At 43.4% G+C, this 258805-nt stretch overlaps 1 protein-coding gene across 2 annotated transcripts; it reads left to right on the top strand.

Annotated features, from left to right (window-relative positions):
* Positions 1–94280: 94280 nt before the first annotated feature.
* RSPO2 (R-spondin 2) lies at positions 94281–235121 on the top strand. 2 transcript variants are annotated; one of them, XM_056518629.1, is made up of 6 exons: positions 94281–94651; positions 94985–95293; positions 193261–193449; positions 203199–203342; positions 203465–203653; positions 234210–235121. In XM_056518629.1, the coding sequence occupies exons 2-6, from the start codon at positions 95197–95199 to the stop codon at positions 234320–234322; spliced, it is 732 nt and encodes a 243-aa protein (XP_056374604.1). In that variant the 5' UTR covers positions 94281–94651; positions 94985–95196; the 3' UTR covers positions 234323–235121. The 2 variants fall into 2 exon arrangements, with proteins under 2 accessions (XP_056374604.1, XP_056374605.1); XM_056518630.1 differs by lacking the exons at positions 94281–94651; positions 94985–95293 and adding an exon at positions 192851–192923.
* The last annotated feature ends 23684 nt before the right edge of the window (positions 235122–258805 follow it).

The following is a 258805-nucleotide window of genomic DNA, read 5'->3' as shown; positions in this document are numbered from 1 at the left end:
AATAGGAAGAGGGTCATGTGACACTTCAACCATATTTGGAATTTCACAAGAAAAACAATGATGTGCTTGGTTTTAACGTAACTTTATTCTTTCATGAGTTATTTACAAGTTTCTGACCACTTATAAAATGTGTTCAATGTGCTGCCCATTGTGTTGGATTGTCAATGCAACCCTCTTCTCCCACTCTTCACACACTGATAGCAACACCGCAGGAGAAATGCTAGCACAGGCTTCCAGTATCCGTATACACTGCTATATACTACTATATACACCGCAGGAGAAATGCTAGCACAGGCTTCCAGTATTCGTAGTTTCAGGTGCTGCACATCTCGTATCTTCACAGTATAGACAATTGCCTTCAGATGACCCCAAAGATAAAAATGTAAGGGGGTCAGATGGGGAGACCTTGGGGGCCATTCAACTGGCCAACGACGACCAATCCACTTTCCAGGAAACTGTTCATCTAGGAATGCTCGGACCTGACACCTGACAAGATGGTGCACCACCACATTATGGGTGTCAGTTCCGAGCATTCCTAGATGAACAGTTTCCTGGAAAGTGGTTGGTCATCGTGGACCAGTTGAATGGCCCCCAAGGTCTCCCGATCTGACCCCCTTAGACTTTTATCTTTGGGGGTCATCTGAAGGCAATTGTCTATGCTGTGAAGATACGAGATGTGCAGCACCTGAAACTACTGATACTGGAAGCCTGTGCTAGCATTTCTCCTGCGGTGTATATAGTAATATATAGCAGTGTATACGGATACTGGAAGCCTGTGCTAGCATTTCTCCTGTGGTGTTGCTATCGGTGTGTGAAGAGTGGGAGAAGAGGGTTGCATTGACAATCCAACACAATGGGCAGCACATTGAACACATTTTATAAGTGGTCAGAAACTTGTAAATAACTCATGAAAGAATAAAGTTACGTTAAAACCAAGCACATCATAATTTTTCTTGTGAAATTCCCAATAAGTTTGATGTGTCACATGACCCTCTTCCTATTGAAAATGGCCACCATGGTCACCACTCATCTTGAAAAGTTCCCCCCCCCCCCCTCACATATTAACTTCCTGTTTGTGGCACATTAGTATATCACCAACCATTCCCATTTTATTAAGTTGTATAAATATAAATGGCCCACCCTGTAGTGTGATCGACCCAGGGTGGCCAGGGTAACAATATGTCTGCAAAGGAGGTATACTATAGGTGGGTAGGTCAGAATAATGAGGTAGATTGGGGTAAAGAAGACAAAATTATATCTAAAGAAGTTCCTTAAAGGGGTACTCCGCCACTTAGCATTTGGAACAAACTGTTCCGAACGCTGGCATCCGGAGCTTGTGATGCCATAGCTCCGCCCCCTCATGTTGTCACACCCCGACCCCTCAATGCAAGTCTATGGGAGGGGGCGTGACAGCCGTCACGCCCCCTCCCATAGACTTGCGTTGAGGGGCGGAGTGTGACAAGAGGAGGCGGGGCTATGACATCACAAGCTCCCGGCGCTAGTTCCAGCGTTCGGAACAGTTTGTTCCAAACGCTGAGCAGCTGCGTACCCCTTTAATACAGTAGTAATGAAGAGTGTACCGATTGAGTGACCAATCGGGCTAAATGTGTAACATATAAAAACATACAAAATTTTATTCATGCCTTTTTATAATATTTCATTACAAGTAATGAGCAGCAAGAGCCCTGTAGCTGCCTCTCAATGTAACCATTTATTGTATCAATTTTAATAAATTTGTATGTTTTATATAAGACAAAAGATTTTGAGCACTGCTTTTAAAAAAGGCGAGTATGCTTGGACACAATACCCTTGTTCAAAAAACCATAGTCAAAAAGAAAAAAATCCCAATTTTAATCATAGAAAATGTATTTTTAATACCAATTCTAACAGTTCCACATTAAGAATTCATAATATTTTTTTTTTTTAAATTGGTCGTTTTTATTGCAAGACCCTATTTTAAAACAGCACATTCCGAAAATTCCTGGTGTAACGTACCTTAGGGCCATGACACTCCGAGACCATCGGTTAAAAAAAAAATAAATGTGGGTCTATAAAGTGTCTTTGTTGCCGCAGGATAATTCTGGACACCTAAAATCCCATTCAACAGGGGAGACGTTTGTGGTAAAAGAGCTATAGAATTGTGCTTCATCTTATGTGGTCTATTTACTTACCTGTAAATGCAAAATCCAATATGTTGGTCGAACAGTGCAGACACTTCGTGCTAGAATGAATAAGCACCGTCAACAATATTTCTATAAATTTTATGCAACACAGTCTCTCCCGTCATGTGTTTTTAATGCATGCCCGGAATGCAAAAGGTATTTCTGTATGTATTCTGGAATCAATTCCGAAACATTTATTTAATCACTACCAAAGACTTATTAATAGGGAGTCCTTTTGGATTTTTAAACTTAATACCTTGTCACCTGGAGGTCTTAATGAATTGATTGAAAAAACTGAGTGATTTGTTTTGTTTTTCTTGTATTTATATATTTATATTTTGGTCTATATTTTAAATCATGGGATTTTAGTATTGATACATCACTTTTCCCACTTCTGACAGTACCTTTAGGGTGACCTTGTGGCGCAACGGTAGTGCATCTGACTCTAGATCCAAGGGTTGCGTGTTCAAATCATGTCGGGGTCAGTAGTCCTTTTTTGGCGCTTGCCTAGTTAGTAGGTAGTGCGTCAGTCTCATAATCTGAAGGTCGTGAGTTCGATCCTCACACAGGGCAATCTGCTTACCAGGAAAGGTTAAAGGACCTTAACATGTATAGAAGAAAGAAGAGACAGCGAGGATATGATAGAGACTTTTATATACATAAAGGGAATCAACACAGTAAAGGAAGAGAAGATATTTAAAAGAAGAAAAACTACCACAAGAGGACATCGTTTTAAACTAGAGGGGCAAAGGATTACACATAATATCAGGAAGTATTACTTTATTGAGAGAGTAGTGGATGCATGGAATAGCCTTCCTGCAAATACAGTGAAGGAGTTTAAACATGCATGGGATAGGCGTAAGGCTATCCTTCATATAAGATAGGGACAGGGACTATTGATAGGATTCAGATTATTGGGAAGACTAGATGGGCCAAATGGTTCTTGCATAGAAAGATAGAATGTGTCGCAGATAAGTGAAGATGCCTATAAATGTGTCTATTTCTTTGTTGTAATACACGCCTGAGAAAAAGTCTGACACGGCCTTGAAACGCGTTGCGTGTTTGTAATAAAATACTACTTACCATATTGAAGTCGATCTCCTTCATCAAGCTGGCAGCACGATTGGAAGCTTCCTATTCCCATTTGTCTCTATCCTCTGTTCAAATCCTGTCCAGAGGAAAAGTTGCACAGCTGCCCATAGCAACCAGTCAACTCGTGTCTTTAATTTTTAACAAGGCCTCTGCGAAATGAAAGAAGCGATCTGATTGGAAGCATCCCATGGCTTCCAGCTGGCTTTTTTCAGCAGAAACACACACACACACACACACACGCACACACCCAGGTCTCCACCAGATTGCAACACTTGGCTGCCCAGTCGCCACATTTATCGCCTAGTAAAGGGGTATTCCAGCCATAGACATCTTATCCCCTATCCAAAGTCTGATCGTGGGAGGCCCGCCCTGGGACCTCTGCAGTCTCCATGCAGCACCCACTTTTTATGCTGGGCTGCTACTCCAGTCTCAGAAACCTCTGTTTCTGGGACTGGAGAGGTGAGGTCATGCCACGCTGTGTACACAAGTCAATACCAGCTAAGGTCTATGGTCAGAATTAACAGAACCAAAAAGTATCAATCCCATTATAGTCAGTCCTGTCAAAAGTGCAAAAAAGAAAGTGTATTTGGGTTTAATAGCAAGTTCCTTTGAGAATTTGGATTTTTCATTTTTGGGGTGGAAATGGTAGAGGCCGATCATTAAAGGGGTATTTCATAATGTTAGATATTAATGGCCTATCTTGGGGATACGCCATCAATGAAAATCAGTGGGGTGCCAAAACCCAGCATTCAGTGAATGAACTGTTTGGCAAAGATGGAGATCCCATAATACACAATGAATGGTGATGGAAGTAGTGAGCGTGCCGGGTCACTGCAGCTCCAGGATCCCAGCACGGCCCCTACACAATGTATAGAGCTGACTGCTTCCAGTGCCATTGGCTATATATTGTAGGTGCTGCGTCTCCGGCAAACAGCTGACTGGCGAGGTGCTGGGTGTCAGACCCCAAAAATCATATTTTGTTGCGCTAGCTCCAGAAACCCCTTTACCACATACCATCAGAATTGATGCAGATGACCAGGTCACATCATGGGGGAGATTTATAAAAAGTTGCCCATAGCAACCAATAAGATCGCTTCTTTTATTTTTAAGAGTCCTTGTTAAACATGAAAGAAGTGATCTGATTGGTTGCTATGGGCACTTGGTCAACTTTACCTCTGGACAGGTTTTGATAAATCTCCCCTCTATGAAGCTCTGTTGGTATTGCCCATTGCCTTGTGTGTGCCTAAAGCTGTGTCCCCGGCCCTGCTAAAGAAACACCCCAGACACTATTAGAAATTGTATTACATGATACTGGTGCAAATCTATATGTAACATAACATCTTGCGCTTGGTGAACATCTGTAGGGTCATCAGGATAGATCGCTCCTTGCGCTTGTTGAAGACTTTAGACTTGTGGTCTCGGAGGGCCCTGTCAGGAGTCCAGGAGTATAGATGATTTATTTCAGGAAATGGGAAGACGTATGTGAAGAGACGGCAGAGGAGAGGGATGATTAATGTGTAAAAGAGTATTAGTTTAAATATGAATGACATGAACTGTATATAAATGTTATGTTCTGTCAGACATAAATAATACAATGAAAAATATGTTTTACAATGATTATCAGATACTTAGTACAGTACATGTGGTTTAAAGGCTTTGTAAGGTAAAGGGTCACACAAAACGGGCACAGAAATCACATGGTATTTTATATGAACTTGCACCATTTTGGAATGCTTATTTTTGGATACAGACATCAAAAATACCTGGAAAAAATCATCTGCGGGTGCAACATGGTGGCACAGGATCCAATCCGCTATTCAGGATCTTACAATAAAATTGATTTTATATATATATATATATATATATTTTTTTTTTTTTTTGCCAAATCAAGAATTGGATGCTAAAAATTAATAATGAAATGAGAGATATATATAGTTGATAAGGTTGAAAAAAGACCAGAGTCCATCAAGTACGACCTGTATCCATACTGAGTCCCTACTGAGTTGACCCAGAGGAAGGCAAGAAACCCTTATGAGGCTGATGCCAATTGCTTCTTACCAGGGGGAAAAATCCCTTCCCGACTCCAAATATGGCATCAGAATAAATCCCAATCAACATTCTGTGCCTGCGATCTAGTACTTTTTTTCTTTTTCCTTCCTATATAATCTACTGCCATTGGCTAATAAATTGCACCAAACAGAGCCTCGGGGGCTTCTTCACACAAGGGACCGTATTTTTTTATAGTGGTCTAATCTAATCAATGTGTAAGTTTATTAGTAGTTTTATTTATTGACCTATGATGTGATAGTTTTACAGACTGCATTTCACAGCCATCAATTCTCACACTGGCTAAAACTACTGCACTTTTACTTTGCCAGGGTCCGCAGGATAAGGGATTAGTATCGCAGGGGGTCCAATCGCTGGGCCCTCCATGATCATAGAGACGGGACCCGGCGCTCCGTGAGCAGCGCACTCCATTCATTCTTATGGGAGCACCGAAAAGACCTGAGTACAGCTCTCTACCAGTAGATGACACGCGTTCCTCACTGAGAGGTCCGGGGACCCATCCCGGCCATCGGGGGGTTCTGACCGCTGATTTCATATGCTGTGGATAGGGGATAAGTTAATTTTTGCCGGAGTACTCCTTTAACCTTGATCAAGCAGTAACCACACCTACTTTTTGCACCTTTATTATTACAAATTTTAGGGACAAATACATGGCTCAGAACTTTTAACTTTACCTTAATTTTTTGTGGCATTTATTTAGTTATAATTTGTACATGCATTTTTCACCTAAATTTGAAATCTTAGGCTGCGTTCACACCCACATTGGAGGTTCAGTAGTGGTGTCCCAGGCTGTCCTGTGGGCTAGAGATTGCCTCAGACTGTTTACTGGGCCCACTGCTGTATTGTTTCACTTTATTACATTGTGTGACATTGCTATATTATGTTATGTATTTTTATGTGCACTGTACCCCTAAGAGATTAAAGCAGAGTGACCAGGTGACCCTGATACCCATTAGGAGACCCTCAAACCTAGCCCTTAAATGGGTCCTCCGCTGCTCAGTGTTTGGAACAAACTGTTCCGAACGCTGGAGCCGGCGCCAGGAGCTCGTGACGTCATAGCCCCACACCCTCATGACATCACGCCCCACCCCCTCCCCTCAATGCAAGTCCATGGGAGGGGGTTTGACAGCCGTCATGTCCCCTCCCATAGACTTGCATTATGGGGCGGGGCTATGACGTCACGAGCTCCCGGCTCCAGTGTTCAGAACAGTTTGTTCCAGGAGCTGAGCAGTGGAGTACCCCTTTAATGTAGTGTAAGGGGGGGAGGAGAGTGTGTTCCAGCTATCAAGCTAAGGAGAAACCTAAGGGAGAAGAAGTCTACTAAATTCCACAGCCATGCAAAATCTCAGGGAAAAACCCTGGTGCGCAGGTGAATATCAAAGCCTGGCAGTAAGCAAAGCTCTTGGGGAAAATCTCTACGTCAGTCAGTCAAAGCTTTCAGTCAGCGAATACTGTCCCTAATCTTCAGGCTGCAATAAACGGCCACTACAACTCCCATCAAGGCGTTAGGCTCCCTGGTTTCCATTCTGCCCATCTCACTGTTGTGAAAGACCTGCTACCTCGATCATCAGTAAAGAGACAGTTATCCGTAACCTGGCATCGGTGCATTTATTATTCCGCGCCTGGCCCAGGTGAAGCTGTTATATCCTCGGACCATGTAGGTTAATGGTGCCCTGGTATCGTGTGATACATATAACCACCCTGAGTCACATACCACCATGTGTCTAACTCCCCGTAGCTGCCACACAATTGCCTCAGTTGCAGGATCCATCAAAAGTAACAGACAAAATACTGGAAATGTGACTGATCCCAACCAGGTCCATCAGGTGCTTTTCATGTCTGGATTGACACAGATCCGCTGACAACCTTTTTTTCGGTGGTCTTGCTCCAGTGATGGAGCAGAACGATTCAGAATGCTGTGAAAGTGTGAACCCAGCTGAATGAAATAAGCCCATGTGAAAAATGTCTGGAAAATTATCATAAACAGCGGATGTAGCATTTTGAAAAAAAAAAGTGGCCCCCAAAAAACTATGAAAATAGCAACAACAAAAAAAACTTGTATGTAGATGATTTACTTTGCTCAGAAACCCCTGGTCAATGCATTTTGACTTCAAAAATGCTATGAAATACACAGTAACGTTTTTTTTAGATCATTCCCCTCTGACACGAACGTTATAGTTAGTACCCTATTGAATGTGTTTTAGCTTAATCAGGGGAAATTCACTTTTGCTATGGTTTGTGGTTCTAAGAAGGTCTACCTACCTATAGAGCTTTTTACACAGACAGACTGGCTCCTGATAACAAGCACCAATCTTAGTGATCAGCACTGGTTTACTTAGTCTTTACAAGGCTCAATCAATCGCGAGGCCAGGCCGCATGAACTATTGCAACTTCTTTATGGTTGGCCACAGATCCCCCTGTTTACACCTGGCGATGTGGGGATGATAACAATTTTATTGGGTGCACAAAAGATCCGAATAAGCATTATCTCATTCATTGTCAGATCTCTGGCCCTTTTACCCAGGCCGACTGCCGGAAAACAAGCATTCCTAGTAACACTCAATACGCCGATAATTGGCCAGTGTAAATGGGCCTTTGTTAATCATCCACTAGGCCATTCTTTCCAAATTTCCCATCAAGTGATAAAATATTTCTAGGATCACATTGTGATGTGTGTTGGTGTTCCCAGAGGATGTAGGGACTGATACACTGATTTAGCGATGGTACTCTGGTGAAAACAAACTTTGAAGTGCTCCTCCCTTACTATCAGCTATATACCAAGCAATTCCACTGGTATTACGAGTTAGATGGAAAAGAACTAACATTCAGTCCTAGGTTATAAGCGGGAACATGCTGAACCATCACCAGTATGGTCATGTTTAAATTTTCCCATGTTGCCTTCTTCCTATCAAGCATAGCTACCTTATTATACTAGGGCTGTTTATTGATGAGGATAGCTGCATGTGGCATCCATCCATGTATTCCCAAGGCTTTACATTGGTTTCTCAATCTGCTCCCATGTTACATACAGGATGGACCTTTATCTTTGAATCTGTGACAGGCGGCCTCTTCCCTTAGAAATTGTCCTCAGTTTTTCAAGAATGACCTCGAATGTTAGACATAGTGACCAAACTCCAAGTTCCCATATGAGAATTGGACTGGAGCTCTGGGTAAACCAGAGTTCTTGTTTTGATGACTTCTGTAATTGGACTTAAAGCGGCATTTCATGGTGATATTGTAATTCTTCTGTGATTTTTGCCCCAAGGTTTATTTTCAGAGATGAGCGAATTTTTGAAAAATTCGATTCGGCTGATTTGCCGAATTTTCCGGAAAAATTTGGTTCGGTCCGAATTTATTTACGGTGAATCATTATTAAAAACGGCTATTTCTGGCCTACAGAGAGCCTCAATAACGGTGTAGAACACTTTGCCTTGTCCTAACACGCATAGGGATTGTGCTGTCATACTTAGTGAAATCATACTGTTCAGTATGACATACAGAGTACAGGCATTGCTTTTAGAATCACTGCCGCAGAGCATCTGGATGTGGCAGCAGGGTTGGGAGACCATATGGCGTCACAATTGAAGAGATTAAAGAGATTTCATGTAATTTTTATTTAATTTAATTTGAATTTCTTTACATTTTTTTAAATCCTTTTTTGAGGACCCATTCTGGTGAGCATCGAGCTGGCGGTCCGCCACGAGGCGAGCTACCACCTGTTCCAGCCCCTGCATCCCAGTGCCCCCCCCCCCCCCCCGACTGTCTTACTCTGTGTGGAACTGCGAATGTTTAATTTAGTCAGTTATGGTTCATTGTTAACGATCCAACCTGTTTCATTGGATTCTTGTGGTAATTCCACAGGTAATATATGACGATGACTAGAGAGGAGTGAATTTTTTTTTAATTTGATTCATCCAATTTGATTAGCTCATCTCTATTGAGGACTCATTGGAGGGCAAGTCTGGTGCCAGCAGCCGCGGTAATTCCAACTCCAATAGTGCATAATTGCTGCAGTGTAAATTATGGAAAAGCTCCTAGTTGTATCTTAAAGTCAAGCTGGCGATCCGCCGCAAGGCCAGCTACCGCCTGTTCCAGCCCCTGTCTCTCAGCGCACCACGATGCTCTGAGTGTCCAATTGAAAAGGGAGGGACTGCAGTACCAGCAACTTGGACAGGAACACATTCAGCTTCTGTGCCATTGGATAAGTGGGCGTATAAAGCTAGAAGTGGATGCAGTGAAAAAGCTTGTAATGGTATCTTAAAATCGAGCTGGCGGTCCTCCGCGAGGTGAACTGCCATTTGTTCCAGCCCCTTCCTCTCAGCGCCTCCCAACTGTGAAAGTGCAAATATTTAATTTAGTTATGGTTCATTGTTATCGCGCCAACCTGTTTCATTGGATTCTTGTGGTAATTCCACAGGTAATATATGATGACGACCATAATTGAAAAAAGATTAAAGATATTTTGTAAAATTTTAATTGAAGATTTAAAATAGATTAAGATAAAGTTTCATTTAATGTGCCAGCAGCATGAGGAGACTACATGGCCACAGTGTGTCTGGGTCCTCTGTTTCGTCTTCCTCATTACCCTGTAGCTCCACGGCCTGCTCCTCCTCTCAGATGACTATAAAAACCATGCATTTTGCAAAACCTTGCTTGTGTTCCACTGTCCCCCTCCAGTTCATCCCCCACAGGGCTCATGTGGCCTCGAGATGTAGGCGCAATGAGGGGCATTTACTAATCTTTTACTATGTAGTCTGGTTTTTACCCTGTTTTTTTCTACTTCATTTTTGACTGTGTGCGACAAATTTACTAAATTGTTGCACGTCATTAATAAATTTGGCATACATAGGCAAAAGTGGGAAATTTACTTCATTTAGTAGAAAAAATATTCTGTTCCTTTTTCCTGCTGTCTGAATAGGTTTGGCTGCTGGTTTCCTTTTGGATCTTTTGTTTTTGAGTTTTTTTTTAGCTTTTTCACCACATCTAAATAATTCAGTAACTACAGTGGTCCCTCAAGTTACAATATTAATTGGTTCCAGGACAACCATTGTAAGTTGAAACCATTGTATGTTGAGACCATAACTCTATGGAAACGTGGTAATTGGTTATAAAGGCACCAAAATGTCATCCAAAATAGGAAAAAGTGACAAAGAAAAATAAGTAGATAACTATTATAGATAAAGTAAGTCCTTACATATAAAAGTAATAAAGATCTGCTGGGAGCTGTAAATTACTGTCTATGTCAGTGTTTCCCAAGCAGGGAGCCTCCAGCTGTTGCAAAACTATAACTCCCAGCATGCCTGGACAGCCAAAGGCTTTCCAGGCATGCTGGGAGTTGTAGTTTTGCAAAAGATGGGGCCACCCTGCTTGGGAAACACTGGTCTATGTAGAGGACAGGAGCTTCTTCAGGGGTCCTGTACAGTACAGGCAATGTCCCAAACAAGTAATGGAGTCGCCCTCACCTGGTGTCCAAAAGAGCAGCTAACCCTGATACACGTAAAGTGTACAGAACATGTAATACCAGACACCAGTCAGTGCATACACTTCAGTAATACAGGGATTTTACCAGTGAATGCCCATTTTGATTGGTTGGTTCTTCCAGCCATTGACACGTTTCACAGATCTGGACTGTCTGTAGCATTGTATGTTGAGTCTGGTTTCAACTTACGATGGTCCAGAAAAGACCATTGTATGTTGAAACTATTGTATGTTGAGGCCATTGTAAGTTGAGGGATCACTGTAAATTGTAGTCATGGCTCAGAAGTGGTAAACGGCGTTTAGTGTGTGTGTGTGTGTGTGTGTGTGTGTGTGTGTGTTTTACATTTTTTTAACACAGTTTTTTTCTCCCTAAATGTACTTACACTTTTTTTTTTTGGTTACTTCTTCTAAAGATCTGTGTATCCTGTGGACTCCTTCGGATTCGGTGCACTATTTCGACGACCAGCGTTTTTCTTTGCTTGATGTTAATAAAATGGTTAACGAGGGCTTGTGGGGGAGTGTTTTTTTGTAATACATTTTTTTTTAAACCTGTTGTGTTTTTTTTTATTTTACTTTACTAGACAGGCTTAGTAGTGGAAGCTGTCTTATAGACTGAGTCCATTACTAAGCCGGGCTTAGCGTTAGCCACAAAAACAGCTAGCGCTAACCCCCAATTATTACCCCGGTACCCAACACCACAGGGGTGCCGGGAAGAGCCGGTACCAACAGGCCCGGAGCGTCAAAAATGGCGCTCCTGGGCCTAGGCGGTAACAGGCTGGCGTTATTTAGGTTGGGGAGGGCCAGTAACAATGGTCCTCCCCCACCCTGGTAACGTCAGGCTTTTACTGTTTGGTTGGTATTTGGCTGAGAATAAAAATAGGGGGACCCTATGCGTTTTTTAAATATATTTAATTATTTATTTAAAAAAAAAAACGCATAGGGTCCCCCCTATTTTCATTCTCAGCCAAATACCAACCAAACAGTAACAGCCTGACGTTCCCAGGGTGGGCGAGGACCATTGTTACTGGCCCTCCCCAGCCTAAATAACGCCAGCCTGTTACCGCCTAGGCCCAGGAGCGCCATTTTTGACGCTCCAGGCCTGTTGGTACCGGCTCTTCCCTGCACCCCTGTGGCGTTGGGTACCGGGGTAATAATAGGGGGTTAGCCCAGGTTAGTAATGGACTCTGTCTATAAGACAGCTTCCACTACTAAGCCTGTCTAGTAAAGTAAGAAAAAAACACTACAGGTTCTTAAAAAATTTTATTACAAAAAACACTCCCCCACAAGCCCTCGTTAACCATTTTATTAAAATCAAACAAAGAAAAACGCTGGTCATCGAAGTAGTCCACCGAATCCGAAGGAGTCCACAGGATACACGGATCTTAAATGAGAAGAAAACAAAAAAAAAATGGGTTAGTACATTTATTATCACCTGCTCACACATCTCCCGCCCCGCACGACTACAACTGCCAGCATGCCCTTACAGTAAGGACATGCTGGGAGTTGTAGTTGTGTGGTGCAGGAGATGTGTGGGCAAGTGACAAGCTTGTCCCCTGCCCCCAGCTGCAGGACTACAACTCCCAGCATGCCCTTACAGTAAGGTGGGGCGGAGGCCGGGCACAGTGTTTCCCAACCTGGGACTTGTAGTTTTGCAACATCTGGAGGCACCCTGGTTGGGAAACACTGTTTTAGGCTGTTTTAGTCAAAGGCTGTCTAGGCATGCTGGGAGTTGTAGTCTTGCAACATCTGGAGGCAACCTGGTTGGGAAACACTGGCCTAAAACAGTGTTTCCCAACCAAGGTGCCTCCAGATGTTGCAAAACTACAAGTCCCAGCATGCCTGGACAGTCAAAGGCTGTCTAGGCATGCTGGGAGTTGTAGTCTTGCAACATCTGGAGGCAACCTGGTTGGGAAACACTGGCCTAAAACAGTGTTTCCCAACCAAGGTGCCTCCAGATGTTGCAAAACTACAAGTCCCAGCATGCCTGGACAGTCAAAGGCTGTCTAGGCATGCTGGGACTTGTAGTTTTGCAACATCTGGAGGCAACCTGGCTGGGAAACACTGGCCTAAAACAGTGTTTCCCAACCAGGGTGCCTCCAGATGTTGCAAAACTACAACTCCCAGCATGCCTGGACAGCCAAAGGCTGTCCAGGCATGCTGGGAGTTGTAGTCTTGCAACATCTGGAGGCACCCTGGTTGGGAAGCTTGGGCAACTTACCGGCTTCCGTAGGATCCAGCGCTGCACGACACTGCCGCGCGACGATCTCCGACAGCGATCGTCGCTGGAGCCTCGGAAGGGTAAGTGAACTTCTTTGCCGGTCCCCTTCAGCTATTTAGTTTTGCAACAGCTGGAGGACTACAGTTTACAGACCACAAACCAGTGGTCTGCAAACTGTGGCCCTCCAGCTGTTGCAAAACTACAACTCCCAGCATGCCTGGACAGCCAATGGCTGTCCAGGCATGCTGGGAGTTGTAGTCTTGCAACATCTGGAGGCACCCTGGTTGGGAAACACTGTTTTAGGCCAGTGTTTCCCAACAAGGGTGCCTCCAGCTGTTGCAAAACTACAACTCCCAGCATGCCTGGACAGCCAAAGGGTGTCCAGGCATGCTGGGAGTTGTAGTTTTGCAACATTTGGAGGCACCCTGGTTGGGAAGCTTGGGCAACTTACCGGCTTCCGTAGGATCCAGCGCTGCACGACACTGCCGCGCGACGATCTCAGTCAGCGATCGTCGCTGGAGCCTCGGAAGGGTAAGTGAACGTTTTCGCCGGTCCCCTTCAGCTGTTTAGTTTTGCAACAGCTGGAGGACTACAGTTTACAGACCACACACCAGTGGTCTGCAAACTGTGGCCCTCCAGCTGTTGCAAAACTACAACACCCAGCATGCCCTGACAGCCAAAGCCTATGGCTCTCAGGGCAGGAGCCCGGGCTGACATTACAGTGCAGCCGCCCGGGCTCCTCATACGGCCTCCCCGCTACCCCCCCCCCCCCCCCCCTTGTCTCCCGCCCGGGCTCCTCATACTGCCTCCACACTACCCCCCCCCCCTTGTCTCCCGTCCGCGCCACTCAGCTCCCGCTGCTACAAGACTACAACTCCCAGCGTGTCCTCACTGTAAGGGCATGCTGGGACTTGTAGTCTTGCAACAGCAGACAGATGGGAGTTGTGTGGTGCTGGCAGGTGAGAGGGGGGGATATAAATCACTGTAATGTCCCGGTAGCGCAGTGAGGGTAGCGGGGAGAAAGTATGTCGGAGCCCGGGCGGCAGTAGCTTTTCCTGCTCCATGCAGGAGCTGGAGTAAATTTAGTCAATTTTTACGGCCGTTGCGACAGTTTATTGCGCAACTGCGACTGTCTCAGTTAATAAATTCCTGACCACTGCAAGTAAAAACTGAAAACTTGCGTGAATTAAGCGGGAAAAAAAAATTTGACTTTATAGCTCTTGCTAGGGAAAGTCGCACAATTTATAGGGTAGGCGCAATTGCGACAATTTTGCGCCAAAAATAGTCAGAAAAAAATGACTAAACCCCTTAGTAAATGCCCCTCAATGTCTCCAGTGCCCTGACCAGCCATTGTTTCCAACACTTGTTGTAGGAAATGAAGCAGTGGAGTGACGTCATTCATCTTCCTCAAAGGGCCTGAGCAAACAGCAGGTGTCACGTATGAGCTGCCACTGGTTGACATTGAAGTTACACAGGGGAGTCCCCTATCTGCTTGGATCATCAAGAAATCAGTGATGGCTTTTCTATGTTCCAACGTGTGGAAATGTCGCTAATCAGACAATGCTGGGGGATGCCTTTCTGACGCTGCAGCTCAAGGAGGGTGTGCTTTGCGGTATACGAGTGGCTGAAGTGCATGCAAAGTTTCCTTCCCATTGTTAGGATGTCTTGCAGATGGGGGGAACACTTCAGGAACCACTTGCCAACCAGATTGAACACGTGTGCCATGAAAGGTGCATGGCTAAGGCTTCCTTGACGCAGTGCAGACAAGATGTTCTTCTCATTGTCTGTCACCATGGTTCCCATTTCCAATTTTCGTGGAGAATGCCATGATTCGATTTCTTGATGAATGACACAGCCTGGAGGTGGCAGCAGCCTGACAAGACCATTGGGCCTCACAATTGTAAAGATTAAAGATATATTTTAAAATAAAGATTTTAAATAGATTAACATAAAAATGTTTATGTAATGTGCCAGCAGCATGAGGAGACCACTGGCAGCACATTGACACAGCTTGGAGGTGGCAGCAACCTGACAAGACCATAGGGCCTCACAATTGAAAAGATTGAAGATATATTTAAAAAATTAAATTGAAGATTTTAAATAGATTAACATAAAAAATGTTATGCAGTGTGCTAGCAGCATGGGGAGAATACATGGCAGCACAATGACAAACTCTGGAGGTGGCACCAGCATGAGGAGACCAAAATGTGGCAGAATGACCAAGCCTGGAGGTGGCAGCAGCAAGAGGAGACCATAAGGTGACAGAATGACACAGCCTGGAGGTGGCGGCAACCTGACGAGAACATAGGGCCTCACAATTGAAAAGATTAAAGATATTTTTTTTAATTGCACGTGGCCATGTTAACATCCTCCGGATACTTGATGAAAAACTACCACACCGCAGAGTAGCTGATTTTCCCCCCAACAGTCCACACTGACTGATTGCTACTGCTGCCAACTCCAGGGACCCCTTTTCCACTATCTCCCGGGAAGGTAGGTTGCCGTGAAGCAGGTGGCCTTCCCCGGGCATGTTTGGCTCCAGACTTCCCACTGCTGCCACCTTGCTGACTCCCAACCATGCTACCACCTTGCTGGCTCAACTGCTGCCTCACGGGCAACCTGCCACCCTCTTCTCCTGATGATGATGAAGCCCCTTCTGCACTCTGCCCCCAAATGCGATCGGCTTCATCATCATCGAGTTGTGTCTGAACGTCGACAGATATCTTCAGGTTCCTCAACAGTGTCTGCTTCAGGAGCCTGAACGCTCTCAATACCACCTCCCACGCCACTCTCATCATTACTTGCTTGCCTAGCGAAGGAAGCGCGGGATTTCTCCCCTCCTCTTCTTGGCTGTGCAGTAGCTGCTGACTGTCCTCTAGTAGATCGTCCTGACTAAAAAGTGGAGCTAAACCCACAGCCTAGGATACTTCTATGGGGTAGGGAACAGCAAAGGACAGAGGCAATTGGAGGACAGGGACTGCTCCCAGGCCATGCCAACTGAGGGTTGTGTCTGAGGAACCCATCAACTGTTGACAGGGGGTGTCAGATGTCACTTGTGAGGAAGTGGATGACCGTGTTAACCAATCAGTGATGGCAGATGGGTTGCTGGTCGAGACACGACCGCTAGCTGATACCAGGAGCTCAGGCCTCTCGCTGCGAATCCTGCTGCCACTAGCCCCTAGTCTGCTGCGACCTCTGCCTGCTCCTGATGAATTTAGGCCTCTGCCACTCCTCCGTGCACGTCCTGGCACTTCTCTGCCTGACATACTTAGTGTGTATATGAGGGGAGGACAATCCAGGCTGTGTTATTCTGTCTCAGGTTTTCCCAGGTTGCAGTGTCGCCCGAGACATTACATCACTTGTCAGATGATCAGAGGGAGCCTGTGTTTGCTTCAATGGGTGGAGCGACTGCTGGGTGGGAGGAAAATCATTCTATTTTTGCAACAGCTGGAGGTACCCTGGTCAGAAAACACTGGTCTATTGCATTGAAGGGAGCACAGGTGTGTTTTAATGGACGGGGTGGCTGATGTGTGGGAGGGAGAAAAGTGACCTCACACTTACAAAGAATCATGGGATTTGTAGTTTAAGGGAACAAACTCAAACAGGAAAAGTTATCTCACAAAAAGAAAGCCACAGCTTTATGGTAATCTCACCAAGTGCGGATCCTTCCTAAGCATGTCCGTTACTGTCTGGCAGGTACGTACTAAAATCCCCTTCTGGTGGAGAACCCCTTTGAAGAAGCATCAAATTTCAAGGTCCTAAAGGAGATAAATAACATTATACTCAAAGGCAATTGGTGTCTGCAGTGTGACTCATCCTTTGTGGTCTCCATCTTCAAAAAGTAATTAATTCTATAGAAGTGACTTTAGTAATTCAGCGGTAAGATGACCCCCACCCATGCACCTTTTACAACCCAGGTTATATGGACTTGTATCTTTCTTACATTCAGCAGGAAACCAGATTTCATTGAGTCAGAACATCCAACGTGAGCACTTCCAGTCTAGCACAGTGTTTCCCAACCAGAGTGCCTCCAGGTGTTGCAAAACTACAACTCCCAGCATGCCTGGACAGCCGAAGGCTGTCCAGGCATGCTGGGAGTTGTAGTTTTGCAACATCTGGAGGCACCCTGGTTGGGAAACACTGGTCTAGGAAATAGAAAGGGCTTTATGTGTGAAGAGGCTCCATATGTAAATCATTTATTCCGAGAGGATTATAGCCATGTATACCAAGTGTCAGCTATACATTACGGTGTTTATGTAAGCGAGAACATGACGTCCAATACGCGGCGCGTCTTCAAGCATGGCGGATATCTGTCTTAGTTTGACCCGACCGATGACGTTTGGAGACCATTTCTCATCTTTCTACAGTAAATCCAGCATTCTGAAGAATGTGGATTTATTTTACAGGAGCTGCTATAAAAATAGGCGCGTTTCACAAGGATACACAGCATTCTTTAATAGGAATGTATTAAAGATGAGCGAATCGAATTCGTTCCGAATTTCATAAAATTTGATTCAGACCGAATCCGAACTTCGACTCGATTCGAAATAACAAATTACTTCATTAGCGACAGCCCTGCGATCGTCCTGTATAATGTATTGATGTGAGCGGCTTTCTCCTGCGCTTGCATCTCTGCAATAGATAGGACGATCACAGCAGGTGTCAGGAGTGACACCTGCAGTGATCTGTCTGTTCTTAACTGCAGGTACTAATACTCCCAACATGGAGTACACTCTGCTCCATGCTGGGAGCTGTAGTACCTGCATTAATAGACGGATCGCAGCAGGTGTCACTTCTGACACCCGATGCAACCGTCTGGTATAATGTATAGATGTGGCCGGCAGGCCGCTCTTCTCTGGTCCCACTGTAGTATGAGTATATGCCATATATATATATATATATATATATATATATATATACATACCTATTATTCATATTTCACAGAGAGCTGTGATTGGCTGTAACTATCTGGCCAATCACAGCTCTCTGCGGGAAATATGAATAAGTGATGTGAATTCTATTCACATCACTGGCCGGCCGGAGTATAGTGCAGAGATGCGAGCGCAGGAGAAAGCCGCTCCATCTCTGCAATCTCAGGAGTGACACCTGGAGCGATCTGTCTATTAGTACAGGTACTACAGCTCCCATCATGAAACAGTCTGTTCCATGCTGGGAGTAGTAGTACTACCTAAAAAAAATTAAAAATAGAGAAAAAAAGTGAAACACACACACACTTTATTAAACACAATGTTAAAATACATTATTAATAATAAAAAAAATAATAATTATAAAAATACTGTATTTTCTGGCATATAAGACTACTTTTAAACCCCGGAAAATGTTCTCAAAAGTTGGGGGTCGTCTTATAGGGTGGGTGCTGCAGTCGGCCGGGACACCCGGGGTATGGATAGAGAGAGAGTGGCGCTGTGCCCAAATACAGACATACATTATTGTCCCGGCCATTTGATTCCGCAAATTACAATGTGAAGTATCTTTGATTTCTGATAGAAGACCTCTGTAAATTTATGGATTTTTGGTAAATTCAGCCTTTTTTTGCCTACGTTAATATACATATTACTGATGTGCCTGTCCTCGTCTCATCTCTGACCCCTGCAATTATTCATGCCAGCACATCTAAGTGCCCGAAAAAATTAAATAAAATAAATGGGGCTGAAAAAGTAAAGTGAAAATAAAAAAAATAATGATTAAGAACAAAAACTATAAAAAATAAATAAAAATTTAAATTAAATGCACTCCTCATTCATTTTTTATATTGAGTCCTGAATTTTCTGGTCCCTGCCCACTCCCGAAAATTAAAAGACAAAAAAAAGAAAAACAAATTTTATGTTAATTTTTAAACAGGGATCAATTTATGTGGGCGGGTAGGGACCTAAAAATGTAGCCGACAATAATAAAAATGTAGAAAGGGGCTATTTACATTTCAAAATAAATATTTTTTATAATTAATAAAAACATTTTTTCAATTAGTAATGTATTTTAATATTGTGTTTAAGTGTGTGTGTATGTGTGTTTCACTTTTTTTTTTCTATTTTTTTTAAATTTTTTAGGTAGTACTACTACTCCCAGCATGGAACAGACTGTTCCATGATGGGAGCTGTAGTACCTGTACTAATAGACAGATCGCCCCGGGTGTCACTTCTGCTTTTTTTTTTTTCCTCATTATAGACTTGTTTTTTTTTTTTACACATGAGGGTAGGGTGACACGTGCCATATTGTGCTGCATATTTGGCTACATATTGGCCCTGAGTGTTGTGTAGTTTTCTTTGTGGGTTTTTATTCCCTACAAGTATTTTTTATGGTATTTACTAAGGTTTCCCTACATTTTGCACTTTTCCCTACATTTTGCTTCTTTTTACACATGTTCTGATCTGTCCGGTTTTCCTCAGCTGAAATCCATCACATTTTCTGTGGAAACCTTAGTAAATATGTTGGGTTTTTGTGAAAATGTTGGGGATACGCCCTCTTTTCCAGATGGCCACGCCCCCTTTTCAGGTTTTCTCAGTAAAAGGAAGAGTTGGACTGTTTTTTGTTTTTTTTTCGTTTCTGGCGCAATGACTCAGAATTCTGGTGCAATGAGACAATCTGTCGCACAACCCAACATACTTACAATAGTAAATCAAGGCCATTGTCTACAGCTGATTTTGCTACCCATTGGCTTCAATTGGTAAGAAAATACACAGCAGCCATATATGCAGAAAAATACAGCACGTGTGAATCCACCCTTAGTGGTTCTTTTTGTTACAATTTAGATAAAGTGTCTAAAAGTATTCAATTGTTTCACTCTGATTACAACAGACTGATAATTCCTGTGTCCTGTAGCTCACTTGGCAGCTTTGCAGTACAGACTGGGACAATATGAAAAGAGTCATAATATTCTCAGTGCAGCAGTGGTCTCAAACTGTGGCATGCTGGGCATTGAAGTTTTGCAACATCTGAAGGGCCACAGTTTGAGAACGCTGCAGTATAGGATGGACAAGGTAATGGCAGCTCCATCATATTTCTAGATACCAAGCTAATATAGGATCATACCAATATACACTATAAGCACCATAACAAAAAATACAGTAGATAAAGTAACACTTAACCCAGATAATGTACAAGAAAATGAAAAAGTATCCCAGCTCTCCTAGCCTTTGATTTTTTGCTTACCTTTAGTTCTATTATATCTTTATATCGCCCCCGGTTAGTGCGGGAATCGTCGGGTGGTGGTGACTGAGGGCTTTGTACACCGAGGACAAGAAGGGCTCTGTACATTCAGGACAAGCAGGGCTCTATGCCCTGAGGACAAGCAGGGCTCTGTACACTGAGGACAAGCGGGGCTCTGTACACTGAGGACTCTGTACACTGAGGTCAAGCAGGGCTCTGTACAGTGAGGACAAGCAGGGCTCTATGCCCTGAGGACAAGCAGGGCTCTATGCCCTGAGGACAAGCAGGGCTCTGTACAATGAGGACAAGCAGGGCTCTGTACACTGAGAACAAGTGAGGCTCTATACACGGAGGACTCTGTACACTGAGGTCAAGCAGGGCTCTGTACACTGAGGACAAGCAGGGCTCTGTACACTGAGGAAAAGCAGGGCTCTGTACACTGAGGACAAGCAGGGCTCTGTACACTGAGGACAAGCAGGGCTCTGTACACTGAGGACAAGCGGGCCTCTGTGCAGTTTGGACACGCAGGGCTCTATACCCTGAGGAGAAGAAGGGCTCCTTGCACTGAAAACAAGCAGGGCTCTATACACTGAGGACAAGCAGGGCTTTGTACAGTGAGGACAAACAATGCTCTGTACACTCAGGACAAGCAGGGCTCTATGCCCTGAGGACAAGCAGGGCACTGTACATTCAGGACAAGCAGGGCTCTGTACACTCAGGACAAGCAGGACAAGCAGTGTACAGAGCCCTGCTTGACCTCAGTGTACAGAGTCCTCAGTGTACAGAGCTCCACTTGTCCTAAGTGTACAGAGCCCCGCTTGTCCTCAGTGTACAGAGCCCTGCTTGTCCTCAGGGCATAGAGCCCTGCTTGTCCTGAGTGTACAGAGCTCGGCTTGTCCTGAATGTACAGTGCCCTGCATGTCTTCACTGTACAGAGCCCTGCTTGACCTCCGTGTACAGAGTCCTCAGTGTACAGAGCCCAGCTTGTCCTCACTGTACAGAGCCCTGCTTGTCCTTAGTGTACAGAGCCCTGCTTGTCCTCACTGTACAGAGCCCTGCTTGTCCTTAGTGTACAGAGCCCTGCTTGTCCTGAATGTACAGAGCCCTGCTTGTCCTCACTGTACATAGCTCTGCTTGATCTCAATGTACAGAGTCCTCAGTGTACAGAGCCCTGCTTGTCCTCAGTGTACAGAGCCCTGCTTGTCCTCAGGGCATAGAGCCCTGCTTGTCCTCAGGGCATAGAGCCCTGCTTGTCCTGAATGTACAGAGCCCTGCTTGTCCTCACTGTACAGAGCCCTGCTTGTCCTCAGTGTACAGAGCCCTGCTTGTCCTCAGTGTACAGAGTCCTGCTTGTCCTCAGTGCACAGAGCCCTGCTTGTCCTCAATGTACAGAGCCCTGCTTGTCCTCAGTGTGGTATCCCAGTACCGTATTATATACGTTACCTGTATAGAGGTCCCATAGCCAGAGTCCCTAGGACGTCGGGGTCCCTCTGTTGTAGATCCCCCCTTGTCACCTCACATTTAGTCTATAATTATTTAGCAGTTCTATTCAATATTAATATAAGTATAAGGATATGTATACATGTATATATTTAGTTATCTACCTGTTCGGAGCGTAGCAGGACCTGCGGGTAACGTGAATAGGTTGAAACTCTATGGTTTTGCATTAGTACCTTTGGAGGTTCCCGTGACGTATCACCCACAATGCACTGTAACGGTGAGTGACAGTCATTATGGACCAATCCAAAACGTCCGGCCCCTGCCCATATAAGGGACCCGCACCATCTTGATCCCTCTCTTGGGTTGCTGACTCTGGAAGAGGTAGGACCTCCGCAGCTTACAAGACAATTTACTAGGCCAAAGCCCTGCGGCCTAGGCCTCTAACCTAGCGGATAGACTAAGCAATTCCCCGCTACTCATCGCAAGATCACTGGACCTGATTACTCCCCTAAATCCAGCGGATCTCTGCTATATAATCCTCCAGAAGCTAAATTGGGCTTACCTGATCCCAACCGACTGTCAATCGCCGATCAAGCTATATGTAAAGAGACTCTGTTATCTGGACTGTTACTACTGTTACATGCACAGAAATTCATCTGTAAAAGTTCCTGCAAGTTTTCAGTTAACAGCGGTTGTGGACAATCCTTTATTTCTGCATCACCTATTGCTCTTGGGAAGGGTGGCAATAGGCCTATCAAGAACACAGCATTTAACCCTCACCCTGGCGTCACGAGTGACAAGGGTTAACAGCGCCCTTAACTATCTTGCACAACGACACCCTAAACACCCTACACTCCCACAAGACAGTGTCCTCTCATCCGCCACCACATCAGTGTACAGAGCCCCTCTTGTCCTCAGTGTACAGAGCCCTGCTTGTCCTCAGTGTACAGAGCCCTGCTTGTCCTCAGTGTACAGAGCCCTGCTTGTCCTCAGTGTACAGAGCCCTGCTTGTCCTCATTGTACAGAGCCCTGCTTGTCCTCAGTGTACAGAGTCCTGTTGTCCTCAGGGCATAGAGCCCTTCTTGTCCTCAGTGTACAGAGCCCTGCTAGTCCTCAGTGTACAGAGCCCTGCTTGTCCTCACTGTACAGAGCCCTGCTTGTCCTCAGTGTACAGAGCCCTGCTTGTCCTCAGTGTACAGAGCCCTGCTTGTCCTCAGTGTACAGAGCCCTGCTTGTCCTCAGTCTACAGAGCCCTGCTTGTCCTCAGTGTACAGAGCCCTGCTTGTCCTCAGTGTACAGAGCATAACTATAGCATACGGATTTGGTATGGATTCCTTCACAGCTGTTAGGTATCAACATGTAGGCCAAAGAAGGCAACTGAATGTCAATACATGTAACAACAGAATGGCCGCAAAAAATACAAAAGAAAAGAAGTCAAGAGAGTCGAAGCAGCCCCAGTGTCATCATGAAGGAAACGCAAGGCCTCCATTGTACCCTGAAGAGCCTCCGTATCGTACCACTCCAACAGTCTAAACAGCTGAACCATGTCCGCTTTTTCTGCCTCTGTATAATGTGTAATAATAAAAGTTTTCTACTCATCAGAAAACTTCTCTGTACCTGTATATTTCTGTTCCGTGTCAAGTTTGTCAACTTCACAATATATCTTTAATTGGGACATCAGGAGAGGAATGTCCGGGCGGCTAGGATCATCAATCCCCAATGAGTTTGTATGTAGGCTGGAACTTGGGACCAAAATTGTATAGTGGAGGAGCAGGTCCTTACACCATGCCATAGATTAGTCAGTGGCTGGGAGCATTTCGGACATTCAGGGAATGTGGGGCAGGGTAATATATTAAAGCCATACAATGCTCTGTGTGCCAGCTTAAAATATGTATTATCATTGATTATTGCGTAACCATGTGCCATCCCTGGAGAATATCGTCCGAGATGCCCTAATCAGGAATCCAGGAGCTCCACAAGGAGAAAAGGTTGTCTGAAGTATCCGTCAAAAAGGGAATCTCAGAGGGCATTATACAATAGTGCGGTAATACCTGCTGATTATTTGTTATCCACTATCTTCTTATGCATAGGTGACTGTATTATGTTGTGATGCATCTTTGCTCATGATTTGTGACAAGGATGGAATTTCGTCTTTATGTTGGCTTTTATCATGGGGGTGTATATTTACATCTCCTCCGTGACTATATAATGTACTTTCTGATCACCTCTTCATGACATAAGAGCCTCCACTGTTTTCCTATGAAGTGATTCCTCTTTTATTATTTATGTTGTTTACAGCTTTTATCTGTTTTTAGATGTCTTTCTGCAGATGTGTCATAATAAAATAAATTTTTTAACTTAAAGGGGTACTCCACTGCCCCAGCATTTGGAACATTTTGTTTCGAACGCCAGGTGCGGGCTGCAGGGGTCGTGATGTCACGCCATGCCCCCTCAATACAAGTCTATGGGAGGGGGCGTGGTGGCCCCTCCCATAGACTTGCATTGAGGGGGCGTGGCGTGACATCACGACCCCTGCAGCCCGCAGCCACCATTAGGAACAAAATGTTCTGAACGCTGGGGCAGTGGAGTACCCCTTGAATATGTATTTTTCATTGTATTTTGACAGTAGTATAGCTGTTAGGGCATAAAAACAAACTACCTTTCCTGATGGGGGTTGCCTAAATTATTGGATTGACATTTTATTTCTCCGCCAAGTGTCAAGGAGGCGGGGCCAAACTGCTTTAACCCCTTAACGATGCCGGACGTAAATGTACATCCTGGTGAGCTGGTACTTCATGCACCAGGATGTACTTTTACATCCTATACATAAGCGCGAGCATTGGAGCGTTGCTCGAGTCATGCACGGCAGGTCCTAGCTGCTGATAGCAGCCAGGGACCGCCGATAATGGCGGACATCCGCGATCATGTGAATGTCCGCCATTAACCCCTCAGATGCCATGATCAATACAGATCATGGCATCTGCAGCATCGCGGTCACTAAAATGGATGATCGGATCGCCCGCAGCACTGCCGCGGCGATCCGATCATCCAGAATGGCAGACGGAGGTCCCTTCACCTGCCTCTGCTGCCTTCCTCGGGTCGAGCAGACCAGAGCAGAAGATGACCAATAATACTGATCAGTGCTATGTCCTATACATAGAACTGAACAGTATTAGCAATCGAATGATTGCTATAAATAGTCCCCTATGGGGACTATTAAAGTGTAAAAATAAAAGTAAAAAAAAAGTTTTAAAAAAGTTAAAAAAATGTGAAAACCCCCTCCCCCAATAAAAACGTAAATTGTCCCATTTTCCCTATTTCACCCCCAAAAAGTGTAAAAAAAAAAATATTTATATACATATTTGGTATCGCTGCGTGCATAAATATCCAAAATATTAAAATAGAATGTTAATGATACCGTACGGTGAACGGCGTGAACGTAAAAAAAAAAATTTTAATTCCAAAATGGCTTCTTTTGTGATAACATTTTATTCCCCAAAAAAATACTAAAAAATTTATTAAAAGTTTTATATAAGCAAATATGGTATCAATAAAAAGTAAAGATCAAGGCGAAAAAAATGAGCCATCATACCGCCGCTTATACGGAAAAATGAAAAAGTTATAAGTCTTCAAAATAGGGGGATTTTAAACGTATTAATTTGGTTAAAAAGTTAGCGATTTTTTTGTGCAACAGTAATAGAAAAGTGTATAATCATGCATCATTTTAATCGTATTGACCCAAAGAATAAATAATACATGTCATTTTTACCGTAAATTGTGCGGCATGAAAATGAAACCTTCCAAAATTTGCAAAATTGCGATTTTCTTTTAAATTTCCCCACACAAACAGTATTTTTTTGGTTGCGCCATACATTTTATGGTAAAGTGAGTGAGGGCATTACAACGGACAACTGGTCGTGCAAAAAACAAGCCCTCATACTAGTCTGTGGATGAAAATATAAAAGAGTTAGGATTTTTTGAAGGCGAGGAGGAAAAAACAAAAACGTTAAAATAAAATTGTCTGAGTCCTTAAGGCCCAAATGGGCTGCGTCCTTAAGGGGTTAAAGAGGTTTTTCAGGTAAACCCCATAGGTAACAACAAACCCCTGCATACACACCTGCTCCCCCTTTAGAGCTGCATCTGTTATATCTTCTGGTCGCCACTACCTGTGTTGTCCTTCCTTCTTTTCATGACAGTCCGGTCCCTGTACTGCTCTGCGGAATGGTTGTCAACGCAAGGACAACACAGGAGCAGCTACTAGAAGATATGACAGCTGCAGCTCCTTGGAGGCGGGTCAGGTACATATAAGGGCGTAGTTCCCAGAGTTGCATAAACAATGCACCTCATGGGGCTACACTGATTTTTGCTTCTCCCATTATAGTCAATAGGAGTTCTGCAAATTGTATAACTTATCCACGTTGTCTGCTTTTGGCTTCCTGAACACCTCAAGCAGCTGCAAACAGGCCGGAGGGGGTCGGGAAGATGAAATCCCAAGATGAGAATAAACTTTTTACTTTACGCTTATTCCTTAATATACTGACATTTTTGCATTATACTATGGCTGTGCATAGAAACATGAACAGGGGCTTATTCAAACATATAAGGCATTTACAAAAGACAGCCCTGGGACCTTTATGAGCTGTCCTGTGCTGTTTCTATGGTCCCAGGAGCTGCAATCACTGTTAGGATTTTTCTTAGGCTATGGTCTTATCGCAATTTTTTTAAAGCCTAATTTTGGTCAATATTTTGATTAATATTGTGGTCAGTGTTTCTGCCAAAACCAGAAGTGGTACCTACAAAGAGAAAAACTATAATGAAACATGTATTTACTGTGTTTTGGACCCACTCCTGATTTTGTTAAAATTACATATCAAAGTAGGCTTAAAAAGGGCTAAAAAAAAACAAAAAACTGAGTGGGAACATAGCCTTATAATGCTCCGATCATGTTTGACTGCAGCACTGAAAAGGTTACCAGACAGGTTCTGAGTTCATTCCAATCCCAGCAGTTGCAATGAAAGCAGGGCTATGTATTAGAGCTATACCTCTGCTAATTCTCAGAGTATATGTAAAAAGGAAAAAAATGGAGACCGGCGAAGATCCTCACTGATCTGAAGAAGGGGGCGCTGTCCCCCAAAACACGCTATTCTGTTTGTTGCTGCTTCATTTCCAATAAATTGGTCTGGCTTTGGTTGAAACATCCTTCTCTGGCCTGGTCATTCCCATCTACACTGGACACCAGCAACGCCTTCTCCAAAGGGTATTTTGCTTCAATTCTTCCAATTCCCAGAGTACACTGGCTGTGCCGGCAAAATTATTGTTACGGTAGGCAGGTAACAGTGCAGTCCTGGACACACCCCGATCTACTTGAATGATTCACCCTTATGATTCACAACTAGGCAACAGTCCCTACACTACTAAGCGCGCTAAGAGGGAGGGTCAGACAGGCCAGGTTAATACCACACTGGTACGTCATGGACAAAATCAGAACACCGGAAGGTAAACCAGAAAAAGTGAAAAAGGGTCAGAACCACGAAAGCAAGACAGTACAAATTAGAGCCAGAAGCAACACACACAGAGAGTCATGGAACAAGGCAAAGCTAAGAACAGAACACTAGTGGGACTAAAAAGACCAGTCATAGGCATTATTGATGAGTGGCATTGCCTTTATTCGAATTTGTGATATTTCGCGAATACATAGATGAATATTCGTCCTATATTTGCGAATTTCGCGTATTTGTTATATTCGCATATTCGCGTATTCGAGGAAGAAAACAGTGAGGGGGTGGGCAACTTTACTATTGGTTGCTAGGGATGTTGTTAATAACCTCTGACAAGTGCATTTGCATCATTCTAATTGGCCCACAAGTGAAAAGAAGGAATATGCGAATATTCACAAATTCGAATTTGCGATATTCGTGATAAAAACTTGAAATGCAAATATTCACGCCCAACACTAATAGGCATCTGTGGCTAGCTGATGCCTGTGTTAAAGGGGTACTCCTCCCCCAGGCATCTTATGCCCTATCCAAAGGATAGAGGACAAGATGTCTGATCACGGGGGTCCCGCATCTGGGACCTCCGCAATCTCTGTGCAGCACCCAGCTTTCGTTGAGAACGCTGGGTGTGGGCAACAGGGGTCGTGATGTCACGGCCATGCCCCTTGTGATGTAACACCACGCCCCCTTCAATGCAAATCTATGTGAGGGGGCGTGGTGTCCACCACGCCCCCTCCCATAGACTTTCATTGAGGGGGCATGGTGTGATGTCGTGAGAGGCGTGGCCATGATGTCATGACCCCCGCTGCCCACTCCAAGCGTTCAGAACAAAGTGTTCCCAATGCTGAGGCAGCGGAGTACCCCTTTAACCCCTTAACAACCATGTCCATGTGCCGTTAAGGACTCGAGCCTGTGTCATACCGGCCAGCCCCCAGCTGATTCCTATAGCTGGAGGCCGGCATTGATAGCTGACTCGCTGACAGCAGCGTCTAAAGGGGCCTTTATCCCGTCCCTGGTGGTACAGTGGGGTGGATAGCCCCCCCACAGCGTAATAGCGCGGGGGGGATCCACTGCTGAGGTAACTGGAAGACTTACCTCCCGTCCTGCTGCTGCTGCTGCTGCTCTGACAATGATAGAGCCTGGCAGGAGCACACAGATCAATTTGGTTTTATGAACCACATGGAGCTGTATGAGGAATCAAATGATTCCTCCTAAAAGTCCCCTAAGATAACAAAAGTGTAAAAAAAAAAAAAAAAACGTTTAAAAAAGTTTAAGAACACACACATTAACCACTTCCTTATCAAAAGTTAAAATTTTAAACTTTTCCTAAATTCCATATAAAAAATATATAAACATAATAAAAATAAACATATGTGGTATCACCACATACATAAATGCCCAAACTATAAAAATATATTGTTAATAAAGCCGCACGGTCAATGGCGTATGCACAAAAACATTCCAAAGTCCAAAATAGTGTGTTTTTGGTAACTTTTTAAACCATATAAAAATGAATAAAAAGCGATCAAAAAGTCTGGTCAAAACAAAAATGGTACCGATTAAAACTTCAGATCATGGCACAAAATATGAGCCCTCATACCGCCCCGTAAGCAGAAAAATAAAAAAGTTATAGGGGTCAGAAGAGGACAATTTTAAATGTATTAATTTTCGTGCATGTAGTTATGATTTTTTCCAGAAGTACGACAAAATCAAACCTATATAAGTAGGGTATCATTTTAATCATATGGATCTACAGAATAAAGAGTCGGTATCATTTTTACCGAAAAATTTACTGCGTAGAAACGGAAGCCCCAAAAATTTACAAAATTGCGTTTTTTCTTAAATTTTGTCATACAATGATTTGTTTTCCCATTTCACCATAGATTTTTGGGTAAGATGACTGATGTCATTACAAAGTAGAATTGGTGGAGCAAAAAATAAGCCCTCGTGGATTTTTAGGTGCCAAATTGTAAGGGTTATGATTTTTAAAAGGTAAGGAGGAAAAAACGAAAGGGCAAAAAGAGAAAAACTTTAGTGTAGGGAAACATGGAACACCTGATTGGCCCACTTACCTTGCCCGGCACTGACAGATGGCTCCGCACCCAAGCTCGGTGCCAGGACAATGACAGAATGTTCATTATGATCTAACCCATTATGTACATATCCATCATGAGTCAGGACGGGGATAGGATACGAATACATACATTTCAGCTAATACTCGGCTAAGCTCTGAGAATACACGTGTTACAGACCTTTCACAATTTACAAGCTTTGTGGAAAGATATTCATTAATATAAACTGCAATTGTAACAGTGTGGGAGAATTTAGCTGGAATTTTCTTTTTGGCCCGAGGGTGGGAATTTTACGGCGGATTCACAGAAAGGTCACCTACACAGTAGTCTAGTCCTCGGTGATGGTATATGACCCCAACTTAACGCATTTATGACTTACTGAGGTCTAATATGCTAAGAACATAAAAAATATTAACTTAAGCGACAATGGAAGCGGTCACATTTCAGGCGCTCGGAACAATTTGGTGACGCTCGTATGTGTAATGAAACGTTTCTTTGTGAGCAACTTAATTTACAGGGGCTGTCTTCTTCTGAATGGGAATTGCTTTTTACTGCATGGCACTAATTGAAGACGTACTAGGAAACATGCCCTTTTATGTAGGAGACCAACGGCAGGGGGTAGTAGCAGAAAATCCTAAAAGAATGTATTTACTGTGATTAATATCCCAGTCAATGTTTAGAGAGCTCTGATGTCTGCTTCAAATGGTGGCCCAGCCATAAACCCTGTGTGACAGACGCACATGTGATCCCACTCCTAATGGACTTGTAACTGGGTGTATTTAAAAGACAAAAATAGAGATAAGTAAGAGTTGCAGTGTAAACAAAGTCATTGAAGATCTAAGGGTTCCTAATCTGACACATCTTGCCGAGGGAAATCCTGTCATTGTGACATTGCATAAGACGTAGAAACTCTAGTGCTTTGTGTTATCAATACTTATGAAGGTTGTCTGTACATCTTATTAGGCATATTACATGACCCGATAGACTTGACTTTCCCTTGGAGAGCCATTTATAGTATGGACTGTTCTTTATCTTCAATTATGGCTACAAAAATCTGATTAATAAGGCCATAGGGAATGGAGAGATGAGTGGTTTATCTAGGTCTAAATCATCTTTGGATTCCAAAGTGGCCTTAAAGGGATAGTCTGGTTCACTTTCTATGCCACTGGTCCCCAAGTGGTGATCTGGCTGTAGAGGTCCCACTGCTGGGCGCCATTCTTAATGGACTTGTAACTGGGTGTGTTTAAAAACAAAAATAGAAGTACGTAAAGGCTCTGTTACACTACCCAACATGCTCTGTAAATGAGCACCAATTTTATAGATTGGTAAAGTTTACTGAGCCTATTACAAAGCTCAACTATAATGTCACTATTTGGCCAGTCGCATCATTTTACTCCTCTAAAAAGTCAGTCGGTTGTACCTGTTCCCATGTAATAGATGATGTGTGGTCAACAAGTCATGTAAAGAACAAAAGGGCCACACGAACATTACAGCAATATCATGATGGTTGTGCCATGTAAAGGCTCATTACAAGTCATTGGGACCTGTTCAGGAGGTTTAATAAAGCCCTTAGACACATAGATGAGTGATGTGACATGAGTTTCTCTTGGAAAGCCATCTATAGTATGGACTGTGCCAAAAAATGTGATTAATAAGGCCTTGAGAGATGGAGAGAAGTATGGTTTAACTAGAACCATGTCACCTTTTCTATGGTTATTAAAGGGGTTGTCTGGTGTAGTCTGGTTCATATGTCCCTGATCTATAAGTGGTGATCTGATTGTGGGAGTCCTGTTGCTGGTACCTACCTATGTCCAGCTATTAAATTGTTACATAGAATGGTTAAAAAAAACACATGTCCATCAACTGCAACCAAGAGAGGAGAAAATATGTGGTGTTTTCCCATCAGAGAAACCAATAGCATATTGCTACCATATACCTTCCCTTATATGGAGAGACATCTATATAAAAATATATTTATACTGTAATAAAAGTTATTTTTCTACGCTTAAATGTACAAAAATTTGATTTCTACAACCATAATGTATGGAAAAAGTGTTGTTTTTTTATTTTTTCTCAGGTGGCCTTGAATGCGTTGTCTGGCTTGTAAAATCTCTTCCTGTGTTGTTAAGTGATGATCTGATGGTGGGGGGGGGGGGTCTGGCTGCCAGGACCCATTCAAATTCAGCTACTAAAAAGGCACGTGGCCAACCCCCTAAATTTTTTATTGCATTGTTAAAATAGCTTAGGGTGCCCTGATCCCACACCTTTTTACAGTTTCTCAACACACCCTTATGTTCCTGAGATATGAGTGTTTATAGTTTGGATGACAATTCAGGGAATCAGTCAGATGGGCGGGAACTTAGTATTAAAAATAGGAGTAAATATTAGGTGATGGGCGGAGTTATACAGTCAAAGGGAAGTATTAGGCAAAAATGCCCCTCATTGTGAAACACCATACCCCATGACTGTATATTTTTTTCCCCACCTTTCTGGTGGGACTCCCACTGATCCTAAAGACTGAAGGGGCTGCACCACTGGATTAGTGCGGTAGCCCCTTCACAATTTTAACATGCATAGAGGCTACCTACTTTACAAAACCCATTGACTTAAATGGTCGGCAGTGATACATGGGTGCTTGAAGGATGTTCATAGGTCCTTGGCCTCATAACAAGACTGTAACGGAAGGTGGTGGATCCTCTGGGCCTGTGTGGACGATGACGTGAGCCATGCCAGGGAGCGGAGTCTAAGGTGCCGCTGGTGTTCACCAGAGCCCGCCAAAAAGCGAGACAGTCTTGCTGCAGCAGGCAGCTCCCAGGTCGCTACCCCGGCACGACTCGTCCACACAGGCACAGAAGGAAATGGCAAGACGTGGTCGAGGTAGCAGTAGGTCAGGGCAGGCGGCACAGGTCCAGAGTCAGATAACAGAACAAGGATCTGGTACACAGAAATCAGGAACACAGCAACACAGTAGCTTTCTCTAGGGCACAAAGTCAATAAAGATCTGGCAGGGAACAAAGGGAGGAGCTGATACTTATAACAAGAGCACAGGGGAATACACTTAATTAAACGAGTACTGGCCCTTTAACTGTAATAGCTCCGGCACTCGCGCTACCTAGGAGGCAAGGGCACATGCATCGGGGCTGCGGGAACAGAAAGACCAGACAGGTGAGTGACGGGCTGGGATTCACATGTGGGCGCGTCCAGCGATGTGAATCCCAGCCCCGCCGGCAGCGGGGACATAACAAGAGAGCACCATGGCCAGCGTGTCTGGCCGGAGTGCAGATGTTACAAAGACACCATTATTATAAATGTTAGGCAAGGGCCCTGTTACAGATTTTGCATTAAAGCCCAAGTGATTACCGGAATCTGGGAGAAGAAGTAAATACATTCCGGGTCTATAAATAATTCAGGGGCCTATAAATAATTTAAGACAATTTGTATGGGGTCTACTGAGATATTTACATACAAGAAGCACCCATTGTTACAAGTAAGGGTTACAATGAGCAATGTGCCCCCTGTAAGTAGATAAATTATATTTTGGAGGGTCAGGCTTCTGTCTTGAAAAATTAATAAACATTCCAAGTTTTGTGCCTTGTGGTTAACCTCCATATCTATACATGGCTGCCTTATAAATACACGTGGCTTGGGGTGAGACCATTAGTCTGCTGCAATCCATCTAGACCATACAGATTGTCAATCTACGTCTAATGGATAGAATGATCAGAGCGAACATAGCGAGCTGTGACACAATGAGAATGCATTACCAAGAATTATGACAAACCATTGTCTGCTGCTAGTGGCCAAAGCCGGAGGGACTGGAGGCACCTAAAAGAATTAATAGACCACAAAGATAGTCGCTCCATCCATACTCAGTGTTCTTGATGTATAACATTTAAACGGTACATCACTACCTACAAAACAAAGTCACATTGTTATATAGAGACACTTGTCCATCAAGTTCAACCAAGATAGGGGGCTTTGTGTGGATAAAGGGGAGGGGTATGAGGTCAACATTGTTAAAAAATTGTTAAAAATTGGAGGGTCCAAGCGCACTTTTTCATTAAAACGTGTCCCTATTCTTCATGTGGAGGTGGCCTTACTTCAGATGGGACCCTAGCATGCTCAATCTACTCACCTCTGTTGGACATATTAAAGGAGAAAGTTTTTATTTTGTAAGTTGGGGGGTGTGGCACCCTCTTTAGCCGTGCACCCCACCCCTCTCAGACTGGAGGTGGTTTAGTCAATGGCTGATCCAACATGTCACACAGTCAGAGGCTATATGCACAGCAGAGGTGAATTATCATGTTAGGGTCCCATCCGATATGAGGCCACCTCCGCGTGGTGGATGGGGGGACACATTTTGATCAAAAAGTGCGCTAAGAGCCTCCATTTTTTTGACCAAGAGTGCTGTTGCAGCTTTCTTTTTTTTGTATAATTTACAAATCTGTTTAACTTTCTGGCACCAGTTGATTTAAAAAAAAAAGTTTTTCACCGGAGTACCCCTTTAAAGGGATCTGTTAGGAGATTTATGCTGCTTTTAATCATGGGCTCCCATGTTCCTGACAACCACAGAGAAAACCAAAGCCTGTAACAGAGTAATAGCATAAGAAGTGTCTGGGAGGTCGTCTACTCTGCTTGTTTCTGCCTAGTTCAGCAAAAGGTTTCTGCCTATAGAATAGGGAAAGACCTGTAAATCAAATGTCCAGTCCAGTGGGGAGAAGCCAAGTAGACCGCTTCCCAGATACTTCTCCTGATACCACAGTCCATTGCCAGATTGGTGTCCATGGGGCCCAGCCTCATTCTATACAGAACATAAGAACAACATAACCTATAGCACTCAAGGCATAAAGAAATACAAGAGAAGCCACATGTGCCCTTATTTCAGATAATAGAGAAATGCACAAAGCCCACGGTGGTTTCTCGCCTCCTGAGCACAACCAGTATAGCTATTCGTAAGGGTGGGTTCACACCACGTTTTTGCAATCCAGTTCACGTGTCACGTTTTTTTGAAGGAAATGTATCGCTAAAAACCGTACTAAACCGTATGCAACCGTATATGCCGGATTTAAACCGGTTAAAAACCGCATTATAATAAAAAACTTATATACGGTTGCACACGGTTTTACACAAAAAACACTCCCAGATAGAAGATTCTAGAAGCTGGTGGAACTTTCGGAACGAACTGCGGATGTGCAGATTCGTAAACCGTATTGTGAAAACCGGATGTAACCGTAAGTGTATCCGGTTGAATACGGTTCTCATAGACCACCATTATATAAAAAAACGGATACGGTTTAAATAAGGTTTTTCAAACGGACTTCAAACCGTAGTAGACTACGGTTTGAAGTACGGGAAATTAAATGCTTTTAACCGTAACGGATACAAAACGTGTGCAACCGCATGATACAGTTAACACACGGTTTGCAATACAAAGTCAATGAGTACGGTTTGCAATACGGTTCCATACGGTTTTGACGCTCAAACCGTATACGGGAACTGTATTGCAAAAACGTGGTGTGAACCCACCCTAAACGGGTACTGCTTCCTCCACTGGGCCCATAGCTCCCTGAGATATTTCTCAGTTTTTTCTTATTGTACACCTAACTGGTAAACAATCGAAATATCCAGATAAAATCCAGATAAATGTAATTATGGACTATTTATTAACCAAATCATGTAGTTCTTTTTTTTATAAATAGTCCATAATTTTCATTATTTTATCGGATGGTCATACGGCATTAGATTTACTATTTCTCTGGATTTTCTGCATCACAACAACAAGCTATGGCACATACAGGTCATATAAATAAACTCTAATCCCATATGAATTGCCTCTAGCGAGTGATGGGATGGGATCAGCGACAATTGGGGTTGATTTCTTCTGGCACATTTGGCCCAAACTGTCTTAGGCTGGGTTGACACCACGTTTTTGCCATACTCTTTTCAATCCGTCTTTCTAAAGAAAACTGTATGGCAAAAAAATGGATGGAACAGTATGGGAAAAAGTAAACCATATGCGTCTTTAAACTGTATACTGTTTTTAAAAGTGCATACAGTTCCATCCGTTTTTATAAAAAAAATTAAAAAAAACATACGTTTTTGATAATTTTGTCCATTTTTAATGGGAGGGGTCTTGGGTGGGGACTTTAGGATGCAAATGCGCATGTGCAAAGTAAAAACCGTATACGGTTTCCCGCATGGAACTGTATACATGTGCGTTTCCCATTGACGTCCATGTTAAAAAAAATGTATGCGGTTGCAGTACGGTTTTTAAACCGGAGACAAAACCGTGGTCAACCGCGGTTTTAAGTACGGGAGAAAACCGTATTGCAAGCAAACCGTACGCAACCGGATACATCCGGGTGCATACAGTTTTCAATTATTTGTCTATGTATACGGTTTTTAATACGAAAACGTATACGGGAAACGTACTTGTTAAACGTGAACCCACCCTAATACAAAAATGTTTCAGATTTTTGACAGATTGCAACCATATACAGCTCTTTTTGAGAAATGATGGCTGATCTGTGATTGGTTGCTATCTGTCTGAGATTGTAAAATTTTTGTCTCAGATTGTAAAATCTGGGCCAAGGGGCTCTATGGGGGAGATTTATGAAAACCTGTGCAGAGGAAGAGTGGTGCTGTTGCCCATAGCAACCAATCAGATTGCTCCTATCTAAAGAAGCAATCTGATTGGTTGCTATGGGCAACGGCACCACTCTTCTCCCTATGACTGTGGAAGTACCAGCACCCAACAGACTAACCTCTGATACTGGCATAGCCAAATAATATATATTAGTACTAGGGTCGCCACCTGGCCGGTATTTTCCGGCAAAGACGGTATTTTGGCCACCCTGCCGGTATTTTTATATTAAAAATACCGGCAATGCAATGGACGGCATTTATCCAACCAATCCTCCAACTCCTGGAATGTTGCACCAAAACCTTTAGCAATGTTTCCAAACCAGAGCGCCTCCAGCTGTTGCAAAACTACAACTTCCAGCATGCCGGGACAGCCAACGGCTGTCCGGGCATGCTGGGAGTTGTAGTTTTGCAACAGATTGAGGCACCCCTGGTTGGGAAACACTGACCTATACTATATACTACTATATAATCCAACATGCTGGGAGTTGTAGTTTTGCAACAGCTGGAGGCCCCCCTGGTTGGGAAACACTGACCTAAATTATATACTACTATATAATCCAACATGCTGGGAGTTGTAGTTTTGCAACAGCTGGAGGCACCCCTGGTTGGGAAACACTGACCTAAATTATATACTACTATATAATCCAACATGCTGGGAGTTGTAGTTTTGCGACAGCTGGAGGCACCCCTGGTTGGGAAACACTGACCTATACTACATACTACTATATAGTCCAACATGCTGGGAGTAGTAGTTTTGCAACAGCTGGAGGCACCCCTGGTTGGGAAACACTGACCTATACTATATACTACTATATAGTACAACATACTGGGAGTTGTAGTTTTGCAATAGCTGGAGGCACCCCTGGTTGGGAAACACTGACCTATACTACATACTACTATATAGTCCAACATGCTGGGAGTAGTAGTTTTGCAACAGCTGGAGGCACCCCTGGTTGGGAAACACTGACCTATACTATATACTACTATATAGTACAACATACTGGGAGTTGTAGTTTTGCAACAGCTGGAGGCACCCCTGGTTGGTAAACACTGACCTCTACTATATACTACTATATAATCCAACATGCTGGGAGTTGTAGTTTTGCAACAGCTGGAGGCACCCCTGGTTGGGAAACACTGACCTAAATTATATACTACTATATAATCCAACATGCTGGGAGTTGTAGTTTTGCAACAGCTGGAGGCACCCCTGGTTGGGAAACACTGACCTCTACTATATACTACTATATAGTCCAACATGCTGGGAGTTGCAGTTTTGCAACAGCTGGGGGCACACCTGGTTGGGAAACACTGACCTATACTATATACTACTATATAGTCCAACATGCTGGGAGTAGTAGTTTTGCAACAGCTGGAGGCACCCCTGGTTGGGAAACACTGACCTATACTATATACTACTATATAGTACAACATACTGGGAGTTGTAGTTTTGCAACAGCTGGAGGCACCCCTGGTTGGGAAACACTGACCTCTACTATATACTACTATAAAGTCCAACATGCTGGGAGTTGTAGTTTTGCAACAGCTGGGGGCACACCTGGTTGGGAAACACTGACCTATACTATATACTACTATTTAGTAGTTGAAGTTTTTATGGGAAGGCTGCTGAGCCACAGGCTGTATCAGGCATGTTGGGAGTTGTAGTTAGTAACTAACTGCAACTCCGGAATTTAATAAAAAAAAAAAAAAAAAAAAAAAAACGATAAAAAAGTGAGCCCACATACAGGCCGAATAAAGAGAAATAAAAAAGTTATAGGGGTTTAGAATAGGACAAAATTTCCCCCGCATATGAGTATCTTGTGATGTTAGGTATATATAATTAATTATGTAAATTAGCATGGCCAGTATACTTTTTCTGCATTTAAGGTGGCAACACTAGTAATATTATAGGACTGATCCCATGGACCACATGCAGGCTCGGGTCCAGTAGCATGCATAGAAGAAAGGGAACACCATAGCTAAGTAAAATGGGCCTACTGATATGGCACCTGATTTAGCCCCCTCGTACAGAAAGGTCTGGTGTGTATATATATATATATATATATATATATATATATATATATATATCCCCTTTGCTTTTCATGACCCATTGGACAATACCACCCTCTATTATTTGCTGACAAGTTCCCTGGAGAGAGGAGTTCTGCATAGTTTCTTACCAATAGAAAAAGGAATGGGACAAACCAGGACGGGGCCCCTCACTCCTTGGGCCCCATAACAGCCGCATGGTAGCCACTAAGGTACGGACACCCTTGTTCTGGACCAGAAGGGCTTATCATTCAAATGTGTATGTTGGAGCAGCCTGAAAATCTATGTGATCTACTTCTATAGAATCTAAAACAAAATCTTCGCCTCCAAAACAATGACGCAGTTCATGAATAAACACTGAAAGATTTAATGATGTCACTGCGGTAGATAATTTATGATTCAGTGTCACTGGGCTGATGACCCGGCCATGAGCACATGACTAGTAGACAATGTAATCTACCAATTCAGTCTCACCAAACATTGCCACATGATGTGTGTGTAAGTGCAAAGGTCCTGTATGACCTAGGATGGAGCTCTACAGCCGCCATATACTGCAAATTAAAGGGGTTAAAGGGGTTATCCAGGAAAAATTTAGATATATATATCAACTGGCTCCAGAAAGATAAACAGATTTGTAGATTACTTCTACAAAAAAATCTTAATCCTTTCAGTACTTATGAGCTGCTGAAGTTGAGTTGTTCTTTTCCGCCTAAGTGCTCTCTGATGTCACCTGTCTCGGGAACTGTCCAGAGTAGAAGCAAATCCCCATAGAAAACCTCTTCTACTTAGTGCAGTTCCCGAGACAAGCAGAGATGTCAGCAGAGAGCACTGTTGCCAGACAGAAAAGAACAACTCAACTTCAGCAGCTGATAATTATTGGAAGGATTAAGATTTTTTAATAGAAGTCATTTACAAATCTGTTTAACTTTCTGGAGCCAGTTGATATAAAAGAAAAAAAAAGTTGTGTTTTTTTCCTGGAATACCCCTTTAATATGTATGGAGAAGCTCCCTCTAGAAACAATGGGGGAGATTTATCAAAACCTGTGGAGAGGCAAAGTTGCCCAGTTGCCCATAGCAACCAATCAGCTCGCTTCTTTCATTTTTAACAAGGCCTCTGCAAAATGAAAGAAGCAATCTGATTGGTTGCTATGGGCAACTGGGCAACATTTCCTCTGAACAGGTATTGATAAATCTCCCCCAAAGCGGGAATACATCTGTTTATATCAGTGTTTATAAACCACTGCGGGCAAGATATATAAACGTATGTAGCCATGGGTTTTAATCGTATTGACTCACAGAATAAATAACAGATATCATTTTTACCGTAAAGTGTACAGTGTGAAAACGAAACCCTCCAAAATGTGCAAAATTGTGGTTTTCATTTAAATTTCCTCCCTAAAAAAATATTTTTTTGGTAAATTTTATGGTAAAATGAGAGGTTTCATTACAAAGTACAATTGGTCACGGAAAAAAACAAGCCCTTATATGGGTCTGGAGATGGAAATATAAAACAGTTATGGATTTTAGAAGACGAGGAGGAAATAACGAAAATGCAAAAAGAAAATTGGCCTGGTCCTTAAAGGGGTACTCCGCCCCTAGACATCTTTTCCCCTATACAAAGGATATGGAATAAGATGTCAGATCACCGTGGTCCCACTGCTGGGGAGCCCCGGGATCCTCGCTGCGGCACCCCGCAATCATTGAAGCACAGAGCGAGTTCGCTCTGTGCATAATGACGGGCGATACAGGGGACAGAGCAGCGTAACTTCACGGCTCCGCCCCTCGTGACATCATGGCCTGTCCCCTTAATTCAAGTCTATGGGAGGGGGCCTGACGACCACCACGCCCCCTCCCATAGACTTATATTGAAAGAGGCGGACCGTGATGTCACGAGGGGCGGAGCCGTGACATAACGATGCTCCAGCCCCTGTATTGCCTGTCATTATGTGCAGAGCGAACTCGCTCTGTGCTGTAATGATAGCGCAGTGCCGCAGCGGCGATCCCGGGGATCCCCAGCAGCGGGACCGCAGAGATCTGACATCTTATCCCCTATCCTTTGGATAGGGGATAAGATGTCTAGGGGCGGAGTACCCCTTTAAGGGGTTAAATCTTGAGAACAACAAATCAGGGGGTTGTGTTCAGGGTGTGCTTTAAAATATAACTTTTACTCGGGTTTATGTTAAAAAACCACCAAAAAAATGATAATTAGAGATGTTGCAAATTGTTCGCTGGCGAACAGTTCCCGGCGAATTGTGCATGTTCGCGTTCGCATCGCCGGGCGAACATATGTGAAGTTCGATCCGCCCCCTATACTTTAACATTGCAGTAAACTTTGACCCTGTGAGTCAGAGTCAGCAGACACATTACAGCCAATCAGCATCAGTCCCTCCCTTCCAGACCCTCCTACCTCTTGCACGGACGCCATTTTACCCTCATTCAGCATGCTGCAGGCTTAGGAAGTGGAGGGTCAGAGAAGCTGCTCCTGCTGTATAGGGAAAGTGATAGCTAGGTTGCTGCTAGGTGGTGTATTCAGGGTCCAGTTTACTTCTAAAGCACTAGTGTAACATCTGCTTAAAGGACAGCACCCAAAAAAGCCCTTTTTAGGGCTGAAAGATATCAGTCCGTGTGTCTTGCAACTGCTGGAGGCACCCTGGTTGGGAGGGAACCGCTGGTTAAAAGGGGGTACTCCAGAATCAAACTTAAGTTCCTTCAAGCAACTAACTACTACAGTATTCAAAGGGCTGAAAGATATCAGTCTGTGTGTCTTACAACAGCTGGAGGCACCCTGGTTGGGAGGGAACCGCTGGTTAAAAGGGGGTACTCCAGAATCAAACTCAAGTTCCTTCAAGCAACTAACTACTACAGTATTCAAAGGGCTGAAATATATCAGTCCGTGTGTTTTGCAACAGCTGGAGGCACCCTGGTTGGGGACCACTGCATAAAAGGTGAACTCCGCTGGCAAGCTTTTTTTCTTTAAAGCAACTAACTACTACAGTATTCAAAGGGCTGAAATATATCAGTCCGTGTGTTTTGCAGCAGCTGGAGGCACCCTGGTTGGGGACCACTGCTTAAAATAGGAACTCCGCTGGCAAGCTTTTTTGCTCATTGTCACACTAGTGCAAATCACATTTGGTGTGACAGTTGTGCAAATTAAAAAAAAAAAAACTTTTTTGGCTGTTAAATAAATCAGTCGTCACTGTCAGTTCACATCACAGTTGCCAGTTTTTTTTGCCTGCAGGGCAAACTGTGTCACCCTAGTGCAAATCACATTAGATGTGACAGTTGTGCAAACTAAAAAAACAAAACCTTTTGGCTGTTAAATAAAATCAGTCGTCACTGTCAGTTCACTTCACAGTTGCCAGTTTTTTTTGCCTGCAGGGCAAGTTGTGTCACCCTAGTGCAAATCACATTAGGTGTGACTGTTGTGCAAATAAAAAAAAACAAAAAACTTTTTTGGCTGTTAAATAAAATCAGTCGTCACTGTCAGTTCACGTCACAGTTGCCAGTTTTTTTGCATGCAGGGCAAATTGTGTCACCCTAGTGCAAATCACATTAGGTGTGACAGTTGTGCAAATAAAAAAAAAAAAACCTTTTTTGGCTGTTAAATAAAATCAGTCGTCACTGTCAGTTCACGTCACAGATGCCAGTTTTTTTTGCCTGCAGGGCAAATTGTGTCACCCTAGTGCAAATCACATTAGGTGTGACAGTTGTGCAAATTAAAAAAAATTCCTTTTTTGGCTGTTAAATAAAATCAGTCGTCACTGTCAGTTCACGTCACAGTTGCCAGTTTTTTTTGCCTGCAGGGCAAATTGTGTCACCCTAGTGCAAATCCCATTAGGTGTGACAGCTGTGCAAATTTAAATAAAATACCTTTTTTGGCTGTTAAATAAAATCAGTCGTCACTGTCAGTTCATGTCACAGTTGCCAGTTTTTTTGCCTGCAGGGCAAGTTGTGTCACCTTAGTGCAAATCACATTAGGTGTGACAGTTGTGCAAATTTAAAAAAATATACCTTTTTTGGCTGTTAAATAAAATCAGTCGTCACTGTCAGTTCACGTCACAGTTGCCAGTTTTTTTGCCTGCAGGGCAAATTGTGTCACCCTAGTGCAAATCACATTAGGTGTGACAGTTGTGCAAATTAAAAAAAAATACCTTTTTTGGCTGTTAAATAAAATCAGTCGTCACTGTCAGTTCACGTCACAGTTGCCAGTTTTTTTGCCTGCAGGGCAAATTGTGTCACCCTAGTGCAAATCCCATTAGGTGTGACAGCTGTGCAAATTTAAATAAAATACCTTTTTTGGCTGTTAAATAAAATCAGTTGTCACTATCAGTTCATGTCACAGTTGCCAATTTTTTTTTGCCTGCAGGGCAAATTGTGTCACCCTAGTGCAAATCACATTAGATGTTACAGTTGTGCAAATAAAAATAAAAAAATCCTTTTTTGGCTGTTAAATAAAATCAGTCGTCACTGTCAGTTCACGTCACAGTTGCCAGTTTTTTTGCCTACAGGGCAAGTTGTGTCACCTTAGTGCAAATCACATTAGGTGTGACAGTTGTGCAAATTAAAAAAAATATACCTTTTTTGGCTGTTAAATAAAACCAGTCGTCACTGTCAGTTCACGTCACAGTTGCCAGTTTTTTTGCCTGCAGGGCAAATTGTGTCCCCCTAGTGCAAATCACATTTGGTGTGACACTTGTGCAAATTTAACCAAAAAAATTACAGGCAGAGGAAGGCCACCCCGCAGGGGCCGTCGTGGTGCTGGGATTCCCTTTGGCCCTAGAATGGCCAGTGTTCGGAGGCCACGTACCCTGAACCCCCAAAGTTCTGAGGACTTAGTTGACTGGCTATCACAAGACACCCAATCTACTACAGCATCTGCTCAGAACCTTGACGCACCGTCCTTCTCCTCCTCTAGCTTAGCTTCGGGCACCTCTCATGCTACCACTTGCCCGCCTGCCGCCACCACCAACACTAGCACCACAGCAGCTTTACTTGATCTGTCAGAGGAGTTATTTACACATCAGTTTGAAGACATGAGTGATGCGCAACCATTATTTCCAGAGTATGTAGTTAACAGGGATATGTCTCAGTCAGGCAGCATTACACACATGGACGTACGGTGTAATGATGATGTTGTACCCGCTGCTGCTTCCTTTCTTGAGGTGTCAGATAGCGGTGAAGGTGTTGATGATGACGATGTGTCCGTGGATGCCACGTGGGTGCCCGCTAGAAGAGAAGAAGAGGGGGAAAGTTCAGATGGGGAGACAGAGAGGAGGAGGAGACGAGTTGGAAGCAGGGGGAGGTCGTCGCAAGGAGCTAGTGACACAGTCAGACAGCATGCATCGGCACCCGGGGTCAGAAAGACGGGACGCCAATCAACGCATGCTGTTGCCATCACCAGAATGCCGTAATCGCAGAGCTCAGCAGTGTGGCATTTTTTTGTGTGTCTGCCTCTGACAACAGCGAGGCCATTTGCAACCTGTGCCAGAAGAAACTGAGTCGTGGGAAGTCCAAAACCCACCTAGGCACAACTGCTTTGCGAAGGCACATGATGTCATATCACAAACGCCTTTGGGATCAACACGTCAGTACAAGCAGCACACAAAGTCAAAGCCGCCATCCTCCTCCTGGTCCAGCATCTTCAGCCAGGTCAACCACTGCTGCCCTCCTTGCCCCCTCTCAACCATCCGCCTCTCCATCTCTCGCCATGAGCAGTTCCTGCTCATCTGCCCACAGTCAGGTGTCTGTCAAGGAGATGTTTGAGCGCAAGAAGACAATGTCTCAAAGTCACCCCCTAGCCCGGCGTCTGACAGCTGGCTTGTCGGAACTGCTAGCCCGCCAGCTTTTACCATACAAGCTGGTGGAGTCTGAGGCCTTTAAAAAATTTGTAGCCATTGGGACACCGCAGTGGAAGGTACCCGGACAAATTTTTTTTGCACAAAAGGCAATCCCCAACCTTTACTCCATTGTGCAAAAGGAAATTATGGCATGTCTGGCACACAGTGTAGCGGCAAGGGTCCATCTGACCACTGATACCTGGTCTGCAAAGCATGGTCAGGGCAGGTATATCACCTACACTGCGCATTTGGTAAACCTGGTGACGGCTGCCAAGCATGGAATGCGTGGCTCTGCAGAGGAGTTGGTGACACTGCCACGACTTGCAGGCAGGCCTGCTGCCACCTCCTCTACTCCTCCTACTCCATCCTCTTCCATAACATCCTCGGCCGAGTCCTCTTCCACTGCTGCGTCTTGCTCCACATCACCGGCACCCCCCCAGCTCCCCAGGTGCTATTCCACACCCCGGATACGGCAGTGTCACACCATCTTGGGGTTGACTTGCCTCAAAGCGGAGAGTCACACAGCACCAGCGCTCCTGTCGGCCCTGAACGCACAGGTGGACCAGTGGCTGACTCCGCACCAACTGGAGATCGTCAAGGTGGTTTGTGACAACGGAACAAATTTGTTGGTGGCATTGAGGTTGGGCACATGTGCCGTGCATGGCACATGTGTGTAATCTGATTTTACAACGCTTTGTGCTCAAGTACCTAGGCTTACAGGATGTCCTGAAGCAGTCCAGGAAGGTGTGTGGCCATTTCAGGCATTCCTACACGGCCATGGTGCACTTGTCAGACATGCCAGTGAGGCGCTTGATTTGCGACAGCCCGGCACGTTGGAATTGAACACTCCTAATGTTCGACCGCCTGCTCCAACAAGAAAAAGCCGTCAACGAATATTTGTATGACCGGGGTGCTAGGACATCATCTGCGGAGCTGGGAATTTGTTTGCCATGTTACTGGAGGCTCATGCGCAATGCCTGTAGGCTCATGCATCCTTTTGAGGAGGTGACAAACCTGGTCAGTCGCACCGAAGGCACCATCAGCGACATCGTACCGTTTGTTTTCTTCCTGGAGCGTGCCCTGCGAAGAGTGCTGGATCAGGCAGTAGATGAGCGTGAAGAGGAAAAGTTGTGGACACCATCACCACCAGAAACAGCCTTATTAGTATCGCTTGCTGGACCTGCGGCAACGCTGGAAGAGAATTGTGAGGAAGAGGAGTCAGAGGAGGAATGTGGCTTTGAAGAGGAGGAGGAAGACCAACCACAGCAGGCATCCCAGGGTGCTCGTAGTCACCTATCTGGTTCCCGTGGTGTTGTACGTGGCTGGGGGGGGAAGAAGATTATACCTTCCCTGACATCACTGAGGACGAGGAACAAGACATGAGTAGCTCGGCATCCGTCCTTGTGCAAATGGGGTCTTTCATGCTGTCGTGCCTGTTGAGGGACCCTCGTATAAAAAGGATGAAGGAGAACGACCTGTACTGGGTGTCCACGCTACTAGACCCCCGGTATAAACATAAAGTGCCTGACATGTTACCACATTACAGCAAGGCGGAAAGGATTCAGCAGGTCCAAAATAAATTAAGAAGTATGCTGTACACAGCGTATAAGGGTCATGTCACAACACAACCGGGATCTAACAGGGGAAGAGGTGAAAGTAATCCTCCTCCTCCCACGAACACGGCGGCAAGGACAGGATGCTGTACAGACATGCTGTTGATGGAGGACATGCGGAGCTTTTTAAGTCCTACGCATCGCCACAGCCCTTCGGGGTGCACCATCAGAGAACGACTTGACCAACAGGTAGCAGACTACATGGCCTTAACCGCAGATATCGACAGGAGGAGCGATGAACCCCTTCACTACTGGGTGTGTCGGCTTGACCTGTGGCCTGAGCTATCCCAATTTGTTTTTATTTACACAGTTTTTTTTTTTATTATTGGAAATGACGGGTGATTCAAACTTTTATTTGGGGAAGGGATAATTCAAAGGGTTAATGATTTTTTTTAAACTTTTCTTTTTCAACATTATAGCCCCCATAGGGGGCTATAACATTGCAATTACTGATCTTTAACAGTGTTCAATGCATCTCCATAGGGATGCATTGATCAGGGTTTTCGGCGATTGATTGCTCAAGCCTGGATCTCAGGCTTGAAGCATTCAATCGGCGATCAGACTGCAGGAAGGAAGGTAAGAGACCTTCCTCCTGTAGTACAGCTGTTCGGGATGCCGCGATTTCACCGCGGCGATCCCGAACAGCTCCCTGAACTATCCGGCACTTTTACTTTCACTTTTAGCCACGTGGCTCAGCTTTGAGCGCGCGGCTAAAGGGTTAATAGCACTGATCGCGGTGCCGCGCACTATTACCGGCGGGTCCCGGCTTCACTATGACGCCAGGCTCGCCGTGATATGATGCGGGGTCACCGTGGGACCCCGCGTTATATCACAGGAGCGGGACCAAGGACGTACTCATACGTCCTTGGTCCTTAAGGGGTGAGGAGGAAAACAGGAAAATGCAAAAGTAAAAATGGGCTGACTCTTTAAGGAGTTAAATAAAAATGACGCTTTAAAAAAAATGCCAACAAAAAGCATGATACATTTAAAAAAAAAAATAATAATTACATTCAACAGATTTGTTAGGGAAAAGTCCGTGACTGCAATTGGTTCCATTCATCTGCATGAGGTTGTTGTGACACTGTAAGCTGCGTACAGATGGATGGGACAGAAATCTGCCGCGTGTGAATCCCTCCTTGGTGGACGCCATATCCTGCTCCACGGAGCCTCCTGTTCATTTATTACCTTGAGCCTTGTTTGTGCACTTTCCTGACGTGTGTTTTCCTGACATGTGTTTTACATTGTACGTGCAGGTGATTTCTCACCATCAATAGTCTCAGTGTCAGCCGCGTTCCTCCGCGCCGTCCGCCTTCATTCCGTCTAGCTGAACTGTGTGATTATAGTATAATCCTCCTAAGACCATCTTCCAAATAATTGTCTCCTCCATGTCCTGCATTTAGTGGAAACCTCTGAGACAAAACTCCAAGCCAAACACCGGGATTTTATACGATTAGAGGGAGGAAAGAGTCACGACTCAAACAAGAGGATAATCTCTAAGTGAAACAATTCTTCTATATTTATCCTATGTTTAGGCCAAGAGTTCATCTGTGGCCTGGAACTATATGCAGGTAAGGGGACCTTATGGGGCTGAACCACAAAGGATATTGGGCCCTGTAGCAAGCGTAGGGCCCCCTGCTGGTGCCGATTCAGGTTTTGAATTTTGCAAGTTCTTCTGTAGGTTGCAGAATAAAAGGGCTTTTAAAGCGTACCTGTCATATCCCGAAAAAAAATATATATATAAAATCAATTCTATAGGTTACTCACTCATGCAGATGCTTTACATTGTCTAGCTTCTCTATTTGGCTCCCAAATTCCTCTGTTCTGCTGCTCACTCATTGTGATATCCACTGCTCAGGAAGGGACGTGTTCGAGAACCGCCCTCACTCACATTCACTTCCTCCCTGAATTTGCTGTGCTGTGCCGGGTCTCTTCATCCAATCACTGCAGGCTGCTCTGTAACCCACTCCTCTCGGGTTTTCATGCTGCAGTCTGATACTTACTGGACTTTGTTGCAGCCTGTGCTTCAGCTCGGAAAAAGATGATCTGCCGGACAGGATTATGTTTTGGATGGCATGGGGACCCCTAGTGGTCTTTTTTTTATAAGCCATGATTTCTATAGAAAGGAAATACATTTTTTTATGGAGTATATTAGAAAGGTTATAGCTGATAACTATCACGCCCCCTCCCGTAGGCTTGCATTGAGCGGCGGAGCGTGACGTCACACGCCGCCGGCCCTGCAGTCGACCGTAATCTGACCCGGAGCGAACACCCGGGGACTGATTACAAACAGGGTGCTGCGTGCATGATCGTGGGCGTCCCCAGCTGCTGGACTTCCGCGATCAGGCATCTTATCCCCTATACTTTGGATAGGGGATAAGATGTGTAAGCCCTGGAGAACCCCTTTAAGGTTTTGCCAAGATGTACAACATATAAAAAATTTTGATTTTGACAGTGCCCACTTAAAGGGGTACTCTGTCCCTAGACATCTTATCCCCAATCCAAAGAATAGGATAAGAGGTCTGATTGCTGGGGACCCCCGTGATCCCGGCTGCGGCACCCCAGATATCCAGTGCACAAAGCGAAATTCGCTCCGTGCTAGATGACTGGTGATGCGGGGCGGAGGCTCGAGCGGGGCGTGACCATGACATCACTGCCACACCCCCTCAATGCAAGTCTATGGGAGGGGGTGTGACAGATGTCCCCCCCCCCTCCCATAGACTTGCATTGATGGGGGGGGGGTGGCCGCTACATCACGAGCCTTCGGAGCTGCACCCGACGCTCCACAGAACACTGGGTGCACCAGGGAGATTGCGGAGGTCCTTTGGATAGGGGATAAATGTCTAGGGGCGGAGTACTCCTTTGTGGTGGCCATACACATTCAATTGAACAAACATCAGCTATCTTTCCAAATACATGAACATTCACTGTCAGAATGATCCTCAGAGGTTTCCTTGGTAATCCGAATACAATTTATTACTAGAATATAGATGAAAACTTTCACATTCTGTTGGAAAGGTCTGAACCTTGTCCATCCAAACCTTAACTCTCGTTTTAGCATCGAAATGTCTTTTGGCTCTTCATGTAGTTGGAGGTGGTAAGTATCAGGAGTATGGCCTAAACGTTTTATTGTGTAACAAATGTAAGAGGTAGTTCACTTATTGATCTAGCCGAGTGCACTCAATAACGGTGCCAGCAATAAACTAACCTCACCCCTATTTACAATGCCAGTCAGGATGCTCTAATAGACACAGCCCCCATAACCAGTCCACAGTGGCTACACATTAAATGTCAGAGTGCCCCATAAACAATAATCCCAAAACATTGCCAGAGGGCTCTCCTAAAGTCGTATTAGAGTGAGACTGCTCCATTCAACTCTATGTGACTGATGGAGATAGCTAAGTAAAGAGCTTAGTTACATTCTTCAGGTCCATTAACTTGAACCCATATACTTAAAGGGTTGTCTGGCAAAAATGAATTTTCTATAAACATGCCTAGAGTTCCTCCTTAAAAAAAAAAAAAAAAAAAAAAAAAACAATACTGACCTTTCAATCGGTCCCTGTAGCCTCTGGTATAGCTGCTCCCAGTCTCTTCAATGCTTCTGGGTGCTGGGGGTCAATATGTCTGTATGCAGCTTAGGCAAAACAATGTATAGAGAATGTGCAAATATTTAACCCTTACACATTTGTGATACTTCAGTGTATGCTGTAATGGCAGTGTATACAGTTATACAGATGTAATCATGATATCCCACATACAGATCTGGGCTTTTTGCAAGAGGTTCCTCAGCCACACAACCACTTTACATATTTGTAGCTATGATAGGAGTACCTGGACACTGAACCCGTTCTTATGATCGCTGGGGGTCCCATCAGTCAGACATTCATATCCTGCAGATAGATGATGAGTGTAATAGTAATATTACACTGCAACAAAACAAACACATATATCATTCTAAATAAAATGTAACAATATAATGGTGGACCAACCATATGTGCATCCTGCCCAGCTGCATGGGAGCCTGAGAAGCAAGGGGTTAACTCATTGCTACCTTGGAAGATAAATAATTCCATCTATTAGATTGAACACAAAGGACTATGCTAGTGTTTCCCATTAGTGGCCTACTGGTGGTTTTTGACTAAAATCTGACCCCAAATAAATTGGAAAGCAAAGGACCCATATTCTGTGCTTGTATAGGGCCCTTATGCTCTGCGACTATACCCACCCAAGATAATACTTAGGCAGATAGCATGTGTATTGTAACTCATGAGCATCCATGTGATACTTCTTGTCAATGAAACCCTTCTTGGTTTAATGCTGTTTCCAGCAGAACTGACCCTATATACAGTATATAGTATATAAAGTGCATTAGTGATAATGTGTTAAAATGGTTATTCTGAAGGACACAGGAGACGGAGTTAATAAGCCAGAAGTTTATTGCTGAAACTAATGGAAAAGTCTACTTTACACAAGAGTATGAATGGTACAAGTTTGAGCGGAGTTTGTAAAAGAGTGTGTAAACATGCAGGATTATGGACTGGTCGTAATTCACTGAAATACCTTCGACCTTGTCATTTCCTCTTATCTTGGCCTTGGTTTTTACTGTTGAAGCAAATATCAGTCTATGTATGTAAGGAATGGGATTCTTAGGGAGTGAAGAATAGGTTTATTTGCTTCATCTTGGTGAGTGCGCTACAGAACTTTACTACTCTGAATGTTTTTCTGAATTTGACCCCAAGGGCAACAATCACAATATAGGATAGTTGTGGGGTCAACATGTAATATCATGTTTATTTAACATATATATGTCACATACCCAATTTGAGTTGTGGTGCCGGGTGAGGCAATGATGCTACAGGGTCTGGTGGTATTAACCCTTGGTTTGTCGTGACGCCAGGATGCGGTTGTTTTGTATGAAAGGCCCTATCGACAACCAGCCCAGAAGCGGCAGGAAAATAAATGGAATGTCCACAGCAGGATTTATGAGATAACTGGAACTTTTACCTAAATTCTTGTGCAAATGGTCTTTACAAATATACAGTTTCTCCTGAGGTAACCAGGATGCAGGTTCCTCACAGGCTTTGTTAGGACATTTAGTCTTGAGCTTTAAGCAGGCCACTGTGCTACTAATTATAGAATTTGAGTTGAATAGTAGTCACACGGAGTTTGTAGATAGAGCTTTATAACTCACTGTTTTAGTGGCTGCTGGTTCTTTAGGCTTTGGCCTAGTTGAGATGAATTGAGATATGCTGATTGTGCTTGCTTTGGATCCGGGAGATAAGAGCACAAATTTAGTGACTACAGCCCATGATATACTAAGGAGGCTGGACTACAGCCCATTGGTTGAAAAGCCTGTAGGTCCTGAACCCAGAGATCTCTGGTTACATCACATGACATTATCACATGACCCAGGAAGGTCCTATACATTTGTACAACCATTATAATATATCACATGACCTAGGAAGGTCCTATACATTTGTACTACCTCTATATACAGACTGAACAATATACAGGAACACATTTATACTAGGCGAACAAGGGGTAAGCCCTGCAGGAGAGCCCTGTGGAATGGAGGGACTCTAACTAAGGGGACTTAAGACAGGAACAGGACAAGGTCCTGTACCAGGACACCACAGAGTCTTCCAACTCATGGTGGCTTAGTGGTTTGCACTGTTGACTTGCACTCCTGGGTTCATATCAACTAAGGGCTCTTGCAGTATTTAGGCAGCACTGTTTCCATGTACAACCGAACTGTCTGTATGATTGAACCTGTCCAGTTGTGCATGGAAACATACAGTACAAGCTCCAAACTCCTACCTATGTTCCCTGCATACCTGACCTGCTATGGTCTGATCTCTGCTTGTGACCTGACCCTGTCTTTACCTGCTGACTTTGTACTACGCCAGAGACCCTTGCTTGTCCTGACTCTTGTCCTGTACTGTGCTCTCTTCTAGGTTTTGATTTTCTGGCTTGACCCTGGTTTACCATTTTGTCTGTTGATTTTGTACCTTTCTCTCGTGTGTTGCTGACCAGGCATGTCTTTCATTTCTGAATCCCCATCCCCATGCCCATGCCCCCAGGACTGGCTGCTGTTTAGGGCAGATTGTCCAAATAGGTAGGGACAGTGGTTGGGGCAAAATTTAGATCGGCACTAATCTCTACCCCCGGATGTGACACAGACCTTAACTAATGCTGTAGCCCCTTCACTTTCAGAATCCATAGGGGTCTTTGTGGTCAGACCTATATAGATCAGAAAGTAATGGCGTATATTAGTGATATGCTGTCACTTTATAAGATGGGAAAAACCCCATCAGAAAATAGCAATAAATTGTAAACAACCTGATTAGCAGATGACAATTGGCAACCATTTACCATCCATCAAAATGGATCATCCTCTATGATGTTCCCCTACTCTTCTATAAATTTTAAAGACCACAAGTAAAACCTCACCATACGCACAAAACATACATAGTCCTCACTCTTCATCCTTTACTGCTGTATAACACTAAATAGGACCAAATTTAACACACTATACATGCCATGAATCAGATACGGTCAATATGAGGGCAGATAATACATTACATGGTTTAGACTTGTTGCATATTTTGTCCACCCCATATTCAAGATCGTTTGACAACAAAAGGATTAACCTCCATTCCTCACATTCAATGTGAACTTTTTCTCCTAATAACCTTAATGTTGGTGCCTCTGAGGTTGTGCTCTATGCCCACCTCCCAAGTGTTCCTCTTTTGGAGGTCAGTGCCTACATTTGACTCAAGCCCCTCTGCCCCTCTTTTTACATGTTCTTTTTTCTGACCTGGAAAATATATTAGCATTAAAGGGGTATTCTGTTTTTTTTTTTTTTTTAGTCAACGTAGTTCATAATAGAGTGTCTGTACCTGTGTTTGATGGCTGGTCTCGCAATTCTTATATGATCTTTGCCCCGATGTTCATTTTTAGCAGCATACAAAATGAGTTTTGTCTTGGGCTGTTCCGAGCAGTGTGGCACGAGACTTTACATCACTAGTCAGGTGTTGATAGAAAGCCTTTCTGTTTTCAATGGGTAGAGCGACGGCACGGTTTGAGGGAGATCATTCTCTACAGGGCTGCAGGTAATTGTAGTTTCAAGCACAGCTGTCACACCAAGCGCTCTGGGTCCCACTGCCTCCCTGGAGCGCTCACGGTGTGCACGCGCCGACTTTCTTAAATTTAAAGGGCCAGTGCACCACTAATTGGTGCCTGGCCCAATCACTTCCTATCACTCTCTAACCTATAAAAACCCACTTCCCCTTCCTCTCCTTGCCGGATCTTGTTGCCTTGTGCCCTGAGAAAGCATTATAGTGTGTCCCAAGCCTGTGTACCTTGACCTTCTGCTGTTGCCCCTGACTACGAACCTCGCTGCCTGCCCTGACCTTCTGCTACGTCTGACCTCGCCTCTGTCTAGTCCTTGTGTATCGCGCCTGTCTCAGCTGCCAGAGAGGTCGAGTCGCTACTGGGGAACACGACCTGGTAGTTACTGCCGCAGCAAGTCCATCCTGCTTTGCGGCGGGCTCTGGTGAACACCAGTAACTGCTTAGAACCGATTCCCCAGTATGGCCCGTTTCATCGCCTCTCTGGTACAGAGGATCCACCTCCAGTGTCTTCATCAGACGCTAGTCCGGACCCTGACAACAGCACACATAAAACAAGGGATCCTGGGACTTGTAGTTGGAGGAAGCTCCAGAAACTGAAACCTGCTTTGCTCCTAAATGTATATTAGACCTAAACAGACATAATAATACAGTATCTTGGATCTTATCTTTTTGTCCTAATATCTAAACTGAAAAGGATTCATGCATTTCATCCCCTGAACAATAAGTGTCCCTCATTGGCCATCCAAAAAGCTGGGAGGGTATGATCTTTGTAATGTGTTCTTATGGTCAACCAGTCACACATCAGCTCAGATTGTACATTGAGAGACTCTGTATGGCCAAGCCCTGTTGACAGGGTAAATGGTAATGCCTGTAGAAGTGACTTGTAGCTTCTGGGCCCAATGTAAATTTGTAACAGGACCCCATGTCTACTTTGTGCCTTTTATACTACTAGTGTTTTTTTTTTTTTTTTATTGGGCAGAGGTGTCTTTGGGCTCCCTTATGCATTAGGGCCTCGACGCTGCTGCTACCTCTGCACCCCCTATAGTTACACCTCTGGTAACACTCAGTTGTCTATATATTTGTACATTTCCAGAAGAAATAACAGAGGAACAGCATAATGCAAAGTTTTAAGAAAAGTATTGTTATTTTATGGAACGTACATGTCAGGGGAGATGACGGCTCCTCTAGAACATGAGTAGTTGATAGCAAATAACAAGGCATAGCACTTTGGTCCTCACACTTTCCTGGAAAGTTGACCCTACTTGTAAACATGTGATGTCACTGGACCCTTCAGCCCAGCCATTTCCACCATTTCTGTTAGTCAATGACCTTTGGTGCCACGACCTCTGTGCTCCTAAGTAATATCCACATTGACTTTCACTAATTCCCTTTGAAACCACAAGTAAAATGCACTTCAGCCTTCAGATAAATCATTATTCATCCCACGTGAAACCAGTATTAGGCGGTATCAATATAAACTCTAAAGCTAAAAACCTTCATTGATCTTGACTTGATCGTGGTTATTCCTGATTATGGATATCATAGAAACATGAAGTCATCCTTGGCTCCGGTTAGGAAATGTATATGCTTTTTCTCTACAGCTAAATATTAAATCACACAATAACCGGGGCGCAAGACACACAGGATCCATCTTCATAAGAAGGCAAGTAAATTATATTCACATGAGTCATTCCTAAAAATACCTGTATGACAAGACCGGCCGTGGACGTTGGAGGGCAAACCGTACGTTTGAATTTTAGCTTTGAGAAGTCGACACTAGGATGGTGGGTTACATTGGCTAGGAGGGCACAGACTTTAAAAAAGGGTGTTATTCTATCTGCCGCAAAGTGATCGCTGTAATTACAATCCTCAAACACATTTGACGAAATTATAATCAATTTTCTGGTTACTTTGAACATGAATTTTAATCCCTGACATAAAAAAAATCGACATTAAAAGCCATTTCCCCAAGCATAGAGTAAATTAACATGTGAATGTGATCACCATCTATATATATACATGCAATAGTAAATAGGATTTAATTATTTCCTCCCAATTTTGACAAAACAATCGGTTCCAATCTCTATACCAGTGTTTCCTAACCAGCGTGCCTCTAGTTGTTGCAAGCTACAACTACCAGCATGCCCGGACAGCCTTCGGACAGCTTTGCAACACCTGGAGGCACACTGGTTGGGAAACATTGCTCTATAGGTTGTCAAAAAAACTGGTTCCAAGGGATTATCCAACATAAGGTTACTTTCGTAATTAAATGTCATACAGTAATGGACATGCTTACCAAGGATCTGTGCTTGTGTTGGTGGTTACTGGCTGCGTCCTGTGTCCACCATCTCACTGCTGGATCATTTTTGGGAACTGGCCACTACCTGTTTCTGTGGACCCCCTTAGAATACAATCCACAGAATCCTTTGTTTTAAGGTGAGAAGTGACTTATTTCCCTCCCACACATTGGTCACCCCACCCCATTGCAACCCCACAGCCATGCTCACTTTGATCACAGGACTTACTGGACATCAACCCGACACGCAAGCTGTGGATCTGTGTGATGATGCACGCACATGTGCGCCGGTAACGTCATCAGAGGGCTGGCTTGATGCACAACAGATGAAGCAGCCAAGCCCCCTGACTTGTAATGTATTGTCTTGGGCTTCACAGCAAGCTGGGAAAGGTCCGAGACAACATTCATTTTGTAGATCCTCTTGTTGGATACCTACAATACAAACAGGACTGAAATCAGGGACCTGTGAGAACCTTCACCGTAGAGTGGCTGGCCTACATCTGATAAACTGAAAGTGGATAGGCTTCATCTCGAACACCAGCAGTGGACCTTATCTACAGGCTAAAGCAGGAATTCATCCAATCATGTAGACTAAAAAGAGCCAGTTTTCTCTGGGTTTCTACAAACAGTAGACCCCAACTTGAAGCCGCGGGTTCCTAATGCAAAATCTGTATTAGGGAACCACCTATCATGTACTTACTGGTGTTTTCTTGTGTGGCATTTTCCTAAGCGTAGTTGTGGTGTCGGGGCACGATGAGGGAATTATACTATTTGTAGCACCAAAAAGGGTGTTAGTAGGACGTACATAGAATACATTGTGATGCCAGGGCACCGTTTATCCGAACCACGGTCCGAAGGTGGGAAACAGTTTTCCTGGGCCAGACATGAAGAGTCAATAAACACACCAATGTAATGTTGCAGTTAACTGCTTTTACTGAGCTTATGAAGTTGGTAAAACATGAACAGCTGGCCTTTGTGTGAGAGTGCAGCATACCCCTTGCGAGCCTTGTTGCCATTCTGAGACTTGTGGTGCTTTTCATGGGACGGAATTGTAGAATTTGAGGTTCTGGTAGCTAGGGTCCTTCCAAGGCACTCTAACTGATTTAGCAGGGACCTGTAGTTCTCCCACGAGTGACACTTGTAGGATGACCAGGAATAAACTGAAGTAGACCTCAGCTTAGGAAACACAACACACCTGAGCTTAGCTGTGCTCAGGAGCCTGGATGATGTTAGACTGACTAACTCCTCCCCTGTACCCCACTACACAGAAGGAGCTTTTGGGGTCTCATTGGCTCACATGGTCACATGGGGGTTGCTGCTCCCAATTTTTAAAGGCACAGTGATACATTAAACTTACATATATAGAACAACAATCAATGAATTTAAGAAAAATATATAATCTTATATTAGATTATAGACATTATTTATAATACTAAGGAACTTCAGTGGGCCAAACACTATATGCTGCCAAGCTGCCCGTGTCAGTCCTCAACCACGTTACTGCCACCTGTGCTGGGACACCACAAACTCCCCCTCTAAAACACAGCCGCCCTCGGCGCCCAGTCCCAGTGGTTGAGGGGTGGCGAAGGGCAGTCCTGAGGTAGGAGAGATGCAAATCAAAGTATCTTCCTTGCATTGGTACAGTTGGTGCTTTTGACGAAAACCAAATGCTTTGTGCCAATTGAACATTTGTAATAATTGTGGTAGGGTTTAGTCCTTGTAACTGCTTTAGGAATGACAAACGCTCAAGACAAACAAACATATAACAAGACTTTGCTGTACACCATGGGCTGCAGCAGTACAACTCCAATGGAACTTGGTTGGCCGGTGCTGCCATAGGCTATCATTCCGCCACGGGTCCCATTGGCCTCAAGCACTTCTCCCCGAGATGAGAATCCGAGTCCTCCTCTGCGGCCACACCCTGGAACAAACAAAGACAACATAGAGACACCTCCATCCACAGCAATTTTAACTACCAAGGCGCCACCTTGAATTTCGGGGCCCTCATGTGCTTCAGAAGAAACATCCTGAAAAACATTTTTACTAACTGTCTGGCTTTAAGCATTACTACGACAGTGGTATTAGGCAAACAGGATGAAATAATAAGACATTTTTCATTGTTCTTGGCAATAATTTAAAGAAAGCACACAAGAAGGAATTATTATAAGCACAATTTAAGACTATCTAGGTTATGCATATATCTCCACTAGACAATCCTGACTAGAAAAAATAATAATTTGGAATGGCAACCGACAAGGAAGGCATAAGAATATGTAGTACAGTTCACAACATAAGTTGGGCACATGTATGCATTTTGGTTACTTCTTGGCCCATAGCCAGGCACAGTTCTTAAACGTTGCAGGAACTTGGAACAGAACATATAGCAGTCCAAGTGCTTTTCACCAGACGGAATTGTAGAATTTGAGGATTTGGTATCTAGGGTCTACTGAAGTAGGCCTCAGCTCAGGAATCACAACACAGCACACACTTGAGCTTAGTTGTGCTCAGGAGTCTTGCTGGAACTAGACTCTAAACTAGACAATTCTAGAATGACTAACTCCTTCCCTGTACCTTACTATACAGAAGGAGCTTTTGGGGTCTCATTGGCTCACATGGTCATATGGGGGTTGCTGCTCACAATTTTTGAAGGCACAGTAATGCATTAAACTTACATATATAGAACAACAATAAAATTAATTTAAGAAAAATATATAATCTTATATTACATTGTAGACATTATTTATAATACTAAGGGCCCAACACTATATGCTGCCAGGCTGCCCGAGTCAGTCCTCAACCACGGGACAGCCACCTATGTTGGGACACCACATAGTCATCCCACTTTTCCACTAATATCCTTAATTTCTAATGTAAAGAAATCCCATCCGGACCTTTACGGAATATCAACAGTATATCCCTTAAACATCCGATAGACTTGGGTCCACCTCTGGGACCGTTACATATTTTGAGAATAAGGAGCCCCTGGTTCCTTCTAGACCCGCTGTGGCCACCAGAGGTAGTTGGAAGCTGAATACAGTCAAGACAGCTGTTTTATACAGTATGGATACCTCCGGCTAATAATAGGAATTGCATAAACCACAATCCCGAGTTATGGAAACAGTGTAACTAGTGGAGCTAAGCTATTTACACAACATCCACTAACCTCTATGAGAGTTAGGTAACCAACGTAAGCAAGGCCAGAAAGAACGCCTCAATTCTTGAGATGGGTCCGGTCCTAGAGCTGGACATTCTCAATTGGATATATATGGAGTATCTTGTGGATATGCTATAAATGTTTAGATGGAAATAAGGGATAGAGGATAAGTGTCTGAATGGGGGGGGGGGGGGGGTTATGGGTATCAGGGTTTGTCCAACCACTGGGACCCCCATGATCTCCAGAATGGTCCTGTCTCTGGTACCCACCTTCCGAAATGAACTGGTCTTAGAAGTGACAGCCTGCACAGCCAATCACAGACTGAGGTGGGTCATAGCTGCTGCTGGTGATTGGCCATCACTCCAGAGACAAATTTGTTTCCAAAGGTGGGGGCCGGACGCTTTGAGGTAAGAGCCAGGGCCCCATTTTGGAGATTGCGGAAGTTCCAGCGGTCAGTCCCCCCCCCCCCCCCCCCATCCTGTGGATAGGGGGAAAATTTTACATAACCATACAACTTGTAAAGATGGATTCACATATGCAGTTTTTTCAGCCAATGCTAGAAAAGGATTCAAAAAGTAGAAGAGGTAGAAAGAAAAGACTGATACTTGTCTGTTTTGTATCCACTTCTGTGTTTGTCAAGAAAAATGAACGAGTGATTCCGCCTTAGAATAAGATCCTGAAGTATTATAGAGTCAACAACCTCCAGGTTTTTTTTTTGGAAACGCTTGTGGTTGAGTTCATGTGCTACACATATGTTACTAGATATTTCAATTAAGAAGGAAACTGGACTGTCAAAACCAAGGATATCCCCGGAGTCATCTTGGCCTTCCACAAGTCGGGAATAAACCTCATACCATTGTGCAGTAAAATATGACAATAATGCCTACAAAGTGCTCTTGCTGTAAAATATATGAGCCGGTATAAAGCCAACTTGACTTGATCACCGTTAAAGTCTGACGGGTGATTATTTTGCATTGTATTGTGTTACGTGATGTTCTTCGAATGCAGACAGTATATATACTTCTTCGGGGCCTGTGGAATTAGAAACAATTTTCATCAAATTTTATTATATTTATGGCTCTTTATACCTTAAAAGGATTACAGCTAGGAAATGTGAGCATACTGGTTAATGGTCGGCAATACAACAGCACTCAATGCCAAGCAGCAGCTGCAAAAGCAAATAAAATTATATGGTGCTTAACAAGAGAGGTGAAATCCTTATTGAAATATAATATTTTCTTTGTAAATTTTTATTTGCACGTCGTAAGAAAAGTCAACAATATAACTTAAAGGGGTACTCTGGTAAAAAAAAAAAACTATTTTTTATTTTATTTTTTTTAAACTGGTGCCAGAAAGTTAAACAGATTTGTAAATGTCTTCTATTTCAAAATCTTAACCCTTCCAGGACTTAGCTGCTGTATGCTCCAAGTTCTTCTCTTTTTGAATTTCTTTACTGTCTGACCACAGTGCTCTCTGCTGACACCTCTGTCCATGTCAGGAACTGTCCAGAGGAGGAGCAAATCCCCATAGCAAACCTCCCCTGCTCTGGACAGTTCCTGAGACAGGCAGAGGTGTCAGCAGAGACCACTGTGGTCAGACAGAAAATACATTTAAATAGAAAATAACTTCCTGTGGAGCATACAGCAGCTGATAAGTACTGGAAGGGTTAAGATTTTTAAACAGAAGTAATTTACAAATCTAATTAACTTTCTGGCACCAGTTGATTTAAAAAACAAATTGTTTTTCACCGGAGTACCCCTTTAAAAATGATAAGACCAGTGGTCTCCAAACTGTGGACCTCCAGATGTTTCAAAATTACAACTCCCCAATGGCTGTCCGAACATTTTAGGAGTTGTAGTTTTGCAACATCTGGAGGTCCATAGTTTTAAAACCACTGGATTAGACAGTCTTGAGTCATGATGTCCCCTCGGGACACTGTCATAGGGGTATCCAACAACATCATCCCTGGGACTTGAGTGAGTGGTCCAATCTTGGAACAATTGTGACATACTTGTTTCTTATGCTGTCCATATTATTTGAAAATTTATATTTAGTTACATCGAGGTTATCGAGATTTTCTCTCTTACACCTTCCTATTCTATGCCACTGATGAACCCCATAGATTATTAGATAAAGGGGTAAAAACACGTCGGGATTGTGCAATTTGTCACTGGAATCACATATGTAGAGGTCACTCAGGGAGCAGTATTGTACTCAGCAACTGCACCACCTGTATGTATCTGGTTCTATTGCAGGAATAGTTGATACCCTTTTGCTTGTTTTAAGTTTTTGCTTTAGCATACCTTGCAAATTTTAAACATACCTGCCAGGTACAACAAAAAACAAAACTGTTATATGTTACTCAGTACCTAATCCTGATAATGTACATGAAGTTTTTATGTCTCTATAACCGATATTTCACAAAAAAAATAGCATATTACAGCTGCTCACTCTGCTTACTTACTGCTCTGAGAAGCCTGGCAGCCATGCTCTGTAACCCTTTTCTCTCTGTATTTATACTGTATATACGCACGCGCACACACACACACACACACACACACACACACACACACACACACAATGTATATTGGAGATTGCCTGTACTCTACCACCAAAGACAATATGGTGAGTGTATAATTTACATCTTCCTATGTCATTCATGTGTGTCATCCTTCGTCAGTCCTGTAATGCTGGGACTGGTAGTTTTGGAATAGTTGGAGGTACAGTGTTTGGATAACTCTTTTTGCAGCAGTGTTGCCTTCAGGTGTGTGCCTACAGCTTTTTGCAAAACTACAACTCCCAGCATGTCCAGTTTTGCAACAGCTGGAAGAACATGTTTGGTAAAACTCTGTGTTACAGCAGTTTTGCTGCAGGCTGTGTTCCTCGTGCAGCCTTGTCAATCAGCCATCTCGTGTCCATGATCCTTGGACACACTTATGCTGCTGTGAGACTCATCAGTGTCCCAGGAGGTATGGGGACCCCTAGTGGTGGGATTTTCAAAGGCAGTTTTCTTTAATAAAATGTGAAATTTGTTTTAAAGAAGTATATTAGAAAAACTTTTGTTTTGCCAAGATGTACAATATATAAAAAGTTGTTATATCTGACAGTGCTCATTTAAACTGTCTTATCAATTTGGACCTTCATTTTATTTGTTTTAACACATATCTAATTAAGATTATGTTTTATGTAGGGAACCCTTACTATCAATGATACACGTTATTACAATAAAACATTTTTTTTAAATAAGTTAAAAAAAATCTGGTTCAATATGAGCTCTAGTAAGTGGAAATCCCTGAATATTGGGGGCTTTGTACAGAATGATTACTGTACTGCCACATAGGGAGGGTACGTAAAACCCCATCTGGAGCCCCAAATTCTGTTAGACCTGAGTCTTCTTGTTGGACAGACATCTGCTATCGCTTCATGAAGACCAGTGTATTATTACTTTTCTGATGCTCCAAGCTCTCTCTTTCATCAATAAAATTTGGACTGTTTCTGGATCCATAAATGACTATTCTATTGGCAGATCAGTCTCTACAATTATTCGGCATTCAAGGAAATTAAAAACAAGCTTTTATGTAGCTTTGATGCATGTATACCTTGTGTATTGTGTTTTATTTTTGTTTTGTTTTCCAATTGTTTAAGAATAAGGGCCAGTGCATGGGAACCTATCATGATGACGGTGGCTTAGGCATGAAATAGAAGACTGACAATTTATCTATAGATTTTTCTTTTACAGGTTGTATGTTTGAAGGGGTACTCCGCTGGCAAACACTTTTTTTTTTTTTTTAAATCAACTGATGCCAGAAAGTTAAACAGATTTGTAAATTACTTCGATTTAAAACTCTTAATCCTTCCAGTACTTATCAGCTGCTGTATACTACAGAGGAAGACAGTGACCACAGTGCTCTTTGCTGACACCTTTGTCCATTTTAGGAGCTGTCTGGAGCAGGATAGGTTTGCTATGGGGATTTGCTCCTACTCTGGACAGTTCCTAAAATCGACAGAGGTGTCAGCAGAGAGCACTGTGGTCAGACAGAAAATAAATTTAATACAGCAGCTGATAAGTACTGGAAGGATTAAGAATTTTAAATCAAAGTAATTTACAAATCTGTTTAACTTTCTGGCACCAGTTGATTTAAAAAAAAAAAAAAAAAAAATGTTTTCCAGCGGAGTATTCCTTTAAGAGTATATATAATATACACATGTGTAATAAGTAAACCAGTTTTGATTCAATTGAAGATAATTGTTTATGTACATTTTTAATTGAATATTTTATGAACTTTATTAAAAGCTAAAGGGGAGTGATTTATCAAGTTATTTTTACCACCATTTGTGCCTGTGCATATGTCCTGTGTTCTTGCCCCATATATATCAAACAGGTGCACATTCTTTATAAATAGCTAAATAGCGTAGATCTAAGCAACTTCAGGCAAGTTTCAAAGTATGGTCTGGGCTAGAGTGAGTTTGCACAAAAAATTCTGCTTTTGTGGTCATTTTGTGTGTTTTATTTTTTTAAAGTTGCGTATATTAAATTAATAACCACTGCAAAAGCAAAACACATTTGACTTCTTATAGAACATATTTGACAGAAAGGCTTAAAGAAGATGTCAAGCAGAAAAAAACGTACCCCCTATCCCTGTCCGACCACTGGGAACCCCCTCAATCTCCCCTAAGGGGCCCTGGCTTGACTCCGGCTCTGCTTCTCTAACACACGTGTCCTACCCAGTATGGAAGCTTGTCAAAACACGCCCCCTCCATTCATCTCTATGGGAGAGGCGGATAAACAGCGTTCATGTGTCTCCGCCTCTCCCATAGAGAGGAATGGAGGGGGCGTGTTTTGACAAGCTTCCATACTGGGTGCAACTTGTCATTTCAGGAGCAAAGTCGGGGCCGAGCCGTTCGGGAGATCACGGGGGTCCCAGTGGTCGGACTTCCTGTAGAAAGGGGATAAGTTGTTTCCCGCTGGATATCTTCTTTAAAGGGGTATTCCGCTCCTAGATATCTTATCCCCTATCCAAAGGATAGGGGATAAGATGTCTGATCGTGGGGGTCTCGTTGCTGGGGACCCCTGCAATCTCTCCTCAGCACCCACTTCTCATGTCATGTGACGTCACCGCCCGCTCGTGATGCCATGCCCCTCCCCTTCAATGCAAGTCTATGGGAGCCACCACGCCCCCTCCCATAGACTTGTATTGAGGGGGCTGCGCGTGATGTCTTATCCCCTATCCTTTGCATGTCTGGGGGCGGAGTACCCTTTAAGTAAAAAAAAAAAAAAAAAAATCACAGTTTTTGTCCAAAATAAATAAATAAAAAAGCTGTGATAAATTCCCCCATTGACATCTCCCATACACTGCAAACAACCAAAAGAGAGGGATCTTGCTCCTCTGTCACTCTAGAACACACCCTCAGAGGTAATAATAATAATAAACATTTAAAAAAATTATTAAAATAATAAGAATAACAATGATGATGATATAAAACATTTTAAACATTTTCGAAAAAGAGAAAAATATTTGTTTCCTGTGGAAAGGGCACCAATGTATTCCAAACTAAAGTACTTTAATTTAGCTGCCCTTGAGCGAGTGTCCTGTACTTATGAGTCTTGTACAACAGTTGCTTCCTATCACCCTAATGAAAGTGCCCTGCGCCTACCTTTTCAATAAACAAAAATAAAAAATGGCTGCAGACGTCAGTAGAAAAATGCTTTCATAGGCAGGTTATCAGTGGCAGGAGATTAGTAGCCCAGGACAAATTTAACAAGCTTACAGAAGATGAAGGGTGACGTGATAACACTGTTTATGATTTTAAGTGAAGACAGAGAAGATCTGTCAGAATATTTAAGCTATTGATGTAACAAGGACAAAGAATCATTGCCCACAAAGAGAGTGACTCCCGACTCTAGAGAACATCTAACATCAGCCCGGTTATTTATGAAGAACGGCGAGGTCTGGTACGGATTTCAGTAAGATCATAAAGATTCTTACACTGACCATCATCTATTAAGGAAGCAATATATATATATATATATATATATATATATATATATATATATATATATTTATACATATGGGCTGCTTCTTTACAATAATATTGTGAGCCTCCATCAATATAACCAAAACTTTGAGGTTCCTGTGATGACCCAATTCTAAAGAAATAGTGTCCATCACTAAGTCATGGCTTCCATTATAAACAGAGGCCATGATGCTATAGTAATATGAACCTTATTCTACATTGTGTGTTGTAAATAACGAATGCTTCGGCACATGCACCACTAGGAGCCAAGCACGGAAATCACCCGCTGGGTCCGCACCTGCTGAGTATTGCGGTGGCACTTGGTCTACAGATCATGTAAAATACTTGAAAAGAATTTAAAGATGATGGCACTCACCATACAGCAGCAAAGTCTTTATTGTAGAAGTCGGTGCATACAGGACATCCGCAGGCAGAGACGTGAGGACAGGTATATAGACATGGGACAGACAGTTTCACGTGTCACGCACGCTTCCTCTGGCCAGGACAGGTGTCCCCTAAGGATCAAGGTTCAACCCGTTTCTTAGGTTAGAACCAATCACTGCAGACCACATTCCAACCTTCTCTCCCCAGAGGATTAGAGCCCAGAGCATTGTGGTCTAGCTCTAGAGTGCAGATCAACATGTTTGGTCTCTGCTAAGTCACATGTGAGCAAGTTTTTTGCCTAGTCAGAAACCGATTTAAACAAAAGCCTAAGTCCTGTTCCAGTTGCTAGGATTTACCCTGAGACAGACAGGATCAGGACACTATAATTAAAGCACCGTACAGTTTTAACCCAAGCTTGTCTCCAGTCCATGCTGAAAGGACAATTGTTCTTAAAATTCTGTTCCTACTCCAAAAAAAGAGCATTATCTAGACAGAAGAGGAAATAGCTGAGCAAGGACTCTTATGCAAACACTAAACTTTAGTGGGCTTCCAGCATCTCACAATCTACTTTAGCATGTGCCCTGCAATAGGGATTTGTGAAACATAACTGTGGGTTAAAAAAGTCTTTGACGTATTTGAACCACAGTGAACCAACAACCTTCTATAGTGACGTATACCTATGTTGATCTGTATCTATCTTCACTAGCAACCAAAAGGGTATAAAGTAAATTTAGAGACTTTTAGTCAGTATAATTGCTTACAGGGCAACTAACAATTGAACCGTAACCAAACTCTATTAATCCGACTTAAAGAACTATAAAAGGAATTTATTGCGTGTATTTTGCACAGTGACTCCCAGTAAAGTTTACCCTTGTTTTTAAATTATAGGTATGTCTGTCTCAATGGCATACACAACATTACGGGTACATCCCCGTACATACTAAGTTTAGCCAGAGTCAAGGGCATCTTGTATTGTGCTGACCCCCTATTCCCAAAAGTTGCATAGACACACAAGAGGACCCACTAGGTTAGCAAGACCAACCTGCCACACGTGACACTAAAATATACTTTGCCAGAGAGACTACCACTCTCAGCTAGCCTGGAGTACCCCACCCATCCTTCTCATGGGCACCAAATTCTCTCTGAAGACAGACATATTTGTCCATTTATTTATTTCGTGATATTCCAAAACACTGTCTAGAGATTGCATTCCTTTATATTAGTCCTTGCCCCCTAAACAAGGCTTTGGCCAATCTTTGCTTACAATTTGCTTCACCAGAGCTGGCCGGATCTGTCGATGTGACATCACATTGCCGCTCCATCAATCACTGGTCGCACCGGTGTCCCGCCTCAGCCAGTGATTGGTGAGTGGCACTGTCAGTCCCCGTGGCTGTAGACGCTACACTCTGCAGCTCCGAAGAAAGCAAAGTCACCTGCCGAGGACCAGGTGCCCCAATAGTGGAGATACGAGGGAACAGAGGAAAAAGGGGAAAAATAGTTAGTAATAGTTTCTGCAGCTTTGAAAAACATCTCATTTTTAACACCTAATCCCACTAAGATAATCACCTTCAATGGAACGTTTTCTTAAGACAAAGATTATTCTCGAAATATAAACAGATCGTATTGTTGTCGAAATTGAGATCTTAATATACTGTAAAAGATGAAGAACTTGGATGAAGCAAAATCTGAAACTACAAAGTCATCTGATGCTTGATCTATTCAACCTGCTCCTGCCTATTCATTAAGGTTGACTCCAAAAACCAGGAACTCCAATGGAAAGTGTCCAAAGTTCCCAACAGTAGCCAAATATCACAGTTTGTAAACATCTTTAAAACGAGACCGATCTCTGCCAGTCTGCTCCCCATTCCCGATGGGGCAGGGTCTGTGATAAATACCTTCATATAGCGATGATTGAGGATACTAAGATGGGGGAGCGATGGCCTGCTTCCAGTTGGAGAAGACATCAGGTGTTTTCATAAATACAAAATCCTGACCAGATTTATATTCCGACCAAATATCCAGATCCAGATGCTGCAGTTATGAAAAGCCAGTAGAAGAATTTCACCCAATGTAGTGTGAAGACATATTTGTGCCTCCTTTAACATTGTTTGGAACATCCTGTGCTTAAAAAAGCATCTGGAATGGCAGGAAGCCATCTTGGATGAGAGACGGAATCTGTTTTAGATAGATATGAAAGAAATTAATGTTGTAGATTGGGACAGATAAACAAGCAGGCAGATCCTCTGGAGTATTTCGTTTGCTAAGTTTTGTGATTTGATTCTCTGAGCAAAAGCACTAGGGAGATGTACAGATGGTGCAAATGGTGGGTGCTACCCCGGACCAGTCCAATTATATACTATTGAAATGCAAACGATCTCTCATTGGGCCTTAAAAATGTCAAGAAGTTGTCAAGTATTAAACTCACATGAAGCATAGGGCATATGGATGCCATGGAGAAATTTCTCCTGCTTGGGGTCTACTCTTTTAGCCACAATAGAGAACTGCTCTGTAAAAGAGGAAATCCCATTCTGATGGATCCAGCATGTCCATAAATTATGGCTTCTGCAGGGAAAATGTAAGACTAGGTATGACCTCCACCTGATAAAAGCTAAATGTAGCACACACAGAAAGATATTACCAATGACAATACTACTTTATGCCTAACACCAACACACAATGACCGCTATCGTTACCATTACAGACTGTACAGACCATTTAAGTGATTACATCCAGCGACTCACAGATGATGTCTTCTCTAATCGGATGTGTTCACTTTCCCTTTTTTCCTTCATCCAGCGCTGACTGCCATGGCAATTTCTTCCTGCTATTACTCATATCTGCAGAACCTGACAGACAAACCTTTTTCTCCATCTGTAGTGCCCCAAATGGTAATAATGAACCCCTACCTTTTCTCAGCCTGCACAATAAAGTGGGTCGGTAAGTGGGTTGGTGGGAGAAGTAAATGATTTGGGGAAGAGGAGGTAGGTCCCAACCATTAGGTATGTAGGTTGCTCCAAAAGTTTGCCTCCAGTAGGTTGAACATTATAAGCTGTTTGCCCCTTGTAAGTAGGTAGTTTCCCCTCATTAGGTAGATAGTTTTCCCCCTATAGAAATGTCTTCTGTAGGTAAGACCACCTTGTAGGTAGCTTGTTCCCTTTGGGTAGGACCCCTTATAGTTTGGTAGTTTTCCCTGTGTAGATTGGACCCCCTGTAGGTAGGTAGTTTGGCTTTACTAGGAAGTTGCCCCCCTGCAGTTATTATATTGCCTTAATTTTTCCCTGATAGGATTAGTACATGATTATTTGTAGGGATATTTGTAGGGAAAATGAGGCTCACAGGTCCTACTGTCACATGACCATGGGATCCAGCAGCTTTGGACCTTATTGTTATATAGGATCTTTAGGAGGTTTCTCTTGATTTTCTATACTTTGTAGTACATACAGACCATTTGGAAAGTCTTCAGACACTTTCACTTTTTTAAAGATTTTGTTGTGTTGTGCTAAAAAAATAAATGAAATAAAGTTGTTTCCATCATTCTGCTCTCAATACCCAATAATGACAAAACATAAACAGAATTTTAGAAATCAACATAGAACCATAATATGGTAGAGGTATTATATGGTAGGCTCTTACTGTGCCATGAAAGGATTTTTACAGACAATATATGATCTATGGAAAAAAATATTTAACCCCTTAAGGACTCAGCCCATTTTGGCCTTAAGGGCTCAGACAATTAAATTTTTACGTTTTCGTTTTTTCCTCCTTGCCTTCTAAAAATCATATCTCTTTTATATTTTCATCCACAGACTAGTATGAGAGCTTGTTTTTTGCGAGACCAGTTGTCCTTTGTAATGACATCACTCATTATATCATAAAATGTATGGCGCAACCAAATAACACTATTTTTGTGGGGAAATTAAAAAGAAAAACGCAATTTAGCTAATTTTGGAAGGTTTCGTTTTCACGCCGTACAATTTACGGTAAAAATGACGTGTGTTCTTTATTCTGAGGGTCAATACGATTAAAATGATACCCATTATTACTTACTTTTATATTATTGTTGTGCTTAAAAAAAATCACAACCTTTTTAACCAAATTAGTACGTTTATAATCCCTTTATTTTGATGACCTCTAACTTTTTTATTTTTCCATATAAGCGGCGGAATGAGGGCTCATTTTTTGCGCCATGATCTGTACTTTTTTTGATATTACATTTGCATAAAAAAAACTTTTAATACATTTTTTATAATTTTTTTTTATAAAATGCATTAAAAAAGTAGCAATTTAGGACTTTTTTTTTTTTTACGTTCACGCCGTTCACCATACGGGATCATTAACATTTTATTTTAATAGTTCGGGCATTTACGCACGCGGCGATACCAAATATGTATATTAAATTTATTTTTTACGCTTTTTGGGGGTAAAATAGGAAAAAACGGACGTTTTACTTTTTTGTTGGGGGAGGGGATTTTTCACATTTTTTGGACTTTTACATTTTTTTTACATTTTTTTTTACACTTGAATAGTCCCCATAGGGGACTATTCATAGCATTACCATGATTGCTAATACTGATCTGTTCTATGTATAGGACATAGAACAGATCAGTGTTTTCGGTCATCTTCTGCTCTGGTCTGCTCGATCTCAGACCAGAGCAGAAGACGCGGGAGCCGGACAGAGGCAGATGAGGGGACCTCCGTGCAGCGTTCCGAATGATCGGATCCCCGCAGCAGCGCTGCGGGCGATCCGATCATTCATTGAAATCGCGCACTGCCGCAGATGCCGGGATCTGTATTGATCCCGGCACCTGAGGGGTTAATGGCGGATGCCCGTGAGATCGTGGGCGTCGTCCATTGCCGGTGGGTCCCTGGCTTCAATCAGCAGCCGGGATCAGCCGCGCATGACACGGGCATCGCTCCGATGCCCGTGGTTATGCACAGGACGTAAATGTACGTCCTGGTGCGTTAAGTACCACCGCACCAGGACGTACATTTACGTCCTGCGTCCTTAAGGGGTTAATAGTATAAAAAATTCTCCAAACTAATACAAATCCAAATAACCCCCCTTTTTCCAAACCTCCCAAACAAATAGAAAAAAAATATATAAATTAATTTAAAAAAAAAATTACATGTTGAGTATTGCCATATGTGAAATTGTCCAAATTATTAAATTATAAAATTCCTAATGCCACACTGTCAACAGCATAAAGGCAAAACGTACCAATGTCCAAAATTTATGATTTTTTGGTCACATAACATCCTTAAAAATATTTATAAAAAATGATCAGAAAGTTCAATCTAAGCAAAAAAAAACTAGCCCTCACACAGCTCTAAATATGGAAAAAATAAAAAAAAGTAATAGGGTTCAGAACATTTTCCTCTCTTTTTTTTTAATAGCAAAACAAATAATTAACCACATTTACTACTGTTAAAATAGTACTGACTTTTAAAATGAATGTAGCTTGTCAGTTTTACTGTATATATATATTTTTAAAAAAAATTTCCCTGCACAAAAAAATTTCCCTGCTTAAAAAAATAAGGGGACACTTAAACAACACAATGTAACTCCAAGTCAATCACACTTCTGTGATATTACACTGTCCACTCAGGAATCAACACTGATTGACAATCAATTTCACATGCTGTTGTGCAAATGGAACAGACAACAGGTGGAAATAATAGGCAATTAGCAAGACACCCCCGATAAAGGAGTGGTTTTGCAGGTGGTAACCATAGACCACTTCTCAGTTCCTATGTTTCCTGGCTGATGTTTTGGTCACTTTTGAATGCTGGCAGTGGTTTCACTCTAGTGGTAGCATGAGACGGAGTCTACAACCCACACAAGTGACAATGTGAGCTGTGTCAAAAAGGTTTGCTGTGTCTGTCAGTGTAGTTTCCAGAGCATGGAGGCACTACCAGGAGACAGGCCAGTACATCAGGAGCCATGGAGGAGGCCGTAGGAGGGCAACAACCCAGCACCAGGACCGCTACCTCCGCCTTTGTGCAAGGAGGAGCAGGAGGACCACTGCCAGAGCCCTGCAAAATTACCTCCAGCAGGCCACAAATGTGCATGTCTCCACTTAAATGGTCAGGAACAGACTCCATCAGGTTGGTATGAGGGCCCGACATTCACAGGTGGGGGTTGTGCTTACAGCCCAACACCGTGCAGTACGTTTGGCATTTGCCAGAGAACACCAAGATTGGCAAATATTGCCACTGGCGCCCTGTGCCCTTCACAGATGAAAGCAGGTTCACACTGAGCACATGTGACAGACGTGACATAGTCTGGAGATGCTGTGGAGAACGTTCTGCTGCCTGCAACATCCTCAAGCATGTTCGGTTTGGTGGTGGGTAAGTAATGGTGTGGGGTGGCATTTCTTTGGGGGACCGCACAGCCCTCCATGTGCTTGCCAGAGGTAGCCTGACTGCCATTAGGTACAGAGATGAGATCCTCAGACCCCTTGTGAGACCATACGCTGGTGTGGTTGGCCCTGGGTTCCTCCTAAGGCAAGACAATGCTAGACCTCATGTGGCTGGAGTGTGTCAGCAGTTCCTGCAAGAGGAAGGCATTGATGGTATGGACTGGCCCGCCCGTTCCCCAGACCTGAATCCGATTGAGCACATCTGGGACATCATGTCTTGCTCCATCCACCAATGCCACGTTGCACCACAGACTGTCCAGGAGTTGGAGGATGCTTTAGTCCAGGTCTGGGAGGACATCCCTCAGGAGACCATCCGCCACCTCATCAGGAGAATTCCCAGGCGTTGTAGGGAGGTCATACGGGCACGTGGAGGCCACACACACTACTGATCCTCATTTTGACTTGTTTTAAAGGACATTACAACAAAGTTGGATCAGCCTGTAGTGGGGTTTTCCACATTGATTTTGAGTGTGACTCCATATCCAGACCTCCAGGGGTTGATAAATTTGATTTCCATTGATAATTTGTGTGTGATTTTGTTGTCAGCACATTCAACTATGTAAAGACAAAAGTATTTCATACGATTAGTTCATTCATTCAGATCTAGGATGTGTCATCTTAGTGTTCCCTTTATTTTTTTTGAGCAGTGTATTTTTTCTGGCTTTCGAATACATTAAAGGGTAAAATAAAGGGTACCAGTAGAAAGTCCGAAATCACTCATAGTACTTATATAAAAACGTTATAGGTCTTAGAAGGTAAAATAATCTCAATTAGGGGGGTCGGGAAGGGGTTAAAATCAGTTACAGAAAATATACATTGTGTGAACATACCCTAAGGGCTTGTTCACACAAGCGTATTTAGTTTCAAACTCGCAGTGCGTTTCCCGCTGTGAGTTTGAGAGGGGCAGGCTCTCCGCCGGAATCTCCGCCATACACCTAATTGAGGTCAATGGGGTCTGTGGGGATTTGCTGCAGTGGAGATTCCACTGCAGGATATCAGCTGCATGTTTTAAACAAAATACACCTGTGTGAACAAGCCCTTAGACAGTGTTTTACAGTGTGCCTCCAGCTGTTGCAAAACTACAACTATAAGCATGCCCAGCAGCCAAAGGCACTGTTTGGAAAACACTGCTCTAAGACTTCCTCCACACATATTTCTCAGCATTTTATAAAGGCTTGTAAAAATGATAATAATAAGCCACGAAGCGATGAAGCATTTTTTTTTTTTTGGCATTATCTGTAACATGGGTATTTTCCTATAATCCTATAGTGAATCATATGAAAAATAATGTTCCAGAGGAAGTTGTGTAGTTCTTACCAGTCTGACCACAGTGCTCTCTGCTGCCACCTCTGTCCATGTCAGGAACTGACCAGAGCTAGAGAAGTTTGCTCTGGTGTTAGAAATGTCAAATCAAGAAAACATTCCTTATCTACGGTGGAGAATTATCATACCAGACTTCTTATATAAAAAAATTATTATTTATTAACTATTGAATGAAAATGACAGTTTACATACATAGGTATATTGGGGGATATTTATCAAAGCTGTCTATGTCCCGCATCAATATAGACCAAACTACAGAGGGTTAGACCGGTCTATTGTGCGCCTAATTTATCCAAAGGTGCAAGGCTCTTGATAAATTCTGTGCACAGACTTTGAGATCTATGCGTTAGACTGTATTTAAACCTGCTCCAACATGGTCTGACATTTTGGCGTACTTTCAGCCGATGCGACTTGTCGCAGAAAAGTTGCTTTTGATAAATTCAGCACCAATGCATTTTCCAATGCATTTCCGTCTAAAATAGACTAGAATGCATCATGTTCTAAAAATCCTCTAGAGCAAAAGTCGAACAGAAAAGTCGCATATATTTAGACTGCTACATTCTGTGCGACAAATTTAGTCTAAATCGTTTGATAAATATCCCCCATTGTCTCCTAAACACAATCTACAATGTTAGACTAAACATACACTATGTAGGAGTCTCAGAAGAGTAACTGAGGCAAAAGTCACAGAATAATTACATCTCACCATTTCAGGCATAGAACATGGTGGATTCATGGTTTTAACCAAGAACCACCCGAACGGTAGCACCGCTAGTCCTAGTTTAGGCAGGGCAAATAATAGTCCAAGGCCAGGTTAGGGTTAACGGTAGCTTTACTGAGGTAGACAGATGGTAAAGTCTTTACTGCTAGGTCAGGATCCCAGAGAGATGACCAGTAATACAGGGGACCCCGCAGCTTGCTGGGACTTCCAGTGATTTTGACAGACTTTAACACAGCCACACTGACTATAATAGACTTGACTTGACTGAAGATAGTGACAGGAGACAGAGATGACTTGACTTACTGAATTGTGGCTGTAATTTAGGCTTGAGGCCTCCAGATGTGCTGGACACTAGCTCTGAGACGTTTGGACTGGACTTGACCTCAGGATCTAAGAGCAATGAATGATCAAAGAGAAAGATTGCAGCTCCTCCCTTCCTTATAAAGGGGGCTGTGCAAGGAGCCCATAGGCTAGCTGCTGGTCATCTGGTGCTCTCTGGGTAACAAAACATGTGACTTTAACATGTGGCAACCATTATCATGTGACTAATAACCATGTGACCATATCAAAGGTCCTTTACATTCAATGTACAACTAATTACATTATGGGGGAACACTGCAGGTGAGCCCCGAGTATCGGGATTCAAGCTGATAGGACTATAGGATGATATCCTGTACTGGGACATCACAAACCCTCGTACTTAAGTAAAGTTGCCCTTGACGTCCGTCCTGGAAAGCTTTGAGGAGCGAAACGGCCGTGGGGCCACATGCAGTCCTGAAGCATTGTATCCAACGTCCATTTCCTGGCTGTTTCGTTGACAAGAAATGATAACACAATTTTATCTATGTCCATACATGCCCTGGTAGATTTGCATAAGGGAGAATAAAATTTACTGGAGAACAAGGATTATGTATAATAATGACAACATATCTATGAATATGGTATAACACGACTTATGGACTATGACTATGTATATCATAACATTTGACTATGCATACTATGACATTTGACTTTGCATAGCAACACTTTTTACATTACTAAGACATAACACTGGCGGATTGGGCTGCCGGAGGCTCTCTGCCTAATGCCTTGGCTACTGAGGTCCCTTGGCATTACACACTTCTCCCCAGAACACTAGATATATTTATGCTAGACATTTTCTTATGCTAGACATTTTTTTTAGATAACATTTAACATATGTTATCTTTGACTTTTTGTTACGTGCTTTTGTGGGAACAGGAATACCGTCTGGCCAGCAAAGTATCCTGGGCACATGGACACAAAAATTACATTAAACATTTTAAACATAGGACATTTGTATGGAATGTAAAGTTGTGAGTGTTACAGCCCTAATGTACAGTGGATATGTGTACATGACTTTATGTGTACTTGTGAACGATGTATAGTACACTACTTTACTCTGTATTAAACTTTAATCTTTGTATCTGGCTGGTAATTGACCTTGCGTGGACCGTTGGGACCTACGCAGCACCACCTCTTGGGATTCAGGAACACTTTCCTCTTTGGGAGCTCTTGGCATGACTGGAGGGATAGAGGCATCTTGAAGATCCATTTCCAGAGTGGGAGTTGATTCTGGACTATCTGGACTCGGACTGGCTGGTTGGCGAGGATACAGGAGACATGGAGACACCGGAATGTAGACTGGTGCCAAAGATGACAGGACTGGAGCCGGTGGGGTGACTAGAGTTGGTTGCACCGGCCCCTGAGATGGCATGATACTGAAGATTGCAGGTTTGGCTGGGGGAGAACATGGGGACATCCATGGATGGATGGATCCCCTCTCCAGGCATGTACTCTTGCGTAGGTTTGACAGGTACAGGAAGCACATGTAGGTCTTCTTTGTGACATAACTTGATTCTGTTACGATGAACGACTTGGCTTCTGGATTGCGTACACATCAGAGTCTGAGTAGGGTACGTCCGTCTTCGTGTAAGGCTCCGTTTCCCAGATGGAGTCCAGTTTGTGGGTCCTCGGGAACTTCCGCAGCTAAACCTTGTCGTCTAATTGGAGAGGTTTGGCGGAGGCATGATGGTTGTAGTCTTCTTGTTGCCTCTGTTGAGCCCATACTTTTGCTTACAATCTCTTTTACTTCCTGGATCCTTCTTTGGTGGTCGGAGACCCACTCCATAGAAGCTTGTGGAGAGTTGTTGAAAGGAGCTTATAGTCCAAAACATCCGGTCTTTCAGCAGCTGGCTGTGTCGACCCATCATCAAGTAGAACGGGGTGTATCACGTAGAACAGTGAACTGTGTTATTGTAAATTTCCAGAAATTTGAGTAACAACAGGGGCCACTCTTCATGCCTTGACACTGACGCTGCTTGCAGCATGTGAATAAAAACTTGATTGATGCGCTCACAGAGTCCGTTCTCTTGAGGGTGATAAGCAGTAGTCCGGAGTTTCTTGCAGGCATGAAACCGACACAGCTCCTGGAAGAGCTGGGCCTCGAAGGCCGTTCCTCGATCCGTTAGGACAGACTCCGAACACCCAAGGATTTGCACCCAATGAGAGTAGAACATCTGGGCCGTGGTTTTGGCTGTGAGGCACTATGACAACCCACTTGGAGTAGTGATCCACCATGGTGAGAGCATAGGTGTACCCGGACCAGGTAGGAGACAACTTGACATGGTCTAGCGCAGACGGCACACTCACTGCACCATTTCTCAATGTCGCTCCACATTCCAATCCAGTAGAATCTTCACCTGACAGTAGCTTCGGTCTTGTGGACTTCAAAGTGTCCCGACTGATCATGGTATGCATTGAGGACCATCGCCATGTCTCTTCAGGAACCAGGATCTGATGAAGTCGATCACCTGAAATCGGATCCAAAGAGTTTCGGTACAACAGTCCCTTGTGCAAGACCAGTCGCTTCCTCTATCCCCACAGATGCTTAAACTTGTAGTTGCTCTGGGCCTGGCGTAGACGGGTTGGTACCTTTTTCATCAGAAGGTAGTCCAACAGATCCCCCATGACTCAACTTTCATCTTGTAGAGTCTTCCAGGTGTATAGGTCTTCCTGGACCTTCTCGGACTTGGGTTCACCCTCTTCAAGGTTGGTCATAGTATTCTGATAAACTTCTGGTAAAACAGAGGCATCTTCATGTCTTCCCACTCATCTTCGACAGGTGGTTCTTTGCCGGCAGTTACTGGAGATAGTACATCGGCATTGACATTGGACTTGCTGCTTCTGTACTTGATCGTGACGTTGTAGTTGGCCAATCTTGAGGCCCAGTGCTATTCAATGGCACCCAGTTTGGCAGTATTCAGATGGGTCAATGGGTTACTATCCATGTAGACAGTGAAAGGCGTGGCAGCCAAGTAGTATTTAAACTTCTCATTTATGGCCCACATGAGGGCGAGGAGTTCCAGTTTGAAGGAGCTGTAGTTGGCATCGTTCTTCTCTGCTCCTCGCAGATTATGACTGGCATACCCTATCACTCTCTTTTGCTCTTCTTGGACTTGGGACAGGACAGCTCCCAGACCTTCAAAACTGGCATCAGTATACAACCAGAACAGCTGACTGTATTCTGGATAGATTCACCAGGATGGGTGGCTCTGTCAACAGGTGTTTAAAAGCTTGGTATGCTGTTTCTTGCTCTTCGGCCCACTCCACAGGTAGTCTTCCACTGTAATTCTCCTTTGCCGTACCCCGTAAGAGAGCTGTGAGGGGTTCTGCAATCTGGGCGAAGTGGGGAATGAAGCGGGGGTAGTAGCCGGCAAATCCCAGGAAGCTCCTGACATCTTTCACTGTGCGCGGGGTAGGCCAGTCCTTGACAATCTCTATCTTCTCTAGAGAAGATATAGTCTATCTTCCTAGGCTGGACTCCCTCGTCGCTGACAACATGACCTCGGTAATGTACCTGAGGTTTAAGCAAATGACACTTGGACGGCTTAATTTTCAGCCCATGTAGGATCAAGACTCGGAAGAAGTCTGACAAATTATCCAGATGCTCCTGATAGGACTTGGATTACACAATGACATCATCTAGGTACAACAGGACGCTCTGAAAGTTTTCATGTCTCAGGCACCACTCCATCAGATGCTGGAAAGTAGCAGGGGCATTGCACAATGGCATACTCTTAAATTCAAACAGTCCCATGGGTGTCACAAAGGCTGTCTTCTCCTGGTCTTCCTCAACCATAGGCACATGCCAATACGCGCTGGTTAAGTCCAAGGTGGAGAAGCTGACCCGAGGGTTGTAAGTGACTCTTCGGTTCCTGGAAGCGGATAAGCGTCCTAATGTCTGACAATGTTCAATTTCCTGTAGTCGACACAAAAACTGATGGTCCCATCCTTCTTCTTGATCAAGACAAGGGGCACCGCCCAGGGACTCTGACTCTCTGGAATGACGTCCTCGTCCTTCATGTCAACCAGCATCTTCTTAATGGTTTGATATATGCCTGGTGCGACCAGACGGTGTCTTTCTTTGATAGGTGGGCTATCGCCTGTCAGAATCCAGTGCTGGATCATGGACGTACGTCCAAAGTCTGTTTGGTGCTTATTGAAAGCCTCTTGGTGACATTGATGACTCCATCTCTCAGAGTGGCTTCATCTCCCACTTGGCGTTGTGCCCACCAGGGCTCAGGGGGACTCACAGCAGATCCTGGAGTCGCTTGGTATGTCTGCTGTTGGGCCACGTTGCTTTCTGTTAAGATGTCCCTCGATTCTAGAAGACACAGCTGGGCAACTGGAGTGTATTTAGGTAAGACTGTAGCCACATTGTAAAGATTGACCAACCGGACTAGAACTCTCCCATTGGTAACTGTGACAAGGCTTCTGGCAGCTTGGACCAGAGAATGGTCTTCCAGCTGAATAGGCTCTAGAAGAGCTTGCTAGTCCTTGTTTCTTACTCCAGGACATGCACGGCACCAAATGATTGTCTCTGTGTTGGGTTGCAAGGTCACCAACCTGATGTCTTGAATTTGCACGCTGCAAATTTTGCCTTGTTGGTTGGTAAACTTCTGCTCTGCTTGTAGAACCTTTAAGTGGTGCTGCGCAGCCCGCTGGCCTGAGGGGGACATGAAGGGGAGAGAGCCATGCAAAGAATCTATGATTTCAGCAAAACAGTGTTTCATGACATTCATCCCCATGATAAATTCCACAGACCCTCAGTTACTATCACTCCCTGCCCTCTGAGTACATGTTTCCCCAACTGGATATTGGGCTCCCAATATCCATTTCTGGGTATTGTTTCCCGTTACTTGCTACTACTCTAAAACCAACATTATCAGACTCACACAAAAAATTAGCGACAAAAAACATCTTTGGATATAGTAGACACTTGGGATCCTGTATCTATTAGCGCCTCCAGCTGTACACCATCTACAATGGCCTTTACATATGGGCAGGGGGTGACATAAAGTGAGAGTCCCGACTTAGGTCGTTCTGGGTTCATACCTGGCACCTGTTCTCCTGAGGGCCGGTCCGCGACCTCAGGGGAAATCCGTTTAAATCCCAACATTGTACTTTCCAATATCCAGATTTATTGCAATAGGTACAAAAGGGTCTCTGAGTCCCCGGGGGCCTATTTGGCAGAGGATTGCGGGGGTTAACAGGACGGGGAGCAGAAACAGAAATGGGTTCCCTATGTAGGGGCGGTTGACTGTCAGGTGGAGTGGCCCGATTGGTAAGTTCCTTCACATCCTGAGTCAATTGTTCAATGTCCTGCTTAAAACTCTGAAATTCTGACACTGCAGCAACTGGTAGGGCAGTGGACACTGGGGCGGTAGCCGGTTGTGGTGGCATGGGTCTGGCTACCACCCCCAGTGGCTCTGGGACAGGGGAACAATTTTGTTCTGACTCAGTCTCCGACTCTATGAACTGAATAGCCAGCCTCTTAAAAGTGGGGAAGGACAGACTGGGGTTTTGCACTGCTAACATCCTCAACTGAGCTCTGTCCCACTTATTATGAGCCCCATCAATAAATCTGTCCATCAATACTTTGTTACCCTGATCGGGAGTTATACCATCTAGCTTTTGAACAGTCTCTAGGGCATTCTGTAAGGCTGTGGCATAAGCTTTCAGATTCTCATCTGTTTTCTGCCGTCTCTCAAACAATCGGAGACTTACCTCTGATGGAGAATGTGACTCAAATACCTGATACAGCCCTTCAAAGATCTGCTCTACAATCGCAGTTGACTTCCTCAAATGATGGTCATTGTAGTTGTCCTGTGAGCAGTGGCACCTGTTGATTAGGAGGGAGAGAGTGAAAGACAAACAAACTCTGGATCTTGTCCTTAAAATCCCTCAGGATGAAGGGGTCTCCATTGTAGATAGGGAGGACAGGATTCCCCAAGAACACTGGTGTTGACGCTGGAACACCCACATTGTTGACATGAACTGAAAGCAGAATCAGCAGCATTCTGACCGCTGGAGCAGCAGATGTTCCCGCTGCTGGTGATGAAGGGGCACTGTTGCCGGGTTGATCTGGAGAGCTGGGTATTGACATATTGTAGATCTCCTTGAGTGCGCTAACACTTTAAGAAGATTTGAGTGCGTTGTCACTTTAAGACGATTTGGGTGTGTTGTCTCTTTAACCCCTTAAGGACTCAGCGTTTTTCAGTCTTTGCATTTTCGTTTTTTTCCTCCTTACCTTTTGAAAATCCTAACCCTTTAAATTTTACTTTTAATTCTACTTTGCAGTGACATTAGTAATTTTACCCAAAAGTTCACGGCGAAACGGAAAAAAAAATAATTGTGCAACAAAATTGAAGAAAAAACGCCATTTTGTATCTTTTGGGGGCTTCCATTTCTACGCAGTGCATTTTTCGGTACAAATGACACCTTATCTTTATTCTGTAGGTCCATACGGTTAAAATGATACCTTACTGGTATAAAAAGTGACCAAAAATACGCTACTTTTGACTTCGGAATTTTTTCACGCGTACGCCATTCAATGTGCGGTTTAATTAATATACATTTTCATAGGTCGGACATTTACGCACGCGGCAATACCACATATGTTTATTTTTAGTTACACAGTTTTTTATATGGGAAAAGGGGGGAGATTCAAACTTTTATTAGGGAAAGGGTTAAATCACATTTATTAACACTTTTTAACTTTTTTTTTTTTTTTGCAGTATTATAGCTCCCATAGGGGGCTATAACACTGCACACACTGATCTTTTACACTGATCACTGGCATGTATTAACATACCATTGATCAGTGTTATCAGCACTTGACTGCTCCTGCCTGGATCTCAGGCACGGAGCAGTCATTCGCCGATCGGACACCGAGGAGGCAGGTAGGGATTTTCCCGGTGTCCTGTAAGCTGTTCAGGATGCCGCGATTTCAGTACTGAGCTGCCGGGTTTCTTTCACTTTCAATTCAGATGCGGCGGTCAACTTTGATAGCTGCGTCTGAAGGGTTAATACAGGGCATCTCCGTGATCGGTGATGTCCTGTATTTGCCGAGGGGTCCCGGCCGTTGATGGCTGCCGGGCCCGACCTTATATGACGCGGGGTCAATCGTGACCCCTCTTTATATCGCGGAAGCCGCGCAGGACATAAATATACGTCCTGCGTCGTTAAGGGGTTAAAATGATTTGGGTGCACTGGCCCTTTAAGATGCTTGACAATATGCTGCAGCAACTTAATCTTGATTAACTGGAACCCTCTAAGTGGTACTCCCCCACTACACTGCAAGTATCCGGAGACACTGTTGGGCACTAAGGGGTTAATGGTTTATGCAGAGTCTGCGCAGCAGCCGGTGCTAAACTGTAGATTGCAGAGCCGGACACAGCCGCCAGAACCTTCAATATGGCTGCGCCCAGGGAACTTCCTGCTTGGTCCGGTTGGTAAAGTCTTCCTCCTCACAGACTGAAGAGGCGTCACCGCTGGGGACTGACGGGGTGGAGCAGCAACCACTCACACGCGCGGGAAACACCAGACTACATTTAACCCTTTCAGGTACTACCTTTACACACTTTGCAACGGCAATTAACAGTTTTTCCTTCACCTCCCCCACTACTTCACCAGTGCCTGCCAGTAACACTTTGCAATGAGAACCGTCCCGTACTGTTTTCTGGCGCAAACTTTTTCGCATGGGCATGCAATTGTTCTTGGACACAGTTCAGAATCAGACAAGGGGGGAGGACTTGTGGCTTTATGACTATGGCACACACCCATATCCCGTTTGTGACGCCAAAGTTGTGGCGAAGCCACAGGGTGTGAAGTGAGGTGTATGGGGCAGGTGTTGTTAACCCCTTCGTGTTCGTGACGCCAGGGCATGGTTTTAACAGACAACCACCCAAATGGTAGCACCGCTAGTCCTAGTTTAGGCAGGGCAAATAATAGTCCAAGGCCAGGTTAGGGTTAACAGTAGCTTTACTGAGATAGACAGATGGTATGGTCTTTACAGCTAGGCCAGGATCCCAGAGAGGTGACCAGTAACACAGGGGACCCCGCAGCTTGCTGGGACTTGCAGTGACTTTGGCAGACATTAGCAGAGACGCGCTGACTATAATAGACTTTACTTGACTGAAGATAGTGACAGGAGACAGAGATGACTTGACTTACTGACTTGTGGCTGTAATTTAGGCTTGAGGCCTCCAGATGTGCTGGGCACTGGCTCTGAGACTTCTGGACTGGACTTGACCTCAGGATCTAAGAGCAATGAATGATCAAAGGGGGGCTGTGCAAGGAGCCCATAGGCTAGCTGCGGGTCATCTGGTCACCTGGTGCTCTCTGGGTAACAAAACATGTGACTTTAACATGTGACAACAATTATCATGTGACTAATAACCATGTTACCATATCAAAGGTCCTTTACATTCAATGTCCAACTAATTACATTATGGGGGAACACTGCAGGTGAGCTCTGAGGACGTGCAGGGACTCAAGCTGATAGGACTGTAGGATGATATCCTGTACTGGGACATCACACTAGCTCTACAAATATGGTACTTCTCTGAAGTTTCGACAAAGCTACATGACTATTCTCATGCTACATATGTGTACTGAAAATAGAATTTGGTGTGTCATGATGTCTATGATATCCTATGACAACTGGTGAGCACGTGGCATGTCTTATGTACTTAATAAACTTGGTTATTAATGAAAATTACATACTTTTTTTTTATCATATGGGAATTTGTTCCTGCTCTGGACAGCTCCTGACATGGAACAGAGGTGTCAGCAGAGAGCACTGTGGTCAGACAGAAAGGATATTCAAAAACAAAAGAACTTCATGTGGAGCATACAGCAGCTGATAAGTACTGGAAGGATTAAGATTTTTATATAGCACCAGTTGGAAGTACTGGAAGGATTAAGATTTTTATATAGCACCAGTTGGAAGTACTGGAAGGATTAAGATTTTTAGCACCAGTTGATTTGAAAAAAAAAAATAAAAAAAATGTTCTGTCTCCGGAGTACCCCTTTAACAAATTCTAAATAAAACAAGAGTTTCGTTGATTTCTGGAGCTCCAGACTTCTTTTCATGTCTTCACATCACAGCCTTGTTCAAAGTTAGTGGTAAAACTTCCCAGATTAGGAAGATGACATTCTGCAATATATATATATATATATATATATATATATATATATATATATATATATATATATATATTTGCATCTACTGCACATCCTGTCTGATATACGGTGTGTGTAGCAATAATAGGATTTACCCGTCACAATGTGTCAGCCCTGTAGCTATCACACGGGGAGGTGATGACGTGCGGGCTGCGCTGCAGCATCAGCCGCCTGTCACACAATCTCCTTGATACAAGGCCCTCTAGTGGTCGACCGGCAAATATTACTCACAGCTACAAATGTGTAACCAGCAGATTCCTTCCATGATGTTGAAATAATAAAAAATTATATTAATAATAATAAATAAAAAAAAAAAAAAAAAGTTTCCACAGGTTGTAGGACATTACTCTAAAGCAGTGTTTCCCAACTAGGGTGACTCCAGCTGTTGCAAAACTACAACTCTAAGCATGCCCAGACTGTAGGAAGTCCAAAATGTCCTAAGCAAAAAAGCACTATATATACACATTTAAAAAGTTATAGGTCTAAGAAGGTGAAGAGGAAGAAAATGCAAGTAAAAAAAAAAAAAAATTGTAGGTGGGGAAGGGGTTAAAATCAGTTGCAGATGTGCTGCCGATCAGCTGCAGAAAATCCGCATTGTGTGAACATATCCTAAGACTATGTTTTGCAAACAGTGCATCTCCAGCTGTTGCAAAACTACAACTCCCAGCATGCACGGACAGCCTTTGGCTGTCCGTGCATGCTGGGAGTTGTAGTTTTGCAACAGCTGGAGGCACACTGGTTGGGAAGCACTGATATAAGCATTATAGGACAAAACACTGGTCGTATGGTCAAAGGTCATCGGAGCACAATTCTGATTTTTGCTATGGGGACCCAAGAATTCTATTAACGCCCCTGACGTCAAATAACACTTTTTTTTTTTTTTTTTTGCTTCTTTGTGGTGGTGTTTTTCTTCACTCTTTTGGGTCCATGGTGTATTTTTTTTTTCCTCCTAAATCACAACATGCTCCTTTTCTCTTATGCTTCTCAATAGGGCATCAAAATACTAGAAAAATTGCATGATAAAAATGCCTGAATAAAATAAATAAATAAATAAAAAAAAGCTACAAGCCACAACAAATGCTTGTAAAAAAACACATGAAATTCATGACAAAAAAAATTCTTCGAAATCCAAGTAGCCAAAAGCTGTACTAGGGTACGTTCACACGTGCATATTTTTGCTACAGATCTGCTGCAGATTTGCTTCTGCAGATTTTGCTGCCCATTGACTTCAATGGCCACAAAAATCTGCAGCAGAAAATACGAACGTGTGAAGGCACCCTTACACAGCCTAACCCCAGCCTGATAATTCCTATCAGGCTGGGGTTAGGCTGTGTAAGGGTGCGTTCACATGTGCGTATTTTCTGCTGCAGATTTTTGTGGCCATTGAAGTCAATGGGCAGCAAAATCTGCAGAAGCAAATCTGCAGCAGATCTGCAGCAAAAATATGCACGTGTGAACGCATTCCGCTGATCTCCTAGATCGGTGATCATTTAACAAGCCTATTGCACGGCTCTGTTATGGGGTTGGCAGGGCTGCATGAGAGATCGCTGGATTACTTTGTGTGGGCCTTTACTTTAATCATTCATTGGCTACAGGGTAATGTGCGGCCTACGAATGAGGAACTTTTTGCAGGTTAAAGGGGTATTCCAGGAAAAAACTTTTTTTTTTTTTTTTTTTTTTTTTTAGATGAACTGGCTCCAGAAAGTTAAACAGATTTGTAAATTACTTCTATTAAAAAATCTTAATCCTTACAATATTTATCAGCTGCTGAAGTTGAGTTGTTCTTTTCTGTCTAAGTGCTCTCTGATGACACATGTCTCGGGAGCTGTCCAGCATAGAAGCCTATTCTGCTCTGTGCAGTTCCTATGGGAATTTGCTTCTACTCTGGACAGCTCCCGAGACACGTGTCATCAGAGAGCACTTAGACAGAAAAGAACAATTCAACTTCAGCAGCTCATAAGTACTGAAAGGATTAAGATTTTTAAATAGAAGTAATTTACAAATCTGTTTAACTTTCTGGAGCCAGTTGATATATATAAAAAAAGTTTTTTCCTGGAATACCCCTTTAAAGCTATGGGCTCAACCAGAAAATGAGTCTTGGCCTCAGAGGCGTAGCGTAGCAATTGCACCCCCCGAGATTGTTGCCCCTCTTCCTGAACTATCACATGGCGGAGCGGGAGCTGTCGGCTGTCCCGCTCCACCACCCCTTTCTCATGCCCGTCAACTTGCTATCACACGCCGCGGCTGCTCCATTCCTGCAGTCAGTGAGAGCCAATCACGGCAGGCCGGCGCAATGACATCACATCATTGCGCCGGCGCCCGGAGATCACGTCCCCGGCTCTTACTGACTGCAGGAATGGAGCAGCCGCAGCGTGGGAGAAAGGTGACGGGCGTGAGAAAGGGGAGAGGGGAGCAAATTATTAGTGAGAGGGGCAAATGATGAGTAAGGGGCACATGTCAGGGGGGCATTATATGTGGGGGCACATAACAGGACCCCCCCCTGTCATGTGCCCCTCAAATATAATACCCCATGTCCTGTGCCCCTCACATATAATGCCCCCCCTGACATGTGCCCTTCACATATAATGCCCCCTGTCCTGCCCCCTCAGGGGGCATTATATGTGGGGGCACATGTCAGTGGCAATATATGTGGGGGCACATGACAGGGGGGCATTATATGTGAGGGGCACATGTCAGGGGACAATATATGTGGGCGCACATGACAGGGGGGCATTATATGTCGGGGCACATGTCAGGGGGCAATATATGTGGGGGCACATGACAGGGGCCCCCTGTCATGTGCCCATATAATGCACATATAATGCCCCCCCTGACATTTGCCGCTTACTTATAATACCCAAAGTCATGTGCCTTGGATCATCTCCAGGGTCTGGTTCCATTTTGATGTTTAGTTTTTGTTCTTGATATTTCTTGTCGTTTACGATGGTTGTGAGACAACATATAATAGCATGGCCCATGCTAGGTTACTACATTTGTAGATTTGTATTCATAGACCGACTGAAAATGTGGAGAATGTGTAATGAATGTTCGCACTCAATAAAGCGTTTGAAAATAAACTTGTATTTAGATGCATTTTACTTTAATTACATCAGTATTTTCATAACAAACAATACATGTGCTTAGGGGGTAAGGGTTTCTTTACCTAATCTAGTGGAAGAGACTCGAGTGCTAAAATCCACGGGTTAGGGGGCGCAAATTACTTGCCTTGCCCCGGGTGCTGACAACCCACGCTACGCCACTGCTTGGCCTGGCCTATCTTGTATGAAGGATAACCTTATGCCTATCCCTCTCTTATATGAAGGATAGTCTTATGCCTATCCCTATCTTATATGAAGGATAGCCTTATGCCTATCCCATGCATGCTTAAAAGAGTACTGTAGCAAAAGCCCCAAACAAGTTCCAAAGATATTCAAGCTGTCCTGCAGGCTCAGGGAGCATCAGTGTCAGTGCGAACTATCTGTCAACATTTAAATGAAATGAAATGCTATGGGAGGAGACCAAAGAGGGCCCCACTATGGAGGAGACCCAGGAGGACCCCACTATGGAGGAGACCCAGGAGGACCCCACTATGGAGGAGACCTAGGAGGACCCCACTATGGAGGAGACCTAGGAGGACCCCACTATGGAGGAGACCCAGGAGGGCCCCACTATGGAGGAGACCCAGGAGGGCCCCACTATGGAGGAGACCCAGGAGGGCCCCACTATGGAGGAGACCCAGGAGGACCCCACTATGGAGGAGACCCAGGAGGACCCCACTATGGAGGAGACCCAGGAGGACCCCACTATGGAGGAGACCCAGGAGGACCCCACTGCTGACACAGAGAAATAGAAAAGCAAGACTACATTTTGACAAAATGAACTTGAGTAAGCCAAAATCCTTCTGGGAAATCGTCTTGTGGACAGATGAGACCAAGATAGAGCTTTTTGGTAAAGCACATCATTCTACTGTTTACCGAAAACCGAATGAGGTCTACAAAGAAAAGAACACAGCACCTACAGTGAAATATGGTGGAGGTTCAATGATGTTTTGGGGTTGTTTTGCTGCCTCTGGCACTGGGTGCATTGAATGTGTACAAGACATCATGAAATCTGAGGATTACCAATGGATATTGGGTCGCACTGTACAGCCCAGTGTCAGAAAGCTGGGTTTGCGTCCGAGATCTTGGGTCTTCCAGCAGGACAATGACCCCAAACATATGTCAAAAAGCCCCCAAAAATGGATGGCAACAAGTGCTGGAGAGTTCTGAAGTGTCAGCAATGAGTCCAGATCTAAATCCCATTGAACACCGGTGGGGAGATCTTACAATTGCTGTTGGGAAAAGGCACCTTCCAATAAGAGAGACCTGGAGCAGTTTGTAAAATAAGATTGATCCAACATTCCGGCTGAGAGGTGTAAGAAGCTTATTGATGGTTATAGGAAGCGACTGATTTCAGTAATTTTTTCCAAAGGGTGTGCAACCAAATATTAAGTTAAGGGTGTTAATAATTTTGTCCAACCCATTTTTGGAGTTTGGTGACATTATGTTCAATTTGCTTTTTTACCTCCCTTTTTGGTTTAGCTCCAATACACACAAAGCTGCTGTGAAAACACTTTTATGGAATAAAACCACAAGATTTTTTCATGTTACTACTGTGTGCTGTGGTGAGATCCTTGTTTGCTAGATAGATAGTCAGTCAGTCAGTCAGTCTGTCTGTCTCTCATAACTACAGGGTGGGCCATTTATATGGATACACCTTAATAAAATGGGAATGTTTGGTGATATTAATTTCCTGTTTGTGGCACATTAGTATATGTGAGGGGGGAAACTCTTCAAGATGGGTGGTGACCATGGCGGCCATTTTGAAGTTGGCCATTTTGAATCCAACTTTAGTTTTTTTCAATAGGAAGAGGGTCATGTGACACATCAAATTATTGGGAATTTCACAAGAAAAACAATGATGTGCTTGGTTTTAACATAACTTTATTCTTTCATGAGTTATTTACAAGTTCCTGACCACTTATAAAATGTGTTCAATGTGCTGCCCATTGTGTTGGATTGTCAATGCAACCCTCTTCTCCCACTCTTCACACACTGATAGCAACACCACAGGAGAAATGCTAGCACAGGCTTCCAGTATCCGTATACATTGCTATATACTACTATATACACCGCAGGAGAAATGCTAGCACAGGCTTCCAGTATCCGTATACACTGCTATATACTACTATATACACCGCAGGAGAAATGCTAGCACAGGCTTCCAGTATCTGTATACACTGCTATATACTACTATATACACCGCAGGAGAAATGCTAGCACAGGCTTCCAGTATCCGTATACACTGCTATATACTACTATATACACCGCAGGAGAAATGCTAGCACAGGCTTCCAGTATCCATATACACTGCTATATACTACTATATACACCGCAGGAGAAATGCTAGCACAGGCTTCCAGTATCCGTATACACTGCTATATACTACTATATACACTGCAGGAGAAATGCTAGCACAGGCTTCCAGTATCCGTAGTTTCAGGTGCTGCACATCTCGTATCTTAACAGCATAGACAATTGCCTTCAGATGACCCCAAAGATAAAAGTCTAAGGGTACAAAGATAGTGGGGCCATTCTTCATCAATGGAAACCTCAAGGCCACTGGATATGCAAAATTGCTACATGATGATGTGTTTCCCTCTTTATGCACTGAAGCTGCACGTTCCCTGAGTTTTTCCAGAAAGATGGTGACCACCACATTATGGGTGTCAGGTCCAAGCATTCCTAGATGAACAGCTTCCTGGAAAGTGGATTGGTCATCGTGGGCCAGTTGAATGGCCTCCAAGGTCTCCCGATCTGACCCCCTTAGACTTTTATCTTTGGGGTCATCTGAAGGCCATTGTCTATGCTGTGAAGATACGAGATGTGCAGCGCCTGAAACTACGGAAACTGGAAGCCTGTGCTAGCATTTCTCCTGCGGTGTATATAGTAGTATATAGCAGTGTATACGGATACTGGAAGCCTGTGCTAGCATTTCTCCTGCGGTGTATATAGTAGTATATAGCAGTATATAGAGAAGAGGGTTGCATTGACAATCCAACACAATGGGCAGCACATTGAACACATTTTACAAGTGGTCAGAAACTTGTAAATAACTCATGAAAGAATAAAGTTACATTAAAACCAAGCACATTGTTGTTTTTCTTGTGGAATTCCCAATAATTTGTGTCACATGACCCTCTTCCTATTGAAAAAATTAAAGTTGGATTCAAAATGGCCGCCATGGTCACCACCCATCTTGAAAAGTTTCCCCCCCTCACATATACTAATGTGCCACAAACAGGAAGTAAATATCACCAACCATTCCCATTTTATTAAGGTGTATCCATATAAATGGCGCGCTAGTGAACTTTAAATGGGTAGCCTGGAGTTACAATGTAGGTTCCCAGGATCTGCTCTGGTTTGGGGGCCCTGCTCCTGGGAGACATAATGATCAGCTGTTCTTATTGACCATTCCAGTAGTAAGTACAGGAGGTGCACCAAGATCCTGGAGGGGATCTCATTGTTCCTCTAACCAGTGGTCTCCAAATGGTGGCCCTGCAGCTGCTGCAAAAACTACAACTCCCACAACTATAACAGTTTTTTGCAGCTTATGCCTCTGCTCAGAGGTAAGTGCGGTCCCATTGGTCAGACCCCCCTGCTGATAGACTATTCTGGAGACGTAAAGTTGATCACCCCTTTAAGAAGTCCTTTTGCTTCTTGTAGGGGATGAGGTAAGATCCAATTTTACATAGTGATATCACCTAATCAATTCTGGACAAACGCTGACTGCATCACTGGTGCGATCAAAATCTAATGTTCTGTAATATATCTAATATATTTAAACTACTCCAGAACAAACCCCTTCAGCTTCCAAATGAGCCTCCCTTCTCCTGCAGCGTCCATTAGATTTCCTCTCAGTGGCCCAGGATTGAGGAAACAAGTAGATTACACCACCCCAAGCCTTTGTCATGCTCTATAAACCTAATTCATTAACATCCACTCCTTAAAGAACTCCCCGAATGCTCCTTAAATGCTCAGATGTGGCGGCGATGGTTTCCTTACTTATTTACCTACAAGTGTCTGCCACTTTGTCTTGCGGTGGGGGGAGGGGGGGGGGGGGGTCGCTATTTTTATGTTAATCAAATTATACAGCCAGGCACAATGTACAGCTCATTTACATGATAAAAATGGCCACTTAACAGCTTGGCCTATGTAAACAGCGCCCCCTCCTCCTCAACAGGGGAGTTACGGGGTCCTCAATGCCATGGTCATGCTGAGAATTGTAGTACTATCCCCACTGGAAGAACCTGGTAATGCTGACTTCTTACTTGTATTCCTCTTTATCATTTTCTTTTAGGGTACGTTCCCACACGGCGTATTTGCTGCGTATTTGCTGCTGCATATTTTATTTTCCCTGTTGAAGTCAATGGGTAGGAAAATACGCAGCACCAAATACGCAGCAAAATACGCCATGTGGGAATGCACCCTTAGGGTCTATTCACATGGCAGAATTGCCATTCACTTGTGGAATTCCGCCTCAAATGAAAGCCCAATAGACTTCTACGGGATTCCGCCCTCCCATTCACACTTCTGAATTTCCGCTTGCGGAAATTCAGAAGTGTGAATGGGAGTGCGGAATCCCGTAGAAGTCTATGAGGGAAGATTTATCTAAACCTGTGTAGAGGAAGAGTAGTGCAGTTGCCCATAGCAACCAATCAGATTGCTTCTTTCATTTTTAAAGAGGCCTGTGAAAAATGAAAGCAGCGATCTGATTGGTTGCTATGGGCAACTGCACCGCTCTTCCTCTACACAGGTTTTAATTTGAGGTGTAATTCCGCATGTAGAAATTCTGTTGTGTGAATAGACCCTTAGGGTGCGTTCACAAGAGCGGACCCACAGCGTATTTTACTTTGCAGATCCGTCGCTAAAGGACCCCTACATGGTGGTTTCACATGTGGTTTCGGAGCAGCAATGCGCCACTACGAGCAGACACACTGCGATGTGCGAGTTGTCGCACATGCGCGGTGTACTCGTACACATCGCGGCCACCCCCCCTACTCCATGAGCTAGGCCGAGAGCTGCCGGAATGTGCGAGTATACGGTGCATGCGCGCTGCGACGCGCACATCGCAGTGTGTCTGCTTATAGCGGCATATTGCCGCTCCAAGCAGGCACATGTAAAGTCACCATGTAGAGGTCCTTCCACGGCGGATCTGCAGCTTAAAATACACTGTGCGACCGCTCATGTGATTGTACCCTTAAAGGGGTATTCCAGGAATATTTTTTATTTGACTATGCTACAGGGGCTGTAAAGTTAGTGTAGTTCATAATATAGTGTCTGTACCTGTGTGTGACGGTTTTCTCACAATTCTTCTGTGATTTTTCACCCCAATATTTATATTTAACAGCATACAAAATGACTGTTGTCTCAGATTTTTCCCAGGTTGCAATGCGGCCGAGACCTGACTCACTAGTCAGCTGATGACAGGGAGCCTGTCTGCTTCAATGGGTGGAGGGATCGCTTGGTGGGAGAGAGATCAATCTGCAACTAATACAACAGCTGCAGGCACCCTGATTGAAAACCACAGGTCTTTTGAATGGATGCAGCTCATTTATGTTTCAATGGCGGGGGGTGGCTGATGTGTGGGAGGGAGGAAAATGGAATTGTGGGATTTGTAGTAAAAAAAAAAAAGAAAAATCAAACAGGAAATACCAGTTCACAAAAAGCTAGCCACAGTGTTCTGGTAATCTCACAACATAGCCATTTAGCCCCAAGACAAGTGCAGATCCTTCCTAAGCATGTCCATTACTGTCTGCCAGGTACGTACTAAAATCACCTTATGGTGGATAACCCCTTTAAGGTAGGGTTACACATCCTGTATTTTGCTGCTGCGTATTTACCTACCCATTGAAGTCAATTGGTCACAAAATCAGCTGCAGAAAATAAGCAGAACAATATGGCACGTGTGACCCTACCCTAAAAGCGTGACTCAGCGATAGCTTAAATTTTCACACTGCTGCCTGAGACGGTTCGGGCAGCGGCAGAATATAAGTTTACATTCTCATGCCGGCGCACAACCAATCTGATCGCTTCTTTCATCATTTTTTCCCCCATGACAGACCATGTGATTGTTTCATCATGTGATTCAAGCCAATGCTAAATCCACATGCTGTTTTCTCAACTTGCTGTGATTTTGGAAAAATTAAGAAAGAAAAAAATGCAGAAATTACGCAGAAATATAAGATCAGTCTTCTATTTTGCGTAATACTTTAACATAATCCCCGCTTTGCTGAACCATACTTCAACATAGTCTATTGTTTCTAATGTCCCCCCCCCCCCATTCTTTAACCGAAATCCTTGAGTTGCATAATAAAAGAATCACATGACCAGTAATAAAGATACAGTGGTCCCTCAAGTTACAATATTAATTGGTTCTGGGACGACCATTGTATGTTGAAACCATTGTATGTTGAGACCAGAACTCTATGGAAACCTGGTAATTGGTTCTGAAGCCCCAAAATGTCATCCAAAAATAGGAAAAAGTGAGGATTAAAGAAAAATAAGTAGAAAACTAATTTATATATATATATATATATATATAAATAAGTAGAAAACTAATTTATATATATATATATATATATATTATATATATATATATATATATATATATATATATATATATATATATATATAGCAATTCCTTACATATAAAAGTAAGAAAGATCTGCTGGGAGCTGTAAATCACTGTCTATGTCAGTGTTTTCCAAGCATGGAGCCTCCAGCTGTTGCAAAACTACAACTCCCAGCATGCCCAGACAGCCTTTGGCTGTCCGGGCATGCTGGGAGTTGTAGTTTTGCAACAGCTGGGGGCACCCTGCTTGGGATACGCTGGTCTTTGTAGAGGACAGTATCTTCTGCGGGGTCCTGTACAGTACACAGTGTCCTAAAAAAGTAACATGGAGTCTCCCTCACCTGGTGTCCAAAGGAGCAGGTAACCCTGGTACAGGTAAAGAGTACAGAACATGTAGTACCTCCCTGTACTGTAGGGGGCGCTACCAGACACCAGTCAGTGCATACACTTCAGTAATACAGGTAAAGAGTAGTACAGAATATGTAATACCTCCCTGTACTGTAGAGGGTGCTACCAGACACCAGTCAGTGCATACACTTCAGTAATACAGTACAGGTTTTACCAGTAAATTGCCCATTCTGATTGGTCAGTTCTCTTGCCCATTGACAAGTTTCACAGATCTGGACTGTCTTTGTCCAGATTGTCATTGTATGTTGAGTCTGGTTTCAACTTACAATGGTCCAGAAAAGACCATTGTATGTTGAGGCCATTGTAAGTTGAGGGATCACTGTAACCTGTAAAAAAAAAATATATATATATACACAAATCAAAAACGCTGAATACTAATATACACTATGCTTGGATAAAAACACAAAAACTTCATCATGGAAGTGAAAAAGTGGTGTCTGTTGGTAGCCTTAAGAAAGTGTTTCCCAACCAGGATGCCTCCAGCTGTTGCAAAACTACAACTCCCAGCATTGCCGGACAGCCAAAATGTTAGTATCAAGAAGAAATACTAGCTGAAGAAACATTACCTGGCAGCTATAAAGTCTTGTGCATGAATGGGCAGAGGATGGCAGTGCATGCTGAAACTTATAGTGCATCACTAAGGGGGGTGATGCCACCATTGTACATCTTAATGAGTTAAGTAGAGGCATTGATAGGGTTACTGTTTGCTGCAGTATTAGATGGACACAGAGATTGTTCAACAATCTAGCACCACATTAGCAGCAACCACAAAGGAGGATGAATTCTGTACTAGACAGCCTGCAAGGACACAAGGCATGCTGGGACCTTCAGTCCTTAACTGGCATTTAACAAGGCATGCTGGGACCTGTAGTCATTAGCTGGCATTTAACAAGGCATGCTGGGACCTGAAGTAATTGGCTGGCATTTAGCAGGGCATTCTGGAACCTGTAGTCCTCTACTGGCTTTTAACAAGGCATGCTGGGACCTTTAATCCTTTAGCTAGCATTTCTCAAGGCATTCTGGGATTTGTAGTCCGTAATTGGCATTTCACAAGGCAGGCTGGGACCTGTAGTCCTTAACTGGCATATAGAAGGCATGCTGGAACCTTTAGTCCTTACCTGGAATATAGAAGGCATGCTGGAACCTTTAGTCCTTCACTGGCATTTCACAAGGCATGCTGGGACCTGAAGTAATTCGCTGGCATTTAGCAGGGCATTCTGGAACCTGTAGTCCTCTACTGGCTTTTAACAAGGCATGCTGAAACCTGCAGTCCATAATTGGCAATTAAAGGGATTAATAAAATATTTGCAGTTGCAACACAGAGCCACAAATGAATAGACATAGCATGGGACCTGTAGTCCTTAACAAGCAAATAAAGGGTTAAAGGGAATTGCGATCATAAGTTATCATAGAGCAGTGTTTCCCAACCAGGGTGCCTCCAGCTGTTGCAAAACTACAACTCTCAGCATGCCCGGACAGCCTTTGGCTGTCCGGGCATGCTGGGAGCTGTAGTTTTGCAACAGCTGGAGGCACCCTGGTTGGGAAACACTGACATTTGAATAGGATGGACTCAGGGTGTGCTGGGACTTTTTAGTCCATTAGCTGGGGACAGGGCAGGTGAGTGTGTCTGTGAGTCTGTGAGTCTGTTCAGGGACTGCTCACTGGTAGGTTGTGCTGAAACTTGTAGTCCTACACTTTGATACCAGTTGCAGCAGTTCCAGGGTTAAACTGCAGAGCCAGGAGCAGAGTGCTGGAAGTTGTATGGAGCAGTGGAGATGTGTAGGTGAGCATGCTGTGTGCACACTGTGCTGGAGAGAGAGAGGGGAGGAGGAGGAGGAGGAGGATCACTGTGCAGGGCATTGCTTTATTTAGGACTCCTGGATGCTGTGTGTGCGGAGGACCAGAGGACTCATACACTACTGGAGCATCAGTCCTGCCTGCAAGATCACCAGATCCTCCAACAACAGGGACCAAGGCTGGGACCACAGCTGAGGAGCCACCACTCACCCATCATCTCATCCTCCACTCCAACTCAGCTCTGCTGCTCCTCTTCCTCTTATTTTGGATGGGAATGGTCAGGATTCCAATGCTTGCACCGCACCAATCTCCCCAGCCAGGATCTCCTTCCTGAACCAGCACTAGATCCCAGCACTGGATCCCATCTGATCTCTCCAAACTTCCCTGCACTTTGATTGTGATCTGATGTGGAGCTAACTTTAACCCTTCAGCTTCCCCAACACAACAAAAGGTGAGTGGAGACTTTTATAGTGCAAATGTCGCAGGTGGACCTACCCCCTTTGCTAATCCATTTACCTGAACCCCCTTAAGGCTCTGTTCACACCTTCAGTCTTTTAATTTTTTTTTTTTTATACATTTTTCTCCACGTAGGATCTTTTTGTCATTCAATATTTACAATAAAAAAATAAATAAAATTTAAAAAAAAAAGTGTGAACACACCCCTAGGGAAATGAATGCTGTAAAAAGATTTGTTCCAATTGTTGATTGTTGTGTAAATAAAAAAAACAGTTTTGAAAACTTTTTTTAATTGTTTGTTTATTTTTTTTCTTTATTGTATCCACAGGCTGTACTTGTTGTTTTTGTTTTTTGTTTTTGTTTATTTTTTTTGTTTTTTTTATCTATCCCCGGAGATGGAAGCTTGGATGAGTGACTGGACCCTGTGCACACTCCTTGGTGTATAGAATAATTTACCTTGAGGACTGATACGTTGTATTTATTATTAGTATAACTTTTTTTTTTTTTGTATTTTTATTTTTGCTGTCAACACCTGCACCAATGCAATTCCGGCTCTTCTCATTTGTTCTTATCATCCTGAACTGTGTGGATTACAGCCATTGCCAACAAGCCAACCGATGGAGACGGAGCAAAAGAGGTCAGTTTTTATTTAAAAAATAAATAACAAAAATTTTTTTTGGGGGGGAGCGCAAGTTTTTTTTGGGTTAAAGGTAGTAGTGGATGTGGGGTGCAAATGGTATCAAATTGTTATGGATGATGGATATGGATGCTAGTTCTTCAAGATGTGACTCCCCAGCTGTGGCAAAAACTACAACTCCCATCATGCTCTCACAGCCTTCGGCTGTCAGGGCATGATGGGAGTTGTAGTTTTTGCCACAGCTTGGGGTTCTATGCAGTCCTATGTAAAACTACCAATGTGTTAGGTGTACACATCTGGTGCTGCCTGCATGTGTTGATACCGTAACGCTGTGTCCTTAGAGGAAAGTGCATTTCTCTGTTGGGACAATAGGCGGAGTAATGCCATACGGTAACATGGCTTATACTGGGAATGCACTTGTATCACTACTGTTTCTGTCTATAGTACCTGTTCCGATTACGTATCGCATCCAGGTTGTTGCAGAAGATATCATTTGTGCACGCTTTACTATTATTCCATATATATATATATATATATATATATATATATATATATATATATATCAAGACGGTTGAGTGGCACACTTTTTTGTCTTGCTTGGCTATCTATACATATATATATATATATATATATATATATATATATATATATATATATATATATATATATATATATATGACAAAAGTGGAGACCGCAGCACTCCAAGTAAATGTGCAAAAAAGTTTATTCCAGGATTAATACAGGCAACGTTTCTGTGGCCTCACACCACCATTTTCATATATATATATATATATATATATATATATATATATATATATAGTAGCATCAACTCTGCTTCGCTCCTCTATTTCCTATGAGGATATCCACGCAGGAAAAAAAAAAGGTGTCCAAAAAATATTCAACTCTTGTGTGTGCCACTTTTTGGTTGCACTACATCAAGACTCCTATAAGGCATACACACAAAAAAAAAAAATTAAATAAAATAAAATTTGCACGATTTGTACAGGGTTTCATGTTGCACGACAATTTTACAGGAAAGAAAATTGCAGCCAGGTTTTAAGGATATCCAACTGGTGTTTGATGCTGGATTTATACTAAATAAAGATATAAAAAAAAATATATATATATATATATATATATATATATATATGTATGATGTGGTCACGTTATAACATCCAACCTAATGCAAATGTAACATGACTGCTGCAAAAAAAAATGTTTTAAAAATTTATTAAAATAAAATTATATATAATTTTAATAAAATTATTATTATGCGCTGTGGTTACCAAAACGTTGCTAAAAATGCAACACTTAAGCCCAGTCCTGTTTTAATCATAAAACACATTGGCATCTGACTAAGGCCAAATGGCCAAATGACAGACTTGGCTCTGCTACATCCATATATAGAGCAGCATTTTCCAAACAGTGTGTCTCTGGCTGTTGCAAAACTACAACACCCAGCGTGCCCGGGCATGCTGGGAGTTGTAGTTTTGCAACAGTTGGAGACACACTGGAAGACGCTGATATAAAAAGAACAAATTTAGTTGCTTTTGTTTTTTTTTTCCCCTATTTACTCGTTGCACGTGTTTTGTGGGATGTTTTTCGTTTTGGCTTGGCTATCAGTGAGACTATTATTCTTATGTTAGAGACCACAAAATTCATCCAGTCTAGATCTCTGGGATACATTCAGTGTTTGCTCGGTATCTCCTCTTCCAAAAACCTATTACATCATACATGTGCGAAACTTTGGGAGAAAACCTGGTGCGCATTAACTACAGGTGGTTTTATGTGCGGGTTTATAGATTGTGGGGTGCACTTATAGCAATGACGGGATTTCAGTATAGTGCAGTCGGAGATAAGGTTTCTGCATGTATTTGGGTCAGGGTGAAGACATATATATATATATATATATATATATATATATATATATATATATAATATATTATTGTTTAGAAGGGGTTGTTACTGGGATTGTAGTTGATACTTAAGGGGAAACTCCAGTACATAACTACTTATCCCCTTTGCACAGAATCTTGTGGATAGTTATGTAGCAGAGTTCCCCTTTAAGAACAAGGGTGCCGTGTCCCCCCACCCATTCCTGCAGGAGAGGTGACTGCATATATGAAGTCACTATCCATTACAATGAATAGAGGAGTTAATGTGATTGAATGTTTTTATTGTTTCCATAGACTTAATGGAAAGTGCTTCAAGCAGTAACCACCCATCATCACCTTCAGCATTGGTGAGGATCTTCAAGGTTGTGCCCCCACCAAGGGGACAGTCATGCCATATTGTATACTAGATTTGGCATAGGGAACCCCCATTCAACAATTGGCTACACAGGGGGTTAAATAGCAGTGCAATTGGGTAGTCATTCCTGGCAACCAATCAGCAGTAACACTGGATCCAAGGAATGTCTCAACTGCCCATATGGGCACCCAAAATTTCTCACCCAACATTTGCCACCTTTGCCCTATGACAGTGTTTCCCAACCAGGTTGGCTCCAGCTGTTGCACAACTACAGCTCCCAGCATGCAGGGAGTTGTAGTTTTGCAAGAGCTGTGGGCACACTAGTTGGGAAACACTGTCATAGGGCAACCAAAATTTGCCAGCCGAAATGGGAAATTCTCTCCTATGGCAGGGTTTCCCAACCAGAATGCTTCCAGCTATTGCAAAACTACAACCCCCAGCATGCCCATGCTGGGGGGTTGTAGTTTTGCACCACCTGGAGGCACTCTGGTTAGGAAACAGTGACCTATGGGGTTTTAATCAACGTTCCAAGATTTGCCATCTTTACCCTATGGCAGTGTTTCCCAACCAGTTTAGCTTTGCTGTTGATGGGAATTGTAGTTTTGTGACAGCTGGAGGCACGCTGGTTGAGAAACCCTGCTCTATGGGGTATTATTTGGTGTTCCAAAATTTTCCACCTTTGCCCTATAGCAGTGGCCTTCAACCTGCGGACCTCCAGATGTTGCAAAACTACAACTCCCAGCATGCCCGGACAGCCAACGGCTGTCCGGGCATACTGGGAGTTGTAGTTTTGCAACATCTGGAGGTCCGCAGGTTGAAGGCCACTGCCCTATAGCATTGTTTCCCAAACAAAGGTACCTCCAGCTGTTGCAAAACTACAACTCAAAACTACAGGTTGTAGTTTTTCAACAGCTGGAGGCACATTGGTTGAGAAACACTGCCCTATGGGGTTCTATTTAGCGTTTGAAAACTTGCCACCTTTTCTGGGAGTTGTAGTTTTGCAACAGCTGGAGGCACGCTGGTTGGGAAAAACACTGTCCTATGGGGCTTTATTTGCCTTTCCTTTATATGGACCACTTTTTTTTTTTTTTTTCCAGTCCCTTTCTCTGCTAACCATATAATATCCAAAATTCTAAGAAACCCCCATCACCCCCCCCCCCTCCCCTCTTCTGCCTATTCTCAGAACTAGCGATGGAGCTCTTGGCTTACAGACTTAACATCTTCACAGAAGTAACATGATCAGGTATTGCTGTGGTTATTGGGACAGACCCTGGATGGATCTCCCAGTGGTGGTCCCGGTTGGTATGTGTAGTTTGCCCGGAATATAGTCCAATACAATCATTTTCGATCATCGTGTTCCTATTGCCTTTCCAGGAAAAAATAGCATTTTTCCACCCAGCTTTACATAGTCACCTGCTAAATCAAATAAGCCGAACTACACGCTAGCTCTTCCATTGAGTTCCCTTGTAGAGATGAGCGAACATTACAGTAAATTCGATTCGTCAGGAACTTCTCGGCTCGGCAGTTGATGACTTTTCCTGCGTAAATTAGTTCAGCCTTCAGGTGCTCGGGTGGGCTGGAAAAGGTAGATACATTCCTAGGAAAGAGTCTCCTAGGACTGTATCCACCTTTTCCAGCCCACCGGAGCACCTGAAAGCTGAACTAATTTATGCAGGAAAAGTCATCAACTGCCGAGCCGAGAAGTTTGTGACGAATCGAATTTACTATAAGTTCGCTCATCTCTATTCCCTTGCTTGACTATCTGAACAGCGTCAGTAGGAAGTCAAAATATACCAGCAAAAACTGTTCATACAGTAGGACAATGTCGAGACAGACTTATTGCATCCGTGTTTAACTGTTTGTGTAATGGACGTAATGCCCGGACCCCACACGGTTCTTCTGAACCGCATATGCCCCCCCCCCCCCCAAATAGAAGTATGAAATAAGTTCTCGGCTGAAAGCGATGGTAGCACGTGCGCCTCTCGACTGTAGATGGCGTATTGAAATATAATAGTATAAAAACTCTAATATCTGCTTGGGTGGTCATTGTTACTGATCTCTCCGAAGCGAAGTGTTCCAGCATTAGGGAAGCAGCGTGTTCGCGTGGTGTTCCTGACAGACTCGACGTGAGCCCGCTGCTGGGAATATTGTTGAAGGCAACGGGGTCATTAATCTCAATGACCGAAGCCTTTGCCGGTCAGAGGGGGGCTGCCAGCATAAGAAGTACACAGAGGCGTAACTTGTAGCTTGTGGGCCCCAGTGCAAAATCTGTACCATAACCCCATGTCTACCATGTGTCATTTATACTACTGGTGTCTTCTTATGGGACAAAGGTGTCTTGGGGCCCTGTTCCTACTGCTACCTATGCACCCCCTAATAGTTACACCCCAGGCTATACACATCACTTACCCAATATCCGAAACCATTCTTCTTGCCCTGGCTTTGAGGCCCAGATGTTATATGGATAACCTATTGTTGTTATCTAATAGGAGAGCTGATCTGGATATAGTCATCTACACACTGTAGTAGATCATTCTTAAAGGAATAGTGAAGTGGAATATAAGTTCTGATAGGAGATAAGTTATAGATCGCGGGGGTCCGACCGCTGGGACCCCATGTGATCTCCTGTATGGGGTCATGGCAGTCCGCAGGAAGAGGGCGTTCTTTCCCCGCATGACGCGTCGGCCAACACTCCCCCCTCCATGTATCCCATAAAGATACAGGGAAGGGGCGTGTCTGCTGCGGCTTCCTGCTGGGGACGGCACAGCGCTTCCTGCGGACTGCCACGGCCCCATACAGGAGATCACTGGGGACCCCCGCGATCTATAACTTATCTCCTATCCTTCAGATAGGGGATAAGTTCTATTCCACTACAGTATTCCTTTAAGGAGTTATCCAGTTTAGACTGTTACCTTTTTGAGAGTTATGAGGGGGAGGGGTCCTCTGTTTAGGGTCCTCATCTCTTGGTTAGAGTGGACTGTGGTTATAAAGAACACCACTCACTCCGGAGGACCTGTCCTGCATTACCCAGACAACCTGTAGATTTAATTGAGCACTGTGTAATGCGGGCCCTCCCAACCAGGGTGCCGCCGGCTGTTGCAAAACTACAACACCCAGCATGCCCGGACAGCCAAAGGCTGTCCGGGCCTGCTGGAAGTTGTAGTTTTGCAACAGCTGGAGGCATCCTGGTTGGGAGACACTGGTGTAATACCTCATATTCCCTGTGGCGGTGCTGCAGGGAAATCAAGCACTTACTGCCAGGAGCTCCTCCCCATAAATCACAGATGATCTTAGAAGGTCCACAGACATCTTGTGGTTAGTATATTGTCAAGGGATTCTAGGAATTGTTCAAAGCAGATAACCCCATTCAAGAAGACTAGACTGATGTAGTAAACAGCATCCACTAAGTTGTCACCACCTATGACATTGATTTAGTAACTTATAATTTTAGCTTTTTATTCTGCTATAGTTAGGATTTAAAGAGAACCCCATATCCCACAAAAAGAAAACTAAATGTTATATGTTACTCCGTACCTAATCCTGATTGTGTGCATATAATTTCTATGTGTCTAGCACCTATATTTCTCTCACAAATACCTTCTATCTACTGCTTGCTTGGTTTGTCATTCTGTGCTTTGGAGGAGGCGTGTTCTCACTCTGCATGACTCCTCTTCCTCCCTGAGTCTGCTGTGCTGTGCTGGGGCTCTTCATCTAATCACTGCAGGCTACTCTATAACCCCCTCCTCCCTGCTGCAGTCTGATAGGACAGGAGTGAGCAGGAGGGATCCACTATTAGAGCATGGAAGTGGTGGGAAGTCATCTACAGATTGCAGGGCACCGTGTGGTCAAACTGTGCAGGGTGCATCGGCTAAAATTCTACCCTATTATAGCAAAGCTCACTGTCATGAGTTTCCTAATAAACAGACATATTTGATCACAATGTACAAATATATGAATGGACAGTTCAGAGATCCTTTTTATACCTTGGCCGGTAACTATGAAAAGGGGACATCCTCTTCATGTAAGAGCAAAGAGCGTTTTGCCATCATCACAGACAGGATTCTTTACTGTAAGAGCAGTGAGACTATGGAACTCTGCCACATGATGTTGTGATGTCTGACTCAATAAACAAGTTCGACGAAGGTCTAGATGTAGTAATATGGGGCAATTGGCATTGGCCTCATTGTGTGTGTGTGTGATGGGGGGGGGGGGGGGGATGCCTTCCTCTGGATCAACACAATAGGGTTCTAGGTTTACCCCCCCACAATAGGGTTCTAGGTTTTTGTAACCTTACAAACTATGTTACTCTATTGTAGATACCGTTTTTTTATTTATTTATATATATGAAGCAAAGTAGATCTTGTCCTTTTTGGATGTCTAGTCTAGTCTGACCAGACCTTGCAAATGTAAGCCGCACCCAGCTTTTTGAATCAAATCGTCTGATGGTGTTAAGACAAAAATCAGTGCTAAAATATGTTAACTTTAGAATAAAAGGAAACTCTATTTCCAGTATGGGAAGAGTTAATAGATCAGAGCTCCTCCTTTTTAAAATTTTGCAGCCAATAGCCATAAGCCCATCTCTCAAAAGTCACCAGTGAGAATAAATTGAATAATTTTTGAACAAAGCAAGGTGTCCTCTACGGGTCCTTCCATAAGCAACAATAAACCTTTTATCTTAGGAATATCCTGCAAGGACTCCGAACCCAGCAATGCATCAATAAGGAAATATCTATCACGGTTTAACTTTGTAATACTGGTATTGTCTGACTATATAGTGAACGTTTCCTACTGCACGGGAATTCTTTGTTCCTTTCGTCCATTAAAGTCTTACTAGCAGCTCTTAAGCCTCGGTTGTGACTCTACCTTGAGTCTCGTAGAATTTTTTATTTTTATTTTGGCTAATGCATTCGGTCTGCCTGCTTTGAGCAATGATTTACAATATTAATAATGGAGCTGCGTAAGATTTTGTAATGCCTTGAGATGTGTAGGTTTATAATGCAGCATCAGTAGACTCTTTGGGGTTTTGGCGATGAAGTAAAACCATTAGGTTGCTAATCTCTCTGGCAGGGACAAGTGCTTTCAATAATCATGTCTGAGGTTTATAGGGTGAAGCAGAGCTCATGGTTTGTTACATCAGGGGCTGGGGGCAGCTTCTGGGGATGTTTTCATCCCCCACCTTCTCAATACATTGTGGTCATGTTGTTGGCCATAAATCTTGTAGAGTAACCGGTGCTCAGTGAGACTGATCTCCCAGATATAAAATGGGATGGACTGGTTGAAAGAGCCTTCTTCTAGATCAGCGTTGCCCAAACACGGTCCTCAAGTACCCGCAACAGGTCATGTTTTCAGGATCTCCTTTTAGTCTTTCACAGGTGATCTAGTTATGGTCAGTGCATCAGACATCCCCACCATTATATCACCTGTGAAAGGAAATCCTGAAAACATGACCTGTTGTAGGTACTTGAGAACCGTGCTTGGGTAACACTGTTCTAGAGTTTTTGTTTGAAGACCTTTAAAGGGGTATTTCACTGGAAAACTTTCTTTATTTATTTATTTTTTTATCAACTGGTGCCAGAAAGTTAAACAGATTTGTAAATTACTTCTGTCTAAAAAATCTTAACCCTTCCAGTACTTACCAGCTGCTGTATGTTCCAGAGCAAGTTGTTTTTTTATTTTTTATTTCCTTTGTCTGACAACAGTGCTGACACCTCTGTCCATTTTAGGAGCTGTCCAGAGTAGAAGCAAATCCCCATAGCAAACCTATCCTGCTCCGGACAATTCCTAAAATGGACATAGGTGTCAGCAGAGAGCACGGTGGTCAGACGAAAAAAGGAAAAAAATAAATAAATAAAACTTCCGGTGGAGCATACAGCAGCTGATAAGTACTGGAAGGATTAATTTTTTTTTTTTTTTTAGTTAGAAGTAATTTACAAATCTGTTTACCTTTCTGCCACCAGTTGATTAAAAAAAATAAAATAGAAATTTCCAGGGGAGTACCCCTTTTAAAGGACCCATGTTTGGTCTTCCCTCTACTTATTTGTTGGATAGTCATTCCAATCAAATTATTCAGTCTGTTCCAATGAACGGAGGGGATTTTTTTTTTTTTTGGTCAACAAAATGGGTTGTAAACCTTGTTTGCGACTAAAAACTTATGGTTCAACTTTGGTATTAGATATTTATGGAGGTATTTTGTCAACAGTGAAGAATCTTTAGGCCGTCTATAGTGATAGACAGAGTTTATCCAAAGTAGAATATAAAACCAATGGTCTTTTCACCATCTTTACATTGTATAGTCCTTGTAGTCTAGTTTACTCATTAGTAAGAACTATTTGTCCTACTGGGGCTAGCATTGGAGAACCACTCTTTGGTCATTACTTTTCTCTTCCTGTGATCTGCAAACCCAGAAAACTGTGCACCACGAGCTGTGCTGGGACATGACCCTTCTTGGCCACCAGATGACCTACAAAAGAGAAGAGTAACTAGTTCTAGAACTATACTGTTTCTTTAAAGGAACCTAAAGTCCTTGTCTAGAAGTCATGGCACCACTTGAACTCAAACTTTAGGGTAAATAGCCATTTCCTTTGCGACACTGGTTCCAATAAAAAATGTTAGTCTGTTCCAATGATTTTTGTTTTGTCAACAAATTGGGTTTCAAACCTTTGTGTTTCAGATTAAAAACTCATGGCTTAGCTTTGGTATTAGATATTTGTGGAGGTTTTTTTTTCAACATTATAGAATCTTTGGGACCAGAGTGTGAAGGGGAGTCTATAGTGACAGGGACGGGGCTCATCCAAAGTATTTTCAATGCAATTTTCTTTTTAATCAATGCAAAAACTACATTATCTATTCATCAAAGGATAAGAATAAAGAGATGGAACACCACGGGAGGACCAATTTGCCCATATTTTGGTCTGAAATTTTGGCAAATTTTGTCGTCTTGTGGTATTCAACGCCTTATAGTCTGATGGCTACTGCACTCTTGTTATCAGAATACAGGGATGCACACCATGGACAAAGAGAATGGTAGCACCCAGTTGTCAATTTTATTTTTATGCCTTTCCCATAGGAATGACACCACTCTTTCAAAAAAATAAAAGGAAAAAAAAATGGGAGGTTTAGATATTGGCTAGGAAGGGCAAGTTAGAACATGGCAGGAACTCTTTTAAAATTTTGTAAAATTTTTTTGGTAAAAAGTCGCATATTTTTGAGCAATGGTTCAAAAAGTTGCAACTCATTTAGTCTCTTTCAAGAAAACAACTTCAAAGTGGTATGGCCTGATGTGCTTTTTGGCAGTGGTCAGGGATTTATTAACTGAAACTTTTTGAAAATTGCCACAAACTTTTCCACATACCCCCTCCAAAATGTTGCATATATACACCAGGCCAGATGAAGCTTAGCCTTTTGGTGTGTGTGTGTGTAAGAAAAGCTGCACATTTGTTCCCAAGTTTTTGGCGCAATGAGTAAGCCAAAATAAAGCACAGAAATAACATTTCTCAAATGCCCTGTGACCATTTAAATAATTTTTGCACACCTACAAACTAGCAGCACACAAAATAAAGGTGAAAAATAAAAATTCACCTACACCAACAATGGTAAATTCCCCCAAATGACTTTAGCACAGTGAGGGCGACTATGACTGACTGACTGACCCATTTTCATGGTGATCATACCAAATCTGTCAAGGTTGACATGTTTTATGCCTAGAACACCCCAGTGTTTCACAACCAGTGTGCTGGCTAAAGGACAAGTCTCATGCTCCAAAACGTATCCCCTATAGTAAGGATAGAGGATAAGTTTTAGATTGGGGGGGTCCGAGCACTGAGGCCCCCCGCGATCTCCTGTACACAGGAGCGCGTCACGACCCCCACCGAAAGCGGAGGCCACCACGCCCCCTCCATATAGCTCTAAGGGAGAGCCGAAGATTGCCAAACATCTCTCTCATAGAACTATATGGAGGGGGCGTGGCAGCCTCCGCTCTGGGCGGGGGTCGTGACACGCTCCTGTGCTAGCGCACCGGGGCTCCAAATAGGAGATTGCGGGGGACCCCAGCACTCGGACCCCCTGCGATCTATTTTTTTTAGATTTGTCCTTTAAAGGGTCGGTGCAAACGGCCGTGTGAACCTAGCCTCAATAGGAACATTGATTTTAATATATATATATATTTTTTCAAGTTGGTAAAAAAAATTGCCATACAATCCATAAAAGGTCGGTGGAAAAAACGTTATCATACACACAGCTTTTACCGTATGTACTTGTTACTATAAAATAAAACCAAAAATGTGGGTCACCGCTCCAAAGCGTTGAAATCTAACCCCTACCAATGAAAGGAGCTTTTAAACCCGTCTATATGGTATAATGTCAACTTTTTACTTTTCATCTGGATAGGAACTTTTTATATATTGTTTTTTTCCTCCCCCCGGAGAACGCATGTTCACTGTGTGTCTTTCAACCGGCATTTAATTGTATGACTGTTATTGCTAACAAGATCATTACATACCTGTGCTTTTAAACTTTTTTATTTATTTTTATTTTTTTCGGGGGCTTACCATAAACCTTGCACCACTTACACGTACCGACCTCTCATAAAATGCCCCAGCAAAATGGTTTAAACTTTTTTAAGGTCTTGTAAATTTTTTTTTTTTTTTTGAGTAACTAAAACATTAGGTTATAAAGTGGGTTTTATTTTGAAGTCATTCCAACAGATGTTTTGTAGAATTCTTAACTTTTTTTTTTTTTTCTTTCCCTTTTTGGCTTGAATTTGATTGCGAATGCTTAAAAGTGACCTGACAATCTGTGCCAACAAAGGGTATACTGTGTCTTTAATTAAATGTGGAACTACTTAAAGTGCTGGCTAGACGGTGAAGGGTGATAGATGCTTTACTGCCCGGCTTAAGTATTTGTATTGTGAGCCCAGAGACATGAATAGAGATCTAACCCAACTTGTGTGAATTGTCCCGTTTACAATAACCTAAGCTGGTTTTAATTGATCTCCTACCACACTGAACAAGTGGATTATCCGCAGGAGCATGGGTTGAATCTGCTCAATGGTGGACATTTGATTACTTGCGAAAAGCCCCCTCAATATTTATGGTAAGCGCATTTACTGGTGGGTATACACTGTCAACACTTCTCTTCTCATTTCGTGTAAATCCCCCCCCCCCCCTCCCCCCCGCGCCTTGGCTTTCCCTCCTTTCATACAACTTATTAGAAACTTTTTTTTTTTTTTCTTCAACGGAACTTGGGGAACAAAAGTATTACAACGGAAGACGATTCAATTTTTAGGGATTGGATCCATTGGCAATTACTAAAATGTTACTTGCTTTACTTCTTCAGGAGTAGCATAGATCTAGTTAAAGGGGTACTCCGGCGCTTAGACATCTTATCCCCTATCCAAAGGATAGGGGATAAGATGCCTGATCGTGGGGGTCCCGCCGCTGGGGACCCCTGTGATCTTGCATGCCGCACCCCGTTAAAATCAGTCCCCGGATCGCGTTCGCTCCGGGTCTGATTTCTGTTGATCAAAGGGCCGGAGCGTTGTGACGTCAAGGCTCCGCCCCGTGTGATGTCAAGCTCCGCCCCCTCAATGCAAGCCTATGGGAGGGGGCTTGCATTGAGGGGGGCGGAGTGTGACGTCACACGGGGCGGAGCCTTGACGTCACAACTAGAGATGAGCGAACTTACAGTAAATTCGATTCGTCACGAACTTCTCGGATCGGCAGTTGTTGACCTATTCTGCATAAATTAGTTCAGCTTTCAGGTGCTCCGGTGGGCGGGAAAAGGTGGATACAGTCCTAGGAGACTCTTTCCTAGGGCTGTATCCACCTTTTCCAGCCCACGGGAGCACCTGAAAGCTGAACGAATTTATGCAGGATAAGTCATCAACTGCCGAGCCGAGAAGTTCGTGACGAATCAAATTTACTGTAAGTTCGCTCATCTCTAGTCACAACACTCCGGCCCCATGATCGACAGTAATCAGATCCGGAGCGAACATGCTGCGGGGACTGACTATATAAACGGGGTGCGGCGTTTAAGATCAAGGGGGTCCCCAGCGGCGGGACCCCTGCGATCAAGCATCTTATCCCCTCTCCTTTGGATAGGGGATAAGATGTCTAAGTGCCAGAGTACTCTCTAACAAAGTGCAATCCTTAGTCTTCTGTCCCATTAAGTTCAGAGGGCGGAATTTCCGAGCGAAATTCCAATTGGAAATTCCGCAAATTTTAGCGCACATTATTAGCTCCACTTTATTCAGAAAACCCTACAAAGGGACCTGGCCATTAGGGAAATGGGTGTGTCTCAAAAAAAAAAATTCAAATTGTTTACAAATAAAATGTGGTGGATTAATATAATAAAAATACCATGTAAAAATACCTGGCAGAAACAAAAAGCCAAAAAGAAAACTAGACTCCACTCTTAGGAAATGAGGCCCATTATCTTCAATGGGGATTCCACTGTCCCACTCACACAGCAATAATTCCGGATTCTGCTAAATTATAAGACCTGTCTTTTAAAGGGGTATTCCAGGAAAACTTTTTTCTTTTTTTTTTTTTTTTTTTTCTTTATATCAACTGGCTCCAGAAAGTTAAACAGATTAGTAAATTACTTCTATTAATTATTGAAAGGATTAAGATTTTTTTATCAGCTGCTGAAGTTGAGTTGCTGCTTTCTGTCTGACATCAGTGCTCTCTGCTGACGTCTGTCTGTCTCGGGAACTGCACAGAGTAGAATAGGTTTGCTATGGGGATTTGCGTCTAAACTGGGCGGTTCCCGAGACACGTGTCATCAGAGAGCACTTAGACAGAAAAAAACAACTCAACTTCAGAAGCTCATAAGTACTGAAAGGATGAAGATTTTTTAATAGAAGTAATTTACAAATCTGTTTAACTCTCTGGAGCCAGTTGAGATGTATAATATAATTTTTTTTTTTTTCCTGGATAACCCCTTTAAATTTTGCAGAATTCCGTTCAGAGCCCCATTGAAGTTTATAGGACTCCGAATTTGAGCAGAATTTTTGTTTTGAAAGCATGGAAATTCCACTTAAATTCTGCAGAACTGCGGAAAATGCAAACATTTTCTGAGCAGAGTAGCAGAAAATCCGCCATGAGAACATAGCCTAATTTTTCCTACAAACTTGAGGGCTATGCTTACATGCTGCTCAAAGCCAGAATATTTTAGAAAATGTTTGAGCCTTCTTTTTGCATATGGACAGGTTTCCACGGTGTTGTGTGATTTATTTATTTATTTATTTTGGCTGTATTTGTAGCTGTCTTATGGGCCACTGCAAATGCTATAGCCCAAAAAATGGCCATAGTCAGGAAATGGTCCAAAAATAGGGCCCAACACTTATACCATGTTCACATGGTGGAATTTTTTCAGCGGACATTTTCCAAACAGCAGGCACCGGTTGAATGGACCGGCACCAGGACCGCTCTGTTTTTATACATGGCAATGCATTTCTGACTGGATTCCGCAGTTGACATGTCCGCTCTTTCTGCAGAGGCAGTAATCAGGATTTCCACAGCGGAAACATCTGCCGTGCGCGCGGTGCTGCAAAATCCCTTTGAAAACAATGGCCCTCTGCTGCAGTGGAATTTCTGAGATGAATTTTTCCGCCGGATTCCAGTCCAAAAGGAACATGGACATTAAAGGGGTTTTCTGGACTAATAGGACCTATCCTCAAAATAGGCCATCAGTCACTGATCGGTGGGATGCCAGCATGCTGTTTGGTGTCCTGCACTACACTGAACAGGACCGACAGCAGTGCGCAATTCATTGTATAGTGGTGGGGCTGCATTACTGAAGCTCAGTTGCACTAACGCAGCGCCACCACTGTAAAATGAATGGCTCTTGACTTCCATTCCTGTTCACTGTGCACCACACTGCCGATTAGCAATTGGGAAACCCCTTTTTTATGGCCATAAAATAATTGTGTGAGAAAAATTATGTTGTCCTTCCTGCTGAGTTCAATAGAATTCTTCAGGAAAAATATATGGCCATTTTTTACAACCCAGAAAATTGCTCAAATGTCTGAGAACAAAACCTCAATGATTGAACCAGCATAACGACAGGGTAAGGTCAATGCTATGTACATAGGAAGGCCAATTTCAGATGGCCTTATTACAGCCACAAGTCCCAGCCTGAAGGGGGAACTAGTAACCAAACTGAAAGTATTGTAGGGATATTTGATTCTTTCAGTTGGGGGTCACTCGATCTGCGGTTGGGCCAGGACTTGCACCCATAATATATTGGCTCCTCTACAACCGGTCTTATGAAGCTCCTCTCAATGAGCTTTGGTGCTAGCCTCTTTGCTACTATTTTTAGAAGAATTGGATTTGTAGTAGTCAAACAGGATTCAGTAGATTGAGCTTGGATAACTCGCGGTTTTGTGGCTGCTAGGTATTAGGCTTCAGGCCTAGCTTGAATTGATGATGAATATATGAGATATATATGTGCTTTCTTTAAGTGCCAGGAACAAGAGAGTGAATTTAGTGGCAGCAGCCCCTTATATATTAAGGTGGTGGGACAAAGCTCATTGGTCAGCAGAACCTGTCAGTCCTGACCCAGTGAACTCTAGATATCACATGACCTAAAGGTCCATAATACAATTTAATTGAAGGCACGTGACCTCTAAGGTCCTATACAGAGGTATTCCTATATAAAATATTAAATATATACATATTTATACATTAGATACCACTTATATGAAGCGACTAGGGGTTAGCCCTACAGGAGAGCCCTATTGACATGGAGGGACTCTGGCTGAGGGGACTTTAGACAAAGGGACAGGGCCAGGTCCTGTACTGGGACACCACATTTGGATGACCCTTTGGGGCTTCAGAACCAATTTCCAGGTTTCCATAGAGTTATGGGCTCAACATTCAATGGTCTCAAGACACAATGGTCGTCCTGGAACCAATTCACATTGTAACTTGAGGGGCCACCTTATCCTGGCACACGTCTTTGTGACATAATGCTGAAGTTATTATGGAAGGCATAAAGGCAAACCAGGTCCCCAGCATTGTTTTTTTAAATTTTTTTTTAGCTATTATTTTTGTATGTGAATTGTGTCAAGATTTGTGAATAAAGGAAATCTTATTTTATCCACCACCTAACGTGCCGGACCTTCTTCTTTTGTTGATTGGACTTTTGGCCGAGGGCGGTACCGGCCGGTCCCGGGCACAGGTGAGCAACCTGGATATTCAGTGAGAGCGGACTCCACAGTCTCCATTGCATATATACACACATTTTTTTTTACCTGGTTCCATATTGTGTCTAATATAACTTTGACAATTTATGTATAAGAAGATTTGGCGCTGTTGTTGACTATAGTCACAGCTCCGTATTGTATAGCTATAAAATGAATGGTCTATGACAGGTGCTCTCAGATAGGGAGTTGGGCCTTTCCAATATTAGGCCATTAGTCTAGATAGGTGCAAATATTTTCATCTAATCTCTGTATCCACTGAAAAGTCCAAATTGTTTTATATGCAGATATTACTGTGGGTTATCATGAATGTCATCCAATGAATTCAGAATGCGTAGTGAAGATCCGCAGCGCAGTGAGCATGTGGTGGACATTCCAAATAATATATATATATATATTATGTGTGTATGTGTATATATAAAATAATTTTTATTAAATTTTTTTAATTTTTTTTTTGCTTTTGAGTGGATAAGGGCTTTCAAAAATGTAAGCAGATGTTATGAGGACAATGTTAAGGCAGCCTGAAGAAGTCATTTCTTTAATGCCATCAAATTGCTCTTCTCTGTTGTTCCATAAATTTCTTCTGTAGTCGAAAATTGATCTACATCTTGGTTACATGAAGCAAATTGGGGTTGAAGGAGCTGGAATCGGTCATAGGCGGATTGCTTCCTTGGCTCGGTAAACTTGTCCACATGTTCCTGGACTTGAACTATCAAGGACGAGAGTTGTGGGTCACATTCTAAAGGCGAAAGAGGTGGTCCTGCTTTTAGCTATGGGGAACAATAAAGACCCCGTAGAGCCTTCAAGGAGTCCTAATCTTCATGGTGTCAGAAAAAGACAAACCTTCTTGCTCCTGAAGTAGGCTAACTTTCCACTGTCTCCTTATTGGCTCTCTTTTGTTGTATAATTTTTCTTATTCCTTTAGGAAATCCACTGTTTCCCAACCAGGGAGCCTCCAGCTGTTGCAAGACTACAACTCCCAGCATGCCCAGACAGCCAAAGGCTGTCTGGGCATGCTGGGAGTTGTAGTTTTGCAACAGCTGGAGGCACTCTGGTTGGGAAACACTGCCTTTAGGCTACAATAGGCGCAACTTTTTCACTTTAATGATGACGTTTTTGAGGTGTTTTTAATCTAAGAATAGTGGGGGAGATTTATCAAAACCTGTGTAGAGGAAGAGTGGTGCAGTTGCCCATAGCAACCAATCAGATCACTTCTATCATTTTTCACTGGCATCTTTAAAAATGAAAGCAGTGAGCTGATTGGTTGCTGTGGGCATCTGCACCACTCTTCCTCCGCGCAGGTTTTGATAAATCTTCCCCAGTGTGTATTAGTATTAGTTGTTTTTTATTTGGCATATTATTTCCTGCTAGGAGTTCGGCTATTTTTCCCATGTCGGAATATCCGCACAGAGATTCCGTACACTGCGTGGCGCCGGCATAATCTGCCGGCACTAGGACTGCACGGTAATGCGCCGTCTCATAGATGGCTATGCATTCTGTGCAGTCTCCGCACAAAGAATGATTGTGTTCATTCTTTGTGCGGACACGGAAAATGGAATTTCCATGCTAGAAACATCTGGCACGTAAATTCCTTTGTGTACACAGCACAGCAGAATCCCATTGAATTCAGTGGAACTCTGCTGCAGCAGAATCTTCATGCCGGATTCCAATGCGGAATCTGGCACAGAAATTCCGACGTTTGAACATGGCCTGGTGAGGAAACTCTGGTTTAAGGGGGTACTCTGCTGAAATGTTATTTATTTTTTTAAATCAACTGATGCCAGAAAGTTAAACATATTTGTAAATTTCTTCTATTTAAAAATCTTAATCCTTCTAGTACTTATCAGCTGTTGTATGCTCCAGAGGAAGTTCTTTTCTTTTAGAATTTCCTTTATGTCTTTACATAGTTGAATGTGCTGACAACAAAATCACACAAAAATTATCAATGGAAATCATATTTATCAATCCATGGAGGTCTGGATATGGAGTCACACTCAAAATCAAAGTGGAAAACCACACTACAGGCTGATCCAACTTTATGTAATGTCCTTAAAACAAGTCACAATGAGGATCAGTAGTGTGTGTGGCCTCCACGTGCCCGTATGACCTCCGTACAATGCCTGGGCATGCCCCTGATGAGGTGGCGGATGGTCTCCTGAAGGATGTCCTCCCAGACCTGGACTAAAGCATCTGCCAACTCCTGGACAGTCTGTGGTGCAATGTGGCGTTGGTGGATGGAGAGAGACATGATGTCCAAGATGTGCTCAAGCGGATTCAGGTCTGGGGAACGGGCGGCCAGTCCATAGCATCAATGCCTTCCTCTTGCAGGAACTGCTGACACACTCCAGCCACATGAGGTCTAGCATTGTCTTGTATTAGGAGGAATCCAGGTCCAACAGCACCAGCAAATGGTCTCACAAGGGGTCTGAAGATCTCATCTCGGTACCTAATGGCAGTCAGGCTACCCCTGGCAAGCACATGGAGGGCTGTGCAGCCCCCTCAAAGAAATGCCACCCCACACCATTACTGACCCACTGCCAAACTGGTCATGCTGGAGGATATTACTGGCAGCAGAATGTTCTCCACAGTGTCTCCAGACTTTGTCACATGTGCTCAGAGTGAACCTGCTTTCATCTGTGAAGAGCACAGGGCGCCAGTGGTGAATTTGCCAATCTTTGTGTTCTCTGGCAAATGCCAAATGTCCTGCACGGTGTTGGGCTGTAAGCAAGACCCCCACCTGTGGATTTCGGGCCCTCATACCACCCTCATGGAGTCTGTTTTTGACCATGTTTCTGAGTGGACACATGCACATTTGTGGCCTGCTGGAGGTCATTTTGCAGGGCTCTGGCAGTGCTCCTCCTACTCCTCCTTGCACAAAGGCGGAGGTAGCGGTCCTGATGCTGGGTTGTTGCCCTCCTACGGCCTCCTCCACGTCTGTGGATGTACTGGCCTGTCTCCTGGTAGTGCCTCACCTGTCCATAAAAGGGACACTGCGGAGTTGGAAAGGGTGCAGAGACGCGCGACTAAACTAATATGGGGCATGGAACATCTTAGCTATGAGGAGCGATTAAAGGAGTTACAATTGTTTAGTCTTGAGAAGAGACGTTTAAGGGGGGATATGATAAACGTATATAAGTATATTAATGGCCCATACAAAAAATATGGAGAAAAACTGTTCCAGGTTAAACCCCCCCAAAGGACGAGGGGGCACTCGCTCCGTCTGGAGAAAAAAAAGTTTAGTCTCAAGGGGCGACACGCCTTCTTTACCGTGAGGACTGTGAATTTATGGAACGGTCTACCTCAGGAACTGGTCACAGCAGGAACAATTAACAGCTTTAAAACAGGATTAGATACATTCCTGGAACAAAATAAGATTAATGCTTATGAAGAAATATAAAATCTCATCCCTTCCCCAATATCGCGCCACACCCCTACCCCTTAATTCCCTGGTTGAACTTGATGGACATATGTCTTTTTTCGACCGTACTAACTATGTAACTATGTAACTATGTAACTATGCTCTGGACACTAAGCTGACAGACACAGCAAACCTTCTTGCCACAGCTCGCATTGATGTGCCATCCTGGATGAGCTGCACTACCTGAGCCACTTGTGTGGGTTGTAGACTCCGTCTCATGCTACCACTAGAGTGAAAACACCGCCAGCATTCAAAAGTGACCAAAACATCAGCAAGGAAGCATAGGAACTGAGAAGTGGTCTGTGGTCACCACCTGCAGAACCACTCCTTTATTGGGGGTGTCTTGCTAATTGCCTATAATTTCCACCTGTTGTCTGTTCCATTTGCACAACAGCATGTGAAATTGCTTGTCAATCAGTGTTCTTCCTGAGTGGACAGTGTGATTTCACAGAAGTGTGATTGGCTTGGAGTTACATTGTGTTGTTTTAGTGTTCCCTCTAGTTTTTTGAGCAATGTGATACATTTCTAGAATCCTGCCTCTCGCCGCTCTACAACATCTGCTAATGTTTAAGTAATCACTGTTGGGCATCGGCCGCAAAAAAAGTCTCTCTTGCGTTCTCGGCTCTATTACATGATCTCAGCTGTGGTATAATAGAATTTTCTTAATGAAATAAAAAAAACTCTTGGCTCAAGTCCTGTCTTTAACTCAGTAGAAATCAATTGCATCCAGGCTGAAATGGAAATCAGATCGATCATTTCACTTCATTTAATGTTTTACTTTAAAACCAATTTAACAAGAGGCCTAAATGGCTTTCAGATCCCGCGTTAATGCCCTCGGTATACGGAGCGGCCCGTGTAATAAACAGTCCAATCACAGACTCTTTTATTAAGTTGTAGAGCGGAGGCCGGACCAATTAGCTTCAGTAAAACCCTGAATTACTGTATATTAGTATGGAAAGCCCTCGTAAGTCTTCTAGGAAAGAGAAAGCAATAGTTGGAATCCCTTGTACTTATGATGATACATGAAATGGATTGGGGGGGGATATGTAAAAAAAAAAAAAAAATAAAATAAAAAATTTTTTTTTTCCCCGTCACAACACAAGGAATCTGGTAGAGAAGACCTGTTTGTCTACAACTTTGTCAGATGGGGATCTGATGTGTGTGTGTGTGTATCAACACGTGTGGCTAAAGAGATGTGGCTTTCTGTTTTGCTTACCGCCTAAAGTGTACCGGTCACATCACAGGAAAAAAAAAATGCTTACATGTCTCTCACTAGGTCATGCAGATGCTTTACAGGCCTTGTTTTGATGTGTCTAGTTGTTGTGTTTGGCTCACAAATCCCTCGGTTCTGCTGCTCACTCATTCTGACATCCACTGCTCAGGAAGGGGCATGTCTGAGGCAAGCACTGAGCCCGCCCTTACCATGCATTCACTTCCTGTCTGCTGAGCTGTGTCTCCACATCCAAATCACTGCGGGCTGCTCTGTAACCCCTTCCTCTCTGTTTTTTTGCTTCTGTCTGATAGGACAGGAGTGAGCACAGAAGAGTGCTAGTCACGCCCTCACTTCCTGGACTTTGTCCATACCTGTGCTTCAGCTCGGAACAAAGATGATGCTGGAGCCGGACAGGATTATGTTCTGGATGGTATGGGGACCCCTAGTGTGTGTGTGTGTGTGTGTGTTTTTGTTTTTAATTATATATATATATATATATATATATAATTTTATTTTAATTTTTTTTTGCCAAGATTTCTATAAAAAGTGTGTGTGTGTGTGTGTGTAAAGTATAGTAGAAAGGTTTAATGTTTTTCCGAGATGTACAACATATAAACAGTTTTGGAATCTGACAGTGTCCATTAAAAACTGCGAATAGATTGCGTGAACAGAATTGTCTAATAAGCCAAATGTAATATTCAGTCTATGTTCTTTTTTATGTCATAGCGTTTTTTTTATTTTATTTTTCAAGAATATAGTGGTATACAGACCTCTAGGTATATATGAAATAAATTGTATTAGATAAATACTAGAATTGAGATGTGATGAGGGGGGAGGGTTGTGTGTGTGTAAATAGACTAGCAGTAGATGATATGAGTAAATATTAGTTTATTAATGTAAAATTTAGGAGTCCTAGCAGGGCCCTTGCTATGGATCTACTAAATATATTAACAACGAATTTGTACAAAAACTGTTAAAAATAATATCACGTTGTGCAAAGAATAATAAAAAATATTAAAATATAAAATAAAATAATGGGGCAGTCACCAATGGTGTAGGAAATTGTGGACAGTTATAACGTTTTGTAATCCATAGAGATACTTTAAGTACTTCAAGTATAGTTGCTGTCCACTGAAGTATTAGCAAAATGGTAACAGAGTATCCAATATATGCCGGTGCTTCTGCCCCACTGACCGCTCCGCTGTGTGCAGGAAACCTGGGGTGGAAGCCCCTATTTCGCTGGGCTCCGTATCGCAGACTGGATCGGCTTGGCGGGCGGCTCAGTGTGGATGTCTGTGTGATAAGTCGGAGGATTTCCCAATTCTGATGGTAACAAGGATGCGGTGTGTGGCTGGTGAGTGGGTGCAGGTACAGATTAGTAATGCTGAAGACGTCGTCCTCGTGTTTGAGAGCGCACATATGCACAGTGGTCCCAAAAGCAAGGGATTCCAGCTGTTGCAAATAGTAGGATGGTGTTATGCTTCCAATGGTGATATGAATGCTGGGGGTGGATAAGCTAGACGCGTTTCGGGAGTGACCCCCTTTATTTTTTTTTCATAAACAATAGCTTGATTAACCAAATTTTTGCATACAACAAAAAATGACTGGGCTATTATGCCAGTATACATACATTTTTGGAGTTAGCCATTAAAGGGATATTCCAGGAAGACATTTTTTATATATATCAACTGGCTCCAGAAAGTTAAACAGATTTGTATATTACTTCTATAAAAAAAATCTTAACCCTTCCAATAATTATCAGCTGCTGAAGTTGAGTTGTTCTTTCCTGTCTGGCAACAGTGCTCTATGCTGACATCTCTGTCTGTCTCGGGAACTGCACAGAGTAGAAGAGGTTTGCTATGGGGATTTGCCTCTACTCTGGAAAGTTCCCGATACAGGTGTCATCAGAGAGCACTTGGACAGAAAAGAACAACTCAACTTCAGCAGCTAAAAAGTAATTAACAAATCTGCTTAACTTTCTGGAGCCAGTTGAGATATATATACATACATACATACATACATACATACATACATACATACATTTTTTTCCTGCATAACCCCTTTTAAGGTAGCAGTCCAATGCTGGGCCCTTTACCACCAGGGGCCCTACAGCAATGCACTTCTTTTGTGTAGGAACATCCAGTGTATTTTGTTTAATGGCAGAAGCTTGTGGTCTCTTAAATTTAGGAGGCCTCAGGATACAAAGGTACATATTGATCAACTGCAAAATCCTGCCAATATGGGGCCAATATTTTCTGCATATAATAAACTTTCCTGGACATATTTTAATTTACCACATTAAACATATCGGGGGAGATTTTTCAAAACCTGTGCAGAAGAACAGTGATACAATTTCCCATAGCAACCAATCAGAATGAGAAAAGACTTCTGAAAAAATGAAAGAAGCGATCGGATTGATTGCTATGGGCAACTGCACCACTCTTCCTCTATACAGGTCCCCCCCACAGACCTTCATCTTACTTTGTGCAGAGGAACAGTGAAGCAGTTGCTCATAGCAACCAATCAGATTGCAGCTTTCATTTTTCAGAGGCCTTTTTTAAAATGAAACCTGGAATCTGACTGGTTGCTATGGGCAACTTCTCCACTGTTATTTTGCACAAGGTTTGACCAATCTCCCTATGGTTTGTGGCCTGTAGGATCGGGTAGGAGATCCAGGGGTATTTTACTGGCAAAACCCTTATATTGCTGAAGTGCATGCGCTCACTAGATGTGCAGTAGCGCCTCTCTACAGTATAGTATACAATCCCTGCTCTCTCCAGCGGCTGCTTCTGATTTGCTGTGCTGTACCATGTGCTCTGCACAGTTTGTACGCAGCTTGCGCTGAACGGTTGGGTTACTGAGGTAACCTGTATGACACCCAGCTAGTTCCATTAGAACAGTGTTTAAAGGGGTACTCTGGTGGAATTTTTTTTTTTTTTTTTAAATGAACTGGTGCCAGAAAGTTAAGTTTGTAAATGACTTCTATAAAAAGAAAATCTTAATCCTTCCAGTACTTTTTAGCAGCTGTTTGCTACAGAGGAAAATCTTTATTTTTTAAAAAAAATTGTGTTGTCCACAGTGCTCTCTGCTGACACCTGATGGCCGTATCAGGAACTGTCCAGAGCAGGAGAAAATCCCCATAGCAAACCTATGCTACTCTGGACAGTTCCGGACACTGACAGAGGTGTCAGCAGAGAGCACTGTGGACAACACAAACAAGAAATTCTAAAAGTAAATTTAGTCTGTAGTATACAGCTGCTAAAAAAGGAGATTGTGGGAGGTCTCAATGGTTGGACCCCCCCCCCCCCCCCCCCCCCCACGATTAGGCACTTATCTCCTATCCTGTTCATAGGGGAATTGGCAAGCCCCTGCGATCAGACACTGATCTGTTCATAAGGAAAACTCCAAGCCCTTTTAATTTTGTCTTATTTTGGAGGCGTTACTAGTTTTTCACACCATTAAGGTATCACCTTATAATTGTTTCAACTTACTACAGTAATTGCATAGCCAGTTAATATTGCAATTTACAGTGCTCCCTCAAGTTTTGAAATTACAATACCCTGTGCCCTGTTTAGATGTCATTTTATTAAAACTTCTTTTAAAGGGGTTATCCAGGAAAAAAAATGTATTATATATAGTATCAACTGGTTCCAGAGAGTTAAACAGATTTGTAAGTTACTTCTATTAAAAAATCTTAATCCTTTCAGTACTTATGAGCTGCTGAAGTTGAGTTGTTCTTTTCTGTCTAAGTGCTATCTGATGACACCTGTCTCTGGAACTGTCCAGAGTAGAAGTAAATCCCCATAGCAAACCCCTTCTACTCTGTGCAGTTCCTGAGACAAGCAGAGATGTCAGCAAAGAGCACTGTTGCCAGACAGAAAAGAACAACTAAACTTCAGCAGCTGATAATTATTGGAAGGATTAAGATTTTTTAATAGAAGTGATTTACAAATCTGTTTAACTTTCTGGAGCCAGTTGATATATATAAAAAAATGTTTTCCCCGGAATACCCCTTTAACTTTCGGTGCACAATGCAATGTGTTTTTTTTTTCTTCTTTTTTTTTTTACATGCTATTCACGATTGTTGGCAACTCTGATAGAACAATCCTACATTATGTGTACTTCTATGAAAGATGGGTTTTCAGCATTTCCAACAGAGCATTGGAAGCCTTACTAAATGTGCTGCCCAGCTAACTCTCCGGGCCGTATGTTTGCTCGGGCCCCTCTGAGCTGATTTACTGCACAGCGACTGCTACGGTTTGATAGTAGGAATGTTTGCTCGCGCTCAGAAGCCACAGCTGAGGATCTTTCCAGAGATATATAGATGAAATGGTGTAGGCTAAGCGCGGTTATTGCTATATATAGTCATGCAAACATCAATTTATATAGATCTTTTTTTCTCTCTTTCTTCTGCATAGATTTACATTGTATGTCTTACTTTATTTTTAAAGTGTTTATGAAAAGACCATTCGGTTTTGGGGCCTTTGTTCTAACTATATGTATAGTATGACAAGGAGAAATCTATACGCCAGACGTTTTAATGACACCTCGAAAGTAGGCCTCTGGTAGAGGTATAAGGTTTATTTAAGGAGGTAATGAAAAATTCTAAATGTCTAAGTCTTTTTAAAGCATAATGGGTTAATATCCCACTCGGAGAAGAAGTAGAGGAGGCACTGGATTGCACTTACTTGAATTTTATTCCTCAGGTCACAGATACAAACAATGGCCGAGGGGCCGTTTCTCGCTCACATGCGCTTAATCATGGCAATGGCCAAAATTCAAGTAACTGCAATCCAGTGCCTCCTCTACTTCTTCAAGTGGGATATTTTGCTTCTGTGGTTTCCAAGGATTGAGCACGGTTTACGTTAACTTCGAAGTGCCCAGGTGTAAAAACCGAACTAAAGGTACGCGGCAGTGCCGTACTCCTTTTCTTCTACCTGAATGGAATAATGGGTTAATATAGAGACGACTGAGGGCTGAGTGACGCGGGTGTTGATAGGAATATAAGGACTTCTCAATTTTGCATTCATGTTTCCATAGAAGATGATGAAAGGTTTACCAGAAGTCTGGTTTAGGACTTAGTTTTTTTTATATGATTTTGAGTAAAGAAGCCCAACCTGAACATTCTCTATACTTTGTAAGTTATCTCTCCAGCATCTAAGGTTGGTAAGAAATATCTGGGCCGACAGAACAGAAATGCAGTTCTTCCCATTGTGTGGACCAGAAGGATGGCCTTACATTTTTTAAGAGAGTACAAGGTGCATCACCCCCAAAGGGACACGAAGCAAATCCCTGCATAACACTTCCCACTAGGGAGTGGATTCATGGTACAACCACAACCCTTAGAGGACTGTCTGAGAAACCCATGGAGGCACAATGTTGTGATAGATCAATGGTTCAGAATGACTAGATTGGATCTCCCACAGTGGTTGAGGTGCCCTGGATTTCCTTTGTACATCTATTGGATCATCATTGTGTTGACTTGCGTCTGAAGCTATAGAAAGGCAGATGCAAAGTGTTAATTTGGCACCGTATGGTAATATAGTTTGTACAGTGTAGGATTGTCTCATTTGGACACTATGGTACACATTTTAATTAAAAAAAGTTGGCACAAGGTGACATCCAACGTAAGACCAGGCCTATTGTCCAGTAAGGCTGAAATGTTGCAATATTGAATTGTTGTGACATTAGACATTAGGCTGTATTTTCGCCAGTTGCTAACATGTAAAGTTGTCGGTCGGCTGAGGAGTTTATTTCTGTAAGAGTCACTGTGGTGATTTATATATGTGTAATCTGCTGTCATCTAGTAAGGTATTACGACTGTATAAGGGTTTACATTCTACTCTTTTGCTCCCACCATTGGTAAGTTATGTATCTATGTGTAAGAGCGTATAGAACTTTGGTCACATGACTCCCTACAGCATGTTTCCATATATAAGCTGCTAGGGTACAGGGCAGACCAGGGGCGGACACAAACAGCAGAGGGCCCCTGTGCAAAGAATGTGCCTGGGCCCTTCCCCCCCACCATACGTCAATTGTTCAGATACCCCCACCCATATCAGTTGCTCAGGAGGACCCTCCCCTAATATCAGTTGTTAATTATTTATTAAGGCCCCCCATATCGATGCTCTGAGACAGAGACAGTCCCATCAGACCTCAGATCAGACTAAAAATAAATAAATAAAACTTACCTCTCCTGCTCCCCATGGCCGCCGGGGTCTCCCGAAGTGAGCGCCTTCCCTGCTGGTCTCCAACAGCCTGTGCTGCACAGTCACGTAACCCGTGTGTGGTGTTGACCAAATCCAAGTTTAGATTACCAACCAGGGGCCTCCAGCTGTTGCAAAACAAAAAAATTAAAACTCCCAGGATGCCCAGACAGCCCTTGGCTTCCCAGGCATGCTGGGAATTGTAGTTTTGCAACAGCTTGAGGACATAGATCAGTGTTTTCCAACCAGAGTGTCTCCAGCTGTTGCGAAACTACAACTCCCATCATGCCTGGAGTGTAGTTTTGCAACAGCTGGAGGCACCATGGTAGGAAAACACTGATCTCTACCCATCCTACCTATCTATCTCAGTGTTTCCCAACCAGTGCGTTTCCAGCTGTTGCAAAACTACAACTCTCAACAGGCCCAGACAGCCAAAGGCTGTCCTGGCATACTGGGAGTTGTAGTTTTGCAACATGTAGGTACCTTTATTGGGAAACCCTGCAACCTTGTGTGGTGCCAGGGTGTTGCAATGGTGTAGCAGGGTCTGGTGGTATTAACCCTGTGGGGTAAGGTGTTATTAACCCCTGATTAGTCGTGACGCCAGGGTGTGGTTGTTCTCTGTATAAGGCCCTGCCGACAACCAACCCAGAAACGGCAGGCAATAAAGGAATGTCCACAGCAGTAATTGTGAAGATAACTGGAACTTTTACTTAAACTTCTTATGGAACAGTCTTTACAGTTATGCAGTTTCTCTAGAGGCAACCAGGATGCATGATACATCACAGGCTTGCTGGGACTTGTAGTATTGAGAATATCTATGCAGGCCACTGTGCTATTAATATTATCCTTGAGTTGAGTAGTAGTCACTAGAAATTGTAGATAGAGATTGATAACTCATGTTTTGAAGGGGCTGCAGGTTCTTTAGGCTTTGGCCTAGCGGAGATTAATTTAGATAGTACAGGTATTGTGCTTGGTAGAAATCCAGGAGATAAGAGAGAGAGTTTAGAGACTACACCCTTTATATACTAGGGGGACTGGACTAAAGCCCATTGGTTGCAAAGCCTGTAGGTCCTGTACCCAGGGAACTCTGGGTACATCACATGACCCAGGAAGGTCCTATACAATTGTACAACTTTTATATACAATGAACAATATGCATAACACATTTACAATGCATTTATATATGTGAGCAAGGTGTGAGCCCTGCAGGAGAGCCTTATGGACTGCAGGGACTCTTCCTGAGGGGACTTAGGAAGGGTGCAGGACCATGTCCTGTACCGGGACACCACACACCCGCAAAGTTAACCTGCCCACCACACTTCCCCTTCATCTTCATAAAGTTACCTACTGCATACACAGATTCCTAACTGGAGTTCTTCTTCTCGGCTATAACAGAGAAAGGCAGCAGAGGTACCGCTTGGACGACATAATACATTGTGAATGGCTTGGGACCTAAGCTTGCCACCGAGGAAAGTAAACGGCAGCTGGACAAACGTTCTTGTTGCGAGTTAATTCCGAAAGCTAAACTGTCTTACTACTTCTCCTCACATGTAATTAATCTTGGTTATTGTTCTATGGCTGGATTTTCCCACAAACAAGATCCCTACAACCAATTAAAGTCGGATACTACTGCCGCGGCAGATAAAGCGTAGGTTTTATTTGCTTCCAGATGTACGTTACAAGACTTTATTAGAAGTGTGTGTGTGTTTCCAGCCAGGAGCCAAAGCAGGTTTGGAAATCCATGTGTTCTACTCTGACGTCATGAAAACACAACTCCTCATCTACAGCATGGATATTCAGAAAGTAGCAAACATAACTTTTATCATATTTTATCCGTGCAGCCATTTTAAAACAAAGCTCGGAAAGGGTATTACTTCTGCTTGTGGAGAGGCCAGCTTGCACTTAAAGGGGTACTTTGGTGCTTACATATCTTATCCCCTATCCAAAGGATAGGGGATAAGATGCCTGATCGCGGGAGTGCCGCCGCTGGGGACCCCCGTGATCATGCACGCGGCACCCCGTTTGTAATCAGTCCCCGGAGCGTATTTGCTCCGGGACTGATTACGGTTGACCGCAGGGCCGGCGGCGTGTGACGTCACGCTCCGCCGCTCAATGCAAGCCTACGGGAGAGGGCGTGATAACCGGCCCTGCGGTCGACCGTAATCAGTTCCGGAGCGAACGCGCTCCGGGGACTGATTACAAACGGGGTGCCGCTTGCATGATCACCGGCGTCCCCAGCTGCGAGACTCCTGCGATCAGGCATCTTATCCCCTATCCTTTGGATAGGGGATAAGATGTGTAAGCACCGGAGTACCCCTTTAATGCCTGCTGGGAAAGGGTATGCAAATGAGAATGAAAACTTTATCTAGTCCAATTTATAGGTAGCTGTCTTGTAAGTCAATGTCCAACCCATTAAGGATCCTTGAAATATGACTAGGGACTTTGACCAAGCCAGGAAATCTATAGATGGCCTTTTTAGGGTTCTCGCCCTTTGTCAGTAAAAAGCAGGGTACTAGCTCTGTGATAAGCCAAATGTATCACCCTTGAAGGCTTCTCACCTAGCCAGTAACCTTGCTCTATAATGATGAGGGATAAAAAAAAAAAAAAAATACCTGTGTACAGTTAGGAGTGTGTTTTCTTTCTTTTTAGGAGACTCTTGATTGGCTAAAATTCTTAGTCCTCTTTCAGGCCTCTTTAAAGGGGTAATCCACCACTAGACATCTTATCCCCTATCCAAAGGATAAGGGATAAGATGTCTTATTGCGGGGGCCCTGCAATCTCCCTGCTGCACCCGGCGTTCGTTTAGAGCGTCAGGTACATCGCAGGAGACTCGTGACATCCCGGTCACACCCCACTTGTGACGTCAATACCACGCCCCCTCAATGTAAGTCTATGGGAGGGGGTGCGATATCAATATGTCACCCCCCCCCCTCCCATAGACTTACATTGAGAGGGCGTGGCCACGATGTCATGAGCAGGGTGTGGCTGTAACATCACGAGCCTTTGCCCCACAACACCAGTCATCTGGCATGGACATTGCCAGTCATCCGGCATGGAGCCGCAGCCGAGATCGCAGGGGTCCCCAGTGGCAGGACCCCCGCGATCAGACATCTTATTCCCTATCCTTTTGTATAGGGCAGTGATTCCCAACCAGGGTTCCCATTACGTTGAGAATTGCCAGTGGTTCTACAGACTCCAGCAGGTAATTTTTATTTTTTTCTCTCCTGCCCTGGCCTGCGCGCCTGTGAATTACGGCAGCGCAGAGGGAAAGGGAAGCCTGCGTGCACATTGAGTTCCCCTCCCCCTGTGGCACTGTGAGTGAGTCACAGGGGCGCAGGCCAGGAAGGGGATAAATGCAGGGGATGGTGCACCGGCCCCCGAATTATCCCACCCCCCGGACTATCCTCCTGCTGGTCTGCCAGATTATGTTCCCGCCAGCCCCCCGGACTATGGTCACGCCCCTGTATGATCTTCCCAGCCCGCCTGATTCTTCTTGGCCCACCGATTCTTCCTGGCCCCCCACAGAAGGATGGCTTAGCTCATCTTAATTAAGGTAATGCACCCTCTTCCCTCTGTTACCTCCCTTTCACCCTTTTCCACTTTCCTGTCATCCTTGTCCACCACCCCTCTGACCACCCCCAATCTACTCCCCTATCACCAATGTCCAACCACCACTATTTACCTCTCGGTCCCTTTCTCACCCCTGTCGACCCCTCTGTTACCAACTTGTCACTCCTGTCCACCCCTACGCCCCCCTGTCACCCATGTACACTCTTCTACACCCCTCTGTCACCCATTTACACCCCTCTGTCACCCATGTACACTCCCAACACCCTTCTGTTAACCATGTACATCCCTCGGTCAACCATGTACACTCCTCTACACCCCCAACACCCATCTGTCACCCATGTACACCCCTCTACACTCCTGTCACCAATGTACACCTTTCTCCACCCCTCTGTTACCTTTTCTGCACCTATACGCCCCCGTATTCCTCCTCACTTGTAAAAGGGGAATCTGGAGGCTAATAGGTTTGTTTTGCAGGTTTAACGGAGAAGTATTGTGGCTGGAAGAAAGCGTCATGATTGCACGGACCAGATGGAGAAGAGAAGGAAATGACACAGATTTTAGAAGACGTCATTTGTGAGTTGCTGTATAAAGCAGCACTGTAATCTACATACCCACAGATAAATGGATATTGTGCATTGTGGCCGTTTCCCTTTCTTTTTTCTTTTTTTTTCTTGTCCACTTCGGTAGGGGTTCAATGCAAAAAAAAATTCTTACGAGGGGTTCTCGGAGCCGAAAAAGTTTGGAAAACACTGGGATAGGGGATAAGAGGTCTATGGGCGGAGTACCCCTTTAATGGTAGGACATGTGGGTGGCTTTGGAGAGGCTGTTTTTCTTCCTTCTGAAGGAAAGCAAATTTGTATCCCAGAACACATAAATGTTGCTATAAACCATTCCATGGACAAAATTAGTTATTCTTTCAGTTTATTTGAGTTGGCTGGAGGATGAAGGAGTTCTGTCTGCAGAGTAAAGATCTGGTTCCTAGATGGAACTTTTTGTAGGTAAAAAAAAAAAAAAAAAAGTTAAAGAGTTCCTTCAAAAAACTTCAGACTGTGCTCCTGCCTCAACAGCCATAACTTACTGTGCTTCATGTTCCACCTGCCTCAGTTTCTGAATCAAGAAGCAATCTCCTGTTGGCTATAATTACTTATTTTTGGAGCTAATGGCCCTCATTTACTAAGAGTGGAGTGTCGGTTTGTGTTTTTGCAAGTCCTTTACTCCTTTTTTTCTGTCGCACAAAATGTATTCTGTGCGACAGAAAAAAGTCTCTGCAAATTCTGACTACATTAGTGCTTGTACTACTACCCCCATCATGGAACAGGGACTGTTCCATGTTGGGGGTAGTAGTAGAGGGGCTGAGGGATTGATCTCACCGGGTCTCACTTCTGAGACCCGATCCGATCAGATGTTATTAAGCAGGGGAGCGGGCGGCATGTTCCGATCCCCTGCAATGTACAGTAAACTTTCATTTTTAAATTCCCCACCGAGGAGCCAATAAGGGCTCCTGGCAGGGTTTTAATATAGAAGCGCTGTGGTGGGCAAAGATGTATAGAATCGCTGGGGGGGGTATATATCTGGCCCCTCCAGCGTTTCTATATATATTTCCCCCTGCTGCGCTATATCAAACTTAGTGCCCGCTGTGCTTGAATAAATGTACTGCCCCCCCCCAGCGCTATTATATATCTATACTGACCCCCACTGCGCATATACTGACCCCCGCTGTGCATATTTATATATATATATATATATATATATATATATATATATATATATATACTGACCCCCCCCCAGTTGCGCACATTAATATTCATATTTTCTCCCTCCTCTGGCTGCCAATGAATGATTTATTCAAGCACAGCGGGCACTAAGTTTGATATAGCGCAGCAGGGGGAAAGATATATAGAAACGCTGGAGGGGCCAGAAATTTCCCCCCCCCCAGCAATTCTATACATCTTTGCCCACCACAGCGCTTCTATATTAAAACCCTGCCAGGAGCCCTTATTGGCTCCTCGGTGGGGAATTTATAAATGAAAGTTTACTGTACATTGCAGGGGATCGGAACATGCCACCCGCTCCCCTGCTTAATAACATCTGATCGGATCGGGTCTCAGAAGTGAGACCCGGTGCGATCAATCCCTCAGCCCCTCTACTACTACCCCCAACATGGAACAGACCCTGTTCCATGCTGGGGGTAGCAGGATTCACTCCGTTTTGAGGAATTTGCTGACAGCTCTGAGCTGTCGGTTTTCTGTGAAGCAAAACTCAGGTTTTCCTGAGTGTTTTTTCTCCTTTTGTCGGGAACACGCCCCTTTTGTCCGGAAAAACGCCCCTTTTGTTGTGTTTTTTTTTTTTTCTCACTCTGAGTGATTTTGATTTTGTCGGGTTGTGCGCAAGATTCTGGCACAAATTCTGGCGCAGACAGAATTCTGGCGCAAAACCCGACAAAGTGTTGGGATTCTGTTAGTAAATGAGGGCCAATATCTCTGTTATGTGGTCGCCGACAGAATCTGCAACTCTGTGCATGCGTTCAGTCCTTCCTATCTACTGTCCCCTGTCACCCTATCTTGACAAGGAGAGACTTCTCTGTTGTGCCTTATTGATGTCTGTGGTTGTTTTGACCATTCTTTAGAACCCACTTGTATGTTAAAGAATCCACCAATAATGGGGATCCATTTCGCTCAGTCTGTTACATGTAATTTGTATAAAAAGTAAAGTTTTTTTAAAGATGGCAGTGGGCCTCTGTGCAAGTGTGGTTATAAAACTTTTATATACAGCATTCCTTAGAGCAGAGGTCCTCAACCCAGTCCACAAGGCCCACCAATAGTCCAGGATTTTAACTTTTACCTCTCCTGTTCCAATCAAGTAACTGAAAAAACCTGGATTGTTGGTGGGCCTTGAGGATTGGGTTCGGGACCACTGCTTGAGGCCATACATATGATAAAGGATATGCTATGGTAAAGGCTAGGGAATAAGTTTTATACTGCGGGAGGTCTGACCGCTGGGACCCCCCCCCCCATAATCTCCTGCACGGCGCCTCGGCAGTCCGCAGGAAGGGGGCATGCCGACCCCTGCACAAAGTGGCAGCTGACATGCAACCTCCATGTATGCCATTGGGATGCAAGGAGGGGACGTGTTGGCCGCATCTTCCTGCGGGGGTCAGCATGTCCCCTTCCTGTGGACTGCCGGATCGCCATGCAGGAGATCATGGGGGGCCAGCGGTCTGACCCCCCCCATTTTCTAAAACTTAAGTACTCCTTTAATTTTCCTTTTTTTTTACGCTACTGTGTAAAACAATAAACAATGTATGCAATTGCTATCTATTTTTACTTTTTACAATGGGAAACCGATTTTGCTGTATGGCATACAGCAAAATACATATACGTTTTTTTTTCTTTTATCTTTTCAAGTGTATAAAATGTATTAGGTAAATGTAAACAAAACAAAAACACCATGTGGACCCACCCTAAGGGGCACTTCTTGCAAAAGACCCTGCCTATCCACAAGTTGTTCGTGAAGTTGTATCTCTGTTCTGTGGAGCCAAACTTCCATCCCAGACACAATTCATGGACAGGGTTGGTGCTGTTACCATATACAGAAACTTTTTTTTTCCTTCTTCTAATGCTAAACAACCCCTTTTAAGAGTTAATATAATAATGCAAGTAATTTAAGAAAGGTAGTGAAGTCTGGATGGCAAGCAACAACTCATTACCTTGGTTTCCAGTAGTTTATAAATACAACATATATTTAAACTTTTTTGGAAAGTTTCCAGAATTATATATGTACACATTGTGCCATACCGGGCAGGAGGGATAAACTGCGTGTCCCATTGGAATGAATGTATGCAGATAGCAGTAGTAAAGTCATTAATGACAAATGTCTGTTTGCTTTACTGGGGAAATGCAATTAAACTACTCGATGTAGAGCAAGCGCGTCTCAGGAAATGAGTAAGGTAGCGTTGGTCTAATAGAGATGACAGAGATATGAATCTGAATTGCTGCTATCACTCTAATAGACTTTCCTGATTATTGCTCTATGATTACTGTTGTTTAGTCTGGTATTAGGTGTCCCAGGCAAGAGAAAAATGAGTATGCGGCTATATTTAGAGCTTCTTTTGGGGAAATGAGGAGGGGGGTTAGTAATGAAAGACCCTTTCACAGGGGACTAAGTAATGTATGTTTAAATGCAATTTTATTTTTTGGAGGCTGTATACATTATAGCAAACCCCCTTTATTAGTCAGAACTGATGTGCCATAGAAGAAATGTTTAGTCTCTGTCGCTATCACCTGTTCACTAGCGTTGCTTTATTTTGATATAACCTCTTTTAAAAGTAAAGTTTTTATTAAACTTTTAAAACAAAGAAACCGACAAGGCCCGAGGGCCAGAGATCCATGAAAACAAGGAAGACCATAATATTGGGCTCCATGCAGGGAGTCATGAACTACAGTTGAGAGGACAATACTGTGTCTCAATAGGACCAAAAACACTCTTATATTAAAACAGAAAATATCAACGTTAAATCTCAAAGAGAGAAAAAGATCATCAATGGTAGAGGCAGAGACGTATGACATCAAAAGGGAGTAAACAAGCCCAATGGCAGGCGAGTAGAGAATCGCAGTAGTGGTATGGTCCACCATTCAAATGCACGTAGGGTATAAAAGGAGAGGGGAAGAAGCGACAGGAGGGGAGAGATAGAAGGGGTAGCAAAGAAGGGAGAGGCAGAGAAGAAAATAGTTTGCAGGTCGATAACCAAACCGCACACGCACCAGGTCAGACGTCGGGATCCATCCCTTCGCAACCTCCGACTGGACCGTACGGTAGTGCAGGGTGTGGGAATTATGTAGTGTCCTCAGGTTGTGCAGGGGGGGAATAAGTGGTGGGCAGGTTAGGGTCTCGGGAGGTATGGGATATCCCCATGGTTTCAAACTCCTGTGAGGAGAGGAAAGATAGCCAGGGGGACCAAGTGGTTTCATATTTCGCTAACTTGGAAGGAGAGTCAGCTAGAAGTTCTTCCATCCTGTGGCTGCGGGTCGTCTCCTGGAGCCAGGAAGATACAGCAGGGGATACCGTAGATTTCCGCAGGCGAGGAATCACCGTCCTCGCTGCAAGAAGCAGAAAGAAGGCCAAATGAGAGCGGGGTTTAGGTATGTCTGGTGGGAATTTAGACAATATAACCTCTTTTAAAGGGGTACTCTTATTAGAAGGTTCGCCAGAAATGATCTAAACCACAATGTGACCCCTGGTGATCATTTTGCATTTATTTTTATTTATTTATTATTTTGAGACACAGTTTTTGTGGTGCTTTTTTCATAAATAGTGTTTTTTAGGGTTTCCATCTTGGGGTGTTTTTTTTTCCTGGCTTTTTTATTCCCTGCATTTTCATCATGACAAATCATATGATTCTTTCATCATATGACTTAAGGCTTTCTATTGAAGAAATGGGGGGGGGGGGGGATGCGGATTGGCATGGGGATGGCAATGCTAAACTCACATTGCCTTTTTTAAGGTGTTTTTTTTTTCTACCATAGACTTTGTCCCCCCCAAAAAATGCCTCAGTCTCAACATGCTGCGATTTTGTAAAACTGCCACTGAGCCAAAGATGAGTCAAAAGACACAAAGTGAGTTTGGTGTTTCATAAATCCTTATTGACGTTCAGCAAACATCTCTCCACTGTGGTTTTTCTACAAAAAAAACACTGTGTGCCATTGGGGGGGGGATACTTTGCCTTTATTTGTGAGTAAGCCAGCCAGTAAATGTAAAAATTTCCTGCAGCAATTACCAATAAAGTACAAAAAGTTCTTGGTTACCACATGTAGTAACTGAAATGTGTAGGATCCCCCTAAAAAGATTGAAAATAGACACTAAATACTAAGTCTATTGGGATTGCTGTTCTAACCACCCACATACTTGTAGGTGTGAAACCAGCCTTGTTATGTTGGGACCAGAGGTATAATGTGTAACTGTGGAGAACCAGGAGAGTTGTGGGGTCTGGGGTGTTGCGGTGATGTAAGTGCAGGGTCTGGTGGTATTAACCCTTAGATGTCATAATGCCAGGGTGCGGTTTCCTTAGTGTTAATGGTCCTACCGCCAACTGCCCCAGAAACGGTAGGGAAAATAACGGAATGTCCACAGCAGACTTTATGAATAAACTGAAGAACTTTTACTTGAAGATTTTATGCAACAGTCTCTACACATAACAGTCTCTTAAGTGGTAACCAGAATGCAGGTTCCTCACAGGTTTTGCTGGGACTTTGAAGCAATGAGCTATGATGCAGGCCACTGTGCTACTAATTATAATATTCTAGCTGGTAGTAGTCACACAGGATTTGATAGATTGAGATTGGTAACTCACAGTTTAGTGGCTGCAGGTTCTTAGGCTTTGGTCTAGATGAATTGAGATTTGTGCTGAGATATTTGTGCTTGCTTGATAGTCCAGAACTAAGAGAGAATTTAGTGGCTACAGCCCTTTAAATAATAAGGGGCTGGACTAAGCTCATTGGTCAGCAAACCTGTAAGTCCTGAACCCAGTGAACTCTGGGTACATCACATGACACAGTAAGGTCCTTAAGCAACTATACATTACAATTGTACATCACGTGACCCGAGAAAGGTCCTATACATATATATTTCCTATGCATTCATATTATCTTTATATATTAAATAATATACATAACTTATATGAGGTGACCAGGGGTAAGCCCTACAGGAGAGCCCTATAAAAATGGAGGGACTTTAGCTGAGGGGGACTTTAGACAGGGACAGGACCAGGTCCTGTACCGGGACACCACATAACCATAAAGGAAACTAGAAATTGGGCCACAGTCTTCTCATCAGGAGGTAAAGGCTTCTTTCTAGTGCTCTCTGACTTTTATAAATCAAAGTTACCACAGAGTACACAGCTCTGAATGCAGATGGGGAACCCTTGGGTGCTGGGCCCTATAGCAATGTCTGCTATGCTTACTAGCCTGGTAGTTACCAATCCACCCAATAGAGTTGGTGTAGGGCAGCACCAATAATATAAATGAATGGGGGCACTACACCATTCAAAAAGCAGTGGATACTTAGTTCAGGTAACTGATTAGTACTGCGGATGTTCACGGTAACATATAAAGCAATAAATGATCTCGGGCAGAAATAGATTCCTGTACTCAGGCCTCTGAGTGCTCCCACGCCATCCGCATCCCTCTCCCTGTATGCCGGAGCCTCGCTAACTACGGAAGAACTACAGAGTGCAGGAATATATTTCTGCCGTAGTTATACCTATATTTTGGACCTCTCTTTCTCAGTACTATTTGGTTATTGGCAAGCTGACTGACATGGACCTGTATTGCTGATTTATGTGAACAGAGGATGGGGGTGTTTGGTTGCCTCCAATCTCCATTCCTCATGAATAGACCCATGAACCAGGACTTGTTTTCTGCTGCTTTTAAAGTCTTGTTTGCAGAGTATGAACATGCATGTAAAATTGGGTCAGCTGGCATAGTACTGCAGTCAAACCAGCTCTAGATGCTGCTTCAGTGTTTGTCATGTACATGGTACCTTCTGTTCAAGACTGATGGGGAAACCAAGGGGTCGTCTGCTTCTCACTTGAACTACTGCTATCCTATCATGACACAGATTCAAGCCACATGTCCAAACACCTTCAAAACATCCAAGAATCTCTTTTAGGGTACGTTCTCATCCTGCCCAGGTTTGATGCGCAGGATTTGTAACTGCCGATTAGAAGCTGTACTCAGTCATTTAGCTTACATTGAAATCTGCGCACGTGTGAACGTACCCTTAAGCATGTTTTAACAACCTCTTGTGAAAAAAAGAAATAGTTTTCAGGTTTGCTGTTATGATACAAATAATACAAATGTATCTTTTTTTTATTTTGTTACCATTTAATTAGTTTTAACAAATTTATAGTGGAAAACATCACTGATGTCCCTAAGGGTTGCCCTCCCAGTATGTCTTACCATCAGAAACTGTCCCCCTAACAGGTCTAAGGCTAGGCTCACACTACGGAATCTATGGGCAGAATTTCTGCAGAAGATTTAGCCGGCGGCACTAGGACCGCACAGACTGCATTGCCGTCCCCATAGATGGCAATGCATTTCTGCATGGATCTTTTGCTCAGAAATGCATTGATATCCATGGAGAAGGCAATGCATTCCGGACCGTCCTAGTGCCGTCGGCTTGATCTCTTGCAGAAATTTTGCCCAGAAATTCCACAGTGTGAACCCAACCTAAGGGTCTATTCACACAGCAGAATTTCCGCTAGTGGAATTCCGCAAATAGAAATTCAGAAGTGTGAATGGGAGTGCGGAATCCCATAGAAGTCTATGGGATTTAATTTGAGGGGAAATTCTGCAAGCAGAACAGACCCTTAGGCTAGGTTCAGACTACGGAATCTCCGGGCAGAAAATTTCCGCCAGGAGATTCTGAGTTCCGCCTGCGCCGACTGAATAAGTCGGCGCTAGGACCGTGCGGACACTGCAGTCTCCCATAGACTGCAATGTGTTCCGCGAGGAATTCCGCCTGAAGAAAGAGCACCGCCTTTCTTCAGGCGGAAACTTCTAAGCGGATTTACTTAGCGGATTTTCCGCTTCACAAATTCCGAAGTGTGAATTTGTGAACGGAAAACCATTCACTACACTAGACATTTTAGCAAGCGGAATTTCTGACGGAAATTCCGTAGTCTGAACCTAGCCTAAGCGTCCTTTCTCATCCAGATTTTGTGCATCCTGACAAATAACCTTGTGTGGCCATCAGCCAAGAGGGAAGTACTGCTTGCATATAATGCACATGCCCCAGCGTGGTTCAATAGATATCTTTATAGTACATAAAGAATTGTCAAATAGCATTTTACGTTGTCATAGATGATCTTTGTGTCCGGTACATAGAACCATGTACATATCCACTGTACGAAGTCTAACTCCATAGTAACTGCGTGCAAAACATTAAGAAATGCAACTCCTTTTGATTGGCTCCTTGTGATTGGCACACATAGGAAATACATCATGTGTAAGGTTGGATTTGCCTTGAATATCATCGATGTAACGTCATACAAGCTATTTGGATATACTGATTTGTTGATGGTAGATCTTACCCAGGTCTCTGTCCTATTCCATAATCCATTGTGATCTCTAATCTGACAGCTAGTGTTAAATTATCCAGTAGTGCACAACATTATAAATCAAACCTACATTGGTTCTGATTTATACCTGTAAACCCAACCTGTTTTTGTCTGGTCGTGCACCAAAATGTGTCGCATTGCGTCAACAATAAAAAATAAAAATAAAAAAAAACGCACCAAATGTTTATTTTATTGAGAAAACCCCAAAAAGGGGTGTGGCCAACAAAAAGGGGGCGTTTTCCTGACATTTTTTAAAAATCCCAACATATTTACTAATGTTTCCACAGAAAATTTGGTGGTTTTGAGCTCTTTAAAACCCGACAGCTCAGAGCATGTGTAAAAACAAACAAACAAACAAAAAAAAAAAAAAAAACGTAGGGAAACACTAGTAAATACTGTGGAAAAATACCTGTCGGGAAGCAGAACCCACAGAGAAAACTACACTCTATTCTTAGTAAACCAGGGCCATTGTGTCTATATTTCAAGAGCTTTAAAATTGATGAAAGTGCTGCTTTGGACCATATCACTGGACTGTCCATATTTGGGACATGCTGGCTCCTGTAGAGAAACACTCTGCATGTGGCTGGTAGGTGAGAGTCCAGAACTGAGAGCCACCCCCATCATGTCCCCGTAGGAATTGCTCTTGGCTAATAAAGAGAAAACACTGTCCTTATAATAGAGTTGTCAGTTGTATCATTTGGCGGATATCCATCACTGACTGCAGCAAAATATATTGGTTGTTCCCAGTTAAAGGAGTATTCCAGGAATTTTTTTTTATTTGGCCATGCTACAGGGTCTGTAATGTTAGTGTAGTTCATAATAATATAGGGGGGCATTTACTAATCTTTTACTATGTAGTCTGGTTTTTACCCTGTTTTTTTCTACTTCATTTTTGACTATGTGCGACAAATTTACTAAATTGCTGCACGGCATTAATAAATTTGGCACACATAGGCAAAAGTGGGAAATTTACTTCATGTAGTAGAAAAAATAGTCTGTTCCTTTTTCCTGCTGTCTGAATAGGTTTGGCTGCTGGTTTCCTTCTGGATCTTTTGTTTTTGAGTTTTTTTTTAGCTTTTTCACCACATCTAAATAATTCAATAACTACAGTGGTCCCTCAAGTTACAATATTAATTGGTTCCAGGAAAACCATTGTAAGTTGAAACCATTGTATGTTGAGACCATAACTCTATGGAAACAGGGTAATTGGTTCTAAAGGCACCAAAATGTCATCCAAAAATAGGAAAAAGTGACAAAGAAAAATAAGTAGATAACTGATATAGATAAAGCAAATCCTTACATATAAAAGTAAGAAAGATCTGCTGGGAGCTGTAAATCACTGTCTATGTCAGTGTTTCCCAAGCAGGGAGCCTCCAGCTGTTGCAAAACTATAACTCCCAGCATGCCTGGACAGCCAAAGGCTGTCCGGGCATGCTGGGAGTTGTAGTTTTGCAAAAAATGGGGCCACCCTGCTTGGCAAACACTGGTCTATGTAGAGGACAGGAGCTTCTTCAGGGGTCCTGTACAGTACAGGCAATGTCCAAAACAAGTAATGGAGTTGCCCTCACCTGGTGTCCAAAAGAGCAGCTAACCCTGATACAGGTAAAGTGTACAGAACATGTAATACCAGTCAGTGCATACACTTCAGTAATACAGGGGTTTTACCAGTGAATGCCCATTTTGATTGGTTGGTTCTTCCAGCCATTGACACGTTTTACAGATCTGGACTGTCTGTAGCATTGTATGTTGAGTCTGGTTTCAACTTACGATGGTCCAGAAAAGACCATTGTATGTTGAAACTATTGTATGTTGAGGCCATTGTAAGTTGAGGGATCACTGTAAATTGTAGTCATGGCTCAGAAGTGGTAAACGGCGTTTAGTGTGTGTGTGTGTGTGTGTGTGTGTGTTTATTACATTTTTTTAACACAGTTTTTTTCTCCCTAAATGTACTTACACTTTTTTTTTTTTTGGTTACTTCTTCTACAGATCTGTGTATCCTGTGGACTCCTTCGGATTCGGTGGACTACTTCGATGACCAGCGTTTTTCTTTGCTTGATGTTAATAAAATGGTTAACGAGGGCTTGTGGGGGAGTGTTTTTTGTAATAAATTTTTTTTAAAACCTGTTGTGTTTTATTTTTATTTTACTTTACTAGACAGGCTTAGTAGTGGAAGCTGTCTTATAGACTGAGTCCATTACTAAACCGGGCTTAGCGTTAGCCACAAAAACAGCTAGCGCTAACCCCCAATTATTACCCCGGTACCCAACACCACAGGGGTGCCGGGAAGAGCCGGTACCAACAGGCCCGGAGCGTCAAAAATGGCGCTCCTGGGCCTAGGCGGTAACAGGCTGGCGTTATTTAGGTTGGGGAGGGCCAGTAACAATGGTCCTCGCCCACCCTGGTAACGTCAGGCTCTTACTGTTTGGTTGGTATTTGGTTGAGAATAAAAATAGGGGGACCCTATGCGTTTTTTTAATATATTTAATTATTTATTTAAAAAAAAAAAACGCATAGGGTCCCCCCTATTTTCATTCTCAGCCAAATACCAACCAAACAGTAACAGCCTGACGTTCCCAGGGTGGGCGAGGACCATTGTTACTGGCCCTCCCCAGCCTAAATAACGCCAGCCTGTTACCGCCTAGGCCCAGGAGCGCCATTTTTGACGCTCCAGGCCTGTTGGTACCGGCTCTTCCCGGCACCCCTGTGGCGTTGGGTACCGGGGTAATAATAGGGGGTTAGCGCTAGCTGTTTTTGTGGCTAGCGCTAAGCCCAGGTTAGTAATGGACTCTGTCTATAAGACAGCTTCCACTACTAAGCCTGTCTAGTAAAGTAAGAAAAAAACACAACAGGTTTTAAAAAATTTTTATTACAAAAAACACTCCCCCACAAGCCCTCGTTAACCATTTTATTAAAATCAAACAAAGAAAAACGCTGGTCATCGAAGTAGTCCACCGAATCCGAAGGAGTCCACAGGATAAACGGATCTGAAATGAGAAGAAAACAAAAAAAAATGGGTTAGTACATTTATTATCACCTGCTCACACATCTCCCGCCCCGCACGACTACAACTGCCAGCATGCCCTTACAGTAAGGACATGCTGGGAGTTGTAGTTGTGTGGTGCAGGAGATGTGTGAGCAGGTGATAATAAATGTGACAAGCTTGTCCCCTGCCCCCAGCTGCAGGACTACAACTCCCAGCATGCCCTTACAGTAAGGTGGGGCGGAGGCCGGGCACAGTGTTTCCCAACCTGGGACTTGTAGTTTTGCAACATCTGGAGGCACCCTGGTTGGGAAACACTGTTTTAGGCCAGTGTTTCCCAACCAGGGTGCCTCCAGATGTTGCAAAACTACAAGCCCCAGCATGCCTGGACAGTCAAAGGCTGTCTAGGCATGCTGGGAGTTGTAGTTTTGCAACATCTGGAGGCAACCTGGCTGGGAAACACTGGCCTAAAACAGTGTTTCCCAACCAGGGTGCCTCCAGATGTTGCAAAACTACAAGTCCCAGCATGCCTGGACAGTCAAAGGCTGTCTAGGCATGCTGGGAGTTGTAGTTTTGCAACATCTGGAGGCAACCTGGCTGGGAAACACTGGCCTAAAACAGTGTTTCCCAACCAGGGTGCCTCCAGATGTTGCAAAACTACAAGTCCCAGCATGCCTGGACAGTCAAAGGCTGTCTAGGCATGCTGGGAGTTGTAGTTTTGCAACATCTGGAGGCAACCTGGCTGGGAAACACTGGAATAAAACAGTGTTTCCCAACCAAGGTGCCTCCAGATGTTGCAAAACTACAAGTCCCAGCATGCCTGGACAGTCAAAGGCTGTCTAGGCATGCTGGGAGTTGTAGTTTTGCAACATCTGGAGGCAACCTGGCTGGGAAACACTGGCCTAAAACAGTGTTTCCCAACCAGGGTGCCTCCAGATGTTGCAAAACTACAAGTCCCAGCATGCCTGGACAGTCAAAGGCTGTCTAGGCATGCTGGGAGTTGTAGTTTTGCAACATCTGGAGGCAACCTGGCTGGGAAACACTGGCCTAAAACAGTGTTTCCCAACCAGGGTGCCTCCAGATGTTGCAAAACTACAAGCCCCAGCATGCCTGGACAGTCAAAGGCTGTCCAGGCATGCTGGGAGTTGTAGTCTTGCAACAACTGGAGGCACCCTGGTTGGGAAGCCTGCGCAACTTACCGGCTTCCGTAGGATCCAGCGCTGCACGACACTGCCGCGCGACGATCTCCGACAGCGATCGTCGCTGGAGCCTCGGAAGGGTAAGTGAACCTCTTCGCCGGTCCCCTTCAGCTGTTTAGTTTTGCAACAGCTGGAGGACTACAGTTTACAGACCACAAACCAGGGGTCTGCAAACTGTGGCCCTCCAGCTGTTGCAAAACTACAACTCCCAGCATGCCTGGACAGCCAATGGCTGTCCAGGCATGCTGGGAGTTGTAGTCTTGCAACATCTGGAGGCACCCTGGTTGGGAAACACTGTTTTAGGCCAGTGTTTCCCAACAAGGGTGCCTCCAGCTGTTGCAAAACTACAACTCCCAGCATGCCCGGACAGCCAATGGCTGTCCAGGCATGCTGGGAGTTGTAGTCTTGCAACATCTGGAGGCACCCTGGTTGGGAAACACTGTTTTAGGCCAGTGTTTCCCAACAAGGGTGCCTCCAGCTGTTGCAAAACTACAACTCCCAGCATGCCCGGACAGCCAATGGCTGTCCAGGCATGCTGGGAGTTGTAGTCTTGCAACATCTGGAGGCACCCTGGTTGGGAAACACTGTTTTAGGCCAGTGTTTCCCAGCAAGGGTGCCTCCAGCTGTTGCAAAACTACAACTCCCAGCATGCCCGGACAGCCAAAGGGTGTCCAGGCATGCTGGGAGTTGTAGTCTTGCAACATTTGGAGGCACCCTGGTTGGGAAGCTTGCGCAACTTACCGGCTTCCGTAGGATCCAGCGCTGCACGACACTGCCGCGCGACAGTGCCGCGCGACGATCTCCGTCAGCGATCGTCGCTGGAGCCTCGGAAGGGTAAGTGAACGTTTTCGCCGGTCCCCTTCAGCTGTTTAGTTTTGCAACAGCTGGAGGACTACAGTTTACAGACCACACACCAGTGGTCTGCAAACTGTGGCCCTCCAGCTGTTGCAAAACTACAACACCCAGCATGCCCTGACAGCCAAAGCCTATGGCTCTCAGGGCAGGAGCCCGGGCTGACATTACAGTGCAGCCGCCCGGGCTCCTCATACGGCCTCCCCGCTACCCCCCTTGTCTCCCGTCCGGGCTCCTCACACGGCCTCCCCGCTACCCCCCCCCCCCTTGTCTCCCGCCCGCGCCGCTCAGCTCCCGCTGCTCCAAGACTACAACTCCCAGCGTGTCCTCACTGTAAGGCCATGCTGGGACTTGTAGTCTTGCAACAGCAGACAGATGGGAGTTGTGTGGCGCTGGCAGGTGAGAGGGGTGGGATGTAAATCACTGTAGTGACTGTAGTGTCCCGGTAGCGCAGTGAGGGTAGCGGGGAGAAAGTATGTCGGAGCCCGGGCGGCAGCAGCTTTTCCTGCTCCATGTTGGAGCTGGAGTAAATTTAGTCAATTTTTACGGCCGTTGCGACAGTTTATTGCGCAACTGCGACTGTCTCAGTTAATAAATTCCTGACCACTGCAAGTCAAAACTGAAAACTTGCGTAAATTAAGCGGGAAAAAAAAATTTGACTTTCTAGCTCTTGCTAGGGAAAGTCGCACAATTTATAGGGTAGGCGCAATTGCGACAATTTTGCGCCAAAAATAGTCAGAAAAAAATGACTAAACCCCTTAGTAAATGCCCCCCATAGTGTCTATACCTTTGTGTGATGATGGTCTCTCAATTATTCTGCGATTTTCACCCAAATATTAATTTTGAACAGTATACAAATGACTCGGGTCTTGGGGTTTCCCAGGTTGCAGTGCGTCGAGACGTGACATCACTAGTTAGCTGATGACAGGGAGCTTGTCCTGCTTCAATGAGTGGAGTGACCGCTGAGTTGGAGAGAGATCATTTTGCAACAGCTGTAGGCACCCTGGTTAGAAAACACTGGTCTTTTGAATGGAATGCAGCTCATTTGTGTTTCAATGGATGGGGTGGCTGATGTGTGGGAGGGAGGAAAGTGATCTCAAACTTACAAGCAAGGAATTATGGGATGTGTAGTTTGAGAGAACAAACTCCAATGGGAAAAACTCAGTTCTCAAAAAGATACAGCAGTATGGTAATCTCACAACATAGCCATTTAGCCCCAAGACAAGCGCAGATCCTTCCTAAGCATGTCCATTACTGTCTGCCAGGGAAGTACTAAAATTACCTTATGGTGGAGAACCCCTTTTAATATGTTTAGAATCTGGTGCAAGCATAAACAAAAAAGGACTGTTATAAAAATAAAACATTATAATAGATCGATAAAGAGGTCACTGCATCAGGAGAGAAAACTCAAAGCAATATAAAAATAAAGAATGCAAAACTAAACAAATGAGAAATAAATAAGTGGACACAGGAGCTAATTGTGACATTTACATGGTGTAAACCTGAGCAGAAGAAAACAAAGGTACCAGAGTCTAAAGACAGTATATGAAGGGTGGAGGATTGGATGAAAGGAATATCCCTGATGGGTCACTAAGCTGAGGCTTTACTAATGAAGCAAATGAAGATGATGTCTGAAGAAAATGTCAGGAAAAGAATCAGGATGGAGAAATCATCACTTCAAATGATTGTCCTGCTTTCCATTGGATGTTGAACACTTGTCTTGTTTCTTTGATAGAAAATGGGTTTGATCATAATGAATAGTGTTGCTCGCGAATATTCGCAATGCGAATTTTATTCCCGAATATAGCATATTCGCAAATTCGCGAATATAGCACTATACATTCGTAATTACGAATATTCGTTTATTTTTATTTTTTCACAGTACACATCACAGTGATCATCCCTTTCTGCTTCCAGCTTGTGTGGTGTAAAGAAGGCTCTAATACTACTGTGTGAGACTGGTGTGCGAATTTTCGCCTATGCGAAAATGTGCATATGCTAACTTTCGCATATGCGAATTTTTGCTTATGTGAATTACGGTATACGCAAATTTCCGCATATGTTAATTTTCGCATACGCGAAGTTTCGCTTGCGAAAATCGAGACTATTACGAATATGCCAACTATTACGAATATTCGTCCATATATTCGCGAATATTCGCGAATTCGAATATGGCCTATGCCGCTCAACACTAATAATGAAGTCACTTTTCTGTAATGTAATGGAGCTTGTCACAGAGCAAACCATTTTAAAGGGGTACTCTTCTGCCTCAGCATTTTGAAAAAATATTTCCGAACGCTTGGAGCGGGCGGTGGGGTCGTGACGTCAGGGCCAAGCCCCCTCATGCAGGTGTGGTGACCCAGTACAGAATCACGTGTTCTTCTGTACTCCTGCCCATCCTGTGTGGCAGGTGCTGCTTCAATGTCCATCTTGGGCCCACCCTCCTCAGACCTCTCTATATTTCATGTACTGTGATATAGGGGTTAATGTATTTGTATTTTCTATGCACTTGTTGCCTTAAATATCTTGTAGTTAAGGGGAGTATGCAGAGGTGAACATGTGACTTATCTGCCCAATGGGAAGGCTCTAAATGGTCCCCTTATATATTGTAGCCAGAGTTCAGATCTTGCTGAGGTACAGTTTGGTGAGGAGTGGAGTCTGTGAGGTGGATCTGAAAGGAGGCCTGAGGCCTAATCCAGAAACCACACATCAACTACCAGTTAACCCCCACTACCCAGGTGAAAGTCAAAGCCTTACAGTCCGGGGATATTGTAAAAGTCAATTCCAGCAAGTAAGTCAAGTCCAAGTAACTACAGTCTAATGTGGGTTGCATCAGTCATATTCAGCACAATCAACTAGAAGTCCCTGCAAGAGGATAAGCTTCCCTAAATTCACCCTGCTACTCCTTCACGCTAATCTGAGCTGTAACTGATTGTGCCATCTTTCCAACCTCAGTAAAGCAAGCCAGTTAACCCTAACCTTGCGTCGGAATAATTATTTGCCCCGTGCCTGGCACAGGTAAAGCTGGCCTAACTCAGGTGGTGTATAGGTCAACCAAGCCCAGGCATCACGAAACGGTTAATTACACATTACCCCATCCAACACCCCACAAGTCTATGGGAGGGGGCATGGCATGGCGTCACGAGGGGGGCATGGCTGTGACAAAACCGTCTGCACACAGCTTTCTAAACAAACACCCGGCGTTCCTTTGGATAGGGGATAAGAGGTCTAGGGGTGGAGTACCCCTTTAAGGCCTTTCCACACAATGAGATTTGGAATGTTTGCGGCCATGTCAATCTGTCTGGTAGAGATTTAAATTATGACTTCATGTCGAGAGTCCATCCAAAAATCCAGCTCTTGAAGAAATTTAGAAGCAACTTGATGTTGAATTGTTTTTGTTTTATCCTTAAAGGGGTATTCCGGCCATAGACATGTTATGCCCTATCCAAAGGGGGGGGGGGACCCCTGCGATCTCTGTGCAGCACCCTGCATTTTATGCCGAGCTGCTGCTCCAGTCTCAGAAACCTCTGTGCTGCACAGAGATTGCGGGGGGTCCCAGAGGCGGCCCCCCCATGATTAGACATATTATCCCCTATCCTTTGGATGTCTATGGCCGGAATTTTTGATCTGGAGGAACACATAACATTTATATAAACTTTTTTCTTTTCTGTGGTTAAAGGATGTTGTCCTAAACCTAGAACATTCAGCTATGGGGTTATCCAGGGATAGAAAACAGTGCTAATTTTATTCCAAAAACAGCACTACCCCTGTCCTTAGGGTGTGGGTGGTATTATAGCCTAGTTCCATTGAAGTAAATGGAGCCAAGTTGTAATCCCGCACACAACCTGAGGACAAGTGTGGCTCTGGTTTTCTATCCCTGGATAGCCCCTAAACAAACACTGTGTTTTGTTAGATCTGTGATTTGTCTATTTGCTATATGAAGTGTTTAATAAAAAATAAATAAATAAATAAATATATATATATATATATATATATATATATATATATATATATTATTTTTTTTTTTTTCTTTATAGTACCATTTCATATGTAACTTGACATGTTAGCCCTATGTTAAATATTCTATCAATTATGTCCCCACTGGACTGCACTAATTTCCCAGAATTTAAGTTAAGTTTCTGGTCACCTTCTGATCTGACACCTCCCCGATGGCCAAATAAACATTTAGTCTCAGTTGGGTAATATATATATGTATGTATGTATATATAATATACTCATTGTACACACATTGATTTATTTGCATGTCTACTCTATAGATCTTGGGAAAGAGATGATTCCTGGTGATTTCCAGGGAGACCTGTGAGTGGGATTGGGACAGCAAAAGAAGCCCCATAAGGTCTAATATGATGGAAATTGGTGACTTCCTGCCTCATCCAGTCCCAAAATCTTTAGAGTATGTTCACACGTACACAGACTTGATGAACAGGATTTTCCGCTGCAGGTTTCAATGTAAACTAAATGACTGATCACAGCTTCTAATCTGCAGTTACAAATCCTGCGCATCAAATCTGCACAGGATCCGGTATGTGTGAACGTACCATAGAGGGGTTATCCAGGAATAGAAAAACAGACCTAATTTCTTTCAAAAAACGCTCCTCGTCTGTCTCCAGGTGGTTCTGTAGCTCAGTTCCATTGAAGTGAATGGAGCCAAGTTGTAATACCACACCCAACCTGGAGACAGAAGGGGAAGCAGTTTTTGAAAGAAAATGGCTCTGTTTTTTCTGTTCCTGGATAACCCCTTTAAAGGGGTACTCTGGCGCTAAGACATCTTATCCCCTATGCCATCGTTCCAACCTCAGTAAAGCAAGCCAGTTAACCCTAACCAAGCCAGTTAACCCTAACCTTGCGTCGGAATAATTATCACGCCCCCTCCCATAGGCTTGCATTGATGGGGTGGAGCGTGACGCCACACGGGGGCGGAGCCGTGACGTCACAATGTCTTAGCGGCGGAAAATCATTTTAACTACTGTTTTTAGATGATGATGATGATATTGATTGATGATAAATAAAATATATTTATATAATATGTATGATTGTTATTATATTTATTATTGTTAAAGAAATATATATTTAGTTTTTTTGCAATTATTAATTTCTTTTCTTTTTCTTGTCCTGGTACCTTACGGTATCCCCCCGTTTCTCATTTCCCAGCCATACTAGCTTTAATTGTTTTTAATCCAAACATCTCTTATCTTGATCGACCCATAATGATTTCATCTGTTTATTTTACCTGGCTCCCAGTTGGAGTTTGTATACATTGAGGATATGTAAGTATCTATAAAAACTATCAGTTATCTCTGTCCATCAAGCCTGTTATTTCAGGCCATTAATTGTTCCCAGAAATGCCCCGTTCAGCAAGCGCAGGAATGACTGCTCTTAAACAGAAACTTTATATGCTTTCTCAGAAGGATGACTGTTGTATAATGTTCTTGGTGTTGGGGCAGGAAGACACTGACTTCTATATCACTTTTAATTTGTGTTCTCTTGGAATATAGACCCTAGAAAGAGGTCTCTTCTGTGGACCTTCAGCTGTTGCAAAACGATAAGGCTGCTTTCACACTATGAAAAGTACCCATTATATAACCCTGTTATAAAATTGTGGGCGATCGCGGGGTTAAATGGCCATTAACTGATGTTAGAAAATCCCATTATAGTCTATAAAACTTTTTCCAGTGATCAATGGGTGCCAGAAAGTTATACAGATTTGTTAAGTACTGGAAGGATTAAGATTTTTTAATAGAAGTAATTAGCAGCTGCTGTATGATCCACAGGAAGTTCTTTTCTTTTTGAATTTCCTTTGTCTGAACACAGTGCTCTCTGCTGACACCTCTGTCCATGTCAGGAACTGTCCAGAGCAGGAGAGGTTTTCTATGGGGATTTGCCCCTGCTCTGGACAGTTCCTGACATGGAGAGAGGTGTCAGCAGAGAGCACTGTGGTCAGACAGAAAGGAAATTCAATAAGAAAAGAACTTCCTCTGGAGCATACAGCAGCTGATAATTACTGGAAGGATTAAGATTTTTTAATAGATGTAATTTACAAATCTGTATAACATTCTGGCACCAGTTCATTTAAAAAAAAAATGTTTTCTAGTGGAGTACCCCTTTAATATAAGGCGGTATTCTGCAAGCGGAAATTCTGCCATGTGAATAGACCATTAGGCACTGGTAAATAAAATGAGTGCCCTGTAGTTGGGGAAAAAAGTGCAGCAACATTGAGAAGAGGTATTGAGGACCTCAGTTGGGAGCAAGGATTAAAAGAATTATATTTATTTTAACTTTTGAGAAGAGACAAATAATGTTCACTTGTTAATTTGGCTTTTCAAAGAGTAAATCCATGGCAAAAAAATATAATTACTACAGTATGTCTTAAAGGGGTACTCCGGCGCTAAGATATCCAAAGGGTAGGGGATAAGATGCCTGATCGCGGGGGTCCCGCCGCTGGGGACCCCATGATCTTGCATGCAGCACCCTGTTACAATCAGTCCCTGGGGCGTGTTCGCTCCGGGTCTGTTTACTGGCGATCATGGAGCATTGTGACATCACGCCTCCGCCCCCATGTGACATCACGCTCCCCCCCCCTCAATACAAGCTTATGGGAGGGGGTGTGACAGTCTGTGGTGCAACGTGGCGTTGGTGGATGGAGAGAGACATGATTTCCCAGATGTGCTCAATCGGATTCAGTTCTGGGGAACGGGCGGGCCAGTCCATAGCATCAATGCCTTCCTCTTGCAGGAACTGCTGACACACTCCAGCCACATGAAGTCTAGCATTGTCTTGCATTAGGAGGAACCCAGGGGCAACCGCACCAGCATATAGTCTCACAAGAAGTCTGAGGATCTCATCTCGGTACCTAATGGCAGTCAGGCTACCTCTGGCAAGCACATGGAGGGCTGTGCAGCCCCTGAAAGAAATGCCACCCCACACCATTACTGACCCACTGCCAAACCAGTCATGCTGGAGGATGTTGCAGGCAGCAGATCATTCTCCACGGTGTCTCCAGTATCTATCACATGTGCTCAGTGTGAACCTGCTTTCATCTGTGAAGAGCACAGGGCGCCAATGGCGAATTTGCCATTCTTTGTGTTCTCTGGCAAATGCCAAACATCTTGCACGGTGTTGGGCTGTAAGCACAACCCCCACTTGTGGACATCGGGCCAGGGGCGGACACAGACAGCAGAGGGCCCCTGTGCAAAGAATGTGCCTGCCCCCCCCCCCCCAGCACTGTGCCCCCTCATGTACCTAGACCCCACCGGAGTGCCTCCACTTACCCCACGCGTGTAGTGTTGCCACTTGCCTTGTCCACCACAGGTGGATGGAACGGCTCATGAGGTGGGCTCTAAGTGGCCCCTGTCCCTCTCAGTGTGCGGCCCAGGCCCTGTGAATACTCCCCCGGGTCAGCCTGACTCGTATCTAGCTGGGAGGCAGAGGGCAGTGCTCCCCTTTACACTCACACCCCTGGACTTAGCACAACACCCCTTGGCTCCTTAGTGATAGAAGTGACTTACAGGCAGGGCCAGACTGGGACCAAAAATAGGTCCAGGCATTTTAAAATAAACAGCCCATTTTTATGGTTGGGGTCTGACTCATGGGACCCCTACCAATCACCTTGGTTTAAGTGGCTCCCCAGATGTTGGAAAGCGGAAACTCCCATCACGTCTGAAGTGACTACAGCTGATGGGACAGTCAGGAGACTACACAATGATATCAGTGACTACAGCTCTGATGGGACAGTTAGGAAAATACACAATGATATCACTGACCTGAGTGACGTCTTCTCTGTTGTCTTTACTTCTCTTCTTCATCTGGTCCAGACACCAGGATTTCTTCCATCTTCTCTGCAGAGTCTGACACCTGGACATCATTGGTTCCTTAATTTGTCAGTAGATCCTCATCCTCTGTATGATGATAATCATTATAATACTGCCAACCACTGTACCCCCTGAATACTGCCAACCACTGTACCCCTGAATATAATACTGCCGACCACTGTACCCCTGAATATAATACTGCCAAATACTGTACCCCTAAATATAATACTGCCAACCACTGTACTCCATGAATATAATACTGCCAACCACTGTAGCCTGAATATAATACTGCCAATAACTGTACTCCATGAATATAATACTGCCAAATACTGTACCCCTGAATATAATACTACCAACCACTGTACTCCATGAATATAATACTGCCAACCACTGTACTCCATGAATATAATACTGCCAAATACTGTACCAATGAATATAATACTGCCAACCACTGTACTCCATGAATATAATACTGCCAAATACTGTACCAATGAAGATCATACTGCCAACCAATGTACCCCTGAATATAATAATTCCAAATACTGTACCCCTGAATATAATACTGCCAACCACTGTACTCCATTAATATAATACTGCCAACCACTGTACTCCATTAATATAATACTGCCAAATACTGTACCAACCACTGAATCACCCCATACACCCCACGCACTCCATCCTCAGTCTCCTCATCACCCCATACACCCCACGCAACCCATCCTCAGTCTCCTCATCACCCCATACACCCCACACACTCCATCCTCGGTCTCCTCATTACCCCATGCACTCCTTCCTCAGTCTCCTCCTCACCCCCATATACCCCATCCTCAGTCTCCTCATCACCCCATACACCCCACGCACCCCATCCTCAGTCTCATCCACCCCGTCTTCAGTCTCATCACCCCATACACCCCACACAACCCATCTTCGGTCTCCTCATCACCCCACGCACTCCATCCTCAGTCTCCTCATCACCCCTTAAGCACCTCATCATTATTACACAGCTGACACCCCCCCCCCGGTCATTCTCATCAACATTAAACCCCCTAATCACTACACCCCTGACCCCCCTTCTGGTCCTCCTTATCAACACTACGCTCTCCCAGACCCCCAATCCTCCTTATCATTACACCACCAACCTCTTCAACACCCCTCCTGTCCTCTTCATCATCATTACAATCCCCCCCCCCCACCGCCCTGCACCCGATCGTCGCTCTCCTCACCTCATCTGCTCAGTGATGCGGCTGTGTGAGGCGGGAGGGTTTGCTGCTCCTGTCACTTCTGCCGGGGTCAGAGGCCATGACACGTGACGTCAGGGGCTTGGAACAGACGTGCGTGCTTGCGCGGGGCATGTCTGTTCCCATCAGCCCCTGGCCTCTTGCCCGGCCGGTTTAAAGGTAAATTACTGCTGTCAGCGGCAGGTCCGGGACCTGTTGCTGCAGCATATAGTATGAAGTACTGGCAGGGGGCCCTGCAGGGGCCCCTGTGCAGCCGAACCGGCTGAACAGGTGATATGTCCGCCCCTGCGTCAGGCCCTCATACCACCCTCATGAAGTCTGTTTCTGACCGTTTGAGTGGATTATGCACATTTGTGGCCTGCTGGAGATCATTTTGCAGGGGCTCTGGCAGTGCTCCTCCTGCTCCTCCTTGCACAAAGACAGAGGTAGCGGTTCTGCTGCTGGGTTGTTGCCCTCCTGTGGCCTCCCCCACGTGTCCTGATAGACTGGCCTGTCTCCTGGTAGCGCCTCCATGCTCTGGACACTACACTGACAGACACAGCAAACCTTCTTGCCACAGCTCGCATTGATGTGCCATCCTGGATGAGCTGCACTACCTGAGCCACTTGTGTGGGTTGTAGACTCCGTCTCATGCTACCACTAGAGTGAAAGCACTGCCAGCATTCAAAAGTGACCAAAACATCAGCCAGGAAGCATAGGAACTGAGAAGTGATCTGTGGTCATCACCTGCAGAACCACTCCTTTATTGGGGGTGTCTTGCTAATTGCCTATAATTTCCACCTGTTGTCTGTTCTATTTGCACAACAGCATGTGAAATTGATCATCAATCAGTGTTGCTTCCTGAGTGGACAGTGGGATTTCACAGAAGTGTCATTGACTTGGAGTTACATTGTGTTGTTTAAGTGTTCTCTTTTATATTTTTTTCAGCAGTGTATATAATTTACAGCTGGGTCTAGAAAGTGATCAATTAGACCCGCTGTACCCCAAGTCTTCTAACCATTATGTAGAGAAATATCGGATTTCCAGCTCTCGGCCCGGTATATTCTTACCTCTACATATCCCCTTTTAGTCTAATCTGGTTTGTCTTCACATATTTCATTCCTAAAATGAACGCTCGGCAGTGTAATTTGATGTTCGGTAACTGAAATCCATTAGTTTCTGCTACTTAAAACCTATCTGCGAGGCTTAAGGACTGAAGGAAGGAAAATATTTGAGGAGATCAGCTGCACGCTGTGGAATAGAAGCATCGTCACCTGAAAAGGATTAATGTACACCGAAGCCTGACCTGAGCCAAGCTCTCCTCCATCTACGGATTGTCTTGTGTCCAGATCAGTTGCCGCTCCGTTTTTCGCTGGCACATGATCTAGTGTAGCTTAAAGGGGTACTCCGGTGGAAAACAATTTTTTTTCTTATCAACTGGTGCCAGAAAGTTATACAGATTTGTACATTACTTCTATTTAAAAATCTTAATCCTTCCAGTACTTATCAACTTATCAGCTGCTATATGCTCCACAGGCAGTTCTTTTCTTTTGGAATTTATTTTCTGTCTGACCACAGTGCTCTCTGCTGACACCTCTGTCCATGTCAGGAACTGTCCAGAGCAGGAGAGGTTTTCTATGGGAATTTGCTGGGGGCGGAACGCGCTCCATTTATTCTTTATGGGAGCGCAAAAGAGACCCAAGTGCTGTTCTCGGGAATCTCTGGCACTTCCATAGAAATGAATACAGCGCATACCGATCTCCTCTCAGAGAGCTGGGGCCCCTTCAGGAGAGTCCCAGCGGTTGGACCCCTTGCGATCTGACACTTATCCTCTATTCTGTGGATAGGGGATAACTTACTTTTTGCTGCAGTACCCCTTTAAATGGGTACTCCGCTGGATTTTTATTTAATTTTTTTTCTAATCAACGGTTGCTATAAAGTTAAAGGAGATGTTTGGTACGGACTTTTCCTATTCCATCCTGCCCAGCCTGCAAAAAAAAAAAAAAAAAAAAAAGAGAAAACAAACTTTTACTTACCTTCCTACGTTCCCCTGGAGCTCCGCAACAGCTGATCGGTCGGCCGGGCTGTCTACTACCTACTTCCTTTAGCCTGGTACGTCACATGGCGCTTCAGCCTATCACTGACCGCAGCGATGTCCTGCCTCGGCCGATGATAGGCTGAAGCGCCGTGTGACGTACCGGGCTAAGGGAAGTAGGAAGTAGACAGCCCGGCCAACCGATCAGCTGTTGCGGAGCTCCCGTGGAACGTAGGAAGGTAAGTGAAAGTTTGTTTTCTCTTTTTTTTTGCAGCCCGGGCAGGATGGAATAGGGAAAGTCCGCACCGGACATCTCCTTTAAACAGATTTGTACATTAGTTGTATATAAAATCTTAATCATTTTCAGTACTTCTGAGCTTTTGTTTATGTGGTGGCCCAGTACGGGAGGTGTAACCCCGTGCTCATGCTGTCCGGTCAGGCAGCCTCCCCAAGGCCCCCTGCACTTGTTTCCCCATTGTAAATATGTTTTACCATGTAAAGTATTATAAAATGTAATGTTGCTTTAAGAGTTATACCATATGGTATGTCATGTGATTGTTATCCAGGAGGTACCAGTGACCAGGTGATCCCAAGAGTGACCTATGGGCTCCCCACTAGTCTCCCCCATATAAGCCCTGGGTGGAGCTTCTTTCTCTTTAAGATCTGCTCGTCTGCTAAGCTGAGGTCCAGTGCAGTCGCCTAGTGTGTGTGTCCAGAGTGTTGGAGACCTCAAAGTCCAGTCCTGCAGCCACAATCAATTCAAGTAAGCTAAAGTCACAGCTTTATGAGTCAGGTCAAGTAAGTCCCTGTCATCTGTCAAATCAGCATGGTCTGCATTCAATTGTCCAGTCCTACTACAAGTCCCAGCAAGGCCTTAAGGTCTCTGAGTCACCTCCTTGGGCCGTGGCTGAACTGTATAGACTTTACCAACTGTCTACCTTCAGTAAAGCTACAGTTGTCCATAACTTGGCGTCAGAATCTTTATTGCCCCCCCATTCCTAGCCCAGGATTCAGCGGTATACCTTTTGGGTGGTTATAGGCTAAACCCCGCCCTGGCGTCACGAATACAAGGGGTTAATGCTATCTGCCCGTAGGTGTCAGGCCCAAGGCCTGATTATGGAAACATACATGTGTTTCATAATTTCAATCTGTGTATAAACTAAGACCTGGGGGTGAGGGTCATTCAGACTGTGTGTTTTGTGTATTGCATTTTATTGGGGGCCTGGCTGTTTGTTTGTATCTCCTTTGAAGTGCCATCTAAGGACTGATCTCTCCTGGGGAATACAACATTACTCCCCATCAGGACAATACTCCACATGAGGCCTTGGACTCTTATATGCGGACTGCCTTACAACACCTTGGGAATGTGGATGCCAATATGAAACTCCAACTGCTTCTCCAGTACCAAACTGCAGAGAGAGAGGCCCAGGCACGAGCCGCAGACAGAGAGGCACAGATACGAGCTGCAGAGAGAGAGGCTGCAGAAAGAGAGGCCCAGCGGAGGCATGAACTGGAGGTTCTGAGGCTGAGAGGGGATGCTTCATCAGCACAGAGTGATGTGCAGGATCAAGGAGACCACAAACCCCGCTTGGAACATTTCCCCATGTTGGAGAAAGATGGTGATCTGGATGTGTTCCTGAGGGGATATGAAAAGGTTTGCCGGCAGTTCCATCTACCTAAGGAACAGTGGGGACGATATCTAGCCCCACAGTTGCGAGGGAAAGCTCTGGATGTGTTTGCCTGGCTTCCCTCTGAGAGTGACCAGGACTATGAGGCAATAAAATCTGCCCTGCTAAATAGTTTTAATCTGACTCCAGAGGCTTATCGGAAAAAGTTTCGAACTTTGCAACAAAGTGCCACAGAAAGCTGTACTCAACATGCAGGTCAGCTAAGGATTGCATTCGGGCAATGGGTTGGGGGCCTACACTTCACTACCTATGAGGCCCTGGAGGACTTGATGGTCCTGGATCAGTTTCTCCAAACACGGAGCTTTGAAGCCAGAGAGTGGATATTGGACCGCAAATACCAAGACAGCAACGGAAGCAGCAGAACTTGGAGACGACTTTGCCAATAACCGGGCACCAACAGCAAAGCGTGGATCTGCACAAGGTGGAGCAAGTACCTGGAGGGGAGCCACACACCCACAGAGCACCACCAGCAGCACCAAGCCAGCCGGAAAATTCTTGCCATCAGCAACAGGAGCCACATTGGGTCAGGGGGACACCCGCCGATGTTACAGATGCAACAATATTGGGCACCTGAGTGCCACTTGCCCCAACAAAAAAAATTATCCACCAGTAGCTGGAGGACACACAGCCGTTCTTCTGGTGTCCGGAGCGGTGGAGAAAAGAGCGGATAACCTGCAGAGTGTAACTGTGGGTCACCGGGTTACAGTGGGTTTGCAAGATTCTGGAGCCTCCTTTACCTTGGTGCGGCCTGAAGTGGTCGATACAGAGGACATCATCCCTGGAAGAACCATGGCTTTAAAAGGAATTGGAGGTGTGCGGCCTGCTGTGCCCATGGCTCGTGTGTACCTGGATTGGGGTACAGGCAAAGGTTTGCGGGAGGTGGGGGTCTCTGAGGACATCCCTGTTAATGTTCTGCTGGGGAATGATTTGGGTCAGATGCTCTGTCATTATGCTCCAGAGGACACTACCTGCACACCGGCAGGGCTAGGAGAGAGCCCTATTCATTCTGAGGTACTGTGAGAGACTTTGGGAGACACTGTGAAATGGGAGGGAGTGCAGGAGATTGATAATTGTTTACCTGTGATTGAACCAGTAATGTTTTCCAAAAGTGGAATGGGGTGTATTGTAAAATGTGGGGACAATGCATTGCCAATGCCAAAACCTAGTGGACATGGGCTAGGGGGAGGGGTTGGTGTGCCCCTGGTGACATGTAAGGATGAGGGACCAGCAGTGAGTTATATGTCCCAATCCTGTGAGCCTAAGGAGGAGGAGGGAAGGAGTGGTAGCCCTGTGTATGATGCCTGTAACATTGTTATGTCTGGAACTGAGGGAGAGGAAGGTGGAGATGCTAGTTCACCTGGGGGAAATGTGCTCCCTGATGCCCAAAGATGGGGGGGAGGGGAATGAGCATTTCCGGGAAGCTCTGCGCAGTGACCCTTCCCTTGAAGGGCTGAGACAACGTGCTGAACATACAGGTGTTGACACAGATGGGCATCGGGTATATTGGGAAAATGATATATTGTACTGGGAGTCCCTTTCCAAAGGCATGCTAGGAGCCCAGGAGGGAGAAAGGCAGTTAGTGGTTCCTAGGCAGTACAGGAAAGAGCTGCTGAGGTTAGCCCAGGAGACCCCCCTGGCAGGACATTTGGGGGTGGCCTATGCAGTCATAGAGAAGGAATGTCTAGCTGTGGTCTGGGCTTTGCAAAAATTAGAGCCCTACCTGTATGGCAGGGATTTTACTGTCATAACTGATCACAACCCTCTACATTGGTTGGACAGAGTGTCCGGTAACAATGGCACCTTGAAACACATGCTAAAAACATTTGTAGAATCGGAGGGCAGAGACTGGGGAAAGTATTTACCCCATCTGTTATTTGCTTACAGGGAGGTACCCCAAGGGCCTACAGGTTTCTCGCCCTTTGAGTTATTATATGGTCACAAAGTGCGGGGACCCCGAGATTTAGTTAGGGAAGGGGGGCTACCTGCCCCTGAGACTTCTGTGGTGGAGTATGTTCTGAGATTCAGGGACAGGATGCAGACATTGACTGGGCTGGTACAGGACAACCTCATATCAGCACAGTCCAGGCAGAAGTACTGGTATGATCACAATGCAAGGGACCGGGTCTATGAAGTGAGACAGAAGGTAATGGTTCTGAACCCCATCAGGCAGAATAAGTTGCAGGCTGCCTGGGAGGGTCCCTTCCCCATTCTGCAGCGCCTAGAACCCACCACATATGTAGTTGTCCTTGATGAGAAAGGTCAGAGGCAGAGACAGTACCACATTAATATGGCATACTATGACCCTGAGAAGGTTGTACTCAGTGTATGTAGTGCACCAGAGGAAGGGCTGGGTAGTGATCCCTTACTGGACCTAGTGGTGGAAGCTAAGAGCCAGGGATCCCTTCAGAATGTAGAGATCAATCCACAGCTCTTAGCTGCAAAGAAAAGGCAGCTAAATGAGGAAATAGGCCCCTTCAGTGCCATCTTTTCCTGGGAATGCAGGGCCTGTGGTGTCAAGAAAAGAAATAGACGGTTAATGGAGACAGATCTATCAGCCTGGAGAGGCCAGATCTCTCTGTCCCCATCTTAAGGGGGAGGTGTCAGGCCCAAGGCCTGATTAGGGAAACATACATGTGTTTTATAATTTCAATCTATGTATAAACTAAGACCTGGGGGTGAGGTTCATTCAGACTGTGTGTTTTGTGTATTGCATTTTATTGGGGGTCTAGCTGTTTATTTGTATCTCCTTTTGAAGTCAAAGGCTCTTTTGAAGCAGCAGAATGTAAGGGGCACTCTGGTCCCATCATATAATCACACAGATAAGGGGGCCAGGAAGAGAGAAGACCCCCTGGTGGGATCAGAGAGGAGGGGGGAATGGAGTCTCCCTTCCAAGAAAGCAGATATGATATTTAAACAATGCTAGACTCAAAGTGAGGTGGTTCAAGGCTGTGTCCAAAGCTGACAAGACCATCCTAAGAACAGCTGGAACTCACTCTCATGGACTGCTATATCATCATGCTGTAAGAACTTCATCTTCTGTTTTCTGAACTTGCCTTGCTAAACTCTTTCATATTTTTGTAACTGTATGTCATTTGTTTATATATATATATATATATATATATATATATATATATATATATATATATAAATATATATAGCACTGTGATACCTTTTATCAGATTAAATGTTTAATTAATCAGCTCTGGTCTTTGATCTCTCTCTCTCTCTCTCTCTCTCTCTCTCTCTATATATATATATATATATATATATATATATATATATATATATATATAATATGAGCTCACCTTTCTGAAGGCAGCTCTGGTGGAAACACGTTTATCTAAGGGTTAATTTGGTGACTTGCTGGGACTAGTAGTAGATACCCAGAGGTCTGGTGGCCTTAACCCTTGCACCATCACACTCTCTCTAGCATCTTAGCTGGACCGATAGGGTGTGATCGTGACACAAGGGTAACAACATGTGCCCTGCACCACACACCCCGCCACCTCATATACTACAGAGGATGCTGCGCAGTTCCTTTCTGTCTGACCGCAGTGTTCTCTGCTGACACCTCTGTCCATGTCAGGAACTGTCCAGAGAAGGAGAGGTTTGCTATAGGGATTTGTTCCTGCTCTGAGAATGTATGACCGAGGTAGGATTGCCTGCTCCCTTAGTAGATGGTCAAAGTTGTCCGAGAATGCGGAGAGCACTGTACACTGAAGGAGAGTCCGTCTCTCTGACACTTGTGACTGTGGTGGCCAGGACATTAAACACCAAAAATGTACCCACTCCTCTTCCCCGTGTCTTTATGGTAGCTCAAAACTACTGACTAAGGCTGCGTTCACACAGCTGTCTAGACCCATCCGTTCTTCTCCCTTCAAAAATAAAAACAGACTTGCATGCTCAGAAGTAAAAATGGATCAAAAAACTGATGCAAACGGATGACCTTAAAGGCTCATCCGTTTTCCATAGACTTCAATGTTAAATTTACTTTTTTTTGACGGAAGAAAAAATACTGCATGTGCCGTTTTTTTCTGCCTTGAAAAAAAGGAAATCAGTGCAGACGGGTACAAACGGATGTAAACGGATTGTAAAAAAATCCCATTGACATGAATGGGATTTTTTTTTTAAACCATTTTTAATCTGTTTACAGCCTGCAGGAACAGAACCGAAACTGGAATAAAAAAATACGGGGACAGACGGCCGCTTGAACGCAGACTAACTCCCATTAATAACAAATTGTTCAAAGGACAGAGAACAAGTGTTTAAACTTGGAATACCCCCTTTTTAAATGTATTTTATAGTACTCCCTTGTCCCTTTACTAGTAATGTCCACCCTGAGTCTACAACAGAAACAGCGGGGGGAAAAACTCACAAGTCATGGATGAATCTCCAAATAAATTGAAATTACTAAATAGAATTAACTTTGTGATTTTATTAATTAATTTATTTTAAACAAAACTTTCTGAACAATACCGTATGGTTTTATCATAACGTTCCTTCTCGAGTCAAGCTGTGGCACTTTTGGGATTCCCATTTTCGTAAAATATGGACGTCAAGCGCATTGATTGATTTTGGTAAAAGCTCATCAGGTGCAAAAGAAGATGTAGACGCAATGAGTCTCCTCTGTAACAAAGTAGAGTTCATTGCTGTCTGAAGTGTGTGTCAAAATCCATATGTTGGAAGCATGAGGTATGGGTTGTAATGTGGATGACATATGATGTGAATTACTTTAGTACATGGCATTTGACAGCTGCGGGGAACACATATAGCAGATTTGTTGTCCTCCAGTGCTTGATAAATCTCACCCTTTGACTTTCAGACAGGAGACATTTTACGTTGAAATACTACAGTTGTTTTATAGCCTTTTTGTATGTGTTTTTCGCGGTGTCTCAGGATGGTTATAGGGTTTTGATGGGTCTGTGAATCAAGTTACGCAGTATAACACGCAAACGTAAAACAGATGTGAAGGGGAATATTGTAGTTTGCAGATATTTACATACGTATATCAAGATCTTTTGGGTTTTTTGCGATAAGTTGATGTTTTAGAAAGTGGTTTTGAGGAGGAAAGGAACGAAGATGATGACTAATGAACTTAAAGGCAGGAGTGTATGAATAACACAGATGTGCTTTGCCCAGTCCATCATTGGAGAAGGTTTTATGGCTCCACTATACATCATACAGTACAATGGTTAAACTACATAGCCTGGCATTGTTTCTTTTGTAGGATAATTTTTTACTTCTGCAGAAATGGATATTTTTAATTTATAAATGATGATTATTGCCCAGTATTGAGCTGCTGTGCCACCAATAACACTATGCTAGAGTGTTCCCTGAGGTGGGAAGTCCCTATAAAACCATCAAAGATTAACCTTCCTTAAGGGTCCAGCTTCCAATCCATCCACTCTTCCTCCTCCCACTACACTATCGGGTATTGAGAGTGTGTAGATAAGTAGATTGATGAGTAGATTGAAAAGGTGTTGGTCAACACTGCCACTTCCCAAACCAATTAGAGCAGAAGGAGTCAGTGCTTGTGGGGGGGTAAGTGGACCCCTGTACTCACCTGCTTCTGATATGGTCCTGGCTGTCAGCACTTCCGGTTCTCCTCTCTGACACATAGGAAATGCCCATTCTGCAGTGGTGACCTTCTTTAACCTGTGTCAGTACATAAAACAGGAGGTGCTGACTGAGGATCGTCATTGTCAGCAGGTGAGTACAGTTAATAAAATAATTATAAATTGATAAAAATAATAATTAATAAAATATATATGTCTTCAGGATACCCCTTTTAATACCCCACATGCTTTTTTGGCTTAGGCTGGTTTCACAAAGGTTTAATGTGCCCGTATTACCACCGCAAGTACCGGCTTTTCACATTTCTGATTAAATTTAATTGACAGCTGTCAGTTAGGGTTACCGGACTACTGTCAGGGCAGGACCTTGAAGTCAGTGGTAGTAAATTCCGCTGTGGAAAATCTGCAGTAAAATCTGCACATATTTTCTTACCCATTGAAGTCAATGGGTAGCAAAATCAGCTGCTTATTTTGCAACCCTTTGATTTCAATGGGTAAGAAAATACATAGCAGCAAATACGCAGAAAAATATGGCACGTGTGACTTTACCTTTAGGCCATGTTCACACGTCGGAATTTCCATGGAGGATTCCGCGTTGGAATTTGGCACACAGATTCTGCTGTAGCAGAGTCTCGTTGAATTCAATGGCATTCTGCTGTGCTGTGCACACAGTGAAATTTTTGTTCCAGATGTTTCTGGCATGGAGATTAAGAATTCCATGTCCGCAGAAAGAATGAAAGTGTTCATTCTTTTTGCGGACTCCACGCGGAATGCATAGCCGTCTAGCGCCAGCATAAACCAGTGCCTGCAGTTTGAGGACTTTTGTGAATATAGCCTAAAGGGGTATTCCAAGATTATTCTCATCCAATAGCCACTGGTTATTGGATAAGTGTCAGATCGCAGTTGGTCGAACCCTTGGGAGCACTGTATTTAGCCATCTTGGGCAGCTCCATGGACAATGAATGGAGTGGCGGAGCGCATGTGTGACTCGGAGCTCCTTTGCAAAACAAGACTCTCGCCCATTCTCTAGATTGAGAGAGGTCAAAGCAGTTGGAGCCCGGTGATCTGACACTTATTCCCTGTTCACAGGACAGAGCATAAGTGTTTAAACTTGGAATACCCCTTTTAAATGTCTTTATAGTACTCCTTTGTCCCTTTACTAGCCATAATTGTGTATAATCTTGGCCTGAACTGCTCTTTTAACAAGTTGGAGGAATTCCTGTAAGGAAGCTGAAAATTTAGAAAGCCTTTTGCAATGCCTAAAATATATATATATATATATATATATATATATATATATATATATATATATATATATATAATTTACAGAGATAATGTAATACAATATCTTTATTTGCACTAAGATTTAGAAAAATATATAAAATAGATATATCAAGTGACTTACCCTAGTTATATATAATGTGTGTGTGTATATATATATATATATATATAGTTAGTACGGTCGAAAAAAGACATATGTCCATCAAGTTCAACCAGGGAATTATATATATATAATTATATATATATAATTTTATTTTATTATTTTTTTTATTCTCTGCTTTTTTCTATGCATTTTTTTTTTACCTTTGTGTATGGCTTACCCACAGCACTTTAAAAAAAAATTTTAATTTTTTTTTTTTAAAACTCTTTATTACTTTAACTTGAATTGCTTCCAGTTACAAAAAACCCTTGACTGTATTATATACATTTTAGCATTTTATCTTAATTTCCATTATAGAAAGAAATGTATAACAGCAGTTTAATGGCCGACAGATGTTTGGGCTTCACTTTGGGCAAACTTTCCAATAAAGCAAAACATTTTTTATTTTATTTTTTTTTTTATTTTTTTGGGGAGGGCGGGGGGAATTCTATTAAAAATAAAGTTCCATAACATTTCACAAATCATTTCACTTTATTCAAAGGAGGAAATATAAGCTGTGTAGCTAATGGTTCACATTCTATTGAGCATTAGCATACTTTTCTGATGATGGAAATCGCTGTGTAGAATTGAAACCTTTCACTCTCGTGTATGAATTTTCTTTTGGGGCACCGGGGTCAAATCAGCACAAGTACTAAGTTTAATGATTTCCCTCTTCCCAAGTATATGAAAGTCTTTGGCGTTTTTAAGTAGCGTTTCATTTTTAGTAATTTCCTTCCATAGGAGTTTAAAGGATAATATAATTATCACATATGTCATAGTGCATTTTAGTAAAAAAAAATATGGGAAAAAGTAACAAAAGAAAACAACTTTGAAATCCTTCGATATGTTAATCTTGTTTAACTTCAAGCACTACCTTTCTAGATACCTAAACAAAATGGCTTGACTGCTGCTCGAAGCCCCAACAGTCAGCTGTAATCTGTGATTGAACCCTGCATGAATAAATGCCCCAAGTTCCCGCTTTTTTGAGTGGAGTAGTGATCGGGTTTGCCTGTACTCTATGGTAGAGGTCCCCAACCCAGTCCTCAAGGCCACCAGCAGTCTTTTCCTTTTTTCCCCTGTTCAATTTCAGTGTATTAACTGAAAAAATCCAGCATGTTGGTTGGTCTTGAAGACTAGGTTGGGTACCACTGCTCTGTGGGACCTCCAAAACAGAGTTTGGCTGCAGTGGCAGTCTATATACTTGACCGCAGCTCCATTCAAATATTCTTGTGAACACACGTGTCACATCCCCACTGGTCAGTCACTTGTCACCTATACTGTTTATTGTTGTCATAACAGGAAAACTCTTTTAACCACTTGACCACATTTGAAGGGAATGACTAGCAGTCCGTGGGTGATCTTAGTGAGGAGCGTGTGCGGTAGATGGTACACGCTCCATTCATTTCTATGGGAACGCAAATAGACCGGAGTACAGCACTTGGGCATCTCTGGCTCTCCCATAGAAATGAACGGAGCATGTGCTGTCTACCGCACGTGCTCCTCACTGAGAGCCGGGGTCCTGTGCTGGACAACTCCTTTAGGGTCCTTTGTACAAGGAACTGAAATATGATAGACCTTGCTTAATTTTGGCCACTTATCGAACTAGAAGAAAAATGTGTCTACCAACATTATGGTGTGTGTGTGTTTTTTTTTTTTTTTTTTGTTTCTCAAGTTAATTATCAAATCCTGTACTGTTGATGGGCCTTGGGGACTGGATTGGGACCTCTCAGGCCAAAGCAACCAATGTTATAAAACAGTGATCTGTAATACAGCAACACACATGGGCGTGTAATCCTATTATAGCGGAGTATATTCCAAGTTCTTCACTAGAGATTTTACTACTAAAATAATGTTTTTGTGGTGAAGACTGAAAACTACATTTGGCTATCACTAGTTCAACAATACTGGTGTGGCCTGTTAAAAAATCTTCATGGGAACTGGAACATATAATTTTTTTTTACCCTAACATTAAATGACTTCTGCAAGCGTCCAAGCTGGGATTCATTAGCATGTGCGTTTGTGTGTTTTTTTTTTTTTCCTGGGGAAATTTTGAATGACCCCATTATACGACATTTTGGAATAAAATTGCTGCTTTCACTATACACAACCTGGGTTGTAATATATACAAAAGTACAAGGAATCACAACACCAAACAGGCTCAGAATCTTGTACAAAAGCTGGAGTCTAAAGACTCCAAAAGCCTCCAGCTTTTGTACAAGATCATGAGCCTGTTTGGTGCTGTGACTCCTTGGACTTTTGTATTTGCACCTTGGTTGGCTGCCGGGCTGAACATTTGTACAGAGGCTTCCACCTGATGCTGTATTTTATCTATCTATCTATCTATATATATACATTTTTTTTCCATTAATGACCACTTACAAACTCTCACATGACCACGTATGAAAGATTTGGAACCTTGATCATTAGGTCACATTAATATTTGGCATAATGTCTGTGGTTTTGCAGTATGGATTCTGCATTGCAGTTTGTAGTGCAATACATGTACATTGGATTTTCAAAACTCGATCCACATGTAGAATGCTTCTGGTCTTCTACTAATTTCCCCCCATAAATCTCCCTTTGCTGCAGCATTTACCTGATACATTGCAAACTGTTGACTATTACAATTACATTGTAATTATTCTGATTAATCTCTTGTCACAAGACCTTGGGAACTGAGCAATAAAAAAAGTTTGCCTTATACATATGTACCTGTCCTTTTGTACCAACCTCTGTAATTAGAGATGTCTTGTAGTTCTCATTTCATTTTAGTGCAGTGCCTCTACTTGAATCTTGCTGGGAGCTCTGTAGGGAAGCAGTAGGGTCTTCCTCTTCTGCATGGGGTGGATTTGGGTAACCCCCCCACCTAAGCTAAATACACACTCAGGAGAGGTAAGAATAGGACTGTTTTAGCATATTTAATTGTAGGAGGTTAAATGGTGATCGGCCAAACAGAAGAAATACTTATACAGAAAAAGTGGAAGAAATCACAAAGCATAACTACTCAAGAACTGTATGATCACAACTCTACTGGTAAGGGGCCATATACCAGGCTTGGCTGCAAGAATATATAAGAGCCCCTTTGGGATAATCTAAAACGAAATAGAAGAGCACACTATAGCATAATACCGCCAGCGAGTAATCCACACAATAAGTGGTATGGGCCCTTACTGCAGGTGGTTGTGTGAGCTCACACACAACAATGGTAAGCATGGGTGAGAGCAGGGTCCCGTCTGCAGCCTTCCTGACCGAATGAACAATTCAGTAGAACAACTTTGCAGGGTGAGTCAGAATTGAATTGGCACTGACCAGGACAAGCACGGGAGATGAGGTAAGGAACGGTTTATGCGACGTGCCGCAGTTTACTCTAATAAACCGTACCTTGCCTCCTCTCCCGTGCTTGTTCTGGTTAGCGACATTTCGGTTCTGCTGCACCCTATGAAGTCGTTCCTTTGGAATAATGACCTTTTAGGTATTAAAGGAGAATTCTGGGATTTAAAATGTTCTGCTTAAAAATGAAAAAAATTAAAATTAAAAAGACCCACCCTGGCCCCCACAGCGCCAGGTTTGGCAAATTCGGGTTACCCCTGTACCCTTCATCCCTGAAAAATGGTGACCTGTTCAATACTTATTTCAAGCAAGAGGTGCTGGAGGCTGTAGTCCAGTGCACTTCCTTCTGCTGTGGTATGCCCATTGTGACTCTTTGCAGCACTAACTGCATACAGCACTCCTCATTTAGCGGTTACACATACTGTACATCCATCAACAGCACTTTTCTTATGTAACTCTATAAATAGTAATGGGGCTGTGACAACATCTCATTTGTTTCCAGGAAAAGAAACCCTAATAGCTGAGCTGCTATTGTTGTATAAAAATGGTAGCTTTATGCATTGCGATAATTCTTATGGTTTGAGTAATTGCGATTTGGAGCTTTCTAGCATTACAGTGTGTAAACCTTCCTGTCGACTTGTTTGGATAGTAAGAATTGTAGAAATCTAAATATAGGTGTTTTTCTTAGTGTGTAGCTACGAAGTCATGTGGTCACAATATAGTTTGGATCCTAAAATCAAATAGCTATGATCCTGGATGTTTAACACCTTATATGCTGCAGTTACTTATGGCCATAGCAGCACCTACAGTGGATATAAAAAGTCTACTCACCCTTCAAAAATTTCAGGTTCTTGTGATATTAATGACAAAGATAAATCTTGTCAGAACTTTTTCCACCTTTTAATGTGGACAATTCAATTCAATTAAAAAACAAACTAAAATCTTTGAGGGGAAAAGAAAAAAAAACTGGTCAGGGAGGCTTTCAAGAGGAGGCTGTGTCCAATGCATCATCACCTATGTCATGGACACACTTCCTTGATTGACAGCTGTGAGAACAGGCCTCACAGCTGGAGGACAAATCCTCCCACTGTCAGCTTGTGTCCCACTACTGTCAGTGAGGACAAGCTAGGAGTTGTAGTTTTGCTAATGCTAGGGGAGATGTGAGCAGACAGCATACTGAGGGGGGGGGAGACCTGCACAGTGAGGCCACGCCCCCTCCCTTTGAGAGGAATTCAGACCAGTGAGCTAAATGAAAAGTGTAATAAGAAAATAAATAAAGGTGCTAGACACATAAAAATTAGATGTACATGGTCAGTATTGAGTACTGAGTGATATATAAAAAAAAAAATGTGTTTGTTGGATCTGATGGGTACGCTTTAATCCATTTGGACATCTGTGGGGTGATCTGAAGAGGAATGTGCACAGGAGATGTCCTCGCAACAAGAGTGGGCAAATATTGGTGGGACATGCTAATAAGACTGCAGTAATATTATCAAAAGGTGCTTCAAAAAAGTATTAGTTTTAATATGTACACACTTATGCAACCGAGTTATAGTGTGTTATTTTTTTTATTAATCCCCCCCCCCCCCTCTTAAAGGTCACATTAAAGGAGGAACAAGTTCTGACATGATTTACTATTGTCTCCCTCTTTAAAGGGGTACTCTGGCCCTAATAGATCTTATCCGCTATCCAAAGGATAGGGGATAAGATGTATGATCGTGGGTATCCCACCGCTGGGGACCCCCACAATCTGTTATCATGCACCCACAGGTATGTAATGACAGATTGTGGGGGTCCCCAGTGGTGGGACCCCTGTGATCATACATCTTATCCCCTGTCCTTTGGATAGGGGATAAGATGTATTAGGGCCAGAGTACCTCTTTTAAAGTGTACCTGTCACCAAAATAAACTTTTAATATATTGTTCCTTATGTAATGATAATACAAATTTTTGTTTAATCCTACGCCAACCATTGCAACCTTCTATGCGCTGCCTAAGCTGCATAAACAAGCTCACCCTATTCCAGGTTGTCCGATAGTCTCTGGCTGTGAAAACCTCACAAAATATGAGTAAATATGTAGACCAATTCCTTGCTCTATTTGTTTCGTCCTTACCATCATACATCAAAGATACAAAAGAGGCTGTTTGCAAATTACAAGAGATATATTTTCCATCTGGTACTTTAGTTGCGAGTCTTGAGGTTGAATCGTTATACACAAATATACAACATGAATTGGGAATTCAAGCAACATATCACTTTCTGAAAACTAAGGGCACTCAATATACATGTCACAATCACTTTGTTCTCACTTTACTAGAATTTTTACTCACATTCTTTTTTCTCTTTTTGATCACCGATACTATTTTCAGTTAAAAGGCACCGCTATGGGCTCTACGTGTGCACCAATTACGCTAATCTCTTCCTTGGGTGGTGGGAAGACGCTTTGGTCTTTTCTGATGCACATATTGAGTTTACATCACATATTTTATTTTGGATATAAGGGATAAAAGGAAAATATATACCAGCGCTCAAAGGATTATATCTAGGTAAATTTATGATCCATTCACATATATATGCTATGGAATAACTTACTCCACAGTGGGGGGATGTTGACACAACCACATACCCCCTCCACGTTGATGTATATAGGTACACCTAGTCCACGTGTCTGGATCTTTTACCGCTGGTCAGCCACCGCTACCACAGGTCCCTTAGTGGATCGGACCGGACGAAACCACCAAGGAAATGCATGGGTGGTATTCCTATATTAATATTTTATTGCAACGCGTTTGCGAGGTATCGACTAGTGCCACCTACTTCTTCAGGCATGTCAAGATGCCTGAAGAAGTAGGTTGCACTAGCCAATACCTCCGAAACGCGTTGCAATAAAATATTAATATAGGAATACCACCCGTGCATTTCCTTGGTGGTTTCGTCCGGTCCGATCCACTAAGGGACCCGTGGTAGCGGTGGCTGACCAGCGGTAAAAGATCCAGACACGTGGACTAGGTGTACCTATATACATCAACGTGGAGAGGGGTATGTGGTTGAGTCAACATCCCCCCACTGTGGAGTAAGTTATTCCATAGCATATATGTGAATGGATCATAAATTTACCTAGATATAATCCTTTAAGCGCTGGTATATATTTTTCTTTTATCCCTTATATGCATCTTGACGGATCTACCTATGGTTTTTCTGGAATATACTAGCGATCTCTGACTCTATGAGCGGATACCCTTAGGGTGGAGGAAGACATTATGAAGTTTTGACATTATTTTACATTAGTTTACGTGGCTCCTGAGGTGTTAGTGGTGACCCCCACTCCGGTGGTCCTCACGTACACAGGGTGAGTACACATTAGTTGTGATATTGCTTTTTTGTTTTTCCTTGGCTATTGGCAGCAGCGCTCCTGATTTTTTTCTATCTTCTATTCTATATTTTATTTTGGGGTAGATTTATAGATGATATTTAGATTTTTTGGGATAGCACTAAATAATGCTTTAATACTTTTGTATGTACTTTAAATTCAAACAATCTGGATGCACGTCACTTCTGAAATTCACGAATCTTTATTTGCATTTTTTAGATCTCACTATTTCTATAGATCACCAAGTTTCATTGAGTGGTATAGATCACGTTTCTACTGATATTTATCGTACGCCAAAATCAACTAATAGTTTTTTGGATTGGCAAAGCTATCACCCGACACCCCTGAAAAAAGGAATACCAGTCAGTCAATATTTGAGAGCAAAAAGAAATTGCAGTAATGAAATGGAATTTCAGAGAGAGTGTGATCACAGCCAGAGGCTATCCCAAAAATTTTTTTACATCGAGCTTATGCACGCATAAGAGCAACTCCTTATCCGAAATTAATTGTGGATAAATTACCTAATGTTGAAAATAAAGTTTTATAAGGTGTATTGGAACATTTGATCATAATAATCCGAAAATTCTGGCCATTTTGAAGGGCCATTGGCCCTTTGGCAAACCCCTCAATTACTTATCGTAGAGGGAAAAACCTTTGTGAATTTCTGGTCCATAGTTTTTATCAAGAAGAGACCTCCCCCACTTGGCTGAGATCATCTATTACTGGGTCTCACCCTTGTGGGAGATGCACATACTGTTCATACTTCGGACAAAGCGTTTTATAAATCAAGTCAATCAACAAACTTTTGAAATACGTGAATTTATTAATTGTCAATCCACAGGAGTTGTGTGTGCAGCACAGTGTAGTTGTCCTAAATTGTACACAGGGAAGACAATTCAGCAATTAGGGAGAAGGATCTCCAAACATATTAGTGCAATTAATACCCAGGCTGATACTCCACTTTCACGCCATATGAGGTTTTGGGGGACTACCCAAGTCGAGCTTGGACCCTGACGTGGTAATCTTAATGCAAAATTGTTTTGTGAATAATCCTGTTGGATTTATCGATTAAAATCATTGGCTCAATGATTTTAATCGATAAATCCAACAGGATTATTCACAAAACAATTTTGCATTAAGATTACCACGTCAGGGTCCAAGCTCGACTTGGGTAGTCCCCCAAAACCTCATATGGCGTGAAAGTGGAGTATCAGCCTGGGTATTAATTGCACTAATTAATTGGGACTCAATGAAGGTTTCACTTTTTTGGCATTTTAATGAGGACTCTCGCCAGTTCTACTTTGTCAAAAAATATACTGCCTCCAGCCAATTAATAGTCACACTCATTCTAAAATTGAATTCAGCCCTAGGTGTAAACAACAATGCAGATATATACAAGTTAAATGCTTTAGTCTCTTATGTATACTAATTGAAAATCATTTTTTTAAAATCTCCAATTTGGAATACTAATGGTCACTATATACATGGAGATAATCAAAAGACTAAAGAGGGCTTTCAATATGAAAAACAGTAATTCTTTCAGTATGAAAGTATAAAATGCCCAATACTTATCTCTATATGTATAATATAAATTGATTATAATTAATTAATATTGGGCAATTGCATACTAATCCCCTTTGTTGCTAAAAAATATAAGTCCCAATGTACTTCAACTTATGCAGCTAATAAACACAAGTCTGTGTATTGTCTTGCTGCGCTTATACATACTGAAGACGAGATGCGATCAGAGACTATTAGTTTGCGCAGGTTCGGATGCGCAGACAGGTTTACTGCATGCTGATAGTTTATCTGCTCGCGCATCCTGTCCTGCGCTGACATGCGCATGAAGGACTTAATACAGGAGCGGGAGACTGTTAGTTTGCGCAGGATGGAGCTGCGCATCTACGTCAGGAAACTGCACCAATCTGATTAGGAATATGACATACTTTGTCTGGATAGGAGTGACGGATTGTCACTCATGTGTGATGCAATGCTGTGGCGCATGATGGGACTATTTGATTGGTTTTTGCAATATCAATCTACGGCTGAACACTGTGACAATCATTTTTGAACCAATCCACAGAATAGTGTGACATTACTGATACGGGGTCATAAATACCCCAGTCAGGATTGTTTGGACGCCATTTGCCCTAAAGTCCTTGACAAAGCCACTGCTGGGACGAAACGTCGGACGGGTGCATGTGTCTAAGACTTTAATTCACTCTGACATAGTTCTCATCCAGTGAGTTAGGTATGGACTGCAGCCAGACCACTCAATGACAACAATACTATGTGCAGCAAAGCCGTAATTGCGGATGGATAGCAAACCTAATGAGAATTTAATGGCCGAAATATTTGCATCGTTTTGAGGCAATAAAAGTTACGTTTTAATATAATTGGTGGATGGTAAAATAGGATCCTAGTGGTCACGATCGTGACCAATTGTAAATAGGTAAATTTTGATAAATTGATCCTCCATTTACTGTTCCTTTATTAGTGGAATTATTATGTAATAAGACACTTTGCTATTTAATCTCAAACTTTATTCTCAAACTTTTAGATGTTTTTAATGTGTCAAAACAAAAAAGGACACTAGGTGGTCTGGTTCTGTTCCCTGCTGCAAGTCAAACAGTTAGTTTTGGTCTCTTCCCAGCTTGGCAGGAGACCAAACTCAGGAAGTGTGCGCATACTGAAGACCAGATGCAATAAGAGACATGCAGGGCATGGTGAGGCATATAGCAAACCTATCCTGCTCTGGACAGTTCCTGACATGGACAGAGGTGTCAGCAGAGAGCACTGTGATCAGACTGAAAAAAATTCAAAAAGAAAAGCGCTTCCTTTGTAGTATACAGCAGCTGATAAGAACTAGAAGGATTAAGATTTTTAAATAAAAGTAATTTACAAATATGTTTATGCACCAGCTGATTTAAAAAAAAAAATTGTTTTCTACCGGAGTAGCCCTCTAACATCACAGGAACCAGGCATTTTTAAAGCATGTGTAGACTTTTTATATAAACTGTAAGTGGATTTACTGAACAGAAGAGTGACTAGCATGCCATCAGTCTAATACGTCGTAAGGCCACTTGTACGCAGCAGTAATTTGTTCAGGATTTTATATCAGTATTTGTCAGTCAAAACCAGAAATGGATCCTTCACATACTTTAAGCCTCCTTCACTGCCTGCACTTTTTTTTTTTTCAAGGTTTCCAGTGGATACAATAGAGAGACTATATGTTTATTTTAGAAATTATTTGATGAATTGACAGACGGAGAGCAGATATTCTTTTGTCTGGGTAGGAATGACCAGTTTGTTATACACCAAATGTAGCTTTGATTTCCTGTACAATGCCAAACACCAGGAGGTGAAAGCTTGATGAAAAGCAGCACAAGGCAGATCTACATGGCATCAATGGAAGCTGTGATCAGTTCTATAACTAAGCATATTTGCTGGATGACTGGTTTAATGTGGATAAATGTAAGGCTATGTACTTGGCCAAGAAAACAAGACGTAATTTTTTATATTAAACAGTAAAACATTGGGTAATCGACCACTGAGGAGGAAATACAACTTTAGTGACTAGTGTCAGGCAGCTCCTGCCAAGACGATAAGATCACAAGATGCATTAGAAGAGGAACAGATGCTCATGACAAATACATAGTTTTGTTTCTTTACCAATTACTAGTCATTTAGTATTGTGTACAATTATGGACTACTGTATATACGAAGAGCATGGCTGAACTAGAGTGAGTACCAAGAAGGCAACCAAGGTAATAAAGGGAATGGGTGGATTGCAGAACCAAGAAAGATAAGATCTTTTTACAACTAGGCCAGTAACCATACATTTAGCGGAAAGAAGGTTTCCCCATAATCACCGACAGAGATTATTTACTGTAAGAGCAGTGAGACTATGGAACTCTCTGCCACACGATGTTGTGATGTCTGACTCAATAAACAAGGCCAAGAGGGGTCTGGAAGCTATGGTTATTAGATATCTGGAGGCTTGGCATTGATCTAAGGATTTAAAGGGGTACTCAGCCCCTAGACATCTTATCCCCTATCCAAAGAATAGGGGATAAGATGTCTGATCGCGGGGGTCCCACCGCTGGGAAACCCCATGATCTCTCCTGCAGAACCACCTGTCATCTGGTGCACGGAGCGAACGGGAACGCCAGCAGCGGGACCCCCACCATCAGACATCTTATACCCAATGCTTTGGATAGGGAATAAGATGTGTAGGGGTGGTGTACCCCTTTTAAGGTCTTATTGGTGGTTGAAAATAAATTTTTCCTATAGTTCAACTTGTGTCCCTTTCATAGAGATGCGTGTTATTTTTTCTCCTCTGGATGAACATGGTAGAAATATATTATAGGCTTAGGCTATAGGCTTTGATGAATCTTTTGACTCTTTTCAAACCTGTCAACTAGTTAACTTTTGCCATTGGTAATGATGACCTTAGGAATTATTTCCCTTCATCCTCCTAGAACAGTCAAGTTTAATAAGAGGACAACTCTATAACGTGGCCATTGAGTGTATGACGAAGAACAATTTAAGCAAATATTTCTGGAAGTTCATGAGATTGAAAAAAGTGTCTATCAAATTCAACCTATAAACCTACTGTCAATATATCAAATGGATAAAAAGCTTTCACCCCCTTAGTGGTCAGGATTAGGCAATCAAAGCAATCCAGTAAATAAAGAAAAGTGTCTTCAGCATTATCGGATTCCAATAAAAAAAATGCTTTTAAAGGGGTGCTCCAGTGGAAAACAATCAACTGGTGCCATAAAGTTATATTATATTAGATTTGTAAATTACTTCTATTTAAACATCTTAATCCTTCCAGTACTTATCAGCTGCTGTATACTACAGAGGAAGTTGGGTTGTTCTTTTCTGTCTGACCACAGTGCTCTCTGCTGACACCTCTGTCCATGTCAGGAACTGTCCAGAGTAGTAGAGGTTTGCTATAGGGATTTGCTTATTCTCTGGACAGTCCCTGACATGGACAGAGGTGTCAGCAGAGAGCACTGTGGTCAGACAGAAAAGAACTACCTAACTTCCTCTGTAGTATACAGCAGCTGATAAGTACTAGGAGAATTAAGATTTATAAATAGAAGTAATTTACAAATCTCTTTAATCTCTTTTTTTCCCCCCCACCTAAGTACCCTTTTAATAACATGACCTATGATTAAGGCTAATGCCAAAATGCGCCAGACCTTTATTATGTCAGTCCTGTGGATGTGGTTATAGTTTTCACTTGATATAATAAAGCAATATTTTTTTTTTTTATTGAAAACCGATACTGCTAAAACCAATAGAAATATCAATAAAACTTCCCGGCAGAAAGGCGTAATATTCGAGAAGGTCAACCATATGTGTAAAAGAGTGCCCGACTCTGTTCCATAAATCCCCATAAATCTAGTATCCATAACTTATAATATTAAACAAGTTAAAGAAGGGCCTGCATACTTTATATTGATATACATATTGAAATCTATTAGGTCAACCAGATCACAACATCATGTGGATCATGGCAGTGAGTTCCGCACACATTGTAGTTACTCTTCTGCATAGACACATTGCAAAAAGACCTTGTCTACAATAGAGGACTATTTATGGGATTTTGCTAAGCTATAACACAACACATAGGTAAGTAAGTCTGACCTTTTTGAGACCACTGCCAATCCTTAGAACGTATTGGTCCCTTGGACAATTCTGTAGATCTAGCCACCTACTGTGATATGGAACAAATATACATGTACAAAACCTGTAGGTACACCTTTTAGCACGTGGTTGGATTATATTGATGTATTTCAGTGTATACCTTACATGGCTTAGATTTACCAATATGTTGGAAACATTGGTCAGAGATCGGCATACCTTATCATAGTTACTGCAGATTTGTTGGTTAGACCTCTTGCATACTACAAAATCTCCAGGCAAAGATCCCAAGGGAGGCGGGTGCTTTGACCACGCAGACTTTACCGGTCTCCCTAGCCAGCAATGTATTCCACCACAAGGGACAGGGACATAATACTCTCCCTTTATAAAGCATTGGTACGGCCTCACCTGGAATATGCTGTTCAGTTTTGGTCGCCTGTCCATTAAAGGGACACTGCGGAGTTGGAAAGGGTGCAGAGACGCTCAACTAAACTAATATGGGGCATGGAACATCTTAGCTATGAGGAGCGATTAAAGGAGTTACAATTGTTTAGTCTTGAGAAGAGACGTTTAAGGGGGGATATGATAAACGTATATAAATGGCCCATACAAAAAATATGGAGAAAAACTGTTACAGGTTAAACCCCCCAAAGGACGAGGGGGCACTCCTTCCGTCTGGAGAAGAAAAGGTTTAGTCTAAAGGGGCGACACGCCTTCTTTACCGTGAGGACTGTGAATTTATGGAACGGTCTACCTCAGGAACTGGTCACAGCAGGAACAATTAACAGCTTTAAAACAGGGTTAGATACATTCCTGGAACAAAATAACATTAATGCTTATGCAGAATTATAAAACTACATCCCTTTCCCTTATCCCCTTACACCCTTCACTTCAACTCCCTGGTTGGACTTGATGGACGTATGTCTTTTTCAACCATACTAACTATGTAACTATGCATTCTGGTGCAGGGGAATTTCCGCAGCAAAAAGCTTCACCGCTAAAATTCTGTAGTGTGCACTGAGCTGCCATATCCCATTGACCGTAAGAGGACTCCACTGCATCAAAATTTCTAAGCAGAATGTCCCTGCTCAGAAATTCTGTAGTATGCACGAACCCTACGTCAACTGTACAGGAACAGAGACTCCATACTTTTGCTAGGAGTTCCTGCTCTTGTACATGGTTTGCTTAGGGAAATGGGACACTTCTGAATCTAAGTTGGAATATGAAACTAATCTGTCTTATTCACCACCTTTTATAGTGCCTTTTGTAGAAACAAGGTTGGATGGATTTCTTGAGTTAGGTCATATTGTGACCCTACTATCTAAAATATTGCAGGAGAAATTAAGACCTTCCCACAGCGCCTTTTTATAGACAACCCATTGAATTGAAGGGACACAATGTAACACTTAAGGGATTATTCCAAGATTAAAAGCTAACCCCTCCACACAATAGGGGCAACATGCTGATTGAAAGGAGTCCAGCCACTGGGACCCAAACTGATTGCTAGAATGGAGGTCAGTTCTTCCCCAAGTGAGTGAAGTGGCATGCTCGGCCACTGTCCATTTACTGCCTATTGGACTTCAGAAGATAGCAGTGCAATGTTGGAAACTCCCATAGAGAATAAATGTAGCAGGGGTTTAGCATGCATGCTGCCGCTCTATTCGTTGTTGGGGACAATTGACCTCTGTTCTCCCAATTGTTGTGGGTCCTTGTGTTCAGGAGGACCCCACCAATCAGCAAGTGATTCCCCTATCCACAAGATAGGGGAATAATGTTTGATCTTGGGATAACCTCAATGGTACTGTGGGGGAGATTGAACACTTACTACCAGTTTTGTTTTTTTATACAGATCACAGCTGATTGCTGGAGGTCTCTGCCTTGGACCACCTTTTGATTCTTTTGTCTAGAGACCCCTCTCACATGTCCGAATTGATTAAAGCAGAAAGACCCTTTTAGGAACCAGCAGCAAGTGTTTAGATTTATTGAGCGTTCCTTATCCACTGATACTCCGGCTTAATGTAAACGTTTAACGTCCAGCTCGCCATGACAGCTCCGGGTTAGAGAACACCGCTATAAATGAATGAATGCATCTATACTTCTAGAACTGGGAAAAGATCTGCATGCAGGAATCGGTCTATTTGCTTGTGAGATGCTGATTCCAAGTGAAGAATGGGATCAGTTGACTATATATATATATATATATATATATATATATATATATATATATATATATATATATGTGTGTGTGTATATATATATATTTTTTATTTTTTTATTTATTTTTTTTTTTTTATATCTATTATTTATTTCAACTATTTAGTTTTTTTTTCTTTTTCGGTTTTTATTGTTTCTTTTTTTTCTTCTTTTTGTAAGGATCAGAGCTATACATCAAAGCCGCACTATAAACATTCTGCAGTTATTGAACCTTAAGGCTGTAGTTTAGATCTAAACACTCCAATTACTCACATTCTTGTTTAACATTTTATTACTGTGCAAGTAATCATGAGAAATTGTCACACGTCCAAAGTGAACAGTGCTGCAAAAAACTGAAGAAAAAAAAAAAGTCTGCAAATAAGGGTTAAACATGTCATTTAAAGAACCCATGACATTTTTTTTTTTTGAAGTGAAAAGTTAGCCCCAGCAGCGGAGACTTCAGGTAATGAATGCTCTCGCACTATTCACACACTTAAGTCATCTTCCTTATTGCTGTCTTCTTTGCTAGACTATTGTACTCGCAGGCATTCATTTGCCGTGATTTATTATTTTTCAACTCTGAACATCAGAAACTGCCAAAGTTCAAAGCATATCTGACTGTCTAATTGTAGATTACATTGGATAAGTAGGACTTCAGATGTCTGTCTTGCTGGTCCGAGCTGTGTTCAGGGCCCAAGAGTTGGATCATAAATACCCATTGGGTTTAGGAATTACCAGTGCAACAAGGTTAGAATGGGGCTAGTCATAGTCACGTAAACAAATTATTGGAAGTTAACATATAATTATTTATTTAATAAGTACATGTATGTTTTTTCCCAAAACATTTTTAATTTACTAATTTTAATTTATAAATATTTTCAAAAAGGTCTATTTTTAACTGAACAATATTTAAATATATGTTCCGGTAATCTTATAACTTAAAGGGGTACTCCGGTGAAAACCTTTTTTTTTTCTTTTAAATCAACTGGTGGCAGAAAGTTAAACACATTTGTAAATTTCTTCTATTAAAAAATCTTAATCCTTCCAGTACTTATTAGCTGCTGAATGCTACAGAGGAAATTCATTTCTTTTTGGAACACTGATGACATCACGAGCACAGTGCTCTCTGCTGACATCTCTGTCCATTTTAGCATGGTGGCTCATTGGTTAGCACTGCTGCCTTGCAGTGCTGGGGACTTGGGTTCAAATCCCACTAAGAACAACAATAAATAAAGCATTATTATTATTATAATAACGTCAGCAGAGAGAACTGTCCTCGTGATGTCATCAGAGAGCATTCCAAAAAGAAAAGAATTTCCTCTGAAGTATTCAGCTGCTAAGAAGTACAGGAAGGATTAAGATTATTTAATAGAAGTAATTTACAAATATGTTTAACTTTCTGCCACCAGTTGATTTAAAAGAAAAAAGGTTTTCACCGGAGTACCCCTTTAATTCAATAATCTAAAAACCACAAGATGGTGCTTTTTTGGAAAATAAAAACTTGAATTTGACCATTTCAAAGTCCCTAAAACAAATGAGCGGGCAGCCATTTCCATGTTTGGGCAACTATCGGCGGTTTCGCACAATAATGCGCTTCTTCCGGCCTCCTCCGGAGGCCGGAAGAAGTGCATTATTGCGCGAAACCGCCGGCAGTCGCCTCCGAGCGCCCCACGCCAAGCACACCTGCCAGTCGGATGCCATACTCCTGACACGAGCTGATCATACAGTACCTGGGTGAGTGCAGGATTACCTTTGTTGTATTATATAGCACACTTTCTTACACCGATCTCATTGATCCTAGCACAACCGCAGGACAAGGTTCCATGTCTGAATACCCGCTTATTGTATCCTTTTTTTTGTTCCAATTGTGAATAAGTGAATAGTGTTAAAAAAAAAACAAAAAACTAGTGGTGCCACTCGGACTTTATTTCCTTTTATAGCCGATTTCCATGTTTGGGCTTTTCGAACTTGCATAAGAAAATGTGCAGTGTTTCTACAACAAATCCATTGTGGAAAATTCACCCTTGTAAGAACATACCTATATGGTAGCAGGCAAATGGCCAATAATTTACAATTCTCACCCACAAACAAACATGCTGTGGGTTGCCACAATGGCTTTAACCACTTTTGGTGTAGCAAGGGTAAAATCCATAGTGAATCCACGGGATCCTGCTACTTGCCTGTGCGCTCAGCTTCCACTCCATGCCCTGCTATTCGTCCTCTGCCACCCCACTACTGCTCCTTCACTCCCTGTTTTACCGTTAGAGTGCATGCTTATTCTCGTTAATTTAGAGGCTCTAATTGTTCATCCCTAATTCTTTCCCCTTACAATACTAGCTCAGCAACACCTGTTTAAGCCAGGTTCATCTGCTTTCTGGTTTGCCAAAGCAGAGTATGATGCGATGTGCCTGCCTCTTCTGACTCTGTTCCTGCCTAATCCCAGAATACCATATTGATTCTCCTGTGACTGTCCTACATTGGTGACCAAAATATGTTGCCTGCTTCAACTCTTTTGCCTGTTATTGACTCTGCCTTTGCCTCACCCCTGTGTATTGTAAGGTCTCTCCAGTGCTTGACCCTGACTGCTGACTACACTCTTGCCTATTTCACTAGTGCAATGTATGGATGCCACCTGGTCCACTGCGCCAGCCACTACTCATACCAGGACAACACTCAGGAAAAGACCTGGTATTCTTTAGCATAATGGTCCTCAACCAGTGCTCAAGATTTGGGTTTTGCCAGTTACTCCAGTGGAATAGAACAGGGAAAATTAAAATCCTGGACCGTTTTATGGCCTTAAGGACTGGGTTGGGGACCTCTGCTTTAGCAGCCAAAATGTAACTCCGCATCTTAGAGCAGGATAACACCTGGAGCACACCTTCCGGGTGCTTGGATTCCTGAGTCTGCCCAAAAACACAAGTTCGGTAGCACAGCGAGTCCACGCTCGCTGCCTTGTTACAGACAGTAGAGTATTTTGAGTGGTCCCAGCTGAATAGGGCTTTTTTCAAAGGGTTACTCGACCGCTTCTTTTTTTCAAAACAACCACCTGTATTCCTCAGACTTTGGCGCAGTGTTCTTTATAGCTACGCTTTGTCAGATTTTTCTTTCCAAATATTAAGTAACTGCCTTTTTGTTTTGTAAAGTGAATATTACAAATGAACAGAGATCAAACAATACAGGGAAAGGAAATTTATTTTCCTAAGTGAAACTTCTATATAAAATGTTATATCTAAATTACTTTTGCAATTTTAAACATTTATTTGCTGTAAATGCATTTCATGTGTGTCTGGTGTGTGAAGTGTTTTATATGCAATGTGAAATTGTAAAGTCAAGTTCACCCTTTTGATTTGTTTTACAGTATTTCTTTACTGGGGGTTTTGGTAATATTGTGGTGTAACCGTTTATCCTTGTGTTGGGCAGGGTGACGACCTCCATCAGGATCTGATATATGGACATCACATTTTTGTGGGTTTCTATTTTATTTATTTCATTTTTACCTACAGTGTGGTCTTTACTTGATATTTTCCCATTGCCCTAAGAATTATAGATCCACATGATATGGTTGTTACAGGCAGCATAACACAACGTGCCTATTGGGCTGCAATTGTGATGGCTTTTGTGCTGCAGTTTTTCACAGGCAATTGTCCCCGTGATGTTGCTTGATTTTCCAGGACCCGGCAATAATATTGAAAAAAAGTTTGGGAAAAGGGTTTCTATTGGAAAATGTTCATTTTTATTTTTTTTTTAAACACCATTTTAAAGGGATTTTAGGGCATAAATACCTGTCAAAGGGATTGGTCATCAGAATTTGATTAGATAAGGTCCAGATGGTTTGACAACCCGCCCACAAATAGCCTAATAATGGACCAGGGTCCATCGGGGTTCCTTCAGTGTTGTGTGTGTGTGTGTGTGTGTGTGTGTGTGTTTTTTGTATTTTTTTTATTTTAATTTTTTGTACTTTTGACCCCACTGTGCACTTTTTGCATCAAAATAAACAGAACTGCCAATGAATCTTCAAAAAGAGCTCTTAACACCAATGAGTACATAGCCTACAATGACATGAGATGACAGTACTTATCCTGTCTTAGTCAATACAGTAAAGTTGACAAGCACATTTCAGTAAAAACATTTCAGTCTTTTCTATGCATGCTGGGAGTTCGAGACATAAATAGAAACATAGAATTTGTCGGCAGATAAGAACCATCCAGCTCATCTAGTCAGCCCATTATTCTGAATACTATGAATAGTCCCTATCCCTATCTTATATGAAGGATAACCTTATGTCTATCCCTATCTTATATGAAGGATAGCCTTATGCCTATCCCTATCTTATATGAAGGATAGCCTTATGCCTATCCCTATCTTATATGAAGGATAGCCTTATGCCTATCCCATGCATGGTTAAACTCCTTTACTGTATTTGCGGTTACCACTTCTGCATCCACTACTTTTTCAGTAAAGTAATACTTCCTGATATTACTGCAGAAACCTGCCATTCTAATATAAAACTATGTCCTCTTGTGGTAGTTTTTCTTTTAATAAACTCTCCTCCTTTACCTTGTTGATTCCCTTTATGTAAATAAGACTCCCTCATATCCCCTCTGTCTCATTTTTCTTCTATACATGTTCAGGTCCTTTAACCTTTTCTGGTAAGTTTTATCCTGCAATCCATGTACTAGTTTAGAATCTTCTCTGAACTCTCTCCAACAGCTGGAGGCACCCTGGTTGGGAAACACTGCTCTATGCGGTTGTTTAACAAATGAGGAATATAGGGAGGAGGGATGTCAGCTCTGAGGCCTGCATCATTACAAATGCAGCTCAGAGCTACATTCAGGGCCGTTTGAAGGAATTTGGGGGCCCCAAGCAAAATGGACATGGAGGGCCCCCCCCCCCCCCTTGATGTTCACGCACGTCACGCTCTAGGGCCGGCATCAGGACATAGTAACGCCGGCCCTTGAATTCTGGGAGCGCAACGTGAGCGAATGTCGATACGACGCACATTAGGTGCAGCAGTGTTCCCCCCACATTAGGTAGGCCGTGTTACCCCCACATTAGGTGCAGCAGTGTTCCCTACCCATACCCCCTGTTCACACCCCCACACCCCCCAGGGTCATTTTTTTGGGTGGGGGTTTGACTGCTGAGACCCCCACCGATCACCTCGGTTGCAGTGGTTCTCCAGCTGTTGGAAAGCTAAAACCCCCATCATGTCTGGAGATCCTCTGGCAATGGGAGTTGTAGTTTTGTAACAGCTGAAGAGACACAGATTGGACACAGTTTTACCCATCATCACTGCAGAACTTACAAGTGACTACAGCTCTGATGGGACAGTCAGGAGACCACGCAATGATATCAGTGACCTGAGTGACGTCTTCTGACTTGAGTGATATCTTCTCTGTTATCTTTTCTTCTTCATCTGGTCCAGAGACCAAGTCTTCCTCCAGCTCCATCTTCTCTGCAGAGTCTGACATCCGGACATCATTGACTCCTCACTGTCAGCAGATCCTTATCCTCTGCATGAAAACAGTAATCATTAAAACCTAGCCAGAAAGTGTACCCTAAATATAATCCTGCCCCACACTGTACCCTGAATATAATACTGCTGTACACTGTACCCTGAATATAATACTGCTATACATTGTACCCACTAAATATAATCCTGCCACACACTATACCCTGAATATAATACTGCTATACACTGTACCCTGAATATAATACTGCTATACACTGTACCCTGAATATAATACTGCTATACACTACCCTGAATATAATCCTGCCATACACTGTACCCTAAATATAATACTGCTATACACAGTACCCACCAAATATAATGCTACCACACACTGTACCCACTAAATATAATACTGCCATGCACTGTACCCACTAAATATAATCCTGCTATTCACTGTACCCACTAAATAAAATACTGCCCCACACTGTACCCTAAATAAAATACTGCCCCACACTGTACCCTAAATAAAATACTGCCCCACACTGTACCCTAAATAAAATACTGCCCCACACTGTACCCTGAATATAATACTGCTATACACTGTACCCTGAATAAAATACTGCTATACACTGTACCCTAAATAAAATACTGCCACACACTGTACCCTGAATATAATACTGCCATACACTGTACCCACTAAATATAATCCTGCTATTCACTGTACCCACTAAATATAATACTGCTCACACTGTACCCTAAATAAAATACTGCCCCACACTGTACCCTAAATAAAATACTGCCCCACACTGTACCCTGAATAAAATACTGCTATACACTGTACCCACTAAATATAATACTGCCCCACACTGTACCCTGAATATAATACTGCCAGACACTGTACCCACTAAATATAATTCTGCCACACACTGTACCCTGAATATAATGCTGCTCCACACTATATCCACTGAATACAATACTGCCACACATGAATACACATCATATATACATATACACCCCCTCTTACCCTCATCAACCCCATAACCCCCGCCAAACCTCTCCTCATCATTATTATAACTCCCCCCCCCCCCCACCTCTCCTCATCACTATTATAACCAGGGGTGGGTTATGGGGGGGTGATGAGGAGAGGTGCAGGGGGGGACACCTCTTATCACCCCCATATAACACCTGCCCTGCACCTCTCATCACCCCCATAACACCCCCCCTGCATCTCTCATGACCCCCATAACACCCCCCCCCTGCATCTCTCATGTCCCCCATAACACCCCCCTGCATCTCTCATCACCCCCATAACACTCCCCCCTGCATCTCTCATCACCCCCATAACACCCCCCTGCACCTCTCATCACCCCCATAACACCCCCCCTGCACCTCTCATCACCCCCATAACACCCCCCTGCACCTCTCATCACCCCCATAACACCCCCCCTGCATTTCTCATGACCCCCATAACACCCCCCCCTGCATCTCTCATCACCCCCATAACACTCCCCCCTGCACCTCTCATCACCCCCCATAACACCCCCCTGCACCTCTCATCACCCCCATAACACCCCCCTGCATCTCTCATGACCCCCATAACACCCCCCTGCATCTCTCATGACCCCCATAACACCCCCTGCATCTCTCATGACCCCCATAACACCCCTGCATCTCTCATCACCCCCATAACACCCCCTGCATCTCTCATGACCCCCATAACACCCCTGCATCTCTCATCACCCCCATAACACCCGCCTGCACCTCTCATCACCTCCATAACGCCCCCCTGCATCTCTCATGACCCCCATAACACCCCTCCTGCATCTCTCATGACCCCCATAACACCCCCCTGCATCTCTCATGACCCCATAACACCCCCCTGCATCTCTCATGACCCCCATAACACCCCTGCATCTCATGTCCCCCATAACACCCCTGCATCTCTCATGACCCTCATAACACCCCCCCCTGCATCTCTCATCACCCCCATAACCCCCCTGCATCTCTCATGACCCCCATAACACCCCTGCATCTCTCATCACCCCCATAACACCCGCCTGCACCTCTCATCACCTCCATAACGCCCCCTGCATCTCTCATGACCCCCATAACACCCCTCCTGCATCTCTCATGACCCCCATAACACCCCCCTGCATCTCTCATGACCCCATAACACCCCCCTGCATCTCTCATGACCCCCATAACACCCCTGCATCTCTCATGACCCTCATAACACCCCCCCCTGCATCTCTCATCACCCCCATATCACCCCCTGCATCTCTCATCACCCCCATAACCCCCCCTGCATCTGTCATCACCCCCATAACACCCCCCTGCACCTCTCAACACCCCCATATCACCCCCCTGCACCTCTCATCGCCCCCATAACCCCCCCTGCATCTCTCATGACCCCCATAACCTCCCCTGCATCTCTCATGACCCCCATAACACCCCCCCTGCATCTCTCATGACCCCCATAACCCCCCCCCCCCCTGCATCTCTCATCACCCCCATAACACCCCCCTGGGGTTATCCAGGAAAAAAAAACTTTTTATTTTATTTTTTTACTACAACAGGCTCCAGAAAGTTAAACAGATTTGTAAATTACAATAGAAAAAACAAAAGGGTTGTGCAGATCCCAATTATCTAGCTGAGGTAAGGAGGTTGTACACCTACACCAGGTGTTAGAAATTTAAAATATTGTTTGAAAATATTGTTTTAGGTTTGTAAATTATTTCTATTAAAAAATCTTAATCCTTCCAATAATTATCAGCTTGTCTCTTATCTCTGCTTGTCTCAGGAACTGCACAGAGTAGAAGAGGTTTGCTATGGGAATTTGCTTCTACTCTGGACAGTTCCCGAGACACGTGTCATCAGAGAGCACTTAGACAGAGAACAACTCAACTTCATCAGCTCATAAGTACTGAAAGGATTAAGATTTTTTATCAGAAGTAATTTACAAATCTGCTTAACTTTCTGGAGTCAGTTGATATATAAAAAAATGTTTTTCCTGGATAACCCCTTTTAATCCTTTGCCCCTCTAATTTAAAACAATGTCCTCTTGTGGTAATTTTTCTTCTTTTAAATATGTTCTCCTCCTTTACCGTGTTGATTCCCTTTATGTATTTAAAAGTTTCTATCATATCCCCTCTGTCTCTTCTTCCTTATGTTAAGGTCCTTTAACTTTTCCTGGTCAGTGTTATCCTGCAATCCATGTACTAGTTTAGTATCTTCTCTGAACTCTCTCTAGAGTATCTATATCCTTCTGGAGATACGGCCTCCAGTACTGCGCACAATACTCCAAGTGAGGCCTCACCAGTGTTCTGTACAGAGGCATGAGCACTTCTCTCTTTCTACTGCTTATACCTCTCCCTATACATCCAAGTAAGTAGTGTTATCCATCAGTATCCATGATTTGAGGTTTATGGGGTAAAGTTTCTTCTTGAGGATCATGAAGGCATGTGGAGTCTTATAGGCAACGCTACGTTGAGAATTGGCTGAAATCGACGTTCCTTTGTAAAGGCTGCTGTATATTGGATTGGATTCGATTTTGCCCTCTCCATTCTTCCATCTCCTCCTGTGGCCACCAACACCACTTGCTGTGCCGACATGGCTCATGTTTTTAGGTTGGGAGAAATCTGTAGTTGAATATTTTGATCCCACCACCGAGACCAGCTATGCAAATGATTCATATATAAATAGTTTCTCCCCTTGCCTGATAGCAAATATCAGCATGGTCCTCCTATTATGGCATCTGATATTGTCCCGCAGGAAAGAAAGGTCTGGTGTGTGTATGTGTGTGTGTGTGTATATATATATATATATATATATATATATATATATATATATATATATATATATATATAAAATATATATATTATTTATTTATATATTATATCATTTCCCCTTTGCTTTTCATGCCCCATTGGTCAATACCTCCTCCATTAAAGGGGTACTCCACCCCTAGACATCTTATCCCCTATCCAAGGGATAGGGGATAAGATGTCAGATCGCCGGGGTCCCGCTGTTGGGGACACCCGTGATCTCGGCTGCAGCACCCCGCTATCATTACTGCACAGAGCAGACTCGCTCCGTGCGTAATGACGGGCGATACAGGGGCCGGAGCACCATGACATCATGGCTCCGCCCCCTCATGATGTAACGGTCCGCCCCACAATACAAGTCTATGGAAGGGGGCATGACAGCCATCACGCCCCCTCCCATAGACTTGCATTAAGGGGGCGGGCCGTGACGTCACGATACTCCGGCCTTTGTATCGCTGGTCATTACGCACGGAGCGAGTCTGCTCTGTGCAGTAATGATAGCGGGGTGCCGCAGCCGAGATCCCGGGGGTCCCCAGAAGCGGGACCCTGACTATCTGACATCTTAAACCCTATCCTTTGGATAGAGGATAAGATGTCTAGGGGTGGAGTACCCCTTTAATTTGCTGACAATGCAGTTCCCTGGAGAGAGGAGTTCTGCACAGTTTCTTACCATTAGAAAAAGAAACCAGACCAACCAATACGGGGCCCACTTTCTCCAAGGGCCCCATAGTAGTTGCATGGTCTGCCACTATGGTTCCTAAGCTCCTAGCCACTTAGCATTGGTCCCATAGACCAGTTCTCAGGTTTTATGCACACAGCTATTTTACTGCTTTGCCAGCCTTCAACTTGCATGAAGACATAATACAGCATCCATACACTTCTATAGGGCCCAACTACAGACATACATTGAAACCCATGGGCCCCAATGCAATCTTAACAGGCTCCCTAAATACCTGGTATGTTGACCCGGTGGCATGTTGGCCTTTGTGCCTCTCTGACACCAGGGCAGTGGTTCATTTGGCATCTCTGTATGCCTGGGCATAAAGAAAGAGTTTTCTTTGTATATGTTTGATCCATATGAATCCAACAGAGGATGTGTCATGTTCCATTGGATACTGTATTCCTGAGCCGCAGAGACTCCTTGTGCTGCCATATAGACTGGAAAGAATTTTTTTTTTAAGGATGTTTTTTCTTTGTTGGAATAAGAATCCTCAATGCTTGTGGTGGCATCTTTTCTAATGTATATTATGTGTCCCATATTTTGCATTCTATATTTTTAATGCCTTGTATATAGAATATATATTTGATATGTTGTAACAATTTGAAGAGTGGTAACTGAAAAATACATAAATAAAAATATATCCATAAATGCATTTGAATGTCCATAGCCAGGTCAGATTAATTATTTTTTTGGTTGGGGATATATCAGAACATCTTTTAAGTCAACCTCCCGAAATTGCAATATTAAAGGAATTGCCCTCTAGAGGACTGCTCCTCTCAGGATGCAAACGTTGATAAGATTTAGGGAAATGGAAAATCTGCCATTGATAAGTGTGATCTACTGGAGAAATGTTTCTATCCCTCCACGTACATCTTTATGTACTCACACGATCACTAGACAACTGTTTCGGATATCAAGCCATTTTTTCACCACCCACCGACCTGCCATTGCCCTGATAGTTTTTGCTGTTAACTAAGATGTTGCAGACCTGAAAAGCAGGATTGAAGTTGCTTGTGATAACATAGCCATCTGCCTGTGAATAGCCTCTCCAGCATCTTGTGTCTTCTTCACCTTTGATTCCCGCTGTGTTCTGAGGCCACTTTGATATACAGTACCATTGTCAGACTTTTCCATTCCCTTACTTGAAGAATTGTATTTTTCTTGCCACCTCCATGCGGCAGATGGATGTTTTTGAAGTGGACAAATCAAGACAATATTTTGATAAAAGGGAAAAGCAATTTCATTGACAGTGACATCTGTTCTGTCCTGTCCGCGGTCAATGGCTTTTTATGTACTGTAAATGAGGGAATGCAACAAGATGCCTTCACAGTGATCCATATACCAGATCTGCCCCATGTTGTATTGTGTTACACTGTATTTACGACCCTGGCTGTTTCAAGGGCAATCTGGAAAAAATATAGCATTGGACATATGGTCTACATGTCCAATGTCCTGTATAATAATTTTCTAAGATGTAAAGAAAACCGAAACGGTCCCATGTAGCCTGGATCCTCTATAGCAGTACAAAGATTATTTTATATAACAGGTCCGTAGTTGTTCTGTTTGGTTCCTTATGGTGTTCCCATGATGCACCATATTTAAAGGGGTTCTCCGGTGCTTAAACATCTTATCCCCTATCCAAAGGATAGGGGATAAGATGCCTGATTGAGGGAGTCCCGCAGCTGAGGACCCCCGGGATCATGCACGCGGCACCCCGTTTATAATCAGTGCCCGGAGCGTGTTCGCTCCGGGTCTGATTCTGGTCGACCGCAGGGCCGGCAGTGTGTGACGTCACGTGTGACGTCACGCTCTGCCCCTCAATGCTAGCCTATAGCTATCACGCCACTCCTGTCGGCTTGCATTAAGGGGCGGAGTGTGACGTCACACGCCGCCGGCCCTGCGGTCGCCGGTAATCAGTCCCGGAGCGAACACGCTCCGGGCACTGATTAAAAACGGGGTGCCGCGTGCATGATCCCGGGGGTCCCCAGCTGTGGGACTCCCACGATCAGGCATCTTATCCCCTATCCTTTGGATAGGGGATAAGATGTTTAAGCATCGGAGAACCCCTTTAAGGACAAAAGCAAGCCATCATTTTTTGTTTAAAGGGGTATTCCAGGAAAAAAAAAATTATACCAACTGACTCCAGAAAGTTAAACAGATTTGTAAATTACTTCTATTAAAAAATCTTAATCCTTTCAATAATTATCAGCTGCTGAAGTTGAGTTGTTGTTGTTTTCTGTCTGGCAACAGTGCTCTCTACTGACATCTCTGCTTGTCTTGGGAACTGCACAGAGTAGAAGAGGTTTGCTATGGGGATTAGCTTCTAAACTGGGTGGTTCCCGAGACAGGTGTCATCAGAGAGCACTTAGACAGAAAAGAACAACTCTACTTCAGCAGCTCATAAGTACTGAAAGGATTAATATTTTTTTTAATAGAAGTAATTTACAAATCTGTTTAACTTTCTGGAGCCAGTTGATTTATAAGAAAAAAAAAAAAAAGTTTTTTCCCTGGATAACCCCTTTAATGAATCTATATGTACAGTTAAAATATGAGCCCATAGAAGGCAATAGGTGTCATGTTACTGATCTGGTGCAACATGGATGCACTGTGCATGAGCCTTTTTATACAGGGATCAAGTCCTGGGGAAAAAAAGTGGGAACTCATCCAAGATTTCCACCCAAGGGCTGGTCCTGTAGGACTCCTTCTATTAGGAAAAGTGGGGGCCATTTATCAATGTTGGTGTGAGGTAGTATAGATTTTACCCCTGTTTGCTTGGTGTATTTTTTACAGTATCTCAAAATTTACCAAAATGGTGCACAGTACTTGATAGATTCTGCACAATTATAGAAACCAGTGAGCTGCAGAGATTGGTTTAGGCTTTTGTGCTCTGACGTCTGACACATTTGTACGTGTTCTATTAGGTGGTGTAAGTTTGTGCACATAAAATAGGCTTTTCGCAAAAAAAAAAAAAAACTTCTAAATTAAATTTGCGCAAATAATAAATACAGCTCCACTGCAAAAACTGGTGTACCTTACACCAAACAGTAGACAACTTTGAAAGATGTTCTACCAAAAATTGCGCAAAAAAAATGCAATTGTGCATAAAAAGGACATTTAGAACATTTAAGTGTGTAAAGCTTTTTGCAAAAAGTTTTCTTCTTAGTTCTGGCTGAGAAAGTTTGAAGGCAATTAATATGCCATGTGTAATGATGTAAAGGGATATGTTGATGCTATAAAATTTTTAGAAAATGTATAAAAGCAGCACTCGCCATTTCTTTAATGGTTTTATTTCCATAGAGAATTACTCTAGATAATACTATGCACTGGATATGTTACTTAATAAAGGATGCCGGTCGACATATCTGTAAGAATCCCTAAAGGGTCCAAATCCATGGAGACAGTGTTTGGTCTACAGTTATCTCCCCCGATCCTCACACGCACAATAGGCTCAGCTATGCATGCATGTGTTCTGTATAGGGAGAGGGGATTTAGCTGCTGCCAGACATCTCTAACAGCTGCTCATCCTCCAGAGAACAAAAGGATGGGCATGTTGCATCCAGCTTACATGACCCTTCCCTCCACTGAGATCTGCCGTCAAGGGAGTCCGTAGGCCCCTGCAGGGTTATATCTATAACTAGGCCAACAAGGCCCAGGCCAAGCCCGCAAGATTGTGTTTATTCTGTATTTGTATTAGTGTGGGCACTTAAACGTCACCTCTTACTGTTAGACCGGGGGGGGGGGGTTGGGGGGTATTTGTTGGGGCGCCACAGGCAGTTTATAATGAGAGCAGTCTAGGTTGCCGCACCATTTTAGTTCACTTTGGTGCTGACTCGCTAATATGGAATCCAGGACACTTGCCTGGATCCCTGGATTGATGCTGAGCTGGCGGTGCTGCTCAGCTTGTTACGGATCCTATGATTAAAGGTAAAGCAACCATTCTCTTATCTATATGTATTGAGACTGCCCCTTCTGGAAAAGTGCTGCCCTGCATTCATGAGGAGCAGTCACTGGCATGGTGGATCCCCTGGGTTCGATGTGGTGGGGTTTACAGAGGAAGGGGTGGGTCTTCAACAGGAAAAGGTGTGATCTTAATAAGAAGGGGCGGTACACAATGGGTTAAGTCAGACCCAGAGTAGCATAAAACTTAAATAAACAATCTGCATACACAATATACATTAGATGGTTGGTTGATCCTGCCAAAGTTGGACAGATTGTACTCTAGTGTGTATGGCCATCTATGGAGGGGACCTGTTCACTATATGTCATATTTGCAGCAAGACAAACTGATTGTCTAATGGGTTGTAGATGAATCCATACGATGGACTGGACCTCCGTGCCCTCTGATTTTTACATGCATAAACCTGGGATTTTCTTAATGGATTCCATCACATCAGATCAATGCAATATCTATCACATGCCTTGTTACAAACATTGTTTAAAGGAAAGGGAAGAATGCATGCCATCATATAGGGCCACCAAAAGACCATGTGTACCAGTTTTGACAGGACAATACCAAAAACTAGGGTACAGGATTTTTGCATACCCTTTCTGAAAGTGGCCATATTCAGGGCATTCCCAAAACAGGGCTTAAAGTGGTACTCTGGTGCTTAGACATCTTATCCCCTATCCAAAGGATAAGGGATAAGATGCCTGATCGCGGGAGTCCCGCCCCTGGGCACCCCCCCCCCGTGATCTTGCACGCGGCACCCAGTTTATAATCAGTCCCTGGAGCGCGTTCGCTCCGGGTCTGATTACCGGCGACCACAGGGCCGACGGCGTGTGACGTCACGCCTCCGCCACCGTGTGACGTCACGCTCCCCCCCCTCAATGCAAGCCTATGGAGGGGGCGTGACAGCTATCACACCCCCACCCATAGGCTTGCATTGACAGGCGGAGCGTGACACGGGAGCGGAGGTGTGACGTCACACGCCGTCGGCCCTGTGGTCGCTGGTAATCAGATCCGGAGCGAACACGCTTTGGGGACTGATTATAAATGGGGTGCCGCGCGCAAGATCACGGGGGTCCCCAGCAGCAGGACTCCTGCGATCAGGCATCTCATCCCCTATCCTTTGGATAGGGGATAAGATGTCTAAGCACCGGAGTACCCCTTTAAAGGGTACCCCACTGCCCCAATGTTTGGAACATTTTGTTCCGATCGCTGGGTACGGGCTGCAGGAGGTCATGATGTCACGGCCACGCCCCTTTGTGATGTCACGCCACGCTCCCTCAATGCAAGTCTATTGGAGGGGGCGTGGCAGCTGCCATGCCCCCTCCCATAGACTTACATTGAGGGGGTGTGGCCATGATGTCACGACCTCCGCAGCCCACACCCAGTGTTCGGAACAAAATGTTCCGAACGCTGGGGCAGTGGAGTACCCCTTTTTAAATGTCCAGATTTTGACTTCAAATTTGCCACCATACATGGTCTGTGCACAAGGCATTGTTATAAGTATGAGCCTAAGGAGTGATCAAGGGGTGTTAAGAAGTGTAACTGAGAATTTCAGCTCTGCCACAACTATATCAAATTCGTCTTATAGCGGAATGTGTACGTTTACAGTTTTATTACCAATACAGATATATTGTTCCTTTCTGCCGCGATCCTACGAGGACAGAAAGCACAAAACACCTTTCTAAATAGGAGTGAAAATCAATACTCGTATTGGTATGGAGATTCAGAGAGAAACTGTATCCCCTCAAATGGATTTCTGCCTTGGATTAAATACATGAAGTCATCATAATGGACTTATGGAAATGTAGAACATATAACTCAATTCCAAGAGCTTTCTACATATTGCCCCCAATATCTATTGGAAAATGTGAAAAGGGGAAATGTATATGCACAACTGGGGATTGTGGGTAATGGTGTCATGTGGGATCGAGACGGCAGTAGAAGAACTGCTCTGTTTACATTTGGAGGAAGGTTTTCTGTATGGGCCATTTGTATTATGTATTTTATAAATGGAGCTGGTGAACAATTTTTGTCAGGTGTAGCTGAGCGGGGTTTGCCGTTGTACCGCTCATAAAGGTATCCTGATGTGTACAGTGAAATTTACTATATTGGTTTAAGCTGGAGAATAATCTGGTTAATTAATCAACGAATTGACAAATTTAGCTCTGCTACATCTGAAATGCTGAAAATCTTGGTGATCTGTAAGCTGATTATTTCGGAGAGTAGAATCCTCCTTGGTTAAAATTTCCTTAGGTAAAGTCTTATTTTCTTCTAATTTATTTTCCCTTCTTTTGGGAGTTTGGAATAATCATCCTGTGCCCCTGTCCTTCCTCACTAGGCCGGGGGGAGCTCACTAGTAGCACTTCACATAAAAAGCCCACTAGCAGCCTCCTGACACTGTGCAGCAGTCTGCAGTCCCTACGGGCTACATTCACATAAACAGCGGTCAGGACAGCATCATTTTTCTTCTTAGTTTTTTTTTCTTCTTATAATAGTTGGGGAGGCCTTCCAACTATTTGCGTTATTTGAAGATTTTCATTTGCCAGCTGGGGAAAAAAGTGAACTCAGGACTGCTGGTGTGTGTAAAGCAGTGATGGAGTGCCCCCCTACTACACAGACTGCTTTGTTGAAACAAAAAAATCAGCAGTACAACAGGCTTAAAGGGGTACTCCGCCCCTAGACATCTTATCCCCTATCCAAAGGATAGGGGATAAGATGTCAGATCGCCGCGGTCCCGCTGCTGGGGATCCCCGGGATCCCCACTGTGACACTGCGCTATCATTACAGCACAGAGCGAGTTCGCTCTGCACGTAATGACGGGCAATACAGGGGCCGGAGCATCGTTACGTCACGGCTCCGCCCCTCATGATGTCATGGCCCGCCCCTTTCAATACAAGTCTATGGGAGGGGGCGTGGCAGTCATCACGCCCCCTCCCATAGACTTACATTAAGGGGACAGGCCGTGATGTCATGAGGGGCGGAGCCATGACGTCACTCTGCTCCGTCCCCTTATCGCCCGTCATTACGCACAGAGCGAACTCGCTCTGTGCTGTAATGATAGCGCAGTGCCGCAGCGGGGATCCCAGGGCTCCCCAGCAGTGGGACCGCGGCGATCTGACATCTTATCCCCTATCCTTTGGATAGGGGATAAGATGTCTAGGGGCGGAGTACCCCTTTAAAGGAGAACTTTGGTGGAAAAAAAAGTATCCCCCCTATCCACAGGATAGGGGATAAGTAACTGATTGCTGGGGGTCCGAGCACTGGGACCCCTGCGATCACCAGGATGGGACCTCAGTGCTGTCACTGAGGTGCGCGTCACGTCTACTGGTAGATGCCACGCCCTTCATTCATTCCTATGGGAGCGCCGATGGTTCCCGAAAGCTGTACTCAGGTCTTTTCAGTGCTCCCATAGGAATGAATGGAGCTTCTTACAGAGTGCCAGAGTCCCGTTCCGGTGATCATGGGGGTCCCAGCTGTGATGTTCCAGTACAGATACATGTTCATGTACTACCTGTAGGCCCTGTCAAGTTGAGTCCCTCTGTGACCTGGGGGCTCCCCTGCAGGGATTCCCCTTGTTCTCCTGTTAATTTCTTAAATGTAGTGTATATTCCTTTAAGAGCATAGACAGGGTTGTTAAGTCTAGATAGTATACAGGATCTGTAGAGATCTCAAGGACCTGTGTGAGTAAGCCTGTCACATGTTATGTTATGCAGTTATATGATTTGTTACAACATGTACTCCCAGAGAGCACCAGCTTTAACCTATGACCCATAGCTTGACCAATGGCCTTAAGTCCAGCCCCCCCACTATATAAAGGGGTTGCCATCTATAATTATCTCTCTTAGACCCTACCATTTGATCTGAGAACAAGTCTTTGCTGAAGCAGCTACCAGAGGCCTTAGAGACAAGTGTTCAGCATCTGGAGGCCACAAAGCTCCAACTCTCCAGGAAGTCTACAAATCTATGTCTGCTGTCACTACAAATAGTCAAGTCCTGCACATAGTACAAGTCAAGTCTAATTCCAAGTCAAGTCTAATTACAAGTCAAAGTACAAATATTGGTCCTCTGAGTCCTGGCCACCTCTCTGGGAAATCTGTCCATAGCTGTGAAGATAATAACACCTGTCTTCTATTCAGTAAAGCCTCCGATTACCCTCAACTGGCTGTGGACTCTTTATTCACTACTAGCCTGCGGGATAGCGGATAATCCGGGCGTGTGTTGTTCCGGAACCCGAAAACCACACTGGCGTCACAAACACACAGGGGTTAATACCATCCGACCCCCGGGGTTAATAACATCTGATCCCAACACTCATCACCGCAACACCCGTGGCCCTGCCGCTCACCACAGTGGCACTCCACACAGCGCTCAGACCCCCCGCCATCAGTTACTTATGCCCTGTCCAGTGGATAAGGGATATGTTGTTTTCTCCTTTTAAAGGGAGTTTATCAAAACCTGTGTAGCAGAAGAGTGGGGCAGTTGTCCATAGCAACCAATCAGGTTACTTCTTTCATTTTCAACGCGGCCTGTGAAAAATGAAAGGTGAGATCTGATTGGTTGCTATGGGCAGCGGCACCACTCTTCTTCTTCTCAGGGTTTGATAACTTTCGCCTAATGTTTTAAGTTCATATGTATAGGCAAATAGGCTTAATGGTTACAACACTCTTTAGTGGCACTGTACACTTGAGTATCACAGTGATCTCAGGTCAAATTTGCCCTATGGCTAGGTTTCCACTTTCCTTTCTGGTCAAAAAAATGCTACGATCAGATTTTAGCTGAAAGTCAATAGGGATTTGTGAAACTCCAAACCTACTTGGCATTTTATCCTTTTTGGTGTTTTATTTTTTCACTCCTCTTTTTGGTGTCTTTTTTTCTAACACTTTTTCAAAAGCGAGACTATGGCGTTTTTGTTTAGTTTTGGGCAAAATCTTGGCATATCTTTCCCATATGCCATGTGGGTCTGGCCTTTTCATTTTGTTTCCCCATCGTTTCTGTGATAGAAATTCTTGAGTCACATAATGAAAAAATCAAGGCAAACACTAAGACTGAGAGCTTCTTTATCCAATCCAAACCTGTTCAGAGGAAAGTTGCTGAGGTTGCCCATAACAACCAATCAGATCGCTTCTTTCATTTTTCAAAGGCCTTTACAAAAATGAAAAAAGAAAACTGGTTGCTATGGGCAACTCAGCAACTTTTCCTCTGGACAGGTTTTGATAAATCTCACCCTATGTCTCTTGATCCCATAAAAATAGCTGCAGCAATATACAGATGGAGTTGGGAGGGGTCTGGGAGCTGCTAAGAGTGATCTGGTATGTCATGTCAGCTGACTATTCCACAGAAACATGTAATGGTCTGAATTTGGTCACATGATCCAGGTACAGTAATAAAACGCATGGATGCAGCTGTGCTGGTGTAAAACAGATGGCACTATAGGACTAGTGATGGGGAGCAGGCTTTATGTGGACAAAAAAAAACTGGAGTGCTTCTTTAACTGTTATATCGACAATAAAGTGTATGTATGTGATGTGTGTGGCAGGATATTTGCGGTTACAGTATTATTACCCAGACCTAGTACAATAAAGTTTATATGTAGAAATTATACCAGAATTATTGCTGCCCATAAATATGTGTGATATATGTGAATATAATGCAGCGCTGTTCTTGCTTGCCCTCCTGGCCTTCTAAACTGACTATGCACATTTTATTTTACAGCCAGTTATGGAGCTAATCCAATATGCAAAGGTTGTCTGGCATGCTCGAAAGACAACGGGTGTATTCGCTGCCAGCCGAAATTGTTTTTCTTTCTGCGGAGAGAAGGGATGAGGCAGTATGGAGAGTGTTTACATTCCTGTCCTCCTGGATACTATGGACTAAGAGCACCCGACATGAACAGATGTTCAAGTAAGCCGATTTATTGCCTATCTTTGTGTTTGATCTGATGGTGACGGCCACTGATCGAGCTCTTCCTCTGCCATTTATCATTCTAAGTTATTGCTCATACGTGTGCCGTGTACAATGAGCTCCAACTTATCGAAAGCTTCACTGTTTTGATTGATGGGAACGTCATTTCACTTACAATACCTGAAATGTGTCGACTATGATTGACCAACCATGTCAATATTATATGTATAGACATTGCAGTAGAGGATGTGTGCTTTATGGTAACATTAATACATGGAAGTCAGTTGACCAAGAGATGCCAGATTATAGTCTTTAGGAAGTAATGGAGTACAGGCCCAGAGGAGAGAGCTTTATGTATGGTGTTACTATTCTGCATTACCTAGGCCTCCAGCAGCCTAATGGAGCAGTTAATAAAGGGGATTTGCAAAACTTCTCCCACCCAAAGATACTGCTGCATGGCAGAAAGGACAGTTCCTGAGACCACGTCTGATACCTCGAAGGTTTCTTGCACTTGTGTTAATTCCATTTCTAAGAGACATGTACGATCCTTTCTTGGCATCAGACTGTTGCCTCAGCAAATGTCCTGGACAACTTGCAGCAGCATCTACCCATTCCCAATCTCTTATTTGGCAAAAGAAAGAGGCACGGTACATACCCTTTAATTGTCCCTCCTGACTGTCCCAGTCTACACAGCAAAGACAAGTGAGTTGCAGAAAATGGGAGCTATAAATGTATAAAGCTCCAATAGCCAAAGTAAAAACTAGAGTATTTCAATAAAGTGTGTATGTATGTATGTATGTATGTGTTTATTTAAAATATATATAGTGTGTGTTTAATCTCTCGCCAGAATTTGACAGGGAAGTCCTGTCTGCCAATGGGAGAATGCATTCTGTCCTTGGCGAATTGCTGCGGACTTACATTTTCCTTACTGATTATCCTCAGCATGGACATACCCTTAAAGGTATGTCAACTGGCTCCAGAAAGTTAAACAGATTTGTAAATTACTTCTATTAAAAAATCTTAATCCTTCCAATAATTATCAGCTGCTGAAGTTGAGCTGTCCTTTTCTGTCTGGCAACAGTGCTCTCTGCTGACCTCTCTGTCTGTCTCGGGAACTGCACAGGGTAGAAGAGGTTTGCTATGGGGATTTGCTTCTACTCTGGACAGTTCCCGAGACAGGTGTCATCAGCGAGCACTTAGACAGAAAAGAACAGCCAAACTTCAGCAGCTCAGAAGTACTGAAAGGATTAAGATTTTTTAATGGAAGTAATTTACAAATCTGTTTTAACTTTCTGGAGCTAGTAGATATATATATAAAAAAACGTTTTTTCCTAGATAACCCCTTTAAGGTCACAATCGTGTCCAAAAGTGAAGAGATGGAACGTGTAAACTGAGCACCGCAAAATCTATCAAAATCAATGGGCGTGCGGGTTAGAATCCTCAGGGAATTTCCATATTTCATGTGACAATTCCATGTGGATTCTCTATAGCGTGAACCATGCCTTAAAGGGGTTGTCCAGTGAAAGAAACCACATGTGCATGGTGCATCTCACTAATATAGTGTTGTTATCCATAATGCGCAGATCTTCCATATCAGCTGTGTTCTCTGGATTCAGAGAGCGTGACCGGTTGTCACTGCTACAGGCCAGACCGCACAGCGCAAAAGAGAGATCTGTGCATTATGGCTAATAACATTATATTAGGAAGCTGCTTTTATTAGACTTTTTAACACCATTCACAGATAGTTTCCCTTTTAAAGCAGTTGTTCAATGAAAGCTAAGGGCAGGTGACCCTGCTGTCTGTTTCTGAGTATACAGGTGATCTGGCAGGTGATGCTGTTTCTAACGCTTCTTATCGAGTGACAATCTGTTCAGCCATTCAGGAGATATTCATCTTGTTGCTAATATGGTTTTTACTTCTTTACTTCTGGAGGCGGCTGCTTTTGTATGTGTAATGCTTTCTACTGACCAGTTGGTGATAAACCTGCCCCCACAGGTGGATGACTGTGCTTTTTGCAGGAAACTCAGTCTTATCTCTATTCATGTTTAAAGGGGTATTCCGCCCCTAGACATCCTATCCCCTATGCAAAGGATAGGAGATAACTTATCTGATCACGGGGGTCCCGCCACTGGGGATCCCTGCAATCTCCCTGCTTCACCCGACGTTCGTTAAGAGCGTCAGGTGCAGCACCGGAAGCTCGTTACGTCATGGCCGTGCCCCGCTCGTGACGACATGGCCACGCCCTACAATGCACGTCTATGGGAGGGTGCTTGACAGCAGTCGTGCCCCCTCCCATAGACTTGCATTGAGGGGGCATGTCTGGGGTGCTGCAGCCGAGATCAGCGGCGTGTCATTGATCCTGGACCCTTCCTTGCAGGTGCCCTTTGGCCCGGAGGGGAAGGTCTGTTGGGAGCCCCTCTCCTTGGAATTGAGGATTTTATATATTCATTTTGGAAACTCTCTAGACATTACACCAGACTATTGTTCAATACTGGGGTGCTGTAGTTCATACAACCAGACTACTGTTTTAGGAAATGTATCAGACCACATAGCTTGACTGATGTTAATGTACATTTCATAGAGGCAAGGGCATTCGTACAATAGTGGCAGACCATGCTGCTGCCATGGTGCCCATGGAGTAAGGGATCCCATCCTGTTTCATCCCATTCCTTTTCCTATTGATAAATAACTGTGCATATCTCCTTTCTCCAGGGAATTGCATTGTCAGCACATTAATTCAGGGAGGTATTGCCCAATGGGTCATGAAAAGCAAAGAGGAAATATCAAAACTTTGATACCACAATAAGATGCCTTCATCGATATTTGCCATTGGGCACATTCTTCTATTTATACCACTGCATAAAGGTAGACAATGCAGCTGCTGTGGCATGTTTGGAGAGAGGGAGACCATCCTCATTCCCAATGCATTGTTAACCAGTAGAGATGAGCAAACTTACAGCAAATTTGATTCGTCACAAACTTCTCGGCTCGGCAGTTGATGACTTTTCCTGCATAAATTAGTTCAGCTTTCAGGTGCTCCCGTGGGCTGGAAAAGGTGGATACAGTCCTAGGAGACTCTTTCCTAGGAATGTATCCACCTTTTCCAGCCCAACGGAGCACCGGAAAGCTGAACTAATTTATGCAGGATAAGACATCAACTGCCGAGCCGAGAAGTTCGTGACGAATCGAATTTACTGTAAGTTCGCTCATCTCTATTAACCAGCATGGAAGGAGGGCATTTGCCCCAGATCCTTAAAATGAGTATAGAGTGGAAACCAAAACCAGTCAATTTTGTCCTTGGGGGCAAAACTGGCACCACGATGGCAGGCCCATTTTGATTCTTGCTATGGTTCCCTTCTGGAATATATATATATATATATATATATATATATATATATATATATATATACAGCTACACTTAATTTACAGGGGACGCTATAGCTCATACAACCAGTCTTCTCTATAGGGGGCATAATTTTGCAGGGAAGTTGGACTTCATTGGCCTTAATTGCTCATTCTATGATTCCAAATATTGTTGTATCCTACCAGCGATTTGGAAGGCATTAGAAGGGTGAGTTGTTGCTAGACATCCCAGACGGAGTCGTAAAAAAAAAAAAACCTCTTAATGTCACTTTGTTTCAATCGTCTTTACCAATCCTCTTTGATGTGACTGCAAGTTTAGCATAGTTTACTAATCCCGCCTTTGTTGAGCCCCGTGCATTAACACATCATTTATGTAATTTGCTTGTAAATTGTCCATATTTTTGACTCTATCATTTCGACTGACCTTTGAGCAAATTATTGCTGATTATTTGTGTCAAAGTTGTTACATGTAAACCTGAGTGTTATTAGGATTAGTGCAAGAAATGTTACGAGCCAGCGAGACGTGATGGGGGTGGAGGAGACCTAACGGATTGAGTTACTAAACTGAAAATATCTGTTATTAATAAAATGTTAAGAAAAGTGAAATAAAACTTTTAAAGTGACACTCTTTTCCATCCAGGGTGCTACCAGCTGCTGCAAATTTACAACTCCCAGAATGACACATACGTCTTAAAATTTTGCATTAAAATATTGCAGTTTTCACACTGAAACTGGAGTGTATATATTGGACTGAAATGTCTTATTTACTGAAACTTGTTTGTCAGCTTTACTGTGTAGGCTAAGACAGAGTCTATGGCAGAGTCTTTTCATGTCATTGTAGGCTATGTACACAATTGGTAGTTCTGTTAAATCTAACGCAAAACTGCTCAGGGGTGTTAAAACTACAAAAACACTGTAGGAACCCTGATGGACCCAGTTTTAAACCAATCAGGTGCCTTTTTTATCGGCTATTCTACAGTTTCCCAACCAGTGTGCAGGGTGCAGCAGAGTCCTATTGAAAACTATATGATTCGGCTGCAACAGAATTATTTTTTTTCCACCAAATTCTGTCATGTGAATATGACCTGGTGACTTGTTGGGTGCCACGATGGGAGAGGAACCATCACCTTACCAGACACATAACCTGCCAACTCCGCCTTTCCAACTCCTAACATACAGTGACTTGTTGGGTGCCATGATGGGAGAGGAACCATCACCTTACCAGACACATAACCTGCCAACTCCGCCTTTCCAACCACTAACATACATGGGAGAAATGGGACCCCATAACAAATATCAATGTGGGTCTCCTATTATGTCCTCTTATTTTGCCCCCCCCCCCCCCAGGACAGAAAGATCTGCTGTTATTCCCCTTTTGCTTTGGTCACTCAATACCCCCCTCCATTTATTTGCTGACAATGCAGGAGTTTAGTTTCTTATCAATAGGAGAATGGGATTAACCAGAAAGGGGCCCCCTCTTTCCAAGGGCAGTATAGCAGCCACATTGTCTGCCTTTATGGTACATACACCCTTATTTCTAGCATGGCAACAATTCTACTTTGTCAATGCACCCTCAATGGCAATGCAATGACTGCCTATGCGTTTAGAGTCTATTTACACGTAGTAGTTAAAGCTGCAGATTTGATGTTTTGTTCATTTATTTAGTTTACATTGAACTCTGCAGCTTCAAATCCTGCGCATCAAGAAACTGTACATGTGAATACACTCTTAACACCTTCCTGCCTACATGTTAACGCAACTGGACGTATGCATACATCCTAGTGTTCTCCAGCTCAGGGCAATGCACTGCAGGAGTTTGGCGGAGGGACCGATCTCAGCAACCTTACAGTCCTGATCACGGCATCTATGGGATTGACAGGGGGAGGGGGCTCCCCCTGTTCACCAACGGCAATCCCGCGATGCGATCGCAGAATCCCGTTGGTTGCCATGGCAGCAGAAGGCCAGCTGATGATCTCCTGTCTGCCTAGTATGGCAGCCTATGAGGTACAGCCATAGGCTGGATAGCAGAGGCTGAATGCCAGTGTATACTGACAGTTATACTACTCACCGATAGTTATACTATGCTGAAGTACTTCTGTACTGCAGCACAGTATAACAGATAAAAAGTGTGAAGTATAAAAATAAAAATGTTTTGTAATAAATTAACAGTGTAAACATTTTTTTTTTTATAAATTCCCCTTTCCCAATAAAACCCTTTATCACCTCTTCCCCCCCCCCCGAAAAAAAAAGCCACCCAAACCTATACATAAATGGTATTGCCACGTCCGTAATGACTTGTACATTAAAACGATGATGATATTTATCCTGCACGGTGAATATCGTAAAAAAACAAACAAGCAAACAAAAAAAGAAGAAAAAAAATGAAAAACATAAAAGTGCAAAAAACTTTGTGCAAGCAAATTTTGGTTCAAAACGTGAAATAAAAAAGGTCAAAAAAAAAAAAGAAAAAAAGAAAAAAAAAAAAAAAATATATATATATATATATATATATATATATATATATATATATAATTTTTTTTTTTTTTTTTTTTTTTTTTTTTCTCTTCCTGTACTATATAAGTTGGAAAGGCTGTAGGCAGTAATCTAATTGTGTGTATTATAGGTTGTTTTACCCTTTTTACCGCAACTTTATTTCCTTTACAAATTCGTTCAGCCCAGATTAGTCCATTTTTAAGGTATTGTGCTAGGCAAAAAAGTACAGTGGATTAAGTCTCGCCGGAGGGCATGATGCATGACGTGAAATACAAGTGTAGCGCAAGTGAAGAACAAAGGCTCCTTTACAGCTATATGGCATCGTCTTTAGACTTCCCTATTGACCTTCAATGCTTTTATATTTATATATTTCAAAAAAAAAAATTTTAAATACACACACACATATATATATATATATATATATATATATATATATATATATATATAGTTGAAAAAAAAAGCCTGAGGGAGCTCCCAAATGGTTATTTCAGAAGTTTCTGTATTTCGCAGACACAATGAGACCGGAATGATTTATGCAATTGACCAGAGGAGCAAGTATTGTGCCATACGAAATGAGTTCCAAATGCACGCCGCTGTAACTCCATATGTCTGCTGATAGTTTGCATCGATGCCGAAAATAGTGTTTCAGAAATGAACCACATATTCCCCCCCCCCCCCCCATAATGTACCTGATTTATAACGTGTGCGCCCATTGTTCCTCTAGGTATAAAGTTATATGGCTGTTTAGACAATTGCTCCTTTCCACCCCCCCATCCATTAGGATATCCATAAGGATACAATTTTCTACTACTTACTATAATTCTTTATATATTATGCAATGACTTTTGTTGAACCCGGTGTTTATGTTGTATTTTCCTTTAAAGTAGGGATTTTCTGACCCCTAAAAATAACTTTGCAAAGTTCAATATGCTAATAAAAGTTAGTGGAGTTCTAATATATAAATAGGTAAAAAGTTCTACCAGTGTTTCTGAACCAGCGTGCCTCCAGCTGTTGCAAAACTACAACTCCCTGCATGTCCGGACAGCCTTCGGCTGTCCGGGCATGCTGGGAGTTGTGGTTTTGCAACAGCTGGAGACACATTGGTTGGGAAATACTGGCATAGCCGATACAAAAGGTTATATAACAGGGTCCATCTGGTTTCCTTCAGTGTTTTGGTAGTTTTGACACCACTATGCTATTCCTGCATCAAAATGAACAGAGCTGCCAATGGATCTTAGAAAAAAAATCTTAAAAAAAAATAGAGCTTTAAACACCATTGTGCTCATAGCCCACAATGACATGAGATGACTCCGCTTATATGGTCTAATTCTATACGGTAAAGTTGACAAGCAAGATTCAGTAAAGACATTTCAATCTATTGTATACGCTCCAATTTCAGTGTGAAAACTGCAATATTTTAAGACTTCTATGTGCCATTCTGGGAGTTGTAGTTTTGCAACAGCTGGAGGCACCCTGATTGTGAAACACTGATTTATACAAAGGTGTGGTACTTTGTCGATTTCAATTCTGCCTTTAAAATACTGATCAGAGAAATACCATAATGATGTAGCATTTGGATTTCTTTGTGTTATGTACCCACTCCCGATTTTGGCTAAAAATACTGATCAAAGTATTGTGTGAACCCAGTCTATGCGGTTCTAAGGTGCAGTGGCATCACCAGGGGGGCATTCTACCTGCTATCATAGCCACATATAGGAAAGATGCCTTTGCGTATGTAAGAGCTTCTTCATTGGCCAATGATAGTTTTGAAGTCTGTAAAGTCAACAATTTTCTTAAAGGGGTACTCCGTTGGAAAACATTATTATTATTATTTTCTTTTAATGAACTGGTGCCAGAATGATAAACAGATTTGTAAATTACTTCTGTTTAAAAATCTGAACCCTTCCAGTACTTATCAGCTGCTATATGCTCCACAGGAAGTTCTTTTCTTTTTGAGGTTCTTTTCTGTCTGACCACAGTGCTCTCTGCTGACACCTCTGTCCGTTTCAGGAACTGTTTAGAGCAGGATAGGTTTGCTATGGGGATTTGCTTCTACTTTGGACAGTTCCTGACATGGACAGGGGTGTCAGCAGAGAGTACTGTGGTCAGACAGAAAATAAATTAAAAAAGAAAATAACTTTCTCGGTAGTATACAGCAGCTGATAAGTACTGGAAGGGTTAAGATTTTTATATATAAGTAATTTACAAATCTGTTTGGCTTTCTGGAGCCAGTTTTTCCAATTTTTTCCACCGGAGTACCCCTTTAAAACTTTTTTTTCTAATAATAGGGATACATTTAACAGAGACATGTAAAAAGCATTGATCAGTTGGGGTCTTAGTGCTCAGACCACCACGGATAATTTAAAAAGAGTTGGGAGAAGTGCACAATATCGTGCACTCTCTGCCTTTTGTGTAAGCTGTAGGAGATGAGTTCCATAGACTTATAATGGAGTTGGTCTCATGGGGATTGCAGCAAACTGGGTAGTGAAGTGCATAATTGCACACTTTTCCTGACTCAATCGTGAGATCATTGGGGGGGCCAGACTTTTAGACCTCACCCAATCATAACTTTTAACATGTAAGTTGTGCGTCTGACACCCCATAACCTGAATGCTCAGCTTGGCCAAGCATTCATGTGTTCTGTATGAAGAGAGGAGAGGTGAGCCGCTGCTAGACTCCTCTGAGGCTTCTGCTTTGGTTTTTTTCTGCTGTTTTTCCTGTTAAAAAGCCCCAAAAAATGCCCTGTAATTTTGTACTTCCTTTGCACTTTTTTTTTATTTTTTTAAATAGTGAGTTTTAGTCTTGGCTTTTTTTTTTCCTTTTGGCGTTTTTCCTCCTGTGTTTTTATTATGTCAAGTCATGTGATTATTTCATCATGTGACTCAAGGATTTCTATTGAAGTCATGAAAAAAAAAGTTAATGCTACACCCACATGGTGTTTTATTTTCTTCCCATAGACTAAACTTCTATAGGCGAGAAATGCCAAGATTTTGTCCCCAAAAAAATAAACTGCCATCGTCTCAATGGGGGAGATTTATCAAAATCTGTCCAGAGGAAAAGTTGCTGAGTTGCCCATAGCAACCAATCAGATCACTTCTTTCATTTTTCAGATGCCTTTTCAGAAATGAAAGAAGCAATCTGATTGGTTGCTATTTACCTCTGGACAAGTTTTGATAAATCTCCCCCAATGATTTTGGAAAACTGCCACTGAAACCAAAACCACAGGAAAACACCAAAGATGAGTGAAAAATGCAAAGTAGGTTTGGCATTTCATAAATCCCCTATCAGGTCGCTGCGTTTTTTACCCAAAAAATGCTGTGGCACATATATAGTGTTTATTTTTTTCTTTTCTTTTGGCCGTTTTCGCAATAAAAATAAAAATAAAAAAAGTGGAAACCTAGTCTGATGGCCGTTTATCTCATCCAACGAGGACATTATCTCAATCAACGAGAACATAAGAATTAGACAGGTGAAATCCAACATGCCTGATCCATGTCTTCCCCCGACATAATCTGTCATGGAAAAGTCTAGAGGCCCTATATAATTTAGACAGTTGGATGGTCTTGCGCACCAATTCAGCTGATGTCACGGCCACGCCTCCTCATATGTCATTATGTCACGCCCCCTCCCATAGACATAAATGGAGGGGTGGGGTGTGACATCACGAGGGGGCATGGCCGTGATGTCGCGGCTGCTGCTCCAAGCCTTCTGACCCGGATGTTCAGAAGACTGGGGCACGGGAGTACGCTTTAATGAAGAAAGCTGCACCCTTGGGAGAAATAATTTTAAAATTTTTCTACTACTTGACCTTTTTTTTTTTTTAAATGTATGTTTATTACATATCCTAGTAAAAATACAAAGGGGGAAAGCTAATTATTCCATTTCTGTTTTAGGGTGCAGAATCGAGAATTGTGATTCTTGTTTTAGCCGAGATTTTTGCACTAAGTGCAAACCAGGATTTTACTCTCACAAAGGACGTTGCTTTGAGGAATGTCCAGAGGGATTTGCTCCTTTGGATGGCACCATGGAGTGTGTAGGTGAGTGAAAGTTTTCATACATACGCAGTCACCTTGGAAAGTATCATCTAAGCTGTTCCGGTCTTTAGTGAGATCTTCATTAAAATAAGTTCTTCTCTGTTTTTCTTGTTGCTTTTCTCCAGATGGGTGTGAGGTGGGACCATGGACCGAATGGGGAACATGCAGTAGGAATAACAGAACGTGTGGGTTTAAATGGGGCCTGGAGACAAGGACTCGACAGATTGTAAAGAAGCCAGCAAAAGACACAATCCCATGTCCAACCATTGCTGAGTCCAGAAGGTGCAAAATGGCCGTCCGACATTGTCCTGGAGGTAAGAGAGATTTTAGTAGATAGATAACGAGATCATTGCTTTTTATTAAAAAACTAGCTGAGTACCCGGTGTTGCCCGTTTTTTCCTACTTAATCCTTGTGGGGAAGTAAAAGCAACATAGGAAGAAGTACTTGTTCTCATAGGCCGTCCTCATATCCCAGGTGGGGCTGAGTTGTGATTAAGAGATTGTAGGCCAAAAATAGGAGGCATGGTTTTGTGAAAGTGGTTGTGACTTGCCAGCTGGACCAATGCACAAAAAGGGTAGAAAATAAAGGGTGTGGCTTGAATTGTGGGCATGGCTTTGCGAGATGGGGTGTGGCCTGACTGGCGCACTCACCAGGAGATGCAGAGCTTGGAGTAAGGTACAGGAAGTCCTATATACTTGCATGGGACTTAAGACAAAACCCCCATCCTTCAAGTAAAGGGGTAGGTTTGGCTTAAAGGGGTACTACCGTGGAAAACTTTTTTTTTTTCTTTTTTAAATCAACTGGTGCCAAAATCTTAATCCTTCCAGTACTTTTTAGGGGCTTTATACTACAGAGGAAATGCTTATCTTTTTAGATTTCTCTGATGTCATGACCACAGTGCTCTCTACTGACCTCTGCTGTCCATTTTAAGAACTTCCAGAACAGGAGAAAATAATCATAGCAAACATATAGTGCTCCTGACAGTACCTAAAATAGACAGCAGAGGTCAGCAGAGAGCACTGTGGTCGTGACATCAGAAAAATCTAAAAAGATAAGCATTTCCTCTGTAGTATATAGCCCCTAAAAAGTACTGGAAGGATTAAGATTTTTAAATAGAAGTAATTTACAAATCTGTTTAACTTTCTGGCACCAGTTGATTTAAAAAAAAAAAAAAAAAGTTTTCCACGGTAGTACCCCTTTAATATATATAGATTATCTAAACATCACAGATTTTTTTTATTATATCTTGCTTGTGCTTTCTTTCTTACTCGTGGAAAAAAAAATCATCTGTCTTGGCCATGGTATTACTAGTACTGGTTCCTTGTCTATGTAAACCATTCATCACCAAGATCATCACTTGATTGGTTCCTGGTCTTTTACGTGTTGGATAGGGGTTTTTGTGTCACTAAAAAAACTGGACTAGAGTAAACGCCAAAAATCCCATAAGATCATGACAAAGATTTACCCCAAGCTTCTTCGCCAATAATTGTTTTCATTAAAACATGGTAGAAGTGCATTTTTCAATCAACCATTTATTTTCTATTGCATAATGGAAATTTAATGTCTAATTTATAAAAGCCACAAGTCACATTTTATCACTTGTATTCGAGAAGTGGAAATGGTACAATTGTGCAAATCTGTGGAATGAATTGTCATCTAAGTGACTTTTTTCTATCCGTGCAATAAGCGGAGGGGTCAAAGTGTGCAAAATAGAATAAATTTGGTACCGATCTCTCCAAATACCCTTTCATATAGATAGACTTTGATCAGCTACGTGCAGTCACTCCCCATGCCAGGAGATGGACTTTAAAGGGGTACTCCACTGGTCAGCATTTGGAACTAAATGCTCAGAACGCGGTGTTCGCGCTGCCGGGATCGGCCACGCCCCATGTGATGCCACGCCCATGCCCCCTCAATGCAAGTCTATGGGAGGGGGCGTGGTGGCCACCACGCCCCCTCCCATAGACTTGCATTGAGGGGGCTTGGCCTACCCCCGTAGCGCGAAAACAGCGTTCGGAATGTTAAGTTCTGAATGCTGGCCAGTGGAATACCCCTTTTAATAGAAAGTCTATCTATGGGCCAGCCTTCTGTCTCATGCACTTTTCCCTGCTCATTCTAACAATTGGTGTGGGGTCTCAACACCCAGACCCCCAACCAATCAAAACTTTTGACATGTGAAAAGTTTATTTATTATTTCAATGACAGGTAAACTTTGGGGGAAATATCAGCCGTATGATTTATCACCTTGTGTAAAAGATCCAGAGATCAGCTGACAAACAAACAAATGTAGCCGTGTAGACAAATGGGACAAATTCCCGATCAAGGAAAGATTAAAATTCTAAACTCCTATAAAAAAATAAAATAAATAAACAAATAAATAATACGTAACTGAACAATTAGTTCTAGCTCCTCATCTTTAGTGGGAGGTCTGAGAGAACAGGGTGGTGGAAGACCCATGGGAAAATTCAGCAAGAGCCCGGTTATTACAGGATTCTGATAATTATATGCCTAAAATCCCTAATCCTATGCAAAATTCATAATGACACCAAGAACGATACATATATGAATACAAGAATAACCTTTTTATTGAAACATACCACAAACGGTTACAATATGTTAAAATCAAATAAAAAGCCATATACTGTAATCGGAAGAATCCATTCCAGCATGGAACAGAGTAAAAAGGGGGGGGGCTCTAACCGTACAAGTTGGGAATGTGTAGTTAGACACGTCTATGCAAACTTCAATCGTATACAGTAAACAGAGAGAAAAAGGGGGGTATAAAGAGTGGAGTGAATTTTTAACCCCCCCCCAAATCTCTTGAACAGGGCTGGTGAAAGGATTTTTGTCACCCTAGGCAAAAGCTAAGTTTGCTGTTCTTTGACTCCACCCATTGGCCATCCTTTTATCCTTTTGACACACCCCACCTAACTACTGGGGGGGGGGCAATGTAACAAGCAGGGGGCTTGTTACAGTGTCCCCCCCCCCCCCTCATGTAGTTAGTTTACTACTGGGGTGACACACTGTAACAAACCTCCTCCTCATGCTGCTGGCTGAGCAAGTGCTTTGGATGCTGGTTGTCTAACTTTCTTGTGGCATCTTGTGTCCATCAAGTGGGTGTTCTAGGCAGCTGCCTATTTTGCCTATTGGCAGAGCCGGCCCTGCTCTTGAAAGGTTACCTATGAATCAACACATGCAATTCAAATAACAAAAAACATATTACCAAGGTTAGAGCAAGTAAGGAGTCGGCACCACCTGATGTTTCACACAACCAGGGCTTTATCCAGGGTCTGATAATACTGTTGTATAAATCCTTAAATATATATTTTGGGATTTCTTTACGAGATAAGGAGAGTGAATATTATTACCCTTTTGTTTCCTTCCGTGTGTTGATTCCAAAGCGTGATCCTTCACTTTTTAGAATTTTTGAGAAAGCATCCCCATCCCTTGGTAGTCTAAGCCCTGGAAGTGATAGTTGCGGTGTTGAATTAAAAAATGCACAGAGATTAGAGCCGTCAGGAGACTTGTCTCCATCACCGGATCCTTTTTCTGTGGTTGCTGGCAATACCACTGCAATTTCCTTTTATTCTTTTTTTCACCTGTTTTATGTCCAAGTCGTCTGGTCTTTATGCTGCCTGGAATATTGTAATAGATCAATTGCGTTTCCAATACTGACTGTCCAAGTAAACAAATAAACAATGCCATTATGTAATTATTAGTGTAATATAGTCGTATAGTTTAAAAAAAAATAAGGATGGGGGGCTGTGTGAGGATGGGGGACTGTAGCAGTGTGGAAGATGGGGGGATGCGGCATCCTCCACACTGCTACAGCCCCCCATCCTCCACACTGCTACAGCCCCCCATCCTCCACACTGCTACAGACCCCCATCCTCCACACTGCTACAGACCCCCATCCTCCACACTGCTACAGCCCCCCATCCTCCACACTGCTACAGCCCCCCATCCTCCACACTGCTACAGACCCCCATCCTCCACACTGCTACAGACCCCCATCCTCCACACTGCTACAGCCCCCCATCCTCCACACTGCTACAGCCCCCCATCCTCCACACTGCTACAGCCCCCCATCCTCCACACTGCTACAGCCCCCCATCCTCCACACTGCTACAGCCCCCCATCCTCCACACTGCTACAGCCCCCATCCTCCACACTGCTACAGCCCCCTATCCTCCACACTGCTACAGCCCCCCATCCTCCACACTGCTACAGCCCCCATCCTCCCATCCTCCACACTGCTACAGCCCCCCATCCTCCACACTGCTACAGCCCCCCATCCTCCACACTGCTACAGCCCCCCATCCTCCACACTGCTACAGCCCCCCATCCTCCACACTGCTACAGCCCCCCATCCTCCACACTGCTACAGCCCCCATCCTCCACACTGCTACAGCCCCCTATCCTCCACACTGCTACAGCCCCCCATCCTCCACACTGCTACAGCCCCCATCCTCCCATCCTCCACCCTGCTACAGCCCCCCATCCTCCACACTGCTACAGCCCCCCATCCTCCACACTGCTACAGCCCCCCATCCTCCACACTGCTACAGCCCCCATCCTCCCATCCTCCACACTGCTACAGCCCCCCATCCTCCACACTGCTACAGCCCCCCATCCTCCACACTGCTACAGCCCCCATCCTCCCATCCTCCACCCTGCTACAGCCCCCCATCCTCCACACTGCTACAGCCCCCCATCCTCCACACTGCTACAGCCCCCCATCCTCCCACAGCCCCCCATCCTCCACGCTCCTGCAGCCCCCCATAAATAAATAAGCCCTACCCTGAAAATAAGCCTTGTGTGTTCTTTGGGACTAAAATTAATATAAGACCCGGGCTTATTTTCGGAGAAACACGGTAGGTCTAAAAGCAAGCTAAGACTTTCTGTTCTGTCTATGATGAGGAGAAGGTTGCTTGAAAGTGATGTGTACAACATTGCAGCTAAAGACAATAGGAGCTCATCCTTCCCCCTTCCCTGTAGAATGACCTCTGCATGGGTCGCAGTGCATGTGAAGAAACCTCCTTCAGGATACGTTCACACTATTACTAGCAGCTGGTTTCCCACTGCGGGAATCCTGCTGCGTGTTACGCTACCATTCCTTTCAATGTGTCCGCAGACAGTCCCCAATTTTTACACTATTGCAGACTGTCTGTGGACCCATTTAAATCAATGGTAGCGTAACTCGCAGCGGGATTCCCGCAGTATGAAACCCGCTGCTAGTTACTAGCGTGTAAACGCACCTTCATACTTAGAATAGGGCCTGGTTCATTGTGCTCTACAGCAAGGCCCTAGGCACATGACTAAATGCTGTTAAAACAGCTCAGGTCAGATTGCAGAATCCATAATAATTTACGAAAAATAAAATAAAGTAAAATAAAGAATTCAATCAGAAAATAAAAACCGATTAGAAAACAATGAGGGTCATTTATCAATATTTGCTTATGTATTCCTTATTTTAGTAATTTTTTCTTTACTTTTTTTTTTGCTTATGTGTGACTTATTTATCAACTGCTTTCAGCCTGTTGCAAAATTTCTTTCACGTCAGCAATTTTTTCTTTTTTTACTTTGGTAGTAGCTTTATCTGCTCCTTGTTTGAGCTGGAGTAAATTTTGTCAATTTTTAACCCTTTTTTTTTGTGCAGTTGCGACTGTCACAGGTAATAAATACCAGACTACCCGTAGTCCATTTAAAAATGATTACTACGTAGTTAAGTTTTGGAAAACTTGCTTTTCTCGCTTTCCCAGTCCAAATGTCGCACGAAAAATCGCGTAGTCGCATGTGCGACATTTGTGTGACATTTTTAGTAAAAAAAAATAATTTGACTAAATCGCTTGATAAATGTCTGTCAATATGTTTCAGTATCTAGCTCTAACCAGTTAAAAAACAAATAAACAGAAAAAAACTAAAAACCTTTTTTCTTACTCTCAGAGAACCCATTAAAGGGGTACTCCGCCCCTAGACATCTTATCCCCTATCCAAAGGATAGGGGATAAGATGTCAGATCGCCGCGGTCCCGCTGCTGGGGATCCCCGGGGTCCTCGCTGCGGCACCTTGCTATCATTACAGCACAGAGCGAGTTCGCTCTGTGCGTAATGACGGGCGATACAGGGGACGGAGCAGAGTGACGTCATGGCTCCGCCCTCGTGACATCACGGCACGTCCCCTTAATGCAAGTCTATGGCAGGGGGCGTGACGACCGCCGCGCCCCCTCCCATAGACTTGTATTGAAAGGGGCGGGTCGTGACGTCACGAGGGGCGGAGCCGTGACGTAACGATGCTCCGGCCCTTGTATTGCCCGTCATTACGTGCAGAGCGAACCTGCTCTGTGCTGTAATGATAGCGCAGTGCTGCAGCGGGGATCCCGGGGATCCCAAACAGCGGCACTGCGGCGATCTGACATCTTATCCCCTATCCTTTGGATAGGGGATAAGATGTCTAGGGGCGGAGTACTCCTTTAATACTCTATAAATTTCCACCCTGCAAACACAGGGCAGTGCCCTAGCAATGCCACCACCAACAAAGGATCATCTGTCAATTCCCACAAGTCATTACCTACATTGGTGAAAATCCCTTCTGGACTACTTCCGTGACTCGAATGCCTGTCCTCCGCAATTATTCTCACACTAGATTAAAATACTTGAAGAGATTTTGTTTTCATGTATGACAAGATCCAAAGCATGCGCTTTCTGTCCACGAACATTTTTACAATTCCTCTCCTGACTGCAATGTCTTTATTTCTCAATTATTATTTTTTATTTTTTTTATTAATTTTTTATTTTTTCAAGATTATGTTTGACACACACATATAATTTATTGGAGAAAACATTCTGGCTGGTCTATAGACTTCCCATAAGATTAGAAGATAAAGTACTTTCCAGCGGCAGGTACCGCTAAGGAGCCAGGGCGGTGCTCACGGCTAGGTCATGGATGGGATGGTTGTTTGGCAGAGATATTTTTTAGGCAGAATTCTTTTCTGATATAACAAGACAGTCGACTCTGCTACATTCTACATACATTATTATAGAAAATAAAGATTCTGAACCAAATACAATGTAAAGTATAGGACAGTGATCTTCAACCTGCGGACCTTCAGATGTTGCAAAACTACAACTCCCAGCATGCCCGGACAGCCGTTGGCTGTCCGAGCATGCTGGGAGTTGTAGTTTTGCAACATCTGGAGGTCCACAGGTTAAAGACCACTGGTATAGGAGGTAATACTCACATGTCCCCGCCGCTCCGGACCCATCACTGCTTGTTACCGATGCCCTGGATGTCGCCCTCTATCGCAGTCGCCGTGTCCCCGTCGCTCTGGAACATCTCTGCTGCCAGGTATCCTCGCTCTCCGTCGCCGCCATCACGTCGCTACGCACGCCGACGCACGTGCGCGACGACGTGATGGCGACGAAGGAGAGCGCCGGCCATGCAGGGGATCCCAGCATGGATCAGACCCCTGAGGAGGCAGGTAAGGTCCCTCCCGGTGTCCTGTAAGCTGTTCGGGACGCCGCAATTTCACCGCGGCGGTCCCGAACAGCCCGACTGAACAGCCGGGTTAGTGTTCTTTTCGCTTCAGACTGCCGCGTCTGAAGGGTTAATACAGGGCATCACCCCGATCGGTGATGTCCTGTATTAGCCGCGGGTCCGGGCCGTTGATGGCCGCAGGGACCGCCGCGATAGGGGTGTATTCACCGTATAAGACGCACCGACTTTCCCCCCCCCCCCAGTTTTGGGGAAGAAAAAGTGCGTCTTATACGGAGAAAGATACGGTATACCGTGCTTAAATGTAGTCACAGGGGTGTAACGAACATGTGGCTATGGTGGGAGGGAGTCCATCACTCATCGGCTTCCTCTGATTGCTGTACAATTGCTATCTTGGCTACCTCCAGGGGGGGCTCACTGCATACAGATTTATATATCGGCCTCCCCAGATTGTAAGGGGTGAAGAATTGCCCACACTCATTTTCAGAAAAATAGGTGTGGTGTGTAGGCACAGTAGGATGGCACTGCCCGGGTGGGAATGCTGCCAATATAAGTACAATATCATGGCCTTCATGGTGTTAGGGGCCTTTCTACCAGACCTCATGTTCTTTTGGGCTGGTAGAATTGGGGAAGAGGGAGGGTGTTTCACTAAAAAATTATGGTGGTGGTGGTAGTAGCCACCCAGTGCATTCTCTCTGTGACGTCTCCTGTCTGGGTAAGCTGGGAGCCCTTGGTGGTGAGGTACAATTATTAGGCAGGTTAACTAATAACTAACAATTGTCTGGGACTACAGGAGAATTCCCATATGGTGACTAGTGTTGAGCGTCTACACCACCCGAAGGTATACTACTGGATACTACTGGATACTACTGGATCCTGGGCTAGGCACGAGGGCAAATAATGACTAAGGCCAAGTTACGGAACAACAGCAGCTTTACTGAGTCAGACAGATGGAACAGTCTGTGGATCTGTGGCTGTGTGGTAGACTTTAGGCCTCTTTAGGACACCAGACATTCTCTCCAGACTTTACCTCAATGCAACTCAGCACTAAAGAGTAAGGAAGCTCCACCCAGGGCTTATATGGGGAGACTCAGGAGGGGTCCCATAGGTCACCCTGTAGGTCACATGGTCACTGGTACCTTCCCTGGTTATAATCACATGACAGTTCTTAAATGTATATAACATTTTAAATACAATGCATTACATCACATGGGCACTTAGGATTCATTATGCAAGACATAGGTATATGGGGGGAGGGGTGGGGGGTTAGGGGTAACAGAATAGTCTGCCTAACAGGGCAGCTAGGGTACAGGGGGGCAACTCCTGTTCTGAGCCACCACAATAAATTTTTCTCCTTCAAAAGTGCACAGCTTAGAGTTGTGTATCCCAACCAGTGTGCCTCCAGCTGTTGCAGCCTGGGCATGCTGAGAGTTGTAGTTTTGCAGCAGCTGGAGGCACACTGGTTGGGAAAAACTAGTTTAGAAGGAGCACTGTTCTTAGTTATGCCACCTCGTTTAGCAAGATTTAAAAAGTCTAAAACAAAGGAATGTGCAGCTAACTGTGGCTAAGTATAAAGCAGAAGTTTCCTGAATTTTGGTAAAAAATACCCCAATGTTTTATAAGAATAAATACGTGCCCCGGCAGTTAGCTGGAAGAGGGCGTGCCGACCCCTGCACGGTACGCCGGCCAACATGCCCCCTCCATGTATCCTATAGACTACTGGGGCCCTGTACAGGAGATCATGGGGGGTCCCAGCGCTTGGACCCCCCACGATCTATAACTTATCCCCTATCCTTTGAATAGAGGATAAGTAATTTTTTGCTGCACTTTTTTCTAAAAAAATGAGAAATGTAAAGTACATTAAATAAAAATGGTATAACAATGTATTGAAGGATGATTTTACTAGAAGAGTGGATTTTACTAGCGGGGGTCCCACCGCTGGGGACCCCCGTGATCTTGCACGCAGCACCCCGTTAAAATCAGTCCCCGGAGCGTGTTCGCTCTGGGTCTGATTACTGTCGATCACGAGGCCGTAGCAATGTGATGTCACGGCTCTGCCCCTGTGTGACGTCACACTCCGCCCCCTCAATGCAAGCCTATGGGAGGGGGCGTAACAGCTGGGGACCGATTTTAACGGGGTGTGGCGTGCAAGACCAGCGGCGAGACCCCTGCGATCAAGTATCTTCTCCCCTATCCTTTGGATAGGGGATAAGAAGTCTAAGCACCGGAGTACCCCTTTAAAAGTGAGAGCTCCTTCCCTGCAGTGTAGTTCTTTCCAGTCTGACACCACTGCTCTCTGCTGACACCTCTGTCCATGTCAGGAACTGTCCAGAGTAGGAGCAAATCCCTACACCAAACATCTCCTGCTCCAGACAGTCCCTGATACAGACAGAGGTGTCAGCAGAGAGCACTGTGGTCAGACTGGAAAGAACTACACAACTTCATCTGGAACATACAGCATCTGATAAGTACTGAAAGGATGAAGATTTTTAAATGGATGTAATTTACAAATCTGATTAACTTTTCTGGCACCAGTTGATTTGAAAACCTTTTTTTCCTCCGGAGTACCCCTTTAATATGTATCGCCATGTAATACCATTCTTATTTTTCCTCTGAAATATTTATTTTTGAAAAATAAACCAATGTGTCACAGTGAAATCCTTTACTTAGAACACAAGATTCGAACCAGACTTTGCTAATTCCATCACGGTCATTTTTCCTGCATGTCAGTCAGCTTATAAATGGTGCTAATCCCCCTTCTCCTTGCCCGCCGCATCCTTCATATTAATATTCGCTCGTAGCCCGACAGTGTGACTTTTGTTCGTAGGGAGGATTATTAATGAAATGCATATTTAGATACATTCTTTCTAAGTATCATAATGTAGAAGTGAGAAATGCTGACAGGTCATATAAATACTGCGTAAATGCCTTCAGCATGAGCCCAATGGAGTCCCGTAACGTCAAATGTTATGTATTAGGATGCGGCACGGCATGAAATGGTCTAAATATTTACTCCGGTGTACGATTTACATATATTAACCTTAATGCGTCTATGTGGCGTAGAAACAATGGCGTAAAACTGGTTAAATGCAATCAGAGCCCAGACTACAACTAGGTCAGGAATGTGGAAAATTTGATCAAATTCCACAACTTAATCCGACCAATAGAAAGTCAATCGGATTCAACCAGCAATAATCGCCGTAATTCGCCAATAACTTTATAATAAGCATTGCTTAAAGGGGTACTCCACCCCTAGACATCTTATTCCCTATCAAAAGGATAGGGGATAAGAGGTCTGATTGCGGGGGTCCCGCCGCTGGATGTGATTGCGGGGGTCCACCCCGTGTGATGTCACGCCCCGTCCCCTCAATGCAAGCCCATAGACTTGCATTGAGGGGACGGGGCGCGACGTCACACGGGGGCGGAGTCGTGACGTCACAGACTTCCATTCCGGTGGTCGGGACCCAGACCCTCCAGCGCTTCCGGAGCTTCTGGGTGCCGCATGCTATATTGCGGGGGTCCCCAGCAGCGGGACCCCCGCAATCAGACATCTTATCCCCTATCCTTTGTATAGGGGATAAGATGTCTAGGGGTGGAGTACCCCTTTAAAGGGGTACTCGGGTGGAAAACCATTTTTTTTATTTTTTTTAAATCAACTGGTGCCAGAAAGTTAAACATATTTGTAAATTACTTCTATTAAAAAATCTTAATCTTTCCAGGACTTATCAGCTGCTGTATACTCCACAGGAAGTTCTTTTCTTTTTGAATTTCTTTTCTGTCTGACCAGAGTGCTCTCTGCTGACATCTCTGTCAGGAACTGTCGAGAGGAGGATAGGTTTTCTATGTGGATTTGCTCCTACTCTGGACAGTTCCTGACATTGACAGAGGTGTCAGCAGAGAGCACTGTGGTCAGACAGAAAAGAACTACACAACTTCCACTGTAGTATACAGCAGCTGATAAGTAGTGGAAGGATTAGGAATTTTTAATAGAAGTATTAAATTGTTTTCCACTGGAATACCCCTTTATATAGGTGTAGGGCACTTTTAGCCTTTGAGTCTGAATATTAACTGAGGTTGACCATAAAATTTCAGTGTTGCTTACGTAATTGAAGTACAAGTAATGGATCTGCTTAAGACCATTCCCCACTAACAATTGGCATTGACTGCTAGTTTTGTAGGTCCGTTCTTCAAAGAGTCCTTTGTGATAGTTTTTTTTTTTTTTTTACTCATTTGTTCACTATTGTAAAACTGTTTGTTTCAAGGTGAAAAATCCGTCCGCTTTAGTATGTGCAAAATCTCACTCTATGGCCAGTCCACCGAAGGCTCAACACCATTGTTGGAACAGTCTTATTTAAAGAATTTGGCAAAGGTCCACAGACCTGCAGGGGGCCTACACATTTATATTGGGTATAAAATATCATGTTACACCAGTAAAGAAGAACAGATGTGCTATTCTTAGAAATATCTATAGAAAAACTTAAGGTCACTGCCAGGTTAGGAAAAGAGAAACTGATCCCTGAAAAATATTGCACAATAGAGAGGATGGTCTTGTTTTCAGATGACACAATTCTTCTCTGCCCTTCAGGACAAAAAAAATGTCTAATAAATGTTACTTTTTCCTAACAGGTAAGTTTTGTGATATCGTTTTATAAAATTGTTATAAAAGTCTAAACTTTTGGAGCCATATTGCAAAACGGTATCACATTAGGTACTGGTGGCCCCCTTCTGGCACCAGGGCCCCGGTAACAAAGCTACCCTTGTTAGCCACAAAAGTTTCCAAAAAAGGAGGATTTTTATTTTTGACAGGCTTGCTTAGCATTCTGGGTGGAAGTACTTACTCCTATAGTTCTAGTAGAAGAGGTATTACTGAAATAGGCACAAATGTTGCATAGATCAATAGTACAAGCAACTATAAAAAAAAAACTTTGCAATGTATCTTATTAGACAAAAATGCTTCTTTCTCCTGTTAGCAAGCTTCTTCCCTCTCCTGCTAAAATCTTCTTCTCTCATAATCAGCTCAGCTTTGTCCTGTGTCTGCAAGACAAGCAATACAAGTCTATGGGGGGTGATGAGGGAGCTCCACCAGCTCTGGGAGAACACAACCTCTTGTTTATAGAGCAGGAGGAGCTGAGCAGATCAATATACAGACCCTGATTTACTAAGAGTGTTGTGTAGGTTTCTTTGTGGGTTTTAATCCCCTACAATTTTATTTTCCACTGTATTTACTAAGGTTTCACTACATTTTCCACTTTCCCAACATTTTGCTTTTTATTACACATGTTCTGATCTGTACATTTTCTGTGGAATCCTTAGTAAATATGTTGGGTTTTTGTGAAAATATCGGAAACACGCCCCTTTTTGATGACCACCCCCCCATTTCCCTAACAGCCACGCCCATTTTCTGTGTTTTCTTAGTAAACTGGAGAGTTAGTAGTTTTTTTTAATTTTTTTATTCTGGTGCAAATTCTGGCGCAAATCTTGGAATCTAGCGCACAACCAGACCAAACATGTTGGGTTTGCAATAGTAAATGAGGGCCATAGTGTTCTAAAAGATTCGAAAATTCTATTATTTTCTTTGTGGAAATTGTTTGTTATTTTGGGCCTCAGGAGCATCTATCACCTAAATCAAACAGTAGTAACTCTTACCATAAATAAATCCTCTTTAAAGGTGTACTCTGCCCCTAGACATCTTATCCCCTATCCAAAGGATAGGGGGTAAGATGTCTGATCGCGGGGGGCCCGCTGCTGGGACCCCCGCGATCTCTATGCAGCACCTGGTATTCGCTTAAGATTCTCGGTGCAGGCGGGCCGGTCATTATATCACTGCCATGCCCCTCGTGATGCCAAACCACACCCCCTCCCATAGACTTTCATTTAGGGGGCGTTACGTGACATCACGAGGGGAGTAGCCATGACATCATGACCCCCGCTGCCATCTCCATTATTATCCTTGTTTTATGGCCAAAAAATAGGTAAAGATGACTTTGTAAATTGGTAGGGAGTGTCCTGTAGGTGGGTCAGGGCCAGCGTCGGTCTGCCATGCCTCTCAGCAACACGTCCCAGCCGAGTGATTGACATCCCACACTATCCGGCCACCAGCAGCCACGTCTGTGCAGTCTGCACGTGCCCCCATACTTGTTGTTTCCGGCGCGCGCCCAGACTGCACAGACGGAGCTGTTGCACCTGGTCTCTGCCATAAAAGACAAATCCAGTTCTCTAAATACCCAATGGTAAGAGAAGGTCTTTTCATGGTGGCCAAAAAGCTTTAATTTACAGTTCTGGATGAATTCTATAACAAGGTCAAGCAATAGGATGACCTATATACAACTTATATGGTGTACAGTGAATATACTGCAGGTTGGAGGTCCGTTGCAAATGGGGTTAGAAGTGTGAACATATCAATAATGGATGAGCGATGACGTCCTTCATATCTGCGTCAGTAAAATGGAAAAGAAAGTCTTGTTATAATCTCCATATCCAGAAGAGCTTTACGTTGTTTTATTGATGTCTGTATTTACAATAAGTGGCGATCAGTCATCGATGGCCGGCAGTTTCCAGCAATGTGACTCATGGGTCTTCGAGCGTCATAAGGGTCTGTAGGTTAGGTCATCGTCATCTGTTACATTAGGGGAAAGTTCAAGCTACATCTAGGATAATATATCAGAAGTAAATCTACAACGTATAGACATTTTTCTAAGTAGGACGGCATAAATTATGTGAAAAAAAGTGCACTGCGTCCGTCAAATTTATTAAAGATGCGCAAATTTCCAATTAGGCCATGTTCACATGGCGGATATTTGGCAATTGTCCGCCTGGAAAACACGGACGGACCTTCTGCAGATAGGACTGCTCAGAAATGCTCCATCTCCATAGACCACACTGCATTTCCGAATGGATTCCACCGAAATATGAACATGTTAAATCATTTGGCGGAGGCCAGAATAAGAATTTTTTTATTGAGACACTGGGGGGATTTAACAAGACATTTACAAACTGGGTCAGTGCGACTTTTTGCACCAATTGCTTTAGAAACGTTTCCATGATTTTTACCCCTTTAGAGCACTTTGTGCAGTGGTCACTGATTTACTAAATGAGACTTTTTTGTGGAATGTCGCAAAATCGTCGCACGATCCCAGAAATAGACGGTTTCTCAGGTCAATTCAGCTCTGCTCTGTATTTTCAGTGCGACTTTTGAGTCAAGGTATATGCGACTTTTCACACAAAAGGCGCACATCTGCTCAAAATCTGCAACTTTTTAGAAGTTTCAACAGCAAAATTTATCAAAATCTGTGCGCTGCTTGATAAATTTGGCGCAAGTCCGCAACTATCGCTGCAACTTATGTGCTCTAAGACAGTTACGAATTCATACCAAGAATTCATTGCCCCCTATGTCCTGCAGCAGGTATTAACTTTTCTATCTTCATCTATGGTTTTGGTATCTTTATACTTTGTATCCTGTGTGAGATTTTGTGGTTGGACACCCCCCCCCCCCCCCTCAGCACTCCAGGCTGCACTTCCTGTGTTTGGGCTTCGGTTCTTAGTCTGTGTATAAGATGGGGGGGAAAATGTGCTCTTGAGCTTTTTTTTTAAGCACAAATAAAACATAGAAAACTTTATTTTTTTTAACAAAAGTATATTAAAAATCTTTTTATTTACCATAAGGAGTGCAAAAGCAAAAAAATTAGTTTTAATGAGAGTGCCCATTTAAAGCCAGGTCAGACCTGACTTACAGAAATGCCTTTTGGAGAGCTCTTTTAAAAAAAGTTTCAAAAAGGCTCACAACTCTTTTTGTGCAGAAAAGTCGCAGAGGCGAGGAGGCAACATAAAAAAATGGTGCTCTGAAGTCACTTATTGTTTTTTGCTTATGTGCACCAAATGTCTCAAACCCCCCCCATAGTATGATAAATGTGTCGCACATAAGCGAAACTAAAGCAAAAAATGACATCAATACTCACTTTTCAAAGACAACAATAACTGTCTACCTATGTCCTTATTATTGATGCTTTTCATGTTTTTAGATGTATGATTACATTTCATACTATTTTTTGAGATTTTTTTTCTCTTAGTGATAACATATTTGTCTTTCCTTTCCATGGACGTAGATATGCGCGTTGTTTATTTTATTTTTTCGGCGTGGATAAATAACCTCATTGTTAAGTGCTGCTGTTTGTTGTTCTTAACATGTTCTGACTTCTTGGTTCATAGAGGTTAATTTGTCAACATTATGTTCTTGCCGTGTAGTATTGCAGATGTTTTTCTTACATGATCCTTTGACAGGCTTCTGTGCTATTAGAAACACAAGACTGGTCATTCTCAAGGATCCCCGGAGACCCGTCTCTGCTGGATGTCATTTAGACAGGAACGTATCCTGTAGCAAGTCCTGTGGAAGTTACAATGTAATGTGACCAGTGGTCTATAGGGTGTCAAATGGACTGAGGGCTCGGATTGAGAAGTTCAAGAAAAGGTCATGACCTTGCAGGACCTTTTTCGGCTTTTGAGATCTCAGACATGTGGCAAAATGATCTTGGGCTTTCAGTGTCGTGGCCTTAATGGTAACTGATAGCCTTGGAAATGTCTGACCTTGCGGGGCTTATTAGCGGCAATAAAAGTTGTGTTCTTATTGATGGTGTAACATTTTGGACACAAATACAGACGCTGCAATTAGGAAAGACAGCTTGATGGTGACATCTCTGATAGCTGACCACACTTGGTGTGTTTCCTACTATCAGAAGCGCTCATCGTCAAGTGAGATTTACAATAGGTTCTAAATTCTTGATCCTCTTAGAAAAAGCGGGGTCCGAGTCCTGCTAAAATACAATGGAGGTACAGAGGGTACATTAGTGACCTCTAAGATCATTAAACTCTTTCCAGACCAATATCTTCTATTGACTCCTTGTTTTGGTCTATTGTGTAGACCAGTGTTTCCCACCCAAGGTGCCTCCAGCTGTTGCAAAACTACAACTTACAGTAAGTCTGGACAGCCTTCAGCTGATACTGTAAATTCCTCCCCCCAAAAGTCCCTTGGATATCATTTTACATATATAACCAGGGGACAAGTCCTGCAGGAACATGTGGAAACTTAGTTCCTGCACTTTTTTCACAGCAGGAACACCATTCCCATTAGCAGGAGTCCTGCAGGACAAGCCCTTTAATGGAAATCATGGGTGAGTTCCCTCACTTTTTTTTCCAGGACTTGACCCCTGGGATCCCCATGAACTCCAGAATTGGACCCTGACTGTCAGTGAGGAGCGCGTGTTGTTTACTGGTAGATGGCACATGCTCCATTTATCTCTATGGGAGCGCTGGCGATGCTGTAGACACCAGAGTGCTGTACTAGGGCGCTCCCATAGAAATGAATGGAGTATGTGCTGTCTGCAGCACACACTCCTGATTGAGAGCCGGGTCCCTGGATGCTCTCTCCTTCTCTATTGCCCACACTTCTATGGGTCAATACACCATGGGCTTATAGGCCTCTGTATGCCCACCTCCACAGCCAACAAATCGCCTGCACCAATCTAGAGCCGGTCATCCATTATTACCATGTTTGGGCTTAGTTTGCAGTAACCCAGTCTTGACACCCTACTAATAATAAACCTGCTCTCCCCTGTCTCTGTGACAGCCTTTACCAAGGCCCACAAGTCATCTATTTCTAAGGCTAAGACCCTTCAGCCCTAATCATAGCCATGCTAGGAGTTGTAGTTTAGCAACAGCTGGAGGCACCCTGGTTGGGAAAGACTGCTCTAAACCTACTGTGATATCCCAGCACTGGATATGGTCCCGTACAGTACTTAGGCCCTGTCAGGTTGAGTCCCTCTGTGTCCTAGGGGCTCTCCTGCAGTGTCTCCCCCATTGTGTTATTTGTATATTAGGTGTATTAGACATTAAAGGACCTTTGAGTTAGTCACATGATGTTGTTGGCACATGTTTGTTACCCAGGGAACACCAGCTAACCAGGTGACCTGAAGCTTGACCTATGGGCTTCTTGCTCAGCCCCCTTTATAAGGAAGGGAGGAGCTGCAATCTGTCTCTTTTACTCTTATGACTCCTGCTGAGATACAGTAAAGACCAGAAGTCTCAGAGCCAGTGTCCAGCACCTCTGGAGGTCTCAAGCCTAACCAGCAGCCACATGTCAGTGAGTCAAGTCATCTATGTCTACTGTCACTACCTACAGTCAAGTCAAGTCTATACTCAAGTCTATTATAGTCAGCGTGGCTGAGTTGAAGTCTGTCCAAACACTGCAAGTCCCAGCAAGCTGCAAGGTCCACTCTGTGTTACTGGTCTCTCCTGGCCTAGCTGTAAAGACTGTTACCATCTGTCTACCTCAGTAAAGCTACCGTTAACCCTAACCTGGTCTTGGACTATTATTCTCCTGCCTAACCTAGGGATAGCAGTGCGTTCATGTGGTTATCGGGAAAACCACGCCCTGGCATCACGAACATTTAGGGGCTACAAGCTGGGCTACAACATCTGCCCCATACACCTCACCTTCACAACCCGTGGCTCACCACACTACGCTGCCCTTGTTGGAGGCCTCCTGGCAACTTACCGACAAATTGAGTCCGCCTCTTGCCAATGTGGTTGGTAAATATCATAAACTTCTGGAGAGAGAAGCGGTTATTGACTCAGAGCAGCACAATATACATGCAACTTATATTAACATAAAAGAAGAAAACCACGAAAAACATTCTCAGATATCCAACCGTCCATTCAACGCAACATACAGTCTCCATTACCTGCAGGGGGGAAAGAACAAAAGGAACATAATGTTTCCTGTATGAAAAGCTGCCTCATCTTGGCACGGTTCATTGTGCCGCTGCTCCCCTGCAAAACATTATGATCCCAAATATATTTGGGATTTTTCTCGGTTACCACCTCCAGTGCTGTCTTTACGTTGACATAACTGAGCTGAAATGATGAATTCACTGACTTTTGGAGCTATATCAAGTGTATTACTGGAGCCACATGGTAAATTCAGCCCTGCTGCTTCTATAGGTTACGCTGTTTGCTGTCACACCTGGATGAGTCTGCATTGTATGATTGTGCTATAGACCAGATATGACTCGAATAGTATACAACACTATATTACCAAGGGAAACTGGGCCGTATGTGAAGTTCATTAGATGGAGGCTAAACTAGAATAGGAAAAAAATGATCTATATTTCATGGATGAGTGGAAGGTGATGACACCTTTCTCTTGTGATGGGCGCGGAGGTAATAGGAGTTACAATGCATCTGTATGTATTGTGTTCTATAGGGGGAAGTTGTAGGACAGTGATGTATTTCAAGGGGTATTCCAGGAAAAAACTCTTTATATATAAACACACATATCAACTGGCTCCAGTAAGTGAAGCAGATTTGTAAATTACTTCTATTAAAAAAATCTTAATCCTTCCAATAATTGTTCACTCTATAAATATCACCAATAAGGCCCAAAGTAAAATTCAAAAATATTTACTAATGGTCACATAAATAATACAAACAATTAAATGTGCTAGGATGGGGGAAAAGGGGTACAGGTGAATATCTAAACTGGAGGCCCTACCTATCTAGGAGGGAACTCCTATTGCTAAGTGTGGATGGGGTAAAGGAAGTAAATACAACAATACATTCTTTCCAAGAGAGGTTCTTGGTGCCAGATATATATATACACACAGATATATACTGGTGCCAGAAAGTTAAACAGATTTGTAAATGACTTCTATTAAGAAAATCTTTACCCTTCCAGTACTTTTTAGCAGCTGTATGCTACAGAGGAAATTCTTTTCTTTTTGAATTTCTTTTTTGTCTTGTCCACAGTGCTCTCTACTGACTCCTGATGCCCGTATCAGGAACTGTCCAGAGCAGGAGAAAATTCCCATTGCAAACCTATGCTGCTCTGGACAGTTCCTGACACGGACAGGAGTGTCAGCAGAGAGCACTGTGGACAAGACAAAAAATGTATTAAAAAAGAAAATAATTTCCTCTGTCGCTTACAGCCGCTAAAAAGTACTGGAAGGGTAAAGATTTTTTTTTATAGAAGTCATTTACAAATCTGTTTAACTTTCTGGCACCAGTTCATTTAAAACATGTTTTTTTCCACCGGGTACCCCTTAAAGGCCTGACATTTTTTCTTATAACAACTGGCTCCAGAAAGTTAAACAGATTTGTAAATTGCTTCTATTAAAAAATCTTAATCCTTTCAATAATTATCAGCTTATGAAGTTGAGTTGTTGTTTTCTGTCTGGCAACAGTGCTCTTTGCTGACATCTCTGTTTGTCTCGGGAACTGCACAGAGTAGAAGAGGTTTGCTATGGGGTTTGCTTCTAAACTGGGCGGTTCCCGAGACACGTGTCATCAGAGAGGACTTAGACAGAAAATAACAACTCAACTTCAGCAGCTCATAAGTACTGAAAGGATTAAGATTTTTTTAATAGAAGTAATTTACAAATCTGTTTAACTTTCTGGAGCCAGTTGATATATAAAAAAAAGTTTTTTTCCTAGATAACCCCTTTAAGCGCCTGCCAAGGTTATCTAAATTCCTATCTTGTAATATTTGGTAAAATATTAATGAAGTGATTGATATCTTACATATCGGAATCTCCCTGTCAATGCTCACACATCATATTTTGCTGCCTCTGCTGACAAAGTTGTTGTGTTTTTTTTTCCATAGGATTAAATTAACGGTTGGCAAAGTATGATGCCCGGCACTATATATTTTAGTCAGAGATTTGCAGGGGATGCAGAACCTGACTGGCTCTTCTTGGCATCCTTTTTAGTTCTTGATGACCTTGCTGTTTCTTATCTAATTCTGCTAATACTTCCTAATGGGAGCGCTTATGATTTTGTTACCTGTCCAAAATGTGTCAGCAACCGCTTTAAAGGGGTTATCCAGGAAAAAACTTTTTTTTATATATCAACTGGCTCCAGAAAGTTAAACAGATTTGTAAATTACTTTTATTAAAAAATCTTAATCCTTGCAGTACTTATGAGCTTCTGAAGTTGAGGTGTTCTTTTCTGTCTAAGTGCACTCTGATGACACGTGTCTCGGGAACCGCCCAGTTTAGAAGAGTTTTGCTATGGGGATTTGCTTCTAAACTGGGCGGTTCCCGAGACAGGTGACATCAGAGAGCACTTAGACAGAAAAGAACAACACCAACTTCAGAAGCTCATAAGTATTGAAAGGGTTAAGATTTTTTTAATAGAAGTAATTCACAAATCTGTTTAACTTTCTGTAGCCAGTTGATATATATAAAAAAAAGTTTTTTTCCAGGATAACCCCTTTAAAATCTGACGGTATAGAGCGATGATGGATCTGCATGCAGGATTACACCCCTGTTGCAGTATATCATGCCTTGCAAAAGTATTTGACCCCCTAAAATAGCTATAGATTAGTGATGAGCGGCATAGGCCATATTCAAATTCGTGATATTTTGCGAATATTTGGATAAATATTCGTCCTATATTCGTGAATTTTGCATATTCGCTATGTTCATTCTCTTTTTGTTTTTTCATGCGAAAATTCGTAATGAAATTCGCATAGGGCGCATGTGCAATTATATCTCGACTAATAGAAGGGAGGGATCAGTGTCCAGTCTGGAAGTGGTGATATTTGCATAAATATTCACATAAATTAGTATAAAAAAAAGAATATTCGGCATTCCGAATATATACCACTTTATTCTAAATATTTGCGAAACTTTAAGTGCCGATATTCACTGTAAAAATTTGCATTTGGAATATTCACGTTCAACACTACTATAGATGTGTCAGTGTTCTAAATTAGGGGTTTCCCAAGCCAGTTCTCAAGGCCCACCAACATTTTAGATAGGGAAAATGTAAAATCCTGAACCAGTGTTTTTCAACCAAGGTGCCTCCAGCTGTTGCAAAACCTGTAGTTTTGCAGCAGGTAAAGGCACACTGGGCTAAAGGGATTTTCCCATTTTAGACATTTATGATAAACAGACTTACCACTAGAGGGAGCTGAGGAGCTCACTTTATACTGTTTGTATATTAAAATCAATATTAACTCTCTATGCGGATACAAACATGCTGTGAGTTTGTTTTGCAACAGCTGGAGGCACCCTGGTTGGGAAATATTGTGTAAGCCCCTTATTGGACACGTCCTCCAATGTGCAATCCCCAGCAGATGGCCCATACTAACCACTGAAAGCCACCATACTCTCCTCTCCTTATAAGCTTGCACCCGTTTGCAACTACTATGACTTGCAATAAGGTCAGGAGCGCACATTGATGATACACTTAGGCCATATTCACACTACGGAATAAAATGTTTGTCTGGAAGTACTATATTTACTTGAACCATAAATGGACACTTTACTGGAAATATGCCTCTTTTACCATATATTGTCAGCATTCCTGATTTTGCTGTCAAGAATGGTCATTTAGCATAATAATTTGCTATGTAATACCACACTTCTCCTATAGTGGCCACCAGAGGGAAAATGTCTGTCTGGATGTGGCTATTGGCTATTGGTGCCGGAGTTGATGAGACTTCAGTACCAAACCCGAGTCTCTCAGAGAGACTGACTTACTCCGAGATCACGTGGTATAAAACCCCTTATCTTTATACCTCCCGACTAACGTATATTGTAAAACATCATCATTTATTCATCTGCATTAAAATTGGTTCCACAGATGGTTCAAACCACAGATCACAGTCCACTGATCAATATAATTTTCTCTCAGTCGTGAGTCTTGATAAAAGGAGTGTCTGCAGTGCGCACTATGAAATGGACTGGGATACTGATGATTAAAATATTAACCGTTCACCTCCCCTACATGTTTTGTGGCACCAGCTTCTTCATCAGGGGTGTACAGGCAAATGAGTTGATGATACAGCCAAAAGTCTCCAAAAGTTATCCCCATCTACAGGGGAAAGGATAACAGGCTAATCTTGGGAGTCGGGACACTCTGTGCTCTGCAAAGTTCATTGCTCTCCATTCACTCGGGGGTACAATTTCCCTCTGTTCTCATGAGTCCCACCGATCAGCATGTTATCCTCTATCCTATGAATAGGGGGTATCTTTGAAGATAGGAATACCCCTTTTAAGGGCCCAAAAGCTAGAAAAAGAAACTAAAACGGTCTACTTTCGTACCAAGCTCTGAAATGCTGTTCTTTGCTGTTTTTTCTTTTTTAATATTGCGATTATGTAAAACCTTTTAAATCATCTGCTATCTGTCTTATAAACTCTTGGCACGAGTAAGGAAATAAGTTGAAATAATTACATTTTGGCTCCCAAGATAAAATCCATAATAATGGACACATCTTGTGAGATTCCATTCATTCTCACTGGGGTTATAGAACATTCTTGCAGTGCTGACTGTGTTAGTCTTTGCATAGACACCAGCACTGTTACAGGCGCGGCCTCCAGTACCAGTGGATGATGGGAAAATTCAAAACCTAAAATATAGAGTCCTCTGCTATAGGGATGAGTGTCAGATTGCGGGGAGTCCGACCGCTTGGAGCACCCCCCCCCCCCGCCATCTCCTGTACAGGGCCCCGGCTCTCCTTTGAAGTGGAGCGTGTTGACCACCGCACAAAGTGATGGCCGACATGCCCCCTCAATGCAGCTCTATGGGAAAGCCAGAGCACTTCCCTTGGGAATCTCCGCCTCTTCCATAGAGCTGCATGGAGGGGGACATGTTGGCCACCACTTTGTGCGGTGGTCGACACGCTCCATTTCAAAGGAGAGCCGGGGCCCTGTACAGGAGATGGCGGAGATCCCAGCGGTCAGACCCCCTGCATCTGACACTTATTCCCTATTCTAATGATATGGGCTAAGTTAGTTTTTGTATCCCGGAGTATTCCTTTATTTCAAAATCATGCTTCTATATGTTACTCACTAGGTCCTGCAGGTACTTTCCATGTCTTTGTGTCTAGCTTCTGTATTTGGCTCACTAATCCCTCTCTTCTGCTGCTCACTCATTCTGACATCCACTGTTCAGGAAGGGGCGTGTCCGAGGCAAGCACTGAGCCCGCCCTCACTCACCATACATTCACTTCCTCCCTGATTCTGCTGTGCTGATTCTCTTCATCCAATCACTGCAGGCTTCTCTGTAACCTCCCTCCTTCATGCTAGAGTCTGAAAGGACAGGAGTGAGCACAGAGAAGTGCTAGTCCCGCCCACACTTCAAGGACTTTGTCCCAGCCTGTACTCCAGCTGAGACAAAGATAATGCTGCAGCTGGACAAGATTATGTTCTGGATGGTATGGGGACCCCTAGTGGCCTTTCTTTATAAGCCATGATTTATTTTCTTTAAAGTGAAGATAACAACATTTCTTATGAATCATATTAGAAAGGTTATTATTTTTTGCCAAGATGTACAACATAAAAAAAAAGTTTTTGATTCCGACGATTTAGCATTTCTACGTCAAATCTGATTATTATTATTATTTTTTTTTTAACGCTGTATTTAAATAGACAAAATGATCAGGCAACTGGAAATCCCACAGTCCAATCCTTCTCTTCTCTGACATTCTCAGTTGGGGAGTGTGAGGGGGGCACCATATTTATTACCAGTGTTTCCCAACCAGGGTGCCTCCAGCTGTTGCAAAACTACAACTCCCAGCATGCCCGAACAGCCTAAGGCTGTTCGGGCATGCTGGGAGTTGTAGTTTTGCAACAGCTGGAGGCACACTGGTTGAGCAGCACTGCATTAAATGATCACCCAGTCCTGCCATACCTGCTCTATTTTATTCATATGCCGAGTTTAAAGGAATCTCCTTGTACATTTCTTATTTTGAAGAATTTCCAGTGCAGGATGCGCACAAATAATCTGGGCTATAGCCTTTTAAATGCATGCAGGTTCCTAATGGAGCCTAATCTAATTTCTTACATTGAAATCAAATCTTCTTGGCGCCAGAATCTCTGCGTGCACTTATTTTTCTATTTGGTCAAGAAAGCAATACGTTTTATTTTTCTTCATCGGTTATTTCAAAAACCACAAAACTATATTGGGAGATTCAGCTCCTTGTATACAAGGTGCCAGCCTATACAAAAATATATCACTAGAATACAGTATAAATATTTGTAAAATTTGTCATGTATCCTAAATAGGCACTTTCAAAATCTTAAACTTTTTATATGTTGTACATCTTGGCAAAACATTATCCTATCTACTATACGTAATAAAAAAAAATATCTGTATATTCTTTTTATAGAAATCATGAAAAAAAAAAAACGACCACTAGGGGTCCCCATTCCATCCAGCACATAATCCTGTCCGGCTGCATCATCTTCTTTGTCCTAGCTGAAGTACAGGCTGGGACAAAGTCCAGGAAATAAGGGCAGGACTAGCACTCCTCTGTGCTCACTCCTGTCCTGTCAGACTGCAGCATGAAAACAGAGAGGAGGTTAAAGAGGTACTCCGGTGGAAAACATATATATATTTTTTTTTTATCAACTGGTGCCAGAAAGTTAAACAGATTTGTAAATGATTTCTTTAAAAAAAATCTTTACCCTTCCTGTACTTTTCAGCAGCTGTATACTACATAGGAGTTTTTTTTTCTTTTTACATTTCTTTTTTGTCTTGTCCACAGTGCTCTCTGCTGACACCTGATGCCCTTATCAGGAACTTTCCAGAGCGGGAGAAAATCCCCATTGCAACCTATGCTGCTCTGGACAGTTCCTGACATGGACAGTGGTGTCAGTAGAGAGCACTGTGAACAAGACAGAAAAGAAATTCAAAAAGAAAAGAATTTCCTCTGTAGCATATAGCTGCTAAAAAGTACTGGAAGGGTAAAGATTTTTTAATAGAAGGAATTTACAAATCTGTTTAACGTTCTGGCACCAGTTGATTAAAAAATAAAATTCCACCGGAATACCCCTTTAAAGAGCAGTCTGCAGTCATTGGATGAAAAGACACAGCACAGCAGACTCAGGGAGGAAGTGAATGCATAGTGAGTGAGAGCGGGCTCAATGCTTGCCTCCTGAGCAGGGAATGTCAGAATGAGTGAGCAACATGACAGAGGGATTTGTGAGCCTAATACAGAAGCTAGACACATATAAAAAATATGCAAAGCATCTGCATGACCTAGTGAGTAACATATAGAAGCATTATTTTGTTTCTGTGATATGACAGGTAGACTCTAACATGCATTTGTTTTCATAGATCTTTAATAATTGCAATGTCCTACATTAGACCAACACTAGTCGGCACTCACATTCAGTCTTTTATTATCCAATATTTTCTAAAGGCGCAGGCGATAGGTTCCCAACTCAAAATTATTATGGAAGCTGAGCCCTGTATATTAGTCAAAGGAAGGGGGAGGGAGGAGGCACAGCTGCAGCTCAGCACCACCAGTTTGACTCTTCCACTGCTTACAAAATGGCACTTTTCTAACTTTTTTTTAGCCATTAGTTAAACTAAAGATATGGTGCATCTGTTTTGAGATTTTATTCTCCTAGTACCTGTCTGCTGGCCGGGATCTACACTCGCTACCTGGTATGGAGCTGACAGTTTCCCTTTAATGGGTCTTTAATGTTTCATTACTTTCAACGATACCTTATTAACTATTTGTCATTTCAAAAATTTCAGACGAAACAGAGTTGTCTGATATTAAAGGGGTACTCCGCCCCTGGCATGTATGCCCTATCCAAAGGATAGGGGATAAGATGTTAGATCGCCACGGTCCCGCTGCTGGGGACCCCGGGGATCGCCGCAGCGGCACCCCGACATCATTACTGCACAGAGCGAGTTCGCTCTGTGCGTAATGACGGGCGATACAGGGGCCGGAGCAGCGGGACGTCATGGCTCCGCCCCTCATGACATCACGGCCCGTCCCATTAATGCAAGTCTATGGCAGGGGGCGTGACAACCGCTACGCCCCGTCCCATAGACTTGTATTGATGGGGGCGGGCCGTGACGTTACGAGGGGCGGAGCCGTGACGGAACGATGCTCCGGCCCCTGTATTGCCCGTCATTACGTGCAGAGCGATCTAGCTCTGTGCAGTAATGATAGCGGGGTGCTGAAGCAGTGATCCCCGAGGTCCCCAGCAGCGGCACCGCGGCGATCTGACATCTTATCCCCTATCCTTTGGATAGGGGATAAGATGTCTAGGGGCGGAGTACCCCTTTAAAGGGTTATCCAGGCAAAAACTTTTTTATATATATCAACTGGCTCCAGAAAGTTAAACAGATTTGTAAATTACTTCTTTTAAAAAAAATCTTAATCCTTTCAGTACTTATGGGCTTCTGAAGTTAAGGTTGTTCTTTTCTGTCTAAGTCCTCTCTGATGACACCTGTCTCGGGAAGCGCCCAGTTTAGAAGAGGTTTGCTATGGGGATTTGCTTCTAAACTGGGCGTTTCCCGAGACACGTGTCATCAGAGAGGATTTAGACAGAAAAGAACAACCTTAACTTCAGAAGCTCATAAGTACTGAAAGGATTAAGATTTTTTAATAGAAGTAATTTACAAATCTGTTTAACTTTCTGGAGCCAGTTTACTTATATAAAAAAAAGTTTTTGCCTGGAATACCCCTTTAACAAAACATGGCTGCTGTCTTCCAACACCTGTGTACAGTTTGTGTGTTACTCGCCTCCAATAGCAAATATATTCTACTGTATATGTTAAAAGGGGGTGTTGCTTGAATATTGTATACCAGTGGTTTCCAACCTGCGGACCTCCAGATGTTGTAAAACTACACCTCCCAGCATGCCCGGACAGCCAACGGCTGTCCGGGCATGCTGGGAGTTGTAGTTTTGCCACATCTGGAGGTCCGCAGGTTGAAGACAACTGTTGTATACATTGTAGTCCATCAGTTTATGATTGGTGGGTGTCTGTTATACAGTGGCGGAACTTGCAAATGCTTGGATCCCAATGCAAAATATGTAAAATGGACCCCAAAAAATATAAAGCTTTTTTAATGGTTCTAGTCTGCACATGTAATAAAGAGACTAGAGATGAGCGAACTTACAGTAAATTCGATTCGTCGCGAACTTCTCGGCTCGGCAGTTGATGATTTATCCTGCGTAAATTAGTTCAGCCTTCAGGTGTTCCGGTGGGCTGGAAAAGGTGGATACATTCCTAGGAAAGAGTCTCCTAGGACTGTATCCACCTTTTCCAGCCCACGGGAACACCTGAAAGCTGAACTAATTTATGCAGGAAAAGTCATCCACTGCCAAGTCGAGAAGTTCGTGACGAATCGAATTTACTGTAAGTTCGCTCATCTCTACTTGTGATATATATATATATATATATATACCTGGTTCGCCATGTCACATATGGGTCATGAGTATAAGCGTAACCCATCGATGTACAGTGCCAGACATAATACCTCTGTCATGTGTTTTTCATTCAGACTGCAAGCTATAGTTATGTTATAAAGAACGGCTTCATTAAAATATTAACTACATCCAGATTTTTGGCGGACTTTACAGATTACACTGACTAATATGTTACCGCTGTGATTAGAGGCCGTGTTTCATGACTCCGATCAGAATATTAAGGGATTTGGGTTAGTAAACTACTGTTTTGTGGCAACGTAATTATATCCAGCGGCAGCTTCAGTTCGATTATCCGCGGCGCTGGAAGCTATAGATGTAGCAGTGCCGAGTGTGTCGGCTGATTCACAGGGCGGTCACAATGTGCAAATACTTAAAATGGTCACCCCACTGAAGCAGTTTTTGCAAATCCCATTGACTTGAATGGAGAAAGCTGTGACCCCTCCCCCCGCCCCCCCCCCCCCCCCCCCAACTGATTCACCACCTGGATGGGGATTGGCGTAATGCGTCCCCTGTATTTAGAATGGCACAGTGCCAACCTAGGTTCAAGATTAGAAATAGTGTTGAGCGGCATAGGCTATATTCGAATTCGCGATATTTCGCAAATATATGGATGAATATTCATCATATATTCGCTACATTCACATATTCGTAATATTCGCGCTAATTTTCGCATATGCGAAAATTTACATAAGCGAAAAATTTGCATATGAGAAAATTAGCATATGCGAAAATTTGCATAAACGAAAATTCGGATATGCGAAAATTTGCATATGCAAATTCACTGTGATGTGTACTGTGAAAAAAAAAACGAATATTCGTAATTGCGAATATATAGTGCTATATTCGCGAATATGCAACATTCGCGAATAAAATTCGAATTGCGAATATTCGCGAGCAACGCTAATTAGAAATACATCTTCCGTAAACAGTGCTACACCTCTGTGTGGCTTGTGTCTGGTACTGCAGATCCGCTCCTTTTGAAGTGTATAAAGCCGCGTACGAGCAAAAGAAATATTTCCATCTTGACAACTTGTTACCTATCCACTAAATGAGTGTCTGATCAGAAGGGGTCTGGCTCCAAACCAGTCATGTCCATGTTTTACTGGAGCAGCTGAGGCTCCTTTCAAACTCTATGGGACTGCGCTATACTTGGCCACCTTCCGCTGTCCCCTAAACTTTGAGGGGGAGATTTATCAAAACCTGTGCAGAGGAAAATTTGCCCAGTTGCCCATAGCAACCAATCGCTTCTTTCATTTTGCAGAGGCCTTGTTAAAAATGAAAGAAGTGATCTGATTGGTTGCTATGGGCAACTGGGCAACTTTTCCTCTGGGCAGGTTTTGATAAATCTCCCCCTGAATGTTTTGGTTGTCAAATTTGCACAATCCCATTCTATTCAAACAGGGGCACCTGGGACCCCGTCCTCCTGATCTGTAGGAGTCCCTATGTTATGGATAGGTGGTAATAAGCTGTTATTATGGGAACATTTCCTTCAAATGATTAAAAAAAGAATAATAAAAAATGCAACTTTGAGAGTTTTCTTTATCTTGTACCAAAAGATCTTTAAATGGGGGGGGGGGGGGGGGCTTCTTCACCCTAGATACATGTTAAAGTCCCTAAGCAATGGTTGTCATTAGCAATATAGGAACCTGTACAGAAAGTAACTCCCTGCTTGATACTTTAAGCATACCTGTCATACCAGAGGATAATCATGCTTCTATATGTTACTCACTAGGTCATGCAGATGCTTTACATGTCTTTTTTTATGTGTCTAGCTTCTGTATTTGGTTCAACAATCCATCTGTTCTGCTTCTCACTCATTCTGACATCCACTGCACAGGAAGGGGCGTGTCTGAGGCAAACACTGAGCCTGCCTTCACGCACCATGCCTTCACTTCCTCCTCTCTTTTTTCATGATGAAGTCTTAATAGACAGGACAGGAGTGAGCTAGACAGGACAGGAGTGAGCACAGAGAAGTGCTAGTCCCGCCCTCACTTAATGGACTTTGTCTCAGCCTATGCTTCAGCTGGGACAAAGATTATGCTGCAGCCAGACAGGATTATGTTCTGGATGGTATGGGGACCCCTAGTGGTCTTTTTCATAAGCCATGATTTCTATATAAAAGAGATAACAACATTTTAATATGAAGTATATTGGAATGGTTAATGTTTTGCCAAGATGTAAATATAAAAAGGTTTTTGATTCTCATAGTGCCCATTTAATAGACCAACAAAATCTCTGAATCACATTGTTAAATGTATGGGGTCTATATAATGAATTATGTCTATTGATTCTTGGGTTGTATCAATGTTTCCCAACCAGTGTGCCTAAAAGATGCTGGGAGTTGTAGTTTTTCAACAGCTAAAGGCAACTGGTTGGGAAACACTGGGCTAAACGTTTTGTTTTTTCTTCTCCATTTTAGACATTTATGATTTTACCTGACTTAACACTAGAGGGAGCTGAAGTGCTTACTGTATACAGTTTTTACATTGAAATCAGTATTAATTCTGTATACGGATACAAACATAATGTTATCTGCAAAATAGCTCTCTGTGCAGGGAGTTTGTACATTTGCATCAGTAAAATTAAGCTCTGACAGCTATACAGAGGTATTAAAGGGTTGCTCTGCCCCTAAATATCTTATCCCCTATTGAAAGGATAGGGGATAAGATGTATGATCGCTGGGGGTCCGAACCAAAACCGCGGATGCACTGAACACGGAAGCTTGGAGCTTCAGTGTTCGTGGCGTCATGCCCCCTCCATTAATGCCTGTGGGAGGGGCATGGCGGCTAGTACATAGCCATCCCGCCCCCTCCCATAGACCTGAATGAAGGGGGCGTGACTGTGGTGGTCGCCCGTCAGAGCTCGCTTTGTGCTACAGATTACGAGGAGCCGCACTGGAGACCCCGGGGTCCCAGCGGCTGGACCCCCCCCCCATGATCATACATCTTATTCCCTATGCTTTGGATAGGGAATAAGATGTTTAGGGGTGGAGTACCCCTTTAAGAAATGAACGATGATACACCTAAAAGGAGTAATTCGGGGAATAAATTGTTTGATTTGTTATAAATGAGGGACCCTGCTGATGTGAGGGTTATTGTGTATTTTATATAAATAGAAGAAGAACAATCACAATGATGTCATCTTTTCCAGGCAAAAGAACAACGAAGAAGGACAAAAGGAACAAAAAGAAGAAAAAGAAGCTGCTTGAAAGGGCCCAGGAGCAACACAGTGTTTTTCTTGCCACAGACAGGACCAGTCAGTAAAGAGACACATTTTTTTTTTAATTTTATTTTCTCATTTGCTAAGTGCACAAAGGCTGCTACATGCTCTTGCACACAGATGAACTGCAGAATGGCTGCTTTACCGGTATTGGTTACTAATATTTTGTGAACATATCACTAGCCTATTTGTGTTATTTATACATTTTCTTTTTTAAATTTTTATTTCATTTTTTTTTTCTTGTCTGAAAAACAAAAAAACAAAAAAAAAAAACGCCAACAGTTGGAAATACTGAGTTGAATCAGTGACCTGGTGTAGATGTGTCAATGACTTTCTCGCTTTGGTTTTTTTATTTTAGTTTTTTGACTTTTTAATTTTTTTTTATTTTTAATTCAGTGCCTACGATGGAAACCGCCAGTATTTTTGAAATAGGGACTGTTAACAAGGACGCCATGCAGCAAAAAATAAAAATAAAATAAATATAATTAAAAAAAAAGGAAAAAGAAAAAAATAATGGACTTGTGTATATTTCTGTAAAGGAACAATACAAAAAAACTAAACTGTTTGATAGTAGAAATTTAAAATTTTTATTTTTTATTTTCTTTAAGTTTATGGTTTCCATATTGTACATTTTTAAGACAGTTGTATTTGAAATCTCTTTTTTTTTGTTTTTGTTTTTTGTTTAGCTGATGTTGGTTCTCTGCGCCTATTATAACCAAACAGTTGTGTATTAAAACTGTTGATGCTAATATACAGTACTACAGCGGTAACTGCCTAAATGTCCCGAATGGCGCAGCAGTTAGACTTTGTACATAGTGCTGAGATGCTACATATAATAAACTTATTTACTGTGTATACATACATTGTCTTGCATTTATAGGTAGACTGGTGATATCCATGCATGAATTATAGAAAAAAATGCTTTAAAAAAACCATACAATCAGCATATAACAGCGGTCTCCAAACAGAGGCCCTCCAGCTGTTACAAAACTACAACAACCAACATTCCAGGAGTTGTAATTTAGCAACAGCTGGAGGGCCACAGTTTGGAGACCACTTGTCCTGTTCAATATTTAGTGGGTGGAATATGTATTGAACGCGTCACCATTTTTGCCACTAAATATATTTCCAAAAATGCTATTGTCATATTTTTTAACCAGATGTTTAGAACTAGAGATGAGCAAACTTATAGTAAATTCGATTCGTTACGAACTTCTCGGCTCGGCAGTTGATGGCTTTTCCTGCATACATTAGTTCAGCTTTCAGGTGCTCCGGTGGGCTGGAAAAGGTGGATACAGTCCGAGGAGACTCTTTCCTAGGAATGTATCCACCTTTTCCAGCCCACCGGAGCACCTGAAAGCTGAACTAATTTACGCAGGATAAGTCATCAACTGCCGAGCCGAGAAGTTCGTGACGAATCAAATTTACTGTAAGTTCGCTCATCTCTATTTAGAACAACCCAAGTAATCCTCACGTACAGAGAAACCAAAACAAATAAGCTCAGAAATTAGTGTAATAATGTGAAATGACACAGAGAAATAGTATTGAACACCTAAAGAAAGGGAGGTGCAAAAAAACATGGAAAGCCAAGACAATAGCTGAAATATATAAGTAATTAAGAAGCAATCCCCTTGTTGGTGTAAATTAAGATCAAGAGGTTCAGTCCCAACTGATGACTACAAAAAAGTCTCATTGCCGAGGTGTCACACAAGACACATCTCATGATTGGTAAAAGCAAAGAGTTGTCTCCAGACCTTCACAACTTAAAGGGGTATTCCAGGAAAACTTTTTCTTTTATATATTAACTGGCCCCAGAAAATTAAACAGATTTCTAAATTACTTCTATTAAAAAATCTTAATCCTTCCAATAATTATCAGCTGCTGAAGTTGAGTTGTTCTTTTCTGTCTGGCAACAGTCCTCTCTACTGACATCTCTGCTTGTCTTGGGAACTGCACAGAGCAGAAGAGGTTTGCTATGGGAATTTGATTCTACTCTGGACAGTTCCTGAGACAGTTGTCATCAGAGAGCACTTAGACAGAAAAGAACAACTCAACTTCAGCAGCTCATAAGTACTGAAAGGATTAAGATATTTTTTTTATAAAAGTAATTTACAAATCTGTTAAACTTTCTGGAGCCAGTAGATATATGAAAAAAAGTTTTTCCCTGGATAACCCCTTTAATTTATGTAAAACATAACAATGATGTTGGTTATAGGCACATTTCCAAGCTTCTGAATGTCCCAGTGAGCACTCCTGTGCCATAATACAGAAGAGTAAAGACAATCATTTCACCGTAAATTTGCCTCTACCAGGTGCTCCTCACAATATATCTGACAGAGGAGAGAAGAAGAATCAGAAGAGTTGTCATAGAGCCGAGGACACTTGTGGAGAACGTCAAAAAGACCAGGAATTAGCAGGTTCTGTTGTCTCAAAGATACAGTATATAGTGAGAAAAATGGTGGCGTGATTTATTGTCACCTGCTGTAGCACCTGTAGGGCCTGAACTCCAATACCAGACTTGACTGCCAACTCACTATCTAAAGAATAGGGGATAAGTTGCCTGATCGTGCGGGGTCCCACTGCTGGGGACCCCCGCGATCTCGCACGCATCATCGCTCTCATCAGGCCGCGGAGCGAACATCCGCTCCGGGTCTGATGACTGCCAATCATGGGGCCAGAGTATTGTGACGTCCCGGCTCCGCCCCTCAACATAAGTCTATGGCAGGGGGCGAGACAGCTGTCTCGCCCCCTGCCATAGACTTGCATTGAGGAGCGGAGCGTGACGTCACATGGGGGCGGAGCTGTGACATCATGATCACCGACCTCGTCATCAGGCCCGGAGCGGATGTTCGCTCCGGGGCCTGATGAGAGCTGCGTGCGAGATTGCGGGTTTCCTTTAGATAGGGGATAAGTTGTCAGCATGGTAGTACCCCTTTAAGAGAGTAGGTGGGAGATTTATGAAAACCTGTCCAGAGGAAATGTTGCCCAGTTGCCCATAGCAACCAATCAGATCGCTGCTTTCAGTTTTCAGAGGCTTTTTCAAAAATGAAAGAAGCGATCTGATTGGTAGCTATGGGCAACTGGGCAACATTTCCTCTGGACAGGTTTTGATAAATCTCCTCATAGGTTCCCAACTAGATGTACAAATACAATAAGCTTGGTCTGGTACTGCAACAATGCATATAGAATAAACTAAAGTGTGAAAAAGAAGTGTGCGCCAAGCCACTTTCATGGGGATGGGCTAAAATACCAAACAGAGTTCCTCTATAGAAGAGGCAGCCCCACGTATGTCCAAAAGACAAGTATAACTTATCAACCGGTTGAAACCATAGCACAAAAGTGCATCTAAAATCAACTACATTTACTAGAAAACTGTTGCCCAACAACCACTACCCAGTAATAAATGGACATGTAAGTCTTCCTTCAAATGTGCACGCTATATATAAAAGTGGAAGAGCTGTCGTTCGGCCTACAGCTATCCATCCTGACCCTCATACACGTGCATACTTGCCTAACCGCTATCCATCCTGACCCTCATACACGTGCATGCTTGCCTAACTGCTATCCATCCTGACCCTCATACACGTGCATGCTTGGCTGACCGCTATCCATCCTGACCCTCATACACGTGCATGCTTGGCTGACCGCTATCCATCCTGACCCTCATACACGTGCATGCTTGGCTGACCGCTATCCATCCTGACCCTCATACACGTGCATGCTTGGCTGACCGCTATCCATCCTGACCCTCATACACGTGCATGCTTGGCTGACCGCTATCCATCCTGACCCTCATACATGTGCATGCTTGGCTGACCGCTATCCATCCTGACCCTCATACACGTGCATGCTTGGCTGACCGCTATCCATCCTGACCCTCATACACGTGCATGCTTGGCTGACCGCTATCCATCCTGACCCTCATACACGTGCATGCTTGGCTAACCGCTATCTATCCTGACCCTCATACACGTGCATGCTTGCCTAACCGCTATCCATCCTGACCCTCATACACGTGCATGCTTTCCTAACCGCTATCCATCCTGAACCTCATACACGTGCATGCTTGCCTAACCGCTATCCATCCTAACCCTCATACACGTGCATGCTTGGCTGACCGCTATCCATCCTGACCCTCATACACGTGCATGCTTGGCTAACCGCTATCTATCCTGACCCTCATACACGTGCATGCTTGCCTAACCGCTATCCATCCTGACCCTCATACACGTGCATGCTTGGCTAACCGCTATCTATCCTGACCCTCATACACGTGCATGCTTGCCTAACCGCTATCCATCCTGACCCTCATACACGTGCATGCTTTCCTAACCGCTATCCATCCTGACCCTCATACACGTGCATGCTTGCCTAACCGCTATCCATCCTAACCCTCATACACGTGCATGCTTGGCTAACCGCTATCCATCCTGACCCTCATACATGTGCATGCTTGGCTGACCGCTATCCATCCTGACCCTTATATACGTGCATGCTTGGCTGACCGCTATCCATCCTGACCCTCATACACGTGTATGCTTGGCTGACCGCTATCCATCCTGACCCTCATACACGTGCATGCTTGGCTGACTGCTATCCATCCTGACCCTCATACACGTGCATGCTTGGCTGACCGCTATCCATCCTGACCCTCATACACGTGCATGCTTGGCTGACCGCTATCCATCCTGACCCTCATACACGTGCATGCTTGGCTGACCGCTATCCATCCTGACCCTCATACACGTGCATGCTTGGCTGACCGCTATCCATCCTGACCCTCATACACGTGCATGCTTGGCTGACCGCTATCCATCCTGACCCTCATACACGTGCATGCTTGGCTGACCGCTATCCATCCTGACCCTCATACACGTGCATGCTTGGCTGACCGCTATCCATCCTGACCCTCATACACGTGCATGCTTGGCTGACCGCTATCCATCCTGACCCTCATACATGTGCATGCTTGGCTGACCGCTATCCATCCTGACCCTCATACACGTGCATGCTTGGCTAACCGCTATCCATCCTGACCCTCATACACGTGCATGCTTGGCTGACCGCTATCCATCCTGACCCTCATACACGTGCATGCTTGGCTAACCGCTATCTATCCTGACCCTCATACACGTGCATGCTTGCCTAACCGCTATCCATCCTGACCCTCATACACGTGCATGCTTTCCTAACCGCTATCCATCCTGACCCTCATACACGTGCATGCTTGCCTAACCGCTATCCATCCTAACCCTCATACACGTGCATGCTTGGCTGACCGCTATCCATCCTGACCCTCATACACGTGCATGCTTGGCTAACCGCTATCTATCCTGACCCTCATACACGTGCATGCTTGCCTAACCGCTATCCATCCTGACCCTCATACACGTGCATGCTTGGCTAACCGCTATCTATCCTGACCCTCATACACGTGCATGCTTGCCTAACCGCTATCCATCCTGACCCTCATACACGTGCATGCTTTCCTAACCGCTATCCATCCTGACCCTCATACACGTGCATGCTTGCCTAACCGCTATCCATCCTAACCCTCATACACGTGCATGCTTGGCTAACCGCTATCCATCCTGACCCTCATACATGTGCATGCTTGGCTGACCGCTATCCATCCTGACCCTTATATACGTGCATGCTTGGCTGACCGCTATCCATCCTGACCCTCATACACGTGTATGCTTGGCTGACCGCTATCCATCCTGACCCTCATACACGTGCATGCTTGGCTGACTGCTATCCATCCTGACCCTCATACACGTGCATGCTTGGCTGACCGCTATCCATCCTCGCCTCCATACACGTGCATGCTTGGCTAACCGCTATCTATCCTGACCCTCATACACGTGCATGCTTGCCTAACCGCTATCCATCCTGACCCTCATACACGTGTATGCTTGGCTGACCGCTATCCATCCTGACCCTCATACACGTGCATGCTTGGCTGACCGCTATCCATCCTGACCCTCATACACGTGCATGCTTGGCTGACCGCTATCCATCCTGACCCTCATACACGTGCATGCTTGGCTAACCACTATCCATCCTGACCCTCATACATGTGCATGCTTGGCTAACCGCTATCCATCCTGACCCTCATATACGTGCATGCTTGGCTGACCGCTATCCATCCTGACCCTCATACACGTGCATGCTTGGCTAACCACTATCCATCCTGACCCTCATACATGTGCATGCTTGGCTAACCGCTATCCATCCTGACCCTCATATACGTGCATGCTTGGCTGACCGCTATCCATCCTGACCCTCATACACATGCATGCTTGGCTGACCGCTATCCATCCTGAGCCTCATACACGTGCATGCTTGGCTGACCGCTATCCATCCTCGCCTCCATACACGTGCTTACTGTGCTCAACCAATAATATATGTTATGACCGGAGTATGCGAAGGCTGGATTCCTCTGATGATGGCATAACTACTTCAAGGAAGGTAAAATAAGAATTGGGCATATTGATATGTAAAAAGCCTAATTGGCTGCATTTGTGGGAGAGGCGTGGGGTATATAAACTCCCCTCTCCCACAGGTAGGGGCGTATGACTCGTGGGCGGTATCTCTCTTGCAGGATACCGTGTTAGGGCGTACGTCTCGGAGGTGTCAGTTGTTTGCAGTGGGTTGCAGTTATTTTCGTGTTTCGTGTTTCAGGTCGGTGAGTATCACTCCTGCCGCAGCCCCAGGCCCCTGTCCCGGTTACCCGCCTGTTACCTGCTCGCTGCCGCTCTGGGGGAATGCTGCCCCTGCGGGTCGCGCGGCCCGTCCTCTCCTGCCGGCCGTCAACACTCGCTCGGCTGGCCGGGGGGGGGGGGGGAACGGGTTGTCGGGCCCTGCACTGCGGCGTTCTCCCCGGTGTTTGCGCTTCCGGGTGTGAGTGGGGGACCTCCCCGGTTCAGCCGCGCCGCCGCCGCTCGGCGGTCCAGCCGCTCCATCCGGGCCTGGTGCCTGGCTGGGCTTCTGGCCTGGGGGGGGGGGGTTAGTGGCGGCAGCGTCCGGCGCTGCGGCGCTGCCGCAGCTCAGCCGGAGGACGCTGCCGCTGACTGCCTCCCCACAAACTGCCCCGGCCAAAGGGGAGGGGTTTCCCGGGACCCGCCACACAGTCCCGCTCCCCTTTCGCCGCTCGGCGGGGGGTGGGGGTCGATTCGGTTTTCGTTTAGAGCCACGCACGGAGGCCACAGCTACCCTCCAGGGCACGTAGGCCCTACTAATCAAGCCGGATTTCTCTCAGGTGACAGCGACTCTTTCCCACCACTGCTCCAGCTCCCCCCCCCCGTTTCACATGCAAGGTGGGCACATGGCAGGAGTCGCTAGGCCCAGCCGGTCCTGGTTGCCAGAGGGAGGGGGAGGGGGTGTCAAGGGAGCGGGGTTGGGAGCTGCTTGTCACCACTACGACACGGAACTTGTTTGCTTGATGTCACTGTATACATATATGTAGCTTGACGGCCGGTGGCTCATCAACGTTGGCAGTTACGGTCAGTCAGGTTGCTTCCTGCCTCATCACGTTTTGCTTGCTCCACAGGGTACCAGATGGTCGGATTGTGTCCGTATTCCCGAAACATCTCATACAGCTTTCAGTTGAGGTACTTACAGAATCAATATTAGAGAGGGGAACCGTATGTTCTCCCTCCGTCTATCACTCCATACTCATCCCGTACATTTACGCAGTCACGAGCACTCCCGCCACCGGTAAGGACGCTGCTACTGACACGTCTTCAGAGCCACGTGCGTCACCACACTCACGTCAATCGGCCCCAGCCTGACTCAATTTTCAGTTGGGGCTTGACGACATGGTTATTTCTGACTCTTCTTCAGAACAACTCGACACCACTCATAGGCAGAGGATCACCTGCGTCTGACTCATCTTCAGTGGGGTCCTCTGCGTATGCTGTTCTGACTCTTCTTCAGCGCAACAGCATACACTTAGCCTCAGTTTCAGTATCACACCTTCCTCCATCACACCTTTCGGTCGGTCACATTCATGTGTAATTAATCTTTCCCTAAATATCCACAGCTGGAAGCCATTACCGTGCGGTCAGTACTCCCGGTGTTTGAAGCTTTTCAGGAAATTCAGCAGGTCAGTTCCCTCCTGTAGCCAGGAGAACGGAGAAAAAAAAAAAAAAAATTTTTAATTCATATGAAAAAAAAACAAAAAAAAACCTGTATACAAAGAGTATATATATATATGTATATATATATATATATATATATATATATATATATATATATATATATATATATATATATATATATAGGAAGGGTATTGTTTTTTCACTAGTCATTTTTTTTTTTGTTCTATCTTTCCTCTTATTCTTGCCGGCACCCTTCTATGGCCCGGACAGGTTGCCAGCAGCATGTCTCAGCCAGCGGATATCGAGGAGGCACTCTCGGTTCCTGAGACTCCCGCCAGGGCCTCGGACCGAGGCAGCTTGCCCTCGTACAGGTCCTGGACCATGCCCAGGCTAATGGAAGAGTTGAGAAGGAGGGGTGTCCCCTTTCCGGCCTCAGCTAGGAAGGGCGAGTTATTCAACTTGCTGAATGCTGACCAAGCCCCCCGGGGTAGCCAGGCTGCGGCCCAGGACTAAGTCTCAAGCGCCTCCTTGTCTCAGCTTCACACTATGATGACTGAGGTACTTACAACGGTGTCAGGCTTCAAGGCTAGGCTAGACCTAATGGAACTCTCCAGGAGCGACGAAGCAGTCCCGACCGCAGCGTCGCCCACGGCTTCTACCTCTCAGGCCACGCCTTCAGGTATGCCACCTCCTCCACCGATCATCACGCCCGCACATTTCATCCCGGCAGCCATAAAAAAGGACATCCTTGAGGGAAAAGAGGTTAACCTCGCCTCTCTGCTAATTGCCACCACGGACTTACATGATACCAAAACCGTTGCCTGCGGGGAGCTGGCGGTCACGTTCAAAAGCAAGGACGCTAGGCTCAGCAGGAAGTTGAGTGTCACTGAGTTTGTGCTGGCATTTGGACTATTCAGGGACGTACTCTGTTCAGTCAGCCCTGGCCGCAGGGAGGAGTTGGACCTGTATTTACACAGGGTAGTGCAGATGGCGTACAAATCCGGGGGTACCACGTTCTACGAGTACCACAAGTCTTTTTCAGCAAAAGTAGCAGCCGCATACGCTCAGTTCGGCTACGTCACCAACTGGGGGTCTATAGACACAGAGCTATACTGCGAACATTTCGCTGGTCTGAAAGCCCCCTCCTGCACCGCATGCGGGGTGACCACGCATTCTTCCAGCTGGTGCCCGCAGGTCAGCAACCCAGGGGAACCCAGCACCAGTAGGAGCCTGAACACCTTCACCCCTCCAGCTCCAAGGAACGTGGCCGCCTTAGATAGGCTCGGTAGACCAGTGAGGTACCTGGGCAAGACCCAGATCTGCAACAACTTCAATCTTTCCTCCTGCGTGTACAGCAATTGCAGACTACTACATGTGTGTTTCATTTGTTTCAGGGCTCACCCCAGCTCTATCTGCTCCCAGAAGGGCCCTCAGGCATGACTAGGCGTGGTACAGGTCCAGGTCCTCGCCCAGGTCCTAGCTGGTCATCCTGAGCCCGACTGGGTGAGATGGCTGGTGGCGGGTTTCTGCGATGGGTTCCACACAGGTTTGGTCGCTTTGCCGCAAAGCACGCATGAATGTGGTAACCTGTCATAAGCCCTTTCCGAGCCAGAGATCGTGTCCGGGCTAATCCAGCAGGAACTGGCAAAAGGTTTCATGATAGGTCCCTTTGATGTGCCCCCTTTTTCATGTTGGAGAGTCAGCCCTCTTGGGCTTGCCACAGGCAAATATTCCAATAAAAGAAGATTAATTTATGACCTCTCGGCGCCTTATTCCTCCATCATTCCCAGCATCAATGCTTTAATTTCCTCCGACGAGTTCTCCATGAAATATGCTACTATTGACCGAGCCATACAGATCATCCTACAGTTAGGGAGGAACACTTGGTTATCCAAAGCGGACATAACGGACGCTTTTAAACTACTCCCGATCAGACAAGACCTCTGGCAATGGCACGGTGTAAGTATTATTTCGCAGTTAAGCTCACGTTCGGGGCAAAGAGCAGCCCCTGGCTCTTCGACCAACTAGCCACAGCACTGCATTGGGCACTCCAGAACGTGGCCGACTGCCAGCACGTCATACACTACCTGGATGACTTCTTACTACTCGAACATCCCAGTCTCGCTCCTCTCAACCTCACTTCACTACTGTCTCTGTTCAAGGAAATCGGGGTCCCAGTGGCACCACACAAGACGGAGGGCCCCGTCAGGCAGCTGGTGTTCTTGGGCGTCATCCTAGACACTGTAAGCATGCAGGCTAGGCTTCCCCAGGAGAAACTAGTCAGAACACGGGAGATGATACACAACCTATCCAGGAGTCGCACAGTAACCAGGGTCGAACTCCAGAGCCTCCTGGGCATGATGGCTTTTGCTATGAGGATCATCCCGCAGGGGAGAGCCTTCATATCCAGACTTTTGGACCTTCTCCCCTCAGTATCGGGTCAGAGGCAGGTCATTCACATCAACAATGAGGCGATGGCTGACCTACTCATTGTCACGATTCGGCTTACGGGTTGTGGATCCGCTGTGTCAGCGAGGGATTGGCGTGGACCGTGCTAGTGGACCGGTTCTAAGAGGCTACTGGTTTTCACCAGAGCCCGCCGCAAAGCGGGATGGTCTTGCTGCGGCAGTAGCAACCAGGTCGTATCCACTAGCAACGGCTCAACCTCGCTGACTGCTGAGAAGGCGTGGGACAGAAGGACTAGGCAGAGGCAAGGTCAGACGTAGCAGAAGGTCGGGGGCAGGCGGCAAGGTTCGTAGTCAGGATGGATAGCAGAAGTTCAGGTAACACAGGCTTTGGACACACTAAACGCTTTCACTGGCACAAGGCAACAAGATCCGGCAAGGGAGTGCAAGGGAGGAGATCAGATATAGCCAGGGAGCAGGTGGAAGCCAATTAAGCTAATTGGGCCAGGCACCAATCATTGGTGCACTGGCCCTTTAAGTCTCAGAGAGCTGGCGCGCGCGCGCCCTAGAGAGCGGAGCCGCGCGCGCCAGCACATGACAGCAGGGGACCGGGACGGGTAAGTGACCTGGGATGCGATTCGCGAGCGGGTGCGTCCCGCTGTGCGAATCGCATCCCCGACGGCCATGACAGTGCAGCGCTCCCGGTCAGCGGGACTGACCGGGGCACTGCAGGGAGAAAGACGCCGTGAGCGCTCCGGGGAGGAGCGGGGACCCGGAGCGCTAGGCGTAACACTCATGTGGGATCATTTCTTGGAGAGCTGGAACGGTGTCTCTTTCTTCGTTCCCCCGTTATCAGACGGGTCCCCGACAATAGTGTCCGATGCCTCATCGGTTGGCTTCGCAGCCATTTTCGGGAACAAGTGGTTAGCCGGCCCCTGGCCAGCTGAGATCCTCAACATTCCTGACTTCAGAGTAACTTCAGCCCTGTTTGAAACATTTCCCATCGTAGCCGCCGCTGCTGTCTGGGGAAATTCCTGGGCTAACTCCACAGTTCGATTTCTGTGCGATAATTCCGCTACAGTCGACATTCTCAACAGAGGACGCTCTAGGTCCCCCCACATAATGCGCTTTGTCAGGAGGTTCATTTTATTGTCTCTCCAGCACAATTTCCATTTTTTGATCGAACACATAGAAGGTAGGAAGAACTTGGCTGCTGATGCACTCTCTCGGGCTAAATTCAGTGTGTTTTTTCAGGTACAGCCAGACGCAGACCGGGTCGGAGTCCCGGTGCCTCCGTTCCAACAACTGCTGACGGACTAGCCAGCTACGTCTCCGTTGCCAACACTCTAATCAAGAAGTCTTTAGCTCCCAGCACGATCCGGGCTTATGATACCGCTTTGGCGGTTTTCTCCTCCTTCATGCAGGGCTTAGGGCTTTCCCCCACAATCACTTTACACTCTGCCCTAGCTTTTGTTGGTTTTTGCCATTCTTCTTTACACTTATCCCAGAACACCATCAAACTTCATTTAACAGGTCTTCAACACCACAGGTCGCTCTCGCACCCTCACGCCTCTTCTCTACTCTCTGCTCATCCGATCAAAGCAGCACTCAAGGGTATTTCAGTCTTGTCGCACCCCAAATCTCTTTCTCGCGCACCGGTCACGGGGGATCTTTTCCGGGCTATGTCTTCCTTACTGGACACACACCCTTTTGGTTTTCACCTCAGCACGGTCATCAAAGCTGCCATACACCTTGCTTTCTACGGCTTCCTTAGACCGGGGGAGTTCACGCGCACTGGCTGCAGAGCACCCGGGCCAACCCTGAGCCAGCTATCATCCAACAGGCTAGGTTTCACTTTCACCCTTCCATCCACTAAAACCTGCAGATGGGGAGCATCCATCAGATATTTTCCCACCTCACATCAGTGGTGCCCAGTCTCGTCTCTCACCGACCTCCTCTCAATGCTGTCCGGGCAAGCAGCGGACAGCCCGCTCCTCCCAGTGGCTGGGCATGCTCTGTCTTCTTCCCAGTTTATCAGATACGTCCGCTCCCTAGTCACCATGCTAGGTCATGATCCCGCTGTCATCTCAGGACACTCATTCAGGATCGGGGCGGCCTCCGCAACCTCCAAACATGATGTCCCAGCTCACATCATTAAGAAACTAGGCCGCTGGAACTCCAGCTGTTTTGACCGGTACATTCCGGATCCCTCTACCGAAATGGCTAATGTGTTTAAAGTTTTAGCGTTGTGATACAAATAAAATAGAGTTACACCCTACTCTTGACTCTTTGCCCTCTATAGGCGTGCCCTCGGTCGCGGTTATTGGGCACACCTCATCCGCTGTTTGTATTTCATTATTCTGTACTAGGTCTACCGGGGTTCCAAGGCTCAGGACGGTAAGTACTCTTGTTCTCCTTTTTCGTATACTTGCTCGTACGGCCTTTCGAGCCATGACCACAAATATAACTGCCTGATTCTTCTCAGAACAGAAGATATTGAGATAGGTGGAAAGTATCCAAACCTGGTGTGTACTTAGGGTGGGGTCTGGTGGGCCATTTGCCCCAGCTTCCAACAAATCACTGTTAAGAAACAATGGTGGTGTAGGTAAAAAAATTTTAAAAACCTTTAATTTGTGTGGTGGCAAACATACACATGTTTGCCAAATGTATTAAACAGTTAAATATAAATTTGGTGATATTATATTTTTTTGTACACCTCAGTACACCACTTTGTATGATTCTTCCTCTGCTAATTTTTTTTGTGACTTTTTAACCTGTTGCACCAAAATGTGAGACTTTTTTTTTTTTTTTTTTTTTTTTTACAGTTGCTGCCCGCAGCCAGTTTTGTATGGCAGGTTTAGGCTGGTGGGCCCTGATTTATCAATCTGTCTGAGACAGAAACTGGAGTGATTTTTCACAAGCAACCAATCATGGCTCAGCTTTCATTTTACCACGCCCCCTCTCATGGACTTGCATTGAGGGGGTGTGGCGTGACGTCACAAGGGTGTGTGGCAGAGACGTCACGAGCCCCGGCGCCTGTACTCTGCCTTCGGAACAAAATGTTCCAAACACTGAGGCAGTGGAGTATCCATTTAAGGAGCTCTGGTAAAATTAAAGCTGAGCCATGATTGGTTGCTTGGGAAAATCACTCCAGTTTCTGTCTCAGACAGATTGGCTAACTTTTCGCTGCCCTGATTTATCAGAGTGGGGAATAGCTACATCATTTTAGAAAAAGCTTCTTAAACAAAAGTCACAATTAAAAAAAAAGTCTCTAAACAGCAACTGCGAACAATGGTGTAAATAATAAAGCAACATGTAAAACCAATGATAAATGTCCTCCTCATTGTGCCTTTTGCTTTAACCCCTTAAGGACCAAGCCCATTTTCACCTTAAGGACCAGGCCAATTTTATTTTAGCACTTTCGTTTTTTTCCTCCTCGCCTTCTAAAATGCATAACTCCTTTATATTTCCATCTACAGACCCATATAAGGGCTTGTTTTTTGCGTGACCAATTATACTCTGTAATGAAACATCTCATTTTACCATAAAATGTACGGCGAACCCCCCCAAAAAAAATTTAGGGAGGAAATTTTAATGAAAACCACAATTTTGCACATTTTGGAGGGTTTTGTTTTCACACTTTACAGTAAAAATGACGTGTTCTTTATTCTGTGGGTCAATACAATTAAAATGATACCCATGTCTACATACTTTTATATTTTTGTACCGCTTAAAAAAAATCTAAAACTTTTTGTACAAAATCAGTAATCTAAACCTACCACCTATAACTTTTTCATATTTCCATACATAGGGCGGTATGAGGGCTCCTTTTTTTGCGCCGTCATCTGTACTTTTTATCGATACCACATTTGCATATATAAAACTTTTCGATAATTTTTTATTACATTTTTTTTTAATAAAATGTAACAAAAAAGCAGCATTTTTGGACTTTTTAAATTTTTTATGTTTACGCCATTCACCATACAGGATAATTAACATTATATTTTGATAGTACGGACATTTACACATGCGGCGATACCAAATATGTTTATAAAAAAAAAAATTACGCTTTTTGGGGGTAAAATGGGAAAAACTGACAATTTTTATTTTTATTGGGGAGGGGATTTTTCACTTTTTTTTTTTTTTACTTTTTTTTTTTACATTTTTCTACTTTTATTTTACACTTTTTATGTCCCCATAGGGGACTATTCATTGCAATCCTTTTGATTGCTAATACTGTTAAGTGCTATGTATAGGACACAGCACTGCTCAGTATTATCGGAGATCTTCTGCTCTGGTCTGCTCGATCACAGAAAAGAGCAGAAGACCCCAGGAGTCGGCCGGAGCCAGGTGAGGGGACCTCCGATCGCCATGCTGGATGATCGGATCGCCGCGGCAGCGCTGAGGGCGATCCGATCATCCAGTCAAAGTACCGCACTGCCGCAGATGCCGTGAACTGTATTTATCATGGCATCTGAGGGGTTAATGGCAGACATCCGCGCGATCGCGGATGTCTGCCATTACGGGCGGGTCCCCGGCTGCTACTAGAAGCCAGAACCTGCCGTGTATGACGCGAGCACCGTTCCAATGCTCGTGGTCATACACAGGATGTAAATGTACGTCCTGGTGCGGGAAGTCCCGCCAAACCAGGACGTACATTTATGTCCGTGGTCGTTAAGGGGTTAAAGGGGTACTCTGATGGGAAACATATATATTTGTTTTTTAATCAACTGTTGCCAGAAAGCTAAACAGATTTGTAATCTTTACACTTCCAGTACTTTCTAGCAGCTGTATGCTACAGAGGAAATTCTTTTCTTTTCTTTTTGAATTTCTTTTTTGTCTTGTCCACAGTGCTCTCTACTGACACATGATGCCTGTATCAGGAACTGTCCAGAGCAGGAGAAAATCCCCATTGCAAACCTATGCTGCTCTGGACAGTTCCTGACATGGACAGAGGTGTCAGCAGAGAGCACTGTGGACAAAGCAAAAAAGAAATTTAAAAAAGAAAATAATTTCCTCTGTAATATACAGCTGCTAAAAAGTACTGGAAGGGTAAAGATTTTTAATATAAGTCATTTACAAATCTGTGTAACTTTCTGGCACCAGTTGATTTCAAAAAATGTTTTCCACCGGTGTACTCCTTTTAAGAACATCTAGCAATACCTCTGGCCAAATGGATCCAACATGGCCAATACCGGAATACAGCATTAACCCCTTAACGACGCAGGACGTATATTTACGTCCTGCGCCGGCTCCCGCGATATGAAGCGGGATCGCGCCGCGATCCCGCATCATATCGCGTCGGTCCCGGCGCTAATCAACGGCCGGGACCCGCGGCTAATACCACACATCGCCGATCGCGGCGATGTGCGGTATTAACCCTTTAGAAGCGGCGGTCAAAGCTGACTGCCGCTTCTAAAGTGAAAGTGAAAGTGACCCGGCTGCTCAGTCGGGCTGTTCGGGACCGCCGCGGTGAAATCGCGGCGTCCCGAACAGCTGATCGGACACCGGGAGGGCTCTTACCTGCCTCCCCGGTGTCCGATCGACGAATGACTGCTCCGTGCCTGAGATCCAGGCAGGAGCAGTCAAGCGCCGATAATGCTGATCACAGGCGTGTTAATGCACGCCAGTGATCAGCATTAGAGATCAGTGTGTGCAGTGTTATAGGTCCCTATGGGACCTATAACACTGCAAAAAAAATGTAAAAAAAAAGTGTTAATAAAGGTCATTTAACCCCTTCCCTAATAAAAGTTTGAATCACCCCCCTTTTCCCATAAAAAAAATAAAACAGTGTAAAAAAAATAAAAAATAAACATATGTGGTATCGCCGCGTGCGTAAATGTCCGAACTATAAAAATATATCATTAATTAAGCCGTACGGTCAATGGTGTACGCGCAAAAAAATTCCAAAGTCCAAAAAAGCGTATTTTGGTCACTTTTTATATCATTAAAAAATGAATAAAAAGTGATCAAAAAGTCCGATCAAAACAAAAATCATACCGATAAAAACTTCAGATCACGGCGCAAAAAATGAGTCCTCATACCACCCCATACGTGGAAAAATAAAAAAGTTATAGGGGTCGGAAGATGACATTTTTAAACGTATAAATTTTCCTGCATGTAGTTATGATTTTTTCCAGAAGTGCGACAAAATCAAACCTATATAAGTAGGGTATCATTTTAACCGTATGGACCTACAGAATAAAGATAAGGTGTAATTTTTACCGAAATATGCACTGCGTAGAAACGAAAGCCCCCAAAAGTTACAAAATGGCGTTTTTTTTTCGATTTTGTCGCACAATGATTTTTTTTTCCGTTTCGCCGTGCATTTTTGGGTAAAATGACTAATGTCACTGCAAAGTAGAATTGGCGACGCAAAAAATAAGCCATAATATGGATTTTTAGGTGGAAAATTGAAAGGGTTATGATTTTTAAAAGGTAAGGAGGAAAAAACGAAAGTGCAAAAACGGAAAAACCCTGAGTCCTTAAGGGGTTAAAGGGGTATTCCAGGAAAAAACTTTTTTTTTTTTTTCTATCAACTGGCTCCAGAAAGTTAAACAGATTTGTAAATTACTTCTATTAACAAAATCTTAATCCTTTCAATAATTATCAGCTGCTGAAGTTGAGTTGTTGTTTTCTGTCTGGCAACAGTGCTCTCTGCTGACATCTCTGCTGACATCTCTGTTTGTCTCGGGAACTGCACAGAGTAGAAGAGGTTCGCTATGGGGATTTGCTTCTAAACTGGGCGGTTCCCAAGACACGTGTCATCAGAGAGCACTTAGAAAAGGACAACTCAACTTCAGCAGCTCATAAGTACTGAAAGGATTAAGATTTTTTAATAGAAGTCATTTACAAATCTGTTTAACTTTCTGGAGCCAGTTGATATATATATATAAAAAAGTTTTTTTTCCTAGATAACCCCTTTTAAAAAAATATAGATATATTGCTCCTAGACCTGGTTTATGCGTTAATGATTTGTTAAAAACTAGGTCTGACAGACTTTGAGGCAACTTGAATTATCCAAAAAGAGGTCATGTTTTTGTTTTCCAATGTTCAAAAAATGGTTTGGTGGATCCTACTAAGGTGATCCAAGGAAGAAGTAGTTCATGCCTGTTTATTTTATCATATAAGACCTAAGAATATTGTAAAAATCTACACTGGGCACAATAGGTACCGGGTCTTCTTCCATCCTCATACCAAAAAAAATGCTGCTTCTCGTAGAAGTCTGCAGCCAAATTACACCGGGATGTTACCTGTATAAATGTTATATGTGCTGGTTCGGCATTGAGACAAGGTGCCGAGGATTGCCACATTCGTAACCACAGTGAACCCAAGCATGGGCACCTTATATTTGGGAAATTTCTGACTGTGACCCTTGTATCTTATCAATCTCCTTGCCTGTATTCATATGTGCCCCATGTGCGTTGTTACCCAGAAGGAATTTTTATTTAAGGCTCTAAAAACTATTCATAAACAATAAGAGACATCACGTTTATGGGCAACATAATGTTCAAAACTTGATTTAATAAAAAATATTTTTTTTCTTCTTTTTGAACTCGTGTGCCCATCTATGAGTTAAGGCTGGCCGGTCATATGGAATATGATTCTGAGGCTCAGGATTAATTTACACTGACTTGAAAGATGAGGGAAAGCATTTCTTGTTCATATATGATCATTATATGGAGACGTTTCTGCATCTGTTCCCAATATTTGTCTTCGCGTCTTGCGTGCATTGTTTTCCGAAATCTCTTTAAATCCCGCAGCCGTACTGCTGGAGATTGTTATCAGCTGTGCTTTTTTTTTACAAGGCTGCACTTTGAGATTATTCTTATAGTCAATCAATGACTTTCAGGCGAACATTCGATACGCTTCATAATACCACCTCTGCTATTTCAGCAGCAATGATGGCTTCATTTTCTTGACTTTTTCAAAGGTTTTTTTTTTTTTTGGGAACTCTTGCAGTTTCCCAATTATATATATATATGTGGTTTCCATTTAGTCATTATTTGTCTGTATCGTTTAAGCTAAATGCCCTGAACACAATGGCCGTACTGAAATGGCTTAAGGCATAAATATCAAGACCTTTTCAATTCATTATAAGCACATTGACTTGTGTGTGGGTCAGGCTGAAGCATAAATAACATCGCTTCTGAAATCCAAATCCCAGGGCACTTCATGTGAGATGAATAGAGGATCTAAGGTTGTAGAGAAAAACTATATATCTAAGCTACTCTCACTAACAGAAAAAAGTACAGAAAAAAAAAGGGGTAGTGAAAACTATCGGCACTGGTACAAAAAGGTATATACAGTACACATCTATATCCAGGTGGAAGGGGAGGAGGTAACTGACCCGACGTGTGAGACTGGTGGTGCCTCACGTATAGAGCTCAAACAGATACTGCAAATATCGAAGAAAAAAAGAAACGGAGCACTCACACTGCTGCTGGAGGTCTTCAGTTCAGGCTTTGTTCACGGAGGTCCCGAGATAGGTGACCATTGCAGGGAGAGGCAGATGGAATCAGAGGGAAGCTCGGACGGCGGCCACGGTCCCGTATCGCACCAAAGGGATGATGTAACCTATTTTTAATGGTCGAATAAATAGATTTTTTTTTTTTAAAACAGTAACTTTGCTACCTTTCTGTGGTCTTGTATGCTTTCTTTATGCTTCTCATGCAAACTCTCTGCTCTGTTGTCTTGAGTGCTCCACTTCCTGTCTAGAGTACAACCTGTAATGGACTTCCTTTACCATCTGAACACTCTAGGTGGGATTTCAGCTAACTTTATCTCCCTTCCACTACATCAAGAGGAGCCTCTCACATACTTTAAGGGTGATCGTTGGCTAAATTCCAAGCTAAAGTGTATAGCAAAAACAGGAAGTCTGTTACAGAATCTACACTGGACAGGAAGTGAAGACAAGACTAGTGAAGACAAGAGAGCAGACAGTTTGCTGTCTGTAGTGTATAGCTGTCTGTAGTGTGTAGCTGTCCCGTATCGCACCAAAGGGGGCTTCATCAGGCCTGACGGCCTGACGAAGCACCCTTTGGTGCGATATGGGACCGTGGCCGCCATCCGAGCTTCCCCCTGATTCCATCTTCCTCTCCCTGCAATGGTCACCTATCTCGGGACCTTCATGAACACAGCATGAACTGAAGACTTCCAGCAGCAGTGTGAGTGCTCAGTTTCTTTTTTCTTCGATATTTGCTATATCTAAGCTACAATACGGTATATAATATAGCTATAAAGGGGCAGATTTAACAGTTGCACCTGGACCTGAAAGCCTGGGGATGTCCAAAAGAGGCCCATCTACTACATAAGACCCCGACATTGTAAAGGACACATGGTAAGTGGTGCCCTGAGAATTTTAAGGTAATTCTAGATTTTTCATGGCAACGCTGTCATTGTTGACCTCATAATCTAGATTACTATCTGCCTATGCGTTTGCCTCGTTGGCTCAAGAGTCCTTACACATGGATGTGAGGTCCTGTAGGCTCTTCACAAAATGTCAGCTCTTCTAACCCACATGGAGATGCCAGTCCACAGATTTGTAGCACCCCTCCCACAAGTCCAAAGTGGTTATCATTACAAAAACAGAGCTGATTTCTTCAAAAAAGAATACCAACCTGTCTTCAGGTTGTGTTTGGTATTGCAGCTCAGCTTTATTGAGGTGAAAGGAGCCAAATTGTAATATCACAAATCACCTGAGGACAAGTGTGGCACTGTTTTTTTTATTTTTTTTATTATTATTATTTATTATTTCTTGCTACCCATTTTCAAAAGGGATGATGTAACCTATTTTTAATGGTCGAAATAAATAGATTTTTTTTTTTTTAAACAGTAACTTTGCTATATTTCTGTGGTCCTGTATGGATAGGGGATAAGATGTATTTGGCCGGAATACCCCCTTAAGTACAATACATATTACAATACTAGAGTATTTTGAGATGATGTACCGATTTCTACAATTAAATTTTTTTTTAAACTAAAATAAATTCATAAAATTAAAACTTCTTCATTAACTAAAGCCTTGGAATAAGCATAATCACAAACAGCAAAGTCTAAGCAGGTTTGTTGGCAGAAATGAGATTTACACTAAAAGGAAACGCGGAGTAAAGGTGACAGCAATAATTTTCCACAGTTAATAAAACAATTAGCTGAAAACTATAAATAAATTTAACTCTGTATGAAAATATTTTCCTCCTGTAGGCATATCCCAGCCTATAGAGATTATACAGATATTCATCGTGAATACAGACCTGCCGACTACTGATAAGCTCACATTGAGAACTTCATCTCCGTATACGATTATCACACATAATTTTCCATAAAATGGAAAGACAAATAGGATTTTTTCCAATGTTATTTAGCATTCACACCACCATTCTGTCTACTGACATGTGACTAGAAAACACTGTATGATATTCTAATGACGTAAATTATCCAAGTATGTGAACGCCACATTTATAGATATTTTTGTTGAAGTTTTTATTCTAAAAAAGAAACACAAACAGTCATATAAAACCTCCAATTCAAAATGGGCTTGTCTAGAAAAACATGGCTTCTTTCTTCCAGAACTACTGCAAAAATCAGTCCCTGGGTTGGGCCAGGCTTTGCAGCTCAGCTCCATTGAATTGAATGAGGTTGAGATGTAATACAACCGAAAACTAAGAGAGGAGAAGGCACTGGGCCCCTTTCAGAAGGTTTTCCCACAAGATTTTTAAACTTTATATATCAAAGCATAAAAGCCGTAGGGGTCAGCCATGGTTTGAAGTTTATGTTCCAGATCATACCATGGCCTTCTATTATGTGGAGGTCAGAAGTCAGGTTCTTCACACCACACTTGGACCCAAGGCCCCTCTTAAATCATCTTTAGGAGATCTGGTTCTCTTTTACCGTATTTTTCGCCGTATAAGACGCACTTTTTCTTCCCCAAAACTGGGGGGGAAAAGTTTGTGCGTCTTATACAGCGAATACACACCTATCGGGTCGGTCCCGGCGGCCATCAATGGCCAGGACCCGTGGCTAATACAGGACATCACCGATCGCGGTGATGCCCTGTATTAACCCTTCAGATGTGGCGATCAAAGGTGACCACCGTGTCTAAAGTGAAAGTGACACTAACACAGCTGCTCAGTCGGGCTGTTCGAGACCGCCGTGGTGAAATTGCGGCGTCCCGAATAGCTTACAGGACACCGGGAGGGACCTTACCACGGCGGTCCCGACACCATGGGGATGCGGCGACAGTGATGGAGCGACATCCAGGGCAGCGGTGACAGGTCTGGAGCGGCTGGGACATGTATTACCAGCCAACGGCTGTCTGTGCATGCTGGGAGTTGTAGTTTTGCCACATCTGGAGGTCCGCATGTTGAAGTTCACTGTTGGGTTCAGAATCTTTTTTTTCTCTAGATTTTACACCTTTAAAATAGGGTGCGTCTTATATGCCGGTGCGTCCTATAGGGCGAAAAATACAGTATGTTTCTTTTTTGGTATGGACTGAATCTAAATACAAGGGAGAGGACTAGCATACCCTACAAAAATATTAGGGTCCATCCACACGTCAGAATTTCCGCTTAAAGCCCATAGACTTCTATAGGATTCCGCACTCCCATTCACACTTCTGAATTTCAGCTTGGAAATTCTGCCTTGTGGATAGACCCTAAGGGACAAGAGTCTCCATACCATAGTGGCGGAAGATCTGGCTGCATAATTTAGGATGTGTTATGAAGTGGATCTGCCCTTATTATGTATGAAGTGATAGTCACCCTAGCTAGTCATAAGTGGTGCAGTGCCATGTGACTGCGGCCTATAAACTTATCACTCAGAAACAGCAGGTGGCCAAAGGGTTCATACCTCTCCATAGTACTACCTAATATCATCTAGAAGAATATACCACCAAGTGTCTTCTAGAGTAATACCTCATTCACATGACCGTATTATGGTCAGGATTTGCATTGGTATTTATAAGCCAAAACCAGAAGTAGGTTGAAAGCACAGAAAGAATGCAAATCTTTACATTATAATTTCTCTGTTTAGGTTCTACTCCTGGGTTTTCAAATACTGACCACAATACTATTAAAGGATATGTGTAGCCCTGAACTCACCCACAGCCATTTTGCACACAGAGGAATAAAAGGAACATAGGATACAAAACACAGAGGGTAAACAGAGTGAACAAAGTCTATAAAGCCAGGTCCAAACCAAGATAGCAGCAAAGGTACCAAATCATTAAGCAGAAAATAAACATGTAACAAGCCGAGGTCAGAATGAACAGAAAAGAAGGTGGGAGGATAATTATGAACCCTATCTTTCTATTCACTAATTATCTTTCTATTCACTCATTATGTAAAAACTAAAGCCTAAATAATAACTGCCTAAATGGTTAAATATAACAGCAAAAGTTCAGTAATGAAGATATATGATATAGATATATTAAGAGGGTAAGTACTCTGCTTGCGGAGGCATCATCAGTTGTGTGTGGAGCTTCAAAGGCAATCAGCACTCCACATGGCATTCTGGGAAATGGAATATGCAATGCAGCTCAATCACACCACCTTTTCAGGGAGCAATCCCTAAACATCAACTTACGAACGGTCATCCCCAACATGTTTTACAACAAACAGTAGCATCCGTAGGGGTCAAAGGGGCAGTGACACATAGGAAAGATGCCTAACCAGAGCTTATTTATCAGACAAGAAGGGTCAGCTCAAGAAGAAAGTTATTTCTATAATGCTAGCTGATTCCACATGTCATTATTACCAATGGTAGAGAGAGACTGCTGGTCAATTGTAGGCACAAAATTATTTCTCATTACTATGGGCACTTCTAGTTTACAAATGTTTTTATTGTCAGTGAATTGCTACAAACTGGCAGAAAACCACTGTAGTACAGTGACTCCCCGACCTACGATGGCCCCGACATACGATAATTTCAACATGCGATGGCCATGTGGGTATGGTGTAGTTCTTGACGCCAGGGCACCGTTAACCTCCATGGTCCAAGGATGAGAGAGCTTCTCCTCACGGGTCCTGCACTCCACTCCTGAACTCCTCTAGACGGAACTGCACTGAATTGCAGCTGGGACACCACACTGGTTACCTCTTATGGAGCAAAGGGGCCTTTGGACTCCCTTAGGCACCAGGGCCCAGGTGTAACTGTTACCTCTGCACCCCCCCATAGCTTCTCCACTATTACTGATAATAATGTTATACATACAATATAATTACTCCATAATTGCTACAGAAACAAACTGCATATTTTACAGTACATAGCAGGAATAGAGAAGCCATGAAGTAATTCTTCTTAATTGTAGTCAGCACAAGGGAATATATAAGGCTCTTTACATCCAGCATATCAACTAGGAAACGCTTCCAATGTATGTAAGTCATACAATTTTTTAACATATTTACTTGTTCATAATTGTACATAATTGTACTCACCAAATAATAAAGTTAGCATGTCAGTTGTTACTGTAAAGTACACTTTACAAAAATAAACCCTTCAAATTAGAAAAACTTTATTTTTTTTCCACTATATTTTTCCAATATATATATTTTTTTGTTTAACAGTATAAATTATGGTAAAAAGAAAGGTGTCTTAACAAAGTACAATTGATCCTACAAAAAAATAGAAAAATACAATATGTTGGAATTAGTGTGTTAGAATTAGAAAGCAAGGAGAAAAAAATGCAAACGTTAAAATTGGTTTGGTTGTTAACTGGTTAAGCGACTATATCATATCATTATATATTCTACATGTGGTATGTAGAGATGAACCAGGCTGGTTGGGAGGCAGGTTAAATGGAACTGTGGTCAGACATACGTGTTACTGCTCTATCAATTACCATAGGACTGCTGAAGATAGCCTGACTCTACTTGACTATATTCATCAGGTCCATACTGTGGAGAGGAATGCAACAACAATGTACTTGTTTTACTACCTCTCCATTCAGTCAGAGGGGGACACAGGACCAGCAAAATTGTGATTGGTGGAATTCTTAGGCTATGTTCACATACTGAAATGTCCG

Source organism: Hyla sarda, chromosome 5 (assembly GCF_029499605.1).
Source record: "Hyla sarda isolate aHylSar1 chromosome 5, aHylSar1.hap1, whole genome shotgun sequence".
Taxonomy (NCBI): domain Eukaryota; kingdom Metazoa; phylum Chordata; class Amphibia; order Anura; family Hylidae; genus Hyla; species Hyla sarda.
Note: the sequence above shows the minus strand (reverse complement) of the source record. Positions and strands in the feature narration are given on the sequence as shown.

What these genes read in the sequence shown, in the direction of transcription:
- RSPO2 (XM_056518629.1), top strand. Translation starts at nt 95,197, where the DNA reads ATGCAATTCCGGCTCTTCTCATTTGTTCTTATCATCCTGAACTGTGTG. An exon ending in CGACATGAACAGATGTTCAA is followed by an intron (nt 193,450 to 203,198) that starts GTAAGCCGATTT and finishes TTTCTGTTTTAG; the next exon opens with GGTGCAGAATCGAGAATTGT. An exon ending in TGGCACCATGGAGTGTGTAG is followed by an intron (nt 203,343 to 203,464) that starts GTGAGTGAAAGT and finishes GCTTTTCTCCAG; the next exon opens with ATGGGTGTGAGGTGGGACCA.